At 33.8% G+C, this 288,358-nt stretch overlaps 1 protein-coding gene and 2 pseudogenes across 1 annotated transcript; 1 reads left to right on the forward strand and 2 right to left on the reverse strand.

Annotated features, from left to right (window-relative positions):
- Positions 1–3,809: 3,809 nt before the first annotated feature.
- LOC141502531 (large ribosomal subunit protein eL6) lies at positions 3,810–4,423 on the reverse strand. Its single transcript, XM_074207287.1, has one exon. The coding sequence runs from the start codon at positions 4,329–4,331 to the stop codon at positions 3,810–3,812; it is 522 nt and encodes a 173-aa protein (XP_074063388.1). The 5' UTR covers positions 4,332–4,423.
- A 2,084-nt stretch (positions 4,424–6,507) lies between these two features.
- LOC141499208 (E3 ubiquitin-protein transferase MAEA-like) lies at positions 6,508–7,124 on the reverse strand (annotated as a pseudogene).
- An 86,454-nt stretch (positions 7,125–93,578) lies between these two features.
- LOC141503867 (U6atac minor spliceosomal RNA) lies at positions 93,579–93,681 on the forward strand (annotated as a pseudogene).
- The last annotated feature ends 194,677 nt before the right edge of the window (positions 93,682–288,358 follow it).

Consider the following 288,358-nt stretch of genomic DNA (forward strand, 5'->3'; position numbering starts at 1 on the left):
ATGCTTGTGCTGTGGAAACTGAGAATTGATGAGAATTTGAGTGATGACAAAGAATTGTCTAATTGTTTAAAAAACATCGAGTACATTAAGTTAGACATGTAGTTAGTTGGCTTTAGGACTTGAGTTCTACAATGATGCAAATATTAGTCACAGGAAATTGATACAAGTTGTGAGTGAATTACTTTGTCTTATTTTAATGCAATCATGCAGATTAAATGCCTATCTAAATGTCTCAGGGTCCAATAATTTAATTGTGAGGTTTGTGTCAAATTGTTGGGTTTGTCCTCATTCAAATCTCATGTAGTTAACATAACAAACCTCCTAGCTGAAGAACATTTAGTAGCAATATTCATCAAATCAGCCATTCCATCAAGGGTGATCGCCCTAATTCTTCTAAACTCTGGACATCTGAGTACCCCATCAAATATTGTGCGAAAGGTCTGTTAAAGAATGGCAGAAAATCCTCAGGGATCCAAGCCCTTATGTTGGCACATTTGACTGACATGGTAATGATGTTGTGATATGGGGGATGTCCATGCTTCATCTGCTATGCACACATTTGGCAATCCATTCGGGTGTGTTGCCACATGGTGGGAAAGAGTAAATGAAAGTTCTTGCATGACATCACATGAAAAGCTATGTGTGTTCATTTAAAAGTGAACACTGAGTGCCCAAGAGTGGAAAAACAAAATGTGACAAGATAATAGCAAACACCTAGGAAATGAAAATGACTTTAGCCAGTCTAAAGGCCTAAGCCCTTCCTTCCCCATGTTCTCTAGGACAGCCTCTGAAAGCTATTTCTCTAGATGGCCCTTTTCATCTCCTAATTACCATAACTTTTCCTAGGAGACCAATCAAATTCTTGTAGTGAAAGAGTGGAATGGCAGCCCCAGGTACCAAACTAAGGTAAGACCCTGTGTTACCTGTTATAGAGGTACTGAGGAAAGTCAATCATCTTTTCAACTGAGATATACCAGTGAGTCTTAGAGAACAGAGGGAAATCTAGTTGAATAGATTTTCCTTTCATTGTTTTGCATCATCCTATTCCCTTCACAACCAGTTTATGGTACATGTGATGTAAGAATTTAAGGAAGAATTGAGAGATCTGAAAGTATCCTTTGCTCCTATAAATTTATTTAGAGGGAGTGTAGTATGATTTATAGGAAGACCTGCATTCAAATTCTGCAATGACACTGTAGCCTTCCGTAAGTTCTTTAACTCATCCGACCCTTAGTTTCTACAAAAATTAAAGAGTTTGTGTATATGGTCTCTGAAGTCCATTCTCATTCTCAATCTTTGAGTGTGTTTTAGCACCCACAGATTGGATTTAACACAACAACAAAAGAAAAAAACATAAAATTCAGACAGTCTTGGAGGAAGGGAGGTATAGCATAAAGGAATTGTGATGTTTTGATGTTTTTAATGTTCCTTCCTGATTTTTTTAAATACAGACTTTAGCAAAGACTACATTATCAAGTTCAACTCACTGTTGGATTTTTTTGTCCAAAGAAATGTTCCCTGTACATTAGAGATACATCAAAAGCAGACTTTTGAGTACTAAAGTTCTCAATAGACAGTGTGCTTTCAAGGAATGAAAAGCAAGGGAAAAAAACAAAATCACCTGCAATAGAGATTTTTAACTTATAGGGAGATGACATACAGGATTCTACAATTCTAAAACTGTCAGAAATCATGACTACTTTCCTGTTCACGAGTTTTGCTATATTAACTTTGGAAATCCTTCTCCCAGCCACAAGATGGTCAGAGAATGATTGAAGGAGATGGCTAAGCCTCAGACAAACTTATGAAATAGGCCAAGTTTCTTTCAAGCCTTCCAACTCCCTTTCTCTGGATACTCCTTTCAAATAACTCTCTTTGGTCACCTCTGGCTTATCAGTCAATAGATAAAACAGGAGGAATTTATTGTGACCAAATAGAGGATTGAAGGCTAGGTCTAGGATAAGGCATCTGTGAAACCTGTGGAACTTCTGAAAATTGTCACCTCTCTGTACATGACTCTCCACCAGAATATCTGACACTACTGCACAAAAGAAAGATTATATGATTTATCAAAGATCTAATATATGCACTATAGACACCAGAATTTTCTTCCATTCAAAATGCATGCATTTGCAAAATGTGATTTTAAATATTCCTTATTGAAACATCCTTGAGTGTTGTCCTTAGATAAATGCCTTGCCTGCCTACCTCTAGAGCCATCCCAGATCCAGAGTACACATTACCTAATCTGTTAGTCTCCAAGGTACCCCAGCAGTCTATTCAGGATCCACATTCCAAGCAGCTGCATAATAAAACAATTACCACATACAGTAATTCTCTCATCTGTTAATGTTTATTAATAGATGATGTAGAATGCAAAATATTTTAATTAGCATTATTATCAGTATGAAAATTAGTAAAGTTTTTCTTTTTATTGTCCTGGGGGCCAATTAAAACCAAGAGTGCAACAGTTCACTAGTCAAGAAGATTAATATTACCATATACAAATTTTCAGTTCTGTCTAGTGAAATGGGGAACTTGAGTTTCTAATCTATACTTGCCCTTCTTTTTCCTTCTACTATCTCTGATGGTGCAGAACATGTTAGGCCACATCCTTCCTCCTGTGTTTAGGGTATCAGGGCATAATCACTATAGGCCTTCTGATGTATAAAAGGGAATGCATTTCCTTGGGTATCCTGCTCTATGGTATCATTCATCTAGTCATCCGAATTAAGAATGCTATAATTACCTCCAAATCATCTCCTCCAGCTTTGCTGCAGACCAAGAAAGAAATGCTATGAGAATGGATAGTAGAGCCATAAACAAAATTGTCACTATTATTTACTCAGCAACAATTCCCAATCATCCTTCCTACCTTATAACTCATCTGGAGCTCCCAGAGCTAAAACCTGCATGCAGTAAACCAACAATTAACAAGAATTAACTCTATGGTCAGGGACAAAACCCAACTTTGGTCTCATTACTCAAAGAAGTCTTTCCTGATTATCTCAGTCACAGTGATCACTCCATCTTCCAAATTCCTAGAATAACTATTGTCTGTATCACTTTTCAATATTGAATACATGTGATCTCATATTAATTAGGCAGCTAGATGGTTCAGTGAATAGAGCACTGGGACTGTGTTCAAATCTAACCAGATAGCTAGCTACTATAACCCTTACCAACCACTTAACCTGTTTGTTTCGATGCACTAGAGAAAAAAAATGCAAATCACTTTAGTATCTTTGCCAAAAAAAAAAATAGCATAGATAGTACTGGTGTACTTTGGTTCATGGAGTCATGAAGAATTGGACACAGTTGAACAATAAGGACTATTATATATATATATATATATATATATATATATATATATATATATATACACACATATACATATACATATACATATTTTTTCATTTCAGCTCAACTGGGAGATATATTAAACACTGAAAGAAAAGATCTTTTCTCTCAAGGAGATTACATTTTAAATTTTATTCCCTGGAACATTATAAGCCATTTGAGGGTAAAAAGCTCTTCGTGTTCTTTGTACTCTCCACAAGAAGCAGCTAGGTAGTCCAGTAGTCCCTGTGGAAGTTTTAATGCCTTGCCCATTGCAATAATGTTTGTTAATTGAATGACTGATTATATATATATATATATATATATGACAAATTTTAATCCCTTTTTTAAATGTTTGTTGTGGATATAGTCTTTGAAGGGAACTTTGTTATTTTGGGAGGGAATGAACAGGAACTTTATTTTTTTTCCCGCTATTCCAAATATTTTAATAAGAGTTCTCTGCAAGGCATTTAGAACAGCAATTTGTGAGGATAAACTCCATTGGAGAGAGAGAATACAGAACGCAGGTAACCGCGGAGCTGAGGAATTTTCTTGATTTTGGGCAGGAGCTGAGAGTCCACTGCTTTCTGATCAGCCTTGCGGTCATATTTCTCTTTCTCTGTGTCAAAAATCTCTCCTTCTTGGTGTCTGGGTTTATGGAGCCTCTTCTTCTTAAAGTAAGCATCAGTAAGATGATTTGGAATTTTTACACCAGAAAGGTTAACCCTAGTAGAGGTGGCAATGACAAATTTCTGATGGGTCCTTCGTAGAGGAACCCGATTGACGGTCAGAGGTCCAGTCACCAGTAGCAAACCACTAGTCAGCTGCTTCAGGAAAATCACGCACTTGCCCCTGTGGCGGCCAGTGAGCAGAATCAGAACTGTGCCTGGGGTGACGCTAGAGCGAAGTTTCCTCACATGCTGGCTGAAGGGTTTTTTGCCATGACTTAGGAGTTTTCTCGGCACATCTTCAGTAGGGTAATACCTGGGCATTTTGCGAATCTTTACCACTTGGTTTCCTCCATTTTTATCACCACCAACTGGCTTTGAGATAGTAGCAGGCACCCTGTCTTTCTTTTTCCTTTCAATCCAGGTTTTTGGTGCAGCATATTTCTGCTTGGACATGGCTCTGTGGGAATATATTGCAGACCTGGAGTATCTGCTGATCCCTCCGGCCAAGACTAGGTTTCGACTGCAATGCTCTCGAGGTTTTTTTCACCACCTTTTCAGCTCCCATCTTCCTTTTTGGCCTTCCTTTCCTTTTTTTTTTCCTTTCTGGCCTTCTTTTTCTTTGGAGGCTTTGGGGGGGGGGGGTTGTCTGCCATCTTGAGAGAAGGGGAAAGAGCGAACAGGAACTTTCAAGACTTTTTTTTTGCACCTTATCTGAAGTTTTTTTTATCCTAATTGCTTTATTTTCCCAGATTTTTTATCCTCTACAAATTATAGATAGATAAATAGATAGATAGAATGATAGATAGATATAGATAGATTATTGTTCTACAAATTTCTTTAAGTACTTCATTAGTTAAAGAAGATTGAGGTAAAATTTAAAGCAATATTTCTCAAAAGGATCAGTAGAAAGTTACTGGGATTTATTGAGTAGGGGACTAACATGGCCAGATCAGGAGAGTGCTTTAGTCACCTTTAAACAACTGACAAAAGTCACTGTTAAATTTTCAAGGTGAAATTTTTTAAATCAAAAACTGGCTACTGCTACATCTCAGTGTATTGCTTTGGTGATTCTCTTACTTAAGAAAGTGACAATAATGCAGATTAAACTTAAAAGTATATGTATAGAGATAGAGATACAGGTATATATACACCTCAAGAGCCACTTGTTAAACATTCATTAGCTCAGTCCACTCTAAAAATATTGCTTGAGCTCAGTAAGAATGTATTAAAAATCTCAGGAAATTAAGTCATCACTAAATGATCCTGTGACTACAGGTTAATAATATTGTTGGCATTTATGTAATACTTTAAGGTTTGTAAAATGCTTTAAACCCATGACCTTGTTTGAGCCTCATAAGATCCTTAGGTCATACCATCTCCTAAGGAAAACCAATTTGACAGTTATATGAAGAATGGTTTAAAGAGGGGAGAAAGCCGAGGAAAAGAGGTCAATTAAGAGGCTATGGTTATGAAAGACTGGACAAGGTTGGTGGCTGCATGAGTCAAAAGAGGGAAATCAATGTAAAAGATAATGAGGTGGAAAGACAATTAATTAAATATGTCAATGAAAAGAGGAAAAAAGATGACATAGAAACTATATGACTAGAAGGATGTTGGTATCCTTGACAGTAATAAGGAAGTTTGACAAAACTGATTTTGGGAAAAAATATAATGCATTAAGTTCGACAATACCGATGAAAATCCATCCATCCCTCTTTATTCTGCCACATTCAAAATAAAAAGAGTGTAACCAGAGCTCTTATATAAGTATGGTACCTCTGAAACTGTTGCTGTGGTATCATGGAAACAATGTAAAGACTAACAGACTGCCTTCTTTGGGGAGTGGGGGGAGGGAAGCAAGATTAGGGGAAAACTTGTAAAATTCAAAATAAATAAAATATTTCTTAAAAATGAATTAAATTAATTTTTTAGAAAAAACTGTTGATGTGGATGCCCAAATAGAAATTAGGTTATAATTTCCCCTGGAGGAAGTTCGGGAGCTTCTGAATATGGAAGGAAAGGCAAAGTAGAATAATATTGAAAGATTAGGGAAACATAGAAATCAAGCCCAATGATTATCACCAGAAGGGTGGGATGAGTGAAAAGCAAGGAATTATAGTCATAGACATATTCATTTGATTACATCATGTGTGAATTGTTTTTATTCATGACATCTCCAGAAATCTTGTAGACTAGTCAGGAGTTGGCACCATAAGTCATAGGAAGAGGTTGGTCCAGCTTGATCAGAGACTTACTCCACACAGGTAGTCTAGGTTCTTTGAACTTACATCTTTTTTTAATAACAGAAAGGCAGAACTTTATGACAGAAAGATCTACTTGGAGTGTGATGGTATGATAAGCTGATGTAGCTGATAATTATCATACCTAAACTGTTGGATCAGACTCTACCCAAAAAATCCTTAAAAAAAGAGATAAGAATTTAAAGAAAGGATAACATTCCTATCATTGTCAAATCTCATCAGCTAGACATAATTCTTTATCTCGTGGCATCCAGTCTCTTATTCTGTTGAATAAGTTCAACAAACTCCTGAATCCTGAGGTTGAACACCAGACAACTCTTCATTTTCTTGAGTCTTGATATGTTATCATGACATCAAGTCAAACAAGTCATGGTCTCTTTCCAAAAATTCTCCTATTTCTTTGGCTGTTGAGAACAATTCACGGTGTCCTAAGTCCTCAATGCCACTTTTCCTGGTCAATTTGATTGTTTCATTGTAATTGCCACAGTACAAAAGAGGCTCCACCATCATGTGATCCATGCTGTACTTTTTCCATATAGCAGCATCTGCTGGCTGATCACTGTTGTGTATTATTGTGCTGCATTTGCACAACTTTGTACTCTCATCCTCAGTTTGTATCAATTCAATTGCCTCATCTTGAGTACACTTAGTTTTTCAACTACTCCATCAAGAAAACGAATAACTGAGAGCAGGACAACTGCTCTATTTTCTTTCTACTTCTGCAACTACCTTGGCAATATGACTGGTCTCAACTCAAAAATCGATTGTTCAGTGTTTCATATGGTACCTTGAGGGTTGGAAACTCTTTTAACTTCAGGGTCATGGAAAACTGAGCAACTGATTCCTGCACCATTATATTGAATTGACCATAACATTATGGACCCAGTCAGTAGTTATTCATATTCTCACAATTCCCTTTTTTAATATTGTTCATTTGTTCCAGATGTGTCTGATTCTTCATGACTCCATTTGGGATTTTTTTTTAACAAAGATGAAGTTTGTCTTTTCCTTCTCCAGTTCATTTTACAGATAAAGAAACTGAGGCAAACAAGATTAAGTGACTGTCCCAAGATCCCACAGCTAAATCATTGTCTGAGGTTGGATTTGAACTCAGGAAAATGAGTCTTCCTGACTTCAGACCTGGTCCTCTATGGCACCAGAGGAGAAAGTGAAGCTGGTAACTTAGCATAGCACCCCCCTCATACAAATTCAATTCACTTGCTTGTCATGGCATCACCTCCCTTATGTCATGCTCTTCTTCATCATCATTTTTGACATTAATGAATTCCAAGATTTTTTTCCAAAGGCTTTGGTATCATCTCCCATTTCAGATACCTGATATGTAGTGGGGTCTCTAATGTAAGAATCCAACTGTCATAGTTCCACTTTCTTTTATGGAGAAAAGAGTATTAATAATTTTTGCAAATCTTTTCCATTTTTCTGCTGTTTGTAGTCTTCCTTCCAATTTCCTGGGGATAATTTTGGTTAGCTAGATATCTTGCCATACTTTCTTTAGAATGATTTTACCCTCCACTGCTTCTCTCTGCTTAATGAGATGATACTGTTCCTAATCATCCATCATGCTTCTTCATAATATTTTGTAAATGAGTTTACATTTTAACCCAGCTTTGCCTTTGGCAGTCATCTCTTTCCATTTGTCAACTAAGTCAGATGTTTGCTGACTAAGATATTTTCTAGATTTGGTGGGTTTCTTTGTGACATCAATTTATATTGGTAAAAATTCTCGATAAAATTATTATGTCAGCAATATGTCATTTCTATTGTACATTTGCCACTTTTATTTTTAATCAGATTTAAATAATCTAAGTACTGCATAGCTGTTTTTCATTATTATACTTATTTCTTATTTTTTGATAATCCTGATGAGTCACTGGACTGATTACATAGCTGACTCAAGACTAGCTCCCACATTAGTAAGAAATCTTTTCTTAATAGTTAATACATAATATTATGTTCTTTATGGAATTTTGCTGTGCACTCTGGTGCTCACTATGTCCAGTGACTCCAGATGCTTTTGGAAGAAAGTATTCATGAATTAGAAGCACAAGTTTTCTAGGTAATATACAAAGCATTGTTCTCTTTCATTCATTCTTTCTGAACTCTATTTTTTCAAATTTTTGTAGCTAGCCTCATCCTTTTCCACCTTTTCACTGAAGTCACCAAAGATCAAAATATATGTTAAGTAAATTTGGAATGTCCAATCTATTCTTCTATACCACTTCATTCTCAGCAACCAATGGTACAAAAGATGTAATTATTTTCACAATAATGTTTTTGCAAATACATATCATTAGTACCTATAAAATACAATGACCAAATGTACCATGAAATTGTGTTTTTTGATGCCTTTGGGTGTAGTATAAAACATTCTACACATTTCTTTACAAAATTTTTTGTAAAGAAAGAGTTCTTCTTGAATTTCATTTAGGACAAGAATGTGAAGATTAATATGATTCAGATCCTCTAAAAATATGTTCAGTTGTTGATCAGTGGATAGGAATCTTAGAATTTGAGAAACAATGCTCAAACGAAAGGTAGTTCATGGTCTGAAAGCCGTGCAATTCTTAGCACCCACCCCCTCTCCTCCTGTCACTGAGGAAGGGGCCCACAAGCTTGAGGCAGACTTTCAGGGGTTTTGTTTTTCTTTATTTCATAGTTGCCAGAACCAAAAGTATTTATCACCAAGAACTCAGTCTATTAGTCATGTACCTCTTCATATTTAGTGAAAAATTAGAAAACAGATTCAATCTGTGGCTGTGGCCATATTCATACAAAAGGAAATGAGATTAATTTGGCATGATCTGATCTTAATGAAGGCATACTGATTCTTTTAATCACTTCTTCCCTTTCTAGATGCTTACCATTGAATTCCTTTAATAGTCCTTTTTAGAATTTTGTCAGAAATTAAAGTCAAGGTCACCCCCCCATATTTTAGAGAATTTTAAAGCATTTTCTTTTTTGGAAATTGCCTGCTATATTCATACCATCTCCTTATTCTACCAATACATTTGCATTGATTATCTGATTATAATTTAGGAATTTAGTATAATTTAGAAGAAAGGAAATAAGTATATTCCAAGGAGTGTGAAGAATGCTTTACAAATTTTATCCTATTTAATTCTCACAACAATTGTGTGAGATGGGTATTACTATTCCTTTATTTTACAATCTAAGTACACAATGGTTAAAGGACTTATTCAGAATCATGTAGATAATATCTGAGGCTGGATTTGAACTCTGAGCTTCCTGATGAGGTTCAGAACCTCTATCCACTGCACCATCCACATGGTTCTACTTGAACTTTTTGTTTTCCTGTATGATGTCTATGTTGTCCAGAGTAGAACTGGAAAGCCTAGCATACTTGAAAAATTTGGATGGTGGCATAAATCATATTGAAAGAAAAATCAATGATGTCAATTTACTCATGCAAGGAAGGGCCAGTCAAAGCCAGGATCTTTAGAAGAAGTCTTTAGGAAGAAGTCATTTCAACAGAGAAACTAGAGAAAGCAATTTAAACAGAGAGGGAAGGACAAGCTAAGGTCTTTGAAGTAATTGAGAGATCATAACAGCAAATATTTGTCACAGACAAAGCAACCAAAGGAGCTGAAAATAACTCACTTTAATATAAAACTTCCTAGTTTTCAAAAGGCCTTCCTCACAAGAATCCTAAAGAGAGAGGTAATGGAATTATTATGATCTTTATTTTATAGATGAGTACACTGAAGTTCAGAAAGTACATCCACAAATTCACTATTAAGGAACAGAGTTCATATTTGAATTCAGGTGTTCTAATATGTTCAGTGTTCGTTTCACTCCTAAAGAAATTGAAAAGAAAATTCTATATATCTGGCAGAGCCTAAGCTATTCTGGAAAAGATATAATAATAATAATAATAATAATAATAATAATAATAATAATAACAACAATATAAATCACAGAAAGAAACCTGTAAATTACCTATATTGTGCTACATTTTGGTTATGATATGTTACCCAACACTTTGCTGTTGGGTTGGGTTTTCTTTTACAACTTTATACCATTGAAAATGTCTTTTTTACATGAGAAAAAAAGTTTACATTATATTTTCATTACTGCTGCCATCTCAATAAGGCACATCTATGCTAAAGATAATTCTAATTTTTCTCCTAGGATATCTCCTTGAAGTGGACCTAATTAAATTTACATTATAGAGCTATGCCATGTGAAAGGGTAGTGGTTGACCACAAATTGAATTTCTTTAAACACCAATTGCTAGTTTGTATTTGGCTGACCACTTGATTTCCAGTTGGGAAACAAGGATTGTGTTAAATCTAGTGTGATGACTTTGATATACTCTGGAAATTTTGCTGTCAGATGTTGCATCTCCTGGCTAATATGCAAGGCTGAAGTTAAAATGCACTTATAGATTTGTTATTGCCTTTCTGGATTTTCTAGTCTCTTGCTAGGGTCTCTGATGAGAAAATGTCCTTGTGGGCAGAGTACAAATAGAATCCCTTTGCAAGACATTGGATACATTTAGATAGAAAATATGGATTTGTATTCTCGCACAAATTGCATGAATTTACCAAGGTCCATTGTGAGAAGTAAAGAGGAGTGAGCAGCTATGATCATCAACTAAACTGAATCTTGGTACTTGGTATCCTACTAGATGAATGCTAGCAGTTTTAGTTAGCTTTCTATATGGATCTATTTATCTTGAGTAGCTTCATCTAATGATTCTAAGAACTTGTCAAGAAAGATTAGTGGGGTTTCTTTAGAACTCCTAGGCTCAGGCTTAGAAGAAAGTGTTCTATTACAGAACCAACCTTCATCCCTTGTCAAAGCTAATAAATTTATTAGTAGGCATTCTCTTTCCATAAACAATTTATCAAAAATATCTTGGAGTTCTTATACAAAACTGTCCCAAAGGCCCATAGGGAGGAGCTATTCTCCATCAGATATGACATTGACCAAAATGTTGAACTTTCTGCCAAATGGAAGACAACACGAATCATTTTGGCTCAGTTGGCTAACCAGAAAAAATTCTACTGGACTCATTATGTTGACTAAAGGGGCTTGGCTTGTCTCCAATTGGCCTCAAAGCTACTTGTTTTCTGCTCATGGGGATATGATCATACCCTAGAGAGGATAATTCTCAGTTGCCAACTGGTCATTTTTGCTAATTAGATGGGCCAAGTGCTCTAGAGGGTAGTCAGATGTGATTGCTCGACAGTCCTCTCTTGATGCAAGATAGATGAGGCCCTTGTCAATAGCTCTATTCTCTCATACTCTCCTAGAAATGCAAAGATAGAGGGATATATCACACAAAGAAATGGATATTTAACAACGACTATCCTTTATTGATCTGAAAAAGACATAAGGACTTGCACCAAGAAAAAAAATACACTATTGTTAACCTATTTGGCATAAGGCAGATAAAAGTCAGAGTCCAAAAACTGGGTCAAAGTTATATCAGTGACAAATCAACACAGGAAACTCTATCAGATAAAGATCAAACTGCTACATGCTTTATCAAGGATCATTTAATATAGGTAATTTAACCAAATGTCCATAGTCTAGGCAGGATATGAGGTCAATGTGGAGAATTTAATAGAGAAAAGAATACAGATCAGAGTTCAAAGAGTGCACCATCAGGTAGCTATTTAAATTCTACCTTTTGCTGTTAAAAGTTACTGCTACTAGGGGTGGCTAGGTGGCACAGGGGATAGAGCACCGGCCCTGGAGTCAGGAGTACCTGAGTTCAAATCTGAACTCAGACACCTAATAATTACCTAATTGTGTGGCCTTGGGCAAGCCACTTAGCCCCATTGCCTTGCAAAAAAAAAAAGTCACTGCTACTACACTAGAGAAGGCTCATTGGTAATTTTGATGTATTGCAGATGCAATGACAATAAATTGAGTATTTTATATGATTTAAAATTTTTTTTAAAGATTCCTTTTAGTCATACATTATGTCAATTTTTATATACCCTTTCCTCCTCCCATACCAAATCATTCCTGTCTTAAATTCTGGTCTTACTATGCTCAATCACCACTATGAAAACTGGATTGTCCTTTCTGATTCTGTGCTCCTTCTGTGTGTGTTGGCTGCATCTCCTGGGAAACTTAGGCCACTTCTCCTTTTTTGGGATGTAATCCTTGGAATTATAATCCTTTTCCAGAGAAGCCACTTTACCAATATACAAATTCTTCTTGGACAAAAACCCTTATAAGATGCATATCTCCTACTACATAGATATGCACTTCTGACTATAAGAATGTCATTTAACATAATCTATTTTTACCCCTTTCAGGACAGGCCACCTTTATTGCTTTCATCATCCCAATCCCTCCATCCATAATTACAGTCTTATCTCCTATATCCCTCATTCTTTAAGTGATTAAAGATATTCTATCTCTTCTCTGTTATCCTGTGGATTGCTATAAAAGGCACTCCTACTCCCCTCTATCTCTAACCTCTCCTCTCTATTTATACAATAATCTACCCCAGTTTCCCTCCAGCAAAACATCCCACTTAAATGGGATTGTCTTAGTTCAATTGGTCTACAAATAATTTGTTATATTTTCCAATTTCTGGTCCTTGAGGTTCCCCTAAAACACTTAGCTCTTTAGAACCTTTTTTTCCATTGATGATCTTTATTTTTTTATTTTATAGTTAAATTTTTAAAATAATAATAATATGATCTTGCATACATGAGATATATTATTTCATTAACTAATCAACTGTTGGTAATTACATGTTTAGCTTTCATATATTGCTACTTGTAAAGCATTTTAAAAATCTAAAAATTTCATACCTCTATTTTGTTTTGCTGTTGTTCTTGAGATGTTGGTAGTTTTTCAGGAAATTCTCAGTGCCTTTCTTTTGGTGAAACTCAATCTTTTTAATTGATAATTAGACTCAGATTTGCAATGTATGCTATTTGAATTAGTTTATTTTTTAAGATACTGCTCCATTCTCGTTTTCTGTTTCTTGACTCTATAAGGTAATCTTGATTTATTTGAATTGCTATCCCTTTATCTTAGAAGGTCTTTTCCACAGAGACTTGTCAAATTGATTTTTCTGATATGAAAATTAAGGACTTACTCTCCTACATGCCTTAAAGTTTCAATTTTTCCCTTTAGTAAGAATTGTAGATTCAAACAATCTCTGTTTTGTCTATATTCAAGAGTTTTAAAGTTTCCTCATATTGTTTCCTATAGGATATTAGTCAAGTAATTCTTTGTTCATATCTTTTTCTATGAAACTTATTTTCCTTAAGTTATTTTTGCATAACCTGTCTTCAAATGTTAGTTTCTTTGGTTTGTGAATAATTCATGCATTATTTTAAATAATCACTTCTCATTTTTTCAGTCATTTTTCCCCTCTATATTTTTTTGTGTTCTAAAATTGATATTCTGAGGGGCAGCTAGGTGGCGCAGTGGATAGAGCACCGGCCCTGGAGTCAGGAGTACCTGAGTTCAAATTCAACCTTGGACACTTAGTAATTACCTAGCTGTGTGTCCTTGGGCAAGCCACTTAACCCCATTGCCTTGAAAGAAAAAAAAAAACTTAAAATTGATATTCTGTCCATCAGAGTATCTATTTTTGCAAAAGTTCCCTACAATATTTTTAAATTCTATAATCTATTTAGAAATTAATTCCACATTGAAAAACTGAATTCCAAATGAAATACATACCTAATTTCTTCAAGATTTCCAATTTTAATTTAAATCATTTTTTAATTTTCTTATGATAGTTTCAAGAACTTTTGGCACTTTATAGGATTATATCTTTAATTAGGGGATTTTGGTGCATTTTCCTTCATTGTAGACTACTCAATTTATACTGACCTTTCTGACATTGTATTCATTCTTCCTTCAGTATTTTATGAGTTTTTTATTGTTTCATATTCTTGGAAAATAGTCATCTTATATTCCTAATAACTTTTCTTTGATTTCTCTCTTTATCCTTTAGTATTTCTTCTCGTCCCCTACTTTATGGATTCCCTCCAGGTTAGGTATCTTTAGCCTTCTTTCATTGGGGAATATAAGGACTCAACCAGAGTACTCACTTAGAGAAAACTCTAGAGGGTAAGGACTGGCTCTAACTGATTTTCCAGTCATTTTTCCCTCAGGCATAAATACTCATCCCCATCTAGCAGAATATACACTCTGTTCTATTTTGTCACTTGCCTTCCTTTTATCTTCCACTCCACCCCATCCAATTGGTCTTCCTTTTCCTTTGTTTGACTGTATGAAATTAGTGTCTGTCACCATTTCATGGGTAAGAGAAGCTAACCCTATAGAATTGCTATTAAAGGGTTGAGTAGGGATAGGGACTACACTGTTATACCCTGAGGTATAAGCATGCAAGACTGTTCATGCTACCTATATCTGGTATAGAATGGATATAGTGGTGGAACTAATGAGAATTCTAAGTATTTGTTCCATATTATTGTATAAGATAGTTCCCTTGTGATGTTTTTCTTTCTTAACTTATACATTAGCTTTAGTGACTGTAGTTTTGCTTTCTGAATTTTAATGATGGAGAGACTTGAAGAAAATAAGTCTTCTCCATCTTGCAAATCATATGACCTATATGATTATTACATTTAAAGTCATGCACATAAAGAAAATGAAAGATTTTCTGAACCTATATAGATAGCATGAGTCCTAATATGCAAGCTCCTTTGTCTCATAGCAGAAATAAGACTCAAAAATAAAAGCCAGAAAATGAAATGGTAAATAGGTTCCATGAAGCTAGAAAGGCTTCAAATATGGACAGAGCAATAGATTATGCCTATTATCCAAGGACCATCAAATCTAAATACATAGGAGATCATCTCCAGAATGAACAATACATAATGAATTATTTTGGCCTTGGGGATATATAAAGTAGATAAAACTATAATATGCCACATTATCCTTTCATTTTGACAATGATGGTGGCAGTATTACAGAAAAAAAGCACAGAATATTCTAGGATTCATATTTTTTAAAATCCTAGTCTATATGCCAAGACAACCTAGGAGCTGAATAAACACAATTTCAAAGCACTTTTCACAACAAATAAAGTCGAATCTAAATAATTGGAAAAACATTCATTGCTTATGGGTTTATTGATATATATGTTTATATGCATATATATTTATATAATTACTATGTAGATAATAAAAAATAATAATTCTGCATAAGTTAATTTACTTATTCAGTGCCACACAAATCATTCTATCAAATAATTATTTGATAAAGATAGAAAATCTAGGAAACTTCATCTTAAAGAACAAAAGGTCAAGAATATAAAAAAAATTATTCTTTTTTTTAGGTTTTTTTGCAAGGCAATGGGGTTAAGTGGCTTGCCCAAGGCCACACAGCTAGGTAATTATTAAGTGTCTGAGGCTGGATGTGAACTCAGGTACTCCTGACTCCAGGACCAGTGCTCTATCCACTGTGCCACCTAGCAGTCCCCCAAAATAATTTTTACAAAAATACAAAGAAGGGTGACCTGGCAATATCAGATGTCAAACTGTATTATAACAAAAGCAATCATCAAAATTATCTGGTACTACTGACTAAGAAATAATAGATCAGTGGAACAAATTAGATTCATAAGACACAATAGCCTATTACCATAGGAAACTAGGTTTTTTTTTCATAAAGTCAAAATTTTAGAGATTAAAAATTCATTATTTGACAAAAATTTCTGGGAAAAATGCAAAATAATAGGTCATAAACTAGATATAGTCTAACATCTCATACAACAAACCAAGTTAAGGTCAAAATGGATACATGATTTAGACATAAAGGGTGACATCATAAGCAAATTAAACGAGCAAAACATAACAAACCTGTCAAATTTATGGAAAGGGGAAGACTTTATGAACAAACTATAGTTAGGGATGATATGTAAAATAAATAATTTTGATTATATTAATTGTTAAATTTAATATAAATAATAAAAGTATTTTGCTTTTGGATAAGTAGAACCAATGCAACCAAGATTAAAAGGAAAGCAGAAAGCTATGGAATAATATTTACAGTAAGTTTCTCCAATAAATGCTTCATTTTTCCAATATATGGAGAGCAAGAATCAAAGAATAAGAAGCTATTCCTCAATTGAAAACTGGTCAAAGAATATGAATAGGCAGTTTTCAAATGATTAAATCAAAGCTATCTATAAGAACATGAAGAAGTATTCTAAATCACTTTTGATTAAAGAAATGCAAATTAAAACATCTCTTAACAACTCCTCACACCTATCTGATTGGCTAATATGACAAAAAAAAGAAAATGTTAAAATATTGGAGGTGATATTGGAAAATTGGGATACTTATGTATTTGGTGGAGTTGTGAGCTAATCCAACTATTCTGGAGAATAATTTGGAGCTATACCCAGAGGGCAATCAAACTGGGCATATCCTTTGATTCAGCAATTCCACTACAAATTCTGTATCCAAAAGAGATCATTAAAAAGGAGAAAAGGGCCTCCAACTGCAAAATTATCTATAGCAGTCCTTTTTTTGGTGGAAAAAAATAGTGTAAATGGAGGTGATGCCCTTCAATTGGAAAAGTCTTAACAACCTGTGGCATATGAATGCAATAGAATATTATTGTTCAATAAGAAAGGATTAACAGGCAGATTTCAGAAAACCCTGGAAAGACTTAAAATGATGCAAAGTGAAATATACATAACCAGGTGAATAATGTACTCAATTTTTGAAATAAGGTATGATGATCAACTATGAATGGCTCAGCTCTTCTCAGTAACACAATGAATGACCCAAGACAAAGAACTCATGAAAAAAAATGCTTCTTTTCTTTTTTTAAAAGAACTGATGGACTCTGAATGCAGATCAAATTTATTAGTTTTAATTACTTTATTGTTATTCTAGTTTTTTCTTTTGATCTGTTTCTTCTTCCCCAATTGAAACTAATCTAGAAGTGTGTTTTACATGATAGAATATGTATAAAATTCATAAAAATAATACTTGTCCATCATGCTCTAAGAAGACTATGACATCAAGGAGCTGATGCCATGGCATGCATATGAATTGGATTGGAGTGAGGGGTGGCTGTGCTAAGTTACAAGTCTCTCTTTCTCCTCCAGTCATCTAGATCCAGTGGCCAGATATGAATCAAACTGACTAGAGATAGTCCTGGCAATCAGAGTTAAGTGACTTGTGCAAGATCACACAGTTAGCGTCTGAGACCAAATCTGAACTTAAGTCCTCCTGACTGCAGAGACAGCCTCTACCCACTGTGCCATCTAGCTGTCTACCTAAGTGGTACAATGATTAGAGCATTGACCTTGGAGTCAGGAGGACTAGAGTTGGAATTCAGTCTCAGACACTGACACTTATTAGCTGTGAGAACTTGGGCAAGTCACTTAACCCTGATTGCCTCACCTCTAGAGTCATCTCTAGTCATTCTGATTCATATCTGGCCATTGAATCTAGTTGGCTCTAGAGGAGAAAGTGAACTTGGTGACTTAATTCAGCATCCTCTCACCCAAATCCAATTCATTTATTTCTTATGACATCACCTCCCTGATGTCATGGTCTTCTTTGAGAATGAAGGACAAACATCATCACTTGCATTAGCTATATCAAACTGTGTACCATTTTCCAAAGAGGGTAGATGAAGCATGGAGCGAGCGAGGGAGAAAAGTTGTAATTCAAAATCTTGTTAAAATGAATGCTAAAATTTTCTTGATATGTAATTGGAGAAAACATTATTTAAAAAAAAAGAAAAATAAAATTCTACAGTCCAATTCTTTATTTTATATAAGCAATATTTTTTTCACATACAAACCCCAGAAAATAGTATTTTCTCATATATTACAATTTTAAATTTCTGACACAGAAGAGAAGAAATCACACTAGCTCTTTGAATTTCAGTCATTATCTCACAATGTTAGGCATAGGTGATACTGCAAAATGATATAGACTAGTAGAGAAAAGACAAGTATGTGAATAATTATTTCATGAGAGAGATTGATTTAATGACTTGTGGAAATGTTCAAGGAAACTACTTTCCAAACCCTTCAAGTGCTCGTTGCAACCTCTAATATAATATACTATTACAAAATTATTTGCTTCTCAGAAAATAGGTTAAGAAAGCATATTAATTTGTAAGGGATTTTATGTTATTTTAGTTTTGTAAAGGAATGATATGTCTTGACAACTAACAAGTAGTCTTTATTTATTTTTATTTTATTTTTAATTTATGGATAGGATTTTTGTGGGTGATTTATTTTAGAAGGACCTTAAAACTGCCTTATAAGACAGGTAGAATTATTTTCACTATCCTTTTTCAGAAACAAGGAAACTGAGGTCCTGAGAAATAAAAGGTCTTTGCCAATGAAACACAGATGGCGACTAACAAGAGTCACCCTTGGAGGCCAGGATATTTTTTTACTCCAATAAACTAGCAATTCTACCCATGTATTAATCATGTATGGCCTCCTAGAGCAATCTTATTCACAAGAAAATTGTTTATATTATCTCTTAAAGTTTTCCATTAAATGCTAATTTAAAAATTTTTATTTTCTCTGAAAATTGATGATGGAGAACTTAAAAGTCTTGGTCACTGAGATAATGGTAGTTTACAAATAGAAGCACACAAACCTTACACTATAAACTCCTCCAGCCTTCCTTTAAGAAGCAGTGCACTTCCTCCTCCACTAGGGAAAAATTTTAATAGCATTCTTTTTTTGATCAAAGATTTTATTTATTTTGGGTTTTATAATTTTTCTCCATCTTACTTCCCTCCCCCCCCACACCCCGCACAGAAAGCAATTTGTCAGTCTTTACATTTTCCATGTTGTACATTGATCCAAATTGAGTGTGATGAGGAAGAAATCATATCCTTAAGAAAGAAACATAAAGTATAAGAGATAACAAGATCAGACAATAAGATATCAGGTTTTTTTTTTCTAAAATAAATGGAATAGTCATTGAACTTTGTTCAAACTCCACGGTTCTTTATCTGGATGCAGATGGTATTCTCCTTTAATGGCATTCTTAAATTTTTTTTAAGTCTTTATTAACAGTGTGCTAAAATAGAAATAACACCAATTTTGGAATTGGAAGTGCTTGATTCAAATCCCAAATCTATATCTATCTGCCCCTGAGCAAGTTAAAATCTCTAGGGTTCATTATTTTCTTTTTCTATAAAGTGAAAGATTTGTGAAATGCCATAAATGAATAAGTAAATAATGTAATAATATCTTAATCTAGAAAAAATTCACAGAGGTACAGATTTAATAATTTTAATAAGGACTAGAAAATTTAAGTTACCTTCACTATTTTTAGATAAATTTATGTTCCAGAAATTTTGAGATGTCTCTTTTTCATCTATACAGTCAGACTATGTGATATCATTGGTATGGGGAACTCTTTGAATGGATTGAGATAAACTTTTCTCATGATCTTAGAGAGATATCCGAATTACTGAGATGTTAAGGGATAAGTCCACAATATGCATATTTGGCAGTGATAACTTCTGAACACAGATCCTCCTGACTCTAAGGCCTGTCCTCTATCAAAAGTTATGTAAATACCTCAAACCTGTAGATAAGACATGAATGGAAATAAGGGCTATAATTGTAGTTGACTGGACTATTAGTCTACTTTTCTCATCCTCTTAAGATCTAAAATTCCTTTCTGGTCCAAATTCCAAATTTCCAGTCCAGTCTCCCAAATGACCATTTGTTTCTGTGAGCAAAATCCAGGAAGAGATTCTGAATAGACTTGATCTCTTAGCCTCATGATTGGTCCCTGCTCAATTCCAAAGAATGTGGACATAGTAAAAATGATTATACATAATAAATAAATCTTTGATTAGTCTAGGAAAAGTATATTTGTTTTTTGCTTCTTATAAAATTCTTAAATACACTTTAAAACATCACTCTTGAGGACCAATGAATATAGAAGAATGGAAAATATGCTGACTCTGAAGTCCTAGATCCTGGGTTAAAATATTGCAATTAGTACTTTCTATCTAAAGTACCTTGACCAATTCACTTATCATTTCAGGTCTCAGTTTAATTGTCTATAAAACTCAGAGCATTGAACTAAATGGATATATCCAATACTAGATATTTATCCTATAAAAAAGTAGCCATTTGCAACTTTGTTTCTTGGCAACCTAAAATCCTTACAAATCATCTTGAAATCGACTAATCACACCAAGGTAGCCTAAGAAAATCAGAAAATTATTTATTCTAACAGCTCACACCATATACCAAGAGAGAGTCAAAAATAATATGAGATAGGGATAAGGGGAAAAAATAAGCAAATTGGGGGAGCATAATATATATATATATATATGTTGCCTGTCAGATTTATAGAAAAGGAAAAAATTTATGACAAAACAAAAGATAAATAGTATTATAAAAAGAAAATGTAAAATTTTGTTTGAATTAAAGTTTTTGCACAAACAAAAGCAGTGAAGCCAAGATTATAATGCAAGTTGAAAACTAGGGGAAATTTTTACAGCAATTTTCTCTGATGAAAGCCTCAATTATCCAATATATAGAAAAGTGTCAAATATATAAGATTACAAACCATTCCCCAATTGATAAATATTTAACGGATATAGGCAGTTTCAGACGAAGAACTAAAAGTTATATATCATCATATGAAAAAATACTCTAAATCACTATTGATTAGAGATTAAAAGAACTCTGAAGTTCTACCTCATATTTATCAGATTGACAAATAAGACAGAAAAGGAAAATGATAAATTTTGAAGGGGATGTGGGCAAATTGGGACACTAATCCCCTGCTACTAAAGTTGTGAAATGATTTTACCATTCTAGAGAGCAATTTGAAACTATACCCAAAGAATTATCAAACTATAATTACCCTTTGTCCCATTACTAGGTCAGCATGCCAAAGAGAAAAAAAATATGTTAATCATTTATACAAAGATATTACAACAGTTCTTTTGGAGGTAGTAAAAAATTGGAAGTTGAGGGGATACATCACCTGAGGAATGGCTGAATAAATTGTGGTATATAATTCTGTTGAAATAGTATTGTGCCATGATGAACAGGTTGCTTTTAGGAAAGAACTCAGAATAACTTATATGAACTGATGCAAAATAAAGTGAGCAGAACCAGGAGAACATTGGACACAGTAAAAGCAATATTATAAGAAGATCAATTGTGAATAAATCAGCTATTCTCAATAATACAATGATCCAAGACAATACCAAAGGATTTATGATGAAAAATTCTATCAACCTCCAGAGAAAGAACTGATGGAAAGTGAATGCAGATCAAAGCATATTTTTTAACTTTTTGTTTCTTTTTATTAATCTGCATTTTCTTTTGCAATATGGATAATATGCAAATGTTTGCATGACTACACATATATAATCTAAATCAAACTACATTACTTCCCAAGGGACAGAATGTGGGACCCCAAATTTTTTTTAAAGAATGTTAAAACTTATTCTTGCATGAAAGTGGAAAAAATAAAATGTTAAAAAAAATTTGGTCTAGAGAAAACATCTCCACAAATAACTGTAAACATAGGCATATTTTGTTGACTAATGATAAATTCCATTACAATCAAGATGCTAAGCTACTCTGTCTTGCTTTTCCATATGTTTTCTTTTTAAGAAGAAAAGATTAATTAACTATGACTGATTTCAGCTCAAAAAAATAAAATACTGCTTAGTTGCCTGGGGCTCTTGACAAGACCCAATTAGCAATATAATGTAATTGGTTAGAAAAATAGTACTGAAATATTCAATTTAGATAATCCTCTGTCACCTGAGCTTTCCTTGCTAAGCACACCTAGAAGGGAGATACAGATTTAGAACCTCAGAGAATAGAACTATCAAAGCATTTGCTCACTGAGCTACTTTTACCATTTTCAATATAGACTTTGTTTTATTGGAAATAATTGTCACAGCACAAACTGTTGTGTTATACTATGGTGTGAATTTTGTTTATGAGATGAAGTTCATCAAGCCTTTCATAAACTAGCAAAAAGCCCTACCCACACTTTCCCAGGATCATTCATTCTGTATAATTTTCTAAGGAAAAGACAGAAATTCAAATTGGTGATTAACAAATTGAAAGATATACTATAAAAATCTCTGGAAGTCTCATGTTGCCTGGTGTAACTATGACTTAAAATAGAACCCTGAGTGACAATTTTAATGTCTCTAAACTATATTATAACTCTAGAGCACTGTCTAGATCTGAAGATCTATAGTTTGAGGTTCTTGTATACTGAATGAAGAAATAATGCCACCTAGAGATCCTCAGATAGTTCAGTTTGACACCAAAATCTTGGTAGTGTAACAAAAGTTAAATATGGAGCCTGACCATGACTTCATTTTAATAATTAGAGGAAGTCCTATGGACATGGCATCTTGTATTCAAGAACTTTCTGATAGGAAAACACTAATATATTGCCTTACAAAATTTCCCAGAGTTAACCAAACCAATTCTTATGAGAAAGGAGTTTGCTAGAAGCAAAAACTTCCAGAAGTTAGAAATATGTGTCACACTATATTCTATTCCTCCAAGCTCCTCATTCTCATTTGTACCATTGCTCTGGCACTTTTTCATTTGCAATGGACTGGGAAGTTTTATAGTGTAATTACATTATAGTATTTACTTTTAAGGTTAAATTCCTCTAGGTGAAATCTCAAATCTAAACCACATGAGTGGCATCATAAAATATACAACAATTTTTTCAACTAATTGATGGTATATTTCTATAGATAGATGATAGGTATATGTTTATATATATATATATATATATATATATATTCAGGTATCTATGCAACCTTAGGCAAGTCACTTCAACTATGTGAGTCTTAGTTTCCTCATTTTTAAAAAGGGAGAGGATGGGAGAAAATAGTATGGTTGAGTTTTGCTCTTGAAGCAGGGTACATGGAAATGGTATAATCTTATGCTACCTTGGACTAGAAGGTCATGCCCTTTGGAACATGAAAAATGTAGTCTGTAGAACACCACCAATATGTGATGAGTACTGTCTTAGCTACTCCTTGGGAACCATTCTTGTGGTATACACATTGGCGAATACCTGGAGCCAGGTGTTAAGATGACTTCTCAAGCACTATCCTTGTCCCAGTCACCACAGAAATGCATTTAAGCAAAGAAGCATAAGTGCAGAAACCTCTTACCTTCTGAACTCCTGGCAGGACTGTCTTTCTTTTTCTATCTCTAAGCTAGAACCATGTGCTCTGACCCATGCTTCTAGAACAATGGGGCCCCTGTTCCATATGGCCAGATCTATGTTGATCTAGGATTTTCCTCTCTTGTCTTTTTATCTCCTGGGCTCCCTGATGTTTCTTTCTCCCTTCTTTTCTCTAAATTTTTCCCTGGACCAACATTGATCTAAGCATTTCCCTCTCTCTTTCAACTTTTAACTTGACTACTTCTTTCTGGATCTATAACTAACAATATGGCCCCAGCTCCATGGGTCTAAACTCAGTCACTTCTTAGTGGCTGCTCTCTTTCCTTCCTCTCTTTCCCTCAGGTATTCTTGCCTGTACCTTTGTAATTCATTGTGTCCTTTAGTAGCTTTTCATCTCTCCAGATGAAGTTTAATTTGTGAACTGTAACATATATGAACTTTGCAGGCCTATGAATTAAAGTCTAAGTTCTTATACCTCCAAGTCAATCGGTGAGTTTTTCACTTAGACTTAACCCTGATCTTTAAGCTCATACCTGAGGGTGATGCTGCCTTTTCCCCATCACCACTCTTAGGGTCTAGAAAACTTGAGTTCAAGTCTCACCTCTTATACAAAATGACTGTGTGACCTGGGGCAAATTACTTAATCTCTCAATACCACCAGACAACCCTCTAAGACTATCAATTGAGGAGATATCAATCCATGTTGATAATGCAAGTTTTTCACCAAAGCTATATACACGAATGAAATTCCAAGTCCAGGCAAAAGAATGATATGGACTAGAGCTGTGATTTCATTGATATAGGGAATTCCCAGGTGAGGAAACTCCCTGTATTAATATAGGTAATCATTTTCTCTGAAACTAATAGCATGAGAGAAAATAGCACTGGGGTATTGAGAAGTTTATTGACTTGCCCAATATCACCCATCTAGAATGTGTCAGAGGCAGTTCTTAGACCCAGGGCCTCTTGATTCTAAGACTATTCCTATGCTCTAAGTCAAATAGCCTCTCAAAAGTAATATTGATAGTAATTAATAAAAATAATTTATAAAAATAAAATATTTTTGCCACTTTTCTGATTTGTTGTGAAGGACACTTTGTAAATCTGAAAGTACTCTATAAATAGGGTATTATTGCCAGAATTATTATGCATATTATATTTTCTACTCTCTTTAATCATCAATTCTCAAAAGTCTAGATTATCATTAACAGAAAAACTTTGATTATGCCTACCAGAGTTTATTGAAACAAAATTCACATTAAACTTCTAGGATAAAATTAAGTATCTAGTGATTTAGTTGTTGCAAATATTAATTAAATGGACATGATGAGGAAGAGATGACTGATAGATTAGTATTCAGTTATTCTAATCCTGTAATGCATATCAATAAAGTGACATGAATTTTCTTATAACAATATTTTTGTTTCTTTGGTCTGATCATATGATTTCATTCATGTGAGGTAACTCCAACTATCAAAGTACATAAGAACTAGCTCTACACTTTTTTTATCTTAAATTTTCCTGAGTTTAGACCCACATGGGTCCAGTCTGGAGCTGGAGTCATATTGTTAGTTATGGATGTGGAAAGAAGCAGTCAAGTTAAAAGTTGAAAGAGAGAGGAAAAGCTTAGGTCAATGTTGGTCCAGGGAAGAATAAGTGATTTGCCCATGGTCACACAATCAGAGGCAGAGTTAGGATTTGTACCAAGTACATTTGATTCAAAATTCACTATTCTTTCAATCATGTCATACTGCTTTATGTTTTCTAAGTAACAATGACGAGATTTGAAAACAGGTCTTTCTAATTCTGAAGCTAGTTATCTACCATAACACCCTGTCAGTGTGAATTTTTGGAAATAATTACCTGCCCAGTAGTTTTTTTTTTAAATTGTTATAGATAGAGTTTTTGTTATTTCTTTGTTGTCTAGATGAGTAATAGTTTTCTCACTCAATTGTCTTTTTCTCCCCCAAACCTTTTTAATTTTCATCTGCTTAAAGAATTAAATGAGAAAGTGGTAAAGAAAATATTGGGACAACTCTCTATGATTTTAAGCAATGACATCTGAAAAATTATTTTGGTAGATTTCAATAATTTATTACCCTTTTCTCAGAGACATTCCAGGCTATTGCCAGATAGCTAGTGTTAACCAAATGAGGGCTGGAAGGAGAGCGGACATTGAAAGGGAGACTGTAGGCTCCTTTCAAAGAGAAAAGGAAAGAAAAAAGTAAAGGAGAAAAAAAGAGAAAAAGAGAGAGAGGAAGGAGGAGGGAGGAGAGGGAAGGAATGGAAAAGGAAAAGAGGAGAGGGGTACAAAGAGAGACAGAAGATTTTAGTTCATCTTCTAAATAATTATGAGTCACTCTAGTCCCAAACAAGTGCCAGGACTTTTAGATTAAAAGGGAAATGTCTACAAACCAAGAATACTCTAGGAAGGTTGAGTCCCTTTACTGGACTCTTATGTTGAGTCCCCTTTCTGGACTCCCTCAATCTTCCCCAGGTGAACACTGGAGCAACAGTAGACAAGAAAAACAAGGAAGACAAGTTTCTCCCTATACACCAAGGTCTCCAAGGTCTCCATTTATTTAACAAAATACCAGTGCTTAAATGCCTCTCCAGTCTCTAATCCACTCCCACTCCCATGGCACTTAGTAAAATAAGACTCTGGTACTTAAGGACACCAGGTGAAGATAATTTACAGTGCTCCCACACACAACAATCTCTAACAGGAGGTTATCATTTTTCTATCATTAGATAATTTAACCAGTTGATTCATATTAATAAGTAAGTTCAGTACCAAAAAGAATGAACTGGTAGATAAGTATACTCAGTCCCATGGATGAATAGGCACTTTTCTTTGACACTTTGGTAGGTACTGTTCAGACAAACAGAGATGGGTACAGTATTAGAGCACTTAGCAGCACTACCAGAAGAATAAATTCTATCTAACACCCTTACCTATCTGTGTACTTCCATTAGTACATCATTCTTTGTTTTTGGTTTTTTTTTTTAATTTTTCAAGGCAATGGGGTTAAGTGGCTTGCCCAAGGCCACACGGCTAGGTAATTATTAAGTGTCTGAGGCCGGATTTGAACTCAGGTCCTCCTGACTCCAAGGCCAGTGCTCTATCCACTGCACCATCTAGCAGCCCCTAGTACATCATTCTTGAACTGCTCTAAATTTATGATAATATATTTGAGCTTATTAACCTATTGGATATATTAAAATAATGAAATAATTTAGAGAAATATAAGCTCTTGTTAGAAGCATTTATTCATTTGCAAAGTTATGCTTGCATAGAAGCACTTCTTGCAATGATAACATCTGTTAATTTCATATTTTTATTAAGTCTTATCCAACAGTTCTTATTAAATAATTTTGAGTTAATCAAAGGAACATGAAGTGATAATGTATTTCCTTCATTTGGGTTTAAAATTGAGAGGGAAATATTTTGCAATATGCCTTTGGGGTTCAATAATTTGAGAAACTTGCCAAACTCAAGAATTTCTACATTAAAATTTAACCAAGGTTTCTGAAGGTGAGTTTCCTAAAGTCTTAAATAATGTAGTTCCATGCATCATAATCATCCTTTGCTTTACTTTTGTTTTTTTCTTACAGATTCAGTATATGACTACAGGCCAGTCAAATCTTCCCATAGTGGGGATGTATTTTTAAGTCTGAAGAAATTAAAAAACTTTGGAAAATTGAAAGGAACAAGACAAAAATTTGGTGAGGACTAATACTATTTGATAGGCTTTCCTCTAGCTTTTTAAGTTTTCCCGCCCTGACTTCCCTTCCAAATTTTTACCCTAAGATACAGCTATGAATATCTCCTTTTCCAGATACTCTCCAGAAGAAGTTGATCACATTTCTTTATGTTTTTTATTTGTTTGTCTTCAGGAAAGTCTGGAGCTTCTCAAAGGAAAAGCATAATTAGAATACAAAATGAAGATAGAAACATAAGATCATTTTTTGAGTTCTCTTTCTCCTAAGTAACCCACTGACACTTCTGAAAGGCTTGATGGATTATACTTCATCTAATTGTGTGTCCAAATTTAGTCAATACATTTACATACATAATTTGCAATGATTTATTTGAAAGCAGTCTATTCTCCCTGGGATTTCTCCCTTAGAGTAAACTTCAGAAATAACTTACGGTCAAATAACCACAGGATTGATCTTAAAGACATTAGCTCAACCACAGAACAAACCTTCAAAGCAATAAAATTAAGGATTTATTTACTAACCATCCCTTATATGTCCTTTACATCTAAATAACATATGTACCTGACAAGTGCAAGTAGAGTTCCCTGAAAATTCTTCCATAAATTTCATCCTTCAAGTAAATAAAAAATTAACAATACAATGAATTTAATTTGTCATTTTCTTTTAGAAAGTCTTAAGTGATACCATCTCTCAGCCTCCAATACTGTTTTCTTTCCAGGATGCAGAGAAAAAAGTAATGCCTTCCTTTACCAGCTCAGATTTTTCCACTCAGTGGAAAGCTGCATGTAAAAGTGAAAGAACTGCTTTTCTTCTGACCATTGAAGCTATTGCACCAGAATATAAGTGGAGTAAGAGATTTTCTCTCCTTTTACTAAATAAGGACCTTGATAGCTGGATAAGAAGGTATGTCTCTGGGATCTCAGTGGATACCTAGTACAGGAAAGTGAAACTAATGAACTACATAATCTATTTTAGTATATAATTGAAACTTTCAACGGTAATTTATCACAAAACTATTTCTCAATTTAGTTAATCATTTGAATATGCAATTTTCAAAATTTATTTTTAAATTCTACATCTATAATGCTTTATTCACTATGTCCTAAAACTGGAATATTTAGGTATGGGCTGAATTTAGTTCTTTTTTTTTTCTTATTTATTTGGATAGTTCTTATAAGCAACAATTTTGACATTTACTAATCCCAAACTTCCCTTAAATGAATGAATGAATGAATGAATAAAAAGTCCTTATTTCATTGCTACTATGTTCCAGGAACTGGGCTAAGCACTAAATATACAATTATGAGAGAAAGACCCTGTCCTTAAGGAACTTACATTCTACTTGGAAGAAATATATATGGAGAATAGTAGCAAAGAAGAATATAATTTTAGTCTGAGAAGTTAAGGAAGTAGTGAATAGAATCATCAAGCAGTAGACTAATATTCCCTTTTCCAAAAGCAAGAAGATAGATGAGAATGGACTAGCTGAGGTTTTATTCAATCACTAAACATTATAGCTCAGTCCCTGGAATAAGTGTTCTAAAACAAAATGGATTAGGAAACAAAATGGTGGCATGGCTTGTAACAGAAACAATAACTTACTTCTATATCACAACTTCTCCAAAAGTATCTAGCAAACACACCAGACTAAATGGCTATAAGGAAATCAAAGGGAAAAATCAGTAAGTCATTTTTCTAGCTTAGGTTGACATAGAGAAACAGAAAGAAAGGTCTATGGACACTATGGATAAGGTATTTCCAGGAGCACATTACACAAAGCATTCTAGAACAATAATTCAAAAAGAACATAAACAATGTGACAGAGCAAAAAAAAAGGGGGTTCCACATTCACACAAAGAAGTCAAGACTTGCACCTAATAGAGGAAAAAGTGTTAATTGTTAGCTCTGTTAACTTTGTTACTCTGTTTCAAATCACATATCCCCTGGGAAGGGGCCCTGTACCTAAGAGTGACATGTAGGGTGAGGAGTGGTTATAGGTCCAAGTCTAAGTGCTGAGCAAAGAGAAAGTTCAGAAGAAATCTACATCTGTTTAGTTCTAAAATCAGAAGCAGACTTTAGGTCTCTCTTCCAGCTTCTACTCCCATGAGAAAGTTATACAGAAATAATCAGGGGAAGAATCATAATCCAAAGGAGAACCTGCAACTGTGTCACAGTGCATTCTTGACAACTGGTGCTTGAGTCTAGCATTAATCCACTGGAACACCGACCATAGATACAGTGTTCATACCCAAAACTAGGTCAGTAATATGCAGAGATAAAATTGGGGAAGCAATGATCAATCCACTCTGCTAGAATTGAATACTAATAATTCCCTAGATTGAGCTGTTCCTTAAGTCCTGGAATGACACAACATTCAAATAGCAGGTTTGTTCTCAAAGGTAAATTACAACCTTCTTCAGCCTATGCCCTTTTATACTTCAGTATGCTTCCTTATACTTCTTCCTAGTATCTGGGGTTTCAACAAGGCAATTAATTCACCAATTCAGATCATATCCATTATTAGGTCATTTCATAAGCTGCCATTCCAACCCTCCAAAAAATCTTATAGCCAACCATTTGTTGATGAATCTCTATAAAATTAGCTATGCTGCAAGGCAGGATGATATAGCAAGAAAGGAATTGAACCAGAAATCAGGAGACCTGTGAATTTGAATCATAACTACAAAACTTAACCTCATAAACTTTTACTTTCTGAACTTTGGTAGTTTTATCTCTAAAATATAGACAATGTTTTTGCATGTACTCAGAGGTCTTTGTAAATCTTAAAACAGAAATGTTATTTTGATTATTATTATTATAATTATCATTATTATTCATAGGTCAGTGTTCCCTTACTTCATATACTATGTGGGCTAAGCTGGTTCTTTTCCTAAAAGCCAAGGATACTACCACTAACTCTTAATTGGCAATAGGGGACCAAAGCTAAAGATGTCGAACTATTGACAAGCTTCCTGGGGGCCTCAGGTCCTGGTTATCTAAAGGCATGTGTGAAGTATGGTCCCTTCAGATTTGACAGATGTACCATACTCTTCCCTGATGAACAATAAACAAGAGATGTCACTTAATGGGCTAAATCCTGCTATGTACTTTTTTGAGTATCCTTTCTATTTATGGTTAAATTAACTTTCTTTATTTAAATGTTGACCTCATTTCATTCCAATGAGATCTAAACTATCACAGAACATTTATGAGTGAGATTTTTAGTCGACTACATCACCATCATTCTAGCAATAATTACTGTTATCATTTTATTATCATTACCAGTCCTGCTTCAGACTTAATCCAACTTGCATAAAGCTATTGACATAGTTTTCAGATTATCTTCATGTCCTAAGACATTACTGAAATGTCTTTTATTCAGTTCAAAAATTAAAAAGTCAATTTGGCTATAATATATGGACCAAAAGAGTTGTTTGAAGTTTTAACCCTTCTGTTAGCTTTTGCTAACAGATAACTGTTAAGCTCTGTCAGTTTAAAAACGGATAAAAAAAATAGATTCAGCATCAGTAAAGTTAAATATATCTTCTGCTGTAAATTGTCTTCTGTAAAATTGCAAAGACATTAGCTTATTCAAATTTTTGAGTAATACAGCTGCCACACATTGTAGGTAGTTCAAATGGGGACAGTGGATGAAAGAAATGGTCACTGATGTTAATAGCCCAAGGGCTGGTAAGCAACTGGTAAGCAAAAATATTCTCATTAAAATTTAAAATAAGACTATTTGGCAAATGTCATTGTTCTTTTGATCTTCCAAAATAATTGTCTTTCATTTTCAATTGTTATATAAATACAGTCAGGAAAAGGCAACTTTTGTCTAAACACTACCCATCACTTGAATGGATTAAATTTTTCCAAGTTCAATTGAATTTTCCCTTTCTCTCTCTCTCTCTCTCTCTCTCTCTCTCTCTCTCTCTCTCTCTCTCTCTCTCTCTCTCATTTAAATGTTCTTTGGACAAAGAAGTGTTCCTAATAAAAACCATTTTAACACCATAATATATAATAATAATGGCAAGCAGGTTTAACATCCTTTAAGCTTTGCAAAATATTTTTAAAATATTATCTCTTTTATCCTCTCAACAACCCTAAGAAGTAAGTGCTATTATTATTATTATCTCCATTTTACAGATTAGGAAACTGAGGAAGAGGTTGTGAATTTTTGGGTGGTCAACCAGCTAGTAAGTGACAGAGGATGGAGTTGAATTAATCTTCCTGATTCTAGGTCTAGCACACTATCCAATTAGCACTGCTCCACTTATCTAGTTTTTGTTTGTTGATTTGTTTGAGTTTTCCCTCCTGGCTCTAATTCTGATGTTCTGAACTTTACCACCATAGCTATTGTCTCACTTGGGAACTTCTCTCAGCACTTGTCATCTTCTCACCCTGGAATATCAGTCCATCATGTCAACCCAATCTCTTATTGCTGAGTTCTTCCTGGTTACTCCAATTTAATAACCAATTTAGTTAGCTAGTCAACCTTCTTTTTTGAATTGATTTCACTTCTGACTTTTCAATACCATGACCTGGATGACTACCTGTCCCTTCCATACCCTTTCAAGTCTAATTTATGTGCTGGTTTTTTCCTAGTAGAATATAAGCTCAATGAGGGCAAGGCTTATGTTTTTGTTTGTGTTTGTAGTTTGTTCATCCAGTACTTAATGAAGTGCCTAATATGAGCTCCAAATAAATGTTTATTTCCATGTTGAATTGCCTTATATGAAAGTATGTGAAATTATGCATTGTCTTATGAGTCATATATTATTATTATATATCTTATTAATCATAGAATCTTAGTATTAGAAGGGACATCAGATATTACCTGGCTCAGAACCTATCTAAAAAAGTGGATCTCTTCTACCATATCTACCAAATTATTATCCAGTATATTATATCCAGTATATTATATTATCCAGTATATTATCCAGTATACACTTGAATCTCTCCATTATCTCAAAGCTCATTTCTATGCTCAGTAGGTTATTCTATTTCCTTAGTATCCCTAATTGTTAGGAAAATATTCCTTACATTAGATAAAAATTCATCTTCCTACAATTTAAATCTTTTGGTCCTACATTTTCTTTTTGGACCCAAACAAAAGGAATAAAATTTCATTTTTACATTTACATTTACATTTCATCATGTCCATCCCTGAGGTGGATAGGAAAGATATAAAATAATATTTTTATGGTTTAAAAACTCCCAGATTCCTCAATAAATTACAGTTATATATGAAATCATGTAACCTCCATTTACTAGTCAACATCCTTTGGCTCTGATCACGCTATTACTCTGTTACAAATACTATTAAAATATGATGCTTAGTAATAGATATATTACATATATATATAATGGAAAATGAAGATTTTCTAACTAAATAATTAAATATAGCTAAATACAGTTATCAAACTTGTCCCTAATTCATGCTATACTCTATTAATTTTTTTAGATGTTTGCAAAATCTTGTGAAAAATGTCAATAAAATGAAAAGTGGCACAAAATGCAGTTAGGAAGACTGACTAGGATTGACTAAGTAAATTCAGCAAAAAAATCTCTACTGGAGATGACACAATTTCAAAAACCATCAAATCAATTAATTACCTAAAACCAAAAGTCCAAGAAAAATACAATACAGAAAAACAAGCAGGCACCAGAAGTTAAAGTATAGAGAAGTACCAGGGACTAAAACCTCAAGTAATATGTTATTTGGGACAAGGTAATGAAAGTATTTCCCAGGAAAAAGAGATAGGAGGAAGAATCTTTGACCAAAACAGAGTAGGATAGTGTGATAAAATGAATCAGCCTTTCTAGATTTCCATACTCATTAATTTAGGGCTGAAGAAACAGATTCCAGAAAGTTCAAGTGAAGTAACATAGATGACAAATTAACTAGAGAGATAGAATGAATTAAGATGAGGTAATGAGCAAAAGGAAGAAAGAAATGCAAAGCATTTTAGTACATGACATTGGAGCTTATAAGCAGGGTTAAATGATAAGAATCTGTGAATTGTGAAACTGTCACCCTATGTTTCAGTTATACAGTTTCCTACTCTTCACTTCTTCCATAGTTATTTTTAGTAAATTTCACTTTGAAACAGAAAAGGGTGGCATACTATTGTGGAATAGATAAAGGGGAGGAAGGAAGGAAAATATTCTTCAACGTTTCCCACATGAATCATAGAATCAAAAATTTAGAGCTAGAAGAAAACTCAAAGGACGTCTACACTTACCCTAATATATTAGAGATGAAGAAACTGAGGTACAGGGTAGTTAGTGATTTTCCATTGTGATATAAGTGGCATGCAGCAGAAGTAAGATTTGAACCCAAGAACTCTGCAATTTAGTATTCTTTCCATTATGACACTAGGGAATGATTTTAGTTGGACAGTGTCAAGGATAATAAATAAAGCAAGAGTTAAAAGTGGTCCTCCCACATATATACATATATATATATATATGTATATATATATATATATACATATATATATATATATATATATATATATATATATATATATATCCAGGGCATAGGATATCACATTATTGATGGATGCTCAAAAAGGAGAGAATCCAAAACTGGAGAAATCAGACAAAAAATGTGCACAGCCCACTTTGCTATGAACATTTCCCCTAAATTCTTTCATGTAGACTTAATAAATGCAGGTAGGTATTCCACCAGGGTCAATATGAAAAACCTAGTACTCTTACAAATGACCTCAAAGATTCTCTCTGTTATATCCAGTGCCTCTTCCATTCAATGCCAAGGAGAAGAGCTATCTGTCCACAAGGTTGAAGAAAACAGTTCTTGGTATAGTATAATTTCCAAGATCATTTAAAAAATACTTATCTGAAATGTCTCCATAAAAGTCTGGCATAATTAATTCCTACTATTATATTTACTTTTTGACTTAAAAATATTACCTGCAGGTAAATTCTCTGAGCTATAACATTTATTATTGTTAACTATTTCCTGATCAGAATTCTTCCTAAGTCAACAGTAAATTGTGTCTCCCATGCCTTTACCAATTTCCAATTTCATGTCTCCTAGTATTTCTTCGTGACTTATAAGAACCCAGCATAATGGGTCATCTAAAGCTGTCATCCCCCTTTCCTTCAGTTTTATCAGAAAGTATAAAATAATTGAAAGTGTATCAGACTAGACCCATCCCAGGTAGGGTAATTAAACTGAGCCTCAGCCTCAGTTCCCTCATCTGTAAAATGGATATCTTATTTCCTCCTTATAATATAGGTCTAAATTTGAAAATTAAATATTAGATTTAAAATGACTTTATAGAATAAAACCTGCTCTATAAAGCAGAAGTAAAAAACACCTCATGATATAAAGTAATATACAGCATGTTAACACATTGAGGGTCATAGTCTTATAAAGTCTTCTAGAATCATCATCACACACTTGTAAAAAGCAATGGCCACTTGTTCTTAGATGCATCTCAGCCCTTATTTTCTAAAACCATGTTTAAATTACTTTGGCCCTAAGGTGTCAATGGGATGATGAGTGTCTTCCATGCTGAAATTGTAACAGTATTCCTAAACTAGTGACATGCCGGCAAAGCATTCTGAGAAACTGCTGATACATGAAAACTTCTCTATGATATTGGTGCAAGAACATTATCCCTGCCTAGTTATAGTTCACTTGAAATATCGCCTTTAGCTGTAAGAGAGCAATATGTGTTTTTCTAACTGCAACAGAGGTCCTGTCTAAAGTCTACATAAAAACCTGTGCAACAATGAGTAGTCTATTCATTAAATTTAGAGATTTTCAAATCCTGCATCTCTTGGTGACTAGACAGACATCCTTTGCCACAAATGTACTTTTTTTAAAAAAAACTGTTTTATGTTCACTTGACTGAATAAATAGACATCTATATGTATTTTAAATTTTGTTTTGTATTGAAGTTTGAGGTCAAAAAATAAATAGCATGTTCAGCATACAATTCATACCATGCTAAGGTGAAATTTCTAGGGTACAGACAAATATGTAGGATATTGTGAACCATTATTAAAATAATTCAGATAAACTGATATTAGACACTTAATTGAAGGTTGTCTGGCTAAGAAAAGGGAAAAGAAAATAGTAATAATGTTATTATTTTTCATTCTGTCCAAGTCCCTCTTCTTCTTCAGGAATATTCGATACCTTCAATGATATTTAACTCTTTCTATTCCATTAAGATCCATCTTCAAACAATGAAAGGATATATTCCAAAAGAACAAAATAGTAGTTTTCAATAATTTTTTATATTCAGCTTTTGATGATTAGTCGCTGATAATTAAAATCTTTGGGTCCTCAATAACCTCAATATCCCCAGAGACTGACCAAAGGATGTGATCATATAGAGTTAAACAGTGGAGAGTCTAGACCCAGAATCTTACTTTATGTAAAGATGAAAGGAATGCAAAGAGCACTAGGATTCCTGACAAGTTGATTTCTACAGGCACCACAGCTGACCTAGATGCTTGAAAAGTAGAACCCTGTGAAACATGGAGAGAAAAGCACTCCTCAACATCATCTTCTTTCAGCTCCCAAGTTCTTCACTTACACATGATTATGCCCAGTCTCAGCTAAGATGATTTGGCTAAAACCTGAATTCAACAACACCACTACTTCTAAATATTTTCCGCAGTTATGACAAAGAACAAGACTAAAAAAGGCATGGTCAAATATAATGAGAACACATGTGACCAGTCTCCATCTGCACTAGACTCATTTTGCAATATTTGGATAGATCTGTTGTCTCATTAGGTTGGGCACTCTCTCAGTGACTGGAAATTTCAATTCCTACTTACCTCATCCTGCACAATTCCTGCCCTTAACTTTCTTAAATACTTCAGAGATGTTTGAGGACCTTCCTCTTGTTTTTGTTTTTGTTATTTACTATTATCTGAAGAAAATTTCAGGACTATGATGAACTGCTAGTATACATTCTTCATTATTAATCTTTTTACATAGTTGATTTTTAATCTTATTTTATTAAAAAAATATTTTCAAGTATGATCCTACCAGTTCCTTACCTAGAGAGTCATCTATTGTGAAACATTTGTAGTGAACTGAATCAATCAGTTATGCCACTTAACCCTGATTCTTTTCTCAAGTGAGAACACACATCAAATGAATCAATCAATCGGGTTCAAAGTGTGAGCAAAGCCTGGACAATTCAATCAGAGACTTCTCAACCAGGTGTGTCAGAAGTATGTTCAGATGGCTGAGGAATTTTGTCACCTGTAGGGCTTGTGTAAAACCTGCAAACATATTTAGAACAAAGTATTTAAAAATCTGGCAGTGCTATATAGCACTAATTAGTACTAATTATGTGTCAGGCATCATGTGATACACTACAATTATCATCTCATTTGATCCTCCTAACAACCCCAGGAAGTAGGCACTATAATTATCAACATTTCAAAGATAAGGAATCTGATGCAAAGAGATTAAGTGACTTGCCCAAGGTCATACAGTTAGTATCTGAGGCAAGATTTGAACTCAATTCTTTTTGACCCTAGGCTTGGTACTATAAACTATTGTGCCACATAACTTAGTGGTGAAAGTCCCTGGATAAGACTCTGAAAAGGAAATGTTTGTGGAGCAAGAGAGCACTTCAGCTTCCCTTCAGGTTCATCACTAGAAGAGTACATTATAAACATCAGAAGGTCAAAGGATTTGGTTTGGTTTCTTTTTGTTGGGTTTGTTTTTTAGGGTTTTTGTAAGGCAATGGGGTGTGCCCAAGGCCACACAGCTAAGTAATTATTAAGTGTCTGAGGACATATTTGAACTCAGGTACTCCTGACTCCAGGGCCAGTGCTCTATCCACTGCACCACCACCCCTAGGTCAAAGGATTTGAGCTCTTTCATTGCTGGCCCAGAAAGGCTGACCTTTCTTTTCTTGTTTACTACATGCGCTGATGGAAATGTGTCATTTTCTTTGGGGGAAGGGGAGTATGTTTTGTATCAACTGTTGTTATACATTATCTTAATTAATACCCTATTTCTAAGAGCTAGATATTAGCTGACTAACTGGTATCAACTAATAATCATGATGGAAGTCTATTAGTGAGGACTTGTGGACTACAGAATTATACATTCTACGATTACTCAAGGATGCCCCTAGAGTCCTATGGTAAAACAGTAGCCTTGTTCTAAGAACCCAACCTGTCAGTACAAATGTGAGTAGAAAGTGTAAGTACAAATTCTACTATATATGTGTGTGTGTGTGTGTATACATATATATATATATATATATATATATATATATATATATATATATATATATATATATATATACTAATCATATAATAAAGAACAATGAGAAATAGAAAGAAGGATACAATTAATGAAAACAAAGCACTTTATCAACTAACTCTAAGGGCTTGCATGGCTACCCCACCTTTCTTTCCAAACACATACATCCTTAATGCCACTGGAGATAAAGTTTTATATATATATATATTTAATCTCTTTCAATTAGGTATTCTGTAATTTCTGAGATCATGGAGTTCCATGGTTCAGAGAATACAATGTGGAAAATATTAGTATTTTAGAAGCTATACTTTCATTTGTAATTATAACTCCACCAAACAAATTAAAATTCAAACATCCAGGTCCTTTTTTACAAAAGATCTTATTTACTACTTCAAGGAGGTCAAAATTTCTCTCTATATATTAATAATCAGAACATTATCTCATTGGCAGGAAGGAATTAGAAACAAATGGAATTTTTGTCATAAAAAATAAAAGCATGAAAAATGTAGAGAAATATATGAAGAATGAATTAATGAATAAAAAACAATTATTGACTTGCAGATTGGAACCTAGATGGTGGCACAAAGCTAGGAAGCTCCCGGAGCTTTTCCTAAAAGAGCTTTGAATGAAGCCTCTAAAAGGACTCTAAAAGCACAAAAATCCCCCCTGTCAAAAAAGTGAAACAATTTTTCAGCAAGATATCTTGGAGGAACTTCAGAAAAAGATCTGTTCCCACTGAAGATAAAAGAGTTGTGTAGACCAGTGTGGGCGAGAGAGTTGGGAAGTCAATGAGAGGCTCTTAGCCACAGCACAGGGAGTCCCAGTAGGCCCTGGTAGGTTCCTGGGATCACTCAGCTCCCAACTCAGATCAGCTGGTGGCCTGTGGGGCTTAGCTCCCTGCTGGGCTCAGTCTCTGGTACAGCTACGGTCCCAGGACAGCTCAGATCCTGGCCTAGCTCTCCTGGCCCAGCTCAGATCCTGGCCTAGCTCAGGTCCTGGCCTAGCTCAGGTCCCTATTCAGCAGGCCAGCAGTGAAAGTTTAAACTTCAGTTTAGAGAGTAATGATGGAGCCCTAGAACAATGAGATGCCATTGGGCTACCTTAGCATAGGGAGAAAACTACAGACCTCTAGCCCCCTGCACAAAAAGCTTGGGTCCATACACCCTATACCACAAGAGTTCAAATATCAAAATGAGTTAAAAAGAAACAAAAAAGAACACTATTGGTAACTACTATTCTGATAAGGATAATAAAAATGCCATCTCAGAAGAAGAAAACAATGACAAAATGCCTGTATGTGAAGCCTCAAAGAGGTTTATGAATGTCTCAAAAACAAAAAGACCTCTTGGAAGAATTCAAAAAGGATTTTAAAAATCAAAGAGGAGAGGAAGAAGAAAACAGAGAGAGGAATTGAGAATCATGCAGGAGAAATATGAAATTGACTGAAGAAAATAATCATTTAAAAGTAAAATTACCAACTGGAAAATGAAACTGATCAATTGGAAAAGGAAACAAAAACTAACTGAAGAAAATAAAACTTTAAAAAAACTAGGATTGGGCAAAAGGATACTAATAACTATGAGACACTAAGATTCCATCAAACAAAACCAAAAGACTCAAAACATAGAAGAAAATGTAAAATACCTGTTAGAGAAAATGATCAACCTGGAAAATAGATCCAGAAGTAATTTATGAATTATTGGTCTACCTGAAAAAATAATGATAAAAAAAGCCTGAACAACAGCTTTCAGGAAATTATCATGGAAAAACTACCTTAATGGCCTAGAACAAGAAGATAAAACAGTCCTTGAAAGAATGCATCGATCATCCCCAGAACTCAAAATAAAAACTTAAAGAAATATTAGAGCCAAATTTCAGAATTCTCAACTAAAAAAAGAAAATATCTCAAGTAGTCCACAAAGAAGCAATTTAAATATCAGGGAGTCACATACAAGATTACTCAAGACTTAAAAACTTCAACATTAAAGGATTGGAGGGCCTAGAATATGATATTCAGGAGGGTAAAGGAGCTTGAATTACAGTCAAGAATCAACTACCCAGGGGCTGCTAGGTGGCATAGTGGATAAAGCACTGGCCTTGGAGTCAGGAGTACCTGGGTTCAAATCCGGTCTCAGACATTTAATAATTACCTAGCTGTGTGGCCTTGGGCAAGCCACTTAACCCCATTTGCCTTGCAAAACAACCTAAAAAAAATCAACTACCCTGTAAAATTCAATATATTCTTTCAAGGAAAAGATGAATTTTCAATGAAATAAAGAACTGTAAAACTTACCTGATAAAAAGATCAGAACTAAACAGAAAATTTGATCTTTAAATATAAGACCAAAGAGACGAATAAAAAAGGTAAATGAAAAGGTGAAAAAATATTTGTCAATAAGATTAATTTGTCTTTATATCCCAACACAGGAAGACAATACCTGTAACTCTTGAGAATTGTATTTCTCTTGTCAATTGAAAGGCATATACTTAGACAGAAGGTAGAAATTGAATGGTATGTGAACAAACTTTTTTTTAAGCTTCAAAACTATGTATGCTTCGATCTGTAATCAGACACCATCAGCTCTGTCTTTGGCATGGATGGTGTTTTTTTATCATACTAGTTCAGAATTTTCTTAGGGCACAGCATTGCTACGAAAAGGTTAAGTTGTTCACAGTTGATCATCCTACAATATCATTGTTACTTTTTTATAGTACATATGCCATTGATCTACTCATGTAAGTTTTTTTGTGGTTTTTTTTAGGTTTTTGCAAGGCAAATGGGGTTAAGTGGCTTACCCAAGGCCACACAGCCAGGTAATTATTAAGTGTCTGAGACCGGATTTGAACCCAGGTACTCCTGACCCCCAGTCTGGTGCTTTATCCACTGCGCCACCTAGCCGCTCCTCATGTAAGTTTTTAACTGAAAGTAGCCTGTTTATCATTTGTTATAGCAGAAAACATTCCACCATAATCAAACACTATAATTTGTTCAACCATTTTCCAACTGATTGACATCCCATCAATCTCCAGCTCCATGTCACCAGAAAAGAACTGCTATAAATAACCTTATACATTAATACATCCTTTTCCTTCCTGTTTTTCATTGCTTCTAGAATATAAACCTAATAATATGACATGAAGAGGCATAAAGGACAAAATAAAGTGGAAGGAAAGAAAATAGGGTGTGAGCACTGTGTAAACTCACTCTTAACAAATTTGGCTCAAAGGAGAAATAATAAGCATTCCCAACTGAGTTTAGAAATTTATCCTACCCTATAGGGAATCTGGGAGGGGAATAAGGAAAGGGAAAGAAAGAGAAAGAAGGGAATGGTAAAAGGAGTGGAGGGAATAGCAAAAAGGGGAAAAAAGGAGAAAGGGGAAAGAAAATGGAAATGTGTTGATAAAAGGGAGCTTAGATTGATGGAGGCAGCAGTCAAAAGTCAAAAACTGGGAAAGAAGAAAGAAAGGAAAGGAGAGAGAAAAGCACAAATACAGAAAGATAGGATGGAGGGAAAGTATACCTTTGAATGTGAACAGGATGAACTTTCCCATAAAATGGAAGTAGATAGCCAAAGCTATTAAAAACTAGAATCTTACAATATGTTGTTTACAAGAAATACACCTGAAACAGAAAGATCCACACAGGATAAAGGTAAAAGGCTGGAGTAGGTGAAGTTAAAAAAAGCTTCAGGTGAAGTAAAACAAGCAGGGGCAGCAGTCCTGATCTCAAATAAAGCAAAAAGCAAAATTAGATCAAAATAAAAGGGATAAGGAAGGAAACTACATCTTTGTAAAAGATATCATAGGCAATGAAGGAATGTCAATATTAAACATATATACCCCAAGTGCTAAGGGAATTCATATTCTTTTTTAATATTTATTCTCATTTTGTACAAATAATTTTTTATATTAATAAAATATTCTTGTTCAAGAGTAAATGAAATACCCCCTCCCCCATAAATATAGACTTGCTTGAGCAATAAAGGGGAGAGAAAAAAATTAAAATAAAAAAAGTAATAATTGTAGGTATGGCCAGGTGACACAATGGACGGAGCACCAACCCTGGAGCCACGAGCACCTGAGCCCACATCCGTCCCGTAGACCCAACAATCACCCAGCCATGTGACATGCAAGCCACCCAAACCCCACTGCCCTGCAAAAAACAAAAAAAAAGGGGGGGGGAAGACCCAAAATAAATTAAAATAGTAATAATAGTAGGAGCGGCTGGGTGGCAGACAGAGCACTGGCCCTTGAGCTAGGAGCACCCGGGTCCAAATCTAGTCTTAGACACCCAACAATCAAACTGCTATGCGGCCTCAGGCAGGCCACCCAGCCATATTTGCCCTGCATGCCCCACCCAAATAATAATAATAAAAAATGTGGTTCAGTCTGTGTTCCAACACCACCAACTCTGTCGTGGGTGGATCAGATTCTTTATGATAAGTCCATCCCAAAAGTTACTTCCATATTTTTCCAGTTGCCATTGCTGATCACAACTCCTTCCTTTCATATTTATCCACTACCATGTACTATATTTTCTTTCTCCTTTCACTCTGACTCTGCTGTAGAGTAGCTGAGTGGTGCAGCAGACAGATGCCTGGTCCTGGGGCCAAGAGGCCCTGAGCCCCCATACCACCCCTTAGGCCCAGCATCCACCTAGCCCTATGGTCCTGGGCAGGCCATCCAATCCCAGCCCCTTGAAGAAGTAAAAAAAGAAAATGTGTTATATCTGACCACTGTCCCCCCCATGGTCCATCCTCTCCTCCTTTATTCACATCCCACCCCTTCCCCCTGCTCCCCCCTCCTTCTTACTCCAGATGTCTATACCCCATCGAGTATATAAGCTGTTTCCTCTCCTAGCCACCTCTGGTGAGAGCAAAGTTTCCGTCATTCCCCCTTGCCTCCCCACCTTTGTATCATTGCAATAGCTCATTGTAATAAAGAAAAACCTTATTATATGAAATATCTTGGCCTATTCCCCCTCTCCTTTTTCTTTTATAATTGAAGCACAGGAGAAAGCTGAATTCAAAGATAAAATATGGTGAAAAGGAATTCATATTCTGAAAGGTGATCCTAAAAGAGTTAGATGAAGACATAAATAGCAAAATTTATATTAGTTTTAAAATCTTAACTTCCATCTCTCAGAATTAGATAAATCAAACCACAAAATAAAAAAGAAGGAACCTAAGAAGATGAATATAATTTTAGAAAAGTTAGCTATAATGGTCCTTTAGATATAATTAAATGGGGATAGAAAAGGATAAACATTCTTCTCTGCAGTACATGATACACAAAAAATGACCATGTTTTAGGCATAAAAACCTCACAATCAAATGCAGAAAGACAAAAAAAGAAGTAGAGAACATAATAAACTGCAAATGGATAATTTTGACTTCATTAAATTAAAAAAGTTTTATGGAAATAAAACCAATGCAACCAAGATTAGAAGGGATGTAGAAAGATGGGAAGCAATTTATACAACTAGTGTTTCCAATAAGGGATTGATTTCTATAATATATACAGAACTGAGTCAAATGTATAAGAATGCAAGTCATTCTTCAATTGATAAATGGGTAAAGTTTATGAACAGGCAGTATTCAGATGCAGAAATTAAAATTATCTATAATCCTATGAAAAAAATGCTCCAAATCTTCATTGGTTAGAGAACTGCAAATTAAAACAACTCTGAGGTATTACCAACCAGATTGTCAACCAGATTGGCTAAAATGACAAAAAAAGGAAAATAATTCGTGTTGGAGAAGATGTGAGAAAACTGGGACACAAAGCCACTACTGGTGGAGTTGTGAGGTGATCCAACCCTTCTAGAGAGATATTTGAAACTCTGACTAAAGCTAGGCAGTGCAGTGAATAGAGCACTGGTCTTGAGTTCAAGAGGATGGCCATTAGAATCCAGGCTCAGACATTTGACTCATACTAACTGTATAAGACATTTAAATCTGATTGCCTTACATCCAGGATTCTCTTGAGTTTTCTGATTCATATCTGGCCAATGTACCCAGGTGGTTCTGGAGGAGAAAGTGAGACTGGTGACTTAGCAGCATGTTCCCTAACTCAAATACAATTTACATGCTTATCATGGCATCACTTCCCTGGTGTCATGTTCTTCTTTGAAAATAAAGGATAAAAACAATGGACAATAAAACTGTGCATAGATTTTGATCCAGCAATACCACTACTAGATCTATAGATCAAAGAGATCATTCTATTCTTGTCCTTGTCCTATGGAAGACCAAAATGACACCACTATGTTAGAGACAAAAATAGAGTGTCCAACTGATCGATCAGATCAAGACACTCTCAGAAGACTGTAGCACAGATTGGGCACAAATAGTCTGTATGAATACCTGCGATGTTTATTCTAAACTACAAATCTCATGTTTCCTTTGAGCTGCTTCAATTCTGCCTTGTTCATAGAGTACAGTATCCTCTTTTTTGAGAGCACACTGACACTGGTCTGCCATGCTGCATGATCAATTCTAAAAGGTCTTAGGAGAGACCTTCTTCTAATGAGCATTTTTTCTGTATGAGTTCTCCATAGATTAGTCTTTATTACATTTGGCATTCTAACATGGTCATCACATTTTAGTTGCACTCTCTGAAGTAAAAGCTGAATGCTTGGTAATTTAGCTCAAGAAAGGATCTGATATCTTCTCCTGCCAGATGATCTTCAAAACCTTCCTAAGACAATTTAATTGGAAGCAATTCAGTTTCCTGACATGACGCTGGTAGACTGTCAATGTTTCATAGGCATATAGCAATGAAGTTAGCACAATAACTCTGTAGACCCTCACTTTGGTAGTCAGTCTTATACCTTTTCTCTCCCACACTTTCTTTTGGAGCCTCCCAAATACTGAGCTACCTCTGACAATACATTTTTTACTTCATTATTTATATGTACCTCTCTAGAAAGCATACTATGACAAGGTAAGTGAACTTTTCTGTAGTATTCAAAGCTTCTCTTTATACTGTAATTGATGATTCCACATATGGATGGGATAGTACTGATTGATGGAGTACCTGTGTTTTCCTGGTGTTAATTGTTAGACCAAAATTAGCACCACTAGTAGAGAAACAATATGTAATTCGTTGCATCTCAGCTTCCAAAGCTGCCTTGAATGTACGATCATTTGCAAACAGAAGATCATGAACCAACATTCTTCACTCTGGTCTTGGCTTATAGTCTTTTAAAGTTAAAGAATTTTCCATCAGTGCAGTAGCAGACCTTGATGCCATGTTCATGCTCAATGAAGGTTTCTTATAACATGACTGAAAACATCATGTTGAAAGCATGAGAAAAAACACAGCTTTGTTTCACTCAACCTTTATAGAAAAAGATAGTGAAGGCTTCCTTGAATTCCTGGGGGATAACCTACTCTTACCATAAAACCCTGGAAAATTTCAGTCAACTTTTAGATAAATAACGAACCCCCACCTTGTAGATCTCAGCTGGAATAGAATCAGTACCAGATTAATAACAAACTGTTCCTGCTCAGAGAGACACTCTAATCACTTGATATTAATTCTTTTAGTAATCATTTTTCCTTGGAGCTGCCACTTTGGTTGGATGTGAATATTAAGATTGAAAGGAATGAGTCTGTGATCAGTCCAGCATGCCTGGTCTTCATAAAATTTTTATTTGACTTCATCAGTATTCATCATGATGGAAGTATGGACACTGATGATGTTGGTGTGACATTTTCCTGCAAATGGCAATGACATTGTCATCAGCCTATCACTAACTCATTTTAGTAGACTTTTAAGCTTCTTGACTGGATTAGTTTTGATTGCAAAACCTACTCCAGAATCATATTCCTCCTCTTCAATGTGACTCTTCCAGAAAAATGAGTATCCATCTCCAACTTCAATAAGTTGGTTTTCATTTGCAAACCCTGTTTCACTCAGACCTGCTATTTGCTTATGATGCCTGCCTTTTACAAGAGCTGTTTGTCTTTCAGGTCTATTAGATATTATATTGTCTATGAGTGGGTGCACATTCCATGCTCTGAGGGTGAGTGGAATATTCTTTGAATAAGTTTTTATGCTTTTTTTCCTGTTTCTACCACAGGGTGGAATCCCCACCTGTCTCTATAATTAGATCAGGATTGAGTAGGCAGATCATTTTAGGGCATCTTTTTTTAGCCCCTACCTCAAACCAGGAGGTGAGCAGTGCAATCCTTAAAAAGGTTGCTCAGATACCCATGGGGCTGCAGAATCCACTGCTACTTTCAGAGGGGAAATGACCCTATGACCTGGGCTGACTGTGTGGAGGATTGTGACTACAGCTCCCAGGGTATCTGCACCTTCTGTTTCTTCCCTTGCCTGTTGTCAAAGGAATGTGAGAAAGGGATAGTAAAGTAGTATGGATGATGTCTTTTGATTCATGCATAAATTGTATTTAAGTGGAACAGAGTTGCATAAAGTAATCACCCTACCTCTCTCTTCCAAAGTTATCATGATCCAATGGCAAGAGAGTCAAGACAACTGGTGATGACTCTAGATGCAGTGGATGACCCTGTCATCTTCAATGTCTAACCAAGCTCTAAATACTCCATAGCACTTGCCTCAACTGCCTTCATTTCAAGTCTGTTGGAACCAATTGTTCTCACCCACCCATTCCATCAGTGGAAGATTTTACATGCTTGGAGTAGACCACCCACTCAACTCATCAATGAGTTTGAGACTCTCGCAGTTACCCTCTAGCTTGTTTAGCCTGCCTTGCCAAAACAATTTACGGGTGGTGGGGGGGAGCGGATGCTGTGCATGCCACAGCTTCTTGGAGTTACAGATGAGAATTAGGTGGCTGAGGTGAACATCAGAACCTCAAAGGTGGAAAGCAGCCCTGAAAAGGACTTGACAGCACTCATACCAGTGGTACTAGTCTTCCTTGAATACACCTTACATCCCCAAAGAGATCATAAAAATAGGGAAATATAAAAGAATACATATATATATATATATATATATATATATATGTATGTGTGTGTGTAAAAGAATATATATATATATATATATATATATATATATATATATATATATATACTCCATTTGTAGTGGGAAAAAACTGGAAATTGAAGACACATCCATCAATTGGGGAATGGATGAATATGTTATGGTTTATATATGTTATGGAGTACTATTGTTCTGTAAGAAATAGTATAGTCTAACTTCAGAAAAGTGTGGAAAAACTTCCTTGAACTGATGCTGCGTGAAGAGAGCAGAACCATGATTACATTATGCACACTGACAACAACGCTTATCAATGAAACTCTTCTTAGCAGGTCAGTGATCAAGGATAATCTTGAGAGATCTGTTAAGGAAAATGCCAACCACATCTAGAGAAAAAAAAACTATGAATTCTGAATGTAGAGAAAAGCATACTATATTCACTTTATTTTAGGGGTTTTTTGCAAGGCAAATGGGGTTAAATGGCTTCCCCAAGGCCACACAGCTAGGTAATTATTAAATGTCTGAGACCGGATTTGAACCCAGGTACTCCTGACTCCATGGCTGGTGCTTTATCTACTATGCCACCTAGCCACCCCTATATTCACTTTTTAAAACTTCTTTTATGTTCTCTCTTTCTCATGTTTTCTTTTTCTATTCCTTCTCATTCTTCTTTCACAGCTTGACCAATACTGAAATATACTAAATGCAGTTTTACACATACAACCTACATCTTGTTGGCTGCAATGGGAAGGGAATGGAAAGTGAGAATGGTGAAAAAGAATCCAAAAGCTTACAAAAGAATGGATGTTAAAACTCATCTTTGCATCTAATTGGAAAATAAATATGGAAAATTCATCTATTATGTATTTACTATAATCAAGATATTGTGCTAACATTAACAATAACTAATACTTATAGAGTACCTACTAGGTGGTACAGTGGATAGTGAACTGACCTTGGAATCAGGAAGGTTCATCTTTGTGAATTCAAATCCAGTCTCAGACACTTATATATATGAACCTGGATAAGTCATTTAACTACCTTTATCTCAATTCTTCATCTATAAAATGATCTGAAGAAAGAAATGGCTGACTACTCCATATCTTTTCCAGGAAAATCCCGAACTAAGTCACAAATAGTTGTGCACAACTGAAACATCTCAAATAGGTAGTTGCTGGATTTGGCCTTTGGACTATAATTTGCCAATCCCTGACCCTAAGTTGTTCATTTATGTCACTGAGGTCATCTTGTGCAAAGCAACAGAAACACAGAAGTTGAGAGTTTAAGAATCTTTGGGGGGGGGGGGCGTTGCAAGACGCTTGGGTTAAATGATTTGTCCATGGTCACACAGCTAGGTAATTATCAAGTATCTGTGGCCAGATTTAAACTCAGGTCCTCCTGACTCCAGGGTTGGTTCTCTATCCACTATATCACTTAGATACCCCTAAGAGTCCTTGTTAACCATCTAATCCCCCTCATAATTGAAAGAAATTCTCAGTAGATAAAATAATTAACATGTTGTCAGCCAATCTCTGCTTAAAGAACTTCCAAAGAGGTAAAATTCATAATCTTTTGAGGTAAGTCATTACAACTTAGGGGCAGCTTTAATTATTTGGAAGATTTTGATTTTTTCCTACATCAAACCTTAATTTTCTTTTGATGCAACTTGCCCCATTCCTATCTCAGAGGGAAAGGGAAGAAAGTAATGAATGGAACAAATCTAATTCTTCTTCCACATCTCAATCCTTAAAATACTTGAAAATGACCACAATCTTCTCCTTCTGTCTTTTATTCAGGGTAAATATGTCCTGTTCCTCATTACTAGAACACTCCTTAGGGCCATTAATCATCTTGGATGCCCTTTTTTTGAATGTTGTCCAATTTACCATTATCCTTTTTTTAAAATTGGAGTATCTAAAATCAGACAAAAAAAAAGAAGGCCAACAAGGGAATAGTGTTGAGAAACTAAATTCAGTTTCTCACTCCTGGGAATCTTAAATCAGTCCAAAATCACACTCATTTTTTTGAACTGCTACATCACACTGTTGATTCACATTGAACTTGCATTCCACTAAAATCTCTAGAATTTTTTTTAGAAAAATGTAAGGATTTCCTTTTGAAAGAACCCTAGAGATAATCTCATTCTTAAATGACAAGATGCTGATTTACATCCATTCCAAATGCCTCAAATAGAACTGCACTAGGCCTCTGGGAAGAAACATTCTCTTGAGAGAGTGCTATCTTATTAATAGACTGTTTTATCATCTTGTGTAAGGGTTTTGTTCTTCAAAATACTAGCTATGTAACATTTGTTTCATATAGCATACTTGCATAGGTTCTGGATGATGCAGGATGCTCTCTCACTTTACCAGTCTCAGTAGATTGTGGACTTGTTCCCATACTTTTTTAGCATGATGTTTTTATTTATTTTTCTTTTCTTTTGTTTTTAGCATGATGTTTTTAGTAATGCATTCAGATACCTTCAACAAGGACTACAAGTGGCAACTACTTCTCTGGACAAAAAAAAAAAATTTGAAAAGGTTACAAGCCAAGACTAAAGGGTAGGATGAGTTAGTACCTGACTTTTTGCTCACAGATGATTGTGCACTCAGAGTAGCCTCTGAGGTTGAAATGCAGCAAGTATGGATTGATTCCATGCTGCTTGTACTAATTTTGGCCTAAGTATTAACTCCAAGAAAACATGGGTTCTTTACCAGCTGGCACTGCAACATCCATATGTGGAGTCTTTGGTTTCAAACAAATGGAGAAAAATTGAATTCTGTGGATAAGTTCACTTATCTTGACAATATACTTTCCAGGGATGTATGCATAGATGATGAGTTTGACACACATATTGCCAAAGCCAGCTCAATGTTTGGGGAGCTCTGAAGGAAAGTATGGGAGAGAACAGGTATTAGACTGCTTACCAAAATGAAGATCTACAGAGCCCTTGTGCTGTGAAACCTGGACAGTCTGCCAATTCCATACCAGGAAATGAATCGCTTCCATTTGAATTGTCTTGAGAAAATTATGAAGGTAATGTGGAAAGATAAAATACTAGACAGTGATATTCTTTCTCCAGCTAAACCTGCCAAGCATCCAAATTCTACAACTAAGAGTACAACTCCAATGGGCCACAATGTTCAAATGGCTAAAAGACAGTTTTTATGGAAAACTCACACAAGGCACTCACATGGGGTCAGAAGAAGTGATACAGTGATATCCTCAAGTTCTCTAAAGAAATTTGTAATTGATTGACTATATAATATGAGAGGACAAAGGACCAGTCAGCATGGCATGTTCATATCAAAAAGAAAAAAAATCACTGTGTTCTATGAGCAAAGCAGAATTGCAATAGCTCAAAAGAAATGTGACATATACAAATTTAGAGACATCTCCACTTCAAATGTTCATTTGGACTATTTGTGTTTGACCAACTAGAGTCTTCTGAGCTCATAATGGTCAGATCAACTGAAACACTGTACCTTGCTTCTAACATAATGATGTCATTTTGATCTGCATTGAGAAAAGAGTATGACAACCAACCAACCAAATTTTTGTAATGAACTTTAACCAGATCTTGCTAAAACTCTCTTAAATCTTAATAGAATTAGAATATAGAAGTTTCTCAATTGTAGTGGACATATTAAGAATTTAACTATGTAAAAACAGGAAATAAAGATGAAGAGAGGAAAAGTCATTAAAAAAAAGTTAGACAGTAAAGGACAGGGAAACCCAGAGATATAGAACAGACTTTGACAATTGCCAGTGATATATGATTTGGTATTCAAGATATGTGGCTAAAAGTAGTCACAGGAAAGTGGGGAGAGGATCTGTCATCTCTGACCTGTTGATACCTCCCCATTCTCTGAGGAAGTTATATAAAGATCCAGGTCAAGCCTCTATAGGAGACAGAGTCAGACAAAGAGGGATTATCTGACTACAACAGTTACTAGTTCCAATTTTTTTTTATCATGTCTTCTTGACGTGCTCTTTTTATCATGCTCTTGAATGCTTTGCAGGAAAGGTGGAATTAGCACTATTATAATATGAAAATGTACATTCTTTGTCTGATCCTGAACTTGAGGCACCAAGGGCTAATTAACCTTTGCAAAGTTACTTACCATATAAAAAATCTTAATTGCTTCATCCATAAAATGGACATAATAATACCTTTGTTGAGAGGTTTCAAAGAAATAATGTCATTTTCTCCCAGAAAGATAAAATACTAACATTGTCATTTCATTGTCTTTTTCTAGTGCTTGCTGCATATTAATCCCAAAATAAATGGTTGTTGATTAATTCATAATTAGAGCCATCGCCAGTGTCCTTCCACAGATTTAAATAAACTGTACAACCTGTAAGCTGAAGAGTGAGGCTGATTGTTGGTAACCAATATTTTAAATTAGAAAAGTTATTTTATTTTTCAGAGCAATGAAATTATATTCAGCACAGAGAATCAGTTACAGCACTTATTAGTATTTATTTTTCCTTCATTCCATCAGAAACTGACACTGAAGAACAGCATTGTGGAGTCAGGAGCAGTTTAAATAATAACAAAATAAAATAATCTAAGAAACAATAGTTCACTGGGTCCATATAAAGTCCATAGTGTAGCCAAGACTTTGAAAAGGGTAAATGAATTAGCATACACTTACAAATTGAGTTCTGAAATGAAGCTCTAATTTTATACTTCAACATAAAGGCTTCTTAGAAACCTTATGAAAAAATAAAAAGATCTCTATTTATCCCACCTTTCTTTATTCTTTTCTCTTTCTCTTTTCTCTTCCTCTTCTCTTTCTCCTCAACCAAACAAGAAAAATAATCAGGATAGGCTTCTGGCAGCACAGCTTGAGAAATGTGAGATTGGCCCTTAAGGGAATTCTTATTCTCAAGTGGATGTAAATGTATTCATCAATTCAAAGAAATGCATAGTGTGTTATATACACAATACATTAATAAATAGCCCTGCATTAAAAAATAATGAGGTTTTCCACAAAACAACATCCTGTGGTGTGTAGGGTCATAAAAAAGATACTAAAAGAGGGAGAAAAGATTATGTGTAAAATCTGATTAAAATACAGAAACACCATCATATATGTAAGATGTAATAAATATTTTATTAGTTAACTATAAACAAAAGAACAAATGCAGTAAAATGTAATTAAAAATGTAAAAGTGAAGGATGTGATTTATTTCACTACAATAATATTAATATTACAAATGGTATGTAAATGGAGATCAAGGCTCTATTGTAGAAAGTGGAAAGCGGTCGTTCATTTTTTATAATGAGATTTCATTTTTTCCCTTTTTGACTCACATTTGTTTAAATATTTCAAATAACGCATGAATAATATTGCTCTTAGACCTTCTACAGCTTAACACAGTTTCAAATTTCCATCAGCTCTTGGCTAGGATTTGCATGTTGGCAGTTAGTTTTCAGGCAGGACCACTAATTGTGAAAATAGCAGAAAATAAACTGGCAGAAACCAGAAGTATTTTTAGAGTTAGTGGCTGGTTGGGTTTGGCTTTGATGAGTAACCCCTTTCACTGAATGCCTGGAACTGAAAAATAACCCTTAAAATCAGATTTCACAATTAAAACAGGTAAGGGGATTTAAAAATATATAATAATATTCAACAAATCTTGTTAGTCAGGAGGGTTTGATTTGTTTTAATAACCAAATGTTCTATTTCCTGAACTCAATTCCTGTCACTACCACTAAAACTGGTAGTCTAGCTATAGCATCATTAAAATATGAAGGACTATGAAAGAACTTGTGTCATGAGATCCAGATGGAACTTTGTTCCACCTGTTGATTATTACAGGAAGTGGAAAACATTAAGCATCATGAGAGTCACTGGCTATAGAAAGCCATACCCCTGCCTTCAAGGAGCTCTATCTGGGTATATAATATGTGCATATATATATATATATATATATATATATATATATATGTATTTGCAAAATAAAGGCAATATAATATGTGGGAGCAGTGAGAGGAAAACACTACAGTGGGAACAGGAAACACTTTATGTAGAAGATCTTGAAATTCTGAAACTACAGTTGGAGAAATGTCTTAAAGAATTTTCTTCCTCATTGATAAAAACCTTGCTTTGACTTCTGAAAGTATAAAAACTAAAATCAGTAGGGCTCTAGGCTCCATTTCCAATATGTGTTATGTCCATCCCCTCCCTCCTTTAATTACTATGTCTCTCCCTTTCCAGGAACTAATCTGTCCTTCTTATCAGAAACTCCATCTCTAGTCTTGCTCTCCTTTAGGACTATTCCTATTGATTCTCTTCTCACTATCTAAAGTACCTCCCTGATTTTCATTTTGACTGAGTCACTTTGAAGCCCTTACCTAGAGCACACTTCACTTCTCTCCCCTCCTCTTCCTCCTCCTCCTCACCTCCTTTGTCTAGTCATCTCCTATATATTTTCTCAAAGCATCCTTTGTCCACCCAACCCATCCCCATCTTCAGATCTTTCCAAATTAGCACCACATGCCTACTCTCTTTCCCTACCTCCTACCTAAGAAGCCATCTCTCTTATCTTTTGAAATTGTTCACTTCCATAAAGCCTTCCTGCATTGATCAAAAGAGAGAACTGCCTGCTTCTCCTAACCACCTGTAGGCAGGTAAACCTTTTCTGAACATCCCAATGCATAGATAGTGACTAGATGCTATGTGAAGAGACCATGGCTCTACTTTAAAAGAAGTAAAATTTTATTTGTGTTTATAGGAAGAAAAAGCTAAATGGCATTTACAAAGAAACAGAGATGAGTGTCACTTAGACAAATTTAAAGCACTACATAGATGAATGCTGCAACTGTTGCTTCCCATGGTGTGGGGCGGGGGGGAGCAAGACTCCTTTGGATCTTTGGGTTCTAGGCCTCACTTTGACATTAATTAGTTGTGTGATCTTGAACAAGTTACTCTCTTTCCTCAAAGATTCCATTTTTCCCCATAACAGAAGGGTCTGAATAAGGTGCCCTCAAATATCCTTTCAAACTACCAGTCTATAGCTCTTTCCCAAACATGATAGCAGATCACATAAATGTTGAGGAGTTGCCAAAATCTATACACTTTTAGGGCCAAGTTGTATCAACCAGGAGCACTTTCTGGAAAAAGTGAAAACTTCAAGACAGGTTCCAAGAAAATAAAGAAATATGGTTTTGGTAGAATAGCAGGAAAATGGCATGTGAAAAAAAGTATCAGTAAGGATAATGCGTGTTCAAGTCAGTAAACCTGTTTGCTTGCTTATAGCTAACCTTTATATAATGCTTATTTTATGTTAGGCATTATTGTAAATGCTTTTCAATTATATGAAGGTGGCACCTTACAGAAAAAATTATGAGGTAAAAAGAAGTTAAGTAAAGTAAAAGAATAAGAATCTGAACTCAAATCTTCCTGAATCTAAGCCCAGATTCTATACACTGTGCCACTTAGGGGAGAGTTGATTTTTTGGATTAATCAAAAGTGATTCTGATTTTAAAAATTAGGAGAGAGAGAGACAGAATATGGAGGGCATGCAAATACTCTTCAGGACTTTATCTTTAACAAGAATAAATATTACCTGAGTAGACTCATATTAAATCATGTAAAGTGAAGTGAGCAGAACCAGAACATTGTACACAGTAACAGCAATATTTTAAGGATTATCAACTGTGAAAGACTTACCTACTCTGATCAAGGCAATGGTCCAAGACAATTCAAAAGGACCCATGATGAAAAATGCTATCCACCTTCAAAAAGAGAACTGACAAACTATGAATGCAGACTGAAGCTTATTTTCTTTATTTTTTCTGGGATTTTTGTCTAAATGCTTCTTTTGCAACATGGTTAATATAGGGAGATGTTTTGCATGACTTCATTCACATGCTTAATTGACAATATCAAATTTCCTGCCTTCTCAAGGAAAGGGGGGGATTTTTAGAGGAAAAAAGGGAGAAAATTTAAAACACAAAGTTTTTAAAAATGAATATCAAATTTTGACATGTAATTGGAAAATTACAAAAAAATAAAAACATATTTTGAAACAGGAAATATTTATATTGATATCCACTTTGGATCCCATTACTCTAATGTACACTTACTCTAAATACCCTACTCCTTTTCATCCATGAATTTATTGCCTCTGTTAATTATCTATCAAGTGTCTATATTTAGGGATAAATTGGTGAGTGAGTTCAGGGAATAGGCCTGTATAATTTTCTGTTTAGAATGGCTAGCAAAATATCATGCACTATTACAATTCCCATATACTACATTTCCCCAAAGAAATCACAAGCATTTTGTTTCATCATTTCTGTGCATGCAACACTATATATTAGAGCTATCTCTATTGGTATCTTACCTTCCTACTAAATCACCAGCTCCATGAAAGAGGGATAGTATTTGAAGTAAATTTTGTATCCTGGTCACCAACTGTCCTAATGCTCTCCTCACAGAGTAATCACTAAATGGCATTTCCTGCTCTTGTTAATAAATTGGAAGAATGGAAACATTCATTGGATTGTAAATTTGTGGACTTCTGTTTGAATCTTGAATCTTCTCTCCATACTATGTTTTTATCCTTGGGCAAGTTATTCTCTGTATTTCAGGTACATCATTTATTTTAAAAAAATAAATAAATAGTAGGTTAGACTAAATAATTCAATAATGAGGAAGAGGAGGAAGAAGAGGCTGATACTAACTGACAATCTGAATGTTTGTATTTTTACAGGATATCTGTAAAGGAGGAAAAAGAATATATACCTTAAAACTGATATTACATAAAGGAACTGTCAAGCTCGATAGGGCCTGTGTGACATCATTGTCACTGATTCCAATGAGGAAGAGTAGAGCCACTGAGCTGGAGGATGGATAAATTTAACAGTTCAGAATTTGGGATTAGCCTCAAGGGCTGGAAAGCCTCAGGCATCAGAATTTCCAAGAACAGCCAGCAAGGCTGCAGAACCGAATTCTATCACTGAATTGAATTTTAAAACTATTCTACTATGGATAAGCTTTCCCTGCAAAATGTCAGATTATAATTTTATAGCAATATGAAAATTAGAAAAAGAAAAAAACCTCAGGGGATAGAGGCACCAGAATATTTTAGATATTAGAGGAAACTAAGAACAACTGAAAGCTAAGGGTTTCACTGGATAGAAGATTCAAATAGAAAATATGAAATGTAATATCATTTCCCCCATTCTTCTATATATTTGGAAAAAACACCTACATTGCTTGTTATTTCCATTAAGTTTTAAAAAGTCATTTTAGTATATCCTTCCATAGTGGAAAAAGAATCAGGTTTTAACTTTCAGAAGTTAGAGACCAGAGAATAGATAGTATGTTATGTCTATCTTTGCTGTCTAGAATGTCTGGCCCGCTGCCTTGCCCATGGAAGAAACTTAGAAAATATTTGTTCAATAGAAATCGCTTAAATTAATTTCTATATTGGCTTTCCAACTAAGTTATACTATTAAAACCTATGGACCATCAACTTCCTGCCTCATTAGCAGCTTTTCATAAGCCATATCCAGTAGCAGGGACTTTCTTGTATGGAATTTAGCCCCCCCACCTCTGTCACTAACTAGATATGTGACCTTGGCTATATTACTAGGCATGAGTTCTCTTGTCTCTAAATAAGGAAGTTGCCCTAGATGTCTAAGGATACCTCCAAATCTCACATCCTATTATTTCATGATTCTAAAATATTCAAAGTTTTTTTCAAAGAAATATAACTAGATTCATGTTAATTTTTGTCCCCAAGTAGTCTTAATTATCTTGGTTTGTTAAGTGCCAGAATGACTACAGTACAATAACTTTTAAGCCATTAATAAATGATTATTCAACTGCATTGGTATTTTCCACAGATTAGGTCTTGCAAGCAGAAGAAAACAGATTTTCTAGGACCTCCTTCTACAAAGACCTCTGATTCACTTAAATCATAAATATTTCTTCAACAAATGCTACCACAGAGGTAATTATGTTCAATAGCCTTGATTTTAAGATCAAGAGGAGCATAAACCAGAAATAGAGATGCTCACTAAAAGTATATAGTCCTGTCACAGAAGATGTCCTGTACAAGAACCAAATGAAAGAAGGATTCTTTACCTATGACACAGTCCTCTATTTGCTTCTGTTTTTAGGTGACTTTGTGCAGATGGCGTTATCAGGACATTAGAGGACCTTCTCCAAGAGATTCATGATTATTCAAAATAAATCAGCATAATCAAGTAAACATAATGGATATTTTTTAAAAGTCCAGAATAAAATGCATATTTAAAAGCACAATCCAATGAGTTAGTGAGTTAGTAATCTGTTGATACATTTCAATAGACTCTATAGAAAGATAAAGAATTAGGGCCAGAATTAAAACAACATGACAGGATTACATTTAGAAAGTTACATGGGACTTTCACTAATCCCAGGCTATTATCCAGCATAAACATTCATTTTGGTAAAATTATAGAATTTGAGATCTTAGAACATTAAAATATTCAGTTTCAAAGTTTGGGGGGAGGAGGAATGCAAAAGTCAATGAATTGCATTTCCAATATTAACTTATCCTCAAGAAATGGTATGAGGTAATCATTATAAGGAAATGTATAATTAGAAAAAAAGACATGGACCTTATATTTAGCATGATCGAAAGACAAGGAACTAAATTTTGCACTCATAATAATATCATCAACAACAACAATAATAATATAAATAAGAAGTAATATTAGCAGTGCTTTAAGCCTAAAGTCTTTTACATATATTATCTTATTCTATTTTCACAATGATGCTAGAGTGCATGTGCTATCATTTTTCCCATTTTTCTTTGGTAAATTTTAGATTTCCCATTTACATTTTACATTACTGAGGCAGGCAGAAGTTACACAATTATCTGTGCCCACTGTTCTTATCCTCTGCACCACTCAACTGCCAAAGGAAACAATATTATTATGGGTATCCTCAGTGAAGGAATAAAAAAGAATACAGATGAGGATTTCATCAAATGAAAAGTAATAGATGTAATGAGGATTTATGGAGGAAAGAGCATTGAAGAAATCACATGTTCAATGAAATACCAAAGCACTGAGCTCTCCTCTTGTGGTTCCCAATATGTGTGGTCTTATGGGAGAGATAGGAAATTTGTAATTGTAGGGAATGGGAAGAAAGCAAAACAAATACCATAGATACTTCATCTGCCATGGTGTTCTAATTGAGCAGAGTGAGGGTCATTAGAGGAAAAAATCAGTCTTCTTCCCTACTGATAAGAAAGTTCTTACTAGAGTTGGCAAATTGTTGCAGAGAAGTTACTACAAATAGGGATAGAAGTTAGGATAAAAAAGTGATAAATATGTTAACACCTATAAATGTGCTATTTAAGTAAATGTACAGGATTACTTCTCAGTTTTCTATTTTTTTCCTAAGAAAGGATAAAGAAATAATTTCTAGAACTCAGAATAATATCACTAAGAACAAAATCAACAAATTTAAATGAAATGCATTAGGATATAATAAAAATCATATTGTATTTGGAGTCAAAGGAATTTAGTTAAGGCTACCATAGCATAAAAATGGAAATTCAGCAAAAGTAGTGACCCACTTGTAGCTACCTGCCTCCAACCCAACTTCTCATATGGAAACCAATATGATCAGAATGGAAGGGTGTGGTGACTCAGACAGCCTTAACATAATTTCTAAGTATGAAGGACCCTGACTCCTCATGGATGAGTTTTTTAATGCTCTCAACTGACCAGGAAGTCAAATCAATTATGAACAAAGGCTGACAGAAATATACTTTGAAAAAACCACAACTTGAGACTTTGCTCTTTGAGTCAGTCCAGATGGAATAGTTTTTTAGTGATCCTCTAGCATATATGAAAGAATGTTGTATATTTATCAAAAAAAAAAGTCTCAGCAAAGCAATATACTAATGAAAGAGTTTTTGTCCTTTTATCTCTGACATAGACCCATAAGAGTCTAGTAAAGGTTTCTTTCAAAATAATGTTTTTAAATGTATAAAATAAAATACATAGAATCACAAATGAAACAAAAAAGTTTAAATATTTATCAAAAATTAAAATACTTAAAAATATTTTTTTAGTTCTCGCCCTACCATCCACACACCTCTCATTCTAATATCTCATCTACCTTGAAGTTGATCTTTGCTTAATGAGGAAGATCTACTTTCTAATCAATTTTATTATCCTTGAAAGACTGAGTAAGTATATGGCAATAAACTGAGTTCGCTTCCAAAGAACTATCCTAGTCAAATGTGTAGAGACTATACTATTGATTATTTGGGACAAAGTAACCTGCCCCAAACAAGAAAAAACACAGAAATGTCCTTAGTCTTATGCAAAAATTTCCCATTCTGTAGAGCTGGGTGCAGAATGATAGGATATATAAACTTTGTCTTTTATCACCCTAGCACAATGCCTTGCTATAATATATGCTTAATTAGATTGGACTGAAAAAAAAAGAGGGCAGCATATGGTGCTGAAACTCATACCATTTTTAAACCATGTTAAAAACATTAACTTAGCTGTTGATAGTATAAAGTGAAGTATTTTTCCAGTAACCAACAAGTGGATATAATTCTGAAAAAACTGAATCATATTAATCTTGATAATTCTGCTACAAATGAAACCAGAAGACCAGAAAAAGTTGCAGATAAAGGGAATGGCTCATTATTTTCCTTTGGAGAGGTAAATAAAGTTATCACTTTATTCATGTGCCTAAAACACAGAGCCCTGGACATTGCCAGTACTTATTAATATTAAAAGTGAATTAGATTAGAACACCAATGAAAATATAAATATCATTTTCAACAATTAATAAAATTTAAAAAAGAATTGAAATGAATATGAAGATAAAAATAAAATCATATATCATATTTCCTATTTTCATAAAGGTTAGTAATATTTTTATTATTTCTGGGCCAGTTAATAATAAGAAAGGAAAGCTCCCATAAGTTGTTAAAAACATAAGAATACAATTAAAAATTTGGATAGCTTCAGGTAAGGAGTTCAGGCATAAAGATATGATCTAATTTAAAAAAAACTTTTAAAGCAGTAAAAAAAATCCAAAAATATCCAGAATTCTGTCTGTTGGGTCCAGAGGATAGTCCTTCTTTAATATGGCAAAGAAAATAGGGCTGTTCTCAGATATCCTGCATGTCCTTTATCATCTGCCTGAGATCAGATGTTTTTTCATGTTTTATGTTCTCCCTCTATGAAATCTTGCTCTTAGGAAAGAATCTGGTAAACCTTAAGTGTTACTTTCCATGATGCATTTTGCATAAAAAAATCTTTCCTCCAAATCCCCACAACAGAAAATCTCAAGAACTAGCAATGAGTAGTAGAAATATGCATGCTTTTGGGGAGGAACAAAGAGGATGGCTTCTGGAGCCCAGAAATACCACCATGAAAGCTACTTTACAACTAGTACCACTCCCCACATTTACAATAGCCTTTTACACTAGAATTATCTTTATTCATTAGAATCTTCCTTCCTATCTTTACCCTCTTCCCTTAATCCAGTGCAAGATGTCAGGTATCAAAATTTCAGAAATCAAAAAGAAAAAAAAAAACGAGCTTATTCATATAGTTCTCATCGCCCATTGGAAAATGTACTGGATCTGTTCAGTTCAAAACTGTCTCTGTTACTGATGACTTGTATGACCTAGAGCAAATCACTTAGCCTCATGCTTCCCCATTTTAAGAGGTTTTGATGAGCTCTAATGTCTTTTCTATATTCTATATCTATAAACCATATAATTATCATTGAATGTACAACAGTGATCAACTTAGAAATGCATTGCAAACAACAGCTTAAACTGAAATTTAGTGGTTTCTTTTTATCCCTCTAATCTATGTGTTCCAGAACTTTTAAAATTTGCTATTTTTATACATAAAACATCATGCAATGTAAATACCAATATAGCATATGGAAGACCATTCTGGAATTGAAGTTTACACTGGAAGCTAAGATTCTACCTCAAAAATTAAGGGTCTTTCCACAAATGGAACTCAATACCCCAATTTTCTAGTAGGACTAAATTGTACTGTGTATAATAACTACTCTGTACCCTATTTAAAATACATATTTAGAAGCACAAATCTTAAATAATCCATCAATCCTTTATCCATTTGAAGTTTGAGATCCTCAATCTGCTGTTGATTAACTCCCAAAATGCATTATGCTAATAAGAATCATAAATTCTAGTATACCATAGCTGTGTTCTTTACATTCTTTGAGAAAACTACATGTATATTGTCCTTTCAATGCCTCAGGGAGAGAGAGAGAGTGGATTGTGGGACCTAGGGGGAAGAAAAATTGTTCATTCCCTTTATCCTTCAACATTTTTATAGAAATGAAATGAAGTTAAAAATGAATTTCAGATACAACTCTGAAGAGGAAATGAAATGACAAATTGGTGCCCCAAAAGTATGTGTGAACAGAGGAAGAGAGAAAGATAGTCTCATTTACTCGTCTAGGTGTTAGTAGGAGTTTTAGAACCAATGTATGTAAAATAACTGCAGGTCTGTTTTTTAAAGCATCATTGGTCCAAACCAATTGTTTTTTCTCATATGCTATATTTCTTAGTCAACTGCCCTTCCTCCAGCAAGGTATGTGTATATGAAGTGGACTAGAAAATCAAGGAAACCATGGAGAAGGCTAATTTGCCACATTCTAGGAAACATTTGCTTATAAACAATTAGGTATTCATTAAATATTTGCTGATTTAGTTTGTTCAAGTTATTATATTATCATATTAAAGGCTATTAAATATCCTTGTAGTAGTGTTTAGAAATGTCACCATTTCACTTTCTATTTAATCATTTAATTCCCCCCCCCTTTTAATACTTTCTAAATTAAGGAAAGCCTGGTGTATTACATAATTACATAATGATATGCCTTCGGTCAGGAAAACCCAGTTTCAAATCTCATTCTTGACAATTACTATATGATCCTTTTGTTGATAGACAACCCTTCAAAACTATAAGATTCAGAAGTGCTTCCAAGCTGCATTTGGTTGATGGAGTAACTCCTTCAAAAACTTTTTTAACAATTAAATCAAAGGTCTGGAAAAATTGGTCTCAAACTTATGCTGTTCTTGAAGATTTTTCTAAATCTGAAAAAAATTTCCTTTCACTTATCAAATTTCTATCCACAGTTTATATTGCTTTCCATATCTAAAGCCCAAATTGACCTTATAGGGGTCAATAATGACCTTTTGCCCTTTGGAAATCATACAATATTTGTTTCTATTTTCTTTATGTAATTGCCATAGTTTATTTTCTAGTATAAGATTTGGTACATGTGACATATTCCTATTCTGAGATCCATGAATCCAGGGACCAGCATACAGTATCTTAACAAGCATACTACCTATGCCTACATTTTTTAAAGTATTTGCCAAGAATTGGCTATTTTTCTGTTTCCACCCGAGAATGGAAAAATATTGAATACAGTGACCAGTCTTTATAGAAGTGACTCAGACTGAGCTATGATTAGATAGGCTTTTGGGTTCCCCAGTGTCTAGTGTATGTAGGCACTTAAAAATTATTGATTGGGGGCAGCTACTCTCTAGTCAGGAGTACCTGAGTTCAAATCAGACCTCAGACAATCATTACCTAGTTGTGTTGCCTTGGGCAAGCCACTTAACCCCATTGCCTTGGAAAAAAAAACTAAAAAAAAAATTATTGATTGGATTAGGTTGCATACGTTGTCCATATATAAGCTATTCTGGCCTTATTTTACCAGAGCAAAACTAATTACATTTTCCCCTTGGGACTCTAAGTGCACCCATGAGAAACTGGGATATCTATTCTCTGATATTATCAGTTTGAGCACCCATTCTGAATATTTTCTACCCAACTCCAATGTTAATAATAACTTGAACATAAAGCAACAGAAGTACAAATATTTCCTAATAACACTTGAGAGGTACACTTTCCCCTTACTGCTTTGGTATCTGAAGAGGATGTGCTCAGACAATGCAGCTTTTGCAAAGCATTAGGTCTACGATGCACATGTCCAAATGTAGCTGCACAGCCAGATGATTCCTCATCTCAGCTACTGCTGGGCTAGGTCCCAAAGATTACTCTTTAGACATTACTATTGAGATGGCTACAAAATTTAACCTGGGCTCAACTTTGGGACAGACTTTGAGTTCACCTCTTCCCTGATCTTTCACAATTCATAAGGTCATAACCTCAACTGTCTTAACCTAAAACAAAAGAAATGTAAGCCAAGTCCCAAAGTCTATTGGTAAGGAATTCTTTCCTCAATGGTAGAGATCAATGTTACATGCCTGCATAAAGGATGGGAAGTAGTTGGCAAGGGAAAGTGGAGAGGCTCATACCTCTTTGACCCTGAGAGAATCTTTGCAGTCCTTTTAGATGCTTGAAGACTAGATGTTTCTGGCTTCCAACTTAAGGAGAGAAAAATTGAGAATTCCAATTCTACTTTGGATTGCTAAAGGAAAAATTTCTGGGAAGGAATCAAAATTTAGGATTCCTTCTTGAGTAAATAAGTCACCTTTTTCCCAATGGCAGAGTTCCTTCACCATGTATCATCTAGTATATACTATCCAATATATATGTATATATTTTTTTCTCTGATTTTTTTTTGTTATTTAACTTAAATGCTTTTGCTATTTTCTATATGAATTCATTTCAAAACTGGAATTTGATAGATAATTGAACTTTGGTTCTAAAACTTGGGGTCTTCTTTCCCCACAATTAATGAACAGGTTCTGGATAGTAGAAGATGCTCTCAAGAATTCCCAGTCACCAATGAAGTAAAACAAGAATGTGTCCTTGTTGCCATACTTTTTATCATGATGCTTTCAGCCATCTTATCAAACACCTTCACTGAGGATGAATATGACCTCAAGGTCAGCTATCCCACTGATGGCAAATTCTTCAACTTGAAAGGCTACAATAGAAGACCAAAGTGGAGGGAGTGTTGATGCATAATCTTCTGTTTACAGATGATTGTGTACTCAATGCAGCCTCTGAAGCTGAGATGCAACAAAGTATGGATCCATTGCTCCTTGTGCTATTTTTGATCTAACAATTAACACCAAGAAAACACAGGTGCTCCATCAGCCAGTACCACACCATCCATATGAGGAACCATTGATTACAGCAAATGGAGAAGGTGTGAGTACTGTGGACAAGTTCATTTACCTTGGAAGTATCCTTTCCAAGGAGGTACACATTGACAATGAGGTTGACACTCTCAATGCCAGAGTTAGCTCAGTATTTGGGAGGCTCTGAAAAAAAAGTGTGAGAGAGAAGAGGTATTAGACTGACTAACATTGTGATAACTTCACTGCTCTGTGCCTGTGAAACCTGGACAGTCTACCACGACCATGTCAGGGAACTGAATCACCCTCCCCCCATTTAAATTGTCTTAGGAAGATTCTGAAGACTACCTGGCAGAAGGAGATACCAGACACCGAGGTCCTTTCTTGACATAAACTGCCAAACATTTCAACATCACTACAAAGAGTGCAACTATGATGGGCTGGATATGTTGTTAGAATGCCAGAGACACGCTTGTCCCCCCCCAAAAAAAAAAACCTATTTTATGCTCACAATGGGATCAAAAGTAATACCAAAACATTCCAAAGGCCTCATTGAAGAACTTTAGACTTGATTGTATGTCATGGGAGACACTGGCACAGGACTGCCCAGCATGGCTCTCATCATAGAGGTGCTGCCTCTATGAGATTGGCAGAATTGAAGCAGCTCAAAGGAAACATAAGTAAGTTTAGAGTAACCACCCTGGGTTTTCCCATGGACTATTTGTGCCCAACCTGTGGTAGAGCATTCCGAGCTCTGATCAGTCACAGTTGGACACACTGTCATTTGTTTCAAACATAGTGATGTTGTTTTGGTCTTCTTCCATAATGAAGAACAAGAACCTACCAACCAACTAAAGAAAGTGATAAGAAGTTAGATAGAACCTGAAAACAGCACTCTTTAGACTAATTATCTTTAAAGAAACACAAATGCATACATAGGTGTTTATATGTATTTATGTATATGTACACACCTAATATATATATATATGTTTATATATGTGTGTGTATACATATATTTGTATATTTAAATTCTGCCCAATATAACCTCTCCTAAAGATCAATTGAGTTTTTAACGTCTAGGTCCAATATCCTGCTTCCTCTCCTGGAAGAAATTAAATTCTCCCTTGGAGAAGGATGGAGGAAAAAAAGTTAGAGATCTCCACTCATGTTGGGGACAGTCACACTGTCCTAGGCAAAAAAAGAAATATGGTCAGTGACGACAGGTCATATTCCAGCATTAACAAGGAAAGACCTAAGGTCTCTCCCCTTATAACATTGTCTCCCTACTCTCACTGAATGCTGACAGTAGAAACATGTCAACTAAAGAAGGAAAGGACTGAAGCTCAGACATGCCTTTTGAATGCACCCTTAACCAATCTAAAATGTTCTTCTTCACTACCTGGCTAGCAGATCCAGACTAGTCACTGAATGTCTATGCATAGTTCAAATTTCTCCAAGCAATTTCCTTTACATGTTTACCCACTTCTCCTCGAAGTAGGCTCCCCTCTTTCACATAGTGACATATCTGTAGCACCCAAAGCATGCCCATAAGGATGAGGCTTAGCAACTTATTCTGTTAAATATGTGCACTTTTTCTCTTGCCTTCTCCACTAGATAAATGAGAGCTCTTTGAGGACTCCCTCATCCCAGTTCTTAGTACAATGACTGAACTCATATTAATCACTTAATAAATATTGTTGAATAACTGACTTCATTTTAGTAAAATAATCAGTCTTAGTCAAGAACATTTGACCAATCTGGGTCAACCTTTGTCTTTTGCATGATCTATTTATTGTCTTACATAGGCTTAGAAAAATCAATTTTGTACATAGATATAGCAAGACAAGTTCAGAGTTAAAGACTTCAGAAGCAATTTAAGTATTCAAATTTGACCTTCCAAAGACAAATCCTCTCCTTGGTCTAAAGAGCAATTTGGTCCAATCTGCAGCTGAAATCCACTCATTTAGTAATACAAGGGGGGAATTTATTTGGTTCACTCACTTGAAACACCCTTTTTCTTGGATGTTCACTTAGGAATTGATTCTTTTTACCTTTAGCCACCCTATTCCTGTTTAAGTCTTCTCTCCCTGCCCTGTGGCTCGCTCTCTCTCTCTCTCTCTCTCTCTCTCTCTCTCTCTCTCTCTCTCTCTCTCTCTCTCTCTCTCTCTGTCTCTCCTTCACACACACACACACACACACACACACACACACACACACAGCAGTTTCAAAAGTCTAAAGTTCAGCATCAAAGCACTGAAATAACTTGGCCAGGATTATAAAAGAAAGGACAAAATGTACTCTGTTTTCTTTTCTGTCACAATCTCTGTCACATGAATAGATTCTCTATCTGACATTTTCTATTCTCATTGCCTTCTTTTTCACAAGAACAGCATTTTTTGTCTTTAAAAACACACATACACATACAAAAACACAGAGAGAGAGACACACACACATATCCTCCATGCTGTGAAAGTCAGCTGCCAACTGGCATTATTCTGACCTTTTCAATGTTCTGCCATTTGATTGGACAGTCATTTTTGTTCTCTTTTAGCAGCACTGGTAACTTAGGGGAAAACTGTGGAATAGCCAGTCAATAAAAATAGAAACTACATAAAGACAAGAAAAAAACAGTTTACTATCTTCCATGGATAACACCAGCCATTGAGATTCTTCTCTCTTGTTCTTGTGTCAAAGATTGCAAACAGAGACATGGGGAAAATAATTGTAATGAGAATGAGAAATCATAAACAACTCATTTCATCTGGAATCTTCACACTGGTCTGAAGGGTGATAGCCAGAGTTATCCAATTTGTCATTAGGAGGACATTTTCTTCGTAGATTTAAATGGAAACTCAAAAAAAAGTAAAGAATCACAATACCAAGCTATAGGTTGATCATTGTTACATTTTTGGTTTGATAATGTCTTTTTTCTTATCTAGGATCCAAAAGGAAAATATCACCTTCATCACACAATAAGTAACTATAGATTTGTTCAGACTTTTGGCTTTTCTCTCATATGAATAGGTAATAATTGTGTATCTGTTACTAGATTACATCAATTTAGCCATGGCCAAATAAGACAAGAACAAAAAATATGAGATAATTTAACTTCTCGCCAGTGTAAAGAGAATGGTGCTGGTGCTCACATCATTTTAATTAGTGCAGATCACCATTTGGGGGGACAAAATGGATTTGGGAACTTGAAAGATACTGATTATTTATTTAACAATTCTTCCTCATTTTGTGCTATTTAGACACAATATATATTTGACAGTAAATCTCTGGTAAATAAATTCTCCTTTCATACTTGTTCAAAGGCAATATTCATGTTTTTTCATATTACAGACATTTCCAAATATGTCATCAAACATCACCACTGCTGCTATAAATGAAGCCTTCTTTACACCAAACTCAACCCACATAGTAGCCCTATCTGATACTTTATATAACATTCTTCAGCTTTTATAACCCTCCTTTCTATTGAAAGTGGGAATTCATTATCAGTTCTCCAAGACCAAAACTGATTACTATATTTACTGGAAATTTGACTTTCTTTTAAAGGTCTCTTCTTTTGCATCATTATAATTATTATGTGTCATTCTCCTACGTTTGCTGGCTAGTACAGTGAATTGGTCTTGGAATCAGGAGGATGGGAGTGTGAATCCAGTCTCAGACATTTGCCATTCACTAGCCATGTGACCTTGGGCAAGTCACTTAACCTTGACTGCCTTGCATACAGGACCATCTCCATTCTTCCTAATTCATAGCTGGTCATTGGACTCCGATGACTATAAGAGGAGAAAATGAAGCTAATGACTTAGCACTAGCACCCCTCACTCAAATCCAATTCACATGCCTGTCCTGGTATCACCTCCCAGATGTCAAGGTCTTCTTTGAAAATGAAGGCTAACCATCATCTTTCTTTACTCTGCATCTGTTCATAAGAGTCTTCCCATGTTTCTCTGAATTGCACATAATAATTTGGTTTGATTTTACTATTGAACTAAGCCTGTGATTTCATTGGCTTAGAAAACTCCCACTGAAAACTACCTCTACCAAAGATCAGCACCTTCACTTCAATTAATACTCAGAGAGTTTTCAGAACTTAGAGACTTGCCCAAGCTATATAGCTAGTATGTGTCAGAGGCAGGGCCTCTCAGTTCTGATGGGGCCAATGCTGCAATGTCACAGGGATTCTCTTGCCATTTCTTATAGCTCAATATTTCTTTTATTATATTCTTAAACCACAATTTGTTTTTCTATTACCAAAGCAATAGATACTGTATTTTGGAGAGGGGGAGGGGTGAAGGGTAGAGAAAATAAATAGTTCTTAATTTAATTTTACTTTAATTTTGTAAAATTTTTATTCAATTTATTTTTAATTTCTTTATTTTTAATTTTAAGAATCTCATTAATGAGGTTTCATTTTTCTTAGCTATTTGAAACTATGTAACTTGGTAGCTCACACATATGCACTAGAAAGATTCCTTATGCATACTTTACAGAGACCCTACTGAGACTACTGGGACTATGACTTGAGTAATTTTTCATTTCTAGTGGAAATAGAAGGCAGTACAAAACTGAGGTAGATTGCTTATGCTACTATAGTACCACTAAGTACTATATTATTATAATTACATGTGATAATCATTGAGTATATCTATTTACAGTCTATTTGTACATTTGGTAGCTAAGTACCTCAGTGTAGAATACTATTCTTGGAGTTTGGAAGATGAATTCAAATCTAGTACCAGACCCTTACTAGCTGTGGGTGCCTGAACAAGTCAATTAACCACTTTTTGTCCTAGTTTCCCCTCTAGTTACACAAATTTCAACCGCTGATGTTTAACTGGCATTTTGACAATACTTGCGGAGTTCGCTACTTATTTTGGGGTCTTGTAAAAGTGTGCCTATGATATTTTTTAAATGCCAGTAACTATGTTTTTGCCAATCTGTTAGGCCCATTTTAAATGACTTTATGACTCTGAAGAATGAAAAGCAAACAAGATATCCAAGGATCAAGGACCAATCTGACAGCACTTCAGAAATGTGCCTTTGTTTCAGAATGTTAAGAAAACTTTAATTTCCTGGACATATAGTCAAAGCAACTGCTGGTTCTACTGGCATGCCCGACTCGCTGGAGCAAGCTGTCAGGGCCCTGCCAGCATGATGGTATCCAATTTGCCCTTGGATAGGGATGCCAAGCTCATGTATCTACATTAAACATTTACCATTTAAAAAAAAATTAATCCTGACCAAAGTGCCATAGTGGAGTTTTGCTCACTTTTGGTTTTGTTTTGTTTCTCCTAGCATCTGACATTCAAATAACTTTATTTCCCCAAGAATGTTCTAAAACTTAATTCCCAGTGGTTCAGTCTTTTCCTGAGGCCTTGGGGTACCTACTTGCAAAGTGTCAACAAGAGAGGTCAAAAGCCCCAACCATAAGCAGACAGGCCAGACACTAGGAAATCTACTATACTAGCTAGAGGTCAAGTTAAATCTTTACAGCTGTTGTATAAATCACTTGGGTTTTAAGACTCTCAAGCTTTTCAAAGGCTATATAATAAAATTAGCCATGTTATTATAGTTGACTGGTGTCAGAGTTAATAGCCTCTAGACATTACAATAAGTAATGTCATAACAGTTCCTTTTAGATGGTCATTCTTATACTTTTGGAAATAAATATTCTCTTCTGAAGCACTCTTATTTTTCCAATGCTGTATTTTGAAAAATCCCCCATGAATACTTTAGTATCCTTCTCACTTGTTAGAACTAAACTATATTAAATGGAAAAGTAAACTTGTTCTTTCTATCTGGTTTTTCTGGCTCCTCCTTTGGGGCTTATGTTAAAAAAGAAAGACAAGAGTGTAGAACTCCATTAAAAAACAGCCCTAGGGTAAGGAGATTAGTGCAGTTTCTTGGAAACACAACCCTAGCCTGAGAAGTTCCTATCCATTTAAAAACAATCAAATCCAAGCAGAGGGTAAGCAGGGGCAAGGGGTCTGTAATCATAACAAGAGCAGAAGCATTTGAGACAGATGTCTTTGAACCCTACTTTAATACCCTACACAAGGGAAGCGATCAAATGCTACTCTGAGGCCTAGAAATAGTTAATTTTTTCCACAGAAAGTGATGCTTATTCCCAAACAAAAGTTACACTGGTCCAGTTGAGTTCAAGATTTGAAGAGATATGAATAACACTAGAGGACAGACAAGTGTTGTGAATGGATGTATGTGAAAGCCCTTACCTGGTTTCTGTTTATCATTCATAAAAATCCATAACCTTTCTAAAACTTATTGCTCAGATTTACATATTTGGAACTTCCACTAGCTTATCTAAAGGAAAGAAAAGCTAAGGGTGGAAAAGGATGTATTTTAGCCTAGCAATATGTAGTTCAGAAATGTGTTCTGCCATATGTTATTCGGGCTTAGGCCAATCTTTTTTCCATCTTTAGTTTTAAAATAACTTTATATTTCTTTCCCACTTCAACATCTCAAGCAATCAGTCTTGACAAAAGTAAATTATTTCAGTAAGTCTGGTAGTTGTTATTATTTGCTCACAGGTACCTACCCTAACTCAGGATTGGGACAGAGTTGGCTAAGTAATATTTTTGAGGTTTGGAACGAGGAAAAAAGACCAATTCATGTTTTTTTAAAGAAAACTCTTCATTTCTCTCCCAGGATGGCAATACAGGGACTAGTCAAAACTGTTTCCTACTAGTGATCTGTCTGAAAGCTAGGAAGGGAAGAAGGAAGGAAGGAAGGAAGGAAGGAAGGAAGGAAGGAAGGAAGGAAGGAAGGAAGGAAGACAATGGGAGATCTTTGAGTATAAGGGCTGTTTTTATTTTTGCATTTCTAAGCAAAGCACCTAGTGGTGGCATACTAGTAAACAATAAATATTGGTTAAATTGAGTAGAATTAGTTCAGAAAGAAATCGTTGCCTGTTTGAACACACTTTTCTCTCCATGTTTCCCTTGCTTCCTGTTTCTCTCTGAGGTCAGAGAACAATGTTTTTGACCTTAGCAAAGTATTAAAGACATTTAGACTTTATGCTGTCATTTTTCTTCACCTTCTTCAAGATGTTCAAGATATTTTGTGTGCTTCATTCTCTTAAGCAATTTTATCTATACAGATTTAGAACACTTTACTATCTCAAAGATGATCAAATAAAAGGAAAAATTCACAAAGGTACACTTTACTTACTATAAGTCAATAATGTCATAACACTGATTAAATTTCTTATCACCATTGCCTAGTAGACCCTTAGGTTTCATTTAAACATTAGTTTATTTCTGTTACATTATGGCACAATGTTTAGAAAGGGAGTATTATATCATTGATAGAAGCATAGTTAGAAAGGAATTATCCTTACATATTCATGGACCATAGGGTTTAAAACTGGAAGAGACCTTAGAGATCATCTAGCTGAAACCTTTAATTTAGCAAGTGAGGAAACTGAGACCTAGAAGAATAAAATATTTTATCCAAGTGCATAATAGCTTAGTAAAGCAGCAGAGTCAAGATTCAAACACAAATTCTTCGAATTGATAGTCTCTGGCAGAGGAAAAAAGGCATAAAAAGACTATAAATGGGCCAGGTTTTAAAGGGTTTTAAAGGCCAAAGGGCAGCAATGGATAAAGTGCTGGGACTGGAGTCAGGAAGAATAATTTTTCAAGAGTTCAAATCTTGCCTCAGACACTTACTAGCTGTGTGACCTTGGGTTTAACTCTATTTGACTCTGTTTCCTTATCTGTGAAATGAATTGGAAAAGGAAATAGCAAGCCATTTGGCAAATCTTCGCCAAGAAAATCCTAAATAGTGTCACAAAAATGTCAGACATGACTAAAACAACCAAATAACAATAAAAATGCCAAACAAAAAATTCTTTATTTAACACTGTTGGCAATAGGAAGCAAATGTTCACAGAGGAGTATAAAATTATTAGAGTTATATTTTAGAAAAAAAATAATTTAGCAGCTGAATAAAGAATGGATTGGAGTGGGGAGAGACTTGAGTCAGGAAGATCAAATAGAAAAAACGATAAGCATCCAAATGAAAAGTGGTAAGGGAAAGAATTAGGGTTGTGGTGGTATATAAGACAAAGGCATTTGATGATAACATTTAAACAAGAAAGCTAGATGGATGAGTAAAGCAAAGCCAAGGATATTAATAGTTCTCTCTATTGCAGATATGAAGAACAGTAGATCCTGGGAAACTGACTGACTTGAGTTGGGAAGTTAGGATAGTTGAAGGAGCCTCTATATGCATGATGAAGTCCCTTACTATGAGGACAAGAGAGAGAGAGAGAGAGAGAGAGAGAGAGAGAGAGAGAGAGAGAGAGATGAACATATAGTGGAAGGCAAGACAATGTCTTGGTAAATTGTAATCATCTTTATAAAAAAATTATCCCAGCAGAAGGTTAGCTCCTTAAGGGATGGAACAGTTGTTTTTGTCTTTGTATACCTAGCCTTTAACACAGTGCATTGCATATAGCAGACGTTAAAACAAATTATTGAATTGAAAAAAGAAATTTTGTTCAGGCAGCAGTTTGTAGAATGAATCAGAATAGGGAAAAGGTCAAAAATAAACTAGGGGAAAGTTGAAATAATTCAAACATAAGCCAATAAAACCTAGACTACAGTGGGGCAATGAAAATGAAATGGAGGTAGAATAGTAAAGAAATATTTTAAAGGAAAATTAAGATCAATAGGATTTTAGCTACATTTGATATGGGGGGGTGAAGTTTCGGAATGATAGAATCTTTCAAGGTTTTGAAGCAGGCTGATGAGGAAAATGGTGGAGCTTTCAGTTGCAATGAAGAAGTTGGGAAAGGTAGGAATGTTGAATTTGAAATACTGAATGGACATCCAGAATAAGTTGGCATATAGAGCAGACCCAGATAAAGTACTGAAACTTAAGTTCAAAATTGAGAGAACTTAAAAATCAGTTAAACCAGTTATTTAGCAACTTGTAGCCTAAAATCCTTTGTAATTTTTTCCTCTTTTCAGTTGATGATTTTGACATCATGCAGACATGCTCTGATTAAGCTATTACTATTCATCTTCTATTTCACTATCAATTTTTGACTCCATGGAGCAGGTGCTTCTGTGCTCAGATCATCGCCCTTTGCTAACCCCTTTTTACAGGTCAATTAAGGAATTGGCTCCAAAAGTTAGAATTGTTAAGGGTGGGGCCTGAATTAAGCTGGCCCCACCTTAAGCTAATTAAACCAGGTCCTTTTCAAATTTCTTTGAATGTATTCCTTTAAAGGTGTATTCATTGTAAATGATGAGCAAGAACCAAGTCTTGGCAGAGTTTCACTTGTAATGAAAACTGAACTAAATGTATTTGCTCAACAGTGGCTACATGTTTTCATTGGCTCTCTGAAGAAAAACTATTACAGTTTTTCTTAGCTACTCCAAAAACTTCAGACATTGTTGGGTGGACAATGCAAACTGAATGATTAACTAGGGAAATACCTACTGAAAGACAAAAAACAATCCTTGACAGGTGAATAGCAATCTAAGGTTGGCAAAGTATTTTATACACTGTCATGACAATTTTGGCATTTTTTAGTCTCATGACAATACTATAAGGAAACATAGATTTGATTATTCCTATCTTATGGATGAGGAAATTTAATCTAAAATTTTTTAAATGACTGTTCTGGAGTCCTATAACATATAAATTAACAAGATTGGGATTGAAATTTAGGTGACAACTAGCTTCAAGTTCAGCCAGGGTACAGAGCAGGTAATGTACTGGGCTTGTAGGCCTAAATTCAAATATGACCTCAGATACTGTGTGAACCTGGGTTAGTCACTTAATCTTATGAGCCTCAGTTTCCTCACTTTTAAAATAGGGGTAGTAATATCATCTATCTTGCAGGGTAATGGTGAAAATAAAATTAAAGAATATTTGTGGTTTGCAAATCTGAAAGCTAAAAAATTCTATTTTGTTACCATTTTCAAGTCCAACTCTCCCTTTATGTCAATACTATCTCTGAATGGATAAGATGGATGAGTGGTTTTTGTTGATTATTTTTTTGCCCATTTCATAAAAAAAAAGGCTCAAGAGAAAAATAGAATTAAAGAAAAAGTTAATCAGAGTTGCTTGGCTTATTCCAGTTTGTCATAATTTGTATTGAATCTGATTCAATACAACTTTAGGTGAGAACCTATGGCATGAATAGCACTATAAAATTTTACTATTGACTGTCTAAATAACAGTGCTGCAATCAAGGTGTCTATTGAAAAATAATTTAAAGAAAGCAAAACTACTGAAGAACTCAAAACATCAGCTTTGAAGGTTAGCAGAGTGCTGGCTTAATCAAACTGCAGATGGTAACTGAGGTCTAGTGCCAGCCCTGATATACTTGTTTACCATGCAATCTTAGACAAATCATTTAAGCTGACTGAACTTATTTTGAAACTAAGGAAGTTTGAGGATACAATTTCTAGGTTCCTTAAAGTTAGCTCTAAGATCCTCTATGTTAAAGTAAACTTAATAAAATATCAAAATGTTCTTTCTTTATGTGGCAAGTGAAAGCAATCATCTCCCCAGCCAAAAGATGACATTTGTCTCACTCTCCACCCTTTTCCCTTACTTCTGAGCCACAGGCTCACCTTTAAAAGAACAATAAAGAAGTGAGAGAAAGAATGGTCGACAAATCAGCCTTTCATTCCTTTCTCAAGAATTCCCCTTCTATACCCCAATCATACATTCATCCAAAAGTATTTTTGCTACTTCTAACCCCCTGCTCTAGGTCTCCATGTTTGCATACTAGGACTATGTATAAATAATCATGTAGAACAAATCCATTTCACTTTTACTTTCAAAATGACATGCACCTGGTTCTACAGACTATTGTTTCTCTGGAAGAATCTTAAATTCTGAAAAATCACCAAACTCCCACTTGTGTACCCTTAACAATGCTTAACTGTTTTTTTTTTAAATTTCAACGTCTAAGAAGTCAAAGAAGCAAAAACATTGCAACACAAGAATACACGCATCTGCACTGAAGTCATACTAAAAAAAAAAAAAACAACATTTCCAGTGATATTTTGACCTGAGGCAAGAGCTTCAGATTTCAGTGAATAGGAACAGATGAGTCACATGGAGTTGCAGTTTTAAACAAGTCCTTCATGTTTAACTCTTTGTGTAGCTTAGTAAATCATATAGAATCAGAATGAGCCAATGTGTACCAGTTCAAGTGGCACCACATATAATTTGGTCCTCCCAGTGACTAGTTCTTCCTCTTCTTAAAATTGTTTTTTACCTAAATAAGGGCTTAATGCTTCTGAAATATATATAGACAGATATATATATGTGTGTGTGTGTGTGTGTGTGTGTGTGTGTGTGTGTGTGTGCGCATATTGTATCATCTTTTTTCTCTCTCTTCTCCTGAGTGTGAGTTTATTAGTATAGAGAATTCTCTAGTAAGAAAACTCTTACCATTGTAGATCTGAAACTGTTCTTTAATTTATATTCTTAGAGATTTGTCTGGAGCATTGAGAGGTTAAATGATTTACTCATACAGATGGCAACATCAGAAATGGAACTTCCACCAGGTTATCCTGACTCCAAGGCTTTCTATTCATCACAGCAATGCCACCTCTGTTCTGAATTACCTTACATTAATTAAATAATACAAATAGTGGGAAACGTTATTAAGTAAATACAATGGGATGGAGCAATTCAACTACATTTGTCAGACAACAAAGATTGACCAATTTTTAATGTCTTTCTTGATCTTTTGTTTTTACATCATCCTAGTTTCTCCCTACTCCATCACTGCCCCAATATCCCTTCCATCTCTTTCCCAGAAAGTCAGCCCAATAAAAAGAAATAACTATAACAGATCAGTACATTGGAAAAGTATGAAATGTAGGCAATGTGCAAAAAATGTGAATGAATCTCTGCAAATAGATTGGGGGGGCTGGGGGTATGTTTGCTTTTTATAATTTTGCATCATTCATGTATAAATGTAGTTATTCTTTCCATTTGTATTGTTGTAGTTTTTTGTGAATATATATATATATATATATATATATATATATATATATATATATATATAGGCTCTGCTTACTTTACTCTGCATCAGTTCATGCAGATCTTCCCAAGCTTTTCTGCATTTATCAATTTCAATATTTCTTACAAGACAATAATATTCCATTGTATTCATGTATCATAATTTGGTCATTCCTCAACTAATGAGTGCTTACTTTGGTTCCAATTTTTTTCTGTCAAAAAATGCTGAAATTAATAAACACATACATATACAATGAGAAAGAGAGAGGGAGAGAGGAATTTTCTTCTTAAATTGTTGCATTTAACCATCTAATATTTCTGTTCATCATTTCTCTCAATGAAGGGATGGACTAAATATAAATGTGGTTCAACGGTTAGAACTTTGCTTTACTAGTGTACTGTCTGCCACATGGCTTCTGAGCAGACATGACCAAATTGCCTTGCCTTTGTGTGGGAACACTAACCATTGCTCACAAGCAGGCTCCCTTAAACCTATTCCTCAGATTCTGCCAGAGATAAAATATTTGATGGACTTGAAAGGCCACTCACTAGACCATCTTGACTTGAAATGGACTCCACATGCAAGGGTCTGCACAAATGTTTTACACTTTAATCAAGATCTCATTACATTCCTTGATTCTCCTAGGTCTTAGGGGAAAATACTGGAACACAAGCCCAGAATATTTCATCAGCTGTTTTGTGCCAGGCCAACTTTTTTTTTTTCCAGTTTATATTTAGAATACTTAAGTTGGCAAGGAGCATTGAGACCATACCAAAAATGAGATCCTGTAAATATTATAATGCATCAGTGTCACACAAATCACTCAAATGAAGAGTCAGGAGGAGTTTTCTTTACAGTTTATTCTTTTTCAAGGTTATTGTTTTTTTTAAGCAAAATATACTAGCTCTAGGAAAGTGTTCTCAAAGATTGACCTTTCCCCTCAGTAGGTTAAGGAAGGGAGAAAAAGATCTTCTTCCTTCTTCCTCTCTTCCTTACCTAATTAAAAACTCCAATTAAATTATGTCCCATTGCTTTTGCTTTCTCTGCTCCTCCAGTCTGCAGACTCTCCAACCTCCAGTCTCTTCCTAAACTGCACCAACTCTTTTGTTTCCTGTGAAGATAATGGGGCCTTTTCAACATCCTCCTTCATCGCACTCACTGAAAAGCGATTATCCCAGAGCCCTTATTTATTGGCAAATATTCCTGTATTTCATTTGGGCTTTCATGTGCTTCGCTGGCAATCCGTGACAAACTGTAAAATTTGCCACCTCGGCCCAGAACAGCTTATGAAATCTGTCAGCTTTCTGTATAATTTACATGAGCCTTAATTATGAATCAATGTTATGTTGTGTTATGAATAGAGGTATTCATAGTTAATGCTTTCAACATGCAGTAAGCAATATCACTATTATCTCAATGTTGTTCATCTCCACCACTACTTCTTCTGGATGACCACTCTGCTGAATACCCAAACACAGACATTTTACTTAATCTGGCGGTCAAGGGGAAGGGAAATGATGCATGTTCTATGGAATTTTTACATTGCAAATTTCTTGCCAGAGAAATGAAAATCTCCAGGGACTGTTTGTGACTGACACTATATTTTATCTGCACACTGAAACAACACACTTATCAAATGAAAGAGAAGAAGAAAAATTACAAGAGATTTGATCTCCTTTATAGCTTCTAATAGTAAAATACACTGTATGATTAATGAACCTGTCAGTTGTAATGGGAAGAATATGTAACAAGTAACTGTGCATTACTCGTTTGTGATTTTATCTTTTATAAATTCAGCCATGTGTAGTGTGATAAGATTAACTCTTTACATTTTTAAGGTAATGCTCTAAACCAAGTTAAGATGCAGTCTTCTATTTTTTGCCTCCCTGCCAATTGTTAATATGAGTTTTAAGAACATGTTTCTTCAATCAATAATTACTCAATTAGCAGCTTATTAAGTTTATGTGTCAATAAATCTTACTACCAGGTGTTTGAGGTAAAAAAAAAAGCAATACTAGGGCACTGTGGGCATGTGGAATACTTCTATGAGAAAATTTGTTTTTAAAATGTGTTCTCCACTGGATTTATTAGCCCATATAATATTCATAGAATTCATACCTAGACATGTAACTACCATTACTCAGAGATATATGCAAGGTTTAAATTGGGAAGCATAAGGTATTGAGATTCTCACATTCTATAAGATTCGGTACTTTTAAAAAAAATCACAGAAGGAAGTGGGAGTTGGCCTAGGAAAAGCAATTGCTGGAATGAGGGCATCTATAAAGGATGTTTTTTTTTTCTTTCACTACTCCATGAAATAAGGAAATGTGTTCTGAACTGTTCCTTCTCTGGGGAATTCAATACTTTTTTTTCTTTTTCTCTGGAATTTAAAATCTTTGGCAAATAATACCAATGACCTAGGACTAAAGACCTACTAGATTTCAAATATCTTTACCACTTCTAGTCTTTTATTCTCTGGCCTGAAATTTTCAAACAATGACCATATCCTCATGACATTACTACTTCCTTAGCTGCCCTCACTTAATTCACAATTATGGAATATATATATTCTTCCCACAGGATATTATTGTCTCCAAAGTTACCAATTACCTTTCATTGCTAAATTCAATGACCCACCCTTCTCAACCCCTACAAATCCTTTTGGTGTTGAATAATCCTCCTAGATACTGTCCTCACTGGTTTATCATGACTGTTTTCTCCTAGTTTTCCTTTTGATCAATCTACCGGATATTATTCAGTCTCTTCTGTTGGATTATAATCTGTATTCTCTTCCCTAAGCATGGATGTGCCTAGGGGCCTGTCTTGGGTCCTCTTCTCTATATATATTCTTTCTGTCTGATTGAAGCTAGCTCTCTCTGTCTCTGTCTCTCTCTCTCTGTCTCTCTCTGTCTCTCTCTGTCTCTCTGTCTCTCTCTCTCTCTCAAATTATCATCTATCAGCTACCATGGGTTGAATTATTATATTTATTCAATTGACAAAAAAAGTATATGCCCAGACTTGACCTCTCTACTGAGCTTTAATCCTATATCACAAACTGGCTACTGTATATCTCTACCTAAGCCTGCCAACAGCACTTCAAACTCAATAAGTCCAATAATACTTTCAATAAATCTAAGGCTAGATTACTGAATCACAAGTCAGATGACTTGGATTCAAATCTTGGTCTTTTTGCTGAAATTTGATGAATTTAGACAAATTCCATGAACGTATCTAAGCCTGAATTCTTCATCTGTAAAATGAGGAACTTGGATGCAATGTTTTTAATATTATTTGTCATAGAACCATTGCCAATTTGGAGAAGCCAATGAACCTCTTCCCAGAATTCCTTTTTTTCTATTTTTGAAATTTTAATTTCAAACATAATTACATTTTAAATGCATAAAATAAAATGCATAGGATTACAAAGAAAATTGTTTATATTGAAATATTGATCAAAATATTTTTTTTAAGGCAATGTGGCTAAATGACTTGTCTAAGGTCACACAGCTAGGTAATTATTAAATCTCTGAGATTGGATTTGAACTCAGATCCTCCTGACTCCTGGGCTGGTGCTCTATCTACTGTGCCTCTGATTGAAATATTTTTAAACAAGTTCGACCCCAGTTTTAGAATGCCTAGAATCAGATTTTATTATGAACAAACAGAACTCATTAGGTCCCTCCTCAAAACCTGGTTGAGAATTAATAGAAAAGAAAGCTGATTTTAAAAAAAAACTAATTGCCAATATTCCCTGGATTATAGAGAAAGCAAGGGAGTTCCAGCAAAAAAATCTATTCCTGCTTCGTTGATTATATTAAAGCCTTTGATTTTGTGGATGACAACAAAATGTGATAAGTCCTCAAAGAGATGGAAGTACCAGATTATATTATTTGCCTCCTTAGGAACCTATATGCAGGCCAAAAAGCAATAGTTAGAATTGAACATGAAACAATTAATTGGTTTAGGATTGGAAAAGGAGATGGACAAGGCTATATATTGTCTCCTTATTTATTTAACTTATAGGCAGAATATATAATGAGAACTACCAGACTTCATGAATCAAAAGTTGGAATCAACTTCTACAGGAAAAATATTAATAATCTCAGATAAACAATTGACACTCAGCAGAAAGTGAAGAAGAATTAAAACGTCTCTCGATGTAGGTGAAAGAGGAGAGTGTAAAAATTGACTTCACATTAAAAAAACTAAAATTTGGCAACTGTTCCCATTACTTCCTGGCAAATAAAAGAAGAAATGGAAGCAATGTCAGATTTCAAATTCTTGGACTCAAATATCACTGCAGACAACTACATATATGTAATTAAAAGTCATTTACTACGGGGAAGAAAAGTATGACAAATCTGCACAGTACACTAAAACGGTCATATAGTCAAAGTTTTAGTTTTTCCAGTAGCAATGTTTAGCTTTGAGAGTTGGACTATAAGGAAAGTTGAACACTGGAGAAGTGACACTTTCAAATTAAAATACTGAGAAGACTTTTGAAAATCTGTTGGACAGCAAAGAGATCAAATATTTAAAGAAATTAATTCAGACTATATTAGAAGGTCAATACTGAAACTAAAGCTTAAATAATGGGAAAACAGGATTTATTGGAAAATACGTTGATGCAAGGAAAGATTGAAGGCAAAAAGAAAAGGGGACAGGAGAAGATGAGATGGATAGATAGTGTTATAAACATAACAAACATGATTTTGGACAGATTTCAAGAAAGAGTGGAGAATAGAAGCCCAACATACTAAGGTACACAAGGTCATGAAGAGTTAGGCTAACTGAACAATCTGAACTAAAAAACAATAAGATGAGGAATTAAAGAAATAGTATGATCCATACTAAAGAATGAAAATCTCATATCAATGAGATCACCGATCTGTCAAATTAATGAAATAGAAACCTTATTTAGAATTTTTATTGAAATTTTTTGATTTCACATTTCAAAATATCTCCCTCCTTTTTCTCTGTACCAGAGAGCCAGTCCTGATTACAAAAAATAAAAAAGAAAGGGAAAAATAGTTTAGCAAAACTAAATGGCATAGGCTAAATCTGACATCTCTGCAATGTTTTATAGCCCATTATTCTCCATTTGCACAATAAAGGACGGGAGGTATTTTAATATTTATTTGGGGACAAATATTAATTTTTATGATTTCAGAGAATTGTTTTAATTTTTGTTATTGTTCTTTCCTGTGTATAATCTTTTCTTAAATATTCCATTATATTCATGTACCAAAATTTGTTTAGCCAACCACCCATCAATGGTATCCATTTTGTGTCCAAATCTTTGCCAATTCAAATAATATGACTATAAATATTTTGGAGGATAGGGGATCTTAATGAATTGTAAAATTGTTAACTCCTTGCAGTTAAATATTATGTCTTATTTCAGCTTTCTATTCCCAACATCTAGCAAAGTGCCTTGTTATAATGTGTAAATGCTTAAATACATTTATTAAAAATGGAAGAGATCATAATCCTTGGAGCTATAAGTAACCCCACAGTTTATTTAGTACAAGCCTCTTATTTTAAAGATGAGGAGACTAAAACTTGGAGCAATTAAATAGCTTTCACAGGGTCACAGAAGTAGCAGAACCAGGATCCAAACTTAGGTCATTTAGTTTCAAGTCTAGTGTTCTTTCCACTTTAATATAATTTGCCATCAGAGAGAGAGTAATCTTCAAAGAATCTTCCCAGTTGTGTCATTCCTCTGCTCAAATATCCTCAATGGCTCCCCAATACCTACTGAAATTCAACAAGCAACAAATATTGAGAACTCTTATGTTCAAGTTTGCTAGGGTTAAAATGCTAACTATGACTTCTTTGCTTAGAAGAAGCTTGTAACATAAATACCTTCAGAATGAAATCCAGACCCCTTAGCATAGTATTTAAAACCTTCCATTAACCTCAATTGACTTTTCCTGTCTACACTCCCAGTGATCCTTAAGATTCAAGCAAAGATCACTAGTACTCCTTCAAAAAAAAATGAATGTTTTCTTTTTCCTGTCTCCGTGTAAACAGATCCTATTCCCTCCACTTCCACCTTCTAATTCTTCCCTCCAGCTACACTTCCTTCCCATCCCTCTAGGTCTAGCTGACATGCCACCATTTCCTGAAAGTCTTCTTTGATCCTATTCAACTACAAGTGAAATCTCCTTGCTCTGGATACTCATTGCAAAATATTTATACTTTTCTTGTGGCACTGATCATGTTCTGTGTTGTAACCTAATTATATTTGTGAATGTAGCCAATTGTCTCTGATAGATTTCAAGCTCTTTGATGAAAAGGTTGGTATTTAATTCTGCTTTGCATCCTCCAAATGGCCTTTACAAAATAAGTCCTAAGTTAATGCTGGTAGTAGCTAAATAAATAAATTAAAGTGATAGACCTAGATTATACTGACTTCAGCATGCAATTAAACTTTACAACACACAATGCATTTATACATAAATATAATAAATAATATAATATATATATAATATACTATAATAATATAATAAATAGGGTTTAATATATAGAATACATAGACTACTTTGGGTAGTCATAATTCTTTTTACCTTACTCTCCTCAACTGTAAAATGAGCTGGAGAGGAAAAATGGCAAATCACTCCAGGATCTTTGCCAAGAAAACCCCAAATGGAGTCACAAAGAGTTGCTCATGACTGACAGCAACAGCTACAAGCTATGTGGAAAAGACCTGTATTTTATTCATCTTTATATCTTTCACATTACCTTATATTTAAGAAGTCTTCAGTTACTACCAGTATTTGTTAAAAGAATGGATTTAAGTGATTGCCCTAGATTACATTGCCTTCAGCAATTTGTTCAACTTATTTATGTGTATTTGAATATACATTATATATCTCAAAAGATTATCGAAGGCATGTAATAGATATATCAGGGTTACACAGTTAGTTATTGTCTCAGATCATTCTGATTTCAGGCCCAGCACTCTATTCTCTGTGACAAATAACTGCCAAGAGTTTGAGAGAACTATAAATTTTTATATAGTCAAGAGATGTAGATTTGTAGGTACTTTGAGAATTAAATATAAACTTAAGTTTAAATTATGAATTATCCATTATTTCCTCTGTGTTCTATAATTATTACAGGTATAGTTTAAGGAATTTTATTTTGGTAAGTCAAATACTTTAGGAGTTTGTATATCATAGTAAGTATAATACATAAGAAGATAACTAAAATAGTCACAATTTTCAGATTCATTTTGACTGAACAATAAAACACTTTCTACTTTTCTAAGTTATATGTTTTGAAGTTAATTACTTAAACAAGATATGTGTATTTATATATGTATGCATGTACTTGTATACATAAATGCATATAAATTCAGGAAGTTTAAATATAATGTGAAGAATAACAGTTCAGTGTGATCTGTTTTTTAGTTTTCCTTCTGTCTAGTGAGAAGAGAATGCCAGGCTTGTAATCAAGAAGACCTAAGTTCAAATCTGATCTCAGACATTTACTAGATGTATGACTCTGGGCACATCACCTAACCTTCTTTGCCTCTATTTCCTCATCTGTAAGATGAGATGGAGAAGGAAGTGGCAAACTTTTCCAGCATTTGTGACAAGAAAACACCAAATGTGATTCCAAAGAGTCAGACACAACTGAACAAAGCCCACAAAGGTGGACTCTATTAAGTCTTAATCGTCGGAAAAATGCAGGCAAGGGGAAGACTTTCAGGTTTTTAAAGGACCATAGAAATGTGCAAGGAAGAAGTTAATATGGAGACCTCAATGGAAAAAAAAAACAAGGAGTCAGAGGAGAAAAAGGAAGAAGAGGAAGAGGAAAAGGAGGATGCTCAAAGGGCAAAGAAAGGAAGAAGAAAATTGTCAAGAACCTTCTAAATCAAGTGTTGGAGTTTGTATTTGACCCAGGCTTACATTATTTCAATGTTGGAAGGAGCCTGTAGAGATCAATTAGTTCAACCATATTTGAACAAGGTTATTGCATATTAATATACACATAATAATCAAGATTTTTGCATAAAATATCTATTAAGAGGAACTCATAACTACCTAAAGTAGTCAATTGCATTTTTAAGCATCTTGAAGAGTTAGGGAATTTTTCCCTTTAATCAGAGCTTATTTTCCTTTTTTCTTTATTTTTTTTTAGGTTTTTGCCAGGCAAATGGGCTTAAGTGGCTTGCCCAAGGCCATACAGCTAGGTAATTATTAAGTGTCTGAGGTCGGATTTGAACTCAGGTACTCCTGACTCCAGGGCCGGTGCTCTATCCACTGTGCCACCTAGCTGCCCCTTAATTTTCATATTTACAACTCACACCTATTGATCCTAGTTCTTCCTTCTGGTAGGACAAATTTTATTCCACTTAAAAATTACAATTCTTCCCATTCTTGAAAGACAACTATCTATAGCATGATACTGAATGAATTGCAGCTGCTCAATACATTTGCATTTTTCCATTGTTAATATTTATAGAATCTAGCTTAGAAAGTTATAGCTCTAATGTACTTCTTTTCCTATATCAGGATTTAAAGAAACCTTCATAGGCAAAGCCATCATCTTATAAGGTCAAAACTCAGCATAGAAGAGGCTCTGAAACACCAGTCTGGACACCAACATCAGGATATAATGTTAAGTTCTTGACCTTCCATCCCCAAGTTGATTCCAAACTTAATACTGCCAAATATTATTGGGTTATTTCATTTCTAACTATCATTAGAACTTATTTCAGTAGACTTTAAAGCATAGGATTTAGTACAGTAAAGAGGAATAATCTCACTGTTTAACTAAATTACATTTGTAAATATATGAGTCTATTTGCATTACCTTCTTTACATGTCTATGCTTACCATGATAACTAAAGACCTAAAGGATTTTACCTGCCAAAACAAAATTCTTTCAAAAATACCCTTAATATTGATAGCCTATAGTGGGAGAATAATTCATAATTTAAATTCATCTTTAATTTCAATTATCAAGCCACCTAAAAATCTATATTCTTAGCTTCACTAAAATTTGTCATATTTTAGAAAACTAGTCATTAAAATTGTATCAAAATTTATTACTTGTCTGAAACAATATGAAGTTGATTGCTCTTAACTTTAACCCATTATTAACAACTCTTATCTGTACTAACATCCTTAAAAGGAGACCACAGAAAATTCCTGTTGCCTAGGGGAACTGGCCACAGAATCCCTGAATTCCTTTAGAACAACATATCTGAACAAGTTGGAACTTTATATCTATAGACAGTTACACTTTGCCCCTCAGGAGTTTCAAGATTCAATATTGCACCCAAGACTGTACCCTAGAATTGGTTAGCTTTCCAAGGAAGCAGACAGTCTTAAAGATGCACTATAACTTGTGCTGAGTTGAAATCCTTAGCCACATAATAATTGTGCTTGGCTTCTCAGTTGTAGCCTAACAAGGAACATATGGAAAACATACACTCTCTTCTTACATTTCCAATTATTGAAGCAAAAATATACTGTCGTTATATGAAGATCATCCTTTCATTAAAGCTCAAATGTTTTCAATTTGGGGTTGATTCTCTTTCTAAGACAATACTAAGATCAAGTTCCCTAACTAAATTTCTTTTTTGGTTTTTCCCCTCTTCCTTTCATTCAATATCCAAAAATCTTCTACAAAGAGTTTTCATGTTAATCAGGACCCTAACTATGACCAGAAATAAGCTTTTCTATGCATATGGTTCATGAGTATGGTCTCTGGTCTAAGAAGTTGGTGATCTGGAAGATACAAGAAAATTAGATCACCATGTCATGGACTAGAAATACTCAGAATTTAGGAAATGTTTCATTTTTGTGTGTATCCCCAGCACCAAATATGTAGTGTCTGGCCCATTAATAAATCTCGTTTATTAGTGGATTTGTGTAATTTAAAATGTTTGACATGTTTTCATTCCTTCTGATATAGTAATTGATTTCTACCCTCTCAAAACATAGTAGGTTAGTATTGGAAAGGAAATTCTAATTCATTTTGATAAAACTGAAATCTAATTAATAATAACATTTCTTAGTCCTTTATATTTTACAGTTTTATGAATATTAACTCATTATATTTTCTCAACAAATATTTTTATTATTTCCATTTTACAGATAATGGAAACAAGACTGAGAGAGGTAGAGAAAGCATCTGTGGTAGGATTTGAACCCAGGACTGTCTAACTTCAAATGCACTCTGATACATTGTACTACCTTGGCGTATTCAAGATCTCATTGAAAATAAAGGGCAGAGCTGGTATTCTTTCTGTTACACTACACTGTCATACCTTTGTGTATACCTCTCTTGTGCACTTATTTTTTTTTTATTTTCATTTTGACTGTCATCATAATCATCAACTAGGCATGTAAAGTGGCACAGTGGAAAGAACACCAGGACTGAATTCAGGAAAATGTGGGTTCAAATCTTGTCTCAGACACTTGCTACCGATGTAACCTCAAGCAAGTCATTTAAGCAGTTTGCCTCAATTATTTTAATTTGTAAAATGAGCTGGAGAAGGAAATTACAATCCACTCCATCTTTGCATTGAAAACCTCAAATGGGTTCATAATGCATCAGATATGTCTGAATTGATTAACAAGAACAGCAAATCATCAACAAACAAAAATAACATACAAAAAAGACAAGAGAGTATTGTATGACACCAAACTTCTGTTATATAGTTTGCTTATTTATGAAGTAATATATGTGTGTGTATGTGTGTGTAAATTAAAATGATGCTGCTTCCTAAGTTCATTAACAGATTTAGTCTCATACCAAAAGAATTATCTAAGGTAACCTTATTGATAGATAAAAAATTTATTTGAGGAACAAATGGTCAAAATTTTCAAGGGAAAAAAGAAAAAGTGGAAGAATGAAGGTGAGCTACTGGATCAGATCTCAGTCAATATTACAAAGCACTAATCAAACTATTTGGTATTAGTTTAAAAAAAGTTAAACATTGAAATTAATTAAAACAAAATGCAGAAGCAAGCAAACGTGTTGTCATATTGTTCAATAAACCCAAGGTTACTATTTACTGACAAAGGACTTCCTATTTGATAAAAACTGCAAGGAAAAGTCTGAGTTAAATTCTCTGCTTCATATTTCCTTTCTTATAGAACTGAGATTTGAATGTAGAATCTACCAGTCCAAAGTCAAACATTTTCCACTATACTGTGATGGATCGTGTCATAGTGCAAGTTTCAAAAGTTATTTTTTTAAATGTTTTTGTTTTTGCAAGGCAATGGGATTAAGTGACTTGCCTAAGGTCACACAGCCAGGTAATTATTAAGTGTCTGGGGCTTGATTAGAACACAGGTCCTCCTGACTCCAAGACCAGTATTCTATCCACTATACCACCTAGCCACCCCTAGTTTTAAAAATACTTTTAATGGACTTTTTTTTTCCTAATATAACCAGGTAGTTTACTGATTCAAAGATAACTTACCAGAAAAGGTCACTGAAGACATCTGGCCCAACCTTCCTGATTTACTATGTAAAGTAACTGAGCCCCAAAGAGGTTGTAAGGTTTAAGGTCACATAAGTGACAGAGTCAGAACTGGGATTCAGGTCCCATGACTACAACTCTTCTAAGTCCAAATTAAAGGATCCATATTCAAACTTTGTTTTCACTGAAAAACATTGTCTTTTTCTGCCACTGTCTTGAGTCTTATCTTTGCATTATAAAAGTCTATCACACTACCTTGCACATAATAGGCACTTAACTAGGTAATTATTAAGTGTCTGAGGCCACGTTTGAACTCAGGTGCTCTATCTACATGCCACCTAGCTTTCCCTGGTCTCAGAATTTTTCTAATAAATTTAGAAATAAAAAGGAAGGACTACATGACCAGATCACTCACCCACCCACAATCTCTACTGAAACATTGACTCAAAGTGCTTCTTCCCAAAGTGAACTGAATTTATATATATAAAGATGAAGTCAATTGCTCAGATTTTTATTTTTTTTTTTAGGTTTTTGCAAGGCTAATGGGGTTAAGTGGCTTGCCCAAGGCCACACAGCTAGGAAATTAAGTGTTTGAGCCCACATTTGAACCCAGGTACTCCTGACTCCAGGGCCAGTGCTTTATCCACTGTGCCACCTAGCCTCCCCATTCAGCTTTTTTAGAGTTTTGTTTTGTCCTCCTTCTAAAGATCAGTGCTATTCCTTTTTTTTGGAATGTCACCCGAACTAGATAATGCTGCAGAAATCTTAGTAATGGAGTTGCAGTAAATTCAGCTAATTCCTGAAGTGTCCCAGGATGCATAGCAAACACTTTCCATTGCTAGTCATTCTTGCCAATTTTTTCTCTACTCTGTCTTGAAACTATATACCCAACTTGACTCAAATCTGCCACCATAGTTGATACTGACATTTTGGTGAAAACTAGAACTAAAACCTCTGGTTTTATCCCTCAACTCTGTTTTTTCCTCTAATTAAAGATAATGTTGTTGTCAGTAGTCTTCTTGGAGGGCTAAAGAGTACATCTACTCCAGATGCATTAGGCTGTGGAAATACAGCTTTGAAAATCATCTCAGTTTTCCTCCAAGTGGAGGAAAGCCCCAAGAGGAAAGCCCCTGAGTAATGCTTATAGCCCATTTAGCTTCCTGAGTATACTAGCTTTGAAGCTAGATGGGTTGTTGACATATTGTCTGGACTGTTAAATGCTCAGGTATAATAGGAAAGTCCTTTTGGTAGTGACAATCAATATAAGGATATCACAGAAAATATTTCAGAGTCATACAAAAAATCAATATAGACAATGATCAATGACAATGGCCATGCCTGTCATTTTGGGCAACTCTGCTCCTATAAGTGGATGATAGCTATCTAATGAGCTAGGACCATCTTTAACTGAAAACATTATCCAAATCAATGACTTTGAATATCTATTTGAGTAAGTAACAGAATCACTCAATCAACAAGAACTATTAATTGCATACAATGTGCTAAGTACTAAAGATACAAAGAATTGAAAACAGGGCCCACCTTCTAAAAGTTTATATTCTGTTTTTTTTAGTTTATGTTCTATCTTAACTAATCAACAATGTAAAAAAAATTATAGATTCAAATAAACAACTGCCCATTGATAACTATAAAAGAAAACTATACAGGTTCCCAGAGTCAGAAGACTTGGACTTATAGTACAAGATTTGTCTGATATTAAGCAAATTATTTAACCTCTCTGGGATTCAGTTTTCTTTCTATAAAATGAGGGTGCATAACTGGACTAGATGAGACCCCTTTCAGGTCTATACCTAGCTCTATGATCTTATTATATTCATCAACTAATCTATCATGACAGGTGATCTATTTTCCTTCCTGGCACAAGATCCTAAACACAGAACTGGTCCCACTTACCAGGTAACACTAACCTCAACTACTATTCCCGAGTAGCTGCATGTTGCTGAAGAAAACCACAAAATCTTATTGACTGCATGCCAAACCTCAACTAGACTCTTACTACAACTATACAATCATCCTTTTTTCTCCTTCATGGTTCACTCTCTATTACATTATTATAGAATCTCAGAAGGTACCTCAGATGCCTTTGTCCAAACCCATACCTGAATTGAAATTTCCACAACCACAAGATATTATTGAGTCTCTGTTTTCAGTGTAATATACTGAGGAGATGGGGGAGAGGAACCCTTGATTTGATTGAAAAGACTTTGGGGGGGCAGCTAGGTGGCACAGTGGATAGAGCACTGGCCTGGGAGTCAGGAGTACCTGAGTTTAAATCTGGCCTCAGATACTTAATAATTGCCTAGCCATGTGGCCTTGAGCAAGTCACTTAACCCCATTGCCTTGAAAAATCAAAAAAAAAAGACTTTGGGTCAAATTCCAGTTCTATCACCTAATCCTTGGGCAAACCTCAACTTCTTTGATCTCAGTTCCCTCATCTGCCACCCAAAAAATTAAAAATTAAAGATTAAAAAATTAAAAGATTAAAATTAAAATAGAACTACATGTCCTCTAAGTTCCTTCCCAACTCTAAATTTGTCATTCTATGTATGAATTGAAAATCCGTCAATAGAAAGCGTATATAGTAGATAAAGCCAATAGAGAATTGTATTTGAATCTTTTCTCTTATGATGCTAGTTGATCTGGGGCAAATGACTGAACCTCTCTAATATTGACTTCTCATCTATAAAATAAGGATAATAATAGAATCTACCTTATAGGGTTGTTGTGAGGATCAAATGAGATAACGTGTGCAAAATAATTTGCAAAAATTAAATTTCAATACTAATGTTTGCTGCTGCTGCTGTTATCATCCCATCATAGAGAACTAACATGATACTGAAGTGAGAGAATCTAGTTCAGAATCAAGACTATATCACTTATTATATGTGTGACCTTAAACAAATTACTTAACCTTGTACCTCAGTTTCATCTCTTATAAAATGAGAGAGCCTGAATTAATGACATCTAAAGTTCCATCTAGTTCTAAATCTGTGGTTTTATGTTTTTGAGTAGTATCACTGTAATTTTAGATAGTACTATTGCTTGGGAAATTTTTTCCATAGACCCAGCAGAAATCTGTCTTTCTCTCATTTCAATTACTTTTCCTAATTCTGCACTTTGCAGTCAGCAAAATAGATCTAATCTCTTTATAGTATGACAACTCCTCAAATACCAGAAGTCAGATGCCATATCTCCTCCTCCCAGTCTTTTTATCTGGGAGAAATATTACTAGTTCATTCACCTGAGTCTACCATGGCATGATATTTAACCTTTCCATTATCCTTATCAAAATGGTGCATGTTAATGATCTTAAAATGTGATACCAGAACTGGACAGAGATAATATTATCACTGGTTGAGTATTACCTGGTAGTCACCTTCCTTATTCCAAACACTATGTCAGTAGTCAGTAGTCAATAAATCATAGAATCTTTTTTTTAATTGCCATATCACAATATTGACTCATAAAGATTTTGAAGTCCACTGATACATTTATATTTTGTATGAACTGCAATCTAATTATACTTTCTCCTGACTTAAATTATATCTTTAAATTTGTGCAGTTTTTTAAATTAATCTAGGGAGCAGAGCCAAGACATTGACTCGAATCTCAGAGGGTCCCAGAATGCTTCCCAAAATAACTTTAAATGAAATCTCTGCATAGACACTAAAGCTACAGAACCCACAAACAAGAGTGAAACAAGTTCTCAACTCAAGATACCATGGAGCAACTTCAGTAAAGGTCTGTCACAGAAGAGTAAAAGGGGAATCCAACTCAGGCCAGGAAGAAAAGTTAGAAAGTCAATTGGAGGCTCTTAGTCACAGTTCAGGTCCAGGCTCAGCAAGCTAGGGGTGGAGCAGGCCAGCAGTGAAGGTCCCAACCCCAGTTCAGAAGACAAAGACCAAGTCCTCAAAATTCTGGTAGAATAGGTGGGACTGGTTTGGGTTACCCTAAACCAAGAAACACACTGCTAGCAAGTGAAGCATATGTGATACCATAGACAAGCAGTAAACCAGGGACCAGACCCCACCCCAGAACAAAAAGCTTGGGACTATACTCCCTATGCCCCAGGAGCAGAGATCAACTATCAAAATGAGTAAAAAAAACAAAACAAAAAAAGTGATAGCAATAGACAGCTATTATTCTGAGAAGGTCAATAAAAACACCCTCCCAGAAGAGCAGTGACAAAATTCCTACCAGTGAAGCCTTAAAATGATTTTTGAATTGCTCTCAAATCCAAAAAAAAACCTTTTGGAAAAGTTCAAAAAGGATTTTTAAAAACCAAAGAGGAAAGGAAGAAGAAGAATAAAGAAAAGACATGAGAGTCATACAGGAGAATTATGAAAATTGCCTGAAGAAAATAATCTTTAAAAGTAAAATTAACCAAATGGAAAAAAGAAACTCCTTTAAAAGTAAAAATAGCCAACTAGAAAAAAAAATGACTCATCAAAAAGTAACTGGAAATAGAAACACAGAAGCTAACTTGAGAAAATAAAACCCTAAAAATAAAAATTGGACAAATGGAAACTAATGATTCTGAGGCACTAACATTCTATTAAACAAAAGCAAAAGGCTGAAAAAATAGAAGAAAATGTAAAGTGCCTCTTAGGAAAATCAATTGACCTGGAAAATAGATCAAGGAGAAATAATTTAAAAATTATTGGTCCGTCTGAAAGTTACAAGAAGAAAAAGAGCCTGAAAAATATCATGCAGAAAATTATCATGGAAAACTACCCTAATATCATAGAACAAGAAGACAAAATTGTCATTGAAATGACATTATTTATTATATTTTATAATATATATAATCCTATATATAATATATTTATATAATACTCTATAACCCCCAGAAAGAGATTCCAAAATAAAAGCTCCAAGGAATATTGTAGTCAAATTTCAGAATGCTCAGCTAAAGGAGAAAATATTGCAAGTTGCCAAAAGGAAGCAATCTAAATATTAGGTAGTTGCAGTCAGGATTGCACAGGAATTAAAGTTTCAGCATTAAAGGATTGGAGGACCTGCCTAGAATATGATATTCTGGAGAGGAAAGGAACTTGGATTACAACCAAACATCAACTACCCTGAAAAATTCAGCATATTCTTTCAGGGGAAAAGATGGATTTTCAAGGAAATAGAAGACTTTCAAATTTAGCTAATAAAAAGACCTGAACCGAACAGAAAATTTGATCTTCAAATAAAACACTCAAGAGACTCTAAAAAAGGTAAACAGAAAAAAAAACTAAATAAGACTATAAAAAAGACAATGACTAAATGTCAGTCATTGGGACTAAATAGGAAAATCATACCTGTAACACTTGAGAATTATATTTCTCTTGGGTCAGTTGAAAGGAACATACTTATATAGAGGTAATGAGTATTTCTATTAGGAGAGAGGATGTTCTGACAAAGGCTGTGGATTATGATATAATGATGTTTACAGCTCAATAATTGTTCTTGTATCAGGAGAGTTGAAAGGAGAGTGTGGGTACAAACCAGGTATAAAATAATTAAATCTTGAAAAAGGATTACACTGGGGAAAAAAAAGGGGGAGGCATTAGAAGATAATTAGGACCACATGAAGAGACAAAAAGGCTCTATATTAGCAAAGGGGAAGTAGAGAGAGTAAATTCCCATCCCAAAGGAAAGTAGAAGGGAATAGGGGTAGGGACAATATGATGCAGGCAGCAGTCAAAATCAAAACATTAGTGAAGAGGAATAAAGGGAAAATACAAATGGGGGAAGATAGAATAGAGGGAAAGAAAAAGGTTTTACACAAATAAAACCAAAGCAACCAAGAAAAGAAGGAATGTAGAAAGCTAGGAAGCATTTTTCTCAGTTTGTGTTTTTATAAGAAATAATGAGTGGATAGAACTATGGAAAAGTCTGGAAAGACTTGCTTGAACTGATGCTGTGAAGTGAAAAGAACCAGAAGAACCTGATACACATCAGTAGCAACATTGTGAAATAATCAACTATGTTGGACAAAGCTTCTCCCAGTAATTCAGTGATCAAGGACAATCCTGAGAGATTGTAAATGAAAATGTGATCCACATCCAGAGAAAAAATATGGAATCTGAATAATGCTTGTCATTCTTTTTGGAAGAAGACCATGACTTTAGGAGGTGATGTCATGACAATTGGATTTGAGTGAGGGGGAGTTATGCTAAGTCACCAGTCTCACTTTCTCTTCCAGTATCATCTGGGTTCAGTGGCCAGATATGAATCAGGATGACTAGAGATGGCCCTGGTTGTTTGGCTTTTGACTGCTGCCTGCCTCATATTGTCCCTTCCCCTATTCCCTTCTACTTTCCTGTAGGGTGTTAATTTACTCTCTCTACTTCCCCTTTGCTAATATAGATCCTTTGTGTCTCCTCATGTGGTCCTAATTATCTTCTAATGCCTCCCCTTTTTTCCCAGTGTAATCCTTTTTTCAAGTTTTAATTGTTTATACCTGATTTGTACCCACACCCTCCTTTCAACTCTCCTGATTTAAGTGACTTGTCCAAGGTCACATAGCTAGTAAATGTCTGAGGTTGCATTTGAACTCCCATCTGTCTATCCACTTCACCATATAGCTATTCAAGGAGAGAGGTTTAGCAGGTTCTAGTGGCCTTTTCAACACATATACAGTTAAAGCATTGTCGCCTACTCTAAGGCATCTAACCATGTTATTTTAGCCTGAATGTAGAACAAAGCATACTATGTTCACTTTTTACGATATGTCTTTCTCTTTCATGATCTTTTCCCCACTTTAATTCTAATTCTTCTTCCACAACATGGCTAACATGGAAATCTGTGAAACATTACTGTACATGTACAACCCATTTCAGATTGCTCACTGCCATGGGGAGGGGGGGAAGTAATAGAGGGAGGCAGAAAAAATGTGGAGATCCAAAGCTTTTAAAAGGATAAATGCTGAAAACTGTTTTCATGTAATTGGGCAAAAAATAAAGAAGATGGTAAAAATAAAATAAAGTTTAATTTAATTTCAATTTCAATTAATGTAGGACTTAACTTTTTTTTTTCTACTAAATGTGAAATAATTGAACTTGTCCAACATTCTAATCGATTAAGATCTATTGGATCCTGATTCTTTCTTCCATTGTGTTAGTTTTACCTCCCAAATAGGTATCTGCAAATTGAATGAGTATGCTATTTAGGTCACAAGAGATTACACTGATATAACAGAACATTACTTCTTTTTAAATATCTCATCAAAATCAACTATACCTGCTCTACTAGAATTACAATTCTTAAAATTTACAAGTATCATTCTTTAATCTTATTAAATAACAGTCAATAACCTTGTTTACTTTTTTATGTATCTCTTGCTCCTGTTTGAAGATCAAATTTTCTGTTCAGCTCTGGTTTTTTCATCAGAAAAACTTGAAAGTCAACTATTTTGCTAAATGTCCATCTTTTCCCCTGAAAGAGTATGTTCAATTTTGCTGGGTAGATAATTGGTTATAATCCCAGTTCCTTTGCCCTCCAGAATATCATTTTCTAGGAACTTCAGTTTTTTTTAATGTGGATACTGCCAAATCCTGCATAATCCTGACTGTGGCTCCGTAATATTTAAATTGATTCTTTCTGACTGCCTGCAGGACTCTTTGTCCTTGATCTGATAATTCTGGAATTTGGCTATGATATTCCTTGAAATTTTCATTTTGGGATTACTTTCAGAAAGTGATTGTTGGATTCTTTCAATGACCATTTTCCACACTGGTACTAGGATATCAGAGCACTTATCTCTTGCTGTCCAGGATCTTTTTGTGATCATGGCTTTCACGTAGTCTAATAATTCTTAAATTATCTCAGATCTATTTTTCAAGTCGGTTGTTTTTCCAATGAGTAGTTTACATTCTTTCATATATTTTTTCTATTTTGTTTGACTGATTCTTATTGATTCATAGAGTCAATAGACTCCACTTGTCCCACTCAAGATAACTTCCATTCAAGGAATTATTTTCTTAAATTAGCTTTTGCATCTTCTTTTCCATTTGGTCAATTCTATTTTTTGAAGAAACTGTTATATTTTTCAATTCATATTTGCATTTACCAATTCTATTTTTTCCTTTTAAACATTTTATTTATTTTGAGTTTTAAAATGTTTCCCCTAATCTTGCTTCCCTCCCCCCCATCCCCCATAGAAGGCAATCTACCAGTCTCTACATTGTTTGCATGGTATACATTGATCCAAACTGAATGCAATAGAAAGAAATCATATCCCCAGGGAAGAAAAATAAAGTATAAGAGATAGCAAGATTACATAATAAGATATCAGTTTTGTTTTCTAAATTAAAGGTAATAGTCCTTGGTCTTTGTTCAAATTCCACAATTCTTTCTCTGGATACAGATGGTATTCTCCATCACAGATAGCCCCAAATTGTCCCAGATTGTTGTACTGATGGAATAAGCAAGTCCATCAAAGTTGAACATCACCTCCATGTTTGCAGTTAGGGTGTACAATGTTTATCTGGTTCTGCTCATCTCGCTCAGCATCAGTCCATGCAAATCCCTCCAGGCTTCCCTGAATTCCCATCCCTCTGGTTTCTAATAGAACAATAGTGTTCCATGACATATATATATATACCACAGTTTGTTAAGCCATTAAGGACATTTACTTGATTTTCAATTCTTTGCCACCACAAACAGGGCTTCTATGTATATTTTTGTATAAATGATGCTTTTACCCTTTTTCATGATCTCTTCAGGGTATGGACCCAGAAGTGGTATTGCTGGATCAAAAGGTATGCACATTTTTGTTGCCCTTTGGTGTAATTCCAAATTGCTCTCCAGAAAGGTTGGATGAGTTCTCAGCTCTATCAACAATGTATTAGTGCCCCAGATTTCCCACATTCCTTCCAACATTGATCATCTTCCTTTCTGGTCATATTAGCCAGTCTGAGAGGTGTGAGGTGGTACCTCAGAGATGCTTTAAAATTACATTTTTCTAACAAGTAATGATTTAGAACAATTTTTCATATAACTATGGATAGCTTTGATGGAATTGCATTTTTATAAGATTTGTTTTTTTCAATCAATTTTTGTGTTTCCTTTTGCAAAATGTTGAATTTCTCTTGCAATTCTTTTCCCAATTTTCCACTTGATTTTTTAAAATCCTTTTTGAGTTCTTCCATGAAGTCGTTTTGGTCTGGAGACCAACTCATATTCTCCTCTGCAGTTTTACCTGTAGTGCTTTTTCTGTCAGGCTCTTCTATGATGGTTTTTGTCCATCCTTATCTCCAAGGTAGCTTTCTATAGTCTGAGCTTTAATCTGACCTTTCTTATCCTTTCTGAATTTTATTATTGGGCACTGTCCCAAGTTTCTAGTGTTGGTGGAGGGACCCACTTAAAGACTTTCTACTTTGAGAATGCAAGCAGCTTGCTCACTCTTCTGGGCCCTGAATACTGTTTTTAAATACTCACAAACTATCTGTGAATCTATCCATACCTAAATGTCCTGGTTATTGCCACCTCAAATTTGATATTTCCAAAAATAAATTTTTTACCTTTTACCTCCAAACTGGTCCTCCTCATAACTTTTCTATTTCCATTTTTGGAATTACCTTTCTTGAAGTTAGCCAACTTCAGTCTTCAAGTCATATATGTCTCTGCCTTGTGCCCAAATTCTGTGTATCTATATCCATAGATATATCTATAGAAACATTCCATTAGGATTATAGAAACACAGAATTTCAAACTAAAATGGATCCAAAAGAATAACAATGCACATTTCCTGATGAAAACATTGAGGTTCATAGAAAGTCATAAATATTGGACTTTAATTAAGAACTTCTAACTCTAATTTCATTGTCCCTATTCCTCTTAGGTCAACTGTTAGAAATATATTGTTTGGGATTTTATTCCTTTCCAACTTTATCTCCCACTCTTGCTCACAAGATCTTTCCAAAGCACTAAGCAGACCATGTCACTCTTCCACTCAGAAATTTTCAGGAGCTTCCCATTGTTGACCAAATAAATTATAAATGAAGCCCTCCATAATTAACTTCAGCTTTTACTTCCAACCTTGTCTCATTCTAGTTTGCTTTACAAACTATTTCACATTTAACTACACTGCTCTCCTTTCATCCATTCTCAGTTTGCCTTGCCTTGCCCTCTCCCCTTTTCTCAGTACTTCTAATTACATTAACTCCTGGAATGGTATGCCTGAAATAGACTTCTATCCTCCTTTGCATATTAAAGTTTCTGTTCCATCAGCACAGTGCTTAAGTGGCATCTCCTCCATGAAATCTACACTAACTTTCCAGTTGAAAGTAATCTCTTCTTGAATTTTCTTTAACACTGTCTAGACCTTTCCTTTACCCATGTCTCATTCTCCCTTGGAATCATTTGGGTAAATATTTCTTCCCAAAAAGATATAACCCTTTTTAGAGCAAGTTTATTATTATATCTCTATTCCTATCATAGCAGGTATTTAATAAGTGTCCATTGACTTCAATTACCTATTAAACATACTCATTCTTATAAAAGTAGCATGAAGTAGTGGAAAAAGCTTAATAGACTTGAAATTTAAAAAAAAATGGATTCCAAGACTGCTGTCACCAATTTCTGATTAAGTAACTAGTTTGGTTTAACAGAAAAACTGCTTCAAGAGCTAGAAGACTTGATTTTAAATGCTGTCTCTGCCAATTGCTATGTCTAGGATCTTGGGCAATTTTCTTGACTGACTGAAATGCAAAGAAAGTAGGATGGATTAACTATAATGTTTAGTATTAATATAGTTTTTAATATTCACAAAACAATTTAAAATATTATCTTATTATCTCCTTATAATAATTCTAGAAGGTAGATACTTTTATTCTCCTAATTATACAGATGAGAAAACTGAGATTAAGAGAGTTTAAGACTTGCCTGATGTCCCACAGCTGGGAAGTATCTGGAGTTGCCTTGCTGATCCCAAAAATGGGGTTCAATCTACCTAATTACTTCTTAGATAATTCTAAGGTCCCTTCTTTCTTCAAAATCCTAAGTCTTCACTTAGTTTAAACAATATAATTTAGAAAATAAAGGTAAAGCTTGTTCTTTTAACATTATTATTATAAGGCTAAAATGAGGTAATCAGGCAGTTATTTAAAAAAATTATTTGTTCCCTATGTGCCATGCACTGTGCTAATCCTGGAGTATAACAAATATGAAGAAACTAGTCTCTGACATCAAAGAATTCATATTCTAATGGGGGGAGACAATATGTAGATATCTAGCTTTATACTTTATACAGAACAGATGATGGTAATTTAACTAATGTATTCAAAGTGCCATATCTCTACCATTTATTTCTATTTGTTCTTTTATGTCTTGATTTTCATCCTTACAACTTCTTCCATTTTGACATATGCATTTTTTTTTAGTTTTTTGCAAGGCAAATGGGGTTAAGTGGCTTGCCCAAGGCCACACAGCTAGGTAATTATTAAGTGTCTGAGGCCGGATTTGAATCCAGGTACTCTTGACTCCAGGGCCAATGCTTTATCCGCTACGCCACCTAGCTGCCCCCGTCATATGCATTTAATTGAAATTAACTGAAATTATACCCTTGGAATTTCCATTAAAAATGTCTGATGTTCATCACATTCATCTTAGATCAATGCATACTATGGGAATGATGTAAAGATTAACAAACTGCCTTCTATTGGGGGGTGGGGGAAGGCAGCAAGATGGGAGGATGTTTGTAAAACTCAAAGTAAACAAAACTTTTCTAAAATTAAAAAAAAAGTCTGATGATTCACCAGTAAGAATAACCATGAGTATAGTGCCAAGGAGGTACTCACCAATATTTATAACTGTACAAAAATGACTAAAACTCAGTCTTCTCTTCTTTCCAAGACCTTACACTCTAAATAAAACATGGAGGAAGTAGATTGGGGAGAAGGGTAAGATACTACAAATGACTGTAACTGGTATATGCTCAAGGAAAATAAAGATAACTTTGGATATTCTCTTTTCAGAAAAAAAAGCTATCAGAGAATATAGAATCACAGAAATAGGGAAATATGTCTTATTCTTCTTCACAAAATAATTAATTAATAATAGTAATATGCTAGGGTAGCTAGGTAACATAGTGGATAGAGCACTAGGCCTGAGGTGAGAAAGATCCATCTTTCTGAATTCAAATTTGGCCACAGACACTTAGTAGCTGTTTGACCCTGAGTTTAGTTTCCTCATTTGTGAAATGAGCTGCAGAAGGAAATGGTAAACCACTCCAATATCTTTGCCAAGAAAACCCCAAGTGAAGTCACCAAGAACCAGACATGACTGAAATGACTGAAAAGCAATAAAAGCACTAAGCTAGATACTATGGATATGAATACAGAAGAGAAATAGTTCCTGCCCTCAGGGAAATTACATTATAATTGGGAAAAATGACCTGCATTTAGGGAAAGATATATACAAAGCAGAAATAAAGCAATCCTAGAGACAAAGACACTAGCACCTAGGAGGAGGAGGGGGGAAGGGAGAGACTTAGGAAAGGCTTCTTGGAGAGAGAAGAGCTTGACCTTAGTCTTGAAGTAAACCAAAGGCAGAGTTGAATAGATTGAGTAACTGGATCATTAAGATATTTAAGGGAAATATTTAAATTAAATAATAATCATTTACATAGAATTGTATAAGGGAAAGAGCTGGAAAGGAAAAGTCAAGTGCCAGACACTGGATTCACTAAGAAAAGAGGGCAAATTTCCTGGAAACCAAAGCTAATAGTCACCAAAATCAAGAATGGATGATACAGGGGTGGCTAGGTGACGCAGTGGATATAGCACTGGCCCTGGAGTCATGAGTACCTGAGTTCAAATCCGACCTCAGACACTTAATAATTACCTAGCTGTGTGGCCTTGGGCAAGCCACTTAACTCCATTGCCTTGCAAAAACCTAAAAAAAAAAGAATGGATGATACTTTTGTGTTAAGTGGTCATCATATAGAGATAATTTGCTGAATGATGGGAGAGAGAGACATTGGAAGTGGAATTTGGGGGCAAGGAGGATAAAACATACCTTCCAGAATCAGTGAGTTAAAAATGGGGAATTTAAGAATGTGAGGATTGGAGGGAGAACATGTACAATGAGAACTGAAGCCCATAATCATGAAAACATAGATTTAGATGCTTTCAAATTTTTGAAAATAATACAGATTTTTCCTCTAGGTATTCTCTAGGACAAACATTTCTAATTCTTTAATCAGCTATTATATGACATAGTGTCATATAAAATTTAGCAAAACAGTGGTTGTTAGGGTCATAAATTTAGAGCAGGAAAGGACAGTAGAGGCCATCTAGTTCAACTCCCTTCATTTTCTATAAGAAGTGAAAGAATCAAGAATTGAACCCAGATCCTCTAATTCCAAATCTATTACTAGGTATTTACACTATATCAGCCTGAGTCCCACTCTGCTAGATCTCCAAGGCAAACTTAGACATTTATTGCAACAACTGTTTCATGATTTTCTGCTCTGCTTTCAGGTTTAAACATGTCTAGTGGGACATAGATATGAAAATGGTCGCTATTCCAATGGATATTAGTGTTTTCTGCATGCAAGTCAGGGTGCTATGTTCTAGTAATAAAAAAAATCTAAAAATTTGATATCTTGGAAAATGATATCCTTAAAATAAAAACAAAAAAGGTAGAAGTCAAAGTATAGGATATTTCATATTTGGCATATGAAAATTAAATTATTGGACTTTTTCTTAAAACAAAATATGATAAACCCGAGCTACAGGGGAAAGAGTGTCAGGTTTAGAGTTAGAGGACTTCAGTTCAAATCCCAACTCTTATTTGCTAGCATTCACTTCTTTAAAAATTTTGAGTTCTAATTCTCTTTCTCCCTTATTCCTTTCCATCCTTGAGATAGTAAGCAATTTGAAGCTATTCAAGTTTTTTGAGGTTATACATCTTCAATCATGCAAAAATATATTTCCAAGTTTTTAAAAATAATATTTCATTTTCCCTAATTACACATAAAACAATTTTATCATTTGTGGGTTTTTTTAATTTTGAGTATTTATTTTCCATGTGAACTTTAACTTTAAATCAATGATACTATTATCTGAGTAACTTGATAATCTTTTCTAAGGGAAATCCAGTCTAAGAGAAGGAACCATTTCTTAACATCTACCTTCCATTTACTCTGTATGTATCATGAATGTACCTATCTATTACTTTAGATGCTGTATTGCTAGGGGAGAAATATTTTCTCTCTGAGTTCATGTAGTAGGTAACTGCTGCCAAAGTGTATTTATCTTCATGCAGATATCATAGAGATAAAAATCTTGGTTTTATTACTATGCTCAAGAAAAGGTTCATATTTCAGAGAAAACCTAAACCATCATTAGGATTCTAACCAGGCTTCTTATATGCAAAATTACATCAAAATGACAGAGAAATAATTCTTTTACATATTGCAAACTTGTACATTCCTCTTAGGTTCTAAGTTAGAATAATTCCTTCAAAGTTATAAAAGTTGGACAACTAAATAGTCATCTCATTTGTCTCCTAGGAAACAAGCATCATCAACAAAAACTACAGGTCAGCTAAGTGTCAGATTAAACATTTAGGCAGTTCACTAATAGACTAATTGAGAGTGAGCTTGTCACCAAGAAATCATGGACAGTTGAGAGTCTTCCTCTGGCTTCTTATCTAAAGAATATATAAGGTTTTAAGTAAATGTTCACATTTCATGGGACAGGTTTTATTCAACTCAGAAAGCTTTTAACCTGGAGAAACAACCTTAACAGCCATTTAACATTATTATTATTCAATGAGTCAAGTCTTGGTCATATGAGCTTAAGAGAAAACAGATTTTCAGGAGAAATGAACTGAGTCCTAAATAATAAAAGGAAGTCAAAATTCCCATAACAATATCCTTCATTAAAATGTGTTAGATAAGTGATTATTATTTGGCCCAAAAACTGGTTGCTCAGCAAGAGGGTGCCATCTTGTTTTCCCCCCCTCTAACTTTAGACATATTCACTCAAGGTGCATGTTTGCCTGTTGGGATATCTTCTCTTCCTTTACTACTGCTCCTGTTGTTCATTTTTATCAGTTTTCTTTTACCTCTTAAGTCAGTATGAGAGAAAAACCCATTCCTGTCTATTGGAACCTATGATCAATGACAATTTTATGACATTTAAAAGCAAATTAAAAACACAACAAATAATTGAAATAAAACTCGATACTAAGTTTTACTCTTACCTGGAAGGAAGGAAGGAAGGAAGGAAGGAAGGAAGGAAGGAAGGAAGGAAGGAAGGAAGGAAGGAAGGAAGGAAGGAAGAAAACCAAAGAAATTATACTTCAATATGTACCCAGAACTTTCCAGTTCTCTTTCAACATGGATAGCATTTTAATCATCATGAGTTCTTTGGAATTGATTTGGATCACTGTATTCATCGGGATAGCCAAGTCTTTCACAGTTGATCATCATCATTACAATATTGCTTTTACTGTGAAAAATTATCTCCTGATTCTTCTCACTTTTCATTGTTTTAGGGGTTTTTTCCCCCCCTGAACCACTCCCCCCATCATTTCTTATAAAATAAGATACATTTCTATACCTAAGTGTGTGTAGTTATCCCCTTCCACATTGTGACTCTCCTCATCATGGTTTCAATATATCACAGTCTGGCATAAGAAATTAAATGGCAAATTTTGCAAAAGCCTCAGACAACATGCTAAAACCATCAGACAAAACAGCAAATATACACAGTATTATTCCCATAAAATAAATGTATGATACCTTATAATATCAGTATATTATATCTTCTAATACCATAATAATTCAGGCTTTTCTGCTACAAAGGAAAGGAGAAAAATTATGTATAGATTTTCCACACTGTGGGTATGTTATTCCCTTAATTCCATGATGTAGACAGAATAACTATGTGTACATATGTATGTATACATATATATATATATATATATATATATATATTCTCTCTTTGATCCAATTCCACTGACAGTGAGCTTCAGACATTGCCCTCCAATGTCATCTTCTCCTCCACTATAAAAAGATCTTCCTTGTAAGCCTCCTTTATTTGAGAAAGTGTATGCTATTCTACCTCATCCTACCCCTTCTCCTAATATATCCCCCCTTTCTTAGCCCTACATTCCAATATGATTGCCTCATATTCTTGTTCTTTGTCTATGCAGTCTCATTCTTACTGCTCTAATAATGACAAAACTTAGGAATTAACATGTATCATTTTCCCCAATGGGAAAATAGAGTTTAACTACATTGAGACCCTTTTAGTATTCTTTCGTGTTTACCTTGAGTCTTTTGTTTGAATGGAAAATTTTCTATTCAATTCTGATCTTTTCATCAGGAATACTTGGAAGTCCTCTATCTTATTAAACATCCATTTTTTCTCCAAAGCATCATACTTATTTTTGCTGGGCACATAACTCTTTGTTCTAATCCTTTACCTTTGCCCTACAGATTACCATATTCCAAGCTTCACACTTCTTTAAGGTGGAAGCTGCTAAATCTTGTGTCATCATGACTGTGGAACCATGATATTTGAATTGCTTCATTTTGGATGCCTGCAATATTTTTCCCTTGACCTGGGAGATCTTGAATTTGGTTATAATATTCCTGAGAGTTTTCATTTTGGGATGTTTTTCAGGAGGCAATTGATGGATTCTTTTAATTATTACCTTACCTCTGGATCAGTCTTCCCTGATAATTTCTGGAAATAAGATGTGTAAGCTTTTTCTATCATACCTTTCAGGTAATTTAGTAATTCTTAAATCATCTCCCCTTACACTGTTTTCCAAGTCAGTTACCTTTCCATGAAATATCTCACATTTACTGCTTTTTTTAATTTTTTAAACTTTGTCCTATTATTTCTTGGAGTCTCATGGAGTCAGTTTCTACTTGAACAATTCTATCTCTTAAGGAATTATTCTTTTTTAGTGAGTTTTTCTATTTGATCAATTCTTCTATTTAAGGAGTTCTTTTCTTCAGTGAAAATATTCTACATCTTTACCAGTAAGCCTATTCTGTTTTTAGTATGTTTTGTGCCTCTTTGTTGTCACTTTTGTTCAACCAATTTTATCTTACTCTTTGTGATCCCATTTGGAGTTTTTCTTATAGACATACTGGAGTGATTTTCCATTTCTTTCCCAGCTCATTGCTATCTAAGAAAACAGGATAAATGACTTGCCCAGGGTCACCTAGCTAATAAGGGTCTGCAGCCAGATTTGCCCCAGAAGATAAGTCTTCCTGACTTCAGGCCTGCAATTCTATTCACTGCAACACCTTACCTGACCCCTGCACCTCTTTTACCAAGCTTTAATCCTCTTTTCATAATTTTCTTGCATCACTCTCATTCCTTTTCCTAGTCTTTCTCAATTTTTACCTCTTTAACTTCCTTTAATTCTTGTTGCACTTGGATCCAATTAACATTGTTATCTTCTTCTAAGTTTATGTCTTGGTCTTCCCTGCTATCATAGCCATTTTTCTGTTGCTCACTCTTTTTACCAGGCTATTTCTTTACTTTGACCTTTTTATTAAAATTGGGCTCTGCTCATATAGCGGTAGGGAAGCAGTGTATCAAGAATCAGATTCTTTGGTGCTGATGTTTTCTAGGGGTTTACAAGTTTTCAGTGCTTTAAAGGTTATGTTATCCTGGGAGGGTGTGGTCGATGTTCTTCTGGTCTGTTTTTTCATCTTTACCAAACATGAAACTCTGCTCCCCTGCAGCCAGAAGTATTAGTGCGAATTAGCTATGGAACTGTGACCCAGAAATGCTTATAAGCAATAGTTTACAATCAGTTCTAGCTGCAACCTGGACCAGCAAATGTTCCCCCATAATGCCTACCAGTTGCCAACCTCCTTGCTCTTTTAGCTAAGAGTTGCAACTGTTTTACCTTCAATGTCAACTGCTAGCATGACCTACTCTTGGCCTATGTCCAGTGTTACAGATCTCTCCTGTGGCTCTTTTAAGTCGTCTTAGAATAGAAAAATGCCTCTCTTTGACCTTTTGTTGATTCTGATGATCCGAAATTTGACTTAATGCATTATTTTAAAGTTGTTTAGAGGGGAACATAGAGGAAAGTCAGTTGGCTTCCATCCTATACTCTAACATCTTGGTTCCACTCCTAACTATTTATGCAAAACACTTTTCAATTCTTATAGAACTATAAAAATGCTTGCTATTATTATTTTCTATTTGATTTTCAATAGCCAAATCTATTACTTGAAGAGTTAAAATTAGATGGATGGGGTCTAAGTTTCTTTCCAATGCTAACCTTCTCTGATGTGAGGAGTCAATCAATTAATATATCAATAAAAGAAGAAAACATTCCAAACATTTTGTTATCTCACAAATCAACTAATCAACAAGCATTAATTACTTGCATACTGTGTGCCAGTTACTGTGGTAGGTGCTGTGGAATGTATACAGACATATACGTAGGTATTTATGTGTATATATAAACATATATACACACACACATGCATACATATGTTTTCATTCAAAAATATATGTTGTATGTGTCACACAAAATCGCACTATATATTATTGAGTCTCACACTATACATACTACTGAATCTGCATTGCTTAGTAGAAGGTTAATAATATAGGACCCTAAATAAATACTAGCTAAAATGCTAGTTATTCCTGAAAACTATAACTCAATTTTATCATCTATGATAAATATTTATTTATTAATATACTTTGGCACTAATATCATTAATACTAAATATCTTTGGATAATAATGGTGAGCAATAATAAAGTTGCCTCTATTAACCTTTTCTTAGGTCATGGAGGTATGCCTCTGAGATCCCATGATAGGGGGAGTGAGTAGAAAGGATGCTAAAGTTGAAGCCAGAGGATTTAATTTAGGCAAGTAGCTTAAACTCTCAGCATAAGATTGTTCCAGATTTCCTTGTCTATAAAAATTTAATTTAGGACTGACTCAATGACTTGTAAAGTTCCTTTACAATTCAGCTTGTGACTCTGGGTGGTTACACTTGCTACACAGCTGCATTTTGCATCTATTTTCAGATATCTTGCCTGACATAGTTTTCTAAAGTTCTTTGAATCTTGTGCAGGACTCAGATTTCAGTTTTGCTTCCATCCCTCTGATTTTAATTATATTAGGTTGGGTTATGACCTTATGCTCAAGTTCTCAAAGCACTCACTACCTGGGGTATTGTTTCTTTTGGGGTTTTCAAGTATATTTGCTCAGGAATTAGTCTATCCAATTATTTTCATTCCTCTTTCTTATGCATAGAGAAAAGTTTCTTTTGTGGAAAATGTTCAGTTTGTCTTACTTGCTTTATCTTCAAATGTCTCTTTTAATTTCCTCCTTTGTCTATTTATTTTTCAAACATAGCATGCTCTTATTTTGTGAGATGATTTATTTTTCCTATGATATGAATACTGGATGCACATTTTAGTCTTCAGTTATAACCAACAGTCCAGGTTACACAGAAAGGGAAAACTAGATTTTTCCCATTGGCTATTTTTAACAGAGCAACCTTATAAATGGATGACTCAGCCCTCTGGGTTGGCTTCTGCACATGCCTACTTATGGAGAGGTTAGCAATCATCTATTGCAATTACCATATAATTTTGTAAAAGTAGCCCATAATCAATGATCTGGCAATATGTCCCCTGACCATAAAACTGTGAAGTATAGGATTTTTCAATGCTAAGCATCCTGTTATTCTGCAGTAAAGTACCTGAAACTGGCGTGCTCTTAGTCATACTTAACCTATGTCTAAAAAGATATTAATTCCAAATCAATTCAACCAATATTCATTCAGCCCTTATAATGTGTGTCCTAAGACATCAAGAATAGAAACATTGAAACTGAGCCAATTATCACCCTCGAGGTCCCACCTTTGGGAGGTGAAAAGTCATGATGCACAAATTCCCTTACATTTTCAAACAATCAAACTAGCTTAAAAAGTGACTTTAATTAATTTAATGTGATTTATAATAAAAAAAAATAAGCATGTATTAAACACCCATGATATGGTGGGCACCATGTTTAATACTTTTTAAATATGACTTTACTAGATCCTACCATAAATCTGGAAGTAGGTGCTATTATCCTAAGGATAATAATAGCACCTGAGGAAATTGAAATAAAGATCAAGTGACTAGCCCAAAATCACATTATCTTCTAATTATCAGAGGACATATTTGAACTCAAGTCTTCCTGACTTCAATCCCAGTACTATTCATGGTGCAACCTACCTTTTCCCAATATATATTTTCCCCTCTGGACTTTGCTAAATGTCTTTGAGGTCTCTAATTTTTTTTTTATTCAGTGTAAATACCTTTGATTAAAGTAATACCTTAAGCTATTATCAGCTAATATCCTTTGGAGATAATTTAAGTTGTCAGAAAGTGATCAAGGTCCAAAGGATTATGCCCCAAGAAAAGGTGCCTTTAGGGAGATCAAAAAGATAAAGGGAAAGTATGTAGAAAAGGGGCCGAACACATTTTTTGCCTCTTTTGACTTTTCCTCAGTATTTCCCTGTCTAACAATGAACTTGGTTTAGCTTAAAAATCAGTTGTTTTAGCAAAATACAACAATTTTTCTTGTCTTCTGTAAAAAGTTGCTGCTACTGGGCATTTTGTACAAGTCTAGCACCTTTTTTCTGCAGGATTTCTGAATCTTGCCAAATGGCACAGTAGATGGTGTCCTGGGCCTAGAGTCAGAAGACTCATCTTTCTGAATTCAAAACTAGCCTCAGACACTTAATAGTTATTGGACTCTGGGCAAGACACTTAATCATTTGGCCTCAGTTTCCTCATCTGTAAAATAGGTTGGAAAAGAATATGGCAAATCACTCTAATAGTTTTGTCTAGAAAACCCCAAATGGTGGTCATCAAGAGTTAGACATGACTGGAAAATGACTGAAAAATATTCCAGGCACTTAGAGCTTGGAATAAAAAAAAAGGTAAAAAAACAATCCTTTCCCTCAAGCAACCCACAATTCAGTGTCAGGGCCAACATATGAATAACTATGGACCAACAGACTAATGTTCATCTAGTACAATTCTATTTTTAGATGTGTAATTGAGGGCCGAGGAATGAGATCACATCAATATTAAGTGTCAAACACTTAGAGCCCAGAATCTCATCCAACATCTTTGTTTTACAGAGTATGGAAACTGAGACCATTAGAGTAGTGAGTGACCTGCCAAAATTAGAGGGAGAGCAGAAAGCTGGGAAACAATCTTCACAACTAGTAATTTTGATAAAGGTTTCATTTCTAAATTATATAGAGAATTACACCAAATTTATAAGGTCTACAATTCATTCCCCCAATAGATAAATGGTCAAAGGATATGAATAGACAGTTTTGAAATGAAGAAATTAAAGCTATATATAAACATATGGAAAAATGCTACAAATCATTATTGATTAAGAGAAATGCAAATTAAAACAACAATGAGCTATCATATCACACCTATCAGATTGGCCAAGATGAGAAAAAGGGAAAATGATCAATGTTGTAGAAGTTGTGGGAGGATGGGACATTGATGCTTTGCTGGTGGAGTTGTGAACTGATTCAACTAGAAAGAGCAATATAGAAATATGCCCAAAGAGCAATAAAACTGTTCATACCCTTTGACCCAGAAATTCCAATTCTAGATCTATATTCAGAAGTAATTATAAAAAATGGAAAAGTCCTACATGTTCCAAAATATCCATAGCAATTATTTTTGTAGTGGCAAAAAATTGGAAATTGAGGGCATCGCATGAATTGGGGAATGTCTAAACAAATCATGGTAATGAATACTAGAGAATACTGTTGTCCTATAAGAAATCATAAATGAAATGGTCAGATTCTAGATAAGCATGGGATGACTTATGTAATCTAATGTTTAGCAAAGGGAGTAGAACCAAGAGAACAACATACACATCAACAACATTGTGAGATGAACAACCTTGATGGAAACAGCTCCTCTCAGTAGGTCAGAGAGCTAATACAACTGCATTAGACCAGCTGTAAACAATGTTATTCCCATCCAGAGGTAGAAGAATAACAAAACAAAACACACACACACACACACACACACACACACACACACACACACACACTTCTTTTTTTTAGTTATTTTTTTTGCAAGGCAATGGGGTTAAGTGACTTGCCCAAAGCCACACAGCAAGGTAATTATTAAGTGTCTGAGGTCACATTTGAACTCCAAGGATGGTGCTATATCCAATGAGCCACCTAGCCACACCCCCCACACACAATTCTGAAGGAAAAAAAATAGCATAGGGACACTGCTGATCATGTGTTAAGCAGATACCAGTCCAGTCATCCCTGCCTTCTCAGCTACTCTGCTGACTCAACCACATGCACCTAGTCTCTGAAATATCCTCTTCTTTGAGATATTTATGTATATCAATAACACTCTCCCCATCATATGAGCCCAGTCCCTAGAGACTGGATCAATTTAAAAGTCCTTAATATTTGTTCCTAAGACAGTCTGCATCTGCCTGCTTCTTCATGAGGTAGAGAGAAAATCCTGTGTTATCAAAAGTTATGAATCAAATGCTCTGGCAGGTTGTAGCAGGCTGGAATAACTTCAAGTATGGAACTAATGAAGTAATGTAGGTCCATCATCCAAAGTTTAGGTAGCTCGATTTAAAAATGGCCATCTCCTAAAATGGGATATGACTTGGTTGTGGTATGATTACTTTTGTAGCTATCATTCCTCTTAGTGGCAGTTAGATGGCATAGTTGATAAGAAATAAAGAAGACATGAGTTCAAATTTAACTTCACATATTTTGCTATTTTTATAATTCTGGGCAAACCAAAACCTGTCTGCCCTAATTTTCTCATCTACAAAATGGGTATCATGAAATCATCTACATTTCCAAGTTGTAGTGAGGCTAAAATTAAATCATTTTCATAAAGTTCTCTGCAAGCCTCAAAGTACTATATAAGAGCTATTTAGTATTATTACTGCCATTACCACCACCACTACCACCACAACTATTAATATTACTATTACCGCTGCTGCTACTACTACTATTAATACTACTACAATTACAAATATTATCCCCCAGTAGTACTATTACCACTGTTTTAGTTGTGTTCTCTTGTTTGTCCTTCATTTTTGAAGAGGAACAATGACATCTTGGAGGGTGATTTGCTCATGAATTGGATTTAAGTGAGGCAAAATGTCATTAAAGTCACAAGTCATTGCAAAAAATCATCAGTCTAATTCTCTCTCTTCCAGAATCATCAAAATTCAGTGGCAAGATAAAAATCAAGATGTCCAGCAATGGACTGAGTGAAGTTTTATAACCTTGGCTTCTTTGACATCTGACTTAGATTTAAGTATTCCAGAGTTTGTGATTCCACTGTCTTGATAATACATGAAATGATCTGCCCATTCTATTAGATGAAGTCTGAATATGTTTGTGATAGAAATCCCTTTAAGTCACTGATAGGTTTGAAGTCTGTTAATTACCCTCAACTTACCTTAACCTGTCTATTCAGATGGTTTTATCATGGTTTGGCCCCTGGGCATACTTCAACTTCTTGGAGTCACAGGTATGATTTGGGTGACAGGTGGATACTAAAGGTGGATGAAAAGAATTCAGTCAATCTTCACACCAGAGGTGTTAGTTCTACTGAAACTCTCTTACTATCTTCAAAAATTCAAGTCACTAGTACCAGATGAACTAATTACCAAAATATTGAAAGAACTGAGAGAGTTCATTGTGATCTCTGATCTTATAAAAGGATGGGAGTGGGGTCAGAGAGGAGTTGTCATCATAGCTTTCAAAAAAAAAGAAAATAAAATGGAGTCTTAAAAAGTATCAGTTATTGAGTATGACTTTAGCTACTGGAAAAATGTTAGAACAAATTCAAGGGATAATGAGCAAATATTTTTTTTAATATTTAGTTTTATCTTTTTGTGTTTTTTATTTTCTTTAATTTATTTGCACATTACTAAAATATTATTGTTTAAGATTAAACATAATACCCCCTCCCCCCACAAAGATATAAACCCTCATGAGAATTCAAGTGAAAGAAAGAGAGAAAAACAAAATGTGTTTCAACCTGTGTTCTGATACCATCCGCTCATCTGGGGTGGATCACATTATTTTTGTTTTCAATTGACAAGGATTTATTAAGTACTTACACCATGCCATCCCCGGCATTGAACATTATGGATAGAAAGAAAGGTAAAAATATTGTCCCTATGCTCAAAGAGCTCATATACTAATGGAAACAACATATAACTAACCAAGTATATACAAGACTTATACAAACTAAATAGTAGATAATCTCAAAGGGGAAGGCACTAGCTAAGAGGAAAGAATTGGATATTAAAGAAGGAGGAGAAAGGGAAGAAATAAGAAAACGAGTTCCATTTCGACCATGTTGAATTTGAGATGTCTAAGGGATGTCTAGTTCAAGATGTGATCTGAACTAAGGCCTAGAAAAAGATTATGGTCAAATATATAAATTTAGGAATAATCTTCATAAAGATGATAATTTAACCCTTTCTCACTCTTTTCATCTTCTGACTTTCCCTGAGAGCTATCTCTAGCCTGGATGCCACAACCTTTCTGACCACCATTTCTGGCACTGGTTGTATTTTCACTTATTTCATGAACTTACTGGTAGAGGACAGGGAATTAGAATATACTTTTCCTTCCCATTACTTTTTCCAGATTCTCCCTCTCTCTCAATTTCTATTTTTGCCCTCTGCTCCTAGAATATCACGGCAATTTTCCTGATTTCGTTAGAATTTCTTTAAAAAATGAGGTCAAGGATCTTTTCCTGAGAATGGCTTTCAGCTATCCCAATAATTTTTAAATTACCTTTCCTGAATCTCTTTTCCAGATCAGTTTTTTTTTCAATGAGATGTTTCACATTTTTTCTAATTTTTTCATTCTTTTGGTGTTGAAGTATTGTGTCTTGACTTCTCATAAAGTCATCAGCTTCCTTTAGCTCCATTCTATATCTGAAAGATTTGTTTTCTTCAAAGAGCTTGCTTATCTCCTTTTCTATCTGGCCAATTCTGCTTTTTAAAGCATTCTTTTCCTCAATAACATTTTGAACTGTTTTATCCATTTGACCTGTGCTGGGTTTGTTCTTTTTAGTTTTTGAAAGGCAATAGGATTAGGTGGCTTGCCCAAGGCCACACAGCTAGGTAATTAAGTGTTTGAGGCTGGGTTTGAACTCAGGTACTCCTGACTCCAGTGCCAGTGCTCTATGCTGGTTTTTAACATGTTATTTTCCTCAGCGTATTTTTGGATCTCCTTGATTAAGCTGCTGACCTCTTTTTCATGTTTTTCCTGCATCTCTCTCATTTCTTTTCCCAATTTTTCTTCTATCTCCCTTACTTGAGTTTCAAAATCTTTTTTGAGCTCTCTCATAGCCTGATTCCAACTTCCATTTTTCATAGAGTCTTTAGATGCAGGAGTTTATACTTCCTCATCTTCAAATTGAGGAGGATTCTTGTGATCATAAACAAAGATTTATTCAATGTTGTTCCTCTTTTTTTCTCTGTTTACTCATTTCTCCAGTCTGTGCCTGGTTTTGGTGTGCTTCCTGAGCTTTTGAGCATTATTGGGACACCCGCTTTGGGTCTTTTGGGGGACACCCCACTGGGACCTTTTGTCCTCCAAGGTCTTATGCTCTCTTGCCTGTGCTTTGATATGTAGATGATCACAGACACTCCCCTCTGCCCTGGAGTTGTGAGGAAGATCCCTGCTATCTTAGTATGGAAGGCCAAACTGCAACCTGGATCTGAGTGTAGGCAAACAACAGAGTTCTGCCCCAGGGAGAGCAGAGAGATTTCTGCAGTCTCTCCTGACCCCCTTACCATCTATGGGCTGTGCTCTGGAGGTGCAGGCTAGTTTCTCCCCAATTCTCCCTGCAGGTTCTGCAGCTCTTGCTCCTCACTCCACACTCATTTTGGTGTAGCAGAGTTCTCTCACCGGCCTCTTCAAGATGTTGATGGTGATCCCTAGACTGGGCTGGGCTGTGCTGTAGCTGCAGCTTACAGCTGCAGCTTTTCTCCAACCCCCAGTACTGGTGAAACATACCTTTCCCATGGAACTTCTAAATTATCTTGGACTGGGAAAATGTATCACACAGTCTTTCTGTGGCTTCTGCCCCTCTAAATTTTAGCTAGAGTCATAATTTGTTGGCTTTTGGAGTTTTGGCAGAAGGAGATTCTGGAAAATGCTGGCTTCACTTCACCATCTTGGCTCCACCCCTCCCCCCTCACATTCTTTATCATAAGTCCATCATAGAAGTTACTTCCATATTTTTCCACAGTTGCTGTTGCTGTTTGTAATTCCCTCCATCCATTCTTCCCCACCATCATCTATTATATTTTCTCTCTCGTTTAACTCTGTCCCTCTTCAAAAATATGCTGTGAGGCAGCAGAGTAGTACAAGGTCCAGGGCACTGGCCGGCCCCAAGCCTACATCCCACCCCAGAGACTCAGCAACCACCTGGCTCCGTGGTCCTGGCCACCCAATCGCACCACCTTGCAAAAAGGAAAAAAGGAAAATGTCTTATATCTGACTATCCTCTCCTATGATCTACCCTCTCCTCTATCATTCACATCACCCCTCCTTTCCCCCTGTCCCCCTTCTCTCTTTTTTCTTCTAGATGTCTATACCCTATTGAGTGTATATGCTGTTTCTTCTCTGAGCTATTTCCTATGAGAATGAGAATCCTTCCCCCTTACCTTCCCCCCAATCCATACCATTGCAAAAGCTACATGCCAAAATCTTTTACATGAAATATCTTAGCCTACTCTACCTCTCCTTTCTCTTTCTCCCAGTACATTTTCCTTTCAGCTATGGACTCCATTTTTACAATATATTATACCTTCAAATTCAACTCTCTCCTGTGCTGAAGGTTCATATGAGTATTATCATTATCATCTTTCTATACAGGAATACACACAGTTCATCATCATTATCATTAAGTCCCTCATAATTAACCCTTCTAGGTTATCAGGACAATTTTCCTGTAGAAATTCTTTAAAAATGAGGTCAAGGCTCTTTTCCTGATCATGACTTTCAGGTAGCCCAATAATTTTTAAATTATCTTTACTAGATCTGTTTTCCAGATCAGTTGTTTTTTTCAATGAGATATTTCACATTTTCTTCTAGTTTTTATTCTATTGGTGTTGAATTATTGTGTCTTGGTTTCTTGCAAAGTCATCAACTTCGTTTAGCTCCATTCTGTAGATGAAGTATTTGTTTTCCTCAGAAAGCTTTCTTATCTCCTTTTCCATCTTTTAAAGCATTCTTCTCAATAACTTTTTGAACTGCTTTATCCATTTGACCTAAACTGATTTTTAATATGTTATTTTCTTCAACATTTTTTGGATCTCCTTGACTAAGCAGCTGACTTCATTTTCATGTTTTTTCCTGCATCACTCTCATTTCTTTTCCCAATTTTTCTTCTATCTCCCTTATTTGATTTTCAAAATCTCTTTGAGCTCTGTCATAGCCTGAACCCAACTTCTATATTTCTTGGAATATTTAGATACAGAAGCTTGGACTTTCTCATATTCAGATTTTGTATTTTGGTCCTCCATTGGACCTAAGTAATTACTATGGTCAGGTTCCTTTTTTTCCTGTTTACTCATTTCTCCATCCTGTGCCTAGTTTTAGGGTGTTTCCTGAGCTTTTGAGTGTTATTGGGATACCCCCACAAGGATCTCAGTTCCTTCAAGATCTTATTGGAGGCTCTGATTGTTCTCCTGGTCTGTAGATGACCTCAAGCTCACCCTTCTGGGGTCCCAGACTTTAACCAGGGTCTGAATAGGGTCAAAGCACAAGAGTCCTGTCTCAGGGACAGAGGACAGACCTCCGCAGTCTCCCTCAACTCCTTTACCTTCCATTGGCTAAGGACCCAAGGAACAGCTGCCAGATTACTCTTGCTGGGTGACTCCAAAGGCCTGGTTCTGCCATTTCCTGGGATCTGGGCTGTGCTAAGGGTCACAGCTGCTTTGAGGAGGGCCACACTGGCCTGGGCTTTGTGCTTGCTCTGGCAGAAGTCTCCTGGCTCATCTTCCAAGTTGTGCTTGGTGCTCCCTGGGGTGACAGATCAGGACATTGCTTCAGCTGCCAGGCACCCTGGGGCTGTTCCCAGAAAGCTGAAGTTCCTTAGCTCAGGCACGCTGCCGCTCCTCCAACCCCATGGAACAGAGCCTTCCAACTATTTTCCAGGTTACCTTGGACTAGAGAATTGCCTCCAGGATCTTTTTTGTGGGTTCTGTCTCAAAAATTTTATTAGAGTCATAGAGTCATTAGAGCACCTAAGAGAGGCTGTTCTCCTGCTGCCATCTTGGCTTTGCCCCTTGAACATTTTTTTTAAATAAACAGTATTCATATCTTTGAAAAAGTATAAGTTACACTATACTAATGCCATGTTCTTTTTTGGAAGAGATAAAAATGGCACATCAGAGTATGTTTATAGAGCTCACATTGATTTTATTCAAGTGTTTGACAAAGACTAATAACATTAATGTGAGTTCAATGGATGTACAGATTTATCTATACTTCTGAACTTAAAGAATAGTCAATAATAGTTTGATGCCATTTTGCAAGGAAATTTCTGGTTCAACATACTTGACTCTTTGCTATTCACTATATTTATTAAAGGCTTGGAATAAAGGTGAAAGAGTGCCTCACCAATAGAAAATATAAAATTTAAGCATGTACAACTGGCTTGTTTGCTGGAGGAAGCCAATGATGAGAAGATTTAAAAAGCCTATAAAGATATGAGGAGTTGGATTCAGAAAATGCTAGTGCTAGAGGAGTCAGTGCCATTTTTTTTCTTTACCTACCTTGCTTGAACTGTAATAGTCAACTTGTTGTCTCATCAAACAATGCTCTTTTGAACCTGCTCAGTAGAAAATCCATAGATATGCAAATTAAATATATCATAGTTGATAATGCTAGTGATCAACCGTGTATGTATTACTAGCAGAATGTGAAAACAGATCAAACACCATCCTGGTTGTACAACCCATGCCAACTTAAGTGTTTAGCACATAGTAAGCACTTAATAAATATTTATTGTCTTATCTTCAAAAGATGCCAAATATTTCTAGGAGTTCCTATATCATATTCATGGACATTGATCTACTATAGAAATATTGTCATAAAAGATTCTAGTTGAACATCCTTGGCCATTACCCTTTGGAAATGAAAGAGACGGATGTGGGGGAAGGAAATGAGTATAAAGGGTAATTATGACCTGGAAATTGAATGCATTAGATGCAATTATGTTAAGTACTATGAGTCACTTCTACTATTTAGCTTAAAGTCTATGTGCAAATGTATCTTCATAAGTACCCAAGACTTTAAAGTTTAGAGGTAAGTCAGTTGATGAAAGAATAAAAAGAAGCACTAATAAGATGGAAGTAATTCCAGTGATTGAAGGTATGGAAATACATACACCCTAAATATATATAAGAACATTGAAACATTCCACAAAAGGGCAGAGCCTAAGAGTGCTTGACATCCATAAACTCTGAAATCCATGAAAGACACAGGGAAGTTGTTCCCTCCAGTCTGGCATTAGATGGTCTGCACAATAAAGTATCTAAATGGCTCATTTGATGACCATGAGTCCAAGATCCTTTCTTTCAGTAGGCCCATGCCCTGGGTACCTTGCCTTCCATAATGTCAACAAAGGAGAGGTGTTTATCAACTTTACAGATAATATAAAGCTGAGCAAACATACTAGATGACAATCAGAATTCAATAAGGCTCCCCTTAGTTGAAACATTGTGTTTAATGCAATAAGATGAAATTTAATATTGAGACTTTCTATAGACTCAGTTTCTTCATCTTCTGTCACCTCACAGGAATATTTTGAGGATCAAATGAGATAATGGGTGTAAAACTCTTTGCACATTATAACTGCCATATAAATGTAAGTCATTATTTTTATTAGGCACTTAATAAAGTTGCATTGCATTGAATTGAATTGTGAGTCCATTAGAGCTCTAATGATCTATGGGTCTATTAAATAATAAAAGTTATTAGATTACTAAAAAGAGCTCCTTTGTAAGCTTTCACCTGCAAGGTAGACTCACAGCATGGATCTCTGAGTACATAATCATGACAACACTCCACAGAACATATGCATTCATGATTGGCACATCCATGGAAGAAATTATTTTATACCAGTCTATTACTAGTTATAAAAAAAGAACTCTATATATTTTAAGTTGATTTTTATTGGTGTTCTTATAACAGCCTACTTTAATTATTAAATCACAATGAGCAAATCAAACAGCAGTATTTAATAAATTCTTATTTGTACTTCCTCATGAAGGTGAGCGATATTAGAGAGAGTATCATATGCATTATAATACATTTAGAGTGAATGAGTTCAGTTTCAACCAATAATTGGAAAAATATATCTTATGCTAAGATCCATGCACCCACAAAAATAAATATTGGCATTGGGTTCACTTTTCATTAGTGAAAATTAATGCCCCACATCTGTCAATAGAGAAAGGTAGAGGGTGTCATTATTGAGAGTGGGATAAAGGTCTCTAGTCTCTTCTGTCTCTTTAGTCTCTTCAGTCTTAGCAGTTTCTCCAAATCTCTTCAGGCTCTACAGTAACTTCAGATCTTCTGGCTTCCAATTCAAGGTAGAAAATGAAAGTTGACAATATTACTTCAAGTTTTTAAAGGAAAAAGACTCTGTTAAGTAAGCAATAGTAGAGGTTCTACCATTCTCCATAATGTTCCTATTCTCAATTTGCTACACTGGAAATTTTGGGGAATTACCCTTTGGATAAGATCTGGGAATTTCTTGTTTGAGCTTAGTTACCTGCTACCAAAGGGAGGCTTCTTTTATTCTATTTCATTAGGCATATATTCTTCTACTTTTACTTTCTCTGATTTCTGTTTTTCTATTGACTTCAATAAGAGAATTTCTCTTTCATCTCCTATATATATTTTCATCATGAAAATGGTATTTAATGGGAAGGCAGTCAAGTCTTGGTTATAAAACTTAGAGTCTTCCTTTCCCCTTTATGAGTAGAAAACAGAAGTTTAACTTGACCTGAAAACCATAACCCTTAGTTTAATAATATTTAAAAGAACAAAAAAATATAATTCCAGTACTGTATCCCCTCTTTCCAAGGAGAGCAAAGTGATCAAGCTTCTATTTCTAAGGTCATCTTTTCCCTCCTGGGAGGAATTAAGTTACTTCTTAGGTAAATTGGGGAGAGAAGAAGCTGTGTATTATGACTTCCTTTGAGCCACATAACATCTCCCCCTATGCTAAATGTGAAAGACAGTTACACTATGCTAATGAGAAAAAAATACATACACACACACACACACACACACACACACACATATATATATATGCATATATATGTATATACATATATGTATATAAAATTCCCAAGGCTAAAAAAATTGAGTAAGTCAGATAAAATGACTACTCTTCCAACCTCCACATTCATTCTGGCAAGCAACCACTCTAGGTCAAAAAGATGTTCCCTTAGAGCAATGAGAATTATTCTAAAAATCTTTGGTACTAACAACTCACAGGCTATGACTTTTATAGTTTAAGTAAGAAAGATACACCAATGATGATTTCAATGTTCTCCATCTCCTTAAAGAGAAACCATTACAAACCAAATAAAAAGATACCATTCCTTACATTAACTATGGTACCTTCTTCACTGTAAGAATTTAATAAATATTCAATTAATTGAATGAAAAATATATCACATGGTACTTGATAGGGAAACCAATCTTAAGATTTCAATCTTTAGAGTACTGAAACAATTTAAAACTGTAAGAGAATTTGCATATCATCTAATGAAACTTTGACAATTTCCAGAGTAATAAACTGAGGTCCAAAGATTTACAATGATTTGCTCAGTGTCATATAGGGAAATTTGGTAAGGGAGATGTGAAAACAATATGCCATGTGAGATTTAGAGTTAAAGGATACATAGGGAAGACAATTACTGATTAGCAAAATTAAAAGAGAATTTCTAGAGGAAGAAATATTTAAGTTTGGTTCTAAAGTTTGAATAGGCAAAAAGTTGGGCATTGCAGACATGGGAACCAGCGTGGTCAAAGGTAAAAAGGAAGGAAACTGAAGATTAGAGACAAGGAATAAAAAATGGCCCATTTGGTGGAATGCAAATTTCAGGAAATACAGTAGTAGGAGATAGAAAGTGAAAGTGGTGCCAAAAATCTTGAGGGTCTTTATTGTCAGACAAAGTGTTTAAACTACCCAATACGCAACAGGGAATCAATGAAGGATTTTAAGCAAATGAGTAATATGGCCAGATCCATGCATATGTTTCCCTACAGTTGCCCTAACTTTAAATAAATAGTCCTATAAAAAATAAATGCTTTCTTCTGTGGCATAAGTAAATTTATTTCTAACTTTATAGATACATGTGTATATGCTCAGTTATAAAGCAATCATTTTGTCTCCATGGTGATATATTGGCTGTCATACTTGTGCTAGTCCCAAGTGTATCTTAAGTATTGTCATGTATTTTTATAGTGATTTTGTTCTTTTGTATCCTTTCCCTATGATACAAATGATAAAATATAGGTAAAATACTTTGCATTCTGCCTAGCACATATTTGAGTACTTAATAAATTCTGTACATTGTATTCTATGCTATGGGTAGAAAAGTGACATAACTGTTAAGGGGATCACCTTCAGTTGGTCAGAATTGGGGTTCAAGGTTCATTACTGACACAGTGTAATTATATAAGACAGAGAAAAATCACTTAACCTTTCAGTGTCTCAAGCAACTCTACAAACCAATGATCATCATACTTTAAAAAAAAGCATGACAATATTCTTTGTCATGAAGAACTAGAGCATATTGATCATTTAAGTTGAAACCACGGGGGGGGGGGGAGTTGTGAGACCACTTCCAATAAGAACAGTTATTTTGGTGAGTTCTTTTTGAACTTAAGGTTTAATGTATTTAGAAGTCAGGGCAAGTCCATCAAAAGGCAAAAATAAATAAATAAATAAATAACATACCAGAATGCTGGGTAAATAAAATTTGTAACAAAATTATTCATGTACATTTTTTATCTCCAAGAGTTAACAACATCCAAAATTTCATATCATATCTAGTGAAATATGTGGTATAATAAGGTGCTATACTGTACCCTTTGAGAACCACTGCTCTCAAATTCTAAGTTACAAAACAGCTATTGTTATGCATTTCCTCAAATGAAATTCACTAAACCAAAGAAGTTATAAGACAAAAATGAAAGGGGGCCAGGGAATCACATCACAAGGGTATAGGTGAAACGATTGTAGGGGTTAGTGAGGTCCAGCATATTAAGAATTTTGTTTAAAGGTTCTTATCACTTTTACAAAATGGTTTGGAGAACTTGCGAGAATGTATTCTATAAAACCCTTACTGCATGAGGCTTCCTTTAATTCATATTCCAAAAGAACAGTGTCTTAGAAAACAATTACAACAAGTTATCTCCAGGATAATACATTAAGATCAAGTAGGATTTATCCCAGCAATGCAGGGTTGGTTCAATATCAGGAAAACTGTCAATATAATTAATTATAACAATAACAAACCTATCAGAAATAATATGATTATGTCAATAGATGCTAAAATAGTTTTTGATGAAATACAGCACCCATTCCTATTAAAAACACTAGAAAGCATAGGAATATATGGTCTGTTCCTTAGAATAATAAGCAGTATTTATCTGAAACTATCAACAAGCATTATATGCAATGGGGATAGACTAGAGACATTCTCAGTAAGATCAGGGGTGAAACAAGGATGCCTATTATCACCTCTACTGTTCAATATTATATTAGAAATGTTAGCAACAGCAATAAGAGAAGAAAAAGAAATTGAAGGAATTAGAATTGGGAAAGAAGAGACAAAACTCTCACTCTTTGCAGATGACAGAATGTATACCTAGAGAATCCAAAAAAAATCATCTAAAAATTACTAGAAATAAATAGCAACTTTAGCAAAGTCACAGGATATAAAATAAACCTTCATAAATCCTCAACATTTCTATATATGACTAGCAAGATGCAGCAGAAAGAGCTAGAAAGAGAAATCCCATTCAAAGTAACCTGAGACAATATAAAATAAAAAAAGTAAATTCATATGGAGAAACAAAAAAAGTCAAAATTTCCAGGGATTTAATGAAAAAAAAAGTGCAAAAGAAGGTGGTTTAGCTTTAATAGATCTAAAATCATATTATAAATCATCAGTCATCAAAACTGTCTGGTATTGGCTAAGAAATAGAGTGGTGGATCAGTGGAATAGACTAGGTACAATAGCAGGAAATGATTATACTAACCTGCTATTTGATTAATCCAAAGAGTCTGACTATTGGGATAAAAACTCTCTCCAATAAAAGCTATTGGGAAAATTAGAAGTTAGTGTGGCAGAAACTTGGATTAGACCAATACCTCACACCTATACTAAGATACGATCAAAATGAATGCAGGATTTAAACATAAGAAAAACAATATTATAAGCAAGCTAGGAGATTAAGGAATAGTTTACCTGTCAGATCTATAGAAAGGAAAGCACTTTATGATCAAGGAAGAGATGGAGAACATCATTAAAAACAAACTAGATAATTTCCATGACATTAAATTAAAAAGCTTTTGCACATACAAAACCACTATAACCAAGATCAAAAGAAATGTAGTAAATTGGGAAATAATTTTTACAACTAGCATTTCTGAAAAAGGACTCATTTCTAAAATATACAGAGAACTGAGTAAAATTTTAAAAAAAAATAAGCCATTTCCGAGTTAACAAATGGTTAAAGGATATGCAAATGTCATATACAGATGAGGAAATCAATAATATGAAAAATTGCTCTAAATCACTAATTTTTAGAGAAATTAAAATTAAAGCATCTCTCTCAGCTATCACCTCACACCTCTCAGACTGGCCAGTATGACCAGAAAGGACAATGATCAATGTTGGAAGAGTTGTGGGAAATTTGGGATGCTAATACATTGTTGATAGAGCTAAGAACTTACCCAACCTTTCTGGAGGGCAATTTGGAATTATGCCCAAAGGGCAACAAAAATGTGTATGCCCTTTGATCCAGCTATAACACTGCGCGGTCTATATCCTGAAGAGATCATGAAAAAGGGTAAAAACATCACTTGTATGAAAATATTAGCAATTCTGTTTGTGGTGGTAAAGAATTGGAAATCAAAGGGATATCCATCAATTAGGGAATAGCTTAATAAACTGTGGTATATGTATGTGATAGAACACTATTATTCTATTAGAAACCAGGAAAGGTGGCTAGGTGGCAAAGTGGATAGAGCACCAGCCCTGGAGTCAGGAGTCCCTGAGTTCAAATCCAGCCTCACATACTTAATAATTACCTAGCTGTGTTGCTTGGGCAAGCCACTTAACCCCATTGCCTTGCAAAAGCCTAAAACAAAACCAAAAAAAAAAAAGCAGGAGGGATGGAAATTTAAGGAACCTTAGAAGGATTTGCATGATCTGATGCTGAATGAGATGAACAGAACCAGAAGAACATTGTACACCCTAACAGCAACATGGGGGTGATGACCAACCTTAATGGACTTTCTCATTCCATCAGTGCAACAATCAGGCACAATTATGGTATATCTGCATTGGAGAATACCATCTGTATCCAGAGAAAGAATTGTGGAGTTTGAACAAAGACCAAAAACTATTACCTTTAATTAAAAAGAGACATTATCTTATTATATAATTTTGCTATCTTTTCTACTTTCCTTTTTCTTCCTTAAGGATATGATTTCTCCTTAATCACATTCAATTTATATCAACATATACCATGGAAAAATGTAAAGACTTAACAGACTACCTTCTGTTGCGGGGGGGAAGCAAAATTAGGGGAAAAATTGTAAAATTCAAAATAAATAAATAAATAACTTTTAAAAAGCAACGCTTTGGAAATAGAAAGAACGTAATAAATATTTTTTCATTCTTTCATAGTCACCTTCAAAAGGATGTTTACATATTCATTCTCTTCTTCCTCATCTCCTTCCTCATCTTCTTTTCCCTGACTTCCTTCAAATCTCAGCTCAAATCTCACCTATAAACAAGATTTATCCAGTCCCCCTTAAGTTCTAGGGCCTGTCTTGTTAAAATTATTTCCCATCTGTTCTATGTTTGTCTTGCACATACCTCCTTATTTTCATGTTATCTGCCCAGCCTCAAACACTTATTTGTCATATAAGCCTGGGCAAGCCACTTAACTTCTTTTTGTCTCAATTTCCTCAACTATAAAATAGGAATAATAATGATACCTACTTCTTATGTTGTTATCAAAATCAAAGGAGATATTTTTAAATAGCTAGCACATTGCCTAACACATAGTAGGTACTTATTAAAAGCTTCTTTCCTCCTTTTATTCCTTTCTCTCTCTTTCATTCCATTAAAAAACATTTCCTAAATGAATTTTTTATGATAGTTTTTATTTCCAGCTCTTAACACAATGTTCAGCACAGTGTATGTGTTCAATGTTTTTTGATTGATACATTCCTTGAGACAATTAAAAGGACTAACTTTGCTCCTGGCTATTTTATTCTGAATAGAATAAATTAACAACCACTAAAATATGAGAATTAACAACCACTAAAATAATGGTTAAAATAAAGAATGACAGAAAAATTAAGGCAATAATGAGGCAACAGATGGGAAAATTCTACTTTGGAGGGACAGTGAGAAAACAGGACTGCTACTCTACTGCTAATGGAGTTCTGAATTGGTCTAAGCATTCTGAAACATGATTGATAATCATAAATCTATCAAAAAATCATCATTAAATTCTTATATGTTAGGTGAAGAAATACAAAAAGAAAAGTGTTACCACTACTAGAGTTATACCCCAGGATTTACAGTTAGACTATTTGTAAAATTAAGACAAGGCAAGAAAACCTAGGTGGTAGAGCCAAAGCTAGAATCTGGAGAACCTCAGTTAAAATCTGGTGTTAGGCTCTTACTAGCTAAGTAACCCTAGACAAATCACTTAACTCTACCTCAGTTTCCTCATATGTAAAATGAACTGAAGAAGGAAATATCAAAGCACTCTAGTATCTTTGCCAAGAAAACTCCAAATGGGGTCATGGAAGAGCTGAAACAATTAGGCAACTAAAAAGTAAATTTGCTAAGAAATCAGGGATTGGTCTAACAAACTATGGTATTTGAACGTGATAGAATTTTGCCATAATATAAAAAATTTAGAGAAAAGTGGAAGGACATGTACAATCAGTTAATATTTATTAATTGCTTATTATGTGTGAGAAACTATGCTAACACTGGATATAAAAAGAGAGAAATATAACCATATTATCCTCCAAGGAAACAGCATGAATACAGAGGTAAAAGAAAACTATACACTATATCTTCAATAAGATAAACCAAACACTAAAACACACAAACCCAGTTCAAATTTAATTGATATGCCAGTATCCAATAACAAAAATTGAAGCACAAACCCATTATTTCTGTTAATAAACCATTAATGGCAAAAATGAAACATGTCAGTTTCTCTTACTCATCAATATTCTGTTTTTTCATTTTTGTTTAGCTGTTTTGAAGAAATTATTATGTGGATTGGGATATGGTAGGGGTGAGTTTACTTTTGTATGTTTATTGGGAAATGTTTTCTATTATCAGAACAAAATATCAATGACAAAAAATATACAAACTTCCTTAAAAAAGAAGAATCACAAAATCTCACAACTGAAAGAAACCACAGCAAAATTCTGTATAAGATATTAAATAAATACTTAGTTAACCTTTCCTTGAATACCTCTGGTAAAAGGAACTCATTATCACCCAAAGCAGACATTTTGCTTTTGAATAGAATTAATTGTTAGAAGGATTTCAGCAGTTCTCAAACTATTTTATGTCATGGAGCCTTGACCCTCTTAAAAGTTAGAGAGTAGGAGTGGCTAGGTGACACAGTGGAGAGAGCACCAGCCCTGGAGTCAGTAGTACCTGAGTTCAAATCCAGCCTCAGACACTTAATAAGTACCTAGCTGTGTGGCCTTGGGCAAGCCACTTAACCCATTGCCTTGCAAAAAACAAAAACAAAAATAAAAAATCTAAATAGGCCTCTCTGAAACTTTTACCTATTGCACAAATAAGATATGGGAAATGCTTCATAAATATTAAAGTGCTACATAAATGTTTGTTGTTCAGTCATTTCAGTCATGTCCAATTCATCAAGACTCCATTTGGGTTTTCTTTGCAAAGGTATTGGAATGGTTTTTACTCCTATCTCCAACTCTTTTACAGATGAAATAATATGTGCCTAGGGTCACATGCTTTTAAGTGTCCTAAACATGATTTGAACTCAGATCTTCCTGACTTCAAACTCAGTACTCTATCCACTATCACACTTAACTGATCCATAACATAAATGTTACTTATCATTATCCTCCTCCTCCTTCTCATCATCATCATCATCATCTTCACTACTTTTAGTTCTGTCTTCTAGGACCAAGCTGAACTAAATTCTCCTACCCATGATAGCCCTTAAACATTTGAAGACAGCTAGCCACCACAAATGTACTCTTTTCTAGGCTATGGACCTTCAATTTATTCAACATACCTCTACTTTTAGTCATCCTGATTACATTCTTCTAGATCCTATACTTGAACTTAATTTAAACATTATAATTTCTTAACAAAAAGTTGTAAGGACAAAAGTAAGCAGCAGAGCCACTCTCTCTAGAGAATTTTTTTAGGCTTTTGCAAGGCAATGGAGTTAAGTGTCTTGCCCAAGGCTCCACAGCTAGGTAATTATTAATTGTCTGAGGTCAGATTTGAACTCAGGTACTCCTGACTCCAGGGCCAGTGCTCTATCCACTCTGCAACCTAGCCACCCCCTCTCTAGAGAATTTTAAGAGGGGAAAAAATAAATTCTAGAATTAAAAAAAGAAAAACCTGAATGTGGAGCCAAGATGGCAGCATGAAGGCAGGATTTCCCAGTAACTCCTTCCCCCCAAACTCCAAAAATAAATACAAATGATGGCTCTAGACAAAATTTAGAGGGGGAAGAACCCACAGAAAGACTGAGTGATACATTTTCCCAGTCCAAAATAATTTAGAAGTTCCATGGAAAAGGTGTGTTTCACCAGAATTGGGAGTTGAGAAAAAAGCCATGGCAGCAGTGCAGCCCAGCCCAGTGCAGCCCAGAGATCACTGGCAAAAGAGAAAACCTGGAGAAATCAGACTACACCCCCAGAGATGGTAAGGGATGTCTGCAGAGATTTCTCTGCTCTGCCAAGGGTTGGACTCTGCTGTTTGCCTAAACCCAGATATTTAAGTTTGGGCTTCTGTGATAAGATAGTTGGATCCCTCCTTATAGCCCCAGGGCAGAGGGAAATACTGGGAGGGGGGCATCTACATATCAAAGCATAGGAAAGAGAGCTTAAGACCTTGGAGGCATAAAGGTCACAGTGGGGTGTCCCCCCCAAAAAAAACCCCCAAAGCCTTGGAAGTGCTGTCTTGGGCTGAGGAAATGACTAAACAACAGAAAAAGAAGGATCTGACCATAGAGAATTACTTTAGTCCCACAGAAGATCAAAACACATACTCATATGATGAGAAAATTGAAGCTTTTGTATCCAAAACCTCCAAGAGAAGTAGAAAATTGATTCCGACTATGGATGAGCTCAAAAAAGACTTTGAAGGATATACAAAAAATACTGAAGGAAATAATAGGTTAAAAACCAGTTTAGGCCTAAAGGAAAAAGCAAAATAAAAGGCAAATGAGGAGAAAAATGCCTTAAAAAGCAGAATTGGCCAGCTGGAAAAGGAGATAAAAAAGGTCTCTGAAGAAAATAACTCCTTCAAATGCAGAATAGAACTAAAGGAAATTAATGCCTTTGCAAGATATCAGGAAAAATTAAAACTCTTCCAAAAAATGCCAAAAATTAGAAGAAAATGTGAAATATCTCATTGGAAAAACTACTGAGCTTGAAAACAGATCCAGAAGAAATAATTTAAAAATTATTGGGCTACCTGAAAGCCACGATCAGGAAAAGATCCTAGACTTCATTTTTCAAGAAATAATACAGCAAAATTGCCCTGAGATCCTAGAAGCAGAGGGTAAAATAGAAATCGAGAGAATTCACCAGTCACCTCCTAAAAGAGATTGACAAAACTACTCAGTAAAATTGCACATCCTCTTTTAGGGGGAAAAGATGGACTTTCAATGAAACAGGGGACTTTCAAACTTTCCTATTGAAATAACCAGAACTGAACAGAAAGTTTGATCTCCAAGTACAGGACTCTGGTAAACCTTAGAGTGTGTGGAAGAGAAGAATTAACTATGAGGAACTTAATGATATTGAACTGTTTGTATCCCTGCATGGGAAGAAGATATTGATAACTCATATGAACTTTCTCATTTATAAGAGTTGTTTGAAGGAGCATATATAGACAGGACATAGGAAGGAGTGGAATATAATAGTTTAATATAGTAAAAAGATGGAGTCAATGGGTGATAAAGGAAAGTACTGGGAGGAAGGAAAAGCAGATGAAGAGTAAGCTAAGAAATTTCACATAAGAGTCAAGAAAAAGCTTTTTCAATTGAGTGGAAAGGGGGAAGGCAAGGGGGAATGAGTGAGCCTTCATTCTCATCAGAAATGGCTCAGAGAGCAAACAACATACACACATAATAGGTTGAGGAAATCTATCTAACCCTAGAGAAAAATAAGAAGAAAGGTACAGGATAAGTGGGAATGGGGGTAGGGAAGGGGGGAATAGGTGATAGAAGAGAGGGAAGATCAGGGGAGAAAGTACTCAGATTCAGCACACTTTTGGACAGGGCCAGGATGATAGGAGAGAGAGAGTAGAATAAATGAGATTGGGGAGAAAGTGAGTGAAGGTACAGAGAGTAATAGCAACTGTGGGAAAAAATATTGAAGCAACTTCTCTGGTGTACTTATGATAAAGAAAGCAACTCACCCCAGAGACAGAGCCATTGGAATCTGTACACAGACTGAAGTACAATTTCTCTCTCTCTCTCTCTCTCTCTCTCTCTCTCTCTCTCTCTCTCTCTTCTTGAGATTTCACATCTTCTTGGGAGGGGAGGGAGTTTATGTTTACTGTTATGTTTATTCTTATAACACATTCAATTTAAATCAATGTATGGCATGGCAACAATGTAGAGACTGTACAACAGCCTTCTGTGCGGGGTGGGGTAGAAGAAATTGAAGTATTCAGACCCTTGAAAAAAATGATGGGTACATAGTACTATGGTATATAATTGGAAAACAAATAAAATGTTAAAATGTTAAAAAAAAAAAAAAAGAAAAGAAAAACCTAACCCAAAACAGAGCTAGAAGAGAAGGATTCAATAATAGAATGCCCATCATTGGAAGTATTTACATGGCCACTGTATGAGTATCAGAAATGCTGCAGAATATATTTCTACCCTGGGATGAAGAATATTAGCATTTGAGGTTCTTTCTTTCTCTGACATCCTAGGATTCTCTGATTTTTAGTTCCAGAAAAATGACATTTCTTTTAATTTTTATCAATTTATATATTTTTTTAACACATAAGACAATTAAAAAAAAATTTTTTTTAGTTTTTGCTAGGCAATGGGGTTAAGTAACTTGCCCAAGGCCACATAGCTCGATAATTATTAAGTGTGTGAGGCCGGATTTGAACTCAGGTACTCCAGGGCCATTGCTCTATCCATTGTGCCAACTAGTCACTCAATCAATTTATATTTTTAAAATTAATTTTATAAATAATGTTCCTTAAAATAGGTCAAAAAAGGGGTAATGTTTGTTCACTATTGCCAGACAAATTTAAGATAACATTAATGCTCTACAGAATCCCCCCCAATTTTTCCTTTCTCCCATTTTAATTCATTGTTTAGGAATAGTTTATATCTCTACTTAATAGCACTGTTGAATATATGTTACCCAAAATGGAAAAAAATGAGTTTTTTAATGCTTTCTCTATATAAGGTTGCTGATTTGAATGTCCCCTTTGAATCAGAGATTACTCAAATAACTCTGGAGAAATCATTTGATATCTTGTTAAATAATTCAAAACTTCAATTTTGGAGAAAGCTATGTGTTCCCTTTAAAAGAGTCCAAATTATATCACAGTTCACACTGTGTATGCTGAAGTTTAGTTCTTGACCAATCACATCTCTGTGTGTGTGTGTGTGTGTGTGTGTGTGTGTGTGTGGTGTGTGTGTGTGTGTGTGTGTGTGCGCACGTGCACACGCAAGCACACATTTGTGTATTAGAATGGGTTGGAGGAATAAGAGGCAAAATGAATTTCTCAAATACATAAGGAAAATAAAAACTTAAAAACTGGCTGCCATGATATTTGGTAGGAAAAGAACACTACAGGATTCAGAAGAGAGAATTATAGTCATATGAGCTAACCTAGTGGAAGAAATGGTATTTTTCCCCCTTATAAGCTTTTGAAATTGAAGGAGATGAGATATGCAGGAACAGTCAGTTCCTAATAGAGGGAAGGGATTACTGGATAAGGAGACAAGATGAAGATGGCAGTAAATCAGCCAGAATTTATTAAGTCGCTTACTAGATGCTAGGCACTTAGATGTTTTGTACTAGGGATACAAGAAATGGCATAAATATTATATCTGCCTTCAAAGAGCTTATATTCCACTATGAGAGACAAAATCCAAACAACTATGGAGATATGAAATCCATACAGTGAAAATGGGTGGTCATATCACAGGGAAGAAGTCAAGAAATTAGAAATTAGATGGAGGGATAGAGAAGACCTATTGAAGAAAGTAGGATTTGAAGTGTGTCATGAAGGAATAGGTAGAAATAAAAGGCAAGAGGGACAACCAGTGAAAAGACAGAGTTGATAGATGGAGTACTGTGTATGAGGAACAGGAAGAAAGTCAATGTCATTAGCTTATAAAGTACATTAAAGGGAGTAAAGTTTAAGACAGACATGTCTACCCAAAGTTTGGGTCATTTATGACATATTCTTTATCCTCTCCCACTACTAATCCAATGTAATTCCAAATTAGATATACTATTGCCCCTCCCACTGTGCCATAGAAGATATAGGGGAAATTAGCATGGGCCAAACAATTTTGGATAGCAATTGAAGCTTAAAAAATATTAATAACTCTATCAAGATTGTAAGTAGCAAGAAAAATAAGGTACTTGAGAAGTGAAGCCAGAAAGCAAGCAACCATGTTCATTAACCCTAAGGAATGCACTAGTGTCACTACTTCACTGGGAAAGCTGATAGGCAGCACATAAAGGGAAAGAGAATAGGGATTTTCAGTTCTGATGTTTGAAACTATACTCATAATGAACTTAACAATAAAGAAGAGAAAAGAGACAGGAAAGACCTTGTTGCAGCAGACTGCTCAGCAACAGAATTTTGGTATTGTTCCTTATTTTCCTTGAGTATCTGTGTTTGCCCAGAGGAGTCTTATGTCAGACTATGTTTCTAATTTAATCAGAGAGAAAGAACCAAAAGGATTTGACCCTGATGACTGCAGCACATTCCTTCTTCCCTTATCTGCTTTCAATTTTAGGGACTCATTGATCCTTGGACAAAAATCAAAGGACCTCAATATTCATGTATATCTCACTTTAAATCATATTGTTTAACATATAGAAATTGGTTATTTTAAAAATTATTATGCCTTGCTTTTTAATAATTATTTCTATTTTTATAGAAAATACTTGAAGCCTCCTATAATATTTAAGTAAAAAACTATGGCTAGGGGGCAGCTAGAGGGCGCAGTGGATAGAGCACTGGCCCCGGAGTCAGGAGTACCTGAGTTCAAATCTAGACACTTAATAATTACCTAGCTGTGTGGCCTTGGGCAAGCCACTTAACCCCATTGCCTTGCAAAAAACCTAAAAAAAAAAAAACTATGGCTAGATAGACTTTTTTGTGTTTTGTTTTGTTTTTTGTGGCTTATATATCATAACACCAAAGCTGTTTCCTCTTTGCCAGCTTGCCAAAATTTAAAGCATGAGAGCAAATGACTTTTGGATTTTAAGTTTTTGATATCCAAATCTATGGCATGATAAACATCACAAATCCTTTCTTTATAGACCTTTCTGTTATCTCTCTATGTATAAAGAATAATGGAATAAGTTTCCTAAAAAGAAATGTATTCATGGACAATCCATCAAAGAAAGCAACATAGCCATATGTAGGGAAAAATTCAACTACAGTCAACCATAAGATTTTGATATATAATTATTTTATACTAACACAGTTATTTTGGTAACTATTGCAAAATAACTTGCAGCTTGCCAAATCCTACTGGGTCAATCCAATATATCAAACAACATCAATTTAATATCCAAATGCTATTATTTATTTTTTATGTCTAAAATTCCTTATTCTGTTGTATTGTATTTTCCCAAATTTGCAAAACTGCTTTTAGTGTCCAACATTCTTTTCTTTATCGTTGAAGTTTTATCACCCTGCTTTTCATAATGAAATTAGAAAGAGTGCTGAACCCACAAGGAAGTATATCACCAGTAGAATCAGACATTAAATCCTGGAAATTTGGATAGAGGCCAAGACTTGAACTGGCATGGAAAATGAATCACCATCTTTTACTTAGAGCTGATCCCCTCAAAGGATTGGGCATCATAATGGTGGATAGATGGTTAAAATGATATTCTGCACTCTACCCTTGATTTCTGGGTAAGAACAATTGAGCATGAAGACCAATAACCTGGAACAATATTTGTATTAAATTCATCTAGGAATATGAACATTAGTTAATCTGTGGGGAGAAAAATACAAAATGTAGCAAAATTATCTCTGAAATAAGAATGTACTCCTTATATAGATATGGTATGTTCAATCATTCAAAAGGAAACAGTGGCTGAATAGATTATCTTAGCCACAATATATAATGACACTCCTCTCACACCCACCCACACCCACACAAACACTCATTTTCTGAAGGGCAAGATTGTCTCAAGGTCTTATCCACACGAACAGCATTACCAAAGCACAGAGGATACAATAAGATCTCTCCCCTTCATAATGTAGATGTTGTCTTTTTTAAAGCAAGCTTGATTATATTCTGAATAGGTCAGTCTCTGTGCCTGACATTTCTCCTCAGTTTCCTGTGACCTTTTAATAAGAATGACTCGTTTTTTGCACTGCAGAAAATGGAACTGTCCCTTTTCAATCAGTGAATATGAGAAGCACAGTTTGAACATATCACATTTGCTGTTCTGTGTTATTACTCATACGACAACAAAGCAAATGAAACCCCATCTTTTAAAAACATGTGTCCTATTTTGGCTTTAATTTTACCTTCTTCTTCTACTCCATCATATACATTTGTAAATATTTAAATAAATGTGCAGTCACATTTGTTCAGAGAAAGTAACAAATTAATAAAGCCTGGATTGAGTGAATCTGACTCTTATAATGTATGCTTCAACAGATGTCATCTTCTGAATTGTCCTGCAAAGAATTATTGACTTGGACCATCTATCATAAGAAGACAATTATCTGCAGTAATCTGATTTCTAAAAAATTCAGAAATGCTACTATTTATTTAGATTCAATTGCAAAAGATTCAAACAGACAGATCACACTAAAGAGCAGGAAGATGGGATCACCCCAACTGTGAAATGCTAAATTGCATCCCTCTGGTATCTAGCCCTCAATTTTCCTGGGAATGTCTATACAACTACCAACAGGATTCTTTTGTACACAATCTTAGAAGCTACTGATTAGATTTACAAAGCATATTTGTGGCAGAAGCATAGGTAGAAAATTCTTATTTCCTTAACTGGACAGAAATTTCTTCTTCCAGAGAGGAAATTCTGGTTAAGGGTGAAGACATTCTTCCATTAAAGTACTTTTTTTCAAAGTCCTTCATACCTCAGAGGTGACTCTGGCTACTCCGTTTCTAAATGCTGTCTCTGATAGAACTTATAAAATGTAAATCCTAGAATATAGGTTCTTAATCTATTGTCTATGGATTTATTTGCTTATTTCTCATTATTTTGATAATTTATTTAATATAATTATTTTCCTTACATCATTTTAAATATTTAAAAACATTATTTTAAGAATAATTCCATAAAGGGACCCATGGCAAACAAAAATAATTAAGAACCCCTTGGCCTTAACGGATAGGCCAAATGATCACTTGTGCAATTGTCATCCAAAGATCAACTTAGCTATAACAATAGCAAAGACTATAAAAAAGCATATGATTACATCAATAGATGCAGGAAAAATTTTTTAAAAATACAATTACCATTCCTATTAAAAACACTAGAAAGCAGAGAAATCAATGAACCTTTCTTAAAATAATAAGTAATATCTATGTAAAATGAAGAACAAAGATTATCTGTAATAGTGATAAACTTGAAACCTTCTCATTGAGATCAGGAGTGAAGTAATGTTCACGATAATGACAATTATTCAATATTATGGAAGAAATGCTAGCTTTGGTAATAAAAAAATAGATATTGAAGTTTAAAAAAAGGCAGTAGAGAAACAAAACTACCACTCTTTGCAGATGATTTGATGGTATACTTAGATAATCAACTAAAAACTAATTGTTCAAAGGTAGGCCAAGTAAATAATACAAAAAAATGATAATTATAGCTAAGTTAATTTATTTATTCAGTGCCCAATACCCTACAAAATTCATCTGGAAGAAAAAAAGACAAAAGACAAAAATATCCATAAAAATATGAAGGAGGTTGGCCTAGAAGTTCCAGATTTCAATCTATATTACGAAGTGGTAATCATCAAAACAATCCAGTACTGGATAAGAAATAAATTATGGATTATTATTAGATTCACAATACACAGTAGTAAATGGTCATATCAATCTAAGATGTAAGTTTTGGGATTTAAAAACTTACATATGACAAAAAATTCCTGGGAAACCTGGAAAAGTTTGGCAGAAACTAGACATAGACCATCATCTCATAATGTATACCAAAAGATAAAAACAAATGATTTAAATATAAAGATAGTATTGTAAGTAAATTAGGAGAACATAGAAAAAATCTATGGATAAGAAAAGAATTTTTTATCAAGCAAGAGTTAGAGAGGATTATGGGAAAATGAATAATTTTGATTGCATGAAATTAAAAAGGTTTTGAACAAATAAAACTAATGCAATCAAAATTAGAAGAAAAACACAAAATTGAGGAATTTTTTTTCCAAGAAAGGTCTCATTTCTCAAATATATAGGGAACTGAGCCATAAGAACCATTGCTCAATTGATAAATATTATGAACAGTTTGCAGAAACAATTAAAACTATCAATAATCTTATAAAAACACTCTAAATTGCAAATATCATGATATCACCTCAAAAGGGACAGAAAAGATAAATGGCAAATGCTGGAGGAGGTGTGACGAAATTGGGTCACTAAAGGTACTATAGGTGGAGTTGTGAACTAGTCCAACCATATTTGGAACTATATCTAAAGGTCTATTACATCCTTTGACACAGTAACCATTGCTAGATCTCTAATGAAAATAATTTTTTAAAGGAAAAGAATCTATCTATAGAAAAGCCCTTTTGTGATGGCAAAGAATTAGAAATTGAAGGAAAGATCATCAAGTAGAAAATATGAATAAATTGTGTTATATGATTGTGATAGAATACTAATGTGCTATTAGAAGTGATGAGCAGAATGGTTTCAGAAAAATCTGGGAAGACTTACAGAAATGTGTAAAATGAAGTGACTAGCACCAGAAGAAAATTTTATGCAGAAACAGCAATATTGTACTGATAACCAACTATGAAATAGTCATTAACTCTAATCAAGACAATGTCAAAGAGCTCATAATGAAAAATTCAATCCCCTTCCAGGGAAAGAATAGATGGTGTCTGAATGCAAATTGAAGCATATGTTTATTTTTACTCTCTTGATTTGTGTGTGTGTGTGTGTGTGTGTGTTGTTTTTTACAAAATGGCTGGATGGAAAAATGTTTTGCAAGATTTCACGTGAATAACTGATATCTAATAGTTTGTCCTCTTCAAAGGTGGGGGAAGTATAAAAGGGAAGAAGAGAATTAGGAATTCAAAATTTTTTCAAATGATTCTTCAAAAAAATTTACATATAATTGAGAAATATTTAAATAAATAAAATACTTTTTGAAAGTAAATCAATTTAGCAAAATTTCAAGTTCATTCTGAATCTGATATAATGGATCATTTAGAGTATGAGGTTTCAAATAAACAATTCACTTAAGAAAAACTATATTTGAATATCCATAAAAGAAGCAGTCCCCAAGGCAGGAAAAAGGGAATTTGCGAATATAATGTAGATTAAAAGTAGTAAGCATGGAGATTCCCCTGTAATCTCAAGAGCTCTCTGCCAAAGTCCTAAAGACTAACAAAAAGGGGCCACCTAAAGGCAAAATTAAGGTCTCAAATCTATATCATTACTTTGCTGCTCACAGCAGTCTTGGCTGCTAATTTTCTCCTAAATTCCACTAGCATTCTAGCTCACAACTCTCATCACCAGAATCAATTAGCAATTTTTTTCAGCTATAGTAAGAAAAAATGCACAGGGTGAAGGTTCATACCCTAAATTATTTAATAGCGTCCTTTACACTACTTTTGCTTCATCATTTCTTATTTCCAATTCATTATAGCTTTCTCACTCTTACCACATTTCTCTTCATTGCCTTCTGAGTAATCTTCAGCAATTGACCAGACATACAATTTCATTGGAATAGGAAGTTCTTGGTGAGGAAACTCCCTCTACCAGTATAGGTAAACATTTTCTCTACAAATTATAATCTTGGGGGTTTCCTGAGGCTTATGAAAGATGAAGTTACAGGAATACAATTATGCAGTAATATTTTCAGGAAGGATACAGCTTGCTAGCAGTTCAATTTTAGATCCACCTCATTGTTTATTTGCAGTTTCTATCCAAAATATGTATACTGACAGACAAGCTCTATATGTTGTCCATCTTAGAGTGTCATGATTGAAAAAGAAGTTCAGCTGGTCAAGGACAAGAAAAGCAGGTATTAGTACATATTTTGTTGACATACTTACAAAATTAAGAGAACTCAAAGATTTCTAGTATTTTGGATGGACCACTTTTTGTAAAGTAAAGAGAAGATATGGACAGGAGTTGAACAGCATGAGTTTTTAGTATGGATGGTTTGCAATCTTTTCTATTAGAAGGAATGTACAACCCAAAGAGATCATTGATACAATTACAATCTTTATTAGTTTATACCCCCACCAATGTTCAAGAATCAAAATAAAAAAGTCACTATAACTTAATAGTGAATAGTGCCCTAACACAAATAGGTGAGTCAAGTATACAGAACAATTTATATTAGCATATAAATATATATGTATATATGTATATGTTCATTATATGTAGTGTACTAGAGATATTGAAAGAAATCCAGAGAATGTGATATCAAGGAAGTAGTCTAACATGATGGATCCATCCCTCTTATAACCTGCTTCCAGGCTCCATTGAGACTTTCCATTACGTCATTTATGAAGTTTTGATTATCTTCTCCTTGAGTATTTTAGGGAAATTCAGGAAAGAAAGGACTTATATCTAGCCTCAGCATCCTTAAAGATATGCTTCTAAATGTATTTGCCAATCAACATTAGAAAGTGGTAACCTATCTACATGTAAAAAATATTTATAGCAGGTCTTTTTCCATAGGTAAAGAATTGAAAATTGAATGCATGGTCATCAATTGGGAATGGTTGAACAAATTATGGCATATGAGTGTGATGGAATATTATTTCTATAAGAAATCATAATTGGATAGACTTCAGAAAAGCCTGGAAAGACTGATGCCTAATGAAGTGAGAAGAACTGGGAGACTATTGTACACATTAACAGCAACATTGTGAAATGATAGATTTCTCAGGATTTTCATTGCAGCTCCTCTCAGCAGTTCAGTGATCAATGAAAATCCTGAGAAATCTATCATGGAAAATGAGAACTATATCCAATCAACAAGTTATAGGGTTAGAATGCAGAGCAAAACATACTATTCTCACTTTTTTTCTTTTTTAGGTTTTAACAAGGCAAATGGGGTTAAGTGGCTTGCCCAAGGCCACACAGCTAGGTAATTATTAAGTGTCTGGGACTGGATTTGAACCCAGTTACTCCTGACTCCAGGGCCGGTGCTTTATTCACTGTGCCACCTAGCCGCCCACTATTCTCACTTTTAAAATTTTCTTTTATGCTATTTCTTTCTCATGGGTTTTTTTTTCATTTAGTTATAATTCTTATTTCACAACATGACTAATATGAAAATATATTAAACATGATTGTACATGTATAACTTATATCAAACCGTTTGTCATGGAGAGGGAGGCGGGGTGGAAGAGTGATAGAAAAATGTAGAATGTAAAAACTTGCAAAAGGATAAATATTGAAAACTATCTTTGCATATAAATGGAAAAAATAAGATACTTAAAAAGCATTAGAGAGACCAGCATAGAAGAAAGGGGCAAGAGATGATGAACATTGGAAAGAACAAAAGACAAATGCTATTGACTTCACAATTTTGATGTCATGTTGCTCCAAATTCTTTGCCATATAACCTTTGGTAAGTTTAAATCTCAGGAGAAAATAAGTTCTTTGAGGATAAGGAGTTTTTGTAAGAAGCTCCCTCTGCCAGTCTGGATCACTGACTACCCCACAACTTATGGAGCTACTCTTGGGAATGGGTACCAAAATGGTACTGGGTACAAAAAATGATTTGTCTATAGCCATGTGTCAAGGGTAGGACTTGAAACCACACTGGCCCATAACAGAAAATTAATAAATAATTGTTAAACTGAATTGTATGCTAATAAATTGTGTTCTTTCTGGCTAGAAAAATTAATTAAAATTAATTGAATTAATTAAATTTTAAAAAATTTAAAAGAGATAATCATTGATATATAGAAGATAGTTACTTACTTAATGTGACTTGAATGAACATTGATTCACAAATATTTACTTTATAACCCTGAAAGTTACTTTTCAAAATATTAAATCAGGGTACTGTTTGCAAAATGATATAATGAAAAGCCAAATGAAATGGGAAAAATAAAAATAAAAATGTTTACTAAGGTGCTCTATTGTAGATGACTTACAGCAAGTCATGAATAGAATTGTGCAGGGTTGTAGACTTCACCAATGAATAAAACAATGATTCTTATGAGACCATAAAACTTCAAAATATTTGTGTCCCAATTCACCAAGTATATCCATTTTATAGATGTTGGAACTGAGAGTAAATGGGCTGTCAATAAATATAAAGCAATATGCATAAAGTCTAATAAGGTGAGAAATAGCTCTCAAATCTGGATTTTTTGACTCCATCCAGGAATTTTTTTCCTTACACCAAAATAAAAAGTCGTCAATCACAGTTCTTCTATCAAGTAGAGAGCTCTTTGCACTACACTATAAAGTACTCAACATTTTACCCAGATTCAATTTCTTTGTCATCACTGGGAATAAAATTCTGAGGAAATGAAACAAAAACAATGGACTTTTATTGAAGTTATTGGGACAGGAAAGGTCACAATATGGTGATCTTGCCAGAAAAAATAGAAAAAAAAATACAAAAGAAAAGAGTTGGTGTACATTGAAGCAACTCCAACTTCATTTAAACAGACTGATAATGTTAAAAAATAAGAAGTGGATAAAAGAAATATTGACAATATCATGGTTTAAGACAGTTTACTAATTATTTCTAGTTTTGTATATTGATATACAACAATTTATGCTATTTCCTAGAACATTATCAGTGAGGGAAGAAGATGCAATTAATGCTGAGGAAAATGTTTATTCTTTAATGTTGCCATTCAGAAGTTACCATAAGACTTCACTTCAGATCCCTTTAATAGTTTGCCCACTTATACATTTATCTTTTTGCTTATGTTGTGTTTATCTAGTTCTGAGAAAGGAATGTGAAATCATCTAGAAATATTGCACTATTTCATTTTTTCTTTCAGAATTGGGATTCCATAAATATAATGCAAATACATTAGTATTACTATTAGTTCATCATCTTCTACAGTACAGTTAAGCACAGTTTATCTTTCAACATGAGGAATTTTCATTTTTGATTTGTGTGATAGCATAATTACAACTCCTGTCTTTTTGACATCATCTCATGAATTATAAATTTTGTTTAGTTTCTTAATTTCAATTTGCATGATGATTTTATTTATTAGATGGGTTTCTTGCATAAAGCAAATGGTTAAATTTTGTTTTCTTTAATTTATTAAATTGTTTAATACATTTACACTTTGGGTTAGGATTGGTAGACTTGTTGATACCATTTATTTCTTTGTCATTGATTTTTATTCCTTCTTTTTAACGTGAATACTTTAAGTTAATATCAGTAACTACTGACTCTTATGGATCCTTTTCCATCCCTATAAAATTTAATGAGATTAATTTGCACATGTTCTGAGGACATGCTTATAATAAAGAGATGAGCCTTTGCAGATGATATATAATAACACATCACATGTTCACTGACATATAGTTGACTGAAATTTAGAGAGATTGATGGTAATAAAAATAAAAGTTGTTGTAATCATAGTCATAGTTATATTTCTAGTAGCAGCAGTTAGCAAATATATACCTCCACAAGTTTTGAAGAGTTTTAGATATGTTATCTCATTTAATCCCTCTATCATATCCACATTTTTATATTCAGAACTTGAAGTTAAGAGAGCTTAAGTGACTTGCAAGTTGCAGAAGAAATATTCAAAACCAAGTTTTCTTGACTACAAGTCTAATACCCTTTTCTAGTCAGTGAACCACAAAGCTGATAAAAAGTTGTCTTTTATGAATTTGACATTTAGCAATCAAACATCACAAAATTTCTTGAAATTCTGCCTGAAAAAGAGTCAGGAAATCCTCCAAATTCCTTCAGACAGTACTGTTTATAATAAAGTGATAGGGTTAGCTTTCAGATTTTTTTTTATTTTGGCCGAGGTAACACCATTTTACATACAAAAACAAACTCTGAAAGATTATCCTACTTAGGAGTCACTGAAGAGGGAAAACCAAACAGAGGTGCTTTTGATCACATATGGTATATGCCTATGACTTATGACAAAAAATTGAAAACCTTTCAAGATCTAAGATACATTACATGCAGAACCATTTAGGTGGAGACAAGAAGTAACTCAAAAGACAACTCTAGCTGGCAAATTGGGTGTCTAGGAAGGGGAGGAGGTAATGTATTGCTATTGATAGAAATATTGTTTCTTAGTCTTACCATGAATAACCTGTAAAAAAATTGACCAGAATGTTCTCATGGGTTAATACAAATGTTTGCTCAAAAAAATAGTCTATTATAAATTGGCACATTCAATAGGTTTGGTGGACTCTGGATGAACTAAGAAAGTGACTTATTTACTAAGAAGTATGAAATATAGTTCCTGAAATAGAATTACCAGAATGACAGAAATAAAATTTCAAATTTAATATAAGCAATTATTTAATGAATGAATCAATGAATCAAAAATAAGTTAAGTGTGTGCCAACCACTTTGATAGGTGTTGGAGACACAAATAGGAAAAGTAACACATTTTTCTTCTTTCAAAGAGCTTACACTTTAATTGGGGAAAATAAGACATAAAAGAAAAATTACCTTCATGGTAAATAGAAATAATAACAAATTCTAAGGTATAGTGAATATATGAATGACAAAACCTAGGAAAGCTTATGTCACATGCGTAGGGCAGATAATAATACTGTAGTCTGGAGAGTGTAAAGGAAGGGTGGACAATAAGGGCTAGAAGACTTTAGGATACATTAAGCTGGAGAACAGCAAGATTTCGATAGAGCTCCATCTCAATGGAAGGAATAAAACTGATAACTCTCATTTTTCTTAAATGGTATGAGAACTCAGTCAAAGGAATGGGTCTAAAGGGAGGATCACAGGAAAATCAAAGTCAGAGAGTGAGGATGCAGTAGAGAAAGGCATTGCCCATAATATTTACCAAAAAAATAGTATTGAAATTCAAGAAAAGTAAATGTCATTTATTCTAAACTTCCAACCAGTTTTATTTCTCCATTTTTGCAGGGGATAATGAGAATGAATATTCCACTCCCTAATCAAAGAATGAAGATAAAACACTTTTCTGTTCATATACTACTTCCCTTTTCTGTTCATTATAACACTTCCCTTCAACTCAGGATTACTTCCAATTGGAAAGGAGGATGTTGGGGGAGTTCTAAAAACTTACATTATAGCACAACTTTTAAAAAATGGATGCCTAGAATAATAGAATCATTCAACATTACACAGAGAAGAGATATTAGAGATCCTATTGTTAGTTGAATTAATAAATGAACTCTCCTATTTTATAGATAGAAAACTGATGCTCAAGGAATTTAAGTGACTCACTCACTCATACAGTTATAAATATCAGAATCAGCACTAGCACAAAGATTCTTGCCTCTTAGTCCAGTGGTCTTTCCACTGTCAGCTGGGGTTATATGTTGTGACTCCTCTTTGCCACATCTTTTCCTTTTTCCCCAAGGAAATCCATTAAGATTTTATGAAAGTTTATTTTTAGTATTTATCTCTAATTATAATTTCAAGTGTTTCAAATCAGCAGTGCCTGTACCTAATAATTTCTAATAAATACAAGTTTTGTTAATAAAATCATAGGAAAAAGATCTTATTCATATGGCTTTGAGTCTCAAGAATTAAGAACATTTAGACACAGGCTTTTTAAATGGTTTTCTTTTTGGTTTGATTTACTGTATAATTTATAATCTTCACATCAATGATTAATGTAGTGGGCATATCATACATCAGAAAAGGAAGCATATGTAAGTGATCATTGCCAAGGTCAGCAATTGGTTTCTTACTACCTGATTTAAAGTTAATAACCCACCCTGGTGTTATTCTGCCAAGGACAGTGGCTTGGTCTCCTTCCCTACTATCCCCTCCCATTTCCTGGTGCCATCATCATGTCCTTGGTACTACAACAACTCTTTGATCCCGCCTCTTCCTCCACCTCTTTGTTGACCCTGGAGCAAATAGTCATTATACTTAAGGACACAGTGTACATTTGTGGTAGTGCCAATCCTCACTTGAACACTATACTGGGGTAGGAACTCAAGAGAGATTTATGAATTCACTGACCACAGTGAAGCTTATTTGTATATACAACTAGGTGAATTAGCTTCATTATCTCTAAACTTTTCTTATTTATAAATGACAGTAAAAGCTAGTATCATACTTCAGGTCTTCAAAAGAAAGGAAGCATTTTCTTACAAGGGACTTCAGAATCTGGTTGGGGACAGAGTGAATATATTTGTCAAGAGCATGGAAGGATGATTGAAATAGAGCATAGCATCTATTATGAGGCCTGTTCCTCTTCCCACAGGATAAAAATTGTATATTGAATATAAAACAGACTCAAATAAGTTAACGTAGAAGGAGAACAAGAACAAGATAACAACAGAAATGGGGGATGGAGGAATTATATGATGGCTCATCATCCATTATAACTATCATCACACAAATCAAAAACTGAGATGGATTTGATGAGTTATTTTTTCAAAAATCTTTTTAAAAGCAAAATAAAATGTTTATCAAAAAAATAAACAAAGGGGCAAGAAAAATACTTTTGAAAGACAAATATTTCTGCTTTTTGAACCATTTGAAAGGACAGAGAGCCCAAAAGGATCCTGAGATGTGCTAAATCTTTCCCAATAGCTTCCTTTTCTGAGTGAAATGGAAACAGACTCAAGCATAAATCTACTCAGATTGCACTAAAATCTGTTGAGCCACCTTTAGAAAATTAGCTAACTTTGACTATTCTTGAATCCTTATTGCCATTATCTTGGCAAACACAGAGCAACAGGAGTTGACCAAGGATTTGAAGTCTCCCAGGGACACATAGGATAATTATGATAGCTAACATTTATTTAGTGACTTAAGGTTAACAGAAAACTTTACATATAAAATCTCATTTGATTTTCAAATTAACCCAGTGAGGTAAACATTATTGTTGACCCCATATTACAAATGAAGAAACTGTGGAAGAATTCAAATTCATGTTTTCTGGACACCTATTCCAGAACTCTATATAATACCCATGTCCAAGTTCTTGACTTGAAAGAATCCACACTTTCTCAAAAATGTAAGAGAAGAACAATGCCAGATTGGCAAATGTAACATAAGCTCTTCAGATCTTTCTCACTCAGAAACATGAAGATATCCTCCATGCCTAATTTTATATTTGGGATAACATGACTGCTTCCAAAAAAAGAAGAGAGAGATATAGAGTTTGAAAAATATTAAAGACCCTACAGACCCTAATTAAACTCTGCAACTTACCAATGAGGGAAAAAAGACCCATGGAAAAAAGACCCAAGGAAGAGAAACGTCTAGTCCAAAGTCACGTTGACAGATATAAGATTCAAATCCAGGTCCTCTGATTCCAAAACCCTTGGAGTTTGTGTCATAAATATGTTTTTACTATATCACATGACTAACCAATAAGTTTTCACAACTAAGTCACTGAGTACAAGAGTCTCAGTTCCTGAATGTGTTGCTCTCCATGGGTGTGACATTTCTGAGTTGCTGTCAGAGGCACTTAAGAATATATCAGAATTGTTGTCTGGCATTTTTGTTTTAAAAAAATTTCCGAATTGCACACATACACACACGTAATACCTTTACATCTCCTGAAGCTTTGTAAATAATCTATCTCCCCCATAAAAATGTTTATTTACTTAACACCACTTAGCACCTAAAATGTATCACCTTAAAGGGACAAAAGTTAGGATGCCAAATATTACTCCCTCTAGTAAAGTGCATTAATATTTATTAGAAGTTCTAAGTGTGAACATGAAATAGTCTGACACGGTTTCTATTTCCAATGTAAATACATTTCTAAAAAAGGTAAGAAAGACCTAAGGGCTGACAAGAATTAAAATATGTTTTTAGGTCCACTGATTCATTGTCTTTCTATATGGGTACTGTAGATTTCAGGAGAGAAAAGAAGAATAAAGAACTATGTATTAATATCATGTTAATTCACATGGAAAAAAGAGCACTATTCTGTACATGAATTGTCAGCAATCGTTAATCACAGTAGTAGCAAAGTCTGACTAAATTTTATTATATTTATTACAAATAAGAATTCAGGGACAAAAATAAAATTATGGCATTTAAAAATGTTTTAATTTGGGGAAAATAACATTTTAAAAGATATATGTTATTTGTTTATGCATAAGATTTTTTACATAAATAGAGGGGCTAAACAAGTAGGGTTATATATTGAAAATGAGTTCAGTAGGGTGGATAGGTAACAATGATGCTGAAAATCCAAAGCCTCCTTCTTCCCAGTGTTAAGAATTCCATTTCCCTGGAGCTTTATTCCATACAAGGTGAAGATCAATGGCACTCCATTTTGGGGAATGGCTAGAATTCACAGCCACTTATTACTTTCTAAGAAAATGTTACCATATATATGAAAATTAGTCTCAAATAATGGATGGGATATCATTTAAAATTTCATTATACAATATAAAGTTGTAATTTTCATTGTGTAAAGGGGTTGTTATTACTTGGGGAAGATTAAACTTCCTGCAAAAGGGCCTGGAAATTGGTCTATAACTCCATGTCACATAACTTGTTTATATGTAACTGTGTCCTGGGTGAATTTCAATTTCAGTTAGAAAAGCATGTTTTTGAATCTGGAAACTAAAAGCTATAGGAGGATAACAATTTAATCATTTCTTCAATATATTATTTGCATGAAATAAACAAAATAGATAGATGTGGACAACTACCTATTTCCATCTAATATGATTTATATATTCATACATATTACACATATCCATAAAATAGAATCCATTATAATACTGGTATTGGGACAAAGAAAACAAAAGTCTATGTTATAGTCTATGTTGTAGGGAAAGAGATGAATTGTACAAATGTAAAACATAATTTGACCTTCAGTATGAATAAAGTTGTGAAACAATAAGGTACTTTATCACAAGTTTTGCAACATATATATGAATGCATTTCTAGGTATCCTTTGCTTAATGAAAAAGAGGCATTCAAATTAATTCTATTCAATTCGACCAGAATTTATTGCATTCCTCCTAAGTTAGCTAAACTATTCTGCTATATGAATTCAGTTTTATCATTGTCTTCTGTTACAAAGCTGTAGATATGTTTCAATGAAAAAATGTTAGTGCCTGGATATAATAAAATTATACATAAGAATACAACAAACCTTCTAAAATTACATGTGTAAAGAAAATATATATCTATCGAATTAAAGTAATACACAACACATTATTCAAAAATGTTGTATCTAAGAAAAATAGCAAAATATGATAAAATAGAGCCTAGGATCAGACATTCTGTTAAAATTATCAGTGAATGTGATAGTCCCACTTTAGAAATAGCAGTTTCTACAATTTTATCCATTTGCAATTTCTGTCATGAGTCTCAAAAACCCTCATGATTTTAAACTTAAATCCAAAACAAATCAACTATCCAAAAGAAATTTATTCAACACCCAACTGCAGAGCAAATATACAATGATATTTCAATCTCCATGAAGCCTATAGTGTACTAAAATTACAGTGTAGAACATAATGTGTGTGAGGTAATAGAGTATTCTCTGAGGTGTAAGGACAAAGTCTTTCTACTGAATTCAAGGGGAAGAACTGGGAGAGGGTTCAAGTTGTTGAGAATGGGTTGGACAAAATCAATGAATCAACAAACATTTATTTATAAGCACCTACCTTGTGCCAGGAATTATCCTGGAAAATAAGAGGAATCCACATATATTTTTTTTATTGCCCCTATTTCTATCCCAAGACATGAGTAAATTGACATAATATATGGAAGAACAGAAGCATCCAGTTGAACTTTACCTAAATCAGGGCCCACAGAATTTGGGCCCATAGGTTGAGCAATAGTTTTTAGGTTGACTAATTAATAGTATTTTAAATTCATTTTGTTATTTGTCAATGTTTCTATTGACTGAAACTAAATTAACTTTTTTCTCCAGCTATCATTAAGACCTGAAAACACTTTTATAGATTATTTGAATAAAAGAAATATTCAAGGAAGAATCTCAGATCCAAAGCCCTTGGTCTCAAAGGCAATCAACATAGCAGTACAGTAAGAGCTCTAATTAACATTTCAGTATCTGGGGCAAATTTGACAAAACCTACAGGATTTGCGGAGAGAGCAAATAGACAGGTGGAACCAGACAGAAGTTCTCCAAAAAAGGAAGATATTATCTAATAACTTCCCATTTCAACTAATTGGTAGAGATTATAGGATATGCCACCATGCACAGCTCCCAAAACTATAATAATGTTACACTGTTAATAGTTATTTGCTGACATTTTGTGAAAGGTCACTTAGTTATAGATTGAACAAAAGACATAATGAACCAAAAGATATAAACAGTTTAAAGAGTAGAGGGATTGGTTGTCTGTATGTATGTGTATATGTGTATATATATGTATGTATGTAAATATATATATATACATATATATATATGTATATATATATATATATATATATATATATATATATATATATATATGACTTTCAAGAAAGTAATACATTAAGACATTGATGCATTGCTGGTAGGGTTGTGAATGGATCCAAATGGATCCAACCTTTCTGTAGAGCAATATGAAACTGTTCCCAAAGAGCAGTAAAACTGCTCATACCTTTGACTCAACAATTCCAATTCTAGGTCCATATCCAGAAGAAATTATAAAAAGTGGAAAAAGTCCTACATGTTACAAAATATTCACAGCACCTTTTTCTTTATTAGCAAAGAAATAGAAATTGAGGGGGTGCCCATCAATTGATACTATGAAATGCTATTTCAATAAGAAACCACAAAGGATCAGACTCTAGAGAAGCATGGAATGACTTACTGGATCTGATGCAGAGGGAAGGGAGTAGAATCAAGAGAGCATCAATAACATTATGAGATGAACATACTTGATGGAAGGAGCTCCTCTGGATAGTCCAGAGAGCTAGGACAATTGTATTTGACTGTCAATAGACTATATTATCCCCATCCAGAAGAAGAAAAACAAAACATACAGGAAAAAAAACCCCTTCCAAATCCGATGAATACTTTAGAATAATTATCTCTTATGTATCTCTTTCCCTTATTCCTAATTCCTCATGCAGAAAATTACTAATTTGCAAACATGTTTATCCAAATATGTATGTAAAATGCTAACCTGACTGTTCTCTGATGAGGGGAGGGAATGGGAAGGGAGGGTGGAGGGAAATTTTGTAACTTGGAAATATGCATGTGCATATAGACGAAAATAAATTTAATTTTTTAAAATAATACAGGGCAAAGTTGCATACTCATGAGACATGAGCACATATGAGTATTTTTAAAATATAAAGCCCATCTGATCAGTTCATAAAATGATTTTCACACAATCCAAAGGAGACTTATTATGGAAATATAAATTATTTTTGCCAATAGTTGAATTAAAGGGTTTTTTCAGGTTACCAAATTATGATAAAAGCACAAAATAATCTCTTTAATATTTTTAAAACAGAAAAAACTTCCCTTCTCTTATTCCAGATAATAAAATAATAATAATAATAATAATAATAATAATAATGATAGGATAAGAATGATCTCTCAAAACCAAAAGCTATTAAATAGAAATACAGTTGCATTTACTTTCTAGACCCTAAGATAAAGAGGAAATGAGATTAAAGTATCACATTCAGAACATTGATAACATTGTCATAGGAATGTGTGTCCATTTGTGTAATAATAGCAAGTGAAAGAGAGAAGAGAAAAGAAAAGAAAGAGAAAGAGAAAACAAAAATAGATTCCAAATTGAAATTCTCATTTCTAAGCAGGGTGGTATTTGCAGAAGTTTGGAATGACTGTGACAATTTTTAAAAATAAGACAGCAATGAAGTTTGCCATATATATATATATGACTCTTCCATTCACTTAAACACTTAAAGGCCAGTCTTTTTGACTCCAAATCCAATGCTGTATCCTCTGATCAACTTAATTGTCTCCCAAGCAGAGGTTAAGTGACTTTTCAAAAGTAAGTGTCTAAGGCTGGATTTGAAAAAAGTCTTCCAGTGACTCCAAGCCCAGTAACTCTATATTCTAAGTCATCTAGATGTACATATGTGTATGTATGTATGTATACACATGTGTTTATTACCCATTCAGATATATATATACACAGAGTATATACTGTCAGATATAGTTTCTATGTCAGATATCTTGTCTATTTTTCTTTGTTATGTGAATTTATTTTGAAGAATTAACAATAGAAAATAACTTATGTAAATATATATATATATATATATATATATATATATATATAGTGCCAATAAAATATATTTTTCTTAATTGCCATTTGTGAGTCTAGCAAAAGTATTGAGCCTTTAGCAATAAAAGATATAATTCACAGGGTTGGATATTCTCCTTGGTAGAAGCTCAAGGACAAGATGGCAGCTATGAGGTAGAAAAGGAAATAAGTAAAGCCCCAATTCTGTAGATTCTAATTGGGGATTCATAGAATTATTCAGAGGTTGAGCTAAAAGGTACTCCAGAGATTGAGCAGTACAACTTTTACTTAAGTAAGAATTTCCTTTGTAGGAGTCATCTGGTCTCCATCTGAGTTTATTCAGTTATGGTGAATTCATACTCCCGTATATTACACATTTGGAGAGTTCAAGCTTTTATAAAGTTTGCTTCCTATAAATCTACATTCCTATAACTTCCTTTTGTTGGTGGAGGATTTTATTCCTGTAACACCAAGAAAGACAATTTTAATCACTATTCTACATCATAGTCCTCCAAATTTTTGAAGACAATATTCTTGCCCTTACCTCCACAATTAACATAATTTTTGGTACTATGTAGAAAGTATCCTAAGTTCAGGGTCTATTCTCCCCATTGACAAATATTTGTATAAAGGACAGTGTGATTCCCCAAAGCATTGTGGGGATGTTTCTACACCTGGCTTTAGTATGTTTTTGCAAAAAATATTCTTTTGAAAAATAATTGATTTAAATTAATTAAATGGATCTGAGCTACTAATTCATTGGCAGCTACCAGGAAGGAACAGAAGACAGAAAACATTAGAATAAACTGATAACCTGAGAAATGTCCTAACACCTCAATGATATTCCTGAAGCCTTGAGAAAGAAACAATTGTCAATCATCAATCTGAGAAACTATTATCAGAGTATTCACTACATATGCTTCTGTGACATTCTTTCAAGATACTGTGACCTTTGAATTATATTTCCTTTGGTGTCATGTCAACTACATTTTATGGCAGAGGTTCTTAGTCTGAGATTCATTAACATATATATGTATGTATGTCCACATACATTTATGTATATATATTTATATGCACATACACACATCTAGATATAGATAGATTGCACAGATATAGTTATGTGTATATTTTTATGACTATTACAATTTAATTGTTTTTTTCTTTTAATACTATACATTTCATTTATGCAATAAATGCATTATTCTGAAAATGAATACTTATACACTTCCTCAGACTGACAAATATTTCAGGACATACACACACAAAAGAAGTTAAAACTACTTACTTTATGGTATCTGATTTGGAAGATGTATAGGGATCATTTTCTCTCCTACTTTTCATTTTAAAACTTCTTGCTGATAGTTTCAAGTTTCTATGTAAGCATATTTTCTCGATCTTCATTAGCTCAATTTTTCCTATATGTTGTAATGTTCTATAAATATAGATTCAATTCTCTAGCGCTATCTACTTAGTCAACTTTTCCTTTGCGATAGTTTTATTCCCTTTCCTAAAGCTCCAGCTTTTGATCAGCAGTAGAGAGAGAGAAAAATGCCACCTGTAACCTGGAAGATCTCTAGTTTCCAACAAAGGACTTCATGACCCTTGGAGTCTTTTCTTGCTTATATATACTGCTATGTTTTGTCCCTACAGAAATCTCTAAATGTGGTTATTGTTCATCAGCTATGATAAGCCTAAGTAAGTTCTCTGTCATGTCCCAAATGAGGCATATTGCAACAGGATACCATACCAAACCTCTGGTCCTTTGGGCAGATTATATTATTTCATGAATTTCTCAAATTAGCAATGTTTAGTAATGAAAAGACTCATGTACCTATGTTACCATTAATCATTCTGTTCATATAAATAAAAATGGAGTTTAGTGGAAAGACTATTTATTTTGCAGCTTATTTTTGCATATACTTTCAGTAGAGTCTCTAGCCTAGAAGGAATAGTTACTAAAAACCAATCTAATGCAATAACATGTTCAGGAACTTTTGGTTCATATGGTGTATGAATTTTACAGAATTTCTACCCTGTGCCCAGGACAGCCGATCATCATTAATAGGTTCATAGTCTCAGAGATCTAGAGCTTGAAGGAACCTCAAAGATCATTTAATCATCATTTTATTTGACAGATGAAGAGGCTGAGGATGAGAAAGATTAGGTGAAAAAGAATACTTGACCAAGATCACAAGGTAGTAACTGTTACTGGGAGCAGGAGGGGGAGGGAAAATGCATCTTTTTATATTGACCCATTAATATAAGTTCCAGGCCTCTAGAATTAGCACACAATCATGTGTGCTAATGAATTATATAAAGAAAGTGTAGTCTTGATTGCTTCAATCACATGGAGAAAAGAATGCAATCCCTTGATTGTGCTTAAAAAGAACAAAATATTCAGCATTTTAAAAGGTTGTAGGCTCAGATAGTAATTTACAGGAAACTAATCTGAGTACTTTCAAAGTAGAGCTGAGGGCTAATTCTGTAACTTGAGAGTGTTTTTCAAGATATCAGTAAGGTTGACTCATTCTGAGATTAAACCGCAAGTCAAAGTAGTCAGAATACCAATGGTTTCTTAAAAGGAAATGTATTCCCAGCATCACAGTTATGTTGGTAATGATGATGGAGAACAACTTGGGATTTTTGTTACTGTTCAATACAGCTAACAGAACTAGCTCTCCCTAGTATGCACTTCTTGTTTTTTCCACTTTGAATAAGAAAACCAGGAAAAAGATTGTAGAATGACAAGCAGCAAATCCATGTTTCAGATTTTCCCAGTCATCTTCCTTTTTCCTTTATCAGTACTGTCTTTGCTTTGGATGATAAAAAATTGAAATTGATTGAGATTATACAAGCACCACCTGTCCCTGATTGCAAATTATCTTCCCTTTGCTCTACCTGGATTCCATTCTGGTCATAAATAAACGAAAGAAGAAAAGAACAAAAGGAAGATAGAGAATAGAAAAGATATAAAGAAAAACGAGATGGAGAGAGCACAGTCACTGAAAAGAAGCAAATTAAGTATATTACTGATTTTTTCTAACATCTCATTCCTCCCCCTGCAAAAAGGAATATAGTATTAGTTAAAATACTTTTGAATGATACAAATACAAATCCACAAATTAATCTAATGTTTGGTCTTTTGTCTTGGTAATTATGTATGCCTTTAAAAAGTCATACACCTGTGACCTGGGGTTCTATGCTACTTTTGTAATTGATAGTCTTTAGATAAATCCTTCTAGCAATTAAGATTAATTAGTGACCTTTTGCCAAAAAAGGTCATATGATCCTTCTGACATTAGAAATACAATTGAGTTTTATAAAGAACTTTAAGGTTTGAAAAATACTCAATATATGTTGTCTCACTGATTCTCGTGATATTCTAAATGTTTAAGATAAGTAATGGTTAGTCACAAGCGTTCCTTCAGTCTTTATCTCATGCCAAATCGGTGCTAGATGCTGGTGATACTAAGAAAAGAAACTAATGTCCCTACTTTCATGAAGTAAAAATACCTAAAATGCCAGAGGACTTTATATTTTAGCCTAGAAATAATATTGAATTACTGAAGCTTATTAAGTGGTGGGGTAACATGGTTAGATCTATGCTACAAATCCTTGCTAGCCAAATGGAGAATGACTGAAGTTTAGAAGGATTTAAGGCAGGAAGAACATTTCTAAGAGGCTAAAGAGAGGAAATAAAGACCCAAACTAGGGTTTTTCCTATTAGTGAAGAGAGATATTTGCAAGGTAGAATCCAGATTTGACAATGGACTGGATATGTGCAGTGAGTAAAAGTGCAGGGTAGAGGATGACACTGAATTTTGAACTTGGTAACTAGAAGAATAGTAGTACTTTTACCAATAATAGGGAAGTTTCAGAAGAGGAAGAGATAATGAATTCTATTGATATGTGGAGTTTGAGATGCCAATAGAACATTGAATTCAAGATATCTAAAAGACATCTAAAGATATGGAAATTTCTATCTTGAGACAAATTATGGATTAAAATAATTAATGACAATAATCTATGTAACATTAAGGTCTACAAAGTAGGTATCATATAATTTCATTCTCAGAATAACCCTGTGAGATGGGTACTTTTATTATCCCCTGTTTTATAGATGAGGAAACTGAGTTTGAGAGAGATTAAATGACTTGTTCTGAGTCACATAGCTCTTAAGTATCTTAGGAAGTATTTGTAAATCAGAATTTCTTACTCCAAAGGTAACACTCTAACCACTGTACCATCTAACTACCAGATCTGGGAATATTCAGATTTATAACTGAACCAATGGGAGTTATTGAGTGAGAAACTATAAAGGGAAAAATCTCTAAACCCTTGTTGATACTCTTCCTTGCACCTGTAGTGGAGCCAGGACTGAGCTTTTGGTTGGTGCAACATGAATAAAGATACAGCAAAGGAGAATGAGAAGAAGTCAGAAAAGTAAGAGGAAAGGAACCTAAAGAAGGAGAAGAAAGTCATCAACAGTGTCAAGTACAAGAAATGACAGAAGATGAGGATACGGATTTAAAAAGAATTTTACATTTGTCAATTAGGAAACTGAATATCAGAAATTAAAAACATTTCCTGGTTATACAGCTAATACAATAAGTGTTAGAAGCAAAATATGAATCCAGTCTCAATTAAATCGAATACTCTTCCCATTAAACAAGTTGCCTCTCAAGAACTTAAATTCTATTCATCCTTTAAGATCAAGGATCTTAATCTATTTGCTAAATCTTGTCTTGGAAATTCCAGTCCATACACATCTGTTCCTCTGCTGAACAAATAAAGTACAGTCTGTTATCTCTTATTTGATATTTAATGCCTTCTTAATTAATTATTTTAGTATATTTCTATGTGTGTAGTTCATGTTATTACTGCTTCATGGGTACAAAGTTCATGTCTTATACTATTTTGTATCTTACATTGCATTCAACACAAAACCCACTACATACTAGTCATGTATTCATTCAGTAAGTAAATATTTCCTAATATAATCAAGATATATACTACGTTCTATGAAGAATAGAATGATGAACAAGACATATTTACTGGTTTCAAATGTCTTCCAATTTTGTAAAGAAAGAGGGAGAGGAATAAGAGAGATGCAAAGACATATAATGTGAGATAGAATTTTTAAGTCCTGAAAAGACTTGAAAAGGATTCAGAGGCGCATGAGATCCCAATGGAAAGATCAGGAAAGACTAACCAAAGGAGACAGCATTTGGGCTAGGAGTTGAGGTTTGTTTAGGATTTAAATAAGCAAAAGCACAAACAAGTAGGAGCAGCCATTCCAAGTGGAAGGAAGAGCATCAACAAGGGTGTGGAAACAGAAAAGCAAATAGGATAACTAGGGAACAATAAATAGTCCAGTTAAGGTGAAACATGTAGGGAAATATGTGGACTTAGGAATAGGAACAGGTCCTATGATTACATTGTTATAGAAAACTCACATGTTAAGAAAGCTCTATCTATTAATCCACCTGCTCTAAAACTATTTGAAAACTGCCTGGAATAATAGCCTTCCAGTTACCTAGGGTACTAAAGGTTATGTGACATACCCAAGGTCATATAATTTGTCAAAAGTTAGAATGAAAACCAGTCACCCTGGCAAACAGTTCAGCTCTATCCATTATACCATGGTTACCTTATTAGGACATAAATCTGTAAAAATAATTTAGGGAGAAAATATTAACAATTAAATTCACAAATATTGCTCTTAATTTATTAGGCAGCTTAAAAACACAGTACAACATTACAGAATAGAATACCAGAGATAGAAGAAATCTGACAGATCATATAATACAATACTCTCATTTTACATACTGGAAACAAATCTTCAAGAGATTGAAAGATACTGTCCAAACTCACACAGCAAAAGAATTACAAAATTGGAACTAGAATGAAAAATTAGCTAAAGAAAAGAATACTCCCTTTTCAAAATTATAAGCAAAGAAAGAAGGGGATGAAAATAAAAATCCATGTTGAGGTAGAAAGAAGAGATACTGTAGAAACTCACTCCAAATGATCTCATAATAATCAAGAGATAAATTTAAAGGATTTCCAATAATTAGAAAAGACCAAGATGAGGTTAGATTGTATGAATTTGTAATAGTACTAATCCATATAATTTTATCAGTTTTCCATTAGTGATCAGTATTCCAGGAATAGGAATAGCATTAGCAGACTGAGGTATGAAGATTGGTAGAGCAGGAAATGGTGAAGGTTGAAAGGTTGGAAGACTCAAGGGTAATTGAGATCATGGCAATAGTTGACCATAGGGTTGATGTTGGCCAAATTTAAAGTGAGGTCTGATGACAAGAAAAGAGCAAATGTCATGATAGAAACAAAGACAAGGCTCCATAGGAATGAGGAAGAAGAAAAGTATATTAAAAGAATATGGTTAATGAGGAATTTCAGCATCACCTGGTGATTTGAAATTTGTAGTATAGCTGGAATTACACTTGAAATCAGTAAGATTAGATTTCAAATCCTGCTTCTGACCCTCACTCTGACCAATGGCAAATCACTTAAAAATCTCTGAATCTTATTTTCTTTATCTGGAAAAACTTCATTATAAAATTTGTGGTATATAGCTCAAAGGATTTTTTTAGACACAAATCAGATAATATATATGTAAAGCACTGTACAAACTTAAAAGTGTTATATAAATATCAGCTATTATTAGTCCAATATCTCTAAAGTGGAATTGTAAAGATGAAGTAATAAATTCAGTAGTGTCCTTAGTTAACTGAAATTAAGGCCTATGAAAGTAGCTGGAATGGGGAAGGCTGAGAAACTGTAAGACCAAAGTATTAGCTGAGCCATTAATAAATGATAGAGGTACAGAAAATGATAAATGAGAGTGTGAAGAAAGACTTTGCAAGGAAGTAAAGCCATTGAGAAAAGTGGTCAAATATCTTAAAATGGAAAAAATAGAAATGAAGAAAAAGGCAAGAATTAGATGGTGCAATGGATAGATGGCACAGAGGACATGAACTCAGGGAAATAAAAATCAAATATAGCCTAAGACAATTACGTTGGGAAAGCTATTTAATTTCTGCATGTCTCATTTTCCTCCTCAGTCAAATGGAGATAATAACAACACCTACCAAAGTTATAGAGTATAAAATAAGATATTTGTAAACTGCTTTGGAAACCTTAAAGAATTATATAAATGCTAGATATTATTATGAGTGATTATTTGAATGATTTCTAACAAAGTTTCTAACCAAATTCTAACTAAAAATATTAATAATAAAATACTTTCCATAGAGAGAGATAATAAGCTCCCCTTCATTTGACAATCTGCTGCCTTCCAAAAATCAAGCTTGAAACAGATCTTATTTTAATACAATTTTAATTATTTTCAATATTATTTAATATAATTGATTATTTGTATTATTTTAATATAATTAACAGCTCTTTATTTATTTGGATGTGTTTTTGAGCTTAAATCACACATTTTTTTCCCAAAGGAAAAATGTTAAGGCACATACACCCACACATATAGAAACACCCCCCCACACACACACACACACTCACCACAAATAAAATCCAACCTTGAACACTATCTAGACAAGTATTTCACATATTGCTTCCTCAGTTTCTTCATCTATAAAATTGGGTTAGTAATAGTAGCACCTAACCTTATGTGCTTTATGGGAGCTCAAAACGGGGAAATATTTGCCTAGCACTTCACAAAAGTATTATATAAATGCAAGGTATCATTATCATCATTATTTAAGCAATATATAGCCCTAAACTGGCAACTATTCTTTCGCAAAAATAGAAATTCAAACCAACCAAAGCAAAGTCAGTCATTTTTAATAAAGACTTTCTTTACAATCCAACATGCTTGGGGAATAAGTTGAATAGATTTCCCACTGATATCTCAAATTCAGCATCTCCTCAAAACAGCAATTCTCTACACCTGATTTTCCTATTTCTATTAAATATTCCACAATTTTCCCTATCAACAAGGCTTAAAATATTCCTTTTTCCCTTTCCCTTAGCCTATTTATTCAAGTAGTCATTTCATACTCTGCTTTATCTCAACAATCACATTTTCATTTTGACTGTTACCATCTTAGTTCAAACCCTAATTATGTCTAGTCCAGACTGATAAAACCTACTTGATTAATCTTCATGTCTTTAGTTTTTAATTCTAAACCATCCTTTAAACTGCCACAAAATTAATCTTCATAAACACTAGCTTTAATGATAATGTTCTTTCCGTAACCTCCATGTTTCATTAAGGTCTTCAAGGCCTTCCCATTCTCCTTTTCTATGGAATTCAAGGTCTTCTTCAATTTGACCCTAACCTCTTTTTCCAATCTTTTGTTCAATTAGTCCACTTTGGTCTCATTTCTAAAATATATAGAGAATTGCATCAAATTTACAAGTCATTCCCCATTTGATATATATTCAAAGGATATGAATAGGCAGTTTTCAAATAAACAAATTAGAGCCATATATAATCATATGGAAAAAATTCTCCAAACCATTACTTATTATAGAATGCAAATTAAAACAACTACGAGGTACTATCTTACACCTATTAGATTAGGTAAGATGACAAAAAGGAAAATGATCAATGTTGGTGAGGTTATAGAAGGATGGAGAAATTAATGCGTTGTTGATGGTGTTGTGAATTGATCCAGCCATTCTGCAGAGCAATGCGGAACTATGCCCAAAGATCAATAAAACTGATCCTACCCTTTGATCTAGCAATTCCAATTCTAGACCCATATCCAGAAGTCATAGAAAATGGGAAAAGTGCTAAATGTTCAAAATATTAATAACAGCTCTTTTTGTAGTGGAAAAGAATTGGAAATTGAGGGAATGCCCATCAATTGGGAAATGGTTAAACAAGTTATGGCATGTGAATATTATGGTCTCCTATAAAAAAACTATAAATGGTCAGACTCTAGAGAAGCTTGGAATGTCTTACAGGAGCTGATGCTGAGCAAAGGGAATAGAACCAAGAAAACAATGTACACTTTAACAACATTGTGAGATAATCAACCTTGATAGAAGAAGACCTCTCAGCAGTTCAGAGAGCCAGGACAACCCTATTAGACCAGCTATGGACAATGCTATCCCCATCCAGAGGAAGAAAAACAGAATAAAACAGAATCAGAATGAATACAACATTCACTTTTTTTAAAATTTCTCTTATGTTTTTCTTTACAATCTCATGGTTTTCTTTCTTTTCCTTTAATCCTAATTCCTTCATTCAAAAAATGACTAATCTGTAAACATGTGAAACAAAAATTTGTATGTACAGTATTCAGACTTTTAGCCACTGAGGGGAGGCTGGGAAGGGAAGATGGAAAGAAATTATATAACTTAAAAGATGCATTTGCATGTATGTTACTGGAAACATAAAATATCAAGGGTGGCTAGGTGGCACAGTGGATAAAGTACCGGCCCTGGAGTCAGGAGTACCTGGGTTCAAATCCGGTCTCAGACACTTAATAATTACCTACCTGTGTGGCCTTGGGCAAGCCACTTAACCCCATTTGCCTTGCAAAAACTAAAAAAACAGAAAACAACATAAAATATCAATTGGGGAAAATAAATAAATAAATATAAGGGATGTTGATTCACACATCCCTCCCAAAAAATTATTCCCCTTTACATACTCAATACATGAGGCAAATCTTGGAATTTCACATCCCTTGACTATATTTTGCTTTACATCTTCATGCCTTTGTTCATTCTGTCTCCCACTTGGGCAGACTTTCCCCTAGGTTCCATTGTTGAAATCCTACCCATCTTCTCAAGACCATTTCAAATACTATCTAATCCACGAAAATTTATGTAATCCTTGAGGTAGAAGAGCTCTGTCCATCCCCTGAATTCCCAAATTCCCATCACACTTTGTACTTTGCCTGTTCCATCTCTCTCGTTCTCTCTCTCTCTCTCTCTCTCTCTCTCTCTCTCTCTCTCTCTCTCTCACACACACACACACACACACACACACACACACACGCACGCACGCACGCACACATGCACACAGACACAGACACACACACAGATGCATAGACACAGATGTACATACACATACATGCATATTTTTGCTTCCAGAATGTATTCCCTACATTAAGTGGCATAATGACTAATATAAGGCACTCAGAAATATTTGTTAAAAGACAGAATGAACCCTTGAACCAGTTGTGAAACCTTCTTTATCATAATTTGGAAATAATTTTTAATCAAAGAATTAATGAGGGCTTATAATCAGGTTTTTATAATAGGTTCTTCAAAACTAAAACTGATTTAAACATCCAACACTGAATTTTTTTTTGTGAAATTGCCCAAAACTAGTTTTGGAGATTATAACCATTAATAACAAAGACCACATAGCAACAGACAAAATTTACCCTTCCATTTGAGCTCCTCATTCTGTTATGATGCAAATGTAAGTGTTTGTTTTCTCTTGAAAAAAGCAGCATTTTCTTTCCAGTGACAAAGGGTCTCAGTTTATGACAATCTGTGAAGTACATTAGGTGAAATGAGATTTTTTTTTCTTTTTCCCCGTTTATATGAAAAACTCAAATTCAATAGCTTCCCATTATATGTGAACATTTTCACACAACTCTTCTATTTAGAAGTCATTATAAAATAGTCAAATGGGAAGTAAATGTTCTCTTTATTTCACAAACCACTTACAGAAAAGCAAAAATATACAGATAACAGATTCAAGAAAGTGTGGGAGGCAGATGAGGGAAGCCAAGAACAGTAGAAGCTTTAGTAATGGAGAGACTCATGAAGATTTATACTCTAACATTTAGCACCATAGAAAATGTGGTTTCCCAGTTATATTACTCTTAGAAAAGTATTATCTAGACAAAGATCATCTTTGCTCTTGATCCTGTTATCATCATTAGAAAAAGAGAGGCAACATTAAAGTAGTCTGATGGAAAGACTCATTAAAAAATAATGTACTTTGTTTTTCCTGTTGTTGAGAAAGTCATTGAGTTTCATTAAAAAGATCTGTGTTGAGATTCAACTTGGAATGAATTGTGCCCTAAAAGAAACTGATAAATTTTTACAAGGTTGAGTTCAGGGCCCGTATATTATTCTTTGTTGTACATCTGTACCAAGCACAATCCCATGAACATAGTGGGTATTTAATGAAATGCAAGATGAATAAATATTAATTGAATGAATGATATAAGAAAAAACACTGAAAATTTGAGTCACAATGTCTCACAAGTATATAGACTACATGATGGTCTTTGAGGAAAAATTGTTATTGCAGATTTTGTTTATTTTTGCATAGTTAGAGGCTATTCAAACCATCCAACAAATCACATACTATTCTCTGCCTCCTACTAGAAGAAATAAGTTTCTATGTTTTTAACTGCAATAGAGTCATTGAAAGTTTTTAAGAATATATATATGTACATGATACTTAAATTAAATTAAGTATAAGCATAAGTAAATTAAGAAATAAACATTAAGCATTCATAACATTTATATAAGCAGGGCAATAGACTGAATTTCACCAATGATTTCAAATTACTGTTTACATGTCAATCAAAAATATCTAGGGAAAAAAAAGGAACATGAAATTCTCTATGCCTTATCTATGACTTTAACATGACTTGGGTAATTTTATCCATTGCTCACAGATCAGATCAAAATAATTCTCATCATCACAGCATCATTCTTCATCTTTTATAAAACATCAAAGTATATCACTTTAAGTTAGGGTCCTAAATTTACATATGGAATGACACATCACTTCTTTTTTTCCACTCTTGACTTCTATGTCATTCCTTATTCTTTTGTGTTAATTATTATGTCTTAGAAACCTTGCATTAGAAGTTTCAGAATTCTAATACTGCTTCAGTGATTCCCAATTAATCCCTTTACTCTGTGGACATAATGCTGGACCTGAATTCAGGAAGCACTGAGTTTAAATCCAGTCTTAAACACTACTAGCTGTGTGACCCTGGCTAAGTCACTTCATTTCTGTCTGTCTCCATTTCCTCATATATAAAATGGAAATAATAACAAATAGAAACAAATGTTTTGCAAACCTTGAAGTATTATATAAAAGTTAGCTATTATATTCTTATTTTTTACCTTCTATAAATTTGTTTTAGTACCTCTGGCCTGCCTAGTACAGACCATTTCATTTTCCAAGAATTTTTAAAAAGGATATGAATTTATAATCTAAATTTTAAAAATGTCTAAAGGTTCTAAATCAAAATATAAAAATTCCCACACCTCAACATATATTTCATTGATATAATGTTTGCTTGAAAACTTTGTAAGAGGAAAAATAAAGTTGACAATTCAACTTCCTCCAAATTTCACTTTTATCCAGTTCTATCAAGGAAAGGAAAGGTACTGGTTTTGGTTCTGGTTGTACTTGGAGAAGATTAAGAAAAAATAGTGCAACACTATCAGTTATCCTTCAGTCTTTCTACAAAACCTATCTGTTTCCCATTTCTAATATTTCATTTCCTGGATAATTTTTATGCCATTTCTTATTCAAAAGTTACCATGAATATAACCCATATTTAAAGTATGGAATATTCACAGACACCAGAGGGAAAAGTATAACGTGTGTTTAAGGTAAAAACTTAAGATTATTTCTCAGGATATAAACTATAATTAACATCTCACTCCATATGACAAAATAAAGCCAAAATGAGTAAATGACACTGAGGTACTATTTCAGACCTATCAGAATGACTAACATTATAGAAAAGGAAATGTCGGAGGAGTTGTGGGAAAGTAGGAACACTAATGGATAGAGTAGTGAACCAATCCAACCATTCTGGATGACAATTTGAATCTGCCCATATGCTATAAAATTGGGCATTCCCTTTAACCCAGTAATATCACTCCTAGGTCTATATTACAAAGAGTTCAAAGAAAAGGATAAAGGACCTACATGCACAAAAATATTTACAGCAGCTCTTTTTATATTGGTGAAGAACTGAAAATTGAAGGGATATTCATCAATTGGGAATATCATGACTAAATCTCTGGTTATGATGAAATAATACAGTGGAATTAGGAATGATGAGCAGGATGAGTTCAGAAAAACCTGGAAAGATTTTTATGAACTAATGAAAAATATAGTGAGCAGAATCAGATCAGTAATTGTGAAAAGACAGAGCTACTTTTATCAAGATAATGAACCAAGATAATTCCAAAAGACACATGATAAAAATGCTGTCCAGCTCCCCAGAGAGATGGAACTGATGAACTCTGAGTAACGACTAAAACGAATTCTTTAACTTTCTATAATCTCTTGTTTTTTATTGTGGTTTTTGTTGTGGGTTTTTTTTTTGGCCACTTGGCTAATGTGGAAATAAGTATAACTTCACGTGTATGATTTCATATATATTTTTGCCTTCTCAATCTATGGTAGAGAAGCTGAAGTGAGGGGAAATAATTTGGATCTCAAAATTTTGGGAAAAAATGAATTCTAAAAATAAATTAATAAAACAATTTTAAATGATAGAAAAATGCTGTTCTCTGAGCAGGGGGTTGAGAGTGGGAAAAGATCTTAAGAAAGAATCCAGAATGAGATCCTCTAAGTCTTTCCAAAGAGAACCAGAGGAACTTATCTTATGAAGAAGCAACATAATTTAATGAAAAGAGTACAGAACACCAGAATTTGAATTCCAACTCTTCTATATTATCTTCATGCCATTGGACAAGTTGTGTATCTTCTCTGAGCATCAGTTTCCCCATAAATAAAATATGAATTCGGGAGCCAAGAATTGTCTTGGCGACAAGAAGGGATCGAGTCTTAGGAGCTCTCTGATAAAACTCATCAGCTAAGGACTCTAACTAAACTTTCGAGAGACAGAACCCACAAAGGGACCCAGAAGGCAGTTCTCCTACTCAAGGTAACCTGGAAAAGAGCAGAAAGGCTCTGCTCCCCAGGGTCGGAGGGGCTGCCCGCCATAGGGGTGGCCCGCCAGAGCCAAAGAACTTCAGCCTCCCGGAGGCAGCCCCAGGGCACTGGGACTCTCAGCTCACAGCAGTGGGGGAGTCTCCTGAGTTGCACCCCGAGGAGCACCAGGCACAAAGTTGGAGAAGAGCAGGGGACTTCTGCCAGACCTAGCACATGGAGCCCAGCCCTCGGGGCACACAGGAAGCAGCTTGGTCTTTCTGCAGCCCAGATCCAGAAACAGAAGCAGGAGGAGCTGGTAAGCAGAAGCCCCCAGGGCATGAGCCCATTGAGCTGAGGGAGGGGAGTGAAGAGAGACTGTGAGCTCTGTCCTCTACCCCTGGAACAGGACTCTGGGGCTCTGACCACATTAAGATCCTGATCACAGTCCAGGCCCCCCCCATAGAACAGCAGGGCCCCCCCCCCCTCAGCCCCATGGCAGGGGGGGGGGCGCTTATGGTCATTCACAGACCAGGAGGGAGGACAGAGCCTCACACACTGAGACCCTTGTGGGAGTGCCCCCAAAGCTCAGGAAGCACCCCCAAACCAGGCCCAGGCTGGGAAAATGAGCAAACAGAGAAACAAAAGGAAGACTACTGAGAAATATTTTGCAAATGAGCCCAAGAAGGATCCAAATACACAGTCTGAAGATGAGGAAGCACAAGCTCCTGCATCTAAAGACTCCAAGAAAAACAGAAATTGGGCTCAGGCTATGATAGAGCTCAAAAAAGACTTTGAAAATCAAATGAGGGAGTTGGAAGACAAACTGGGAAAAGAAAGGAGAGGGATGCAGGAAAAACATGAAGTCAGCAGCTTAGTCAAAGAAATCCAAAAAAAATGCTGAAGAAAATAGCATGCTAAAAACCAGCTTAGGTCAAATGGATAAAACAGTTCAAAAAGATATTGAGGAGAAGAATGCTTTAAAAAGCAAAATTGGCCAGATGGAAAAAGAGATAAGAAAATTCTCTGAGGAGAACAAATCCTTCAGACAAAGAATAGAATTCAGGGAGATTCATGAATTTACCAGAAATCAGGAATCAATACTTCAAAACAAAAAAATGAAAAATTAGAAGAAAATGTGAAATATCTCATTGAAAAAACAACTGATATGGAAAACAGATTTAGGAAAGATAATTTAAAAATTATTGGAATACCTGAAAGTCATGATCAGGAAAAGAGCCTTGACATCATTTTCAAAGAATTACCACAGGAAAATTGCCCTGATATTCTAGAAGCAGAGGGCAAGATAGAAATGGAGAGAATCCACCGATCCCCCCAAGAAAGAGATCCCAAAAAACCAACCCCTAGGAATATTATAGCCAAGTTCCAGAACTCCCAAGTCAAAGAGAAAATATTACAAGCAGCCAGAAGGACACAGTTCAAATATCGTGGAGCTGCAGTCAGGATCACACAGGACTTAGCAGCAACTACATTGGAAGCTCATAGGGCTTGGAATACAATATACCAGAAAGGCCAAAGAGCTTAGAATGCAGCCAAGAATGAACTACCCAGCAAAACTGAATGTCCTCTTCCAGGGAAAAAGATGGACTTTCAATGAACCAGGGGAATTTCAAATGTTCCTTTTGGAATGGCCAGAGCTGAATAGAAGGTTTGATCTTCAGATACAAGGACTCAGATGAAGCATAGAGAGTGGAGGAGAGGGGGGAAATATGAGGGACTTAATGATGTTGAACTGCATGTATTCCTGCATAGAAAAATGACACTGACAATACTCATATGAACCTTCTCAGTTAATAGAGCAGGTAGAGGGAGCTTTTATAGTTGAAGCACAGGAGAAAGCTGAATCTGAAGATAAAATATGGTATAAAAATGGAGTCAATATAAAAAGGGAAATGTGATGGGAGAAAGAGAAAGTGAATCAGAATATTATATTTCAAAAGGAATGAGTAAATATAAGAATAAGTTCAAATAAATAATGGGGATGTGAATAAAGGAGGAGAGGATGGAGCATGGGGGGAGAGTGGTCAGATATAACACATTTTCTTTCTTACTTCTTGCAAGGGGCTGGGATTGGAAGGCCTGCCCAGGACCATGGGGCCAGGTGGATGCTGGGCTTAAGGGGTGGTATGGGGGCTCAGGGCTTCTTGGCCCCAGGACCAGGGATCTGTATGCTGAGCCAGTCAATGACCCTACAGCAGAGTAAGAGTGAAAGGAGGGAGAGAGAAAATAGAGTACATGGTAGTGGAGAAATAAGAAAGGAGGGAGTTGTGATCAGCAATGGCAATGTTGGAAAAATAAGGAAGTAACTTTTGTGATGGACTTATCATAAAGAATGAGCTCCACCCAAAAAAAATAAAATAAAATGTGAATTCTATCCAATCTATCTCATAGGTTTTTGTGAGAATCAAATATACAAAATTCTTTTGTACATCTAAATGTAAGTACCTTATTGTATTCAATTTAATATTTTTATGCTATTCTATTTTTATTATTTTCTAAGAATGAACCTTCCCTACATGACAAGAAAATAAATTTCACATATTGAATTATAAACTTGTATTTCCATTAATTGCATATTTATTGAATTGAATGACTTTTTGTAAAGCTATTCAGGGACATTTTGATAATTTTGATATGTGTTTTTAGTTTTAGTTTTAGCTGACTGTCTTTCATCTAACTAATATAAAGGTACCTACTATGTACAAATCATTGTTCTAAAAACTGTAGATATAAAACAAAAAAGCAAAATATCTCCTGTTATTGTGGAGTTTATATTTTGAGGAGAAACCAGAGAAAGCGTTTATTTATACTATAAAGATTACAGAATTAAATATTTTATATTCATATTTATTCTCTAAAATGAATTAGAAAAATGTTGTATTCATCTAAGTCATGTATTATATTTATATACACATAGGTATATAAAATGTATACATATATACATAGATATATGAAAATAAATGCCAAGTCATTTGGGTAGAGAAGTATCTGTGATACACCACTAAAAACAACTCTTCTAGTTTACAGTCTAGTTAACAGGAAAATATCAATTTAGAATTGCAAATATTAGAGTTCATTGAATCCAACCTCTTCATTCTTCAGCTGTCATAGAAGAAAAATGACTTATCCAAGGTTAAATAGGAAGAAAACAGCAAAGCCTTGATTTGAACCACAGATTTCAGGGTTTGAATCCAGAACTATTTTTGCCACAACTCCAAAGAAAATACAAGAAAATACAGGTAGATCTTGTAATTCAGTTTCTTGATCAAAAAGTTCTGATTTTTCTTTTAAAAACTGTATCTGTTTCTTTCACTTTTCAGAGATGGTATAAAGAAAGCAGAAAGATGATTGCAATCTTAATTGCCCTGATAGCAATGAATTCCAGATTCGTCCATATTGTACCAATGAAGAACTCTACCTTAGTAATATCAACTTTTAAATGATTTGTGAGAGCAAGGACAGAACTACCTACTTCTTCAAGAATATGAAAAATGAAGTCTATTTTCTGTTGTCTTCTCTGTTGGGACAACTATTTAATAAATGAAATTTGAAGAAGAAAAGAATTAAGTACAACTGCTCTTTCTTTCCTATCTGAATTGAACTAAAACATATATATATATACATATACATATGTATATATATATATATATGTGTGTGTGTGGTGTGTATGTATACACATGTTAAAAATAATTCAATTGGGAAATGGGAAGTATGATTTTTTTAAATCTTGAATTTGTTTATTCACATGATTTGGAAAATCCTCATTAATTTCAACTTTAAAACTCATTAAAAATTTACTTCTTCCTCTGGAAAAAACCTTACCTTATTAAAATCACATAATTTTAATGGGTCTTTTAACCTGAAATCTCTCAAAAACTATAAACATAGTTTGTATTGTATTTATTTGAACTTATTCTTATATTTACTCTTCCATTTCTGTTTGTTGTGGAACTAATCTAAACAATTAATTCCTTGAGGTCATAACCCCCTTCTGTTTCTTTTTTTCTCTAAGGTAATGTTGCTAATAAGTAGTTAATATTCATATCAAATAGTACAACCTCAAAAAGTTCTACGAAAAGATCTATTCATAGAATTTTCCTAATAACAGCCTGATAAAATACAATTGTGCTATTAATTTTTATATCTGCTCTTTAAGATACTGTGATTCAAAGCTTTTGCAAAAATATGAATTGTTTTAAGAGTAAAAATTCTATTTTTAAAACTTTACTTAAGAAATTTATGCCTGTTAAGGTCAAATATTTATTTCATTGGTGATGAGGGATGGAGGAATAAAAAGTAATAAACAGTATAGACTGGTATCTATAAGACCTTTTATCCTATTTCAGTAATATCCATATCCATATAAAGTCATGAATCAAATTTACTCAGGATCCTAGGATTAAGAACTTCAGCTTAATTTTCCAATTTTTCTAGGATCTTGTTATTGTTGTTAGGTTTCTGGGGTTGGGGGTGGGTCTGTGCACATGTGTTATTTTTGAATGGAGAAGAACCTTAGGAATCTGAAGATCAGATTTTCTCTTTCACAACAGATAAAAAATAGAATACAAGCAGATAAAAAGGGGGATTTACACCTTTTTTTTCCCTGAAACTATAGCAAAGAACATAATATAAAACCCAAGTGAATTAAACAAGATATGGAAGCCCAAGACTTAGAATTTTTAGATACAGACATACTTGTTTACTCTTTTTTTTAAGGGTTTTGCAAGGCAAATGGGGTTAAGTGGCTTGCCCAAGGCCACACAGCTAGGTAATTATTAAGTGTCTGAGACTGGATTTGAACCCAGGTACTCCTGACTCCAGGGCCGGTGCTTTATCCACTGTGCCACCTAGCCGCCCCTTGATTACTCTTAAAATGTATATTGAAACCAAAATGAAATATCTAAGAAGAAATAAGCAGCTTCTAGAAAATTCAGTTTCATTAAATGAAAACAACCACCACTTGAAACTTAGAACCCTAAATTCAGGGAAAAATTGAATTTCTGAAAACTCAAGAAAGAATAAATTTCATTGGACAATAGTGATAACAATCACATTTTGGATATTAGGCAAGTCATATATTCTGATGCCTGTTCTAATGGTGGACTTAGTGTAAAGGAGAGGATAAGTTTGTTGTATTCATCTAGGTCGTAGAAATTGAATAATATTGATAAAAAGCTTCCTTTATTGCCTTGGAATTAATTGAAATAGATCTGTAACAGCTAAGAAAAGAGCATGGGACAAGGAAAATAAATCACTTCATGCTACTGCAGAAAGCCCTAAAACCATAGAAGCATGGGGACAAGGTGTGGGAGGAAGAGAGGAAAAGGACACCTTGCCAGAGCATTTTAACAAAGAAATCTTGAAAGAATCCAATTCACACTTTCAATAGTTAGAATCTAAAATAAAACAGAATCCAACTGCTCTAAAGTGAATTAGGAAGTGAAAATTAAGTGTGCTGAATCCAATAGATTAGGAAAATCCCTTCCTTCACATTTCTGAATCTTCCTTTGCTTTCTTTAGTAGTTTGAAAACTTGGGAAAATGTTTTTTTTTGTTTTTTCTGAAAGAGGTGATTGGATAATTTGTGGGGAACAAAGTAAAAAAGAACTGAGGGCCAAATTCAGTAAAGAACAAAAAAACTGAATTGCTCAACCTCAGCTCATCCTTTCTTTCCCATCTCCAACATAACTGTACATAATCCAGTGTTTTCCTATTGCACAAAGAAAAATGCTTGAGAAACCAGAGAAAGCATTTACTTTATTCTGTAAAGTTTACAGAATTAATCAAACTTTCAAAAAAAGCTCTTTTACCAAGATGACAACCATTTAGAGAGAGAGATCAATAAAAATACTAAAGATGCTTTCTTCTCTAACATACATAAAAATTTTTATTAAAATTTAATCATGCTCTAGGGCTTTGGTTTTCAAACTTTGTGATGTAAATGAGATCAAAAAATGTGTAACACACAAAAACTATTGTAAAACATACATGCAAATAATATCTTAACTTTTAATTCATTAAAAATACAAATTTTAAGAGAAAATTTTTGTCATAAAATTAATTTGCTTTATATTTATTATTAATATTAAAATGCCATTTTTGGTGGCTAAGAATTGGAAATTAAAGGAATGCCCATCAATTGAGAAATGGTATAAGATTGTAATGGAATATTACTGTGCTATAAGAAATGACAAACATGATTATTTCAGAAAATCCTGGAAAGACTTTCAGGAACGTATGCAAAGTGAACTGAGCAGAACCAGGAGAATGTTTTACACAGTAACAGCAATGAAGAAATGTAATTATCTTAGTTATTCTCAGCAATACAATGATCCCAGTTAATCCCAAAGGAATAATGATGGAGCATATAACATCCACCTCCAGAGAAAGAACTAATATTGTTTGAGTACAGACTGAAGCATGCTATTTTTCCCTTTTTGTCATTCTTTTTCTTTTTATTAAATGTTACTGTACAAAGTGACTAATATGAAAATATTTTAATGATTGCATATGTATAAACTATATCTGATTGCTTACTATCTCAGGGAGGGGGTAGTGGAGGGAGGGATAGAATTCAGAATTCAAATCTTAAAAAAAGCTTAAAATATTTTAACATGTAATGGTATATGTATGTATACATATATGCTTTTTTGAGTTCAACCTTTGAAATAATTTGGCATGGGATTATTTATTACTCTTGAAACAATTTGGGAAAATATATATAGTTTCTCAGGTACATTTCTTGATATGTGATTGTTTAGCACTGGATATATCTAAATTGCATGAGGGGATATTAAAGGTAATCACAAAGGAAAAATTGGTGGAAAGGATAGAAAGGGATAGTAAACTTTTATTAAAAATAAGAAAAACAGCCTATTCGACATACCAAAGTATGTTGGGATACAGCTAAGAAAATTTTCAGAGGCAAATAGAGGTCCTTGAAAATACGCTTTTAAAAATAAAAAGAGAAGGCCATGAATAATATTGAAACTTTTAATAAATCAAAAATTAGCAAATTAATAAACCCAAAACAAGCAAAAAAGAAGCAGAATTCAAAATGAATTAGTGTCTGAGATAATATTTGGTTCCAAGTTTTCTGACTCAAAAACTCATTCTCTTTCCACTATGTGATTCTACCTTTCCCAAGATAAAGGATCTGCATTTGAATCCCTCTTTAGAAAACTCTTAGACTGCCCAAGATAATGGACAAATCATTTACCTTTTCAGAGACTCAGCAGCCTCATCACTGAAATGAATGTAATAATATCTGAATTACTTTTGTTCACCATGTTGTAAATATATTTTTAAATCTTAAAGCACTATATAAATGATACAATGTTATTATTAAAGAATTGTTTTTAAAGACCAATAACATTAAGAAATCAATAACCAATTTATTTTTCTAAGAGAGAAGGGGGAACCTTATAATCAAAACAAAACATGAGAAGTGGCAACAGAAAAAAAAACAATTCTCAAGGATAATTACACATTGCTATATAACAGCAAAACTGAACATTTCAGTGAAATATCTGCAAAAAAATGTAAAATAGCTAAGTGGATGAAACCAAAAATCAAAAATCTATAAAACCCAATTTCAGGAAAAAATTGAATAAGCCATAAATGAACTGCTGCAGAGAAAAAGGTACCTATAACAGACAGATTCTCAAGTGAATTCTTTCAAATACTTTAAGAACAAATAACTTCTCTACTATATAAACATTGCAAAAATCGGAAAAGAAGGCACCCTGCCTACTTCTTTGTACCCCCCAAATTATGGTCTCAATAGCAAAGTCAGAGAAAGAGAAATCTCTTCTAGTACTATGCAAAAAGCAAGTTTAGATGCTGTTCAATTTTCTGTTTGTTCAGTAACTTTAAATAGGTTAGAATTCTGTAACTTTAAAAATTCTACTTTTTCCTCTCTTAAAACATTTTCTTCAGGAATCTCTTAGGCAAGAATGTTAAAAGTCATTGCCAGAAGCTATGATATTTGAGGAAGTTTTAGCTAAATAAATAGATAAATGGTAACTGTTCTATATCTAGTAGGAGATAAAGAAAATGATGCTACCCAGCTCTATGGTTGGAGGAATTTAGATATAAGGTTTAATGCTCCTTGCATATGACAGAATGCTTCCATCCTTTTGATCTAAAAGACTCAGAAAGTAGCAGCTAGAATGAAATGAGATCTTCTCCAAAAGGTGAAGAAAGACCTGAAAGCAGTTATAGTTCCTATTCTTCTATTTTGGGACCAGTCAGTCAAAAAGCAAGCACTCCAAAAAGAAAAATGGTCAAACACAGCCCCTGCCCTCAAGAAGCTCACATTTTATGTATTACAAGATATATACACACTGATAAATTAAAAGGTTAAAAAAAAATTAAAGGTGAGAAGGGACAGGAAAGACTTCATACAGCAGGTAGGATTAGAGTTAAGTCCTGAGCATTTCATAGAAGGAAAATAAACAAGGAAAGAACAAAGTCTATTTTCTACTCAGCTGCCAGAGTAATTTTCCTAAATATCCCTGATTCAACAAAACTCCAATGACCCCCTAGTACTTCTAAGAGTAAATATAAACTCCCTTCATTTGACATTTTAAACCCTTCACAATGAAGACCCATCCAAACCTTTTGATCCATGATATAGCATTCCCTTTCATATCTTCCACATTCCAATAAAACTGGATTTCTTACTCTAATATATACCCATTTTCTTGCCTTTATATTGGCTACCTCCAGACTTTATATTCACTCCTTCCTAATCTCCACCTCTAAAAATTTATAATTTTTTTGGAAGTCCAAGCTAAAAGGCAACTTTGTGCTTGAAGTCTTTTCTGATCATCCCATCCTCTGGCATTTATTTCATATATATTATATCTCTATCAAACTATCTGATCATTTTATATGTGTATGTGTTTGTAAATGTACATGTATCATTGCCCCAGTAGACTGTGTACTCCTTAAAGGCAGGGATTGCTTCACTTTACTCTGCTTCCTCAGTGCCTAGCACCTGATGCTTACTTAAATGCTTATTGATAAGAAAAAGTCTCCAAGGCCAGAGAGATCACAAGTGAATTGTATCAAATATTTAAGGAACAATTAGTTCCAATTATATAAAGTCTTTGGTAAAATAGGTGAAGAGGGAACTCTGCCTAACCCTTTCTCTGACACCAATATGGTGCTGGTATCTAAATCAGGACAAGTCAAAACAGAGAAAGAAAATTATAGACCTATAACCCTAATGAATATAGATGCAAAAATTCTTAAATAAAATCTTAGCAAAGTGATTACAGCAAGTTATCGCTAGGATAATACACTATGCACAAGCAGGATTTATCCCAGGAATTCTGGGTTGGTTCAATATTAGGAAAACTGTCAGTATAATTAACTATATCAATAACAAACCTAACAGAAATCATATGATTATATCAATAAATGCTGAAAACCTTTGACAAAATACAGCACCCATTCCTACTAAAAACATTAGAAAGCATAGGAATAAATGGATTGATGCTTAGAATGATAAGCAGTACCCATCTGAAACTATCAACAAGCACTATATGCAATGGAGATAAGCTAGAGGCATTCCCAATAAGATCAGGGGTGAAACAAGGATGCCCATTATCACCATTACTATTCAGTATTGTGTTAGAAATGTTAACTTTCAGCAATATGAGAAGAAAAAGAAATTGAAGGAATTAGAATTGGGAAGGAAGAGACAAAACCCTCACTCTTTGCAGATGATATGATGGTATACCTAGAGAATCCTAAAAAATCATCTAAAAAACTACCAGGAAACAATTAGGAATTTTGGCAAAGTCACAGGATTTAAAATAAACCCTCATAATTCCTCAACATTTCCATATATATTACTAGCAAGATACAGCAGAAAGAACTAGAAAGAGAAATACCATTCAAATTAACTTCAGACAATATAAAATACTTGGGAGTTTACCTGCCAAGGCAGACTAAGAAATTTTTTGAAAACAATTACAAAACACTTCTCACACAAATAAAATCATATTTTAAAAACTGGACAAATATCAACTGCTTATGGATAGGCTGAGCTAAAAATGTCAATTCTACCTAAGTTAAACCACTTATTTAGTGTCCTACCAATCAGATTTCCAAAACATTACTTTAATGAGTTAGAAAAAAGTGTAAGTAAATTCATATGAAGAAATAAAAAGTCAAGAATTTCCAGGCAGTTAATGAAAAAAAAGTGCAAAAGAAGGTGGCTTGGCCCTACCAAATCTAAGATTATATTATAAAATATCAGTAATCAAAAGTGTCTGGTATTGGCTAAGAAACAGAGTGGTGGATCAGGGGAATAAACTAAGTGCAAATGAGATAGCAGGAAATGATAAGAGTAACCTGCTGTTTGATAAACCCAAAGAGTCTAGCTTCTGGGATTAAAAACTCTTCAATAAAAACTGTTGGGAAAATTGGAAGTTAGTATGGCAGAAACTTGGATTAAACCAATGCCTCACACCCTATACCAAGATAAGATCAAAATGTATACAGGATTTAGACATAAAAAGCAATATTATAAGAAAACTAGACTATCAAGGAGTAGTTTATCTGTCACCACTATGGAAAGGAAAGCAGTTTATGACCAAGGAAAAGATGAAGAACATCATTAAAAACCAACTTAATAATTTTGATTACATTAAATTAAAAAGCTTTGGCACAAATCACTGTAACCAAGATCAAAAGAAATATAGTAAATTGGGAAACAATTTTTACAATTAATATTTCTGACAAAGGACTCATTTCTAAAATATATAGAGAACTGAGTTAAATTTAAAATAAAAAAAAACAAGCCATTCCCCAATTGACAAATGGTCAAAGGATACAAAGGCAATTTACAGATGAGGAAATCAAAGAGATCCATAGTCATATGAAAAATTACTCTAGATCATTACTGATTAGAGAACTGCAAATTAAAGCATCTCTGAGGTATCACCTCACATCTCTTAGACTGGCCAATATGACCAGAAAGGACAATGATCATTGTTGGAAGGGATGTGGGGAAATGTGGGGCACTAACACATTGTTGGTGGAGCTGTGAACTCATCCAGTCTTTCTGGAGAACAATTTGGAATTATGCCCAAAGGACAATAAAAATGTACATACCCTTTGATCCAACAATATCACTGCTGGGTTTATACCATGAAGAGATCATGAAAAAGGGTAAAAATATCACTTGTACAAAAAATATTTGTAGCAGCTCTGTGGTTGCAAAGAATTAGAAATCGAGCAAATGTCCATAAACTATGGCTGAACAAATTGTGGTATATGTATGTTATGAAACACTATTGTTCTTTTAGAAACTAGGAGGGATAGGAATTCAGAGAAGTCTAGAAGGATTTGCACAACTGATGCTGAGTGAGAACACTGTACACCCTAACAGTAACATGGGGGGTGATGATCAATCTTAATGGACTTGCTCTTTTCATTACTGCAACAATCAGGTATAATTTTAGGGTATCTGAGATGGAGAATACATCCATATCCAAAGAAAGAATTGTGTTGTTTAGGGGTGGCAAGGTTGCACAGTGGATAGAGCAGTAGCCCTGGAGTCAGGAGTACTTGAGTTCAAATCCGGCCTCAGACACTTAATAATTACCTAGCTATATGGCCTTAGGCAAGTCTCTTAACCCTATTGCCTTGCCAAAAAAATAAAAGAATTGTGGAGTTTAAACAAAGACCAAAAACTATTACCTTTAATTTTTTTTAAAAAAAAGGTAACTCATTATGTAATTTTGCCATCTTGCATTTTTTTCCTTAAGGATATGATTTCTCTCTCAGCACATTCAATTTTGATCAATGTATATCATAGAAACAATGTAAAGGCTATCAGACTGCCTTCTGGGGTGGGGGAGGGAAGTGAGATTGGGGAAAAATTGTAATATTCAAAAAACAATTTAAAAAATAAAGTTGTTTTGGGAAAATCTCCAGGAACTTCCTAGGTTCCTGCTGCCATCTTGGCTCTAAAAAAATCTTATTGAGAGGTTATAAAAGTATATGTTGATTTAATTTAAGCTTATCAAAGACTTTACAGCATTCCTCTACCTCTTCACCTTCTGCCATAACTATTAGTATATAAACTACAATCATTTTGAAATGGTGTTTATTTCAAATACTTGTGAGCACTGCACTTCCTAGGGTCTCATGAAATCATATTTTCCGTGGCCCTTGTACACATATTAAAAGTAACTGCTCAAATTTCTTTGCTTCCTATACAGAATTTTAAAGTTATTTTTTCCATTTAATTTCAACTTTTTTTTTGTCTTTTGATTTCAAGTATAGCAAGAGAGTCAAGGGAGATAGATGGTACAACAGATAGAATGCTGGGTCTAGAATACCAGGGTTCAAATCTGGTCTCAAACACTAACTATGTGATCCTAGATGAGTTATTTAATCTTATTTGTCTCAGTTTCCTCATATGTATAATGAGCTAAAGAAGGAAATGGCAAAATCACTCCAGGATCTTTACCAAGAAAATGTCATACAGGGTCACAAAATGTAGAATGTGATTGAAAAGACTAAACAACAAATAGCAAGAAAATCAGGTCAACATAATTCAGTTCCAAAAGCAGTATGTCTACTCATCAACTGCTGTACATGAATTTCCTGTGATATTACAGGCAGCTAGGTTAATGCTTAAAATGTCATGTGCAAGAGATTTTTTGCATTTACTTCCCTCTTTTCTGTCATCTTGTTATCATCACTTCAAATATAAAAATAATCCACACTAGATTTCTTTCTTTCATGAGTAGTCATTGTCAAAGAATTCATCTCCAAATACTCAGTATAGTAGCTAATGAGCAATTCTGTATTTGGTCAAATAGGTCCTTCAAAACCAGACACTATCTATTCCTACAACTACATTCAAAATCATTTAAGAATTATAAAATATGAGAGAGCTCATAGGTCATTGTCATAATCTTCCAAAACCTGGCGTCACTTCCATTCCATGAAGCAGCAGCATCCTATGTGAAAGTATAAAAAACAGAAAGAAAATAAATTAATAAAAGAAAAATAATAAACTTTAATAGTTAAGCTTATTTATTTATTTTTATTCATTTACTATACCTGAATTGCTACCACTGCCTATTATATTTTTATAATAATACATAATCCTATGGCAATGATGTAACATAGCATACAAATATGAATGTTATAGTACTTTTAAACATGTACCTTTTGAAAAAGTACTATCTAAACTCTATAAATTTCCAATGATATTTTTAAAATAAGGTAATTTTTTTTGCTTTTTTGTCAACAAAACATTCAATTATTAAAACCTATTTCACCATTCTTCTGTTCTGGTCCTTGAAGTTATTTTTTTCAATCATATCATATTTTTTCTTCATGTATATTCAATTTTTATTTCATCTCCTTACTGTCACACATTTTTTCCCACCATTAATGTTACTTAAACTAAGATTTAAGAGCTTTCCACGTTCTCTGTGAGTTTACTGAACCCAGGTGGCTGAACATAAATAAATTTTCTATCCTTTTTTTTCAGAATCTTCATCTCAATCAGTCAAGCCAAAGTTATATAGATGTGCCACCAGATCCCCTATAGCACAAACAGAATTCTATGAAAGAAGGTTCATTTCTAGACAGCTTTGTCTATTTAACCTCAGAAACTGTAAGTTTAAATCCTAGAACATGAATTAGAAGGAACCTCATTGGCCACCCAGTTCATCAAATACCCTAAAAGAATCCCTATTATAAACACATATCAATGGTCATCTAACTTGAAGACCTCCAATAAAATAAACCCATCTTAAGGCAAGAGTGGGTTCTCCTTTTTCACAGTTTTAATTATTAAGAAATGATTCCTAATATGAGACTAGATCTTGCCTCTGTCATTTATGTCCATTAGTCCTGGCCTCAAACTCTCCCTCTTCCCTCCCTAGAAGCAATCAAAACAAATACAATTTCCCTCTTCTGCATTCAAGTACTTGGATGAAGCCATATTATCTGTGCTGAGTGATTTCTTTTCAAGACAAAAACATAACCTGATTTTTCAATGAATCTCATAGAGCATAGCCTTTAGACCCTTCAATATTCTTGTCACTCTTCTCTGAATAGTGCCGAGCTTATCAGTGACCTTACACTAGGAACATCAGACTCCTAGTGTGGTCTAATCAGAACAAAGCACAGTACCATTATCGACTCCTTCTTCCTCAGATCTGTGTTTCTCAATGTAGCAGAAGATCACCTTAGTTTTTTGGGGCTGGCATATCACATTGTTGACATATGTTGAAATTTCAGAACCCATGATTCTTTTCCAAACTGTTATCTATGTCTCTCCTTATCCTATCTTATTCTATTAAAAGTAGTTTTTTATTAAGCCCAATTAAAATATAGACTAGAGACAAAATCCAATCCAATAAATATTTCTTAAATGCTTGTGATGTGTTGGAGTCTATGCTAGAAATGCAATAAATAAAACAAAAGATAGTTCCTGCCCTCAATAAACTTACAATCTAAAAGGAGATAACATACAAAAGGAGGCGGGAAAGTAGGGAGAATGAGGTTACACAAAATACAAAAACTTGTCAGTAAATTATGATTTTGTGGTACAAATATTTTTTGAAAAATGTTACATTTTACAGTTGAAGAAATTGAAATTAAGTGACTTCCCCAAGGTCACATAGTTTGTACAGGTTCAATGCTCTATCCATTTTCTACCAGATAGTTGTTATTTATTAAAATACTATTCATATGAAAGTTGATGAAAATATTTTATTTAGCTTCTTAAAATTATTTGATGATAGAGATATATAAAATGTTAGATTTTCTTTTAATAGCTCTTTGGAAATTTCTGCAATTTGTTTTCTCTGAATTTTAATAGCATTGTTTTTTACAATACAAAAACTTTAGGGTTTTTTTTGTAATTGTACTCCATTTCATCTTCTGTAATCTTCTTTATCTTTTGTTTGGTCATGATCTTTTCCCCTATCCATAAATATGAAAGTTAGTTAATTCCTATTCTTTAATTTGTTAATAATGTGAACTTTTATATTTAAGACATATATCTATTTTGCAATTTCCTTAGTATAGAGTGTGAGGAAGTGATCTATATCTAAGATCTGGCAGGTTGATTTCCATATTTTCTAGTGGGTTTTTGTGGAATAGCAAGTCTCTACCCCAGTGTCTGCAAAATATTTGAGATTATCGGTATCTGAAGAACATATGAGTTTATCAAATACTGGCTTGTTAATTTCATTTGTTTTTTTTTACATTGTCTGCTTCATCTCTTTCATCTATTTCGATCTATTTTTAACCATATGAAATTATTTTGACTAATGCCAAGAATTTGAGAACTGATATAGTATGATTTGAGAACTGGTATTGTTAGACCTCTTATTTTTCCCATAATTTCTCTAGTGATTTTTCACTTTTTGCTCTTCGTAATCACAAATTCTCAAAACGTGACCTAGAAAACCTTGGTGTTCCCCAAGAATCTTTCAAGAAGTCCACAAAGTCAATAACATTTCCATAAAAATACTAAAACATTTTAATTTCTAAGGTGGTAAAAAGTAATGGTAAGGGGCAGCTAGGTGGTGGAGTGGATAAAGCACCAGCCCTGGAGTCAGGAGTACCTGGGTTCAAATCCGGTCTCAGACACTTAATAATTACATAGCTGTGCGGCCTTGGGCAAGTCACTTAACCCTGTTTTCCTTGCAAAAAAAAAAAAAACTAAAAAAATAATGGTAATCCACATTTGTTTATGGCATAAAGTCCTTAATAATTTTAGGAGAGGAATGGCCCTAAGATCAAAAAGTTCAAGCACCAAAGCTCTGCATAAATTTTATTATTACTTTTCTTTGTTGTTATTCAATCATTTCAGTAGTGTATCACTTCTGGTAACCCCATTTAGGGTTTTCTTGGCAAAGATATTTAAGTAACATTTTACTCAGGTTTATTTTACAGATGGGGAAATTCAATGAAATAATCTCTTTGTAATTTGATTGGCATGACACTGAATGATTAAATTAGCCTTGATAGTATAATTTTTAATTATATTGATCTAGCCTGCTAATAAATAATTAATATTTCTCAAAATATGTAGGTATGTATTATGAAAAGTGTTTTTCGAAGTTCTATTTACATATTTCCTCTGAGTGTCTAGGTAGGTCACTTCCCAGATATTCTAGATTACTGCCCAGGGTTGACTGAGCTTGCCCAATTTGTATAAAATGGAGACCCCTGGGTCCCATCCCACTTGGGTGGAGGGAAATCTCCTTTGATTAGATGCCTGTGTCTTAATACCTGGATTTGTTAGGTCAAAGGATATGTACAGTTTGAAATCCCTTTGGCTTAGTCCCAAATTGTTCTCCACAATGAATGGATCATTTCACACCTCCACCAAGAGAGAATTAGTGACTATTTTCCCACATCCCCTCTGGCATTTGTCATGTTCCTTTTCTGTTATGTTAGCCAATTTGATAGGTACCTCAGAGTTGTTTTAATTTGCAGTTCAGTAATCTATAATGATTTAGAATATGTTTATATATGACTATTAATATCTTTGATTTCTTCTTCTGAAAGTTGCCTATGCATATCCTTTGATTATCAATTAGACAATGACTCTTTTTTTATAAATTTAGTTCAGTTCCTTATATATTTGAGAAATGTTTTTGTATCACAGAAATTGTCTATAAAAAACTTTTCCTAGTTTTCTGTTTTTCTTCTAATTCTGACTTCATTAGTTTCTTATAATCAAAATTATCCATTTCAATTTCACTGATCTTTTCAATCTCTAATTTCATTATAAATTCTTCCTTTATTCCTATATCTAAGACAAAGTTTTTTCATGTTCCCCTAATTTGCTTTGTAATATCACCCTTTATGTCTAAATCATGTACCTATTTTGACTTTATCTTTGTTTATGTTATGAGATATGAACCATGCTTTTGGATGAATCAATCTCACAGCAATTAGGCTTAGAGCAGTATCTTATACCATGCACCACAATATTTCCAAAAAGGACACATGACTGTAATATTAAAAATCACACCATAAAAAATTAGAAATGAAGCAGATCATAAACTCTGACAGGATGAATAGGAAGTATATATATTCCTACTCAAATAAGAGATAGATGCAATTATAAAGAACAAAATAAATTACCTTGGATAATTCAAAACTGAAAAGTTTCTATACATAACATTAATGAATCTAAGATAAGAAGGAAATGGTTAAATGAGGGAAAAAATCTTTGTATCTGATTTATATGTTTAAGGGTTTATATCCAAGATATATAAACTACACACACACACACACACACACACACACACACACACACACAAAATCACACACATACATAAGTATATAATTTATGTAAATATACATACATACATATATATATATATATATATATATATGTAAGACTAATAGCCATTCCCCAATAGATAAACAAACAAATAATATGAAAATTTCTCTTAAGAATTGTAAAGTATTCTGAAGGTTATGATCTTGATTGGTCTGGATCTGTATTCTCTGTTGTTATACTACTTTCTTTTTTTTTTAGGCTTTTGCAAGGAAAATGGGGTTAAGTGGCTTGCACAAGGCCGCACAGCTAGGTAATTATTAAGTGTCTGAGACCGAATTTGAGCCCAGGTACTCCTGACTCCAAGGCTGTTGCTTTATCCACTGCGCCACCTAGCCGCCCCTATACTACTTTCTTTAGTTACAGAGTGATGCAATCTTCAAAGATCTCAAAGGCAACACAGATCACAGTCATATATTTCCCTGAACCAGTCTGAGCTAGGAAGAAATCTGATGAACTGAGCTGGCTTTGAATCAAAATGATAGATTCTGTCACCAGCTCTTTTAGAATTAGCTGAAAGACTATTCAACTTCAAAGCCATAGAAGCAACTACATAGCTGTCAGTTTGGGTTTTTTGGTTGTTGTTCTCCAGACTGGTTCCAAGATCTTCTCCTTGGTCTGGTAAACACCCAGTCAAGCATGGGCAATTCTGACTTGTCCTCCATCACTACCATCCCTTCCCAGTTCCCATTTTCACTTCCTCACTTAGCTAACTTGAACTGGAAAATGATCTATTGTGGTTTCTAATTAGATTTCCCAATCACATCTGAGTCTAGAGTATTCTTCCTTGATCTTTGACCTTACTTCTTCCTATTCTACCATCTTTTCTATCCTCTCTATACCAAAGACTCTCCGTTCCAATAAAATTTCCTGGAGACCTTTTCTCTTTTATTTCTGTGCTTGACAACCCTGGTAATGGACCAGCACTTTTCAAATCTTCATAAATTACAATCTTTCTCTCTCTCTCTCAATTCATGTTACCGCCTCCCATGGAACCTTCACTAATTCCTCATCTCCAAAGGATCCCTCTCTCCATGATTTTCTCAATACTCTACTCAGCTTCTCCTGCATGCTTATATCACTCTCTTTTATATTACAGTCATACTTTTGCTTATTTCATCCCTTTTCTAGATCACAAAATCAAAGTATCACTGAATTTGAAAGTTTGGAAGGAATTTCTGGGAGTTCGGATAAGATAAAAAGAAACAATATAATCTCTCAAAGGTTCATATCAGGGAGTTTATTATGCATAGACATGCCAGCATTCAATGCTTTAACCTCACAATGATGCACAAGTCAAAGATGGTTCATATCAAACCTAAATTGATCTCTTTACCACCTCCACTTATTACTAGTAGTGCCCTCTGTGGCCAAACACTAAAGGGTTTAATTCCTTCTCCACATGAACACCTTTCCAAAACTTGCTCTACTTTTATTTCTTCCTTTTGTTAGGGTAAATATTCCCAGTTCCTTCAACTAACATTCATGTCATACAAAAGGCTTTCCAATCCTCATTGCCCTCCTCTGAATGTTCTCCAGCTCATCAAGGTCCTTCTTAAACCTTGGAGTCTAAAACTGAACCCAGTATTCCAGAAGTCTCCTGACAAGGGTAGAGTACAGAGGAACTATCACTTCTAAATTTCTAGAATCTGTGCCTCTCTATTTCATCTACTTCTTGATGGTCACATCTTACTTCTTCCACTTTTTAAAGCTTCAATTCAATAAAACACCTAGACGGGCACACATCCCTAATATTGGGCTCATGAAGTTGATTCTTTTGAAGACTTTTACCCCTACTGAATTTCATATTTAGATTAATTCTTTAGCCACAAAGCTCTAGTTTCAAACTTAAATAGAAATAGATGCCTGTCACTGAATATTGATATAAACTTAACATTATCTATGTTGTATTATATTTTTATTTATTTTGGTCAAATATTTCTCAATTACATTTTATTGTAGTTCAACTGCATTCTGTAACCTTGCTTTGTGCTTGAGTTTGAGTTTGAGACTTTTGCTCTAGCCTATCTAGACCATTCTGCATCCTAATTCAATCATCCTTGTCTTAACTATCCTTACTAGTTTTGTGACATCTGCAAATTTGATGGGAGTATCTTATTTACCTTCATCTAATTCATTGATGAAAATATTAAACTATAAAAGGCCAACTTAAGATCCAGGGAGTTCTCTACTAGAGACTTCTTGTCACATTAACATTGAACCATTAGCAACTACTCAAGTACAGCCATTCAACCAGTTCTGAATCTGATTAGACTACCATTTAATCCATTAACTTTCAAAATGTGGTCCAGGGATCCCTAGGGTTTCCTAAAACCCTTTCAGGAGTCTCACAACATCAAAATTATTTTCACAATAATACTACAATATTTTCATTTCTTATATGATAAATATCAATATATAAACATGTATGCTTTTGTATGTTAGTATACACCTCATATAATATGTTTACATATTTTATATATTCTACATAAACAAAAATTTTCAGGAATCCTCAGTCTTTTTATAAAAATGTTTAGGATTTCTGAGAAAAAAAAAAAGCTTGAGAATCATTGATCTAAGGTGTATTTTTCCATTTTCCAACAAGAAAAATATGAATTACTTTATCAAATTTTTCTAAAATCTAGGTGATCTAATTTTCATAAGATTCCCTTCATCCACTATTTTAATAATTTTGGAAAAAAGAAAAAAAGAAAATGAGTCAAGTTTAACTTAATAAATTCTTGAAGAAATCAAGCTGATTCTTTGTAATTAGTTAACTTTTCCCCAATCATCTTTTTATGAAAATAAATGATTTTAAACTTTTTTGAGAGTAGAGACAGTGTACTATACTTCATAGTCAATAAGAACTCAAAGTAACCTTAGAAATCATCTATCTAGCAAAAAATAAGTATTTTATTAATGGCAATAACAATTTTGTTATTCATCGATATATCTCCACAAGCTACCATATTTCCCTAAAAAAAAAAGACCCAACCAGAAAATAAGCCCTAACATGATTTTTCAAGTTGCTTGTAGTATAAGCCCTACCCCAAAAATAAGCCCCAAAGATCACCAAAAAGACAGATACATTTAGTATGTCCATTGCATACAACATATGTATTGAATTATAAAATAATAATGCTAATGTATAATTAAATATAAATATTATTGACATTAATATTTAAAATAAATGATAAAATAAATTATAATTATTTGAAAATACCCACCTTTGGACAGAGGTGAGCACTCCAAACTCATTTCCAAATGAACAATTAGAGTATTGACACAATGCATACATAAAGTGCACACTTGATAATGAGGGGACATGGTTGTGTTTAACTTGAATCTTCATAATTCAATTTGTCAGTGTGTTGTAATGGACATACAAATGCACTCAGGTGAAAAAAGAAACATTTTCTGACTTTTGGTGCCTGCAATTTTTCATCATTTTTGTGTGAATCCTGTCTCATAAGTCTTCAATTAACACTTGATTTAATGATGAATTGAAAGGGAATAATATTTTGACCCCCAAAATAAGATGAGTGCAAAAAAAAGTGCTATTCCACAGAATACAAAAAAGAAATAATGGAGGACTCCAAGGGAAAGAATTCTATGACTTTCTGCAAAGAGAAGAAGCTGGATCTCCAAATGGTTTCAAATTTCAAGGAGAGTATGATAAACTCAGTCAACAGCAGATGAGGGAAATGCTAAGAAGTGTAAATGTGGATCAGGTCAGCAGCCATTATTTCCTGAATTGGAAGACAACATCTGTGAATGATTGATGACAGGAGAACAAAGGTTTTGGCTGCATGCAGGGCTGATATTCAAGCATTCACCCTTGCAGTGGCACAGTTATAAAGATCCCCAAAAGAATTCAAAGCATTACAATACTGCCTACAAGGCTTCCTTAAGTGATATGAGCTATCTCTAAGAAGATCAGCAACACTATTCAAGCTGGAAGATATTGAAGTTATTAAATATGCACTTACATTTAAATCCTTTGGTGATAGCATTGACTTTTCTAAATAACTACTCTACAACCTGATGGCTATGGATGAAACTGCTGTTTCATCTCAAGGATCTCAAACAATAATTGAACAAAGGGGTGCACATGTTACTATTTTGGCAATTCTTCTGGATGGATAGAATGCCCCACCTCCAATCATCACTAAGGGCAAGAAAGATAAGATTGAACATGTTTCAGGCATTTATATTCTTGAAACCCAAAAAAGCCTGGCATATATAAGCAGTTATAAGGAAATGGGTCAATTTAATGCAGCCACTTGTTTTGTGAGGTGGTCAGAGAGGTCCCCTAGTCTGGGATGCAGTCAACACTCATCACACCAAACACATGAAGAACATCCTAGCAGAGACAAGAATAGATCAAATAATGATTCCCACAGGAATGACTGTCTATCTCAAAGTTCTTGTTATTGCAATAAAAAAGTCATTCAAGGACCATTTGCCCATGGAAAGCAACGACTACATTAAAAATAGAATGGAGAGAAATCAAAGTAGACACTTTGTAAAGCCTAAGTTGTAAGAGGTGGTGACTTGGGTGAAGAATTCATGGGATAAAATCACTGATACCTGTGTAGCCAATGTACTGTGAGAAGGCTCCATGGACAAGAAAGAGAGCTCTATTGCTGGACATGAGAGATTGGGGGGCAATGAATTTACAGAAAATGAAGTTGCAAGAAATTCAGCCTGGGATATAGGGTTTGGAGAGTTATGACAACTGTATTTAAATAAATGCATATTTTTGTAAGTGAAAAGTGTAGTATTTTGTACAGGAATAAATGGTGATTTTTGTACATAAATAAATATAGATTGTTATACATGAAAAAGAATAATGGCATCCCCTGAAAATAAGCCCTAATACATCTTTTAGAATAAAATTTAATTTAAGGCCCTGTCTTATTTTCAGGAAAATATGGTAGTATAGTGCTTTGCATATGATAGGTCCTCAATTATGCTTATTGGATGTCTGAATTAAGTAAAATTTTGTCAATCTCCAAATTTTTAAATCCAAATTCCTTTTAATCTTTCCTTATGGGTCAATCCTTGGGGGGGGGGGGGGCTTGCCTTTTCCCTCTCTAGTCATATTTCTGAATAAATCACAATTTACAATTCATGTTTATCCCCAGAACCTAAGACCTGATTTCGTTCTTTAATATAGATGACATTCACCCATTTATAGAATTCTTTCTTTTTGAATAATAATTAAATTTAGATAGAAACATTAAACTTCTAAATAAACTGGAATTGAATATTTTCTTTAGACCTAGAGGTTAATCTTTAATCAGTTTTCACAAAGGATTTGGAGCTAGGCAACTACATTTTCTTAGAATGCACATTTTGTATGCTCATGACTTGCACCACCACTTGATTGTGTCAAACAGAGATTCTTTAGTGAAGTAATTTCAACATTCATGTTTTGCCCCTTTCCTCCAATTTCTTAATACTCCCAAGATGTCTGGGACCAATAAACTTTAAAATTTAAATTTAGGTTTTAGCTACTCTTCATTGCATTAATCACTCATTTGAAGTACTTTAACAAGTAGGAAAGTAAATCAGTATTAAGTGGGATTAGCTGAAAACTTGCTTCTGAGCTAATAGAAACTGGAATGCAATTTTGAGGAAAATTGGTACAATATGAAACCTGTTGATTATCAAGAAAATAGCATTTAAAAAAAAGGAAAATGAAACAGAAAAGAGCAAAGAGGGATGTAAGTATGTATATGTGTGTATAGCATTTATATGCATAATAAAAATAGATATACTGTTCATTCAGGAAATTTGATTAGTGGAATACAGACAAGAGAATTCGTACTTTTTACATTGGTTATCCTATATTATTATCATTATGTTTAAATTTGTAATTCTGATATTATGTGCTTACTCTTAAAAAATAAGAGAAATTAATTAACAGTTAAGGGACCAAATCTGATAACTATAGAATTGCCAATATCAAGGCAAATAACTTTCCCATTCTACCCATAAGTCATCATGAGACCCCCCACAGCATAAAAGATAAATTACAAGTTCATAGAATTTACAACTGGAAGAAATATGAGAAATCACCTAGTGCCAGAGTCAAAATTAGGGCAGGATAATCAAGGTTTTGAATTTATACAGCAATAGTGGTCCTTTTTGTAGTTCAAGAACAATACAGTTTAGGAACTAATTAGCAAGAATAATTAGTTTAAATAAAAAAAACCTAACACAGCATGCTAGCTCTTTCCTCTCTAATCTATGTCTCATCTCTCTCATGGCTCCCCATTCAGTGGTCTCATATTAGTGTCCCAGAGTTCCTAACTTCCCACCTTTGGACAGTGTTGCCTAATCACAAATGAAGGTTCTTTCATAACTTGCCTGAGTACAGTTTATAACATCTGCTCAGGACACAAAAATTTACAAATACAGTTTTCCATAAATCCAACCTTGAAGTCTAAATAAGTGAAGCAATTTGTTGGAATAGAATAGATGTTAACTACTGAAGGCAAAATTTGAACCAAGATAACCGCTGATTTAAATTTATCATTGTGGTTTATAGTTCATTCCTCAGTAGCATACACTTGTCCCATACTCTAGAGAGAGATATCAGTCATCTTTTGAAATAATTACAATTTCCAATCAGATTCTATTTTACAAAGGAGTTTACTTCTGCTTCCATATATACAATTAATATGCATATGACTTCAATAATCACATTATGCTAAAATAAAAAGTCATAAGAAATAAGTATATATTTTATAGCTATGAATAATTATCAAATAATTATAAGTGAAATAGCTGATTTGAAACAATTGGTTGTTTTATTAGTCAAATGACTATTATTCGATTATGTTCTGAGATTAGGAAGAATAAAAAGAAGTTCTCAGAATTATGGTGTACAATGGGCAGGCTATGCTTTTATGTGATTAATTTTCTATTTATTCCAAATTTTTTAAAAGAAAAGTCTTGCACAGTATCAGCATGATGAGCCACTCTGAGAATTCTTCCAAGAACTTGAGTTTTTCTAATTAACTTTTTGGGCATTTTGCCAACCACAAAAGAATCAGAAAAAAGTATCTATGAGAAAAATATTTTCTTTATGATTCAATTTTTTAACATTGTCATTTTTCCTGAGCTCTCATTTCCTCTTGAATATTTGCTACTGATGATTACTCATTTATTATTAGCACCCAATAAACAGTACAGTATAAACCATTCTCTTGTAACCAAACATTTGTATGATTTTTTTTTACTAATACCCTGAGAGACAAAACCATCTTTCAATTATGTTTCAAAATATGTTCTCCTTTGCTGTTTGTATTAAAGCAAAGCAAGCTTTGCCATATTCTATGTGAACTGGTTTTGTGGGTTCTTCCATAGACTGAAGACTCCATAAACTTGAAGAATGTTTGTTTGCTTCAGGGTAATAATTAATCAAAAGCATAGAGGTAAATTATAATAAAGGTGACAACCAGGACTGATTTGAAAAATGAAATGGATTAGATCAGAGAGAGTTAGTGACTAGAAGAACCATAAGAAACCACCAGAGAATCTAATAAGTTCCCAGAAGTTAATGATAGCAGGAAAAACCAGGATAAAAACATATCAAGGGAAGAGTGGAAGTCTGTGCAAACAGGAATTTATTAGGTCATTTAGTAGAAGAGAGCAAACTGCAAAGGAGGCATGGCTCCCTCTCAGCCAGGCTCTAGAAGGATGGCATTGTATGATTTAAATAATGAAACCCACCAATGAACCACAAACATGCAGTAAAGCAATTTTGCTCAACTTGAAAACAATATTTAATGAAATAGATATTGATAAATATAAACGTTAATTAAAATTGGGCAAAGCCAAAACACAAAGATCCCTTTAAATGGACTCAAAACAAAACCTAAATGTGGGATCCCAAAACAAATGGATCCAGGACCTGGGAAAACCCAAAAATCTTTGTGGTAATCTCTGACTTTGCTGGACAGTTAATGACATCAGGGAGATATTCTGAATTCAAATGATCTGTAGTTTGAATTATATCGTATAACTTTTTTCACAAACTATAAAACAAAACATTTTCTACAGTATCACTTACAAGTCAAGGGAGTCTGATGACAAGCAATAAAAGTTCAGGCTAACAGATAGCATAAAGGATAGCAAACCTTCAGAACCTGAAAATTGGTAGCAAAAAAACCCAACTTATCATTTTATATTTTTACAACTAGGAGGTTTACTGGAGATACTTTATCCTCCAGAAAAGTACTTCTGGTTGAAGGATCACATAGGTAGAATGACAGAAAAATGATTGACTGCCCCACTAACAGATTGGATCCTTCAAGAAATTGCAAGCAGTTAATAAGGAAATGGAAACCTCAATTTGAAGAAGCCAATGAAGAGATTATTTGGACAGAGATAGAAATAAGCAACTTTGGTATTCCAGGGAATTTTCCATCATGATAACCAAAATAGATTTTAATCTGACAAAATCTATTATCATAGAAATTACTATATTCATTCATTCATTCGACAAATGTTTAGAATGTGTCCACTGTAGCTGGTGCACTATGATAGGCTATACTTTAGATACAAATTTTCTATTAGATTTGACCCCTGCCCTCAAATACACAGAAATGTAAGAAAAATGACACAAACACATATAAGAGCAACAAATAATAGTATAACTGCATATTGATCACAGGAAGGATGGAAATAGATATCATTTGAGTTGGACTCTTAGGAAAGGAAAGAATTCAAATGTTAAAGAGAATAAAAGAGAGGATTCTAGGTATAAAAGAAATAATAGGAACAATAAAATAGTAAAATAAGAACAAAGGACACATTTTAGGGACAGAAAAATAACCAAGCTGGCTAAAATCTAGAGTGATTGCAATAGGTGAACAGGAAAGTAAATTGGTAAAGAAGATTAATATCAGATTGAGGAGGCCCTGAAATATCAGATAAAGAGAAACGAACTTACCTCCAAAAGCAATAGGGAATCAGTAAAGATTTTTAAGCAGAGAGATGATATGCAAAATATGTGTGTAAGAAAGTTGATTCTGGTAGTTCTGTGTGGTATTGCTTGGAAGGAGAAAAGGATGGAAATTATCAGAGTAGTCCAGGAAGTTGGTGATGGGAGTCTAGATGGGAGTGCTAGACTGGTAATGATAGGAATGGAAAAGAAGAGAGACATGACAAGTATATTAGTGAAGTAATTGGCAGGACTTAATAAATAAATGAGTAATAAGGGTGAAAGTGAGGGAAGAGTCAAAGATGATACCAAAGTTAAAATGGAGAGGAGATAAATGCAATGCCTCACACAGAGAGGGAGCAGAAAGTTGAAGATGAATGAACCTTGTTTTAGACTTGAAGGTGGTATATAATTGGAATTCATAAGAGAAGTCAGGATTGAACATAGAGACTTGAAATGTCATTTGCCTAGAAGTTGTAATTGAAGACATGAGCATGAATAAGATTACCAAGGGATAGAATATAAAGAGAGACAAACGTAGAAAATAGAAATATGAAGAATATCCATATAAGAAATCTCAAGAGGAAGCTATTAGAGAGGTACAAAAATGAAAACAGTGCCAATACAAGATCATGGACTTAGAAAAGACATTAAAGGTTACTGAATCCAATGTCATTATTTTATAGTTAAGAAAATTGACCTTCAAAGAAGTCTAACACCAGAAAGTTGGTATATATTAGAGACAAAATTGTAGCTCAGCTCTTCTTGATTACAAGTCTAGTGCCCTATCCATGACATCATTATTATGTACAGAAGCCAAGAAGGGAGAGAGTATCCAGTAGTCAAGAACAGCTAATAGTAACTCAATATTCATTAAGGGCCTACTCAATGTAAGCTACTGTGTAGGGACTAGGGTTAAAAAGACCAAAATATTCCTGCCCTCAAGGAGTTGATATTCTGCTGGTGGTATACAATGTTTACAAAGATTTTATAACAATAGTATAAGGATTCCAATAAGAGATGTCTCAACTCTTGTCCTCAGTGCTTGAAAAAAAAGATTATGCTCTATGCCATAAATGTGACAATATAAGGGAAAGGGATGAGAAGAAAAGATCTGGGAACAGGTTGCTGTGAGGAAGGAGAAAGTGCTAATAATTAGGGGAATGTAAAAATGCTTCCTATAGGACCTGAAGTGAAAACAGAAAAGGCTATGAATACTAAGAGATTGAAGTGAGTAGGGAATGTACCACAGAAATGCAAAAGTATTGAGACAGGAGAACAAATAAATATGAAGGGGAAAAAAGTAGAATGATTTGTCTGAAATAGAGAGAGCATAAAATAAAGCAACATAAAATGTCAGGAAAAGGTAGACTGGAACCAAAATAACACTTAAAATAGTATTCAAAATACTATTCAGATAGTATTTTGAAGTTTGCAAAGTATTCTATGTAATTATTTGAGCTTTACAATGACCCTAAGGGAGAGTGATTGCTATACTCATTTTACAGATATAGTAGCAGAGGTTCAGAGCATTTTAGTGATCTTGTCTTAGCCATATAGACAATAAGTTTTATGATCTGTACCTGAACCCAGGACTTCCTGAATTCAGGTCCAATACTCAACCATGATACAACATTGTTAAAAACTGCAGAGGGATTTCAGAAAATGATAATGGGTTAAAAATAAGATTTGACAGTTAGGGAACTTTTGAGGTTTCATTGGAATGTCATAGGAAGAAATGCCTAATTATGAGGGATTGAGGGTAAAGTATCTAGTGAAGAAAAAGAAAGCATCAGAAAAGAAATGTTTTTTCTTTCAATAAATTTAGCAGTGAAGGGAAGGAGATAAATGAGGCAGAACCTGAATGAAATGAAAAAAATCACAGGATCAAAGATAAAGAACTGAAGAGTTATGAATTCCCTCACTTTACAGATAGGAAATCAATGCTTACAGAGAGTAAGTTACTTGTACAAAATTCATGATAGTAAGAGGGGAAAAAAGTGGGAATTGAACCAGCTTCTCCAACTGCAGCTACAATATTCTTTCAAACCTCCTAGGACAATCGAACCATTTTTATTTCAGGATTAAAGAAACCAGAGCAGATTTCTAGGCAAATGATATAGGCACAGTAGGGAGATTTTGAACATGAATAAAGGGTGATCAAGGTCCTATAGAAGGTGACAGAAGCTTAGAAAAATGGGGAGTAGAGATGCTGCTTTTTTATAACTGAAGGAAGGAGAGGTGGTTAATGATGCATAGAAATGAAGGCCATCCAATAAGAGATCTCTCAACTCTTGTCCTCCATTTTTGAAAAAAAGAGATTATGCTATATGCCATAAATGTGACAGTATAGGGAGAAGAGATGAAAAGAAAAGATTTGAAAAAAGTTGATGTGAGGAATCAGTTAGGAACTAACTAAAGGTAGCCTAGAAACTTTTAGGTAGCAGTGAGAGCTAAGCTAGGGTTATGTATTATTAGCTTGTTAGGACTTAAGAGAGTTTAATTTTATAATTTTCTCCAGCAATGTTCAACAACTCTGGAGCAAAAAGTAGAGAAATCAAATGATAGAAGTTAGCAATGATGGAAATTAAGAGGAGCAACAGATTCTAGGGAAGTAATGAAATATTAAAGAGGAATTTTGTGGCTTTCTTTTAAGAGGTCCTACTATGTTCTGAGGTTTAATACCATCAAGCATAACATCATTGAAAAAGAGGAACATTTAGAGGAACTATGAAATAAATGCACAGCATACAATTATAAGAACACTGGACCGAGAACTAGAAGAACTGGAGTCCACTCTAAGCTCTGCCACTAATCAGAAATTGTAACCTTAGTGAATAAAGACTTAAACCCTCTGAGACTCAGCTTCCATATCTAGAAAATGAAGAGAAAAATATATGCCTTTCCTAATTCATAATGTGATAAACATAAAGCAAGAAAATATTTGTGAGATAATTTTACTAGATGAACATCTTGTTGAAGATATCTTGTTACTATCATAATTTATATTTACCAAGTCAGAGTCAGATCACTGCACTAGTAGCATCTTTAACTCTAGTATTGGTCATCAACTCGAAGAAAGACTAGCCCCAAGACAATGGAACCACCAGAAACAGTAGCTTTTAAAGTAAGTAGACAACAGGGAAAACTTAAACAATTGTCCTTTGTTCTCTTCCTGAGCCATGACTTTGCTTTTTCTCAATTAGGCTTATTGCAATGAATATAAATGCACAACACAATTATTTATGAGAAGAAAATAGACAAAAGATGTTGATTTGCTAGTACCTAAAACCTCATTTTCTAATATCTCCCCTAGAGGCCCTTTCCATTTGTTGCTCCAGTGTATTCTCATTGTTGTTCAATGATACAAGTCTAAGCTGCTCATCAATTCACCTCCTCCCCCCATTCTCTTTTTCTCTCCCTCTCTCTTTCCACGTTAATAGTTCCCCTGAAATCCTATCACTTTGCTGGAGGATTGATGTAAGTCTCCAGCAATTAACATAATTACAAGCCTGATTATCTTCTAATTGCATTATGAGTATTTGGTTATTCACTACACAAATTAGGGGAAATTAAAGAGGAGTAAGATCCCGTGGTGTGGGCGGCATGCTTTCTAAAACAGTGATGAGCCTCTGAATGCCAGCAGATAAAGAGAAGGTGAAGACCATTTTACATTTCTGTTGGTTAACAGTTGTTACCTTTCATCTCAGCAAGTGGAAGCTTTTCTTCTTCTTTTGTTTTCTTTGCTAATGGCAAGCTAAGGTCTTAACTGAATTGTTCCTAAGTTTCCTTCCCAGATACAAGGTACTTAAAATAAACTACACCAATTCCATGTTGGTTCATGTAAGTAAGATATGTAGCAAAAAGATGACAGTTCTAAGTGCTTGCTGTTAGATGTGTCGGCTAGGGAGCCAAATCATTGAAAGATATCAATAATTCATAAATATAATCATGGGATGATGTTCATAGTGGTGAAGAAAATGAAGCAATAAACAGCTTGGAGGTTGATAAGTGCATTGATAAGTACCTTGATTTTTTTTATACTCTGTGATATCATATCAGGGAGTGGCTAGAACTAAAATTCTAGGAGGGAAAGTTTGAAAAGTCAAGACTTTTTCAGGGGTGATATATATATATATATATATATATATATATATATATATATATATATATATACATACATATTATATGTATGTATATATATATAAAATCTTAAAAGAGAAGTCTCGATTTTAAAAGAGATGATATGATTTAATGTGATGTAAAAGATGTCCCAAGGTCAAAGGGTTCTTTTGCAGGGTGAGGGTGAAGGCAGAATTGAGGTAGGATTTCTCATAGAGAGAGAATATGATACTAATTTATTTCTTTTCTGTTCTAAAGCAACAAGTATATTTATGTCAGGCATAGGAACTGAAGATCTAAGTCAAGTAATGCAATCAGAATCTCAAACCATATAATAATTTCTAACCAGATAACAAACAATACTGAATGACTCTGTTTTTCACTTCATCTAGAACTCCCAAATTGGATCAAAACATTATGGGAAACTCCATTTATTCAGAATATAAAGGGAGCAATGTTTCATAAAAGCCACATCATTTTGGAAATGAAAAAGACTTCAGTAGCTATCTGGTCCAACCCATTCTAAAATAATAATTTCCTCTAAAACATTCATATCAAATGATGATTTAGATTCTACTTGAAGAATCCCAGGGATTGATAATTCACTTTTTTTCCAAAGCTGACCATTCCTGTTGGACAGATCTAAATTGTTAAGTAATAGAATACAATGTATCAAGTTGAATTTTTTTTCTTTCCCGTTATCAGATAAGAGGTGCAATGACCCGCCACAGATCTTAATCTACTTCTGATGAGAAACTTTAAATGACTCTGGGGTTTGACCTAGGCAGACTTACCTTTTGGCCAGCATCCTTGGAAGTGGACCATATTCATTTCAAGAGGTCAACCTTAACCTCCCCAGTAGCAAAGATGACAGGCATCACTGGATGTCATACCAACAATAAGACTGATGAAATTGTTTCTTCTATAACTAATAGCCATTGCTTGAATTCTTCCCTTGAGCTCATATTGAACAAGAATAATCCCTTTTTGTACAAGACAACTCCAGTAATGAAAATTCAAAAGTACACCAGAGAAAAGAAAGAGAAATTTGTAGAAATGTCATCAGGGAGTCTCAACCTTGATGGGCTGAAAGTTATGACATGAGGAGTGAAGCCACAATAGTCTTGTGAATGTCTTTGCTCAGGACTCCAAGAAAATACTCATGAGAACTCATGGATCTATCCTCAATACATACATCAGGAAAGAATTGATCTCTACCCACCCCTCCTCAATAAAGAACCATAAATATTAGTTTGCTGACTACAATAGAAGTTTTCCATTTTGAGTTCCTTCTTTTGTTCTGTTTTACACCTCAGCCTTTAAGTCATTTACCTGACTTTGTCATTTCCTTAAATTGTCAGCCTAAACTCTTTTCCTCTTCACAGGGAGAAAGAAACTACTTACATAGATAGAAGAGTGCCAAGCCTAAAGTCAAGTTCAAATCTAGACATTTATTAACTTTTTGACCCCAGTCAAATCATGTAATATCATATTTTGAGAAGCTCCTTCCTTTATATTGTACAGGTCAAATCTTTTTTAAAAATTCTATTTTTATTCTGAAATTAACAAAAACAAAATAAAATAAGCATTTCCATGTACAATATAGAGCAAAAACAAAAAAAAACAGGATTGTATGTAAAACATTGATTCTCATGTACAGCTTGCTTCTTCTTTTTAAGAATATAACAATTCAAGATGTAACTATCAACATGTAACAAATCATGTAATTTTAAAATGGAGGCAATAATAATACTACCAATCTTCCAGGAGGCATCCAATTAGAAAATAATTGTAAAGGACTTCATATAGTCTGATAAATTGTAGGTACTACATATATGTTAGCTATTATTTATCATATAACTTTTTTCTAGACTGAAACTTCTCTATTTACTTACACATGATTTCTTCCTTTTATTATAACCTTTCCTTATTCCCCCTTTTCTTTTAATCATTCCTTCATAATCTGCCCTCCAAATCTGTAGTTTGTTTTGATTTTGATTTATCCTACCCTCCCTTTTAAACCCTCCCTGTCCCCACCTATATCTCTGACAAGTTAATGTATTTCTACATCAAAGTCTTTTTGTATGTATGTTTATGAACCTCTTTGTCTGGTTCAGATGAAAATGAGATTTATGTAATACCTGTTCTCTTCATCCTTTCCTTCAAGTTTACAGTTTTCATATCCCCAATCTTATTATGTGATATAGGCTCCCTTCCACGCCTTTATTCTTTCTTTTAAGATGATCAAAATGTAGCTAAATCACCCCCAAACCATTAGTTTCTTATTTAATTGCTTCTGTGACACTTGAAAACATTAAGATTTTGAAAGGATATTTGTTTCTTCTCTCCCAAATAGAATATATGCACTTCAAGATCCTCTAAACCCTTTCAAGTACTCACATATATTTATCTTTATAGCTTTCTCTTGACTCCTATGTTTGCATTTCAAAGCTTCTACTCAACTCTAGTTTTTTTCATCAAAAATGCTTAAAAGTCTTCTATTGCATTACAGATTCTTTTCCCATGTGGAATTATTAACAGTTACACAATAAATTAATCTTTAATGTAAACCTTTATCTTTACCTTTCAGAATATTATATTTTGAGAATCTCTTTGTTTTATGGTCTACAAGCCAAATCTTTTGAAATTTTTTTTTATTCTGAAATTAACAAAATCAAAATAAAAGAGGCATCTCTATATACAATATAGAGCAAAAACAAAAAAGGATTATATGTAAAACATTGATTCCTTCTTTTTAAGAATATAATAAATTCAAGATGTAACTATCAAAGCTATCCAATTTATTTGTGTCTCCTTCTGGTCTTCCTTCTATTCTTATATATTGTTTAAAATCCATCAATAACCTATTTTTCTTTTTATCATTTTCTTTTCTTTTCTTTTGTGATAGCACTATTACCACAATGACCATTTTCTGAAAATATATTTTTCATTCTAGACATTGAGTCAATCATTTCCTCTAACAAAAGTGGATAAGAAGCATGTTTGGTTCCTTAGAACAGTAACTTGTCATTGCATTCATCAGCATTAAGTCAATTGAGATTGATCAGATAGTCTTTCATAGCTGCTTTGCTTTACAATATTGCTTTTATTATAAGCAATGGTGTCCCTGGGGGCAGAGCCAAGATGGAGGTAGGAGAACAGCCTTTCTTAGGAGATCTCTCCAAAATATTTCAAAAACCTTAAAATTGTAACTCTAACTAAATTTTTGAGAGACAGAATCCATGGAAAGATCCAGTGAGGCAATTCTGCAGCCCAAGGTAACCTGGAAAATAGTGGGAAGGCTCTGTTACATGAGGTTGGAGGGGGTGGCATCAGACTTCCAGGAACAGTCCCAGGTGCCTGGGTCCCTGCAAGCTCCAGCTCCTGCCAGCAGAAGAAGTTTACTAATCTGCCACACCAGGGAGCACCAAGCACAACTTGGAAGATCAGCAGGGAGACCTCTGCCAAAGCAAGCATGAAGCCCAGGCCAACGTGACCTTCCTCAGCATGGCCGCAGCCCGGATCCCAGGAAATGGAAGCAGGCCTGTGGAACCACCCAGTAGGAGGCACCAGGAAGCTGCTCTCTGAGGGCTCAGGCCACAGAAGGTAAAGGGGTAGTGGGAGACTGCTGAGGTCTGTCCTCTGTCCCATGGACAAGACTTTGGGGCTTTGACTATTTTCAGATCCGGGTTGCAGTCTTTGGCTCCCAGCAGGGACCTTCCTCAAAGCCCTGGGGCAGAGGGGTGAGCTTGTGGTCATCCACAGTCGAGGAGAGCAGTCAGAGCCTCCCATAAGACCTTGGAGGAATTAAGGTCCTTGTGGGAATGTCAAAAAAACACTCAAGTTCAGGAAATACCCCCAAACCAGGCACAGGCTGGGGAAATAATTGAACAGAAAAAAAGAACTTGGCCATAGACAATTACTTTGGTCCCATCAAGGACCAAAACACAGGCTCTGAAGATAAGAAAGTTCAAGTTTCTACAGCTAAAGACTCCAAAAAATAAAGAAGTTTAACTCAGACTATGACAACTCAAGAAAGATTTTGAAAATCAAGTAAAGGAGGTAGAAGAAAAATTGAGAAGATAAATAAGAGAGATCCAGGAAAAACATGAAAAAAAAGAAGTGAGCAGCTTAGTCAAGGAGATCCAAAAAAATGCTGAAGAAAATAAAATATTAAAAACCAGTTTAGGGCAAATGGATAAAACAGGTCAAAAATTTAATGAGAAGAATACTTTAAAAGCAGAATTGGCCAGATAGAAAAGGAGATAAGAAAGCTCTCTAAGAAAAACAAATTTTTCAAGTGTAGAATGGAGCTAATGGAGGGTAATGACTTTGTGAGAAATCAAGAAACAATAATTCAACGCAAAAAAAAATGAAAAACTAGAAGAAAATGTGAAATATCTCATTGAAAAAAAACTGATCTGGAAATAATTTAAAAATTATTGGGCTACCTGAAAAATCATGATCAGGAAAGAGTCTTGACCTCATTTTTGAAGAATTTCTACAGGAAAATTGCCTTAATCTCCTAGAAGCAGAAGGCAAAAAGAAATTGAGAGAATCCACCAATCTCCCCCTGGAAACAGATAAAAAACAACCCTCAGGATTATTATAGCCAAGTTCCAGAACCCCCAAGTCAAAGAGAAAATATTACAAGCAGCCAGGACACAATTAAAATGTCATGGAACTGCAGTCAGGATCACAAAGGACTTAGCAGCAACTACATTAAGGGCTCGTGGGGCTGGAATATAACATTCCAGAAAGCAAAAGAGCTTGGAGAACAACTACCCAGCCAAACTTAACATCCTCCTCCAGGGAAAAATGGACTTCCAATGGAACAGGGGAATTTCAAATGTTCCTATGGAAAAGACCAGAGCTAAACAGAAAGTTTGATCTCCAAGTACAGGACTCAGGTGAAGCATAGAGAGGGTGGACGAGAAGGGTAAATTATGATTAATGGTGATGAACTGTGTGTCCTCCTGTGTGGAAAGATGATACTGATAATACTCGTATGGAACTTCTTATTTAATAGAGCAGGTAGAAGGAGCCTAAGATGAGGCACAGGAGAGAACTGAATTTGAAGGTATAATATATTATAAAAATGGAGTCAATGAGTAAAAGGGAAATACTAGGAGAAAGAGAAAGGAGAGGTAGAATAGGCTAAGATGTTTCATGTAAAAGAATCAAGAAATAGCTTTTGCAATGGTATGGAAGGGGGGAAGGTGAGGAACAATGGGGGAACTTTCATTCTCATCAGAAATAGCTCAGAGGGAGTGGCTAGGTGGTGCAGTGGATAGAGCACCAGCCCTGGAGTCAGGAGTACCTGAGTTCAAATCTGGGCCTCAGACACTTAATAATTACCTAGCTGTGTGACCTTGGGCAAGCCACTTAACCCCCATTTGCCTTGCAAAAAAAAACCTAAAAATAATTTTTTTTAAATTAAAAAAAAAATGGCTCAAAGGAAACAACATACACACTCAATAGAGTAGAGAAATCTAGAAGGAAAAAGGAGAGAACGGGGACAGGTGGAGAGAATGGGGGATGGGGGTGATAGAGAAGAGGGTAGATCATAGCACAGGATAGTCAAATATAACACATTTTCTTTTTTTTAAATTTTTGCAAGGTGGTGGGATTGAGTAGCCACAGGGCTAGATGGTTGCTGGGTCTCTGGGGTGGGATATAGGTTTAGGACCTCTTGGCCCCAGGACCAATACTCTGTCCACTGCACCACCCACAGAACATTTTAGAAGAGAGACAGAGTGAAAGCAGAGAGAAAATTTAATAGATAGTAGTGGAGAGGAATGGATGGAGGGAATTACAATCAACAAAGTCAACTGTGGAAAGATATGGAAGTAACTTCGATGATGGACTTAGGATAAAGAATGTGATCCACCTGAGACAGAGCTGATGGTATCAGAATATAGACTGAAACACATTTCTTTCCTCTCTTTCACTTTGTTTCTCATGAAGTTTCATATTTTGGGGGAAGAGGGGTATTATGTTTATTCTTACAAGAATTATTTTAGTGATGTATAAATAAATTAAAGAAATTATTTTAAAAATAGATACTAAAAAATAAACAAATGGTGCCCTTGGTTCTGTTCACTTAATTTTGCATTGATTTATACAAATTTTTCTACATTTTTCTGAAACTATATTATTTGTCATTTTTTACAAAATGATAAGGATACTCTTGCATACCACCTAATACTTCCAAATTTCTTCAACCCTCCTCAAACTTGATATGGCTTCAATTGTTCCTACTTTTTCCTTCTGAAAACCTTGCCTTAAATTTCTTGAAAAAAACTGAGACCATTGATTGTCTCCCCTCCTCATCATCACATAATTTTCAGGTATCTTCTCCCCCTTTCTGCACTTTCATTCCTATCTCACATGAAAAAAGATGATCCTTCAACTTGTTGAGGAAAACACCTGTACAAAATTATCTCTTTCCTTTGCATCTTCTCTACCAAACTGTCCCTTCTATGATCCTTCTTCTCTCCCTTATCTTCAGTCTCTCAATCTCGAATTGTTGCTTTCCTCAATGCCTACAGAGTCATGTCTACTTCATGCTCAAAAAATCTCACTTAATACATCCCATTACCATTAATTATTGTTGCATATTTCTCCTGCCTTTTGAAACTGAAATCCTTGAGAAAGGCATCTAAGACTTCCAGCCAAGATGGCAGAGAGAAGCCAGGTCCTGTGCTAAGGTCTCCTGATCTTCCCTCATAAACAATATGAAGCAAACATCTTAATGGAAGTCCCATCAACAAAACACAGAAAGAAAAGCTAGAAAAACAACACGTACATCAAGGTCTGTCTTCCAGGATTGGGGGTGTGGCCAGTGCAGAGGGCCCACAGCCAGTGGGGGAGGGACAGGAGCCTGATTAATTAAGATCAGCCCCGGAGGCTTTCACTGTGGGACACACTTTGCTGTGGGAACCACTTCACTCTGTGAAACAACCAGAGCGTGGAGGCATGGCCATGGAACTGACAGTCTGGGACTCACAGGAAGGGCTGGAGGGTTAGTTCCAGCCTCTAGCACACCTACTGGCCTGGAGACATTACATTCAGTTAGCAAAGCCTCCAGCACCCCTACTAGCCAGCTGGAGATATACACTCAATATGTAAAGCCTCTAGGTATCTCAATACCAAATCTGTGCGAACCAGTCCCTCCACCCAACACAAGATCTTAGAAAAATGAAGAAAGGCCAGCAGAAATGGGGGACCATAGTAAAAAGTCCTAGAAGGAAAAACTCTAATTCAGAGACATGTAGAACCCCTGAGGAGAATGTGGTTTGGTCTCCAGCACAGAAAGATTTCCTTGAAGAAATTCAGAAGGAGTTTAAAAATCAATTGGAAAATTTGGGAAAAGAAACCCAAGAAAAATTCAACACCTTGAAAAAGAAAATAAATCCTTGGAAAATACAATTTTATTAATGCAAAAAAATAATTCTCTCAAAACCTCAAATGATCAAAGGGAAAACTCTTACAAAAATAGAATTGACCAATTGGAAAAGGAGTTGCAAAAATGAAGAAATGAAGAAAATTATTTCCTAAAAAAAAGAATGGAATCTATGGAAACCAATGACTTCAGGAGACAACAGGAATTTGCTAAACAAAACCAAAAACTTGAAAAATTAGAAGAAAATGCTAAATACCTTGTTAACAAAACCACTGAGCTTGAGAAGAGATCGAGTTAAAATAACCTAAAATTTATTGGTCGTCCTGAAAACATTGAAGAGAAAAAAGCCTGGACTCATTACAGGATTTAGTGAAGAAAATCTGCCCTGATATCATGGAACCAGAGGGCAAAATAGTTATTGAAAAAAATACATCAATCACCTCTGGAAAGGGATCCCAAAATGAAAACATCAAGGAATATTGTAGCTGAATTCCAGAACTATCAGATAAAAAAAAATCCTGCAAGCAGCCAGAAAGAAACAATTAAAAACCAAGGAGCCATGGTAAGGTGGACACAGGATCTGGCAGCATCAACATTAAGGGATTGAAGGACCTTCAATGAAAAAAAAGGGAGCTTATAATCAACCAAGAATCCACTATCTGGCAAAGCTAAGCCTTCTCTTTCAGGGCAAAAGATGGACATTTAATGAATTAGGAGACTTGCAACTTTTCCTGATGAAAAGACCAGAGCTTAATATAAAAATTTGGACTTCAAACAGGAGACTCAAGAAACACATGAAAAGGTAAAATTAAAAAGGGGTGGGGGTGAGAAGGGAAAAACTGTTATCAAATAAGATGCAACTGGCAATAGCCCTACCTGAAAGAAAGACTTTAACAATTCCTGAGAACTGTAACCCCATTAGAGAGAATTTAATTAGCCAGAAAAGATGATGTGCATAAATTATTTAAAAAACTCTTATCTAATATGATGAAACTGGAAATATTCTTACCTGGAATAAAGACTCTAATAACTCTTAATAATTGTAATTCTAGTAGAGTGAATAGCCAGAAGTGATGGACACTCATGCCCTATCTGTGACTCAGATAGAATGATTTAAAATGATTTAAAAAGTGTCCTCCTTAAAAAAGGAGGACAGTAAAGAGATGGGAAGATGGAGGACACTGGATGGGGTAAATCTCATTACATTAAGAGGTACAAAGGACTTATTGCAATAGAGGGGAAGAACGGAGGAGGTGAAAAGCCCCTGAATCTTACTCTCATCAGATTGACTTAAAGTTAATATGCACACTCTCTTAAGTTAAGAAACTTATGTTACTTTTATAGTGTTAAAAGGGGGAAAGGGGAGGGGGAGGAAAGGGGGAATCATCACAAGGAAGGGAAGGAAGAAGGGGCAAAGGGAAAGGGGGAAAAAGGGGGAGAGGGGTTGGATATAGGAGGACAAACACAGAAGGTGGTGGTATTCAGAAACAAAACACTAGGGAATATAGATAAAAGGTAAAAGGGGGGAAAGGGGGGAAATACAAGCAGAGGGAAACCAATGGAAATCAATAAAGAGTAATTATAACTTTGAATATGGGGGCAGCTAGGTGGAGCAGTGGATAGAGCACTGGCCCTGGAGTCAGGAGTACCTGAGTTCAAATCTGGCTTCAGACACTTTATAATTATCTAGCCTTGTGGCCTTGTACAAGCCACTTAACCCCATTGCCTTGTAAAAAACCTAAAAAAAAAGTAAGGGTAGGAATGGGATGAACTTTCCCTTAAAATTTAAGTGAATAGCAGAGTGGATTGAAGACCAGAATTCTACAAAATGCTGCTTACAAGAAACTCATTGGAAGCAGAGAGACATGGAGTAAAGGTAAAAGGTTGGAACAAAATATATTTTGCTTCAGCTGAAGTGAAAAAGCAGAGGGAACAATCTTTATCTCAGACAAAGCAGCTGCAAAAATAATTATCATTAAAAGAGAAAAGGAAGGAATCTATATCCTCCTTAATGGTACCATAGACAATAAAGAAATTTCGATACTAAATATGTATGCACCAATGGTATAACATCCAAATTCTTAGAGGAGAAGTTGAAGGAGTTACAGGAAGACATAGACAGCAAAACTCTACTAGTGGTAGACCTCAACCTCCCGGTTTCAGATTTAGATAAATCTAACTATAAGATAAACAAGAAGAAAGTTAAGGAGGTAAATAGATTGTTAGAAAACCTAGACATGGTAGACTTATGGAGGAAATTGCATGAGGATAGAAAGGAATATACTTTTTTTCTGTAGTACATGGCACTTAGACAAAAATTGACCATGTACTAGGGCATAAAAATCTAATAATCAATTGCAGAAAGGCAGAAATAATGAATTCATCTTTCTCAAATCATAATTCAATAAAAATCATTTGCAATATTGGGCCAGGGACAGATAGAACCAAAACTAATTGAAAGCTGTATAACCTCATTTTTAAAGAATGAGTAGATCAAACAACAAATTATAGAAGAATTAATATTTCATCCTAGATAATGACAATAATGAAACAACATACCAAAACCTATAAGATACATTCAAGGCAGCTGTCAGGGGATATATTATATCTTTACATGCTTATATGAATAAATTAGAGAAAGAGGAAATCAATGAATTAAATTTTCAACTAAAAAATTAGAGAAAGAACAAATTAAACCCCCCCAGTTAAATACTAAATTAGAAAATCTAAAAATTAAAGGAGAAATTAATAAAATCAAAAGCAAGAAAACTATTGAACCAATAAATAAAACCCAGAGCTGGTTTTATGAAAAAACCATTAAAATTGATAAACCTCTGGTCAATTTGATTTAAAAAAGAAAGAAGGAAAAACAAATTGCAAGTATCATAAATACAAAAGTTGAATTCACCACCAATGAGCAGGAAACTAAAGTAATAATTCATAATTAATTTGCCCAACTCCATGCCAATAAATTTGATAATAGAAATGAAATGAATGAATATTTACAAAAATATGTTTCCCAGGTTAAATGAAGAGGAAATTAAATACCTAAATAAACCTATCTTTTTCAACAAGCCATTATTGAACTCACTAAGAAAAAATCTCCGGGACCAGATGGATTCACAAGTGAATTCTATCAACCATTTAAGGAAAAATTGCTTCCAATTCTATATAAACTATTTGGAAAAATAGATGAAGACAGAACTCTGCCTGTTTCTATGACATCCATATGGTGCTGATACCTAAACCAGGAAGAGTTAAAACAGAGAAAGAAAATTATATACCTATCACCCTGATGAATATAGATGCAAAAATCTTAATAAAATCTTAGCAAAACTACAAGTTATCACAAGGATAATACAATGACCAAGTAGGATTTATCCCAGGAATGCAGAGTTCGGTCAATATTAGGAAAACTGTCAGTATAATTAATTATATCAATAAAAAACCTATCAGAAATCTTATGATTATATCAATAGATGCTGAAAAAGCTTTTGACAAAATACAGCAACCATTCCTACTAAAAGCATTAGAGAGCATAGAAATGAATAGATTGTTCCTTAGAATAATAAACTAACTATCTGAAACTATCAAAAAGCATTATATGCAATGGGGATAGGCTAGAGGCATTCCTAATTAGATCAGGGTAAAATAAGGATGCCCATTGTCACCGCTACTATTCAATATCATATGATAAAATGTTAGCCTTAGCAATAAGAGAAGAAAAATCAAAGGAATTAGAACAAGGAAGGGACACAACACTCACTCTTTGTAGATGACAAGATGGTATACCTAGAGAATCCCAAAAAGTCATCTAATAATTATCAAATTTAGTCACATGATATAAAACAAACTCTCATAAATCCTCAACATATATATATATATATATATATATATATATATATATATATATATATATATATATGACTAGCAAGATGCAGCAGAAAGAGCTAGAACAAGAAATTCCATTCAAAATACCCTCAGACAATATAAAATACCTGGGAGTCTTAGCTGTCAAGGCACACTGATATCACCCTTTATAGTATTGCTTTAGGTTTATTTACTAAGCCTGAAGTCTTTGAATGGAGTAATAAAAATTTGTATGAGTTTGGGGGAGCAGAGGAAGGAGGTAAAGAAGAGGAAGGAATAGTAAAAGTAAAATCTCTAATCACTAGAATAGTGGTGTCTAAATAAAATTTTACTGGGGTCAGTAAAAACCAACATAAGGATCCCTGCTGATCATATATTAATTTAGAAAACTACATCTTGACATTATTTTTGTTTGACCCTCCTGAGCTAGAATAAAGCAATGACTTTTACCCCTTTTCCTGGTAGTAGAGGTAGGGAATATCAGTAATACCCATCTTGTGACTTTCAGCTAAGAATCTAAGATAATAACCCACATTCATATAGACCAAAAAGGTTGATAGATTCACAGATTGAGAATTTAACTTCTAAAGGTCATTCTAAAGGTCCTTAATTTTAGAAATGGGGAAACTGAGAGTTGGAGAGACAAAGGACTTTCCTGAGTTCACACAGGGTCAAGATTCAATCCATGTCTTTTAGTTGTGCTTTGAAAGTAATATTGTTGACAACTCCCATTTTGTAGTTTAATTAGCTGAAATTTATAGATTAGACTTAATTGCCAGGAGTCATAGGATATCCTAAAATTCAAATCCAGGTTTTTCTTGATATCAGTCTTTTCATTATACCATGCTGCCTCTACTGAAAAGATCCCAAATCATCAATTAAGGTCTTGTTTTTATTTATATATTCAACTGTCAGCATTTCTAAATAATCTTTAAAATCTGTATTAATAATTATATTTGATGATTATGGTGCTTGGATCCTTGGTGTACATATTATTCCCTACATGATAGACCCTGGCAGATACATACAACAAGATATTCTTATATGTGTACTCAAACTAACGCACTTATTGTTGAAATAAATGAAATTTCCATGTATTTTCTTGGCAGAGAAAAAAAAATCAACCAATAGTATTTCTCAAATACAGCTGGCATGAATAATACATACTACTAAGAATAAAAAAGCAAGAATTGCCTTCATGTTATTAATTACTTGTGGAATGATGGTTATATTTTACATTATTTAAAGAAAAACTTTATAATGCAGTCTTTGTTAAAGTTAATTTATATGATGATGCAAAAATTTCACAAAATATTTTATCCTTCTGTTACTCTATTTTCTGTTTATTGGTTACATAGCATTTTCATTGTTATCAACTTCATGGTATTTTTTGAATTTTAGAATATATTTTATTCTAAATATAAGGAGAGAATTACCAATTACACTAATATAGAGTTACATGAAAATATGTAAACAGCAGTGAATCTTGGATAATCAAGGTCAAGATGCTATAAATTCCATCATGATAAGAAGGAATTGACTAGACCTTTACTTTTTGCTTCCAGTTTACATTCAAGTTCAAGTTCAACTACTTACTATTTGACTATGCACAGAATATGAACTCTAAATTTCAGGAGCATAGTTCTAAAGCTGGAAGGAAATTTATAGTCACTGAATTCTACCTCCTCATTTTACCCATAATAAACTAAAGGTGATGGTGGTTAAATGATATGTTCAAATTATATGGGTAATAAGAAATAGAGATGTGATTTAAATACTACTCACTCAAGTCTAGAACCATTTCTTTTTCCTCTGTATAAAACTCCTCCACTTGTTCCCAGTAGCCTTGTGTAAAATTCAGATGATACCTGCACCTCTTATTTGGCAAGTTGTTGGTGATGAGTTATAGATACAATAAAAAATTCATAGAGAATATCTTTGAAAATTACAGAAATCTAATTATTGCATAAAATCAATTAGCTAGTCATATTTTTCTTTAAAATATTTGGCATGGAATTTTTGTTTCTTTTTTAATTTAATATTTTACTTTTTCTTGACTAGTGTTAAAAATTTAACATTTATTTTTAATTTTTTTTGTTTCAGTTCTTTCTATCCCTCTCTTCCTCTTTTCCAACCTCCCAACCCCCATTGAGAAAACAAACAACTTGATATAGGTTGTACATATGTAGTCATGTAAAGCATATTTCCATATTAGTAATGTTGTAAAAGAAAAATAGATTGAAAGAAAAATAAAAAGGAATTAAAGAAAAAGTATGCTTTAATACATATTCAGACTCCATGATTCTTTCTCTAGAGATGGATAGCATTTTGTATTCTAAATCCTTTAAAGTTGTCTTGGATCAGTGTACTGCTAAAAGTGACTGACAGTTGATCATCATACAACATTTCTTCTACTGTATAAAATGTTGTCTGATTCATCTCATTTCACTTGGCATCAGTTCATTTAAGTTTTTCCCATGTTTTGCTGAAAACATCATACTTATGATTTCTTTTCTTCAATTTTAGAAAGGTTTTATTTATTTTGAGTTTTACAATTTTTCCCCCAATCTTGCTTCCCTCCCCCCCCCCACAGAAGGCAGTTTGTTAGTCTTTACATCATTACCATAGTATGCATTGATCTAAGTTGAATGTGATGAGAGAGAAATCGTATCCTTAAGGAAGAAACATATAGTATGAGATATAGCAGAATTACATAATTAATTAAATTAAAGTACATAGAAAGTCTTTGGTCTTTGTTCTAATTCCACAATTCTTTCTCAGGATACACATGGCATTCTCCATCACAGATATCCCAAAATTGTGCCTGATTGTTGCCCTGTTGGTATTACAAGTCCATTAAGTTTGATCATCACTCCCATGTTGCTGTTAGGGTGTACAGTGTTCTTCTGGTTCTGCTCATCTCACTCAGCATTACAATCAGTCATTCACCAAATGACCATTCCCTCAGTTTCCAATTCTTTGCTATCACATAAAGAGCTACAATGGATATTTTTATACATATAGATTCTCCTTTTTCTTCAATCTCTTTGGGATACAGACCTAGAAGTGGTAGTCAAAGGATATGCATGGTTTTATAGCCCATTGGGTATAACTCCAAATTGCTCTTCAGAATGTTTGGAACAAATATTCAACTTCAACAACAATCCATTAGTGTCTCAATTTTCCCACATTTCTTCTAACATTTTTTATTTTCATTTTCTATCATATTAGTCAATCTTATAGGCTTAAGATGGTATCTCTGAATTGTTTTAATTCATGTTTTTCTAATCAATAGTGACTTAGAAAAATTTTTCATATAACTGTAAATAACTTTGATTACTTCATCTGAAAACTGCCTGTTCATATTCTGACCATTATCAATTAAATAATGGCTCTTATTTCTATAAATTTAACTTCATTCTCTTTATATTTGAGAAATGATGTCTTTATCTGAGAATTTTGCCACAAAATTTTTCATAGTTATGATTAATTTTTATTTGCCTCCATCCTATTTTCCACCTGTTTATTCTACTCCTTCTACTCTTTCACTCTTTCCATCCTCAAGAGTGTCTTGCTAATCTCCTTCTACTCTTACTTTCCTATAGGATAAGAAAGATTTTTTGTACCAAGTTGAGGGTGGATACCATACCCTCTTTGAGCCAATTCTGAGAATAGTTAAAATTCACATGCTCCCTCCACCTCCTCCATCTTCCCCTTAACTGTAAAAGTTTTTTCATGCCTCATTTATGGCAGATAACTTAATCAATTCTACCTCTTCTTTTTTCCTTCTCTCAATACTTTCTTCTTTCTTATGCCTTAATTTTGTTTTTCTTAGATTATCATTTCATCATATTCAAATCATACATATTTCCTCTGTCAATGTGGATGCCTTCTAATCACTCTAATACTGAGGAAAGATTTTAGGCTTCAAAAGTATCATTATTTTTCTATGAAAATTGCAAACAGTTTAATTTTATTGAATCCCTTATGATTTCTCTTTTCTTTTTCTTTCTTCTTCATGTGAGTCTTGCATTTGAAAGTCAAATTTTCTATTCAGCTCTGTTTTTTTTAATCTGGAATGCTTGAAAATACTATATACCACTGAATGTCCATCTCCCCCTCCCCTCCAGAGGTTTATGCTCAGTTTTGTTACATAGGTGTTTCTTAGTTATAATCCTATTCTTTTGCTCTTCAGGATATTATATATTCCAAGGCCTCTGATCCTTTAAAGTAGAAGCTGCTAAGTCTTGTATAATCCTAATTATGACTTCATAATATTTGAATTATTTCTTCCTGGATACTTGCAATATATTCTCCTTGACCTGGGAGCTCTTGAACTTGATTATAACATTCCTGGGAATTTTCATTTGGGGATCTCAGGAAATGATTAGTGGATTCTTTCAATGTCTATTTTACTTTATGGTTCTAAAATATCAGCAAAGCTTTCCTTGACAATTCCTTGAAAGATGATGGTTAATTTTTTTTTTACTTATCATGGCTTTTGGGTAGTTCAATAATTTTTCAATTATCTCTCCTGGATCTAGATCAGTTGTTTTTACAATGAGATGTTTCACATTTTCTTCTATTTTTTTCATTCTTTTGATCTTGTTTTCTTGCTTCTTGCTGTCTCATAAAGTCATTGGCTTCGATTTGTACAATTCTAATTTTTTTTTTGCAAGGCAATGGGGTTAAGTGGCTTGCCCAAGGCCACACAGCTAAGTAATTGAGTGTCTGAAGCTAGATTTGAACTCAAGTACTCCTGATTCCCAGGGCCAGTGCCCTATCCACTGCGCCACCAAGCTGCCCTTACAATTCTAATTTTTGAAGGAATTTTTATCTTCAATGATCTTCTGTACCTTTCCCCCCCATCTGGCCAATTCTACTTTTTAAGGAGTTATGTTCATCATTGAATTTTTTTACCTCTTTTTTCCATTTGGCCAATTCTATTTTTCAAAGCATTCTTCTGCTGTGACATTTTAAAATTTAAAACCTAGATAAAACAAGGAAAATTTCAAATAAAACAGAATGCAGAAAAATTAGAAAGGTGGGGGGAAACAGATTGCCAAATAACTAGAATGAGGGATTAGCTATAATTGAATAATGGATTTTAATTCTTAGTTTCTTAGTAGCTAAAGCAAGCAGAGTAGAAACAATCAATAATAAACTTTGAAAGTAAATATAAAGTGATTAAAAACTCAGAAAATAACTCATATATTGTAAAAATTAGAACATCCACAGATATAAAAGACAATTTTTATCAAAAATTTGGGAAAACAACTTGAATATATATATATATATATATATATATATATAAACAAATAATTCAAAAAATCTTTCCAGAATTATTATCAAAGCAAGTGATACTAAACAAAATTTAAAATAACAGAACATCAATATGAGAAATTTCAAATTATATAGCAATAGTATGACTAAATATGAACACATCAGAAGACAAAGAAAAGAAAGAAAAAAATTTTGCTAAGAGAAAACCCTGAAATTTTATTCCAAAGGCTATTTCAAATATTGCTATATACAAAATTAATTCATAATTAAGATATAAAATTAGGGCATGAAGACTAAAATTCAGTTTCTATATACCAAAACTTAATATGTTTTAATATAGCTTATTTGGACACAAAATACTTATGCACATACATACATATATATATATATATATATGCATATACATATACATATAAATATATATATGTGTGTGTGTGTGTGTGTGTGTGTATGTATGTGTATTTTTTTCATGCCACTTGAGTTCTAACACCTGTCAGGAGACAGATGCATTTCAGATAAATTTTGAAGAAAAGCCAAGTTTTTAATGTCAAAAAGATGTGTTTAGAATATTCCTGAATTTTCAAATCTAGAGAAATTTTAATTGTCTAAGAACTTATATAATATTGAAAAGGAAAAAGAAAAATTAAAATAAGGTCAAAAGGATAAACTCAAAGTGAAACTCCTGAGTTTTAAGATAGGAAATTCCCAAGTTTAAGACACTTAAGATAGTTGATTTACAGTGTTTTGTTAAGTATTTTTACTAAGATAAATAATAATAATGACTATAATATTAAGCATAGTATAGTAATTCCCATATGATCAATTAAATAATTATTTTCCTGCTATAGTTAATTAAAAGTATTTTTTAAACTCCTACTACATGTCAGGTAGTATGCTAAGTAATATCTCATTTTTGTCATTTATTTTTTTACTTTCTTAAATTTTTATGTATCTTCTTTTTGATGACTCACATTTGATTCCTTGTTTTGTACCAAAAAGTTTAGTTCTTTATATCCAAAAAATTTCTCATCTATCAAACTTTTTCTTGTAAAGAAGAAGTTTGACTTGGTTTTTGTTTGTTCATTTTAGTCAAAAAAACAAAAAGACTTACCAAGAGTTTAAGATTAGTTTGAAACCCCAAAACAAAAGGTTGAATACTTTATCCAGGACTGGAGTCATGGATTTTAGAAGTCTAATACAAAGTGATCTGGTAGAAACAGAGAGACTCATCTCTTAAAATAAAAAGCAGCACTGCCTGGGTAGACAGTTATATGGAATTTGGTCCTTATGTAATCTAATATGATCTGGGACTTTTCTAAAAAGTTTGATACCAGGAAAATGATCAACATAATCATGGTGCACAAGATAGAAAAATGGACTTAGAAAATCTGGAGGTTCAAATCATACTTAATATTTTACTTGGATAGCCTTTGCCATTCTCTTAACCCCTCTATGACTCAATTTCTTCAACTTTAAAACAAGGAAGTTATCCTCTAAAGTCCAGTCCAAATTGTTCTTTTGGGATCATATCAAAAAGATGAGAAGCATTATAAGAGCACAGGCAAACTAAGCATCTTTACCCCACCTCCCAAAAATAAATGAAAATAAAATAAAAAGAGATAAATAAGTATAATGAAAAGAGAACAATGTCTCTTAAGAAAGGGAAAAGGAAAAATATAGAAAATGAATAATTAGAAAGAAAACACTAAACATAAATAATAAATCCTTTGTATTAAAATGTTCTGAAAAGAAATCAACAAGAAAGAGGGAGGGGAATTACTGGTTAGCATCAACAATGATCCTAGAAAGAAAAGATATATCAAATTGGAATTTAAAAAAACACTTGTAAGGAAATAAAAAGTTGTAAATTCAGAAAAGATTTAAATTCCATAATGTGACGGCTTCTGTATTTAAGATTGGAAATTTCCAAGTTTAAGAAACTTATATAGTTTATAATATAAGTAAGAACAGAACATGACAAAATAATAATAAAAATTCACAACATGGAGAAATTGAGGGGATATTTAAATTTAAAAAATAATATTCAGTCCACTGTCATGGACTAAAGCAATACCAGATAAAATCTATTTGGACTATAACAAAGTTTAATTCCTTTTTTAATTAAAGATGAAATAATGAAAAAAGTGTGTAATAGTGATGTAATCAGACTAAAAATCTAAATATAATTTTTCAAGAAATTAGTATAGAAAATTTCATTTCAGTAATATAATCAAAAATTGACTTCCAAAATAAATTGACTTCTGATTGGCAGATTCAGCCAAACACCAACAGAAAGAAATGTCTTTTTCAACACATTGTCAGCTAATGCCAGAACTTCATTAATTAAGAAAGGAATTTTCATATAAGGTGAAAAACCATTTTCCAAGGAATTTTGATTATTGGAAGAGATGGAGTTGGAATTATTAGAATAGATAGTACAGGATATGATTTCTCAAAATTCAAGAACTGATCTTCCACATTTCCTACTCAGTTTAATTTGAATTAATATTTGGAAGCAAGATAAAAAGTTATCTTTTAAATTTTCCATATTTGTAAACTTTCTAAGGAAGAAAGGGAACTTTGCAAAGATCTTTCAAATTCATATTAATCCTTGTCAAATTTCTAGCAATTTCTGAATAGAGCATTCTGAGGTAGAAGTTTTATTATGTAAATCAATGGTAAACCCAGAGAAAATCATTAGTAAACAGGTTAAGTCAACAATACTGTAGAAGATAAAAAAGAGTATCATAAAATCATAGATCTGATTTAATGAGGAGATAATTATTCATTTGGAGATTTGGAATTTCTTTTTTTCTTTCTTTCTACAAAGTGTTTGAAAGCAAATTAATAAATATTGATTCAGAACTTTATTTTATTTTTTCCCATAGGAGAGCACAATTTTTCCAAAGAATACAAGTCTAAGATCACCCAAAACCAAGTAGACTTATGGCTTTCTACTATAACCTCCTCTTTGTGAATTTTGTTATTCCAATTCATTTCTTAACTGTCCTGAAAGTTTCTGTTCATGCCAGAAACTGTTCCATTCACTTCAGGTCATTGCTCTCAATAAAGTTAGTGCTATAGTCCCTAAAACAAAATAGACAAAAAATAAATAAATAGAAGTTAATGGATTGCATTCCAGTTTTTTTCAGCAGTCTTTGTCAAAGGTAAGTATTTGTCTCAAAATATTGGATTTTGAGTTTTATCCAAAACTATATTACCATCATTATTAACTACTGTGTCTCTAATCTATTCCATTGCTAAGTCACACTATAACTTAAAGTCAGATAGTTATAATTGACGCTTTGTAATATTCTCTGAAAGTTGGCAGTGCTAAATTGATGTCCTTTACATTTTTATTGACCAACTTGAATTTTAGCTTTTCCAGATGAATTTTGCTATTAATTTATTGTGTTGTTTATTTCTATGAAAATTATGTTTCTTCCTTCAATTTGGATCAATGTACAACATGGAAACAAAGTAAAGACTGACAGATTGCTTTCTTTGTGGGGTGGGGGTGGGGGTGGGGGAGGGAAATAAGATTGGGGGAAGTTGTAAAACTCAAATAAAATCTTTAATAAAAAAAGGAAAAAAAGTGAAGTGAGCAGAATTAGGAAAAAATGAAGGATAATCATTATAATATTGAATAAATCCCATAATCCTGATATAAATCTAACTTGGACGTAGCGAATAATCTTCAGATATATTGCATAGATTTAGAGATATTTTTTCCTAAGTGCTGCTTTGATGCATTCTACAAATGTTGGTATGTTGTACCTGTTGTCATTTTCTTTAGTGAAATTAATTTTTCTGTGATTTGTCTTTGAACTGTTCATTGTTTAGGGTTAGAGTGTTAGAGTGTTGAATTAATTTAGAAGTATGTTCAAAGGGCTATAAAACTGTGCATACTCTTGATGTAGCAATGTCATTTTTAGATCTGTAGGACAGGTATCACAATATATTTCTGTCAATAAAGGAATTTCAGAGAATATTTTTCCATTTTTTCCAAATGGTTTATATTATATTGGGATTAATTTGTTCCTTAAATGTTTGGTAGAATTCACTTGTAAATTCACCTAGTTCCCTGGATATTTTTTAGGGAGTTCATTTATGATTTGTTCAATTTATTTTCTAAGATAGGGTTATTTTAATATTCTACTTTCTCTTCTGTCAATCCAGGTAATTAATGTTTTTGGAACTATCAATTTTGCTTAAATTACCAGTTTTACTAACATAATTGGATAAAATAACACCTAAAAATAAAGAAGTCATCTATTTCATTGATTGCTTTAATATAATCTTCATCGATGATATATTTTATCCTTTCATTTTTGATACTGCTAATTTATTTTTCTTTTTACAATGAGATTAAATAATGGTTTAATCTTTTTGTTTTTTCATAAAACCAGCTGTTTTATTTATTAATTCATTGTTTTCATTTTTACTTTGAATTTTATTAATCTGTCCTTTGATTTTCAAATTTTCCTTTTTTGATGTTTATTAGGGGGACAATTTGATATTTTTCCAATTTTTAGTTACATATCCAATTTATTAATCTCTCTTTTTTTCTTGATGCATATCTTAGAGATGTATTTTTCCCTAAGTACTTTTTTTACTACATTACATAAATGTCAATATGTTTTATCTGTTGTCATTCTCTTTAGCAAAATTATTATTTCTGTGATTTGTCTTTGAACTGTTAATTCTTTAGAATTAAATTAATTAATTTCCAATTAAATTTTAACCTGTGCTTCTGTGGCCCATTATTGAATGTAATTTTTATTTCATTTTATTCTGAAAATGGTATATTTAATATTTTTGCCTTTATGCATTTGGTTGTAAGGTTTTTATGACCTAACCCATAGTCAATTTTTGTGAAAGTGCCATGTACAACTGACAAGATCGCTTTTCTATGTCCATTCAATTTTTTCTAGAGATCTATCATATCTGACTTTTCTAGAATTCTATGCATTTTAACTTTTTCTTATTCATTTTGTGATTAAATTTAGCTGCCTCTAAAATGGGAATGATGAGGTGCCCTACAGATATATTTTTATCACTTCTTTCCTTCTATAATTCAATTAACTTTTCCTTTATGAATGTGGATATGATACCATTTGCTGAAAATATGTCTAGTATTTTTATTGTTTCATTGTCTATGGTGCCCTTTAGAAAAGATGCAGTTTCCCTGCTTATTTATTTTAAGTAATTCTTTCTTTTTTGTTTGTCTGAGATCATGTTTTTTTTTAATTCAACTGAAATATTTTAACTCTGCGTTATATTTTAACATTTTAATTTACTTTAACTCTGGATATGCCACCATTTCAAACATTTTTCTTGTAAATAACATAGTATTAGACTCTAAGTTCTAATATATTCTGTTTTGCACTTATTTTCTTTGAGTGGAATTCATCCCATTTATATTTGCAGTTATACCTACTAATTATGCTTTTCCTTCCATCTTGTTTTCTTCAATTTATCCTTCTCTCTCTCTTTATTCTGTTCCCTCCTCAAAGGTTTAATTTTCTTTTGATCACTACCTTTCTTAAACTGTCTTCCCTTTTATATACACCCCCTTTTCCTTATCCTTTTCCTTTATTATTTCCCTGTAGAATACACACACTCATATTCTTTCGTTGAATAATTTAGGCATGAGTTTGGCGTTAATCTTCCTTGTCACCATAGAAACCTTTTTATGATCAGGTTCTTATTTTGCTGTTTACTCATTTTTCTGGTCTAATTCTTAACTATGTTACAGTTGGACTCTGCTCTCAATGTAGAATTGAAGTGGACAGCATTATCCCAAGCTTCAAGCCTTTGGCACTACTGTTTTCAGAAGTAATTCTGGATATTTTAAACTTTTCATTGCTTCCAACAACTTATAATACTCTTCCATCTTGGCTCTGACTGCTCCTATCCTCTTTTTTTTGTTGGCAGAACAATCCAATCAACATTTCTTTATTTTTTAAAATATTTTTTTCCAATTGCTTGCAAAGATAGTTTTCTACATTCTTCCAATTCCAAGTTTCTGTGTTCCATATTTTTCTATACCCTCTCCCTCTCCATGGTAGCAAACAATCTGATATATGTACAATCATGTTCAACATATTTACATATTAGTCATGTGAAACAGGAATTGGAACTAAGGGCAGGGGGTTACCATGAGAAAGGAAGAAAAAACATAAAAGAAACTTTTAAAAGTAAACATTCTATTCTCTTTTGATTCTTCTCCTTTCTTCTTGACTCTTCCTCAGATTGTTGTTCAATCTTCATTCAAGCAATGACTACTAACTGTACATCTTTCCAAACACTCTGTGCTGGGTTTTCTCTTCTCTATTCTATCTCTTATTATGGATTTGAAGAACTGAAGATCTGAAGAATCTATAGATTCAAATATTTTTATACAGATGTCACCAATATCTCTCCTGAGACACATCTAGACCTGCATTGCCTATTACCTCATAGACTGGACATTTCATAGGCAACACAAATTCAACTTTCCTAAAACAGGAACCCATCACCATTTCCCCAAAATCCTATCTTCATTCTGACTTCCCTATCACTGTTAAAGATATCACCATTCTCCCACTCACCAAGGCCCATAACCTCAGTATTATTCTCAACACTTCATTTACACACACTCCTGCATATCCAATCTGTTGTCAAATCTTTTCACACCTACCTTCATAACATTTCTCTTATACTTCTTTCTTCTCTGCTCACACACTCCAACCCATTACCTTATCCCTGGACTACTGCAAGATCTCCCTATCTCTGGTCCCTTCCCATTACAGCCCATCCTCCACTATTATTGGAGTGCAGGTCTGACCATGTCTCCTCCTCCATACACAATAAACTCCAGCGCTCATAGCTAGTCTATTTGATACCTATAGTATGCTTAAACCATTCGATGGTATTCCTACTTACCAAAGATGAAATTTCTACATAGCCTCTATTAATTTTCCTGCTTGGAATCTCATTTATTAAAATAGTCTGGGCTGATTATAGGGAAAATGTAACTGTGGCTCCAGAGAACTAATGATGAAACATATGATATAAATATATATATATATTTATATATATATATATATTATATATATATATATATATACACACACATATATATATGTACATACCCTCCTACTTTTTTAGTATCATTACATTTTACTCCCATCCATTCAATCTATAATCTATGTAAAAACCTTAAAAAATCCCCCATACTTGGAATTCTCTGCTTCCCAAATCTGTCTCTGAGCTTCTCTGACTTATTTCAAGAATGATCTTAATTCTTACCTTCTACAGGAAATATTTCTCATTTCCTTTGGTTGTTAGTGCCTTCCTTATAAGATAACTTTACATCTACTTTGCATATATATTTAATGTAGCTACATATTTTCATTAATCTTTACTCATTAGGATGTGGGCTTCTTCAGAGAAGTGTTTTTATTTTCTGTATATCCAAGAATTTTTACAATGGCACATATTAAATACTTAAAGAATGGTGACTCACTGACTAATTGAATGATGGCCTAGATCTATAGGTTGTCTATTCAACTGTAGTCCATGGTCTTGACATTCAGAATTTTCATCTACTTGGTTCTTTCTGTGTAGTTAAGCCAAGTTCTTTAAATGATTATGCATCCATTTAAGTGACTTTGCAAAGTTTAGGAATTTGATGCAAATTACATTATGTCATCCACACACAGAACCTATAAGGAATATCCTTTCCCTATGTCCTCTGAGCTATCCATTCCCTTTGATGGGGACTAATATCCCTGGTAAGCAATTTTCCCGTGAATAATATCATTAATAATCTATAAAATTAGGGTGTTGAACTAGATCATCTTGAAGGGTTCTTTCAGTTTTAAATTCCCATGAACTTACTAACAAAATAAATGGTAATAAAGAGAGTTTGTGAATTAAAATAAATACCAAAATGCTGTTTCTTAGGCTTGTGCTGCTGAATTGTGGATTCCCCAGGGATGTAGTTGCTATAACAAAAGTAAAAAGTGAATGAAGTAGTTATTTGTTGTCTTTCTTCAGTGAGGAAAGTTGACTCCTTGCTTAGCTGTCAGGGAAAATAATGTATTTCCTTGTCACTTTATTTATCCACCTGCAGTAAGGTAAATATAGGCTAAGTCATTATTTATTTAGTTTTTGCAAGACACCCATCCCATAATAGACCATAAATTCGAAACTAAGGACTCTAACTAAATTTTCAAGAGACAGAACCCACAGAGGGACCCAGTGAGGCAGTTCTCCTACTCAAGGTAACCTGGAAAAGAGCAGAAAGGCTCTGCTCCCTGGGGTTGGAGGGGCGGCCCGCCAGAGCGAAGGAACGGAGGAGTCCCCTGAGCTGCACCCCAGGGAGCACCGGGCACAAAGTGGGGGAACAGCAGGGGACCTCTGCCAGAGCAAGCACGTGGAGCCCAGCCCTCAAGGCACACAGAGCAGCATAGCCAGTGCAGCCCAGATCCAGGAACAGAAGCAGGTGGAGCAGGTAAGTAAGCAGGATCCCCCAGGGCATGAGCCCATTGAGATGAGCGAGGGGAGTGAAGAGAGAGACTGCAGAGCTCTGTCCTCTGTCCCTGGAACAGGACTCTGGGGCTCTGACCACATTCAGATCCTGATCACAGTATAGGCACCCCCATAGAAGAGCAGGGCCCCCCCACCTCAGCCCCGTGGCAGAGTGGAGCACATATGGTCATGCACAGACCAGGAGGGAGGGCAGAGCCTCACACACTGAGACCCTTGTGGGAGTGTCCCAAAAGCTCAGGAAGCACCCCAAAAAAACAGGCTTAGGCTGGGAAAATGAGCAAGCAGAGAAACAAGAGGAAGACCATTGAGAAATATTTTGCATATGAGCCCAAGAAGGATCAAAATACTCAGTCTGAAGATGAGGAAGCACAAGATCCTGTATCAAAAGACTCTAAGAAAAACAGAAATTGGGCTCAGGCTATGATAGAGTTCAAAAAAGACTGAAAATCAAATGAGGGAGTTAGAAGAAAAACTGGGAAAAGAAAGGAGAGAGATTCAGGAAAAAACATGAAAATGAAGTCATCAGCCTAGTCAAGGAAATCCAAAAGATGCTGAAGAAAATAGCATGCTAAAATCTAGCTTAGGTCAAATGGATAAAACAGTTCAAAAAGTTATTGAGGAGAAGAATGCTTTAAAAAGCAAAATTGGCCAGATGGAAAAAGAGATAATAAAACTCTCTGAGGAGAACAAATCCTTCAGACAAAGAATGGAACTCAGGGAGATTGATGAATTTAAAAGAAACAAGGATTCCTTACTTCAAAACCAAAAAAATGAAAAATTAGAAGAAAATGTGAAACATCTCATTGAAAAAACAACTGATATGGAAAACAGACTTAGGAAAGATAATTTAAAAATTATTGGAATACCTGAAAGTCATGATCAGGTAAAAAGCCTTGACATCATTTTCAAAGAATTACTACAGGAAAATTGCCCTGATATTCTAGAAGCAGAGGGCAAAATAGAAATGGGGAGAATCCACCAATCTCCCCAAGAAAGAGATCCCAAAAAACCAACCCCTAGGTATATTATAGTCAAGTTCCAGAACTCCCAAGTCAAAGAGAAAATACCACAAGCAGCCAGAAGTTCAAATATCATGGAGCTGCAGTCAGGATCACACAGGACTTAGCAGCAACTACATTGGAAGCTCTTAGGGCTTGGAATATAATATACTGGCAGGCAAAAGAGCTTAGAATGCAGCCAAGAATCAACTACCCAGCAAGGCTGAATGTCCTTTTCCAGGGAAAAAGATGGACTTTCAATGAAACAGGGGAATTTCAAATGTTCCTGTTGGAACGGCCAAAGCTGAACAGAAGGTTTGATCTTCAGATACAGGACTCAGGTGAAGCATGGAGATTGGAGGAGAAGGGGAAAATATGAGGGACTTGATGATGAACTGCATGTATTCCTGCATAGAAAAATGACACTGATAATACTCATATGAACCTTCTCAGTTAATAGAGCAGGTAGAGGGAGCTTTTATAGTTGAAGCACAGGAGAAAGCTGAATTTGAAGATAAAATATGGTATAAAAATGGAGTCAATATAAAAAGGGAAATGTGATGGGAGAAAGAGAAAGTGAATCAGAATGATATATTTCAAAAGGAATGAGTAATATATACAAGTTATCATTTAGAAGAACAGATGTTGAAAAAATCAGTCATTACTTTCTTACCTAATTTAACCACTTAAAAAGTAAAAGTTGTAATATTTACATTCACATAAGCAAATATATATCTTCCATGTGGCAAATGTTTTTTTTAAAAAAACTGACCTTTACTTTGCTGAGTCATATATACTCTTATGGGAATAAATACACATATGTCTTCATAAAGTCATGAAATTTTTAAACTTTAACTTTTGAACTTGAGTGATTTATGTTATTGGTATGATAGAACCATATGGTTTGAGGAAAGAAACTAAGAGATATATTTTCTTCACACATCTTATGGGCTAGAATTCTACTTTTGTATATGACCTACCTCCCTATCTATGGACCAATTTTCTTTTTGCCATAAACCTTGAAGTAAGAATATGTCTAGTATGATGATATAATGTTGCTGTCATGAACTTTAAGACATGTTCTCTTAAATACCACTTAAATTAGGTTGTTTAAGCCATACTATTAAAACAAATATAATTTCAGTATTAGGATACATGAATTTCCTAAAGACTATAGGCTAATTGTGATATCAAGTATTTGCTATAAAATAATGATGATAATAACCATCATTATATACCTTTAGGAAACTAAATTATATATTCACCATGAAGTAAATCTTGAAAGTTTAAAAAAGAAAAACGTTGAGCTGAAAAATCAAGTGAAAGTCAGAAAACTGACTGATCAGCTGAATATTAGCTCTGACACTAAGTAGTTATGTATCCTGAACAAATTATTTAAATTATCTGGGTTCCAATTTCTTCATCATATGAAGTGATCTCAAAGATTCCTTCTGACTCTAAGATTCTGACTCTAAAGCTTTAAAAATCATATTTATTTAAATATATTTTATTCTTTATTTCCATATAAATAGTAGAGTCTAGAGGATAGAAACCTGGTTTGGGGGTCAGAAGAGCTCAATTCAAAACCCTCTTCTGACACATACTGATTGTAATACTGTAATCACTTCACATCTCAAGGTCTCAAGCTACCACAGGAGTCAGCAAATCATTACTAGAGAACCAAATCATGTTTTGATTGGGTCAGCAAACTAAAAATGAATTTATATTTTTTAATGCAATAAAACTTTATTTTTTAATGTGGAAAAATATTTCATGGGGCCACAGAAAAATGAAGCCAATTGTATTTGACTCATAGATCATAGTCTGCTGACCCTTATTCTATGACAATAAATTGCAAAGAAGGTACTTGCTTTAAATTCTTTACTTGCATAAGGGATACATTCAGTGGTGTGCTGATAAATGTGTAACAGCATCTCTCTGAGGAGAAAATGTAGCCATAATATATGTGTATATATATATATATATATATATATATATATATATATATATATATATATATTCAAATGATGCTGGGCTTTTAAATATCTCAAAATTTCATCATTTAAAGGGACATCAAAGGTCATCCGGCTAAAATGACCCTGTAGAGGAATGCCTGCTATAACATCATCAAAAGTAGTCAGCCTGTCTGATGATCCCCAATAAAAAGCCCTATCTTGTTCATTGCTCTTTTTGACAGCTTTAATTATCAGAAAGTTTTCCTTGAACATTATACACAACAACAATATTGTTTGATGATCAACTGTTAATGACTGCTTTTCTCAACAATCCAGTGATCCAAGACAATTCTGAAGGACTCATGATGGAAAATATATATGTTAAGAAAAAGAGCTGAGTGGTGACTAGGTGGCACAGTGGATAGAGCATAGGCCCTGGAGACAGGAGTACCCAAGTTCAAATCTGGTCTCAGACACTTAATAATTACCTAGCTGTGTGGCCTTGGGCAAGCCACTTAATCCCATTTGCCTTGCAAAAACCTAAAAGGAAAAAAAAAGAAAAATAACTGATGGAATCTGAATGCAGATTAAAGCATACTATCTTTCACTTTTTGTTGTGTTTAATTTTTTTGCACCTGGGAGGGAGGAGGAAGGGGAAAAAAAGGAAAGGAGAAAAGAAAAAAATTAAACAAAAAATATTTAAATGAATATTAAAATTTGTCTTTACATATCATTTGGAAAAAATAAAATATCTTTTAAAATTAAAAAGAAAATTTTTCCTGGTGTAAACTTGATATCTCCCTACAACTTTTACACATTTTTCCTAATTCTACCCTCTCCAGCCAGATATAATCCTCATACTTGATGATAGCCCTTCAAACATTTGAAAGGATATATCATGACTCCTCCATACTATCTCCTTTACCTTAAACACAGTACTCTAAACATACAATTCCTTCACCCTATCCTAATATGAATGATTTTAAGACTCTTCAACATCATGATCACCTTCCTAAGGGACATTCTACAGAGTATGAACGTCCTTCCTAAAATATGATGCTTAGTTGATAGTACAGCATGTCAGATGTGGTTTGACTCGGTCAAGGTACAACAGAACTATTACCTCCATGATGGTCAACAAAGTTCCACTCATGCAGGTTGAAATTATGACAATTTTTTGATTTCTATATCACCCTTGATTCATATTGGATATGTGGTACATGAAAAATGAGCAAATAATTCATGAAAAATCATCAGGGTTGTTTTCACATAAAATGCCTTCTGGTCACATCTTCTACCATATAGTTGTCCAGTAGGTTTATTTAACCTGCACAAAAAACTTTATATTAACCCTATTAAATTTAATTTTATTCAACTCAGCCCAACATGTTGGTCTGCTGATATTCTTTTAGATCTTAATTCTGTCATGCCACATGCTTTTTACCCATATCAGTTTTATGTCATTTGTGAATTTTACAGTATAACATATGTCTTCCTTCAAATCACATATAAACTTGTTAAATAAAATAGAACAGAAATGCATCTCTGATAAATAATCCAGTAGAGACTTGGTACATATATACATATACATATATATATATATACACATATATATATATATATATCTCAATTCATACTATTTAGATCTAGTCATTCAACCATTTCTAAGCACATCTAAATGCATTATCATCCAATTCACAATTCTCTATCTTGGCCACAAAACTGTGATAAGATATTTTCCAAAATATTGTATAGAAAAATCAGATAGTGGATTCCCATGACATTGAATCAACCAATAAAATAAAGCAGCAACCATAATAAAAATAAAATAAGATCCTTCTAAAATACCTTGACTTCAATGAACCTAGATTACTATAAATGATTACTATTTCTCTTTATGATTACTCAAAACCATCTGTTTTTATTTTGAGGAAAAATATTTTATTTTTTTCCAATAACATGTAAAGATATTTTTATAAGATTTTGAATTTTAAATTTTTCTCTTTCTCTTCCTCTCATTTCCCCTCCCCCATGAAGTGAGAAATTTGATATAGGTTATATTTGTACAAACATTTAAATATATTTCCACATTAGTTATGTTATAAAAGAAGAAAAGGAAAAGTCACAAAAAAACAAAAGTGAAAATAATATGCATCTATCTTCATTCAGACTCCAAAAAACTTTCTTTAGATGTGAATAGAATTTTCAAACATGAATGATTTTTTTAGAATTGTCTGAGATGAACTAATTCAATCATAGTTGATCATCTCACAATATTGCTATTATTGTGGAACAATGTTCTTCTAATTCTGATCATTTCAGTCAGCATCAATTCACGTAAAGTTTTCCAGATTTTTCTAAAATCTATTTATAATTTCTTAGTGCATAACAGTATTCTGCTATTATTATGGCATTTTAGTATTCCAAAACTTCTTGGTTCAGTCATGCCTTCAATTTCCAATCCACAAAAAGGGCTGCTATAAAATACCTCTGGACACATAGGTCCTTTTCCCTTTTTTTATGATCATTCAGATACAGATGTAGTTGTGTTATTGCTGGTTCATAGGGAATGCACAGTTTTATAACTCTTTAGCCACAGATCCAAATTGTTCTCCAGAATGACTGGACCAGTTCACAACTCCATCAATAGTACATTAATGTTCCAATCTTCCCATGCCTTCTCCAATATTTATTATATTCCTTTTCTGCCCTGTTAACCAGTTTGATAGAGGCAAGGTGGTACCTCAGAGTTGTTTTAATTTGTTATTCATATTAAAGGATATTACTAGACAGTTTTCTAATCAATACTGATCATGTTACTAGATTTTAAGTTTCTTCATCTGAAAACTTTCTATTCATATCCTTTTGACCATTGACCAAATGGGGAATGACTTCTATTCTTATAAATTTTACATGGTTCTCTATATGTTTGAGAAATGATGCTTTTGTCAGAAATATTTGAGGTAAAAATCATTTCCCATCTTTTTGCTTTCCATCTAAGATTTCTTGTGTTGTTTTTGTTTGTGCTAAACCTTTTTAATTTATTTATGATGGTTTTTATAATATTACCAGACAATAATTTAATGGTATTGATTTACCAGTCAACAATTAAGAAACTTTCTTGTTCTCTCTTTCAAAAGCTGGGGCAATATTTGCCCATCTTTTATTTTGCAGCGCCTCCCTGACTATGCAGAAATTTCAGAGGTCATAGACAGAAATTTTTCAATAATAACTGCAAGTTTCCATGTTTTATGAGATATTCGATCATTGTATCTTTGTTGGGGTAAAATAGTTTTATTTCAGAATGCTTTTAAACGAACATTTGCTGTTTTCCCAATGACTGATTCAATTCTATAATAATGTTTACACAGTTCAATTCTGTTCATTAACATTTTTCATCATTCTTTATCACAGTATTATTGCTCCCATTATAGAGATGTTGAGATTGAGAATATAGAGAGATTAAGCTATTTATTCTTATGAAGATTTGAGACAGTTTAGAAGAAAAAGGGAATAATGTTCTGTGTTCCCCCACAGGATGCTTCCACTATAATTGTAGTTTAATCATTTATCTTCAACATCTCTCTGCCTTCTGGGTATAAACATGTTCTTGTCTCTCCCAACATCAAAAAAGAAACTTTCATATGATCCGTTTATTCTGACTGGCTTTCATTCCATAAGTCTCTTTCTTTTTGTAGTTAAACTCTTTGAGAAGTTTATCTACAATAGGATTGGAGGAAGCAAGTATGTATGAGCTAGGTAGGCATTGTACTAAGTACTTTATTTGTAAAGTGCTTTATTTTCTCATTTGTTCCTTGTAATAATTCTGTGAGGTAAATGCTATCATGATTCCCATTTTACAGCTGAGAAGCATGATCCATATACATTCTTTTTTTTTATTTTTTAATTTTTTTTTAGGTTTTCGCAAGGCAAATGGGGTTAAGTGGCTTGCCCAAGGCCACACAGCTAGGTAATTATTAAGTGTCTGAGATCGGATTTGAACCCAGGTACTCCTGACTCCAAGGCCAGTGCTTTATCCACTATGCCACCTAGCCGCTCCCTCCGGATACATTCTAACAGTTTTACACTCTATCCACTACACCACCTAGGTAGTTGCTAATGAATGGGTACATTCACTTCATTTCCTCTAATTCTCTTTTGATTCTGGGTTCTGATTTCATCATTCAATCAAAAGTGCTTTCCCCAAGTTACTAACAATTTCTTAATTGACAAATAAATGTACAATGCTTAGCACAGTGGCTGGCACAAAGTAAATATAACATAAATGTTAACTATTATTTATCATTAATAAATCTAACAACCTTATCTTATATCTGATCCTTCTTGATCTCTCTATGGTCATTGATTTAGCTGATCAGCCTTTACTCATTAATTCTCTCTTCTCTCTAGGTTTCTGTGATGTTTCTCAAGTCTCTTGCCTATCTAATAACTCCTTGTCAGTCTCTTTTGCTAAATCCTTATTTGCATCATTCACACTAAAGATGGGTGTCCTAAAGGACTCTTTCTTGATATATCTCCTTCATCTCTATTAATTTCCCTGATAATTTCATATGTTCCCATGGATTAAATCATCATCTCCGGGCTGATGCTTCTTAAACCTATTTATTCTTCCCTAACTTCTTTGATGACTTTCTGTTTCTCTCCTCCCATTTTCTACTGGATATCTTAAATTAGATGTCCTGTAGACATCTTAAGCTTAAAATGTGTCCAAAACCAAATGCAATATCTTTTCCCACAAAACCTTCCCTCTTCTGAATTTCCTTTTTCTGTGAAGTGTACCACCATCTTCCCAGTTTCCTTATCTAGGTACCATTTTTAACTCCTCACCTTCCTCACCCCAATCCCAGATACAGTCATAATTATCACTTTTATCTTATGAAGTACCTTTTCTCCTGTGATATTTGCACCAGCCTATTGCAGTTCCTCATTAGCTCAAGCTTAGACTATTGCTCTCCCTATACCATCTCTTGCTATTACAGTACAGTCTTCATTCCTGAATTGATCTTAAAATAAAAGTCTGACCATGTTACTCTCTTATTCAATAAACTCCGGTGGCTGTTTATTACTTCACATATCAAACATAAAATGTTTTATTTGGCAATCAAATCCATCATAATCCATAAGCCCTTCTTCTATCTTACATCATCTTACACATCCTCAGTGATCCATTCACACTCCCTCTTTGCTCTTTCTTGAGAAAGCTACTTCATATAATTTCCTTGTGTTTCTACTGGAATTCCATGCCTGGAATTCTTTTCCTCCTCATCACAATCTCATGACTTTCTTGGTTCACTTCAAGTCCCTTTTAAAATTTCCCTTTCTATAAGAATCTTTTCCAGATCTCCCTTAATGAGTGTCTTTGATGTCTTCATTATTTCCAATTTATTCTGTATATATCTTATTCATACTTATTTCCTCAATTACACCATGAGATTCATGAGAGCAACGATTTTCTTTTGCATTTATTTGTATCTCCATTGTTAGCACAGTGTCTGATGCATAGTACAGTTTAATAAAAATTTATTGACTTACTAATTTATCCAAACTCACAAAGCAAATGAGGAAACCTTGGACTCAAAGACAGGTATCCTGATTCCCACAGTACTTTAATACTAGAAAGACATTAAAATTATTTAATGCCCCTTCTTCATTTTCATAGATGAGGAAATTGAGGTTCAAGATGTGGCATTCCTTAACCAATGTCACCAAGCTAATTAGTGTCAGAACTAGAACAAGGATTCAAGTTTTCTGCCTCCTAGTTCAGGAAACAGTCTATTGCAAACATAATGAAATCTCCTACTTCAAGAATCCTTTTCTTTTTCCATTACATTAAAACGATGCAGCAAAGTTTAATAGCAAAGAATATATTTTATGATGTCAATTTATTGTGGAGATTTTAACAATTCTATTTTGAAAAGTATTTTGCAAAGAATTTATTTCTTTGCAATATTAATGACAAGGGCAAAAATGAACCAGAAGTCTTTCCCTCAAATTCATTCCCAGGAAGGTATACCATCAAGAGTGTTCTTAAAACAAACCAAATATCATGACATAAGAGCTTTGCTACACTTCTCTAGGTCTTGTAATTGATATGAGAACTAGCAAAGGTCCTCCATTCTGGCCAGAACAATGTTTCTGTTCCACTTTTTTGTATAGTATGGTGATATTAGAGGACCTTCCTACATAGCATCCTCTGCAGGTCAGAATTTTATCATTGGCCAAGATAATCAGGCAAAATTAGTGAAATGAAGAGGGGGAAGTTTTTACATAGATATTATCCAGTTATATGATTCCACCAAAAGACACATTTAACAGTTTCTCTACCTTATGTAATCTTTCTTCATTGATATTAAATTGTCATATGGTAATATAAATATATTGATAAATGATAAAGAAAGGATAAAGAAAATTGGATATCAGATGAACCTCACGCATCTTAAAAGTACAAAGGGCATTTGAATATATATATATACATATATATATACATATATATACCAACAGAAACAGTTTATTATATAAATATATCAAACTTGCTTTGGTTAATGTATAATTGGCCAAAATGATAAATATCAAAATGTTAATGTATGCAAAAGAAGGGAAAAGATTGGACACTTTGAGCTTGAGGCTCATATTGAACCAAATTGAGTCTGAACCAAATTCTAAAGGTAATATTTACAAATACTTTACTCTCTTCCAACTAGTACTTATCATGCATAAAACTAACAAGCAGAAAGTTGAGGGTAGCTAAATCAAGAAACTTCATATATTGAAATAAAAATTCAGTTGGAACAACACATTTAAAGCAATTAGCACTTATGCAGTAACCAGTCTTTCAGAACAAGACAATGAAGCATAAATGGTCTGGGAAACTGACATTATATTACGAAAACAAAGGATTCAAAAACTTATGTCAGTTAAAAAGCAAGAAGATTGGTAGACATGCTTTGAGACCATGACAAATAGCTTTAAAATTCCTCAAGTAGAACCATAGATTTAGAACTGAGGAATGGTAAAAAAAGGAAATTTGAAATAATACAATAGAACTCCTCTTTTTTCCAGGTATAGAAAATGATGGGTAGAAGTGGCAGACAAATCTCAATGATTCATTCCAGTATTAAACAAGAAGCAAGAGACATGTAAGTGATTTGTTGATAGTCACAAAGGGAGTAAGCAACAGAACCAAGATACTTTAGAGATAGGCAGATATCTCTTTATTAGGCTATATTAATGTTTGAGAATATAAACTTGTTGTTTCACATTACTTTCAAAACTGTCATACAAGATTGTGCTTCCTTCAGAATTTTCTTCTATTTTTTTTTGTAAGACAAATGGGGTTAAGTGGCTTGCCCAAGGCCACACAGCTAGGTAATTATTAAGTGTCTGAGGCTGGATTTAAACTCAGGTACTCCTGACTCCAGGGCCAGTGCTCTATCCACTGCATCACCTAGCCTCCCCCTTCTTCTATTTTTTTGAATTTTTCAATGGCTTTTTAGGGTAACATCCCTATTGCCAAACCCTCTCTACCTCTTCCCATCCCTCTCCACACTTAAAGGAGAGTAGGGAAAAGAGAATTTAAAAAAAAAAACATAAATAAACAAAACCATTGGTCATGTATAAAAATACATGTTTCTGCATCTTATGCCTCTAAGCTATCAAGATGTAGGTGGCATGTTTTACCATAATTCCCATGAATGCAAAAGTGGTCCTTGCATTTATCATAATCTTTAAATCTTTCAAAGTTTAGCATTTTATTATCCTGTCATAAAATGTCTTCCTGGCTTTCTTTTTTTTTTTTTTTGGTTCCATTTGAGTCACCTCATTCTTCTCAGAATTCTTTGAAATCATCTGCTTCCTCATTTCTTATGGCACAACAATATCCCATTACATTTATACACCTCAATATATTTACCCATTTTTCAATTTTCTAAGTGACAATTGAGGGCAACACTTTTGATCCTAGTTATTTTCTTTACCTCTTTAACCCAAATCCAGAATGAAGGCTTTAGTTTTCCTTATGACTAATCCCTCCCTGGTATTATCTTCTCTGTTTATTTTATTTTATTCCCTATTGTATCCTGTTTATGTTTAGTTTTATGTATTTCCAAATAAAACTAAAATATTTGTAGATGTAAATATTCCTTTTATATATGTGTCCATTTATATATATACACACATTTATAATATGAAAAATAAATAAAAAGGCAAAAGAAAGTAAAAAAATTGTATGCATGTCCAGATGAAGTTAAAGAAAATTAATATATATGAATGAATTGGGGTAATAATGTTATACTTAAAGACATCATAGATGATGAATAACTATCAATATTTATTTAACATACACATACCTATTAACATAACTTCTAAATGCCTAAAAGAAAAGTCAGTTGAATTGGGGTGAGGGGGAATATAGCAATAGGATAATAATGAAAGATTTTATTGTACTACTTTCAGACCTAAACAATTCCAACCAAAAGATAAATAATGCCTCAATATAATTTCAGAAAAATTAAAGATGATGAACCTCTGTCAATTACTAAATGAAAATAGAAAATATTAGAAATTGTAGAGATACTAAAATTATTAGAAACTATATAAAATATTTAATAGAAATTATTTTCTATCTCCAAAATTAACTGAGTAACTGGATTATAATGATCTATCCTTAGTATATAGAAAAGAAAAAATGCCAAATACATTATCATAAGGTAACAAAATTATACTCTATAAAAGGCTCTTAAAATAATTGAAATTTAATTGGCAATTAAATAACAGAATTCTAAAGAATTTTTGCATCAAAGAAGCAATTATGAAAACAATGGAAAATTTCATCAAAGAAAATAACATTAATTAGACAATGTACCAAAGCAGTCTGAAATGTTTATTTATATATGCTTTTATCAACAAAAGAGAAAAAGAGAAAATCAATGAATTGAGCATCTAGTAAAAATATTTAAACTTAACTACTTAAACTTGAAATAGAATATTTTCAACTAAAAACCAAAGTATATTCTGAAAACTAATGAAGATATTAATAAAATTAAATGCAATAATATAATCGATTTAACCAAATAAGACTGTTTTTTAGTTATAAAATATATAACAGTTAGATCTCCTAATTTTTAAAAGGAGAGAAGAAAACAAACTTGTGTCTATAAAAAATGAAAAAGGAGATCTTATAGCAATGATAAAGCAAATAAAGTAACTTAGAAAATATTTTGGCCAATTATACAGTAACCAAACCAAGTTTGTTACATTTCTATACTAAATTGCTTCTGTTAGTATACACACACACACACACACACACACATACACACACATACATATTCAAATCTCCTTTGCACATTTGAGATGAGTAAAGTTCATCTGATAGCCACTTTTCTTTACCCTTTCTCCATATTTGTCTATACTTCTCATAAACCTCAATTAGGAGAAGTAGAAAATTCGACTCCCTTCTCCTTTAGGTTCTCAGGGGGGAAAAAAGCTATTCACTCCAACCTCTACTTTTTTTTAAATTTAATTCTTTAAGTACCCTTTGATAACATTATTATTTTGAAATCTGTTTCTTCTTCAACTGTTAGAATATAAATACAGAATCATCACGTTACTCCTTCCAATGGCTAAAATTAATTAATCATGTTTTTCTGGATACTTATATTTTAGTGAATTCTGGCCTTTCTGTAAAAAATATTGGAAATTCTCTTGTTGTGGAGTCTTTTTTTTCCCTCTGGGATTTTCTTGACATCAATACTGTAGTGGTTTATTATTTCCTTCTTACATATGAGCAACTGAGGCAAAAAAGGATAAAGTGATTTCCATAGAGTCACACAGCAAATGTCTGAGATCAAATTTGAACTCAGAAAGACAGGTCTGGTACATAATCCACTGCTCCATATAACTGCCCTCTATTTCATAAAAAGGTCCATTGTTTTTCCTGAATTACAAGATTTCTGGAGCTGAAATATATCATCTTTTAAAACTTTATTACTAAGTATATCTAAATATAATTGATTTCCATCATACTGTTATTTGTTTAATTTCACACATTCAAAACCATGATTTGTTAAAATATTTATAGGTTTAACTAGACTATCAAAAGATCCAAAGAACAGTCAAAAAACTACTATAGGATTAAATTCAGCTTTGAAAAGTGGGTTTTTGTTAAGTATAAGCCAATAGCTTTTGGCTTTTGAATTATTCCATTCTAAGATCTCATGTGATTTTTAGTAGAAGTTATGTAATTTTGACTGTAGTCCCTCAGAAATTTATTTCCTCATTTCTATATCCTTGCAGTATTGTTTTCTATGTTTATTAATTCCTATGGGCCTCTGACATTTGTACAGTTCTAAAGTAGATGAAGTCATTTACTTTAATTTCTAATTGAATTTCTTGATCATTATTCTTCTCATGCAAATTCCTATTGTGTTTTTTTTTGTGGAGTAGACATAGAAGCTGTACTCTATCTTCCTTTCAGGTAGTCACTGATGATTTACGTAGAAAACCCTAGCTAGCCAAGTAAAAATAAATTGGACCTACCTTCAAAAAAGTTACTGGATATAAATCATCAGTATTTCTGAATATTATTCATACAACCTACATGGAAGATAAAGAGAAATCTCACTCAAAACAAATACAGAAGATACAAAATATTTGGAAATCTTTCTACAAAGACAAACTTTAGAAATAAAGGAATGCAATTATAAATCACTTGAGAGAAATATACAGAATAAATAATTGTGAAATATTCATTATTTATTAAGATATCACATATAACAAAAACAACAATATTACCTAAATTAAATTGCTTACTTATTATTAAATTGCCATACTAATCAAACTGTGAAATGATTCCTTAAAGAGCTAGGAGAAAATGGCAAAATTCAACTAGAGGAGCAAACGTCAAAAATGTTAAAGACAAAAAAATTCAAAATATACCAAAAAGGGAGCTGAGGAATACCAGATTTTAAATTATGCTACAGAGAATAGTCATTTAAAAATGAGAGCAGTTAAAAAGTAGAATAATGGATTGGTGCAATAGATTAAGTACACAATATTTAGTACAATTGTAACTAGCATAGTATTCAAACAAAAAATACTAAATATACAACCTCCTGGGATAAGGTCTCACTATTTGAAACTTGAAAGTACTATGTCAGAAATTAGATACAGACAAATCTCAGAGTAAATGCCAACCCATGCTCCAATTGGATACATGATTAAGAAATATTGTATCATAAACAAATTAGAGGAGCAAGGAAAAAATTACCTTTTCCCTATTATGGATAAGTAAGGAATTCATGAATTCAATGGATTGAAAAAATTACAGAAGATAACATGAATGAATTTGATTGTATTTTTTACATTTTTGCACAAATGAAATGAATGTTGTTATAATTAGAAAGGAAACAGATAACTAGGAAAAATCTTATTAAAGTTTTTTCTGTTAAATATCTTATACGCAAGACTCATAAACATCTGATACAAATTTATAAGGATAAGAACAAGTTTCCCATACAAAGGATATTAACTGGTAGTTTTCAAGGGAAGATTTATATTATTAATAGGTATGTAAAAAAAATTACAAGTCACTAAAAATTAGATAAATGAAAATTAAAGATATTCTGAAGTTTTATCTCACATATGCCAGATTTTAAAAAGATGAAAAAAATGAAATTGAAAATCATTAGAGAGACTATTGGAAAATAAGCACAGAAATGCCCTGTTGAAAGGGATATGATGAAGTACACCACTTATTCTATGTCCCAGAAGTCATAATTGATCATGCCCCTTAACCCTTAAACCTTAACCCAACAATACTACTCTAGATCTTTATTGCAAAGAGATCAGAACAAGGGAGAAAGGATATAGATGTTAAAAAAAATATTTATGGATAATTAATTTTTGAAAGCAAAATAAACTGGAAACCCAGGAGATTTAATTAAAACTATTAGAAAGTGACAAAAAATAGTAAAATAGTGCAATGTAATATTTTTATTCCACAAGAAATGGATGGCTTCAAAGAAAATTGAGAAAACATGTGAACTGATGAAGCATTCCAAGATCAGGAATTTTAAAATATACAATTAAAATTATATAGAAAGACAACATTGAAATATCTGAGAATTCTGGGCAATGTAACAAAGCACAGTTCCAGAGGACTGAAGGTAAAGCATGCCTTCCACATCCTGACAGAAGTACAATGGCATCAAGATAGGGGTGAGACATATTTTTAGAAATAATCAATGTGGGAATTTACTTTCATTTATGATGCACATTTGTTTCTTTATTATTATTTTGTCCATGTTTTTGTTTAATTGAGGGTGAACATCATCAAGAGGGATGGAGGGAAAATGAATATTTGTTCATTTTAAAATTACATTTTAAAAGCAAAAAATGATAGAGAAAAAATATTGTTATATCTATTTGATAGAGAAAAGATTTCAAATTGGAAAAAAAGTCAAAAGAAAAGAAAGTATTCTAGTAATCTATCTGAAACTACTTGCAAAGGCCACAGAAAACCACCTTGTCACTTACTATGCAAAATTATATTTTCTGGTTCCTAATAATATTCTGACCACTAAAAAAATATTGTCCACCTATAAACTCTTTTGGCATCATATCTAAAAATTCATCCCTATGAGAAATGTCTCCATTGCCAGGGATTAGGCTTTTGTCAATTTATTATATTTTCATATTATCTAATGTGAAACATGTCCAATCAAACTAAATAGGTTTAGCAAATTAAATGAAAGCATAATGAGTCTTTTTTCCTCATACTGCCTACATCATATTGCCAATAATAAAGATTTTGAATAAGAATACAAGATATTTGAAACAATCATTTAAAAATTTTAATTGCCAAATGGTTTAGCATTTTAAAAATAGATTTCAACTGCATAGGGAAATTTTAGTCAACACAAACCACTAAAATGAAAAGCCTTATACATTTTATATGAAGAACTCTCATTAATTTTAATGATATTTAAGATTACTGCAGGATTGGATGATAAACACCTACAAAACATAAATTTTCAGAGTTAATTTCTTTTTGGGGGAAGACAGAACAAAATATACTGAAATAATTACTTTTTTAACCAAAATAGAATCTATAAGATTTTCATCACATAAAGAAAGCTATATGTAAACAGGTGTAGTAAATCTATATCCAGAAGCAGTCTTAGCTAATTAAAAATACTAAATTGCATAATCTGAAAATTAGTGTTTGTAACAAAATCAGCTACTCAACCTTGAATACAGCATTATGTGTGTGCAACCATAATGAGCTGCTTTCCTATGATGCACAGTCCTTGACATTTGTCCTAATCCTTAGACCACCCAAATATAGCAATCTGCTATTTGAAAAAGGCACCCTACAAGTTCCCCCTTTCTTTTCTTAAGGCTATATTTTTAAAAGAGCCATCAGCTATCAGTAGACTCCACTCATCATGTTAATGGTTTCTATAAATACTCTGACAGATCATCCTTCTCTAAATTGTTTCACAAGAAAAAGGATAAGAAATTTGTACTTAGATATTGTGACTAGAACCACAAGACAGCATTCTGCCTCTGGTGAGCATAATGAGAAGGACATCAAAGGCTTTGCCTGTTGGATTCATTCCCCATTCAAAGAAAGGTAAGTTTAGTCTGGAAAAGAAAAATATCCCACCAAGATACTATTCCTGTTTATTTTCTCCTTTGACAGAATATTGTTCTAGTCAGGGCACTTTGCTTTGAATTTCATTTATTGTGAAACTACTAGTGGGATATGAGATATGCATTATATGAACGACTTACATAATGTAGACACTCAGGTAAGGTAGTTAGACAAAGGAGTTTGAACTTTACTCCATGGGGGATAAGGAGCCACCAAAGAATTTTGAGCAAAGGAGTGGCATGCTAGGATCTATAGATAAGAAGGTAAGAGAGAGAGGAGGGAGGGAAAGACCTGTCAGGAGTTTTGCAATAATCCATATGAATGACAATGAGAGCAACAACAAAGAAAAGTCTAGTGTGAGAGATATTACTTAATTTCTTAAATATATCTATGACCTCATTAAACATGGTCATTTCCCCCAGTAGTACAAAACACAACTCATCTATCTTATCCATTAACAAAGTCTTTTGTATGGCATTTTAACCTGGTCTTTTCCTTTTCAATCTTCTTGTATTTTATTCCCCTCCATGAATTTGATGATCTTGTTCCATTGACCTACTTACTGTTCTTGGAACATGGATCTTCATCCCACCCCACCCCCAGGGTCTCTTTATTTGCACAGATTTTTTCCTAAGCCTGAAATGCTCTTCTAAATTAGGTAGGAGACTCTTAGGTTTCCTTGGTTTCTTTCCAAACTCAGCTCAAATCCCACCTTCTAGAAGAGGCCTTTCCCTGTCTCTCCAAATGCTAGGGTCTTCCCTTCTAAAATTTCCTTCCATTTACTGCAAATCTGATCTGTACATAGTTATTTGCAATTTGTCTCCTTGATTGCAATGTCAGCTTCTTGAGGGCAGGTACTTTTTTTTTTGTCTTTCCTTGTATCTGTTGGCACTTAGTATCATGTCTGCTACAACATAACCATCTAAGAAATGTTTATTGGCTCAAGTTTTATAAATCTTCCACGGGGCATTCACCCAACATGTTAGGGTCTTTCTCTAGTTTTTTTAAACATTATGGATTTAAGGGCAACAAGACAACAATCATTTATTAAATGTTTACAACATCATTGAGCATACAAATACAAAGGATGCACAATAATGGACCTGAAAAGCAGGAGACTGGAGGAAATAAAAGTTCCTATGGGGAGGTCATTGTACTGAAATCCAGAAAGTCAGAAGCATAGCCAAGAGAATGATGAAAGTTGGTAGGTCTAGCTCCTTCCCAAATGGAGATCCCAGAAGGAACTCAACAATGGGGGAGTGGTGGTTAGCATGGTAGTGGAAAAGGATGTTCATGGGTGAAAAGATTGAAGGGTTCCAGGATTAAACTGCCCCTTAGTCTTTATGTTAATTTCTGGAAGTCAGAAGTACAGGCAAGAAGAAAATGGTACACAGAGCTGTTTGCCATAAATTAGCCTTCATCTTGCTTTTCTCCTTAGTCCATAATTTTTTTCAGTCATGCGTTTCTCTGATGAAATCTTTTATGCTGCTTCTTCTTTGTAATGTAATGCAGTCTGTTTCCACCCATCATGCATCGCCCCATGACAACTAGTGAAATAAACGAAAATACAAACTGGTCCTCAGTCCTATGAGAGATATTACAGAGAGATATTACATTGATAGGACTCGATATTTAAAACTGTGGGGAAGAAGGATTAAACTTGTTCTGCTCGGAACTAGAATATAGATCCAGCACTGGAAGAAGGTTTCAAGAAATCAAATCAAATAAAAAAAAAACACTTGTTTAATTCTTAATATGTCCAGGCAGATAGGTATTGGACCCATTAAAAAAAAAACAACTTGTTATCTGAAAGTCAAATAGGACTCCAGGGTAAATGATGGGTTCCCAACACTATAGGCCATCAACTGAGAACTGAATGGCCACTTGTCAGTAATTCCTTTCCAGGTACCGGCTAGGCTAAATGATCTCTGAGTTATTTCTTTTTACACAATTATGCAAATCTGATTGAATATAAAAGCTGAGAGATAAAGAAAAGTTAAAGATTTCACCAAGATTTTGAACACAGAAGTTTGGATGAGTAGTGGTATCTCTTACAAAAATAAAGAAGTAGCAAAGAAACAATTTCAGGAGAAAGATGCTGAGTTCAATTTCCCAGATGTTGAAATTGAAATTTTGAAAACCCAGTCAGGGGTTACCAATAAGCATCTGGAGATCTGGAATTCCCAAACATGAGCAATGTTGACATGGTCACCCAGTAAATTCCCAAAAGAAATTTAATTATTGATAGGTTGTTGAGGCAAGTAGGTACAAGATTGCACAAGATACACCATTATAGAGCTCTCTTTTTCCATTCATAAATAATAAAGTTCTCATTTGTTTCCTTTTTGTTCAGATTCTTAAATCATTTGCAAATATGTTGCAAAAATGGGAAAAATATGTTGACATTGCAAAATCCCAGTAAGATGATATAAAGGTTAACAATCTTTTTAAAGTAGTAGTAATAGTCACTAAATAAATTGTATTTGCATTTAACCAACTGAAAGTAGAAAAGATAAAACATATTATTGCTCATTTTTGCTTTTTTATATGGGAGAAGGAAGAATTTGGTTCCCCTTAATCCCAATTGTTATAATCAAATAAATTAAGATTCAAATAATATAAAGTAGATAATAATAAGTTTAAACCAAGGGCAATGACAATTTTATACTCTGCTATTCCATTTTAAAGGTGTGAAGGTATTCCAGATGGAATTAGAAAGGAAGTTTTCCATTGACTAACTATAGATTGACCATATCCATAGAGGTTTTTAAAAGACAATTTATTAATTTTGAGAGGCAATATATTCAGAGCAACGAGCAACTTTGTGAGTGTAAGTCCTACTTCTCTATCAGTATATCAGAGTGGGAAGAGGGGCTTCTCTTTACTCACCTCTCCTCCATCCTCTATCACATATCACCATGTATTATTTCTAAAAAAAGGATATAACAAATTAAGGTTGTGGGAGACATCCACAAAATCAGAAAATTGAGGGCAAAAAGCAACTACAAGGTTGGGATGTCTGTATCAGAGAAGATAGATGTGTATTCAGGGTGAACTAAGCCTGAATGGCAAGAATTGAGCTGGACAATGGAATTGATCCAGAGAGCTCAAAAGAGATGCTAAACCCAAAACATAGCAGTATGAGAACATTATAAGAAGAGAATAAAGACTCAGGGGCCTTGATGTACCAGAGGTATGAGTTTCCTTAGCCACAAATGTGTGCTTTACTCCCAAACATCTGCTGTCTCCCGGTCTTTCCAAAGATGCTATGTATATTTGAAAGAAAAGCACTCCAGATTTAAGGACAGGGATGTTTATAACCATTTAACAATTGTGTCATATTAATAGTAACAACATTTTAGTAAATGTCTTTGTTCTGAACTGATGGTATCTACCAGTTAACTATTAAGCTAAGCTCACAATCAGAGTCTTGTAAACAATAGTCTTAGGAGGGAAAATTGGACAAGGGTCTTTGAATTTGGATTAATAGTCATACCTCTAAGAACCAAACCTGCAAACCTGTGAGTACCAAGTTGAGAAGGTAGACAAAAGGGTTTGCTATTCAAAAAACATATAATTTTAATTAACTTTTAATCTATGTATTCTAATTTCCTACTCTCTACCTAATGAACAAAAATCAAAATCACAACAAAGTTCTAAATTCAAATTAAGTATTATTCTCACTGCTTAACAGTTAATAACTGTACTCTCAACTATTTTTCTGAAATCCACTTTTGCTTCTCTACAGATACAGACTATCCCCAAGCTCTTTACAGAGCCCCCCAGGCTTGGCAGTCCCTCAAAGACTCTCTGGACAAGGAGATAATTAACAGCCTCTATTTCCTTATTATTCTTAGATCACTTCACTGCCTATCTTCATTTCCTGTTACAGACTATTCTTTTCTCTCAGCCTAGGCACCCTTTGCCTAAAATTCAATTCAACAAATATTTATGGAGTGCCTACTATGTGCAAGGATCTGAACTAAGTGAAAACTCTCCATTCCTCCTTCTGATTGCTTCCTGGCAACCACCTGCCTTTCAAGAAAATGGAGAGACACTATGGTCTCTGCTTCAGCTCCATATGCTCCTTTCTGAATCTACATTTGGGGTCCTGTCCTATTTCTTAAAGGGGCCAAATTCCCTTTCTCCTGTGTATTTTAGACATAAGAAATGGAACAGAACAATTTTAAATGTATTTAGGCAGTAGTTTCTTCCTACCAAATATTAAATCTATATGGTATCAAGATTTGTAATGTGCTTCTTGAAGTTATTTCTGAATCTAAATCAACATGAAATCCTAAAATTAAGTATATGAGAGCTCTTTCCATGCCCAATTAAATCCCTTATCCTTGAGTTTTGTGATCAAACACAACTCTTTCCCAGTTCTCAACTTTAAATTCTGAATGAAACAGTGTTGTCTATTTAACAAAAATACATTGGGGTCATATTTTCACTGATTCGAAGGGAAGCTGGTATAAAGGAAATGATTTGCTCCCACAATCCCCAAATAAAATATAATTATTATTTTCATATGTGTTTTCCTTAATGCTCATTCATTAATAGAATCACACAAATGTGGCTATCCAATGGCATACTAATCTGAGAGTAAGCATTCCATTTTATTTTGAACTAAGAATTGGTTTACCAAATCATCAATTTCGTACTACTGGGAGAGATGTAAGCAGATATTTGGGGGAGGAGGCAGTTAAAGAAACAAATTTTGAAATAAATAAAATTCAAGAAATTTTTACTTTTGTTATGATTTGATAATTCAAAGTGGATTTTTTTTGGTTTAAGGAATATTAATAGATCTTACATTTCAAACAACTGATGCTTTTGTCCATATGATTATGTTATGTGTAGCTCAAACTTATTGAAATTTTTTTTATCCAAATCCCAAAAGAGTGAGGGTTTGAGCATTTCTGGAGCTTCAATCTACAAGTCAGTTGATTTGACTTTTTTTTTTTTTATAAAAATCATCTCTCATTTTTTTAAAACCAGGGAGGAAGTTGAGAGGTGTTAAGAAAACAATGGGTACATTTGATGACAGATAAAACCAGGGTCAGTGTCTCATTCACCAACATTTTTCCAGGCAGAAGCACATTTTCTTGAGGGGTCATCAGGTCTTTGCAGACAGCATTCTTTCTTCCAGGCACTTTGTAATGTGCAATGAACAGTGTCATTTATTTTCATTTCCTCATACTTAATTGCATGCTTCTTGCTTCCAACATTAAGCCAGAAGGCAGGTGGCAGAAGCAGTAAACTAGGCTGCTACTAGCTGTCTTAGTAGTTAGGGGCCATGCTATCCTCCTTTTGAAACAACCTGATTGTTTACAATTCAGCAGGAGCTATTGAACTGGAAAAATGCTCTCTTCCATTGCACATTCAATACATTTTCCTTCTCCTTTGGAAAAAAATCAGCTGCTGTACAGCATGGTAGCAAGTAATAATAAAAGCAAAACTTCTTGTACCTTTCAGCAAGATGGATCTGAGCGTGATGGGTAGGATCATCCCAGCAGCAGAAAACAGAGGGAAGTAATTACCTTGTAAAACCCCAGCTATTAAACTACAAAATTACAAAGAGAGAGAAATGATGAGTCCAAAGACAACTCTTGAGTTGGAATATGTGAGAAACATTACTTCTAAAATATTCATAAGTGTTGCACAAACCTACTTTAAATTGATGGTCTTAAGACTCATAAGAAAACTAAACTCTCCTTCCTACTTAATAGCTCAGTGGAGAGGGACAGAACCTGTGATTTCCTTGATAACAGAAACTATGGATGAGAAAACAATTCCTACCTGTTCACATCTGTATCTGTTTTGCAATTTAAGAATTTCAAAGAACTACCTAGACTAGAGTTCCAAATGATTGACTTGACCAGCATCATAGATAGGAAGTGTCAGGGGCGGGACATTGAACCAACGTCTCCTTGGCTTACTTCTTGACTAGCCCACTGATCACTATTCAATGTTGCCACTTAGCACTATTTTAAAAATAGGTGATCATTTCTTAATATTCATTTCATGTTATGAAATAAAGCCAAATTAAGAAAAGGGTCTTACTATAATACCTCTCTTCCCTCATCAGTAAGTCAATAAATACTTATTAAGCACCTACTAGGTGCAAAATAATGTGTTAAAAACTTACCTCCCCTCCCCTCATTTGTGAACTTTTGTTGCTGAATTAAAGCAATATTAATGTCCTTTTTTTCTTCTTTTACTAATAAATGTGACATTTAACTCCTAGAGATTTATTGACATATTTAGACCAAATGATAATCCTTGTTTCTATTACTGTCTTCGAGTAGCATTTTATGACACATAAATTATGGTTTTACAGTGATGTCCCACTAGTTGCTATTCTGATGTCCTTCAAAATGTGAGAAAGCACACTATGTTGCAGCACTAAAGAGTAGCAAATGTCACTGGAGTTTAATTTCCTGAGCTTATTTAGTCTTATGTATACAATGAAGCCATATTCTGTGAAACCCCTTTCTCTTCCTGGTGATAACTTTCCCCACAAAGGTTGTTGGAATGGGGAAGGAACAAAATGGAGAAACCCAGAATTAAGAAAGTAAACCTGGACCTGGGAGAAATTATTATTGCTAGCATTATCCAAAGGGGCAAAGACCAGGAAAGCCAAAACTCATGTATAAAACCCTTGATTTGTAGTTTATATACAAAAATTATAATTTTTAATAACTATATTTCAAAAGAATTGGTTTGTTTTATAATTATTTTGTCTTGTACATTTAAAAATCATTCTTTTGGAAAAGGGTTCCTAAGCTTGAGCAGACTGCCAAAAGATCCCATGACCCAAAGAAATGGTCTGAAGGCTTCCCTTTGAGTTTCCCTTTTCAGTTCTATGAGGTCTACAAGAATCTAAGCTTTTACTATAAAGAAATACATTATAGCAAAGTAAGAATAATTTTAAAATGAGCTAGACTGGCTTTATTTTTTAGGCATCAGCACATATCAGGATGCCTTTTTCCCCCATAAACTTTCCCATCTATGTTTCCCTCTTTCTATCTCATCTCTGCCTCCTTTTGTCCTTTTATAAAACTTTTTTCTGTTATTTTTATATTCTATTGTATTCTAAATATTTGTCTTTCTCTTTGATTATATCATTTTTATTCACAACTTCCCAGTAAATGAAGTTCATTGCAAACTAATGTTTTCCAGAATTCTACAAATCAAAGATCATATAAAATAATACCACATCATTCAGTGCTAGAAATATTTGTCCAACAAATATTTGAGAGGCAGCATGGTTACTGGATAGAGCCAGCATTAGTTAGGTAGACTTGATTTTTGTGTGTGGTTTTTTTATATTCTCTAGCCTCAAAAACAGTATGTCAGTAGTGCATAGATAACTGAGTCAAGAGATCCAGGTTCAAATTCTGCAACTGACATGTACTGGCTATGAGAAAAGGAAAGTTATTTACATTCTCAGGCAATTCTCAGAATAATAGTTGCAGATCTGCTTTGGCAGAGATTTTTCTTATTCTTATTATTTTCTTATTCTTATTATTTCTTATTTTAAAGTCCCCACTTGATTGGTTGATTGGTTGGTCGAGACTGATGACTCAAATATGGTGAGATGTGAAAACTCTGCAAGTATTAACTTAGGGCTTCCAGAGTTCTCTAGGGTACAGTGGAGTTGATAACTTGCCCTGATTAAGAAGTTCTTCAGATTTGGGGGGAGGGACTATTTGTTCAATTTGTTTAATCATTTTCAGTCATGTTCAAATCTTCATGACCCCATTTGGGGTTTTTTTTTGGCAAAGAATGGAATAGTTTTCCATTTCCTTCTCTTATAGATAAGGAAAGTTAAGTGAACAGGGTTAAGTGACTTGCCCAGAGTCATAGAGCAAGGGTGTTAGGCCAGATTTGAACTCAGGAAGATGAATCTTCCTGATGACAGGTCCATATTTGTATCCACTGAGGTACCTAGCTTAAAGGATTAGAGTCATCCATTTACTATGAAATCATAATAGTAACATTAAAACAACTATAGGGCACATTAGACAGATACAGGTCATTAAATATAATCAAAATATTAAATGTACTTCTAATATGAATGTTTTAAAATATTCATTGAAGTTTGTCACAAAACAGGACTTGTTCTTAATCAACAGATTTAAGAGAGAGCCACAACTCAAAATTAAGGATCATAAATGTATTCATTATTAATCATTCCATCAACATTTGTATAACACCTCATTAACATTTGTTTGACAATCTGATTATCAATGTGTACCTCCCTGGAAAGTACACTGCCAAGGTAAGTGAATTTATCCACAGTATTCAAAATTTTTCTGATTTCTGTAACCAATGGTTCCACAGAATTTTGATCCTTAGATTGTTTCATCTCAGTTTGAGGAGCTGCACTGAGTGCATAACTATCTGCAAAGAGGAGATCATGCACCAACACTCCCTCCTCTTGAATCTACCATAAGTGCAGTAGCTCACCTTGATGTTTTGTTCATCCTCATTGAAGGCATTTAACAATATGAATGAAAATACCATGCTAGATAACAGGAGCAAGGACATGTTCTTGTATCACTTCATTGGTGATTAGGAAATCATGGAGCATGATCCACTATCCAGAACCTGGGCATGCTTGCCATCATGAAATTGACATACAATACTGCTGAAGTTCTCTGTGCAGCCAAATTTTGACAAAATTTTCCAAAAGCCCTCATGACTGATGATATCAAAGGCTTTGATCATATCTACAAACATTGTATACAGACCTTTGTTCTACTCCAAATAGCTTTCCTGGAGTTGTCAGGCAGCAAATACCATACTGACTGTTCCTTGACCCTTTCTGAAGCCACATTGACTCTCAGGCAGGTGTCCATCTTCCAGATGAAAGATCAGTCTATTAAGAAGATTCTCACAAGAATCTTGTCAGCAATGAAGGACTAATAGACAAACACCCATGTGATTGCTACAGGACAATTTATTCCCTTTACCTTTATAGAGATGAACAATGGAGGCATTCTTGAATTCTTTTTTTAAGAGGTGTAAGGATAAAATGTTTAAGCCTTCCTGCACGTGAATTAAAGTAACAAGTAGCAAAACAAAGAGAATGAACAGTAGCATGGGCTAGAATTCTTAGGGAAATTTAGAAAGTTCTTTTTTGAACTGATATTTTATTTTTTCCAAATATATGTTATGAAAGTTTTTCAACATTCATCCATATGCATATGTATATTTTTAAGTTACAAAATTTCCTTCCATCTTCCCTCCCCACCCCACCCCCTTGTGTTAAACATGTTTACAGATTAGCCAATTGGGGTATGAGGAATTAGGAATAAGCAAAAGAAATACATAAGAGATACTTTTTTAAAAATGTAAATATAGTGTTCACCAGATTCTGAAGAGTTTTGGTTTGGTTTGGTTTTTCTTCCTCTGGATTGTGATAATATTGTCCATAGCCTATCTGATAGGGTTGTCCTAGTTCTCTGAACTGCTGAGAGAAACTGCATCCATCAAGGTTAATCATCTCACAATGTTGTTGTTGATGTGTAGAATATTCTTTTTGGTTCTGCTCCCTTCACTCAGCATCAGATCCTGTATTTCATTCCATGCTTCTCTAGCCTTCAAGCATTTATAGTTTCTGATAGAACAATAGTATTCCATGTACCATAACTTATTCAACTATTCCCCAATTGATGAGCATCCCCTCAATTTCCAGTCTTTTAGTACTACAAAAAGAACATCTATGAATATTTTGGAATATTCATATTTTTTATGATTTCTTCTGGATTTAGGCCTAGAATTGGAACTGCTGAGTGAAAAATGAAGTTTCATTGCTCTTCGGCTGTAGTTCCATATTGCTCTCCAGAATGGCTGGATCAATTCACAACTCCACTAGCAATGCATTAATGTCCCAATCTTCCCACAACGTCTCCAACATGGTTTACTTTTCCTTTTTGTCATTTTAGCCAATCTGATAGGTGTGGAGTGATACCTCAGAATTGCTTTACTTTGTATTTCTCTAATCAATTATGATTTGGAGCATTTTTTCATATGATTACATATATATGCATATATATATCTTTAATTTCTTCATTTGAAAACTGTCTATCCAATTTATCAATTGGGAAATGACTTGTAACCTTATAAATGTGATGCAGTTCTATTTTAGAAATGAGACTTTTTCCAGAATTCCTAGTTGTGAAGATTAATATCCAGCTTTTTGCTTTCCTTATAATTTTGGTAGCACTGATTTTAGTGCAAAAACTTTTAATTTAATATAGTCAAAATCATTCATTTTGCAATTTACAATATACTCTATTTCTTGTTTGATCATAAAGCATGCTTGAATTCTTGAGAGATAACCTTTTCATGCCATATAACCTAGAAAATTTCAGTCAGCTTTTGTATGATCTTGTAAATCTCAGATGGAATAATCATACTTTGCCACATGAAAATATCCTAATGGTATTCAAAACCTCTCTTTCAGTTGGAACTTCACCTAGGGACAGATTAAATTCTTTTTTCTTTTTTAGGCTTTTGTAAGGCAACAGGGTTAAGTGGCTTGCCCAAGGCCACACAGCTAGGTAATTATTCAGTGTCTGAGACCAGATTTGAACTCCGGTACTTCTGACTCAAGGGTCGATGCTCTATCCACTGCGCCACCTAGCCACCCCAGTAGATGATTTAAACATGAAGTAAATGACCAATGACTTCCGCATTGATTGATAATGTTCTGTTAAGGACCCTATGGATGTGGTCAGTCCATCTCTCTAAGATCATTTCCCTAACACTAATCAATGTGGTTCCTCCCCACTGAGTAGATGAGATGCACTATATGTCTTTGGCTCATAAATTAGTCTTTAGTGCATCATTAAAATATTTTAAATCGTTACTATCCACATAAAACTGAATTTCATTTGCCTTCTTACTGAGCCAAGGATCTTGCAGCTCTCTAAGTTTTACTTGTACTTTAGTTTAGAAGGAATTAAATGATGACTTCTTAGAAAAGGATAAAGTATGGGGCGGCTAGGTGGCACAGTAGATAAAGCACCAGCCCTGGAATCAGGAGTACCTGGGTTCATATCTGGTCTCAGACACTGAATAATTACTTAACTGTGTGTCCTTGGGCAAGCCACTTAACCCCATTTGCCTTGCAAAAAAAAAGATAAAGTATTCTGCTGGTAAACCTTTGTGGAATTCTCTTTTTTTTTTTCATTTAACAGCTTCTGTATCTCCTCCCCCCATTTTCATCAAATCAATTTTTTATGGTATTGTTGGTAAATTGTTTCAGTCATATCTGATTCTTCATGAGCCCATTTGGGATTTTCTTTGCAAAGATATCTGCCATTTGCTTTTCCATCTCAGGTTCTTATCACCTCTTGACTTAACCATCACAACAATTTCCAAAGTGCTCTCCTGGAGCTTCAAGTCTCTCTCCATTTCAGTCCATCCTCCATACAACCTTGAGAATAAGAAATCTTGGCATACTGAGTTTTCTAGACAGCTGCATTTTATAGATCGCTAATAATTTTCCTTTTTAAGCACCAAAAATTTTTTGGTGGATATCTCTTTTTTATTTTTTTTACTTTTGTACAAGTGATTTTTTTATGCATTACTAAAATATTCTTGTTTAAGAGCAAACAAAATACCCCCCTCCCCAAAATAATAGAGACCCTCATGAGAAATAAAACAAAAAAAAGAAAAAAATGTCCTTCAGTCTATTTTCCTACACCACCAACTCTGTCTCAGGTGGATCACATTCTTTATGATAAGTCCACCAGAAAACCTACTTCAATATTTTTCCACTGTTGATGTTGTTGATCACAATTCCCTCCATTCATACATCCCCACTGCCATATATTATATTTTCTCTCTTCTTTCACTCTTTCCTACCTCTAAAATTTGTTGTAGGGTAGCTGATTGGCTCAGTGGACTGATAACTAGCCCTGGGGCCAAGAGGCCCCAAGCCCATATACCATCCCTGAGACCCAGCAACCACCGAGCCTCGTGGTCCCAGGAAGGCCACCCAATCCCAGCCCCTTATAGGAAATAAAAAAGAAAAGGTGTTATATCTGACCAATCTTCCCCATGATCCACCCTCTCCTCCATCACCCACATCCCCCCTTCTCCTTTTACCCCTTCTCTCCTTTTTACACTAGATGTCTATACCCCATTGAATGTATATGCTGTTTCTTCTCCAAGACACCTCTGATAAGAGCAAAGGTTCCCTCATTCCCCCTCTCCTTCCTCCCTTCCATATCATTGCAATAAAAATATGTATCTTTTATCTTTCTGTGGGTTCTGTCTCTCAAAATTTTAGTTAGGGTCATAATTTTAAGATTTTTGAAATATTATGAGAGAGCATCTAGGAGAGGCTCTTCTTCTGTTGCCATCTTGGCTTCACCTCCAGTGGATATCTCATCAAATCAATTTTGATGTTTATTTGTGTTCTCACCCAGATGTACAAATAGTTCTATGCCCCAAATCTCTGAAAACACATTCCTTTTCTGCTCTACTATTATCAACTGTATATTGACTCAACTTTTCCTCCAAGATAACAACACACTATACCCACTCATAGAAACACTAATTTTTTCACATTAATTCTTCTAGTAGTCATTTTGCCTTGGGTTGCCTCTTCGGTTGAATGTTAATACTTACCTTGGAGAGGATGAGTCTATGATCAGTCCATCACTCTGCACCACACATTGCCTTGATCACTTTCACAACTATCTGTCTCATCCCTTTACAATAATGTATTCTATTAGATGCTAATGCTTGCTTCAAGGGTGCATCCAGGGAGTTTTATCGTGTTTAGGTAAATGGAAGACAGTATTTGTGATGATAATGTCACAGGATGCAAGTCTTCAGCAGTAAGTGACCAATGTTGTTGCTGTTTCCAACTGCATTCTTCCCAAGGATTCCCTGCCATTTCTGATAATCTAAGCCTGTTCTAGCATTAGTCATCTACAGTTAGAAACTTGTCTTCTTTTGGCACATTGATGATAAGGATCTCTAGTTCTTCATAATATTTTTATTTGATCTCATCAAGTTTCATCATGTTTGGAGTATAGGCACTGATGATGGTGGTGTGACATTTTCCTGCAAGTAGCCATCAAATTGCCATGAGGCTGTCATTCATACCTTTTTATAGCCATACAAGCTTATTGACAGGTTTAGTCTTGATTTCAAAATCTGTCCCAAGGAAACTGTGTATCTAACTCTAACTTCAGTAAACTGTCCTTCAATTGCCAGTCTTGTTTCACTCAAAGTTGCTATTTGCATGTGATTCCTGCTGAGTTCACTTACAATTAGAACTCTTCATCTTTCAGGTCTATTGGATGTTGTGCTGTCTTTGAGTGTACACACACATTCCATTTACTGATCAAGAGTGGACTCTTCTCGGAAGAAATTTTTTTACTGTTTTTGTGTTTTGATAACAATATGGTTTCCCCACCTGGCTCTTTAATCAGGCCAGGGATGAGTAAGTAGACAGTTTTAGGGCACTTTATGTAACCCTTCTTCACAGCAGGAGGTGAGTAGTATAGTCCTTAAAAGGCTGTTCAGACATTCAGGGGGTTGCCAAATCCCACTGCTGCTTCCAGTAAGAAGATGACTCTATGACCTGAACTACTTGTAAATAGGGTTGTGACTGCAGCTTCCAGTGTATCCACAGCATCACCTGCCTCACCACAGGACTTTGAGATAGGAATGTTAAAATGGGTGAAATCTTCTTATTCATGCATAAATTGGATTTAGGTAAGATATAGTTGCATTATGTCAGCAGCTTCATTCTCTCTTTCAAAATTGTCAGAGTCCAGTGGTAGAGAGAGAGAGTCTTGATAACTCAAGATGCAATGAATGGCCTTGCCATCTTCAATGTCTAACCAAGCTCTAAGGGCTCCATGGCACCTGTTTCAGCTGCCTTTACAGTCATTGGAACTAGTTGTTCTCATCCACCCACTTACCAGAGGAAGACTTCACATACTTGGGGTAGACACCACCTTCCCCCCTGAGTCACTCTAAACTTAGTTTAGTTTGTCTACTGATTTGGTTTACCAGGGTGTGACCACTGTGCATACTCCAATTTCATGGAGTTACAGGTGAGAGTTAGATGGCTCAGGTGGACAACAAAGGTGTAAAGCAGTTCTGAAAAGGACTTGGCATCCCTCACACCAGAGTTACTAATCTTCTTTAAATTTACCATATGATGATTATGGAAACTAGAGAAGAAATAAGTTAGGATAAGGCCATTAACTAAAGAATAAAAAGTCTATAATAAGAAGTAAAAAGAAATGGTAGGATCCAACAAAATTACAAATATTAGCAAGAAAAAAGATCACTTCATCAAAAACTAGAGTTTTGCATAGTGGGGGATGATGGAGAAGAATGTGTGATGAACCTTAATCAACTCTGAATAAATAATAAAGGAAAAAGAGATTCTATAGTCACTCAGAAAGAAGAGGAACTGGAGGAGAATGAAAGTGGTAGCAAAAATCAGAGTTTGAAACAGAAGAGAATACTCAAATTCTATTTAAGAACTCAAAGAATTCTATGCCTTTTCTGAAAGATGGAAATATTACAATAGGTCTTTCAATAGATCTGAGAGCATTTTCTCTTTGGAAGTTTTATGCCTTTAGGAACAACTTACTTGAGAATAAGGCAAATAAGTGTCATTATAATTAATGAAGATTTATTGTAAAATCTTAAAGTAAAATTCTATCAAAGAAACTATAGTAATGAATCCAAGAAATAATTATTATGAACAAGTTGGATATCAGGGATGCTAATGTAGTTTAATATTATGAAAACATTCAATAAAATTTTCATATTAAAAACAAAAACATCTAAAACCATATGACTATCTTAGATTCAGAGGTGGAGGAGGAAGCCTCAATAAATTCATTTATTGAGAATAACCTTAGATCTAGAAGGATCTTTTTAGTATAATAAAAAGTATATATTAAAGAACAAAAGTAATCATCATATAAGCATTGGAGATACTCTAGAAACTCAATAAATATAGGAGAGAAGCAAGGAGAGTCTTCCCCTGACTATTATCTGATATAGTTCTAGAATAGACAGCAATAGCAATAAGAAATGAAAATGAAATTAAAACATAAAGATGAGTAACAAGAAGGAAAAAAGTATTTCTACATGCTAGTGACAAAATGATTCATTTAGAAAATTCTAGGGAATCAACAAAGAAATTGCTTCAGTAAAATTGCAGGCTAGAAAATAAACTGACAGAATCAACAGCATTTCTACATAATAATCACAAAATCGAGGATTCAAGAAGAAGAAAAATCTAATGGAAATAGCCATAAAATGTAGAAAATGTTACAGTTTTCTAAGGTATACCAAGCACACTCCCTTCTTATATTGATTCAATTACAAAGTTCGCTTTAAATAAATGAAGAAGTTAAATAGCTGGAGTAATATTTAATTCTCTTAATTGAATCATGCCAATGTAATAAAAATGACAATATAAAAAATGACAAGTCATACCAATATAATAAAAATGACAATCAAAGTATAAAAGGAATACTTTATAGAACACTATATAATAATTTCAAAATATATTTAAAGAAACGAAAGTCCTTAATTACCAAGGTAAATAACTTTAAAAGGCAGGAATGAGAGGAAGGTATTTCAAAGTATATATTATAAAGTAATAATCATCAAAACCATTTGGTAATGGTTAAAAAATATAAAATTAAAGAAAAGTAAATCAGAAATAATAGAAATCAATAATCTAAGGCTCAATAATACTAAAATATAACTTACATAAGAAGGAATTCCTTATTTGATAAGAGTTGCTAGATAAATTAGAAAAGTCAGGCAGAAATGAGACAATCCAATATATTGCATCATATGTCATAATAATTTTAAAGTGTATATATGATCTGAATGTTAAATAATGCCTTTAAAGATAAGAGGAAGCAGATCATATACTGTCCATTGAATTAGTCACCAAAGAAAAGGTAGTCAATAGCAAAAGACCATGAAAATAAAATAGGTTACATGAAAATCGGTTACATTGGTTACATGGTTTATTTTGAACAAATAAAGTTAAGGGAATTATGATAAGAAGAGAAATAATCAATTGGATAGGAGGGTGTATAAAATATACAGGAGTTTGATTTTAAACTTTTAAAAAAAACTAAACCTAAAAGTGGTTAAAGGATTTAACTAATTTTTTGAAGAATTGTTTTTAAATGATGAGTCATAAGCTATTATTAACCATAAGAAAAAATGTTCCAAGTCACTAAATTATAAGAACTAGTCAAATAAAACTAACCCACAGGTTTCCTCTCCTACCCAGCAAATTGGAAAACAACAAAAGACTAGAAAAGTTAGTGTTGGAGGGGTTATGTAGAGATAGGTATGTTATTGGTGAACAGTCATTCAGTAATATCTTATTCTTCATGACTCCATGGACCATATTGTCCACAGAGTTTGCTTGGCAAAAATACTGAAGTGGTTATCATTTTCCTTATCAAATAGATTAAAGCCAACAGTTTGAATGACTTGCCCAGAGTCACACAGCTATTGAGCGTCTAAAGTCATGTTTGAACACAGACTTTTCTGACTCCAGGCCCAAAACACTAACCACTGGATCACCTAACTGTCTTCTAGGTATATCAGTGCATTATTATTGATATGACTTAATGCAACCATTTTGGAAAGTAATTTGGAATTATAAAAATAAAATGGTTAAAATGTTTGAGCCAGAATTCCACTACTAGGCATATAACACAAGGATAACAATAACAAAATGAAAAGGTTCAATAGATACAAAGATATTTAAAGTAGTCATAGCAAACTGGAAACAAAGTAGATAGCAATCTATTGGAGACTGCTTAAAAATTCATTTGGAAAATTACTGTACATTGAGATTCAACAAATATGAAAACAGAGAAACATGAAAATACATTAATTGAAGCAAAGTGAAACAGAACTAGGTAAACAGTAGTTTTACTACAATGTGAATAAAAAGAACAACAACCCAAAATGATCGAAATTGAATGTTGAAAAATTATGAAAAGTAAAAAAAGGCCCTCTTGATCCTTTGCAGAGGTTTGAGTCCATGAATATGTAATATCAGATTTTCTTTCATATGATGATTGTTTTATTTTTTCTTTTTAAAAATTCTTTATAATAAGGGAAAGAAGAATATTCAGTGGAAATAAAAATTATATAGAAATCAAAATACCTATTTCTAAAATACATTGAAAAGAACAGAAAAAATAATGGAAGAATCTCAGTCAAGCAGGACAATACTGAAAGTTATATATTATGTCTCAAGCCAAAACTGCAAAAGAGTAGGGAGAAGTATAATTGGTTTTCTTCCTCAAAAAAAATCCTCCAAACATATCTAGAAAATACACTTCCTTTAATTCTGATGAAAAGAAAACATAGCAGTGATGACTTTCTTTTTCAGCCTAGGTCAATAGAGGGAGAGGACATTAGGGATTGTCTGAGGTAAATAATTATAATTCTGGAAAGGTAAACTGGAGTCAGGGTGTGAAGTGCCAAATAGATGCTTATATTTAATCCTTGTAGTAAGTGAATGACACAGTCAGTCTTAACTTTTAGGAAAATTACTTGGCCAACTCTATTGAAGAAGGTTTGGAGGAAAACAAACCAAACAGTTAAATCAATTAGAATATTACTGTAGTCAAGAGGAAAGATGATGAGGTTCCAGCTTAGACTGGTGGTACTCAAGAGGAGAGAAAAAGATGGATGTAAGAAATATGAAGAAGATAGAAACAACTAGACTTGGATGACTTCCAGAGTGTGTAATGATGGAAGGATGGTCTTGCTCTCACAAAAAAAAATCATTAAATAACATTAAATTATTCTTATGTAGGCAGCAAAATAAGTCTTATAATTTAAGAGTTTATTATCATTCTATGTGGATCTGCTCTGTGTTCATTTGTTAAGAGCAGTTGGTAGTAGAAAAAGAATATGCCTAGAGTTAGGAGAACTTGATATAAGTTTTTGGGGGGTTTTTTTGCAAGGCATTGGGGTCAAGTGGTTTGCCCAAGGCCACACAGCTAGGTAATTATTAAGTGTCTGAGGCCAGATTTGAACTCAGGTACTCCTGACTCCAGGACTGGTGTTCTATCCACTGGGCAACCTAGCTGCCCCCTAGAACTATATAAGTTTTGCAGAAAAGATAACCAGAATATTAATCTGTTTTTAAACCCCCCTCTACTCCCAAAAAATAAGACATCAGAAGCTTTACTGAGCCATATACACACTTCTCTCTCTAAAATGTTGATAAAAATGGTTTACACACAAGGGAAGGAGTACCCTTGATGAAAACATAAAAAAGAACCACAATCTGCAATCAATTTACTACATTTTGAAACTAGCAACAATCACTAAGACTATAAGATCTAGTTATGTTGTTCATTTATTGATTTTAGGAGCTCGTTTGATATAGAACAAAATTCAACCTTGCAAATTCTCTTCAGAGGATTTATCTCCTACACATCTATCAAAATTTCTATGGTAATAAAAATGGAATGCTCAACTATACTTACAAGCCGAACACTAGGTTAAGAAAACAGTCTATAAGTACACATATATTGCCTATATATATAGTTTTTCTTTTCTTGAGAGAAAATGATACTATTTTTTATTTTTCTATTTACTCTTAAATCTTCACAAATTATAAGTCTTTTGTGAGTGACATAAACTAAATTATTGAAAATAGCTATGGATAGAAAAGAAGGGTTTCTGAATGGCTATAAAGAATTATTAGAGAACAGATAATAATGTATGGTATAGTATAGTATCGTATAAGATAATAGGGTAGGATAGATTAGAGTAGAGTAGAGTATGATAAAGTACAGATAATATAGTATAGAATAGATAGATAATAGATAGTCCCATAAGCCCCTCTGATACTAAATAAATAGGAAGAAATTATTCAGTACATAATGTTGATTATATATAGAATTTTTATGAGAAAAATATGGACAAGAATTCCTCAAGGTAACAAAAGTTGGATGAGATGATATGAGTATATAAGTACCTGCAATTTTCACCAAATTAAACAAAACAAAAAGCAGTCTTGATGGGTTATCTTTGAATCTACGTTATACATAGATAATCACAGGAATGCCATTTTTAAATACAAGGCAACTTAAAAGCATAACTATATATGCAAACCAAAAGAAACCTTTAAAATTCTCAATTTAGCTTATATCCTTGGATTCGGTAGATTCAGTATTGTATTGTATGACAATAAATTTTTTTTTCTACTTAATAACTACACCCAGGGAAGAATGTTCTTCAAAGGAAAATGATGCAGTATAAATGAGATTGATGTTTCAGAGCTACGAAAATCAGCATGAAAGAAGTTTCATTTAAGACTTTCCACATATTGACAGTGGTACCCTGATTGACAAGGAAAAGAACTGAATCAAGAGAGCTGTCCGATTCCCTGAGCAATACTGAACATGCCTCAATTTGTCCCCAATCTATAGACCAAATGAGTAGAGATAAAGAATGACTTGTTCTATATTTTTGGGAAACTTTACACACACACACACACACACACACACACACACACACACACAACATATATATATATATATACTCAGCTAATTACATTTGCATCATTTATGAGCCATCAGAATATTAGTGCTATAATGAAATTTATAGGCATTTAGTCCAACTTCAGCACTTGAAAGATAAGGAAACTGCAATCCAGATTATAAAAGCAATTTTCAATAGTCTTACAACTATTAGTGGAGAAAAAAGAATTCTATTAACAATCTGGCTCCAATCATTTTTCTGTCTTTTTTCACTTTATTCCCTTTCAGAAACAATAGTCCCACCAAACTGGGCTATAAACTCTTCTATGCTATTTCTCTGTATTTTTGTATTCAGTCCTCCTTGTCCAGAAACAAGTACCCAATCATCTCTGCTTGTTGATATCCTTCCTGGAGGCTTTTGTTAATGTTAATATTGTTTGTCATAAATAATAAAAACCATTTCAATATGTAAAATACTGGTACAGACCTTTTGACCCATAAATATCATGACCAGATCTGTATCCTAAAGAGATCATAAAAAAGAAAAAGGACTGATATGTACAAAATTATTTACCAGCAGTTCTTTTTTGTGATAGCAAAGAATTGGACATTAAAAGGATGCCCATCAAGTGGGGAATGACTAAACAAGTTTTGTTAGATGAATATAGCGTAATACTATTGTTCTATAAGAAAGGATGAACAGAAGGATTTCTGAATAACCTGTAAAGACTGAAAAGAAGTGATGCTGAGAAAAGTGAGCAAGAACCAGGAGAACATTGTACACAGTGACAGCAACATTGTGTGATGATCAAATGTGACAGACTTAGCTCTTCTCAGCAACATGTTGATCAAAGACAATTCCAAAAGACTTGTGATAAAAAATGAAATCACATCCAGAGAAAGAACTGCAGAGTCTGAATGTAGATCAAAGTAAACAATTTTCACTTTTTTAAATTTGTTTTTTGTTTTTTTATCATGCTGTTTTCCCCTTTTGTTCTGATTCTTCTTTCACAACATGACTGATATGTAAATATGTTTAATATGATTGTTCATATATGACTGCAACTGATTACTTGCTGCCTTGGGGAAAGGTGAGGGAAGGAAGGGATGTAGAAAAATTTAGAAATCAAAATCTTACAAAAATGAATACTTTTTTACATTACATGTTACATTACATGTAATTTTAAAAAATAGTACTGAGTGAAAATTATAGAAACTATTGGAGCAAGCATGCTTGTTCCAACTTAGCCAGTTGATCAGAAGAAATGTTTTGAACACATATAATGCATTCCTTCAGAACATGCTGTCTATAGCATGTGTCAAAAGAAGTGCCCTCAAACAAAACCATATACAAAAAAGTCATGAAGCATTTTGATTACAAAGGCTTTTTTTTTTAGGTTTTTGCAAGGCAAATGGGGTTAAGTGGCTTGCCCAAGGCCACACAGCTAGGTAATTAAGTGTCTGAGAGGGGATTTGAACCCAGGTACTCCTGACTCCAAGGCCAGTGATTTATCCACTGAGCCACCGTGCCACCTAGCCACCCCCCCCCCAAAGGCTTTTTAATTGCTAAATTCCAAAGAGCTTTTTCTCAGTCTTTATCCAAATTTCCTTTCAACTACATTTAGCATGCTGAAGATCCTTTGTTCTTGGAAACACTAATTGCCCTGGCTTTTCTCTATACTATCATCTCCTAGTTCTTTTCTTTACTTCCACTGGTCACTTCAAAGGACTTGATGAAATTAAAGGACAGTGAACTTTTTGTTTGGGACTTTCTATTTCATCTTCCTATACATCAGGGTTTCTTAATCTTGTCTGAGTGTATATTACAGGCTCCTTTGTAGATCTGGTTTAGGTTATAGATCTCATCTCAGAATAATTTTTTAATGCATAAAATACATTGGAATACTAAAATATAGTTTTTGAATTATTTTTTAAAAATTTTTGAACCTCAAGTTAACCACTGATATTTTCAGAGGATAAAAGATTTCCTGGATTAAGTATTAGTGATTAGAGGTTTGTTTGGCAAAATCTCTTGGCCCCTCCTAGGCATAGGACATCTCAAGCTCCCAATGAAATGAATAGAACGAAGCACCTATTACACTTTTCACTGACATTGAAGACTCAGAGTCATGTTATATTTTGTTTTCCAGCTTTCTGTTGGAGAAAAACTAAGACCATAGCAGGTAGTAGTTTGATGTTCCTCCCCTAGTCCCATCTTGAAGCCATTAATGGCTACTTTTTGCCAGAAGTATTTGGCAAGCTGTATATGCTTGGCCTGAGAGGGAAGTGCTGAGGTCTCAAGTTTTTGGGTACCTTCTGTCTTTCTTGTTATTTTTCCTGAGCCAGAGACCTATGAATTTCCTGGTTGTGAATTCTGAAGAAATCAGGTCAATGATGGAATATCCTAGAGAAACATATAATAGATGTATGTGCTTACCTGTATGGCCTGAGAGAGAAATGTTTAGGTAATGCTGTTCTCAAATTACTGCCTTTTAAATAAAGTAAGGAAGACTTCCTGGGCATGGAAAACCCAGAATTTAACCTTTTAAAAATACAAGATTTCTAGGTCAACACCATCATTGGGGGTTTTCTCATGAGTCACCCCCAAGTTAAATAGTTTAGAGAAAGAAATTTCTACCTAAAAGAAATTAGATTTCCCCCCAAAAAAGAATGCCTCTTGAAAAGAGAATAGGATTTTCTACAGGAGAATTAAAGATTTACTTTACATTTCAATGACTTATTTGTATAGTGCATATCCAATGCAAAGTTAATTTTTCCTGCATCACCAGATTCCTTTATTGTTGGTTAAAACCATGAGATAGCGCTATGATCTAGTTGGGTGGAGGAGTGAGGATAGTAGAACTTCTAGAAAAGGGCAAGAATTATGGCTATAGCTCTCCTGTTACCAACAATTGCATTTGCAATTCTTGGTTATGTATGGGATTTGAGGATTTCTTTATAAATGTGTGTGTGTGTGGGAGACTAGATAAGGTCTAGTTGCAGTCTCAAGCTCCTTCCAACTCTAAGATTCTAAGATACTATGACCAGGAAAGCCTGGAACAAATATAGAGAGAAGAAGGGAGATTAATGTGAAATAAGATTTGGCAAAGAAAGTTTAAGGAAGATCATACAGATATTTGAAGATCAAGCTAAGGAGTCAATGAAGATTTTTGAAGCATTTTGGGGAGATCCAATCTATGCATTAAGAATACTTTAGAAGTAATATGAAGATGGAATTGAAGAGGGTAAAAACAAGAAAGGGAGAGCGGCCATAAGAATAATAGAATATTCCAGGTGAGAAATAATGAGTCTGAGCAAAGATGGTGACCAGTACATGGAATAGAGGTAATGGGTGTAAAGTATCATGGAGAAGAAATTCAGAGATCTGACAGTATGTGAAGGGAGAAGGAGAATTCAGAGTTTTGAATCCGAATAGCATAATGGTAACTGAAACTAGGGGAATAGATGAGAGTTCCAAAGGAGGTATTATGAAGAAAGTTTTTGATTGAACAGATATTTATTCATTTCCTAAGATGTGTAAGAAATTTATTGAATACTGAGTCCACTAGACTAATCATTTTTGGTGTATGTATTTTTTTTCTCAACTCATAATCATTACTATAGTTTCTAGAGCTATTGATCCTACTTTATATTAATAAGTAGTTACAGAAAATAAAATTATCTATTATACCTTCAAAAATAAATTCTAAAATTGTTAGAATGTATCAGTGAATCCTCAATTTCAGTTAAAATTCTTTTTAACAAAAATAAATTTTCTGTCCCTCATACAAATAAAATGTATGGTTTCTATTCTAAATCATACATATAGCTTAATAAAGATATTTCTATGGCACAAGAATCATAAAACCTCTTTTCATACCCAAAAATGTTCTGCCTAATTTATCATCTTTATTGATTACTAATGCTAGATGAAATGTAACATACTTCAGTGGATAAAGAGGTAGTGACAAAGTCAAAAAAGACCTGAATTTAAATCCTTTCTCTGATACATTACAACTGTTAGACTATACAAAAGATGATTAAACTCTCATGTGTCAGGCAATCCTCTGAGAATATAGCTGTAGAAGAGTTGATCTACAAAAGGGAATTTCTTCACAGAGAACTCCCTAATTCACAAGATAGATAGGTCTGTGTGTGTGTGTATGTGTGTGTGTGTGAGAGAGAGAGAGAGAGAGAGAGGAGGTAGAGGTGTAGATAGGTAGATGGAAGGATGGATGGATGGAGGAATGGATGGATGGATGGATGAATGACTAACAGAATTTGAGTGTTAACTAGATGAAGTAGATTTCAAAATGAATAGCATAGCATTCTGAATTTAGCTTCAGTAAGTTTTATAATCAACTTCTAACTTTAACACAAGCTACTTCATCCTTGTGACTGATAGTGTCCTCATCCGCACAATGGAGGAAGTAATTCTTGGAATATCTATCTTAAGGTGAACAAAAATTCTCCAATGGCATAATGTGCATAAAGTACCAAATAAAAATCTATTATTGTGTATAACATGACCATAAATAATATTATGTTAAAGATTAATGAAAATTTTTTGAGCATCTGTGTCTATATGGTTGTGCCCAGAATTGTTCAGCTTGACTATTTCATGATGCATTAAGAGCATTTCAAATAATGTAGATTCATGGATTGAAAATTCAATTTCAATTCAGTTTTGTAATTCAATGTTGATAAAAACATATTGACAAATTTTAATTTGTATAAAGGCCCTAGTTAGTGCTAAAGGAATTAAAAGTCTAAGTATTCAATTCATTGGAATCTTATCTAAATGCTATGCTCTGAAAAGCTTTCTGATGTCTAACTCTTCCAATAGCAGAAATTACTCTCACCTCCAGCCATGGGAGTTTCATAAAGGTAAAAAAGAGCTGAATATTTACAATTTTTCCTTTTTAAAAAATATCTTATTAATTTGTTTTACCAACTATATGCAAAGGTAGTTTTTACCAATCAGCAAGATTTTGAATTTTACAATTTTTCTACCTCTCTCCTTTCCCTACCACCTACCCCTGACAGAAAACAATCTAAGTTCTACATTTATAAACATGTTACACATAGATCTTTATTGATCCTGTTGTGAGAGAAGAATCAAATCCAAACAAGAGAAAAAACAGAGAGAAAAAATGACAATACATAAAACAATTTTTAAAAATTGACGATAATAAGCTTCAGTCTTCTTTAAACTCTACAGTTCCTTCTCTGAATTTGGATAGCATTTTCCATTACAAGTCTTTGAAAATTGTTTTTGATTATTGCACTGCTAAAATGAACAAGTCTTTTATGGTTGGTAATAAAGTGTTAATGTATATAATGTTCTTCTGGTTCTGCTCATTTCACCCAGCATCAATTCATGCAAGTCTTTCCAGACTTTTCTGAATTCCTGTCCCTATTGCTTTCTTATAGAACAATAGTGTTTCATCACATAAATATACCACAATTTGTTCAACTATTCCCCAATTGACAGGGATTCCCTCAATTTACAATTCTTTGTCACTACAAAAAGCTATTTTTGTACATGCATGATTTTTACCCTTTTTCATGATCTCTTCAGGATACAAAAGCAGTAGATGTGTTACTTAATCAAAGAGTGTACAACTTTTCATTCATTTTGGGCAAAATTCCAAATTGCTCTCCAAATTGAATCAGTTCACAACTCCACCAACATTGCCTTAGTGTTCCAGTTTTCCCACATCCCCCAGAACATTGATGATTTTCCTTTCTAGTCATATCACCCAATTTGAGAGGTATGAGGTGGTACCTCAGAATTTTTTTAATTTGCATTTCTCTAATCAATAATGATTTAAAGCAACTTTTCATATTACTATAGATAGCTTTGGTTGTCTTTCCATATCTTTTGATCATTTATCAATTAGGGAAAGACTATTTTTTATGACTCAGTTCTCTATATAGTTTAGAAATGAGTTGTTTATCAGACACATTCATTTTAAAACTGTTGCCCAACTAACCACATTCAATTTAATCTTGGTTGCAGTGATTTTGTTTGTATAAAAACTTTTTAATTAAATATAATCAAAATTATCTACTTTGTTTTTTTATATTGCTCTCTATCTCTTCTTTGGTCATAAACTATTCCCCTTTCCATGGATGGAAAAGATTAAACTATTCCTTGTTTTCCCAACTGGTTTACAATATTACCTTTTATATCCAAATCCTCCACCCATTTTGACCTTATCTTCATATTGGGTTTGAGATGTTGGTCTATACTAGTTTCTGCCATATTATCTTCCAGTTTTCCCAGCAGTTTTTATGATAGAGTAAGTTTTTATGCCAGAGGCTGGAATCTCTGGGTTTATGATTCAATAGATTACTATGGTCATTTATTGCTTTCGCACCTAATTTATTCCACTGATGCATCACTCTATTTCTTAGCCAGTACCAAACAGTTTTGATGGCTGATGCTTTATAATGTAATTTTAGATTTGGCATGACTAAGCTTACTTCCTTTGCATTTTTTTAATTAATTCCCTTGATATTCTCGAATTTTTGTTCCTCCATATAAATTTAGTTAATATTTTTTCCTGCCTCATGAAAGTAATTTTTTGAAGATTGATTGTTATGGCACTAAGAAATTTAATTTAGGTAGAATTGACATTTTTTTATTATACTACCTTGGTCTACCCATGAGCAATTGATAATTGCCCAGTTATTTAAATCTGATTTTATTTGTGTGAAAAGTATTTTATAGTTGTTTTCATAAGGTTTCTGAGTTTGCTTAGGCAGGTATACTCCCAATCATTTTATGTTGTCTGAATTTATTTTAAATGGGATTTCTCTTTCTATCCCTTGCTGCTGTATCTTATAAATAATAAATAGAATTGCTGAGGATATATGTAGGGTTTATTTTATATCCTGTGACTTTACTAAATTTACTAATTATTTTCAGTAATTTTTAGATTCTAGGATTCTTTAAGTGTACCACCATATCATCTGCAAAGAGTAAGAATTTTGTTGCTTCATTACTGATTCTGAATCCTTCAATTTCTTTTTCTTCTCTTATTGCTAAATATAACATTTCTAACACAATATTGAATAATAATGGTGATAATGGCACCCTTAAATCACCACTGATCTTACTAGGAATGCTTCTTGCTTCTCCCCATCACATATTGTTGATGATTTTAGATAGCTACTGCTTCTCATTTTAAGAAACATTTCATTTATTCCTATGCTCTCCAGTGCTTTTAATAGGAATGGGTGTTGTATTTTGTCAAAAGCTTTTTCAGCATCTATTGAAATAATCATATGATTTCCTTTAGATTTGTTATTGTTATGGTCAATTGTGCTGATAGTTTTCTTAATATTGAACCAACCTTACATTCCTGGAATACATCCTGCTAGCATAGTATATTATCCTAGTGATAACTTGCTGTAATCACTTTATTAATATTTTATTTAAAATTTTTACATCCATATTCCTTAGGAAAATTGATCTATAATTTTCTTTCTCTATTTTGACTCTTCCTAGTTTAGTATCAGTTACATATTGGTGTCATAGAAGGAATTTGGCACACTTCCTTATTCACCTATTTTTTCAAATAATTTATATAGAATTGGAAGTAATTGTTCCTTGAATATTTGGTAAAATTCACTTGTGAATCCATCTGACCCTGAAGATTTTTTTTTCTTAGGGTGTTCATCGATGGCTTGTTAAATGCCTTTTGTCTGAGATGGGTATATTTAAGCATTTAATTTGCTCTTCTTTTATCCTGGGCAATTTATATTCTTGCAATTATTCATTCATTTCACTTAGTATTTCAAATTTATTAGCATACAGTTGGACAAAAGATTTCCAAATTATTACTTTAATTTCCTCCTCATTGGTGGTGAATTCACTATTTTCATTTATGATACAAGTAATTTGATTTTCTTCTTCCTTTTTCTAATCAAATTAACCAAAGGTTTATCTATTTTATTAGGTTTCTTTCATAAGACTAACTCTTGCTTTCATTTATTGGTTGAGTAGTTTTCTTGCTTTTGATTTTATTAATTTCATCTTTAATCTTCAAAATTTCTAATTTGGTACTTAATTGAGATTTTTAATTTGTTCTTTCTCTAACTTTTTAGTTTCATCCTCAGTTCACTGATCTCCTCTTTCTCTATTTCATTCACATAAGCAGATAGAGAAATAATATTTTCTCTAATAACTGCTTTGGCTGTATGCCATACGTTTTGGCATGTTGTCTCATTATTGTCATTGTCTTAGATGAAATCATTAATTCTTTCTATGATTTGTTATTTGATCCACTCATTCTTTAAATTAGGTTATTTAGTTTCCAATTAGTTTTAGGTCTTTCTCTCCATGGTCCTTTATTTCACATTATTTTAGTGCATCATCATCTGAAAAGAATACATTCAATATTTCTGCCTTTCTGCATTTGATTATGAGGGATTTCTTTTGCCTTAACACGATTTTTATATAGATGCCATGTGCCACAGGAAAAAAAAGGGTTTAGTCCTTTCTATCCCCATTCAATTTTCTCCAGAGGTCTATCATACCTAAAATTCTATTTACCTCCTTAAATTCCTTCTTGCTCATTTTATGGTCAGCTTAATCTGAGAGAGTGAGTGAGAGAGAGAGAGAGAGAGAGAGAGAGAGAGAGAGAGAGAGAGAGAGAAATAGAGAGGTTGAAGTCAACTACCACTAGAGTTTTGCTGTTTATGTCTTCTTGTAACTAACTTATTTAGTTTCTCCTCTAAGAAATTGTATGTTCATCATCTATGGTACCTTTAAAGAGGGTATAGTTTCCTTTAATGAGATCTATTTTTGCAACTGTTTTGTCTGAAATAAAGATTTCCCCCCCCTGCTTTTTTTCACTTCAGCTAAAGCATTATATATTCTGCTCCAGTCTTTTACCTTTATCCTGTGTGCAATTCCCTACTTCAAATGTGTTTCTTATAAGTAGCATATTGTAGGATTCTGGTTTTTAATCTACTCTACGTCCACTTCAATTTGATGGGAGAGTTCTTTATTACCCTCCATGCTATCTGTTCTGTTTGTAATTTTTCCCCTTCTTTCACCTTATCCCTCTGCCCCAGTGTTTTGCTTCTAAATACCACCTCCCTCAATACGCTTACCCCCTTCTATCATACCTTCTCTTTTCTTTTGCTTTTCCCTTTTTCCCTTCTTCCTTTCATCTCTTCTATCAGTCCATACTTCCCTCCCCCCCTCCTTTCCCCTCCTAATACTTGAAAGCTAAGATAAATTTCTAAACTCAATTGAATATGTGTTAATCTCTCTTTGAACCAAATATGATTAGATAAGATTCAGGTAATTTTTACCTCCACCTTTCTTTCCCTCTATTGCAATAGATTCTTTGCACTTCTATATGTAATATAATTTATCCCATTCAACCTCCCCCTTCCTCCCATCTTTTTTAATGAAATATATTTTTAAATCACTCCATCAAAGTCATGGATATACCAAATATATTCCCCTTAATAAAACTTCAATTCTCAAGTTGTGAGAGTTGTGAGAACCTTGCTCTAAGGTGGAAATGTAACCAATTTAATCTTATTGGATAACAGTTTTTTTTTCCTCCTATTTATCTTTTCATGAGTCCCTTGAATCTCTTATTTGAAGATCAACTTTTCTATTAAGCTCTGGTCTTTTCATCAGGAAAGTTTGAAAGTCATCTATTTTGTTAAATGTCCATCTTTTCTCCTTAAAGAGAAGGTTCAGTTTTGCTGGATCATTGATTCTTGGTTGTAATCCAAACTCCCTTGCTCTCCAGAACAACATATTCCTGGTCCTTTGATCCCTTAATGTTGATGCAGCCAGGTCCTGTGAAATCCTATGTTGCTTTGGTATTTGAATTGCTTCTTTCTAGTCAGTTTCAGTATTTTCTCCTTGATCTGATAATTGTGGAGTTTGTCCACAATATTCCTTGTTTTCATTTTGGGATCCCCTTTCAGGAGTGGATCAATGGATTCTTTCCTTGATTATTTTGTCCTCTGGTTTCAGGATATCAAGACAGTTCTCCTTAACAATATATTGAAGAATGGAGTCCCGGTTCTTTTTTTGATCAAGGTTTTCAAATAATCCTGTGATTCTTAAATTGTCTCTCCTGGGTTTATTTTCTAGGTCAGTTGTTTTACCAATGAGGCATTTTACATTTTCTTCTATTTTTCCATTTTTTTTTAATTTTGTTTAATAGATTCTTGGTGTCCCATGATGTCATTATGATCCCAATCTATAACTTTTGCATTTCCTTTTCTAGTTGGTCAATTCTATTTTTAAAGGATTTATCTTCTTTCCATTTTTCTTTTTTGCATTTGTCCAATTGTATTTGTAAAGGATTTGTTTTCCTCTGTCATTTTTGTTGTAAGATATTAATTTTCTCTTATATAAGTTAATTTTCTCTTGTATTTCTTTTCTAAATTTTCCATTTTATTTTTAAACTCTTTTCTATAAAGTCTTTCTGGACTTTCATATTCTCCTCTGAAGTTTCACAAATAAGGTCCTTTCTGTCCTCCCTTTCTGAGCTACCATCCTTCTCTAATATTCAACAGACCCTCTTTTGCAATGGCCTTTTTTTCATTTTAGAATGTTCGTTTTCCCTAGGGTCTTCTGTTGGGGTAAGGGTAGGTTAAAAGACCTACTTTGTTGAGAACCCTAGAGGCCTTGCCTACTGGAGTTAGGAACTCCAGGTAATTACTCAATGTACCAAACAGTAAGGAAACTCTGACCCATTCCCTAGGCAACTGAGTCACTAAGCTAAACCTCTGAGTCTGGAAATGCCAGAAAGTCTCTCTGAATAGTAAGTTCTGGTGAAGTCCATACCTGGGCCTTGGAGAAAGTTGCAAAAGCCTGGGGCATTTTTGGTACTGGAGAAGGCCAGGCCCTCCCACAGAAATGCTGGGGGCTCCTCTGGAAACACAGGGAACTTGGTATTCAAGCTGTCCAGATATGCCACACTGGCTGAATGAGTGTCCTGGACAACCTCCCTGGATCTTTCCCAGTCTGCCTACTGAGTACACTGCAAAAGTTTCTACTCCCCAAAACTATGGTTCTCAGGTTAGTCTCCCACCTCACCCTGCCACTGGTACATTGGATCTTTGTTCTCTGTCCTGGACATACCCACACTCCCCCTGTGACAGAACTTGCTGAAAGATGTTCCCTGTTGATCCAAAATCTGTTAAGAGGCTTGTTTCACATTGGTTCTGAGGGAAAGCCAGGGGAGCTTAAAAGTAGCTTCTGGCTTCTCTCAGTCATCTTGAATGGAAGTCCTTCAATTACTTTTAAATTGATTATTATCTACCAGCCCAATTTACACTAGGAATTGGATCAAGTAACTGATATTTCCCAAATAACATAAAATTTTTCATGTATCATGAGTTTTACCAGTTTCAATTCTTTCATCCATGAACTCAACTTCTCTAAACTTCATAGCAAAGTGAAATGTTTCATAAAAGAAAAAAGGGCATTTTCATTATGGTCTTTTTTTTTCTTAAATTTTCTAATTCAGTCATGCCTAGCAGAAAAAAATATTTATTTATTTATTTTCTTAGTCAAGTTTTGAGATATAATTACATCAAAGCAAAAGTTCAGATTTTGATTCATCTTACAAAAAATAGTACCTAAAAGTTGTCAATGTCTTGATTTTTAGTTTTTCATTTTCATTAATTGCCAATCTCATCAAAGACATTTTAGCAATATAGTTTTGTTTATAGTTGGCATTGATGCTAGATGCAAAATATGACTTATCTTTTAACCATATCTGGGCAACCTGAAGCAATATGAAAAAAAACCTTTTTAATTGAATAGCACCAGGCAATAATAGATACAAAGATTACAGTTTGACAACTATTTTTAAGAGAATATCTGACATGTTATGATTGATGCAAGATGAACCAGTTTCAGGATAAAATTGTACCAAATCAATAGAAGCTACTATTTTCCAAGCTCTATTCTAAGCACCAGAGATACCAAAAAGGTCAAAAACACCCCCCTCTCTACCTCTCTACCTCTTCAATAAGTTTACATTCTAAGGGAAATATGAAAATATGTATGTATGTATGTATGTATCTATTAAATGAAGATATTCAACAGATTAGGGCAGATTAGGGCAGAAATAATTAAATAAAATAATCCTGGCCTTTCTGTTCCTCAAAATTGTGCAAAGTCATCAGGGGCTCAACCATCAGAACTGAGAAGAACCAAAGAGTTACAGAAGATATTCATGTCTGAATATCTGCTATCTCAAATAATCAACATTCTATTGTGTATAAGAACTTGTGTCGGATCCTGAGGATTTAGACAAAAATTGAAACAGAACTCAAGATGTTTACATTCTATTAGGAGAGATTACATGTACATCTAAAAATTTATTCAAAATAGATACTAAATTTAAGGGTACAATAGGTCGAGTGGCAGGCCTGAAGTCAGAAGGACTCATCTTCATGAGTTCAAATTCTGCCTCAGACACTCACTAGCTCTGTGATCCCCATTGATGAGCAAGTCACTTAGTCCTATTTGCCTCAGTTTCCTCACCTGTAAATTGAACTGAAGAAGGAAAGGGAAAGTATCTCTGCCCAAAAACACCAAAAGGGATCACAAAGAGTTAGACACAACTTGAATGACTTTTTTGTTTTGATCAACTACTAGTAATTAGAGGGGAATCAAGAAAAGTTTCACATAGAAGTCTAGACTCAAAGTAAACTCTTTAAAGGAAAATAAGAATGAATTCAAGAAGGAGAAATAAGGAAATAGTACATTCCAGGCTTAGGAGATAGCCAATGCCAAGCCTCAAAGACAGGAAATAGAGACGAAAAATATGAGATCATGTGTCTTGTGTGAGTAGAAAAAGCAAACAAATAACACTCTCCTTAATCTTGTTCTTTGATTAACATGTCATCATACTGATGTTTGTTAATTTTTTTAGGAATACTATGAGAGAAGTTTATGACCAAACAAAAGAGAACATTATAAAATGCAAAATGGATGATTTCAACTATATTAAATTTAAAAGGTTTTACACAAATAAAACCAATGCATCCAAGATTAGAAGGAATGTGGAAAACTGGGAAACAATTTTGACAGATACTGTTTCTGATAAAGGACTCATTTCTAAAATATATAGAGGAATGAATCAAGTCATTCTCCAACTGATAAATAAAGGATATGAACAGGCAGTTTTCAGATGAAGAAATTTAAGCTATTTATAGTCCTATGAAAAAAATGCTCCAAATCATTATTGATTAGGAAAAATGAAAATTAAAACAATTCTGAAGTACCACCTCATATCTATCAGATTAATTAAGATGACAAAAAAAAAAGAAAATGGTCAATATTGGAGAGGGTGTGGGAAAATTGGAAGTTGTGAACTGATCCAGCAGCTCTGGAGAGTAATTTGGAAGTCTACCCAAAGGGTAATAAAACTGTGCATACCCTTTAATCCAGCAATACTGCTACTAGGTCTATATCCCATAGAGTTCATAAAAATAGGGAAAACCCCACATATACACAAATATTTATAGCAACTCCTTTGGTAGTGACTAAGAATTGGAAATTGAGGAAAGGCCCAACAATTGAGGAATGACTGAAAAAGTTATGGTGTATGAGGGTTATGGGATATTAGTGGGGGGGGTTGGTTTTTGAAAGGCAGTGGGTTTAAGTGACTTGCACAAAATCACACAGTGTCTGAAGCTGGATTGGAACTCAGGTCCTCTTGACTCCAGGGCTGGTGCTCTATCCACTGTGCCACCTACCTGCCCCATATTACTGTTCTGTAAGAAATCTTGAGTGGCTAGACTTTAGAAAAGGATGGAAAGACTTGTTAGAACTGAGGCTGATTGAAGTGAGTAGAATCAAGAGAACATTGTACACATTAACAGCAACACTGTAATGATCAACTATGATGGTTGTAATTCCTCTCAGCAGTTCAGTGATCAGGGATAATTCTGAGACATCTGTAATGGAAAATGCCATCCATATTCAGAGAAAAAACCCATAAAGTCATGTTTTTTTCCTTTCTTTCTCATGGTTTTGTTTCCCAGTTCTAATTTCTCTTTCACAACATGACTAATATGGAAATATTTTAATACAAGATTGTATATGCACACATATTGTTAGTGGGAAGGAGGGAAGGGAAAGTGGTAGAAAAATTGTGAACTCATAATCTTTCAAATGTATTACTTTGCAAGTAATTATAAAAGTAAAATAAAATTATGAAAAAGAATGGTATGAAATTTCATCACAAAATGATCTCTCATTGTTAGTAAGAATGAAGTATTCTTATGCAACATCTTCTATTATGAACATGTATTTAGGATTCTGGGAAATAATCATTTTCTTTCATGGGGATAAGGGATGGAATGTTACTGAAATGATACCTAATGAGTATCTATCCATAAGGCAGAAAGTACTCTTATTGCCTGAGAGGGTAGTATTTGATACACTTAATACTCTAGCAAATAGTAGCTCCCCAATTTGGTTCATTACTTTCCATTACTAATCTTGGCAGTGTCCAGGATATTCTTATATGGGTTTAACAGGTCTCTTCTCTACTTTTTTGATGTCCTTTCATGCCTACTCTCTGTTTACTTATGAGTCTAGGTACCTTTCTCAGCTTTGTGTAAGATCACTGAATCCCTTCTATCCTGTTTTATCCAGAAGGGAAAAGTTTTTTTTTTAATTTTATATTAGTACAGTTAAGGAAGATAAATGAAAGTATTATATTTTATTATTTGTAGGGTCAACTAAGCACAGAAGTTAAGCTAAATCAATTCATTGATCCTGGAGACATAACAATGATGTAATGCTTTTTATTTATATGTTCTAAGAAATGGAGAAAGGGGAAATCGGTAGAGAAGATCTGTGGCATATCACCAGAGTACTGGGGCAAGAAGTTGGAGCTATTCTTATAAATGAGAAAAGGCAATACCAAATATAATACAGACAGGACTAAAAATAATCTTATTACATTCTGGAACTTTTAACAACCATCCAGAGAACTAATTTTAGCAAAAGTGGGAGGGGCAAGGGGAGAAGAAACAGTACATTCAAGGAAATAGAATCATTACAGGCTTCAGTTTAGGTGAAGACAACTCTGAACCAATAAACAGAAATAGTTAGGGTCCAAAGTGAAAAATGGTTTCTCAAGTCTTGGGTTCCTCACCTGAAAAAGAGACCAAAGTCAGCTTTAAAAGAATCCTAAAACCTTACCACCCCATCAATACTTTGTTAAAATCAGTGTGTCTGACTTGAATATGGGATGAAGTTTGCTTCCTTCTAGCTAATTATGAAGAAAAATTTACAAATAAAAAAGGAAAACTGTTAAGTGAAAGAGAATAGCTTAGAAATATTGTACATAAACCACACTTCACTATTACATTGAAGAACAGTTTTTTTAGTTGTTTCTAAAACTAGGAACTTTGTAACCTAACACTTTCAGTTTTTGTTGAGCCCCTGTGCATTTCCCTGGTGTACTTGTTACTAACATGTAAACTACAGAAATGCCCACATGTATCAAATTCTGAAAAGAAGAGCAGCAGAATCCTATAAATCAAGAGCATGAAAGACAAAAATGAATTGATGCAGATTAATAATAATAAAAATAATAATAGCTAGTATTTCTATAGCACTTATTATTTGTCAGACCCTGGGCCAAGCACTTTACCATTATTATCTCATTTAACCTCATAGCAACCCCCAAACATTGATACTATTATTATGCTCATTTTGCAGAAACTGAGGCAAACAGAGTTCTTGTCTTGGTAAAATCTGTTTAAGTAATTGGTGTTATAATAATGAATGTCAAAAGAAGGTAGAACTACTTTTTTAATCAGTTTTATCTATCAAGGATAATGACTTGTGGATTGGGAATAAAGGAATAATTAATAATTGCTTAAGATAAGATGAAATTCAGGATAAGTCAGGAAATAGTTAGAAAGTCCCTCATTGTCCACAAAGAGTTCGAGTCACTTAGACCTAAAGACCTAAAGTTACTGAAAGAACTGACAGGGACTATGCTCTCTATGCATCATTATTAGTTTTGGGGGAAATTGTAGCAAATAGGTGAGGTTTCATGGGAATGGAAACAGGCAAATTTTGTCTATATTTTCCAAAAGGAATAGTAATTTGAACATAATAAATTTGTAGTTTGATGTGCAACCATCTTTTTAATATGATTTGTTAGATAAATACTTGTTTTATTTCATAAATTAAAAATAAAACAATTATTTTTAAAGTGTCAGATTTCCTAGGATAAAGAACTCTGAAAGTTGTATTACTTGCCATAATTACTTACCATTACAGGCCATATCCTAGCATTCATATTTTTCAATTTACATGTGTCTACTTGCTTCAAATTTCTGTACCAATCTGGAGGCATAATTGTTTTGTTATACATATACATCATTTAATTTTCATTATATTTCATTGTCCAATTATGCACATACAGTAAACAATTTTGAACTTTCCAATAGCTCCTATGGATTCTCCAAAGACTCTGCTAGTATGGTTAATAAATCTTCCATTTTCACATGAAATAGGCAAAAGCTGACATAATTTAAAATTCAATTATTTTGAAAATATATAAATATAGAAAGAAATATAGATTTAGATATGTAAGATATATGTGTGTGTATATATATGTGTTCAAACAGTAGGACAATTATTTAACCACAGGATACCAAGGTTAAAGGAAGGCAAGCTTCCTTCTGCCTCTGAAAGCAATAGTGTTGGGGGAATTTGTTTTTCTCCATATGTAAAATGGGTGATAGGCAATGGACAGAAATCTGGCCTTAAAATCAGACAGACCTGGGTTCAGGTTACACCTTTGACACACATCTTGTATCCTAGGGCAAGTTACTTATTAAATTTTCAATGCTCTAAGTAAGAGGTAATAAACTCCTTGCCTCAAGCAACTTGCAAAACTCTAAGACAGGCCTTCCACAAGTTAAAATGTAACTGGAAATGTTTAACCAAATAAAAATAAGATGCCTCATAGTTCATGTTGATTTATGGCTTTCTAAGTGATATAGGGCTAGCTAGGATCTTGCCTATTTGAGTTTTAACAACTCTCTAAGAGAGAAAGTGCTGACTTGCATTAATAGTTTCCTCATTTACAAAGAATTAAAACCCATTGAAATCAAAGTCTAGTTTTTTCCCTCTACAAAATGGGAATTAATGAGTAATAAAGTAACTAAATAATACAAATGATAGCATGCAAGACTTGAAGTTGGAAGACCTGTAATGAAATTTTGCCTCAGACACTTATGCACTGTATGACCCTGGACAAGTCATTTAAGTGTTCTGGGCTTCATCTGAAAAACAGAGATAATAATACCCTCTTCCTTAACAGGGATGATATAAGGAACAAATGAGTTAACATACATAAAGTTCTTTGTAAACCTTAAAGTATAATATAAAAGCTAGTTATTATTTCTATATAGCTACATAATAAACTCTAATTAGCTGTTTTAAATGATGACTACTGAGAAGTACTTATCCAGTTCAGAGTTCACACTAGCATAATAATTTCTGATTTAATTCACTCAAAATATTATTTAAGGCTTAACCTATACATAATGGAAAAGTGACTGGAGTAGAATGTGGGTTGACCCTGAAGTCAGAAAGACCTAAATTCTTTTTACTGATTCTGATTGTATGACTCATGAAAAATTCTTTAATTTTACTGTGTCCTAGGCAACTCTTGAAAATTGAAGAACTGGAGATAGACAAAAGTGGAAAGAATTCCCTTCATTGATGAAAAAACAGGTTTAGGCATAATAAGAATAAGAATAATAGCAACAACATTATGCACTCTCTGCTTTCCAGAACTTTACAATCTAGTGACAATCAAGGTAATATATATATATATATATGGAATAATTAAGGAATACTGTAGAGCAATTTAACATCATATGAGTGTGGGTGCCCAGATAACAAAATAAGACACCAAATCACATTTATCAGAAAGAAAAACTCTTATTGACTGGTGTCTGTGTTCATAATATATAATATTCTACTTTCTGAAAGAGAAATCACCACTTCTTTATTTGCCTATTTCTTTAGCCAATAAATCTTTCTTTCACTCAAAAGGATGTCTAGTACCTTTTGGAGTACACACAAATATATTCTATATATGAAAAGATAGTTTACCTACCATCTCTCAAAATTCACATGCCAATATGCTCATGTTTCTATTATTCTGAAAAGATGTTATCTCAATTGATGCCACAGCCTTATTGCTATTGACTTTAAGTAATCCCTTATAATTATCTAATAAATTGTTCAAATAATTTAATACATCTAGTAAAATCTATCTCTTCTACTATATACATATGTGTGTATATATTCACACCAATATGAAATTATACTGTTCTCTCTAAATTCTTCCTCACAGAAAATTTGTTCCTAGAAACAGCCATTCGTTTGTGCTCTTTTTGTACTAGCTTAACTATTTTTAATAATTTCTCACTCCAGTCAACACCTCTAATAGGAAGATGATGCCTCCTTATGAAAATTACATGGTATTCCCACCAGGATGTTCCTTCAAACTCTCAATTAAAAGCCATGGACCTTTCTTTTTCTTACCCAAACAAGAAAAGGATGCCAGTTGAGTATGTATGCTCCAGGCTATTGAGAATAACATATGTATCCAACTCATATGTTTATGTTACCAGCACCAGTGGGAAAGAAAGAAAACATGAAAACAAAACTGCTTCCTTTTTTTCAAAAAAAATGAAGGCAGAAAATCAAATGCCTTAGGAAAGGCAAACAATATTTTCAAAATTATTTTATGTTTTAAAAATTTCTTAGAAGTTAAAATTTTTGTTTTAATTTTAAAGCAACCCCTTAGGTTAGAGACCTTCTTGGAAAGAAGAATCAAGTCACTTTTCAAAAGTGTCTCACATCTGTTGTTCCCAACACCAATTGAAAAAGCAAGGTTAATAATTTTTGCACTTACTCCTTTTTTATGCACATGTGTTATTTTATCCCCAATTGAATCTAAGTTCCTTGAGAATAAGAACCATTTCATTTTTAAGTTTCCCTTTGCCTGTCATACAGACACATTAAATGTTTGTTGAATGAATACACATGCCACTGAAATAAAAGATGAGCAAGTACTAACCTTTATCAGTGAACTAAAGAGGAAAGTCCTAAAGAAGAGCTGAATAAAATAAGAAGCAATGGTAGAAATTGTAAAGATAATGGAAAAAAACAAACATCCATTACTCCATTATATATGACAAAATCACAATTAATAGTCCCCAATTTCTTACCATTAGCTCCTATAAGAACCTAAGAAATGTTTTGTAATTACCTTCTATTACTCCTCATTCCCATAATTCTAACTTTTCGCAGAAAAATAAAAAGGTTAAAAGTTAGTTAAAATCTATGGTTCACCAAGAATCTTAAAAGATATTATAGATTCAGACAAAATAGTCATCTTATGAAAATTCCAGAACTGTCCTCAAGAAGGAAATTTACTATAACTGTCCTTTTTTTATTTTTTCTTTTCCTCTTTGCTAAGTTCTGCTAAATTTCTCATCTCCTCTACTTCTTTTTTCACTCCTTGTAGATGTTATCAAAGTTCACAGGAAATAAGAAAGACAATGTTTCAGAAGATTTGGTGTAAAAAATTCTATTTGATATTACATTCCAACCTAAAAAATAAGAGTCCATTTCTTAATTGGGCAATATCAATCAAATTAACATAATCCTTTTCTGCCCACACACCTTTTTGATACAACAAGGTCACTTTGCAGTTTTCATTATGATATTGAATGAAGTTTAAAGTCATGTATGATTTGGTACCTCCTAGAACTTGTAAGAATCCACTGGATTATGAAAGGATTACTTCCATGATCTAGATCTACATGATCTATCCTTTCTTTGGATAGGATCATGGGCAGGTTCAGGTAGGCTCAGAGACTGTCCTTCTTGACATTTTGAAGGCTATGACATGATCTTAAAATGGAGAGTTTCCAAGGAAATATTTCAAAGTTCATAGTTCTTCTAGAAATATCTCCTCATTTTCCTGATGAGGAAACTAAAATCTAAAGAGGTTACATCATTTGCCCAAGATGACAGAGGTAGTAAATGGCAGGTTGTGATCAAAACATAGTTACTTTCATCCCAAATCCAGGGCTCTTTCAATTATACCTAAGTTTTGTTAAAGTTCCAAACCCAGTAAATATCTCATGGGTGGTTGTTTTCCCTTACTGATGCGATGCATTGAGTCAGCAAATATTTCTTGAGTATCAGTGTACTAAAATAATATAGAGGATAGCATCAGAATTTTCATTAGTCATCATAATATATTTTGGAAAGATTTTAAGTTTACAAAACACTTTCTTTACAACTGTCTTATGGGACAGGTAGTGAACATCCTATTAACAACTTTTTATAGATAGAACTGAGACTCAGAGAAATTAAATGAGTTTTCCATGCTATAGTAAATCTGAGGGCGGATTCAACTTCAATCTTCTAGCTCAAAATCCTGTACTCTTCTCTTTATATCATGATGCTTTGATTAACTTCAACTTGCTGGACATTAGGAAGCAGGTTTCTATTTTGGTTTTTGTTTTCATTTACTGATATTTGATTATTCTGGATGAAATCTATACTTCTAAAATAGGTATATAGCTTTTCCATGTATCATTGTCCATTCATCATTCTATCAGTCATGTAGCTATGGTAACGGGCAAAAAAGGGATGGTTTACAATAACTGCACTAATTAACTCCACTAAGATAGCACAATCAGATTGTTGAGCTTCCTTCTCTGAGAAAATCAAAGAGAATATTGGATTCCATGTGGAAAATACGCTCCCTCAAAATGTTCTCCCTATCTGCACTAGCAGAAAAAAACAACAAACCTCAAAATTTATTCTTGTTTGGTTTGGTGGTGGTGATGGTGGTGGTGGTAGAGGTGGAGATGGTTCATCCTTCATTTATTTTGCAAGGCAAACAGGGTTAAGTGGCTTGCCCAAGGCCACACAACTAGGTAATTATTAAGTGTCTGAGACCGGATTTGAACCCAGGTACTCCTGGCTCCAGGGCCGGTGCTTTATCCACTATGGCACCTAGCTGCCCCTCATCCTTCATTTTTAAAGAGGACCAATTACATCAGGAAGGTCATATCTTGACTTACAAATGAATTGGATTAAAGTGATAAAGACTTGTTCAAACTCATCAGACCTCCTCTCCCTCTAGGGTCTTTGGAGTCCAGTGGCAAGACATAGGTCAGGACAACTAGTGACGGCCCAACAAGCAGGGAGAAACCTTGATCTTTTAGGCTGAAGCCTTTCCCATATCTAATTTTGTCTGAAGCAACACCCATTCAGTAGCTAAAATTCACAACTTAGGCACATAGTTTGAAAAGTAGGACAAGACAGCAATACTATAAGGAATGAACCAGATTATTTTTAAATGATAACTAATGTTAATAGAGACATTATATAGAAGTGGCTATTAATTGTTTTTTAATAGAGGTGTAGTGCTTTTGTTTATTTATTTTATTGAGGGTGGGGGAATAAAAGAGGGTTTCAGGGGACTAATAAGGGCTCTGTTGAAAATATGAACCAGTGGCAATGTATTCTTTCACCAGTTAATTATAATGTTTAATGTTTCATGGACAAAGTTCTGATGCTGCTCCATTTCAAGAGAGATTCAGCTAGGAATTTTTCAGTAGACTTTCACAAAGGTGCAGAGATAAATTTTATATATACATATATATATATATATGTGTGTATATATATATATATATGAATGTATATAATCATTCTTTTCTACTTTTTCATATGAAATATCCCTTAATCTGGACTATTTGCAAAGATAAGAAATTTGATTAAGGCTTTGGCAGAGAAGGAAAAAAACTTCTTTAATTATCTAGATAACTTGAACTGAAAATGAGTTTTAACTGATTTATTCACAATAATTATATCTGAGCTTTTAAAATATGGAGAGTAAGAAACTTTTCAGTGACCTAGAATCAAGAAGCAACTAGGTGGTACAGTGAATAAAGAGAATCTCAGACCTGGAATCAGGAAGACTCATCTTCATGAGTTCAACTCTGGTCTGAGACACTTACTAGCTATGTGACTGAGGCCAAGTCACTTAACCCTATTTCCCTCAGTTTCCTCATCTATAAACTGAGTTGAAGAAGGAAATGACAAACCTCTCCATCATTGCCAAAAAAAAACCTAAAAGGTGTCACAAAGCATTAAATAAGACTGAAAAACTATTCAAATAAACAGAGAATCAGAAATGTCTATTCTGTAGTTTTCTCTGTTTTGAAAATGAAGGTAGGTTGAAATAGTCAAGAAAAGATGAAATATGAAAAGAGGAATGTCACTAAATTTAACAATTAAATGATCTTTGGCAACCTGGGAGAAAATAACTTCAGGTGGATGAGGTCAAATCCATGTTTCAAAAAGTCGAAATGAGACTAGAGTATGAGTTGAGGAAGTTGAGCTAACAATAATAGATGATATTTCCCCCTACTAGTCTAACTACAGAAAAGAGATATTTTATGATAACTTGAGGGGATGGTAGAATTAATTGCAGGATTCCTATGGATGAAAAGATAGAGAAGAAAAAGATGAATGAGAGAAACTCAAGAGTAGAGAAAGGATATAATCAATGTAGAAAAGGAAAAGGATCAATTAATAAATGATCAAAGGATCTCAGTTATCAGTTTTCAGAGGGGAAAACAGTGGAGCTACTAATACTTGAGGAAAAATAGTCTAAATTATTAATTATTAGAGAAAAGCAAACTAAAACAATGCTGAGGTACCAGAATTGGCTAAAATGACAGAAAAGGAAAATGAAAGACATTTAAGGGAATGTTGAAAAATAGGTACACTAATGTAATGTTAGTGGAGCTATGAAACTGTACAATGGATCTTGAAATCAATTTGGAACTATGCACCCCAAATTATTAAATTGTATATTTTTTGCTCCAACAATACTATCATTAGGTCTATGCCCCAAAGAGTTCAAAGGAAAAGGATTCATTTATTCAAAATTTTCTATAGCAGCCCTTTTAGTGATGTAAATAATTAGAAACTAAAGGAATGCCTCTCAATAATGGTTAAAGACGTTGTGGTATAAAACTGTGAAGGAATATTATTCCCTTATAAGAAATGATGAAGTGCATCATTTAAGGAAATCCTGGAAAGACTCATATGAGACAATGTAAAGCAAAAATGTACAGAACCAAAAGAACAAAACACAGTAGTAACAATATTATAAATAGAATGAACTTTGAAAGACTTAGGAATTCTGATCAAAACAGTGATCCATCACAGTTCCAAAGGACTTATGATGAAAAATGCTCCAGTTAGAAAAGGGATGAATTCAGAGTGCAGATTGAATCATATTTTTAAAAAATCTTTCTCTTCATTTTTTTGTTTTTCAGAATATTACTAATGCAGAAATTTGTTTTGTATGACTTCATATTTGTTATGTGTTTTATATTTCTTGCTTTTTTCAATGGTTGTGGAATAGGTATATATGTATATAGATAAGCACACATCTTAATATTTGATCATGTATATTAACCATAAATGATATAATATGATATATATGTACATATATAAATATATATTATCAAATTGGAGATAATCAACAAAGCAAATGAGAATGAGAAATGATGTTAAGGAGATTTTGTAGAGTTATGGGGAATAGGTATTCACAGAGGATGGCTTCTCTTATCTTGAAGAATAAGGTAAGATTGTTGAGGTAGAGGAGGGATAGAATCATTAAGGTAGATGAGAGAATGATAATAGTATGTTGTTTAAACTTTTATTTTAATTTTGTCTCCTTTGCCAAATAGAATGATCTTTGGATTAGAAGATGGAACACAATAAAAGAATAAGACATTCGTGTCTTAGATAACTTGGGAGGCCTAGCCACAGTATGGATTAAGGTTAAAGAATGGATTCTGATAGAAGCTGATTTTAAGTCTTGGCAAAATTTTAATTTCTCTGGCCCTCTTCAGGTAGCTACAAATAACCCTCCTGCCTGTCATACTTTTAAATTGTATCTATCTGAATACAATTAAAATCAGCTTCGGCCCATCTTATCTAGATAACACTAAGGGGAAAAAATGAGTTAGTACCTTGGATGGCAGAATCAGGATCCAAAAATATCTCAACAGGCTAGAACATTGGACCAACTCTAATGAGATGAAACGAAACAAGGATAAATGTAAAATCTTACACTTGGGTTCAGAAAATCAACTTTGAAAGAACAAATCGTAAAATGATCTATATGAGTTCACAGTATGACATGCTAGTCAAAGAGACTAAGGCAATTTTGTCTGTAACAAGATAGATATAGTATCCAGATAATAGTCCTATACTGTATTCTGTCTTGGTCAAACTACAAAAGTATTATGCTCAGTCTTAGAATTAACATTTTTAAGAACGATATTTGTGAACTTGGTATCATCCTAAAATAAAGAATGATGAAAGATCTGCTAATTGAGTCAAAGGAGGATCACCTGAAAGAATAGAAAGTGTTTATCCCAGAAAGAAAGCTTAAGGGAGAGTTAATATTTTAAAATATTTAAAGAGCAATCAAAGGGAAGAGGGATGAGATTTACATAGCTTGGTCTCAGTGGGAATTAGGGAAAATAGGTGGAAATTGAAGAGGTAAATTCAAGTTAAATTTCAGAAGAAACAATTAGACCTATTCACAAATACAATGGGCAGCCTGGGGAAATGTGGAAGTGTCCTTCCCAGAGGTCTTTGAGATTAGACTGAAAGATTACTTCTTGGAGACATGTAGAAGGAAATTCTTGATTAACTATGGCTTGGACCATGTTAGATGGTACCTGAGACTATTTTCTGCTCTGAGATTCTATGAGATCATGCTTCAACTTAAATGCTATCCCTTCCCTGAAGCCTTCTGACAGTAAGGTTATTTTCCTTCTTCTAACTTACTTCTGTTTAATTATCTGAATACACACTGTAATACACGTTGTATTGGATGGCAAACACTTCAAGAGTGTAGCCTTTTTAGTATGCTATACTCTTTGACAGCAAGAACTGGGATATTTTTTAGTAGGGTGTCCTGCACATAGTAGGCATTTGAAAATTTATATGCCAAATGAAATATTCACTTCTGACAAAACACAGCCCTACTGAGAAGTCTCTAATATTCTTCATGTATAAGGTTTGCTGTCTTGATGTGTACTATATATCATGCTCCAAGGCTATTGACTCCATGAAGAAAGAGCCATGTTTTGGGGCGGCTAGGTGGTGCAGTGAATAGAGCACCGGCCTTGGAGCCAGGAGTACCTGGGTTCAAATCCAACCTCAGACACTTAATAATTACCTTAGCTGTGTGGCCTTGGGCAAGCCACTTAACCCCATTGCCTTGAAAAAAAAATCTAAAAAAAAAGAGCCATGCTTATATGAAAGCTTTCTAACAATCCAAGTGAGACATTAGAGCATTGTTCAGTGCTGTTGTTCAGTTATATCTGAACAAAAGTATTGGTTTGTCTTGTCCTTTTCCAGTTCGCTTTACAGATGAGGGAACTGAGGCAAGATGATTAAGTGACTTGTCCAGGATCACAACTAGTAAGTATTAGCAGTCAGATTTGAACTCACAAAGAAGATTCCTGACTCCAGACCTGGCATTCTTATCTATTGAACCATCTAGTTCCCCCTGTTCAGAGTAGGTAGTTAGTATATTGAGGGAGATTGCTGGAGTCCACTCATACAACTCCAATCAGTTGTTAATGTGAGCATTTACACTTTGAAAACTGGCAAAAGCTACAAATCAGGTTTTGATTTTGTTTTGATGATTGTTTGGACTTATGATAGTGAAAGAAAAATGTTAATGAGGATTAAATTTTAAAATGTGTCCCACTTATATTTTTCCCAGAGATCCTTTCATTAAACATTTATCAACACATTCCTACATTTTTACTGAATTGAATTGAAAATGATCATGGATTGAAGGAATGTAGGGAACTCACTTGTCCGAGCTGTCTTAAATATAACATTCTGAGATCCGCGCCCCCCTTAGGCCATAAACCAACACCCACCATGGAGCCAGCATTCTCTGACACTTAGATTGGACATTTTGGGTAGCAACAGACAAAGTCTTGCAAAAGAGAAACCAAAGGGTGTCTCTGTGTGTGTATGTATATGTGTATGTGTGTGTATGTTTCTGTCCATGTCTGTCTATGTGTCAGTTTGTCTCCTTGTGTTGTATCTATGTCTGTGTGTCCCTGTGTATATGTTCATTTCTGTGTAGTTCTTTTGCTATCTGATAGCTTGGCAAGGTATATTATTTAAGCTGATTTGTAGGCTCTATATTCTGCCAGAATGTCAAGACCTCAAAATGTTTTAGAAGAACTATACAGAGTCTTAAATTTAAAAAAAGTCTACTTAAGTTATTCTTTATTGAGTATCTCAGTGGAAATCTACTACACTACAGTGGAAGAGATTGAGAAGTATATTTTTCTTGGCAGAAAAATCTGCAGGGTAAAATAAATGCATTATAAAGAAAAGTTTAAACTATATTAGGATAACAAGCCATTGTGAAACATAATCCCAACTTTCCTCATCTTCCCAAGGGATAAAAATGAACACAAAGTACATTGAAATGAAAAATTATGATGTAAAATATATATGTGCTCAAAAAAACTTTTTTCACAATTTCTAAACATTTTTAATTTAAAATTCCATCCATTCCTTTATCCCTTCCTTCCTGAGATGAAAAGCAACTGGATATATATTACAAATGTGTAATAATGTAAAAAATTTTCATATTAGTCATTTTGTCAAGAACACTCAAATAAAAGAAAATATGAAAGAAGAGAAAATAATATTTTTCAGTTTTATTCAGTCAATATTAGTTCTTTTTCTAGAGGCAAAGAGTATACTTCATCAATCTTTTGGGATTGCCTTGGATCATTGCCTTGCTGAAAATAACTAAGTCATTCATGGATCTTCATCAGAAAAACATTGCAGTTATAGTACACAGTGTTGTCCTTGCTCTATTCACTTCACTATATATCAGTTTCCATAAGTCCAGATCTTTCTGAAATCATTCTACTTATCATTTCTTATAGCATAATAATATTCCATTACAATCATATACCACAGCTTGTTTAGACAATACATAGTTGATGGGTACCCCTTGATTTTCAATTCTTGACCACCACAAAAAGAGATTCTATAAACATTTTTATACAAATAGATCATTTTCTTTCTTTCTTTTTTTTTTGGATGTCTTTGGGTTAGCAATGGTATTGCTGGGACAAGATGTGCATAGCTTTATAGCCCTTTGGGCATAATTCCAAATTAATCTCCAGAATGATTGGATCAGTTCACAGTTCTATTAATGATGCATTAGCATTCCAGTTTTCTCAAATCCTCTCCAAAATCCAAATTTTCTTTTTTTTTTGGTCATCTTAGCCACTTTGATAGATGGGAAGTTGGTAGCTCAGAGTTATTTTCATTTGCTTTTCTCTGATCAAAAGTGATTTAGTGTATTTGTTCATATGATTATAGAGAATTTTAATCTCCTTATCAGAAAATTACCTGTTCATTTTCATTGATGAATTGGTTAATGACTTGCATTTTTATAAATTTGACTTACTTCTCTATATATTTGAGAAATAGGCCTTCATTAGTGATGCTTTTTGCAAAAGTCTATCCCCATTTTCTGTTTTCCTTAGAATTTTGATTGGTTTTGTGTAAACACTTATAAATTTTATATAATAAAAATTATCTATTTTAAATTTTGTAATGTTCTCTATGTCTTCTTTGGTCCTAAATTCTTCCTTTATACATAAATCTGACAGATAAACTATTCAATACTCTCTTAAGTTGCTTATTGTACATATTATATGTTTATATGCTTATATGTTTATATATAAGCTTACATGCTTATAGGTTTAAGTTACATATTGATATATGATGTGAGATATCAGTCTATACCTTGTTACTACCATTCTATTTCTACCATGCCAATTTTTACAGCAATTTTTTTCAAATGATGAGCTCTGGTTGCAAAAGCTTTTTATCATTGGGTTTATCATATACCAAATTACCATGGTCATTTACTGTAACCTAGTTCATACCTAATCTATTTCATTGATCCACCACTCTACTTCTTAGCCAGTACATGACTGTTTTGATAATTACTGCTTTATAATACAATTTGAGATCTGATATGACTAGACTACCTCTCATTTTTTCAATAATTCCCTCAATAACCTCAAGCTTTTGTTCTTCCAAATGAAATTTGTCATTGTTTTTTCTGACTACAAAGTAATTTTTGATAGTTTGGTTGATTGGCACTAAATAAATAAATTTGAATTAAATTGCCATATTTTCATATTGGTTTTGCTTACCCAGAGGCAATCAATATTTTCCAATTATTTAGATGTGATTCTATCTATGTGAAAAAATATTTCATAGCTGTGTTCATATAGTTCCTGGGTTTACCTTGGCAGATAAATTCCCAAATATTTTATATTGTCTCCAGATATTTTAGAAGAAATTTCTCTTTCCAACTCATGCTGCTAATGTATAAAAATGCCCATGATTTATGTGGATTTATTTTGTATCCTGCAATTTTGCTAAAGTGGTTAATACTTTCAAGTTGTTTTTAAATTGATTCTCCAGAGTTTTCTAAGTATAACATCATGTCATCTGCAAAGAGTGAGAGCTTTGTTTCCTCAACACCAGTTCTAATTCCTTTAATTTATTTTTCTTCTCTTATTGCTATAGCTAATAATTCTAGTACAATATTAAATAATAGTGGTGATAATGGGCATCCTTGCTATACCTCTGATTGTATTGAGAAAGTTTTTAGTTTATCCTCACTACAGACAATGCTTGATGATGATTTTAGATGAATATTACTTATCATTTTAAGACAAACTCCATTTATTCCAATGTTCTCTAGAGTTTTTTTTTAAAATAAGAATTGGTGTGTATTTTGCCAAAGATTTCAACATCTATTGATATAATCATACTTTTATTCTGTTAGTCTTGCTGCTTATATTAATAGCATTCTAATATTGAACCACTGCTACATTCCTAGTATAAATTTCATCTGGTCCCATTTTATGATCCTTGTGATATATTGTGTATTCTCATTGCTAGTATTTTATTTAAAATTTTTGCATAAATATTCAGTAGCAAATTGGTCTATAATTTTCATTCTTTAATTTGGTTTTTATAAAGAGACTGGGTAGAACTCCTTTTTCATCAATTTTTTCCAAATTGTTTTTATAGCATTGGGATTGTTCCTAAAATGTTTTGTAGAATTCACTTGTGAATTCATTACCATTTGGAGATTTTTTTTCTTATAAAGTTAATTGAAGACTTAATGAACTTCTTTTCCTAAGATTAGGTTATTTAGGCATTTTATTTCATCTTCTATTGATCTGGATAATTTGTATTTTTGTAGATATTCATCTATTCATTTAGATCAGGGCTGTCCAAAATATGGCCCAGGTCCACAGTGCAATTTTATATGGCCCTCCTGTGGGTAAACAGAAGCTAAGCTACTACAGAGTACTCACTAAAATGGCAAATTAAGATATATTGTCTATTGTTTCAATAAAAACTTTTAAAAGTTTGGACAGGCCCTGATTTAGATTATTACTATATATATTTGGATAATTATTGGGTAATTGTCTTAATTTTCTCATCATTGGTGATGAAATGACCCCTTTCATATTTGATATTAGTAATTTGATTTTCTTCTTTCCTTTTTTAATCAAATTAAATAATCATTTTTATATTTTAGTGCTTTTGTCATAAAACCAGCTTCTAATTTTATTAGCTCAATGTTTTTACTTTCAATTTTATTAATCACTCCTTTGATTTTTGAGAGTTCCAATTTGATATTTAATTGGGAATTTATATTTTTTCTTTTGCTAGTTTTCTATGCTCAATTCATTGATCTGCTTTTTTTGCTATTTTATTGATGTAAGCAATTAGAGATATAAATTTCCCCTGTATACCACTTTGACTACATTCCATAAATTTTCATATTTTGCCTCACTTAAATTTCTTTAATAAAATTGATTGCTTCTATGATTTGTTCTCTGATCACTTGATTTTAGTATGATATTATTTAATTAATAATTTTAATATTTCCTTTGCATTTTCTGTTATTGAGTGTACTTTTATTGCATTATGATCTCAAAAGGATGTGTTCATTTTATTTACTTTTATACATTTGGTTGTGAGATTTTTATGTTTTAATACATGGATAATTTGGGGGTAGTGCCATGTACTACTAAGAAAAAGAAATTTTCCTTTCTATTCTCATTCAATTTTCTCCAGAGATCTATCATATCTAACTTTTCCCAATTTTTTATTCACTTCTTTAATTTCTTTCTTGTTTAGTTTTTGGTTACTTATCTTGTTCTGAGAGGGGGAAGTTGAGGTGCCCCCACTAGTATATTTTTCTTACCTATTTCCTCCTGTAACTGATTTAACTTCTTCAAAAGTTTAGGTGCTATACCACTTTGTGCTTATATGTTTAATATTGATATGACTTCATTGTCTATAAAAACTTTCAGCAAGATAAAATTTCCTTCTCTATCCCTTTTAGTTAGATCTATTTTTGCTTTTGCTTTGTCTGATATCATGATTGCTATCCCTGCTTTCTTTGCTTCAGTTGAAGCATAAAAGATTCTGATCCAACACTACTTTTACCTTGTATGTCTCCTTCTGCTTCAAAAAAGCAGAAGTGAATTCTACAAAACATTTTAGGAACAATCCCAATACTATAAAAACTATTTGGAAAAAATTTATGAAAAAGGAGTTCTACCCAAGTCTCTTTACAAAAACCAAAATAGAGACTGAAAATTATAGACCAATTTGCTACTGAATATTGATGCAAAAATTTTAAATAAAATACTAGCAACAAGATTACAGCAACATACTGTAGGATTCTCGTTTTTAGTCCATTCTGTTATCTGGTTCCATCTTATGGGAAAGTTCATTCCTTTCACATTTATAGTTATGATAAATGTGTATTTTCCTCCATGCTATTTTTTCAGTCATTTATCCCTTTCCCTCTCTTACACCCTAACTTTTCCCTCCTCACAAGTGTTTTACCTATGTTCATTACTTTCTCCAATATATCCTTCCTTTTATTAGTCCCCTCTTCCCCTTATATTATCCCCATCCTTTTTTCTTTCTTTTAGGGTAAGATAGATTTCTATGTCCAACTGAATGTATTTGTTATTCCCTCTTTGATCCAATTTTGATGAGAGTAAAGTTTAAGCTTTGCCCACCACCATCCCTCACCCTATCTTCCCCTCCATTATTATAGCTCTTTTCTGAGTCTTATATGTGGGATAATTTATCTCATTTAATCTTCCCCTCCTTCTTTCAGTGAAATTTTCTTTCTCACCCTTTTATTTTGTTTTGGGGGTATCATCCTATCAAAGTCATCTTATATTCACCCCTTCTGTCTGCTTTTGCACCTTCTAACTACTCTCATGGTAGTACAATTCTTAAGAATTACAAATATTGCCTCTATAGAAATAGCCTAACCTAATTGAATTTCTTATTTGTTTATGTTTCCTTTGGGTCTTTTATTTGGAAGTCAAAAATTTTATTAATTAGAAATGTTTGTAAGCCCTCTATTTTGTTAAATATCTATCTTTTTCCCTGAAAGATAATATCCAATATTGCTGGGTAGGTCATTGTTGATTGCAATCCTAACTATTTACCTTACAGCACATCATATTTCATGCCCTCCAGTTCTTTACCATGGAAGCTGCCAAATACTGTGTAATCCTGAATGTAGTTCCATGATATTTGGACTGTTTCTTTTTTGGCTGCTAGCAATACTTTCTCTTTAGACTGTGAGCTCTGGAATTTGACTGTGATGTTTCTGGGAGTTTCATTTTGGGTTCTCTTTCAGGTGGTGGTCAGTGGGTTCTTTCAATTTCCATTTTACCATTTGATTCTAATATATCAGTGCACTTTTCTTTGATAATTTCTTAAAAGATGCTGTCCAGACTTTTTAAAATTTTTGATCATGGCTTTCAAGCAGTCCAAATTTCTGTTGGATCTATTTTTCTAGTGAAAAATTTCACATTTTCTTTTTTTTCTGCTTTTTTGCTTTTGTTTTATCATACCTTGATGGTGCAAAGAGTCATTAGTTTCAACTTGTTCAATTCTAATTTTTAAGGAATTATTTTCTCTAGTAAGTTTTGTACTTCATTTTCCATTTAGCCAATTCTATTTCTTGGGGAGTTATTTTCCTCAGTAAATTTTTGTACATCTTTTCCCATGTTATTTACAATTTTTTCAAGCATTCTCATTTCTTTTTCCATTTTTTCTTCGACATCTCTAATCTGCTTTTCAAAATCCTTTTTTATGTTTTCCTAGGAATTTTTTTGGAGTCTGAGACTAAAATCACATTTTCTTTGAGGATTCACATGTAGCCATTTTGATACTATTTCTAAGTTTATACCTTGATTCTTCCTATCATCATTGTAAATTTCTATAGTCAGGCTGTTATTTTTTGCCCATTTTTCTGACTTTTTTGTAACTTGATGTTTTTGTGTAGAATTGGGTTCTTGTCCTACACTGTCACAAGCTTTTTGTGCTAGGGCTCTGGAACTTACTGTTGGCTTTCACTGGGTTTCAGGGCTTAACTGCTTGCTATCTCTAGAATAGTTGTATCCAACCTGTGGCTCATGGACTGCATATGGCCTTCAAAGCCCATTCATGAAGTGTCATTACATTTAATTATTAAATTCATTGATAATATTGATTACATTGCAATCATAAACAAATATTAAATTCTGTATGCTGTCCTTGACAATTTTTTGTTGTTGATGTGATACAGAAAAGCTAAAAGGTTGAATGCCCAATATTCTAAAATGTAGAATTCTCTTCTGACTTGTACTGTGGGATGGGTCTTCCCTGTTGGCTTGCCCTGGGTGTTGGGTTTAGATGCTGACCTGCTTCAGAGTTGAGACCTTTCTGCTGGGTTTCTGCGGTAGCATAATCTTTCTAATACCTTGCCCTAAAGGAGCTACTCTGCCCCAGGGGTGGGGCTCTGCTGCTGGATTGCTATGGATATGGGGTCTCTCTCTGCTAATGAGCCCCAAGTGCAGCATTTCACTGCTGATCACATTGGTATCAGGGCTGGTGGCTTTTGCTAGGTCTGGGTCCTTGCTGTGCTGTCTAGATTGCTCACTTGCCTAGTGCTGACTTGCAGGAGGACAGGGTCTTACTGGATTTCCCCAGGCTTGTAGCCTTGATGCAGGGTCCCTCCTGTGATTCTGGGTGTCAAATCTCCTCTTAGATGTAGCTCCCTTCCCACCCCTGGGACAGAGCTTTTTTTTTTCCAAGTTCTAGAAAGATTTTATTTATTTTGAGTTTTACAATTTCCCCCCAATCTTGCTTAACTCCCCCAACCTCCCACAAAAAGCAGTCTGTTAGTCTTTACATTGTTTCCATGGTATACATCGATGTAAGTTGAATATTATAAGAGAGAAATCATATCGTTAAGGGGAAAAAAAATATGAGATAGCAAAATTATATAAGATATCAGAGGTTTTTTTAAAGTTAAAGGTAATAGGAGACAGAGCTTTTCTGTCAGGCTAGTAAGCTGCTTCCTTGCTCCTAGATCAGTGCTGAAATGGTTTCCGATTTGTTTGTTTGGAAGGGAATTTGGGAGGACTTCAGAAGGTCCCTTTCTAATTTTACCTCACATTGGAAATCCTGAAATTTTATTCTCTAAAGTAGGTCTCACTTCCTTTGGAAAAAATGATGTTGGTGATGGGATACTGTGATGTTTTTGGTGTGAGGAAATCCTGGTGTCTAAATAATCTACATTATAGACTGGCTATTTATTTATAATTTATAGCAAGTTGGTTGGGGGCATTGAAACATTAAATGACTTGCCCTTGGTCAAACAGCCAGAACATGATGTTAAGACCTCTTGACATGGCTAGTCCTATTCCTCTATATTAAATTCGCTTTCAGTTCTAGAAAAACATGATCTTTAAGTTGGATGAAATGTTACCTATGCACTGAGAGATAACAAGCTGGCTGGTGATAATTCTAGGACTCTCTTGTTCAGGAAATCTCTGAGACTCATTGGTTCTTCAGAAGTATCCTGTTTGCATAAATCCCTATCTCTCTACCTTCCAGATGACGTTCAAATCCCACAAATTATAGTAGTTTAATCACTTGTAAGGTTTAATTATTTTAATAAATATATATATATATATGTGTGTGTGTGTGTGTGTGTGTGTGTGTGTGTATTTATATAAGTTTATTTGAACTTCTAAAGAACCCTGCAAAATAATTGCCAAAGAAATCACTATGAAGTAAATCACTAATCACTATTATCTTCATCTTAAAGAGGAATAAACTGAGGCTCAGAAAAGTTCATTCATTCATCTATAGTCACACAAATCACAAGTAACAAAAACACAA

This window comes from Macrotis lagotis, chromosome X, assembly GCF_037893015.1.
Source record: "Macrotis lagotis isolate mMagLag1 chromosome X, bilby.v1.9.chrom.fasta, whole genome shotgun sequence".
In the NCBI taxonomy this organism is placed as follows: Eukaryota; Metazoa; Chordata; class Mammalia; order Peramelemorphia; family Peramelidae; genus Macrotis; species Macrotis lagotis.

Coding starts and splice junctions, on each gene's coding strand:
- LOC141502531 (XM_074207287.1), bottom strand. CDS start 4,331: ATGCCCAGGTATTACCCTACTGAAGATGTGCCGAGAAAACTCCTAAGT.